Raw genomic sequence first — 208380 nt, 5'->3', positions numbered from 1 at the left:
TCACCAAAATGAACGGACCTGGTGAAAGTCACTTCAGCAGAAGAGACGCGGAAGTGTTGGTGATGGTGCGCGGCCACGTGGAGTGACGGCAAGGACTGGAGCTGGCTCGGCCAGGGGACTCCGTGACAACGTTCTGCAGGAAAGCCCGTCATGAGGTGGAAGCCGTCCTGGGCCGAGGAGCTTGGAGTCTGTGGCTCCGGTGTCCTCTCGGGTGGCACCTTTGGGTCCGTCTGTTCAGGGAGAAGGCACCGGGGGAAGGGCCGAGAAATCAGAGCGGCGGAACAGCTCTCCCGCCCTGAGAAGCCATCGTCCGGGAGAGAACAGCAGGATGGCGATGTGGAGGGTCCGAGGGGAGCACACCCCAACTCCGAGGGCCCCGCCCCACCCAGCAGACCAGTCCCCAACCTCCCCACCCCAGCTCCGCCTTGAGGACTCAGGGCCTCCCGAGGGCAGTTCCAGTTCGGGGATGCATGGGGCGTCGAGAGCGTGGAGGGCCGGTTCTTCCTGCCTCTGCCTTGTGCTGGGGCCCAGGGGAGGGGGCTCCCCAGCCCCAAATTCCCAAATGACTTCCAGACAAGCTTTTGGACCTCATACTGTTGAACAACACTCCAACCCCAGCCTGTAAGACAAGGCCACTATTCTGCGGGGACAGAGGAAGGAGGACAGAAGGTTGGGGTGGGGCCAGCTGGAGATACTCCGTGGGAAGTGGCGGGGAGGGTGGGGGAGCCCGTTGGGGAGCATCTGGGGGCAGAGGTGGGGATAGGGGAGCCCGTGGGGAGCATGGGGGTAGGGGTGGGATGGGGGAGCCCGTGGGGAGCATGGGGGTAGGGGTGGGATAGGGGAGCTGGGGAGGGACGCCGACTGCTGGGACGGGGGAGCACCCGGCTCTTGGGGACTAAGTCTCCTGGGGGGATGCAGAGGGACCCATGCTGCACAGAGGCCTGTAGCCAGGGGCCTGGGGCGCCCTCACGTCCTGCCCCGGGGCCTTGTTCCCACCGTGTGGCCTCCGCACGGTGAAGCCCATCCAGGGAACCGCTCCTAACTGTGGAAGGAGAACGAGTGCGGGGGGGGGGGGGGGGGGGGGGGGCTGAGGGGGCGGCGCACATGCCTGGCTGCGGGGGAGAGGGCCAGGCTGCCCACGGAGCACCTGACTCGGTCTCGCCTGTGCCCCCCACACTTTTAACTGGGGTGAGAGTCACAGGACATTAAATGAGTCAGTGACCAACTCAACAGCAGTTAGCAGGTTCTCTGGGTTGTGCAGCCACCGCCTCTCTGGTTCCAGAACATTCCGTCACCACAAAGGAGGCCCCGTGATGGGCAGCAGTCACTCCCTGCCCACCCCGACCCCTGCTAACCACCCCTGCACTTTCTGTGTCTCTGTCTCTGGATTTTCTCATAATGGGATCAAATGACGAGAGTCCTTGTGTGTGGGCCCCTCTGCTCCGCGTCTTCAGGGCTCCCACCCACGCCAGGGAGGGAGCACCTGAGCCCACCCCAGGCAGGGACCCAGTGATACTCAGTGGGGTGGATGGGCCGCGCCCGGGGAGCCGGCTCAGCCGCCCACGGACCTTGGCTCCTTCCCGCCTTCTGGCTGCCGTGCACATTCCTGCACAAGTTTTTGTCTGAACACGTTTTCATTCCTCTTGGGTGTAGACCTAGCGGTGGCGTTGCGGGGTTGCCATGGTAACTTTAGAGTTTAACCTTCGGAGGAGCTGCCAGGCGGCTTTCCCAGGGGCCGTGAGGGCGCCCACGTCTCCCGTTCTCGCCGGCACTTTCTGTGTCTGTCTGTTGACTCCAGCCGCCCGGCGGGTGTGCGCGGTGCCTCGCCCTGTGGACTGTGTGTCGGGAAGGGAAGATGTCGTGTCAGGGTTCACGGTCCCATGGCTTCTTTGTGGGAGGACTGAGCCGATCATTTTTTCTGGACACCGGTCTCTGGGGCGTGGTGTTTTGTCTACACTGTGGTCTCCTGAGTCTGCTCTGGCATTTCTGTTTCAGAGTCTCAGGCAGACGGACGTGGGCCTCTTCTCCCCTTAGATTTGCCGCAGGAGGTCACAGGGGGCGTTGGCACCGCCCTGTGGGGAGGGCTGGAGCAGGGGAGATGTCGGGGTGCACCGCAGCCACAGCAGAGGCCTCTGCGAGGCCCCGGGAAGCCCTGGAGCCGCAGCGGGCCTCAGTGGTCCAGGTGAGGCCGGGAGTGGGGCCCCGCCCTGCGAGCTGACAAGTCTTGGGAACAGGCTGACCGTGGGGGTGGACCCTGGGAAAAGCACCTGGCTACGGGGCGCCAGGGTGGGGGGGCCTCAGCGGTTTAGCGCCACCTTTGGCTCAGGGCGTGACCCCGGGGTCCCGGGATCGAGTCCTGCACCGGGCTCCCCGCATGGAGCCTGCTTCTCCCTCTGCCTGGGTCTCTGCCTCTCTCTCTCTCTGTGTCTCTCATGAATAAATAAAATGTTTTTAAAAAAAGCGCCTGGCTGTCTGCTGCTGGCAGCCCCTGCCCCCATCCCGAGTGGGGTCTGGGTGGCCTCCAGGGCAGCCTCACCTGGCCTCTAGGCCCTGAATTCCAGGCGGGTGGAAACAGAGAAGCCACATTGTTGTGGGCTGAATCGTGACTGCATCTGGAAATAGGGTCTTCACAGAGGTGATTAAGTCAAAACAAGGTCAGCAGGGTGGGCCCTCCTCCAGTCTGACGGTGTGCCGTGTGCGTGTAAGAGATCAGGACACACTCAGAGGAGGACGGCCTGGACACACGCGCCCGGGAGGGAGGCCTCAGGAGGAACCAGCCTGCTGACACCTTGTCCTCAGACCTCCAGCCTCCAGAGCCGTGGGACAATGGAGCTCTGCAGTCCCCACGGCCCCGGGACACGAATACACCAGCATCAGACCCGTCCTGATGCCACTGGGCTGGTCCACGTGGAGGTGGCCACGAAAAGCTTGCCTGCAGGCAGGAGGAGGGGCCGACAGGATCCGCAATGTCCCTGCTGGGCACAACCGGTGTTGGGGGGCCGTGCCCTGCGGGCAGCCTCCACCGGGTCGTACCCCAGGCCACCTCTCCTCGGGGATTCAGGAGGAAAGAGGAAACGTCACTCCCAGGCTGAGCGCTGGCCAGAGGCTCTCCAAGCCAAAGGAGGAGGAAAACGCAAACGGCGCACAGGTCCGCAGGATGGCAATTAATGCTAATGCGTTAAATAATTTAATTGGACAGGCTGTATTTCATGCCGCACGTCCCTGGCATTTTTAGTGGCGGCTCCGTTGGTCTGTCCTTGGCACAGCCGCTTTCCTGGCTCTTTCCTAAAGTGGCTCCTGGGTCCTCTGTCCACCTGAGCAAAGGCAGGCACCGCTTCTGTGAGGGGTAGGAAGTGGGCATCCGTCAGATTCTCTCCGAGCCACAATCATGAGCGAAGACTGGGCCTCCGAAGAGCGACGGGGACCCTCCAAAGGTGGCTGCTAATCAGAGTTGGGCGCCGCCGCCAGGCCCTCCTGCAGTCTCCCACGAGCCCATCGCAGGCCCAGCCCAGGTGCAGCTGGACACCCCAGCCCCACGTGGACGGGCTCACCTCCTCCTTTCTCCCCAGGGAATCCCAACCGATCACCCAAAACCCCGGCTACCTTCCTTGTGTTCTCTCTGGTAGCCTCTGTACCCGGGGGGTTTGCAGGGGTTCCGCGGGGCCATCCTGCCGGGGGCTCCTCGCGCGGTTAGCTAGGGGGCCTCTCCCTGTCCCCAGGCATGCCAGGGCCTCCCTCGTGTCTCCCCCAAGGTCTGGTGGGCTCCAAAGACCCAGTGTCACAGGGGAGCCCTTCCTGGCCTACCCCAGAAGCCACCTCTGGTCTCAGCCCATCTAGAGCTGCGGCGCTTGGGGCTTCTCAGGGCAGATGGGTCTGCGGCCATGAGCGGCACGGAGCTGCCTGGTGGCCGGTCATGCAGCGGGGCCCGGGATTTCCACCACAGCTGTCCCCGTTCCCCCTGGGCTGGTCTTTCTGCCAGGTCCAATAGAGGGAGGGCAGAGGGCCCTGCACCTGGGCCAGGTGATTTGTGCAAGATCATTCCAGTAGGTGGTCAGGGTGAGGGGCAGAGGCAGAGAGAGCAGGACAGGGGTGCGGGGTGTTGGCATCTTTGTTGGTGGGAGGAGGCTGGCAGGAGGGGACTGTGAGGTGTCTGCAGGCGGCTGGTGGCTGGTGGCTGCCTCCCTGCGAGGAGGCAAGGCCACACCTGACCGGCAGGGTGTGAGGGGCCATCCCCTGCCAGGTGCAGCGCTGGGCCTTCCGGCAGCCCGCCCGCCCGGACAGGCAGAGATGCGGAGCCCAGGGCAGGTGCAGGGCGTGGGGGCAGCATGGCCCCGGGGCATCTTCACTCCACTTCCACCCCTCCTCACGGGATGACGGGGCAGCGGGGCCGCTTGCTCAGGGCCAGCAGCTCTGGCCTGTGACCTCACATAGCTGCCCAGGGCCACCACCTCAGCTCAGGGAGGGCACCTGCTGGACTCCAGGGAAGACCAACTGGGGCCACTGCCCGGGACTGGTCGGAAGGGGAAGGGGTCCCACACGGGAGGATGCGGCTCGGCTCCGCCTGCACCAGTCTCCCCGCCAGCTTCTGGAAAGTCGGGAGTGTCTTTTGTATTCCAAAGGCCAAAGGGCCACGCTTGCCTTTAATTAAAATGCACGTCCTTTAATTAAAGGCGCCATAACACATGAAGGGCATCCACTGAAATAGGACGTGTGACACAGTCATTTCCCTGCTGTTAATTACTAATTAATGAAGCTATTTCAATTAATAGCTTCCCCACCTCACTCCCCCCTTTGACAGGCCCCGTGCTGGGGCACATCCTAGAATCAGACACCAGCTCCCGCGCCTGCAGCCGCTGTGCTGAATATTCATGCCACGACCTCAGTGCTTTTCAATTAAACATAATAAAATAAATCCCAGTCAAAGTGCATCCCAACATGTAGCTCATCTCGGCTTCCTCGGGCGCCAGAGGAGGGGGACCGGATGGCCCAGTGCAGCTGGTCAGGGCGTGACCCACCGGTTATGAGGCAGGACCCGCCCGGGAGGATGGGTGTGCAGGCGTCCCCCAGGGGGCAAGTGGGGACCCCCCGGGGTGCTGCAGTCCTACAGCTGAAGGACAGAGCCAGAAGCGGGGGTGGGGGGCAGCCCCCAGAGGTGGGGGGCTGTTAACATGTTAGGCACGAATCTTAAGTGGCCTTTAAAGATCCTGTTTTATGGGGATCCCTGGGGGGAGGGGGCTCAGCGGTTTAGCACCTGCTTTCAGCCCAGGCCGTGACCCCGGGGTCCTGGGATCGAGTCCCGCGTCGGGGTCCCGCAGGGGGCCTGCTTCTCCCTCTCCCTGTGTCTCTGCCTCGCTCTCTGTGTTTCTCATGAATAAATTAATAAATAAAATCTTTAAAAATAATAAATTAAGAAAACTAAAGGAGAAAGAAGAAGAGGAAGAGACAGAAAGAAATGAGGGGGAAGTGTCACGGGGACCAGAAAGGGACGGTCCTGCGCGTGCTCGGGGGATGGCGGGGCGGGGAGACCTGCGTGGGCAGCGGGGTCGAGCACAGGCCCTCAGGGAAGCCTGGGCCAGCACGGGGGGACCGGGTGGAGGCCACTAGTCCCGGAGTCTAAACTCCCCCAGGCTGCCCACCTGCTCAGGTGGGAGGGCAGCCCCGCGCCCACGCCAAGCGGCCCCTGAGGGTGCCGCCCCCAGCCCCGCCCCGGCCCCGCCCCTGATGCAGGCCCCGCCCCCTGCTGCCGCGGCCCCGCCCATCCGCCAACCAGCCCCGCCCCTGAGGACGCCCACCTGCAGCCCCGCCCCTGCTGCCGGCCCCGCCCCCGCCCCGCCCCTGCTGCCCCGGCCCCGCCCCCTGCTGCCGGCCCCGCCCCCGCCCCGCCCCTGCTGCCCCGGCCCCGCCCCCTGCTGCCGGCCCCGCCCCCGCCCCACCCCTGCTGCCCCGGCCCCGCCCACCCGCCCGCCCGCGCCCCTGAGGATGCGCCCTCCAGCCCCGCCCCGGCCCCGCCCCCTGATCCCGGCCCCGCCCCGGCCCCGCCCCTGCTGCCCCGGCCCCGCCCCCTGCTGCCGGCCCCCGCCCCCGCCCCACCCCTGCTGCCCCGGCCCCGCCCCCTGCTGCCGGCCCCGCCCCCGCCCCACCCCTGCTGCCCCGGCCCCGCCCCCTGCTGCCGGCCCCGCCCCCGCCCCGCCCCTGCTGCCCCGGCCCCGCCCCCTGCTGCCGGCCCCGCCCCCGCCCCCCCCCTGCTGCCCCGACCCCGCCCACCCGCCCGCCCGCGCCCCTGAGGATGCGCCCTCCAGCCCCGCCCCGGCCCCGCCCCCTGATCCCGGCCCCGCCCCGGCCCCGCCCCTGCTGCCGCGGCCCCGCCCACGCGCCCACGCCGCCCGCGCCCCTGCCCCGGGACATCCGTCTACAGTCCCTCCAGCGGAGCCGAGCGGAGGGGACCGCGCGGCCAGAGCCGGGGCGCCTCCCGCGGGGCGGCAGAGGCGGCGGGGGCCGCGGCTCCGGGCCGGTCAGACGGCGCCCTCTGTCGGCCAGCGGCGGGCGGCGGGCCTGGGCCTGCAGAGGCGCCCAGGTGCGGGGAGGGGGCACGGGTGCGCAGGTGGGCCCTGCCAGAGCTGCTGACCGGGTCGGGACTGTCGGAGCCTGCGTGCAGCAGCCAACCCGGCGCCCGGGGCGGCCCCCACCCTGCCTGAGCACCCTCCTCGCCACCAGCGCCTCCCCGCCAGCAACCATCGCCCCCAGACTCGGGGAGCCCCGGCCAGGATCCAACAGCGGCCTTGGGAAGGGTTAGGGAGCCCGCACCCAACTCCAGGGTGGCAGTCCCCACCAGGACGGCAGCTGGGACCCCTGCTGCGCACCACTGTGCCCCCGAATCCCGCAGGCCGGCCTCCCTCCTCTGACGTCGAGGAAGTGACCCAAGGGGACCCGACGTGGCCTCGGTTTAGCACGTGTGTCCTAGCTCCCCCCGCCCCTCCTGGGTCCCACGTTCCTTCAGGGGCTCCGGGTGCGACAGGGCCAGCTCCTCGCTTGTCTCTCGGCTCTCGGCTTGCTGTGGGTTAGAGACACCCCCATGTTCACAGCTGCATCGTTCCCAACCGCCAAGAGGTGGAAACAACCCCAGGGTCCGTCCACAGGCGAAAGGATGAACAGGACGGGGCCGTGCACACAGTGGGGTATCCCTGAGCCTGAAAGGGAGGGCAATCCTGACACCTGCTAGCACGTCAGGACAGGCCAGTCCCTGGAGGACAAATCCTGCCCGAGTCTGCTCACGGGAGGGCCCTAGAGCCATCACATTCAGGGGGCCGGAGAGGATGGCGGGCACCCGCAGCCATGGGCAGGGAATATGTCTCACGGGGACAGTTTCAGTTTGGGAAGGAGAAAGATTGTGGGAACGGTTGGTGGGGACGGCTGCGCGGCACGCCTGCCGGGTCACGGCTGCGAGGGCAGAGCTCAGCGCGGGTCCAAGGACTTGCCGGTGTTTGGTGCCCCCGCCGCCTGCCGTGGGGAGTCTCCGGGGCTGGGCTCCTTCGCATCCAGGGTTGCTCAGGAAAACCTCCTGCAGCACACACGCCTGGGCCTTGGTGGTAAATTCCTCGCGCCCCGTGGGAACAGTCAGGCCAAATCCACGCAGGCCAGACTCCCAGTCGGTAACCAAGAGTCTTTCTTTCCAGTTCTTTCTGACCCAAAGTGGGGACCCCGTGGGGAGGAACACATGCTCCCCCAGAAGCTGCCCTGCGTGCTGCGGCGTGCACCTGCGCCCTGAGGCCCGATCCCGCGGTGCCAGTGGCGGGCAGCCCACCGCAAGGCCAGTGGCTGGGTCCGGGCGGCAGGGCCACCGCCTGCCCCGCACCTGCCCGCTGGCCTCCACCTGCCTGCAATCTCGGCTGCCTCCTCGGCAGTGAGTTCGACAAATCTTTCATACCTGTTTATTCTTTTTTAAAAAAAAGGTTACGGGGGATCCCTGGGTGGCGCAGCGGTTTAGCGCCTGCCTTTGGCCCAGGGCGCAATCCTGGAGACCCGGGATCGAATCCCACGTCAGGCTCCCGGTGCATGGAGCCTGCTTCTCCCTCTGCCTGTGTCTCTGCCTCTCTCTCTCTCACTGTGTGCCAATCATAAATAAATAAAAATTTAAAAAAAAAAAAAAAAAAGGTTACGGGCACCTGGGGGGCTCCCTCTGTGAAGCATCTGCCTTCAGCTCAGGTCAGGATCCCGGGGTCCTGGGATCAAATCCCTGCGTCGGGCCTGCTTCTCCCTCCCCCTCTGCCCCTCCCCATGCACGCACACGTTCTCTCACTCTCTCTCTCTCTCTGTGTCACTGTCTCAAATAAATAAAATCTTTTTAAAAATAAGAAAGATTAATAAAGTAACAGTCTCCCTTTTCCAGTTTAATAGCCATCCTTTTTAAATAAGTCTGGGGTGATTTTTTCACATTCTTAGTTTCTTTTTTCTACATATACATCTTGCAAGATCTATTATTAATTCCCAAGATGACCAGCGCCTCTGCTACAAGAGGACGATGTGGGAGGGCTCCCCGGTCCCTGGAGCACCCCGGGCAGGAGAGGGACCCACAGTCCCCTCACCGCTGGCACCCGCAGGCTCATCACTAGTGCCAAGGGACTCACGGGGGATGCGGGGGGAGGGAGTCCCCAAAGACAGGCGAGGGCATCTAGCCCACAGCCCACCCACTGACGTAGGGGTCTCCGCCTGGCTGCTTGGAGAAGCAGAAATGCCACGGGGGGGCAGTCCTCTTGGGAACACGTGGTGGTGGCCAGGAGCCAATGTTGGTGATCATGACCACCCACTGGGGTGGTCACCTAGCAGGTGGGTGCCAGGGATACGGCCGCAGTACACAGGACAGCCCCCCTCGTGTGCCAGGAAGCCAAGCAGGGCAGGTCTGCTCACGGGAGGGCCCTAGAGCCATCCAGTCTGGCAGCGCCCCACCCCTGCGAGGAAGGGCGATGCTCCCACAGGGGTGACTGCACGGGCGCGTGGATCTACATGGAACGGACTAGGTCTGTAATGACGCTGCTGCTACTGAAAACACTCACTCCATCGCCCCCGACAGTCCATGAACCCTGAAAGGAGGGCACGATCACCTTGCTGGCAGGTGGAGAAACTGAGGCCCACCCAGGGCTGCCTGGCTCAGCCAGGGCTAGTCCTCTTTCTGCTCACATATCTGGGGTCACGAGTGGGAGGCCCTGAAAGTGAGCCCGTCACCCGCAGGCAGACGGCACTGGGTCCTCGGGCAGCGGTCAGGCTGGGGCGGCTAGAGGTCCTCGTGGGTGGGGCTCAGGTCCACCCGCTGGGCCTCTCCGAACAGCAGGAAGGTGCACAGCCCCAGGCCGCTGATGGCAGCCACCAGGTTGAACATGGAAGTCCAGGAGCCCGTGGTCTCGATGAGGTAGCCGCCCAGGCACACGCCCACGACACCTGCACAGACAGGGGCGGGCAGGCCGAGCGCTCCCGGGCAGTCCTGAGGGCAGTGCCCAGGGGGTCTGGGGGTGGGGCTCCGGGAGGGGAGGCCGGGGGTCCAGGGGCCGGAAGCCCAACTCAGGGGTCCAGGCTGCCAGGGCAAGGGAGGGCCGGGACCTCTTGGGGTGTCCAGGGAACTGCCCGGGATAGGTCTGCACCCCCGTGGGAATGAGCCCCACGTCTACCCCCGGAATCCGCACACCTTCAGGCCAGGGGACTGGGGTATGCGCTGTGGCACGTGGCTGCTCCGCCAGGCACCCTCCCCGCCCCACAGGTCTGACCCTGGGGCACCTTCAGGGCCCCCCCAAAGGGCTGGAATGCGGGAGGGGGTGGGGGGACTCAGGGGCGGGGCGGCTGGGAGGCACCCCAGCCCGTCTCTCACCTGCCAAGGCCCCGGCGGTATTGGCCACACCTGTGAACAGGGCGGAGGAATGGTCACAGGAGGCCCACCTGCTGGGGGCAGCCCCTGGGGGCCCAGGCGAGGGGCAAGGCTGGGGTGACCAATGCCTGGGCGGGGAATAGCCACGTGTCGTTCAAGCGGGGCGCGGCTCTCACCGAACAGGAAGCCGGCACAGGATGGAGCCAGGTCCTGAATGTTGACCGAAATGCCACTGTGGGAAAGAGAGAGGGGTGACCCCGGGGCGGCTGCCACCCCACCAGGCCCGGGGCGGGTCCTCTGAGCGCCTGCATCCTGGGAACTACCCGGGGCACACTCAGAAGCCAGCCCAGCCAGGGCACGAGGGTGCCCATCAGTCCAGGGCCCGAGGCCTTGCCGGGGCGCCCGCCGCACCAGCTCGAGGCCAGAGATTCTCTCTCCCTCTCCCTCTGTCCCCCCGACTTGCACACACGCACTCTCTCTCTCAAATAAATAAATAAATCCCTAAAAAACAAAACAAATGCACACTCGTTTGCTGCTTACTAATTTGAAAAGCGACATTAAGTGGCCGATCCCTAAAACAACTTCCAGTACAGTTTTCATCGTCAAACGCTGGTGCTGCCGAGCAGCTGAGGCCGGAGCACCCTCCTCATGGGACCCAGCACCCCGTCCCCAGCCCCTCCCAGGCTCAAAGTTTGTTTTTCCTAAGGTCCCAGGTCCACGCCTGCTTGGGACCCAGAGAACCTTTAGTCCTGGTGGCTCGTCTGGGGCTCTGACACATGCCACCTGCACACGCCCCGAGCCCGGTGGCCTCTCCCATGCATCCAGGGTGCAGGGCGGTGGGGACGCCCGCGGGCAGCAGGGGGCAGCTGCGGTGGGTGGGGTGCCCGGCCCTTACCTGTGGTTGAAGGTCTGCAGGCCAATGGACGCCGACGCGAAGACCACGGACTTACAGAAGCTCGAGGTGTGGCCCAAGCACAGGGCAAAAACGCTGGACAGCCCGAGGCCCATCACCTGCGGGAGGGGGGTGGTGGCAGGCCAGGGGCTGTGGTGGCCAACGGGGCCCTCCCTGGGGCCACCTGGGGTGCACTGAACACGGTCGGGGGGAGCCCCTCCCAGGCCGGCCCCGGGGAGGCCCCACGATGAGCCCGTCCCACCTGTTGGACCTAGAGGGGAAGGGGAGCAACCGAGGCCGGGAATGTGTGCCGGGGCCCAGGGGCAGGGAGCCCACAGCACAGCTGGGAGAAGCGGCCCCAGCACTGACCCAGGGCACCCTCCAAATGCTTTCTGGGTCCGGTGACTGGACGTCACAACCCTCGGTCCCAGGAACAAAACAGGGACGTCAAGAGAAAGCCATTCGGCCCCCTCCCTACCTGCATGAACTTCCGCACAGCAATGGTCCTGTAACCTGGGCAGAGGGGAGACGGGGACGTGTTCCCATCGGCCGTTAGTGCTGAGCCCCTGCGGGCACCTGGCACCTGCGTGGGGCCCCAGCCGGCACGGCTACAGCGAGGGAGCAGGTTGGGGAGGGACGGGCCCCGGGCTCAGGGTGGGGAGTCCCGTGTCGTGCGGGAGGCGTGTGCACGTGTGTGTGCACATGTACCCTGTGCTGCGTGTGTCCAAAGGGTTCTGCAGGCCACGGTCCAGCGCGTGCCCAGAGGAAGCGGCTGGAGGGTTACCAGTGCGCTTTCCTCGAGTTCCTACAAGTCCTCTCCTTTTTCCACAATGAGTGTGAAGCACTTCTGTAACTAGGAAGGACTCACATCTAGGAGTGAGCGCACGCGTGCAGAGCAGCGGAGCGTGTGTCTGTCCTGGGCTCACATACACGCCCGGACCTATGACCTCTGACCTCACCAAGGGGCCTTTCCTCCTCTGAATGGGGTCGGGGCCGCACCCAGCCTCCCGGGGAGGGGGGACGCCACCGTCACAGCATCCTCTCCTGCACCCCAAGGCCCTCGGAGAAACTGAGGCTGGGGGAGGCCACCCGGAGTCCCACGTGGCCCGCGAGGTCCTGGGGGGCCCCTTCCCATCACTGTAGACCCCCCAGGAGGGGCGCCTCCCTACCCCCACAGTGTGGCAAAGCTAGTGGGTTCCCCGTGGCCCCTGACCCAGGCTCACCCTGATTGATTAGATGGTCAGAGAGGAACCCGCTGAACAGACTGGCGGGGATGGCCACCAGCCAGGGCACCACGTTGAAGACCCAGCCCTGCAGGGAGGAGGGGGCGTCAGAGGGGACAGCTTGCAGGGGCCAGCTGGCTGCACACGCCCAGCGACGCCCACAGTGACCCTGACTGTCCCCACCAGGCCGAGGTCCACGAGCACTGTCTCCTGCAGGCCGAGTCCCTCATGGCTCCCTGCACCGAGACAGGGCTGAGCTGGGGGTGCAGGCCCACCCTGGGTCCTGGTCACCAGACGGGGGGGCGGCCGGATGGCCTGGGTGGCGTGGGCCAAGCTGCCCCAGCAGGTGACGCCCCTGCCCGGGTCAGGACCCCCGCCTGCCCCATCCTCAGAAGTGACCATCCACAGATAGCACCAGGGCGGCCACAAGCGGTCCCTCGGGGGGGAGGGGGATGCCGCGGCGGGGGGGTGCTGCCCTGTCCTTCCCAGCGTGCACCAGGCCAGAGGCGCCAACCTTGAGGGTCGTCTCGGGGCCGTGAGCCCCCGCGGTGCCAGAGCCCACAGAGTCCAGGCGGAACCAAGGGCCCACGTGCGTGCCGGGCACTGGCTGCGGGGTCCTCCCTCGGCCCGCGAGCGCCAGGCGGCCCACCCACCTTGGAGCTGGGGAATGTCTCCTGAAAGAAGGTGGGCAGCCAGGAGAGGAGGATGAAGAAGGAGCACGCGGATGACAGCTGGGAGGAGATGGCTGCCCTGGGGAGCAGGTGCCCGGCTCAGTGCCCCGGCCCGCACACGGGGCCCCGGGGCACCGCCCCCCGCCAGGGTGGACCACGCCCGCGTGGGCTCTGGGGGCGACCCAAGGCCTGCCGGGCTCAGCGCGTGGTCCCGAGGCGCCGCTCACCAGACGGAAGGCTTCCGGAAGAGCTGTCTCCAGGGAACCTTGGTGTGCCTGGACACCGGCAGGCCTTGCGCCAGAACGCCCAAGGCCAGGATGAGCTCTGAGGGGAGCAAGGGGTTTTCGCGTGAAGGCCACTCAGAGTCGGGGCACAGCGTCGCCCGCAGCCGACCGGCCACGCGCCCCCAGCCCCGCGGCCCCCTGGCCGTGCGCGCCCCCCCATCCTCCCGGCTGGCGCCTGGGCTCTCAGCATGTTCCTTTGAGGGTCAACGCTTGTGCTGAGTCTGAAGAAGCTTTCTCGACCCTTCCCCTGCCCTGGGACCCCCAAGCCCCCTTCCTACCATCCCTGCACCAGCCGCCCCGCAAGCGGCCTGTGCCTGCCTCTGCCCGGAGCCGGCCCGAGAGCTGGCACGGCCCTCAGCCTCTAGTTCCGGGGCCCCGCCGGCAGGCGCTCGCTCCGGTGCCCGGGCTGGGTGGCACCTCGCACCTCCCCGGCCACGGTTACCTTTTCCAGTGAGCAGGTACCTGTACACGTAACACACCCACAGCAGGGTGAGCCCGCCGGAGAAGTAGAAGACGCTCGGCCAGCCGTACCAGTCCAGGAGCAGGGAGCCCACGGCCCCCGTCACCAGCGTCCTGGACGACAGAGGACACCCCGTGACCCCGTGACCCCGGAGACGCCTCCGAGAATCCCCACCCCCCGGGAGCTCGTCACCAGGGAAGCAGCTGCTCGGAGGCCCCGGTCTGAGCGTGCTTCGCGGCGCGTTTCCAGCACCCGGGAGCCTTCCGGATGCCTTGGGACCCGGGGGACGAGGGCATGGCCACGCGGCTACGACACGGCCCGGGGGCCCTGCACTGCCCTGGTTTCTTGCCTCCAGGCCCTCAGGCTGGCTTCCCGTTGAGCTGCGGCTCCTTCTACACTACACAAGGCAGCGAAGAAGAGGGGGTGGCGTTGGGACCTCAAGTTAGCCCTCCGGCCTGTGCGTCTTCACGACTCAGGGAGGCTGAAATGCTAAGATTTCTAAATGCAGAAGCAACAGAACTGAGCACGACGCCGGGCCGTCTGCCGAGCTCCGGCCAGGAAGGTTAGAGGGGAGTGGGGCCAGCAGCCTGGGGGTGGCCTCCCCCTCGGGGCCTCCGGGGCCAGTGCCTCTCCCTGCACCTCATAGCCCAAGACACAGGCCCAGGACTTGCGCATGAGGCAGGATTTCAGAAATATGGCCCATCCTTCTCGTGCAAGCATGCCCACGCAGCTTCTCCGGCATTTCTGCTCCCTGGCACCCTGGGTTTTTATCTGGGCTGCCCCTGGTGCACCCACAGGCACCCCCGACCCGCCGATTTCTTGCCTACATCGTGGCAGTGGGGACTTCAGGGGCCTGAGCCCAGCGGAGCGAAGCCCCATCAGCACAGCAACGTGGCTCTTCTCCCCAAGCAAGGTGTCATGCGGGAGTACGGGGACAGGGTTCTCATGTCCAGACTGGGCCGGGTGCCCTCCAGGGAGCATGGATCACCTCCCCCAGCGGGGCGGCATCCCAACTGGCTCCCCTGGCACAGGTGGAAGGGGCCTCGATGGCTCGGCTGCTGCCCCAGCCCACCTGCCGAGACTCACAGCCAGGTCACCTACCCTGGCACAAGGTACAGAAGATGTGTGAGAGAAGCACTTTGCACGGGGACGAGGTCTCCTGTGGCACAGGACCAGCCCACCCACGTCACCCTGAGCCGCAACATGCCGACGTGGCCTGTCCCCGCCCGGACCCACCGGGCACCCTCTGTCCCCCTGGGCTCGCTGGGCCGGGACCTACCCGCACTGGGAGCCAGCCCCCACGGCGCTGTAGGTGAAGGCGCGCTCGCTCTCTCGCACCTTCTGGGACAGGAGGCTGGTCAGCGCCGGGAAGTACACCCCTGAAACGAGCAGAAAGCTGTGTCCCCAGGCAGTCACCTGGGTCCAGCGGGCGGGTCCGGCCAGGGCTACGAGCCAGGCTGGGAGGCTGCCCCTGGGGCCCATTGAGGGTCACTCAAGCTTGGGGTGTCCTTGCTCACCTCACGCCCAGGGGACCAGCCAGACTAGGTTTCAGCCCCTCTCTGCTGAGACTCTCAGCGTGGGGCTGCTGGTGGCTGCCCGCGGTCACGCGGCCAACGAGGCTGTGGGGAAGGGGGGCTCCAAGCTGGCACTCCTCCCACCCGCCCCTGGCCCCGGGGCCGCACCAGCTCCAGGGCCCTGGCACCGACACACACACGGGCACCCACGGCACGGGTGAAGCCAGTGAGGCCCGAGCCGCCCTGGGAGCACGAGGGCCCTGCTGCTGTGGATGTCACATGGGAAGGGGGGAGGGAGCTTGGACCTCCCTGTATGTTTCCTTACAACCTCCTGTGAATCTACAATGATTTCAAAATCTGATGTTTTCTGTGCTTTTCTCTAAAGCACGAGGAAAAGCTAAGAGGCCAGGGGGGAAGACAGGGCTTGGGCCTCCCATCGGGGCCCTGTGCCTAGGCCCACGCCGAGCGCCAGTCACCCAGAGTGACAGCTGCTCCTCGAGACCCCATAATGGGCCACAGACGGGCCTCCTGGGAAGATGGGGACATGGCCAGGGCTGAGGGCCATTTGGCCGGCTGCTCCGAGAGCCAGCTCCAGCCTAGAAACCCCAGTCGGTGTCCTATAGCCCAGACGCGGCACCAGCCACCGGCCACTGGCCACCGGAGAGCACGTGGGGTGGACAGGAGCCGACGGCCCGTGAGCCAGACCAGTGGGGCTGGTCAGGAAATAGGGGCCCATGCGGTCCTGGGGGGCTTGGGCCAGGGGCAGCCTCTGCCCAGCAGCATGTGGAAACTCTGCAAGTCCCCGCTGCGCCAGGGCCAGTGGCGCTGACAGTGACCGCGTGCCCACCGGGCTGCCACCCGTGTCTGCGCAGTAGGCCGTTTGGCAGAGGAGGGCATCTGACATGAGAACGTGCCAGACTTTGAGGTGTTTCTAGAGAACGCACAGCGCTTCCCCACCTGGACGTCGTGGTACCAAGCAGCCCGCCGGGGGCAGCGGGGTCTGTCCACCCCTGCCCGGGGCCGGACTGCCCACGAGGACAGCTGCTGCCCGGCAGGCTGGAGGCTCCCAGGACCGGGATCAGGGGCCACCCGGATCCCCCGCCACTGACCTGAGCACGCGCGGGAGCACACGGGAGTGCAGGGATGTGCACACACATGCACCCACCTGCATGAGCACGTCCACGCGCGCACACACATGTGGACGACACGCGCACACCCGCCTTGCTCTACCGCGGCTGAGACCGCGGGTGGAGGCTCCCGAGCGAGGCAGCCCTACCTTGGAGCAAGCCTGTGAGGATGCGAGAGAAGGTCATGAAGACCAGGTGGGCGCTGCTGAGGTGGGCGAGCAGCGGGGTGGCGGCAGTGATGAAGCCCCAGGCGGAGGCGGACAGCAGGATGACCTTCTCTCCCCCGATCCTGGAGGAGGACAGGAGGACAGGAGGACGGTGACGCGAGCTGCGCGGCGCAGGGCTCAGAGCCCCGGTGTGCTGCACGCCTCGCTCAGCGCAGCCCCGGCCGGGCCGCTGGGCCTTATCCTCCTCTGCAGGAGAGGCGGGCGCTGGGGGCCGGGTCCCGCTGTCGGTCGGTGCCAACGAGCACCCCGCCGGGCAGCTGGTGCTCTGGCCACGTAGCCCAAGGGGAGCCGTGCACCGGCCCCGACCACCTCCCCTGAGGACCCCGGCGCCCCCCGCCATGGTCTTGTCCTGGCCGGGACCTCTCCCCTCATCTGTTCCGTGGGAGCCGCCCCCCCAGGAGCAGCCCCAGCCCTGCGTGGGGAGCGGCGGCCGTTACCGGTCCCCCAGGTGGCCGCCCACCACCTGGGTCAGGCAGTAGCCCCAGAAGAAGCTGCTGAGCACGATGCCGGCCTCCTTCTTGTTCCAGCCGAAGTCCTGGCTCATGGACACGGTGCACACGGGCATGCTGACGCGGGCACAGTACAGGAGGCATGTGCCCAGCAGCAGCGTCCCTGTCCACACCTGGCACTCGGGCCTGCAGGAGAGAAGGCGCCGCGTCAGGCTGAGGAGGGGCAGCGTGGCCACCTTCCAACACCTAGGTCCCCCTGCGCGTGGGGCCCCCTCCGACCGCAGGGCAGGTACTAGGCATGAGCCGCCCACAGCAGCAGAGCCTGGGGACAGCCGGGCAGCCAGAAGGCAGGTGAACAAACCGCGGCAGGAGGGACGTGCTCCCTGGACTGGCGGCCAGGATCCAAGCACCCACGTCCCACCGACCGGGGGGCCCAGGAGGGCGCCGGGCAGCAGCTGACAGCTCAGTAACCGGGGGCCCTGCTGAGGGAGGGCCACCCATGGGGAGGGAGCAGGACAGTGGGTCCCCAAAGAGTCCCCGGGAAAACGGTGCCTCCCCACAGAGGACCAAGGGGCAGGACCAAGGGCTGGATGGCCAGCAAGGGGACACGGTGCCGCCGGGGCAGTCGGCCCTTGGAGAACCTGGGCGAGGTGAAGCAGCTCTGGATGCCCGGGGAGGTCACTAGTCAGGTGTCCCTAGGGGGATGATGGTCCTTGAAACTCCTGGTCACTGCTCTGTGACTGTCGCTGAGACCCGGGGACGTCAGAAACTGTCCCAGCCGCAACCCCATGTGTCCTGGGCAGCAGAATAAGTGGCAGAAATCTGAACAAACTGTGAGCTTGGCTGCCCCTGCTGTGCGGATGTTCGCTGACGGAAGATGTGGCAGGAGGTGACCCTTCGGAGGGACTCCAGAAACCAAGAACTGTCCCCAGAGACAAAGTTTACTTTGCAGCCACGGGAGAGGGAGGGAGCTGTGGGCAGCGTTCGTGCGGGTGGGGGTGGGCGGCTGGCCATCTCGTGCAGTGGCACCATGGGGGGTGGTCAGGACCGTGGGGGGGCCTGAAGCAGACTGGCGGGGAGCTCAGGGTTCCCACCCGCACCTGACGGCCCCCGTGGGACACAGGTGCGGGCGCGGTTCTCCCCAGGGAGGAACGGCCTCCCAGGCCTGAGGACCCCCACGTGGCTGCGGGCGGTGCCCACGCCAGGAACCTGATGGGCGGGCGGGTCAGCTGTGCCTGGGACCCCACAGGCGGGCCTGGCTCTGGGCGGGGCCGTGGACATGGAACAAGTTTCCCCCATGAAGAAGGGCTCCTGCCCCTGACCTCTGCCCCCTGCACGGGTCGGTAAACAGCAGAGCGACCAGCAAGTTCCCGATGTCCACCAAGGGGCCGTCGTGACCCGGGAGGGAGGCGCGGCAGCCGAGTCCATGACCTCAGGCCGGCATGTCCCTGTGGGGTCCATCCCCCTGGAGAGCCACAGTTGCAGAGAAGGAGGTACTCCCTGGGCGTCAGGTGTGCGGAGGGGCCGACCGCGGGCGCCCTGGGGCCGTCCCTCCCTCCCTGCCACCCCCACAGCCAGGGAGCCATGTCCTCAGAGGCTGCAGACACCCCCATCTGTGGGGCACTGTCACTCGGGGCTTTTGGGGCGAACGAGTCCAAGTTCCAACAGCCTGGCTTTCTGTCCGCAAGCCGCCCCGCATCTGAGGCCTGCTTGGGGCTGGGGGTGTGGTGTGGCCCCTTAGAGAACTCTCCAGGGGGAGAGGCGTGGGTGCCGCCGCCTTGCGGGGCTGGCGCTCCTCCACGCGCACTGTGAAGCGGTGGGAGCGCGGACCTCAAGCTGGGTCTCTGGGTGTCAGAGGGGTGCGGGGTGCAGGGCTCCGGGTCCCCCCCTGCTGCTCCCTGCTCCTACACGATGGAACGTCATGAGGCCAGCGGGAAATAGGGTCCTGAGCTAAAAACATCCCCAGTTCTGTAATCCCGGGAGCCGGACACCAGACCCTGCTTCGCCGAGGCTGGGAGGTGCTCCACCCAGACTCCCCGTGCTCCTCGTCATCATGCCCCCACCACACGTCCTGGTTCTTAAAATGTTACTGGAATGATTGAGAAGCCAAGACAATGGGAACTGCAGCGCAGGGGCAGACCCGACCCGTCCCCACGGCCTCCCCTGCTTGACACGCCAACGTGGACGGGTGGACCCGCAGGGCAGCTCGCCGACTCTCCCTCTGGGCTTCAGGGCCCAGACGCTAGTTTTCTTTCTGGAACCAAAGTCTACGCGGCGGTGGGGGCAGGGGACGGGCACCTGCCAGGCAGGTGAGCCCCCAGGTGGCATTCAGGGCCCACCTGACATGGACCTGGGACCCCTCGTGGGCTCAGGCCTGCATCTCCTCCTGGACACGACACTCCCAACGTCTCCCGGGTGCTCATCCCTGGGACTTGACTAAACCCGCCCCGGGAGCGCCTCACCCGGGCGTCCATCCCGGGGCAGCAGGCCTGTCGGGGTCGCTGCTCCTGAGCAAACGTGCCCGCTGGCCTCACTAGGGAGGCACAGAGCTACACAGTCCAAACTGCCCAGCTGGCTGCAGCCCGAGGAGGAGCGCCGGGGGCACGCCTGCCCTGCCGTGGCCCCACGCCCCGCATCCTGGGGGGCCCACGCCGCGCCCGGTGCTGGAGCTCTCTGAGCGTGTGTGGTCCTGCCCGAGTGCCCTGGGACAATGGCAGGGCGTGGGAGCGACACTTTCAACATCCCACGGACAGCCGCGGTCCAGAGGTGCCTCCGAAAAGGAGCTTCATTCCTTTCTGTGGTCAAAGCAGTGGACGGTCACCTGCACCCAGACTGGCCCGTGCCCCTGCTTGCCCACCTGCCCTCAGGCGCGTGTCACTGGTGACCCCGAGAGCCTGGCTGTATTTGCTCTCTGGGTGGGAGGTCCAGCTAGAAACCCCGGAGGGGCTGGCTGGGGGGCCTAGGACATGGTGCTGCCCCTTGGCCCCCTCATGACCCGGGGAAGCCAGGAAAAGCCCATCGGTGTGCGGGCAACCGACGCTCGGAGTGCGCGTGGGGCACGGTCCCAGAGGCCCCCCGGGCAGAGCCGCTAGGCAGGCAGCAGGACTTCCTCTCTGTAGCTGCTGGGGACACAGAACAAGGAAGTCTGGCTGGAGGCGGCAACCCAGACCCGACAGCTGCCCAAGGGCGGGTTAGGACGCCGCACCCAGACACCTCGACCCTGCGGATGACCGTTGGGGAACCGTCGACGGCACCACTGGCCAGCGGGGCTTCATCCTGCTTTGACCGGTCCTGAGCCTCAGGTCCGTGTCCCCAGCTCATCAGAACGCTTCCTGTGAACCTTCTAGAACCTTCTGCATCCTCCCAACGCCCCCATGGGCATAAGAAGCATCCATGGCTGAGTAAACGCATGGTCACGTGGCCCCTCGACTCGGAAAAGGGAAATGTGCCGCCGCTGCAGGCCAGGAGGGCAGCAAGCCGGAGAGAACACACAGGCCCGAGGCCACTGGCCGCCGCCCCCAGGGATGCTGCTGGAGAGTGGCGGCCCTGCCCCCGGGGCTCAGGAGAGAGTCGCGTGGCGGTCGGCGCAGAGGGCACGCCGCGTTGGCAGCAGTGAGCAGCCGCACTCGCTGCGGCTGAGTACGACTGTCCACTCGGGTGGGACTGGCCCGTCCCAGCTGAGCCCAGCTGCACCCAGGACCCCACAGACCCCTCCGGAACTTCTGGCTGTCTTCCCTGCCAGGGTCCCGGGGAGCTGCAGGTGCTCCTTCCTGAGCCAAGTGCAGAGGGAAGTCCTTAAGGCAGGGCCTGCCGGAGCCACTGAAACAGAACATTCTACAGCCCTGGGCCACAACCCTCTGCCCAGGTGGCCGCGGAGCCGGCCCGCCCCCTGGGTCGGCCCCTCCTTAACCAGGGCGAGATGACAGCGAGGCAGGGAAGGGAAGGCGGGGAGGGAGGACGAGAGCCGGGCAGGCGGCGGAGCGCTCCTGGACCCGCTGAGTCGGCTGCAGTGCCCTGCTCCGGTGGGGCCCGGCCTGGGGACGGGGCCTGCACCCCACTCTCCACACCCCGTCCCACGGGAGGCTCCCAGCTTGGAGCGCTACCTCTGAACGTCAGCCTGTCTCCATCGTGCCCCGTCTCAGGGGTTCTGCCCCAGGGGCCTCCTGCAACCCTGTGCCGTCAGGAAGGAGCCGTCACCCTGCGGGAGCAGTGGCCGAGCCCCCGACACCAGCTCCTGGGCCCTGAGCTGCGGGTGGACTGGCCTTGCCATCCCAGGGCCCGACTTTGGGCCTGGGGTCCAGCGGCTGGCCTGCGTGGCTTGGTCCACAGAACAGAGCAAGGGCCGAGGCAGGTGGTCTGGGGACTCCCCACGGTCCCCCCTGGGTGTTGGTTGCCGCGTGTGTCACGAGTGTGAGCAGAGCTCCTGCCCTGGGAACTTGGGCATGTTGGCAGTGGACGTGGACACGGAATATAAGGATCTGCCTGGGCCCCCACGGTCCCCCCATGGAGCGTGGTCCGCAGCACACAGCTGGCAGGCGGGCCCAGGCCTCAGCCACGGGGCTGCAGACTCCAGCACCGGAGCCCGCCTGCCCTGTCGCCTGCCCTGTCGGGTGACCGCGCTGCTCCTGGCTCTCAGGCCTGGACACGCGCGCCGTCCTGCCTGGCAGGGTCAGTTCTAGGACTCGAAGCTGCGCCTGGAGGCTCCCTCTACACCGTTCAGGATGACGGCCGCTGCCCCCGGGAAGGCCTCCCGGGATACTCCTGACTGGAGGCGGCTCAGGGGGCACTCCCGGCCCTGGGACTGGATGGAAGGTCCCGGGCTGGGGCTGGGTACGGTGTGGGGACCGCCAGGGAAGTGCGCGACCCCTGGTGGAGGAACGGTGGCCTCGCCCCCTCCCCAAGCCACCGCCCCCAGCACCGCGGCCCCACCTGGACCACTGGGCGTCCTCGGCCCCGTCCCGGCGGGCCTCCTCCGGTGGCAACGGCTGCATCGGGGACGGCTGCCCACGGGCACAGCGCGTCCAGGTCGCGCTCCTGCCCGGCCGACCCACAAGGGCAGCGCCGCCCAAGGCCACGTGTCAGTCCCAGCGGCGCTTCCGTCTGGCGCTCCTAGGACGTGTCGCCCCCGGACGGCCACCGCAGAGGGCGGGCTGGCGGGCGGGGCACACCACTGGTCCCCGCCCCGTGCCCGGCAGGCGGCAGTCAGGGCCCACCCCCCCGGCTCCCCGATGGGAGGGGGCAGGCGGGGAGGGTGCAGGGTCACCCTCCGCAGGCTGGATGGACCGGGCTGTTGGAGGGGTCGCATCCGGTGGTCCCAGCCCGGGGTGTCTGGGCTTTGGCCTCGTGTATCGGGGATGGTGGTGGTCCTCCCGTCACAGGGCTGTGAGCACAGGGGACGGTCTCTGGTCTCCGGAGTGCAAGGGCACTTAGGGTCCAGGGCAGCCAGTTTTGAAGACAGATCTTCAGAGGTGCACTCCAGGCCCGTCACCCCGAGCCAGCCCGCGCTGGGCGGCCCAGTGGGCAGCGTCCACGCAGCAGGTGGCAGCGGAAGGGGCCAGAGCTCCCCACGAAGACATAGTGAGCATGCAGCCATGGCCAGGCCCCACGCCGGCCCCCGGGCCCTCACTCTCAGGGGCTTCACACATCCACGTGAAGGACAGAGCAGCACAGAGGGGGGCACACCGGGACCCCAGGGCAACCGCGGACTTCTGGCCACACCGTGCTTCCCCAGGCTGCTGCCTCCTCGCACCCTTCACCCTGCCTCAGTCCACCACCCACACAGCAAGCAGCCTGGCCAAAAGCCAACTGGGTCACGTCCCACCCCCAACCTCCCCAGGGCTCCTCGCTGCCCTTACAGAAACCTGGGATGACCCGCACCACAGGGCCTGCCTTCCCCACCCTGCAGAGCAGCCCTGCCACGGGGAAGTGGCCCCCTCTCCCCTCTGTGCCTGCCCCCTCCCCCAGGTGTGCAGGAACCAAGGGACACATGAATCCATCTTCTGAGCAGAATTAGTGACTTAATGGTAGAGGGAAACAAGGACAAAGAACTATGATTGCACTGGAAATCAGAAAGATTAACTTTATGATAATAAATGAATTTAATCCGATATAGGTTCTACATGTGGAATTCTTGAAGGTTCTGGAACAGTGCATTCCTTTCAAAGTGCTGGTGAGTTCACTATTTGAGTCTTGGAAACACTGCTGTTCAACATCTGTTTCACAGTAAACATATGCCTGGACGCCTAGACATGAAGGACTCGCTGGGCCTGTGAGTCTGGAGCCCTGCAGGGACTAGCAGCAACCCCCCCCCCCCACCGCCCCCGCCCGGGTCTGTGTGCTTCCGCTGCCTGCCCCCGCCCCCCACACCCCTGCCGCCCGGCCCGGGAGTCCTCCATGATCCTCAGGCTTGCTTCACTTTCAGAAGCCAGGTGGGAGAACCCGGCTGCGTGATGCTGCGGGGCGAGGGTCTGTGGCAGAGGAGACCCTGCTCGCACGAGCATCCGTTGGACATGTCCAGGGGGAGAAGTCCCAGTCAGCCAGTGCTCTGGCACCCGAGTCCAGCAGTCCCCGCAGCAGTGGACAGCACCTCCTCATCCCCAGGCTCCAGAGGGAGGCGGAGTCCCACAGCACAGAGCACGCCTGCCTGGGCTCCGTCCACAGGGGCAGGGGGCTGCAGCGTGACTTGCTTCGAAGTGCAGCCAGTTGGAAAGGAACACGAGGATAAACCCACTGTCCCCGGTTCTCACTGCTTCTGCCAATGATTTCGGTTGGAGCTGAGTATAGAGGAGTCCGATAGACCTTCTTCTGTGCCATGTTCAGAATGGACCCATCAACCTGGCCGTCCAGCTGGGAGACTTCCCACACTGCAGATCAGTCTCGGCCCCACCACATGCTCCCTGCAACGAGAAACACCTCTGGCCCGCAGGTGCAGGGACAGGATGACCAGTTCACCCAGACCACCCTTCCCTGCCCCCATCAAGGACCTCAGGCGGCTGGAGCTGGGGCCTGGCATCCTGCGGAGGCAGAGCGGCTCAGGACACCTGCCCCCTGCAGAGTCCACACAGCCACAGAGGCCCAAGGCCCATTCAAACACTGCGTTTACATCCACAGAAGTAAATCACAAGGATGGGACAAGTGCCTGGATGGTATCTCAGAATTAAGGCACAACATCCAAGACCGCAGGCCTCCCGCGCCAGGGGCTGTGGCTCCTGCCAAACGCCTCAGGGGGTCTTGAGTGCAAACCCAAGCGCCCAGCGCTCTGCGCGCATACATCACCAGGATCCACTGCACTGCCTCCTGCTGGCATGAAGAAGGGCTGAGATGCCACGGCCACCTGGGGAGGAGTGACAGGGAGGCTTCCTTTCCCCTCTCCAAAGTCCAAACACCATGAGGGCTACAGCTCAGGATGCCATGCTCCAGCCCAGGGCATGCTCTCTTCTGCACTCACGAGAAGGCACTGGGGAGCTGTCACTCCAAGTCTCCGTCGGGGGTCCCGCAACTGCCTTTGCACTAAGTGCTATGGGAGCCAACAGCGTGGGATGCACGCCCCGGCCAGACGTGGCATGAGACGCACGGGGAGAAGGGCCCCAGGGCTCACTGCAGCAGCCCCTCTACTTTGAATGTCTGCAAATATTTCTAAGTTTTTTAAAAAATAAGTTTTCAGGTTAAAATCATGCAGTGGTGGCCCCAATCTATCTCCTTCACAAAAGCGACAGGCTGTAGAAAACGGATGGCAGATTTCAGACGGCGCACGCACAGCACGCGCTGACACGCACGCACAAGTGACACCAGACGGAGCTGGTCAGAGGGCGACAGGACAGCAAAGCATAAAGATGCGTGAAACTAAACTTTCCTTCCACCAGTTCTGACAGATGGACGCCAATGGAACGTGCAGCGTATCTAACTTATTCTTACTGGAGACTCTTGGTGGGGAAAGGACAGGAGACCCAGTGGTGACCCCTCTGAGAAAAATAGGAAAAGTTTTACCATGAAATTAAGAACAGGCAGCAAAAGCAACCTATTCTGCATCCTTCAGAGGACGCAGTGGCGGGCACCCATGCCGGCGGGAATACAGTGGACTCAGACCGGGGGAGCGAGGACGCTCGCAGTGGGTCACAGCGGTACCACAGTCACATGACCGGTGCGGATGTCACGACTGACTCTCAAATCTGAAAAAGCATCACGTTTCTGAAATGGAAACGTACCCGCTGTAGCAATGGAGCACAAGGTATCCGAGTACATGGCGGAGAGCCGCACTGTTCAGCTCCGGGGCGGGGCGGCCTGCAGCTCATGGCCCCGCGCCCGGCTCGGCCTCCTGTCCGTGCTGGGACCCCACGGCAACTCCCGGAAGCAGCTCCTGCTCCGTGGCCCCAAGGACACCACGGTCTTCAACATACACTGTGCACGGTTCCTTCTGAAACCCAGAAGGGCTGGTCCCACAACTAGCCCTACAGAGGGAAGCAGACCCCCGCCGCCTGACACACACCCTCCTCAGGACTCGTCCCAACTGCGGGGAAGAGCCGCCGCCTCGTCCCCGAGGCCCCACACACGGCCTTCAGTCCCGTGCCCGGGAGACGCTCATCTCAAATACCTTTTCTAGAACCTGCAAACCTTAACGCAAATGGCAAAACATACCAGCTCTCGCTGGACTTGCAATAGTCCCTAGGCCTCGGAAAGAGCCCTCCCACAACTTCGTGGTATCAGGAACGTGGAGCACAGAATATTCTCAAATTTTATTTATTTCAAGGCACTTTCCACAAGAAAACATTAAAAGAATAAACTATGTAAACTATTACATTGCAGAAAACACAATGGCGAGATCCAAAGGAGAGAAAGAAAAATCAAATTATATTTAATGTTCATTATCTCAAAATGGCTTAATTTAGTGTGCTTGCTGAAGACACAGAGACCGCAGGGAGGCGGCAAAGCCACTCCTGCCGAAGCAGGTCCCCAGTCAGGGGCGGCGCAGGAGCGCAGAGCCGCCGACAGAAGCGAGGACAACAGGGCACAGCTGAGGGTCCCCGTGGCACCACAGCCAGCTCGCACTGGCGTCAGCACCTACTCGTGACGTCACTCATGGGCCCGACAGGTGAACCGGTGCGAGGCGAGCCCCGTCTGGGCCCTGGTGGTTCAGGGGTGACTCCTGCGTACAGGACCTCCCGTCACTACCCATCTCACACCCTCTCATGTGAAGAGCGTGTCAGGGGATCGTATATTAATTATGCACATAAAGGGCCTTATATACACTAAGAAAAACTCACTAGAAGCATGCTGAATTCTCTGGTGCGTCTCAAACGTGTAGCGTTACCGACACCTCTCTGCTCGTGCTTCTCTTCCAGCTCCTGCTCTAGGCGACGATTAATTAATTACCTAAGGGTTAAAACCTTCTGCTCCAACTTGTCACCCTCAAGCCTCAGAGGAAACGGCCCCAAAGAAAGGTCACATTTGGAGGGGACACGTGCTCCCTCCCGGGCGCCGAGGAGAACCCCCACCTTCATCCTCACAAAAGCAAAAGGGCAGCAGGAGGGCAGTCAGAGGCCGGGAGGGCCCACAGAGCCCGCACCGCCCTGCCTCTGCCTCGGTCACCACCCAGGGCAGGCGCCTGTCCGCCGCTCCAAACCACTACGCCCAGAGCACACGTGCAAGCGGAAGGCAGACACGAAGTGGGCCAACAGCTGATGTCCCAGTACTTAGCGACAATGCCCAGGCCCACGGGCTCACGGCGGACATGGCCCCGGCCATCAGCGGCACACCACCTGACCTACGGGCGTCTCCACAGGCCTGCCTGACCTCTCTGGTCATGGAAGCACGCTCCCCACGTCAGTGGCTCTGGGCACCTCCCTCCGCCAAGCCCCTGCTGCCAGACTCCATCCTGGGACCAGGATCTGCCCAGGGCAACTGAGCCCCAGCCACTGCGGCAGCGGGCAGCTCCCACCAGACGATGGGCCGGAGCCACCCATGGCCACACGGGCCCTGCGCCCCGGGGCACAGTCAGCACCACCTCCATAAGCCTCGGCCTGCGGGGTCCGTCAGGAGCTCTGTAAGGATCGCCCTACAGGATCATGCCCGGGGCACCCTGCAGTGAGTCCATGCGCACGTGTTTGCCCCACGCCGAGACACCGAGTCACAAGGGCACCCGTGTCCCAGCCCCTGCCCTGGTGGCGGGATGCGGGAGGGCACAGAGCACAGATTCAGGATGCCTGTGAACTCACAAGCAGCACAGCACAAGCCAGTGACCACACACTGACCTGCTGCGCTCCCGGTCAGGGCAGCCTGCAGCCGACACACACCTGTCAGCACCGGCGCCCCTCCGCCCACGGGGGTCGGCTCCCTAGCACACACACCAGACCAACCAGACGGGGCAAGCGGCCCTCTGGCTGCAGGAACTAGCTGATGCCACCACCATCACCACCAGGACGGAAGCCCCGAAAACAAATGGTTTGAGATGATTAAAACTTTTTAGAGGACATTTTGGTCATTCTTGAGATCAAAGAGAAACCTTTATTTTCAACAAAACTGCCTAGAAGAGAAGGTTCATTGATCCACTAGGAAAGTCGCTCACCACAACCAGCACCAAAATATATATTTAAAAAATTAAAAAACACACAGCCCCGCCCCTCACACACACATCACCCCAAAAGCCACACAACCCAGACCAAAAGGGAAAACAAATCAAACTCAATGCCCTCACACAAAAGAAGTCTTTGAATTAGGATTTACAAATTTATATAGTCTTTCCTATGAAAGAACAAAAACAAAAAACCAAGGGGTAAGAGAAAACTTCTCCACAAAGGCCTGACGAGTCTTGGGAGAGCTGAGAAAACATATGTTCTGCCTACAAGCTAACAAAGCAAAATAATGATCAGTGCTTTTTGTAGGTTTGAGTGGGAGGCCTCAGTTCAACAATATCCCCTCCTAACCGAGCACTCGACGGGGGTGTGATCCTTCAGGAGCCAAACAGCAGGAGCGCCCCGCGGCCCGTCCTTGCCTTCAGAGCACGCACAGAGTCTGCACTGCACTGCCAAAGAGACAGTGCCATTCACTGCACGGTTTCCAGCACTTAAAAGGGCCACGTTTCCCTTTAAAAAAGATGCCGAGTCAAAAAAAAAAAGAAAAGAAAGAAAGAAAGAAAAAGGGGAAAAAAGAGTTCTCTACTGCAGTAAAAATCTCTGAGTCACAGACAGCTGCTCCGAGGAGTCCGTGCCGGGGAAGCGCAGGGCCACCAGCACGGACTCTACTTGGGCTCCTCGATCACACCTTTGCTGAGGTCTGTCATTTTGGGATATTTTACTTTCTTCTGGTCCAGCTCATTCTGAGCCCAAAGGAGTAGTTTCAGTAATTTTGCCAGCTTGGGTGTTGACTCACGATTTTCATAATCTAGGACAGCTTGGTTAACTTCACTCCACACCTAGAAAATAAACACATCCAATAAAAACCACTAGATGTGCAGAGGAAGAGAGTCTCTTATCACGTGCATCTTCTACTTCAGCTGTTTTTATGTGGCAAGCTTATTTATTTAAATGAACGTGTAGCCTGTAACCAGGGGGCGCTCCAGGGGACGTTAAACACACATTTTTCGTCCACAAGGAGCTCACAGTCTGGTCAGCAACGATCACATCTGGCCTGGAGAGCCGTGAAATGCCATCAGCCAGGTTTGGGGGGTGGAGGGCAGTGTGCGTGACCCAAGTCCCACCGGAACCAGCGTTGAGGGAACAGGTGTGGCAAGCCCTCCGGGGAGGTGACGAGCCATCACGGAGGCTGCAGCACAACAGACCAGCAAGGAGAGGAACAGGGATTTGAAGTAAAAATGCTGAGGACACCTATTTTTAAGAGTCTCCAAACAAACAGAACAGGAATAAGATTAAGATACAGGAGAGAGGCCGACCAAGAGGTCTGAGAATCGTATAATCACAACGCTCCGTTCCTGGCTTCCCGCAGTGAAAGATTACACGCCAGGAAGAGTGCATGTCCCACGGCCAGAGATGGCCTCTGTCACCACAAACTCAACACACTGTGGTTCCTGAGTCCGGCTCTGGACACTCACTGATGGAAGGAGGATCCCTTCGCAGGTCTTACCTTCTGCCTCTGCATCATATGAAGCAGGTCCCCAAACGGCGACTCTTCCGGGTTGTCAAAGGCCAGCAGGGCCAGAGTGCGCTCCATCTCCGTCAGGCATTCCCTGCTCTCCTCGCCTTGCTCGGCCAGCTGGGTCTGTGCGAACTCCAGCGCTGCCTCAGTCTCACGCTGGCGGATCAGCTCTATGAGGTGCTGTTGCTGGTCACCGGCAAAGGCAGACACACTTACACACCCACGCCCAGGTACACAATGCCCGGCAGTGCAGCACTACTTTCTACTCAAAGGACAATTGCCTAGCATCCCTGAATTATCAAATTAGCATTTTAAAATAAGATTTGTTTGAAAGAAAGAGAAAGGAGAGGGAGGAAGGGAGGAGGGAGGAGGGAGGGCACACACAAGTGGGGAGAGGGGCAGAGGAAGAGAGAAGCGAGGAGCAGAGCCTGACCTCATGACCCTGAGATCTGAGCCAAAACCCAGAGTCAGGTGCCTAACTGAGCCACCCAGGTGCCCCTAAGTTAGCATTTTTATTATTTTTTTATTTATTTTTTAAGTCAGCATTTTTAAAGTAAAAAACAGCTTCTGAAATATGAAATGCACCAGCTAAATGAAACCCCTTCCCCTCATAAACTGAAATACTCTATTTAAATGCAAATTAGCTTCGTTACTTCTGAAATCACCACATATAGCCTTATGGAGTGGCCACAAACCAGGTATCTCTCAACTGAAACTCACTTGCAGGTGGAAGTAAAGGTACCGGTTTGTGTCCAGGAGCTCTGGATGGAGACTGTTGATCAACGCAATAGCCTCCTGGATCTGGCCTTTCAGGATCATCTCCCGGATTTTGATCCGCTCATCAAGTGTTTCTAGGTCCACACTAGGTTCAATCCCAGATTCCATTCGAAATTTCTCTGCTGCTTCCTTAAAGCCCTCTGAAAACAACAACCATCTTCAGTGCTCAGGAAGCTAGTAAGACATTAATGCAAGGGTTTTTTCTCCCCTAGAAAGCCCATTCACATCAAATAAATAATCTTCGACATGACCCTCACCTTCTTAGGGAGTTGGTATTAACATCTCTGTAGCTTACTAGTTATGTTCCACACAGAAGATGAAAAGAATGTATTCCACTGCCCCCCACCCCACCCAAAAACCTCTCACCTACCCTCCAGGGGTGAGAATGAATGCCGAGAAGCCCAGTGCCATACGGGCTCCTTACAGAGGGCTGCAGTTCCAGGCCAAGAAGCTGCAGGGGGCTCCTGGCGCGTCGGGACGCATTGGCTATGCCCTCCCAGGCTGAATGGACCTTCCCACTCCTGCCTCTTTGTGGGCCCACAGTTCTCTTCAACATCCAAGCAGGGTATGTGCCCCACCCCCGCTATAGGCAGACATTCCCTTCATCAGCTTTCACAGGAAGGGGGTACCGTGAACAACGGGAAGGAGACTCATACCTGTTTGAAACAACTCCGTTTTCTGATCATGTACAGAATCACCCTTTTCCTTCCCAGTACCAAGGAGGACTGTTAGTTACAGACCGCGTTTGTTTCTTTCTGTGTGTTTCTGCCCCTCCCCCTTTCTCTTTTGAGTTAGGTGCGCCTTCTACAAACAGTCCAGTATAATTTACCAGACTGGCCAGATCAGTTAGCCAGGACTCTCAATGTGCTTCAGCACATTCTTAGTTATACTCATTAAGTGTAAAAATGTCAAAGGCCAAGGAACAGGCCTTGGAGCTCAGACACTGGAATCACCATCCCATTTCCAAAAGACTGTATCTTTACTATGGTAATCTATGAACTCATTAAATCAGCATTGTGTTTTTATGATACCCAAACACAACTTAGCTTTACCAAGAAATAAAGTTCCAACTGTGTGTACGAAAAGGCAGTTTTGTTCGACAGGTGGCATCCTTGCTGTGAGCCATTACCTGTGACCAAGTAGTTCATGATGAGGCGATTCATGTCTGCCCGCTGGACATGCAAGTTATTGAGTTTCTCCATCCACTCATCTTTCGTGATTTCATCGGGTTTTTCTGCATAACTCATTCTGATTTATTTCTACAGGAAAAAAAAAAAAGATGTAAAAATTAGTGAAGGTCACTGGAATGAAAGGTTCAGCATTGGGAATACACTCAATGGCAACGCAATAGGCTTGTGCAGTGACAGGGGGCAGCTGCACTTGTGTGCACAGCATAACCTGGACAGTTGTCAAATCACTATGCTGTACGTGAGAAAGTTAACACTGAGTCTCAACTATACTGCTAAAAAAAAATTTTTTTTTGAAGGATTCTACGATGACTACGATCATTTCAGAGATAAATACAATGACACGAAAAAAAATACAATGACACGGTATGAAGTAACAGAGAGAAGATACTTTAAATCTGGAGAACAGCAGGTGTAAAGGGCCCCTAGCCCAAGCGCAGCCTAGGGACCAGAAAGAAGGCCGAGATGTTGGGAGACAGAATGTGTGCAAGGAAGAGACGAGTGCCTCCAAACTGCCAGGTCAAGAGTGTGGGGTGTCATGCCAAGTAAGGCCTTACAGGCCAAGGGAGGAGTTTAGATCAACTCTCTCCTGAGCACAGGCGGCAGCCACCAGGGACATGCACTAAGGAAGCACCAGCTCTTTCACGTATGCCCTCAAGAAGTCTGCCGCTAGACATTCAGCAGACTGCCCAACGCTAAGAAGTCTGACTCCACCGAGTGTCAACGCAGACAGTTGTTCCCCTGAACTGTGACGCTGCTGTCAGAGCAGTTGGAACTGCAAACATATTTGGCCCTCTCTGCAGAGCTGACCCAAGCTGCTCACAGCCCAGCAATTCTACGAGGCTGAGACCCTCAACCTCACCACTGAGCACCTGACACGCACACACCCACTCAGAAGCACTGCTCAAAACAGCAAAAACACGGAAGCCACCCACCCAGATGTTCATTCAACAGCAGCACGGACAAACTGTGGCCCACAGAACCACAATCCCAGGCCCCAAACCCTTGGGGAAGTATGTTTCAGAATTAAAAATTTTGCAGACTGTATGAAGCCTAAATGGCACAACTTATCTATGTCACATGACATTCTCACTGCAAGTCTGGGGCAGCACCCCACAATTAAATATTACCTCTCCGGGGACACGTCTGAGTACCCACACTGAGTGCAACAGAAGTTATTAAAAGCTTTCACCTGGTCAGATTTTTGCCATCAATTAGTTAAAAAAAAAAAAAAAAAGAACTTTTAGTTTTCAGAGCTCCTTGAATTTTAAGATTGCTGAGAAAGGGCTCCGATCATGCAGCGACATGAGAGAATTTGCTAAACCAATTAAAATAGGAACACAGCCACATGGATCTCTTACAAACCAGTTGAACGAATAAAGTGAGTTGCAGCAGGGCCCAGGTATGCCAGACAGTTTTATAAAGGACAAAAAAACAACGGCAACAAACAGGAACGTGAGAAAGCGTTTTGTTGCTTTAAGTAAAGACACGATCCTCCAGAGCGGACAGGCACAGGCCCGGGGAGTACCAGCTGGGCAGCCCTCCACTCCCACTACTTCCTATTCTTCCCCCCCCCCCCCCGTAACCTGTGAGTTGCGGGGCTCACTTAATGCCAGCTAAGTACACGCGAGAGTGCTCCCCTCAATTAAAAAGCTAGACGGTGGAAACGGGGTGGCAAGCGCTGAGCAGCAAAGCCAGCAAGGAGCCACCAAACGGGCGCAGCGGCAGGGAGGTCGGACACACGGCGGGTGAAGGTTCTACGGACGTGTCAACGGTCCTGCTCCGGACTGAATGCAGAGAGATGAACAAGCAGGAGCGCTTGAGACTCGGCCGAAGAGGAAGGCTTGAACAGAGGAACAGGTTGGAGGAGTAGAGCAAGTTTGGGCCGACTCTGACTCCTCGCTGGGAAGGCGAGCCGGCCCCAGGATCACAGGTCCGCAGCTCAGCGCTGGGAACAGTGACAGCGGCCGCACAGGGGCGTGAAGGCCAGGATGCGGCACCGACGGCCCAGGGGGCGCGTGGGGAGGGACGCGCGGGCCGGTGGCGAGGCCAGGAGAGGAGGCCCCGGGGTGCCGGGACGGTGCCGCACGGGGCGCAGAGGGCACACGCGGGGCGCCGGGCCCCGGGGCTCCAGGCCAGCACAGGCGTTGCTCAGACCACGCTCCTGGTCCTGGATGGTCCACGGGAACTAACCGAGGACGCACAGGCAGCCGGCCCCGCGCGGCAGGCGGCGGCGCCCGTCCTCACCGGCTCCGGCTCCGGGCCCGCTCCGCTGGTGGTCATAAACGCCGTCCTCCCCGCGGGGCACAGGCGCGGCGGCTCGCGGCTCCTCGCGGCTCCTCGACCCCGGCCGGCCGCTCTGCGCGTCGGAGCCTTCGCGGGAAGCGCTGTCCCTTTAGGAATAAACGCCCGGTTACAGCGCCCGGCGCCGCGGGGCCCCGCCGACCCGGCCGCGACCCGGAGGCAGTTGGACGTGCGCGCCCGGGAGGCCCCCGCCCGCCCCCGCCCGGGCCGCGTCCCCGCGCGCCTCCCCGGCGCCTCCCGGGCTCCTCCCCGCCCCGCCCCGGCCCGCCGCGCTCCCCGGGGAAGCTCGGCCCGGCCGCCCGGGGCCGCCGCGGCCATCTTACCTGGCGGAGCCCGCCTCCCGCGCTGCGCGGTCTCCACGGCCGCTCGCGGGGCCGGGCCGAGCCGGGAGGGCGGCGGGGCGCGGGGGACGCGCGGCGGAGGCGGGAGCCGCGGCGGCGGCGGGGGCGGGGGCGGGGGCGGGGAGCGGGAGGGCAGACGCACCGGCGGCCGCCCCTCCAGGCACCTCCCGCGAGACCGCGCGAGCGCAGGCCCCGAGCCGGCAGCCAATCAGGAGCCCCCGCGAGGGGGCGGGGCGCGGCGGCCGCCCGGAAGCGCGGGACTCGGGCTTCCGTCCTTGCGCAGAACGGCGCTCGCGGCGCCCTCGCTCTACGGGTTGGCGCGAGAGTCAAAAGGCGTCGGCCGACCCCGGGCAAGATGGCCGCCGTCGAGGTGTCGTTGTGGGGGAACTTCGCGCCGCGATGGCGACATCTAGGCTGAGCCGGAGGCGAAGGTCCCCGCTTCCTCTCCGCGGCTTGTGTGAGCTCGCAGGGCAGGGGCCGCGGGCGAGGGGGAGGGCGGGCGCCGGTGCTGCGCGCCGCCCCGAGGGGCCCCCCCGCCGAGCGCCCGCCGAGCGCGGGCCTGGGAGGGGGCGGCCGAGCGCGCCCCGGGGAGCCCTGCGCGGCGTGGGCCGAGGCGGGCTGCGGGGCGCCGGCGGGGCGGGGAGCGCGCTGCCGCCCGCCGGCTCATGAGTCGACAGAAACGGGCCTGCCCTCGGGGAGCGCGGGGCGCGGGGTCCGCCGGGTCGGGCCGGGGTGCGGGCGCGCGCGAGGCGGCGGGGCCGGGGCCGGGGCGCGGGGGGCGGGGCCGGGGCCGGGGTCGGGCGCCGCGGGCCGCGTGGGGGGGAGCGGGCGGCCGGGGTCGGGCCGGGTCGGGCCGGGTCGGGGTGGGCCCGGGCGGCGCTGCCCGCGCTTCCCGACTCAGAGCCGCCGGGGCAGTGCGGGCCCGTGATGCCAGCCTGTGCAACGCCCTGACCTGTGCCCGCTCCGGATGCCAACCTCGCCGCGTGCGCAGGGGCGCGGATTTTTGAAATTCTTTCCAAAGGGACGCAAGCGAAAGCTTGAGCGCGGTGCCCCGAGGAGGTGGGCCTTGCCGCCCGGGGACGGCCCCTCGGCTCTGGGGCGGCCCCCAGGCTCCCGCGCGCCCGGCCGGTGCCCCCCCCCCCCCGCCCGTGCCCTGCTCCTCACACCCTCCGGGCACTCCCTGATGGCGCGTGCCCAGTGGGCGCAGCCGGGAGGGCTCCCGCCCCCGCCCCCGCCCCCGCCCCTTGCCTCTGCTGCAGCCGCCCTACCTCTCTGCAGGTGCTCGCGGGTGCTCGAGTGGGGTCTCGGGCAGAGCACTTGCAGGCCAACTGCCGGAGATGGGGAGGCCCTCCCTAGACCAAGCTGAGCGCACCGCCCCCGTAGGCCCACCTCGCACCCTGACTCTCCCCGCGTAGCTCTGAGCCCACCGGTTTCTGCCACTGATGGCTGATAACGTTGCAATTTGCCACACACACCTGGGCTGCACCAGAGCCGAGACGTTAGTACCTCGTAGGAGTTCCGTAGGTATCTGTTGAGAACGGGAAGGAGGAAATGAGTGAAGGAGGATAATCGAGAGCAGCTTCCGCAACAGTGGACGCAGGGAGACTTCGCCGAGGGGGGAATGTTTGCAGTCTGGCGATTGAGCCCCTGCGGTGAATGGCACTCAGATGTGCAGCCTGGTTGATGAGGCTCCTGGTGGTGGCACCAGCTGGGCAGACGAGTGGGCTAGAAGGGGGCGGGGGGGCTGGGGAGCCCAGGGTCAGTCTTGCTGGGTTGGAGGTGCCTGGGGGACAAGGCTAAAGTTGAAAGGAGCAGCCGGGGCTGGACGTGAAGGTTTTACGGTGACACCCTGTGACAGTTAACAAACATACTTAGAGAAAGACTGTAGAGAGGAGGAGCAGATAAGTCTAGAATCCAGAAGGACGGCACCAGATGGCCCCTATGCAGAGAAGAGGTTTTCCATTAAGTCAGCAGAGAGGCTTGACAGGGACCAGGGGGTTTAGCAGGTTCTGCAGAAGTGGGGAGTTCTAGAAGATGAGCGGTGTCCAGTGCGGCAGGGCCGTCCTGCAGGCATACTTGACAGGCGTTGGGGACAGAGCAAGGAGCACAGTGACACGGGAATGGAAAATGTTAGACGACAGTGAGTGGAGAGGTGAATAGGGTGAGGGGAGCAGTTTCACACTGGCAGAAGCCTCTGAGGTGGAGAGCAAGCAGCAGGTGAAGTTGATCCCATTAAACCCTGAAGCAACAAGATTTGGTGGCTGAGGGGGAAGGAGAATCTCCAGGCTTCTGGCTGGTGCGTGTGGACTAGGGACACCAGAGAAGGGTCTGGTTGGAGGAGAGAGGTTCAGGAGTCGTGAGCTCATTTTGCACCCGTGGAGATGTTAGGGGAACAGGTCTGGGCAGGGGTAAAGTGGAGCACAGCCAGGAGTGCATGAGCTCCCCTGTGGACAGTAGGTGCGCCTATGGAAGGGAGATCAGGCCAGCCTGCGCCAGCATAAGACCCCTTGTGCTGCTAGGTGTCTGGGGGTGTGGGGGAGCACCGAGGGTGTGGGCCACTTTGGTACAGCCTGGAGCATTGGCCCAGTTGATAGGAAATAGGAGGGTCTGTGGAAGGGGAGCAGCCAGGTGGCCAGAACCTCCACTATCCTCCAAGCCCAGGTGGAGACTTCCCTTGTAATAGGTTAGCGGTTCTTTACAGACGAGTGTTAAACACTTACTAGGCTTACGAGAGCATTAAAAGTGTTTTTGAAAAGGGAGGAGTATCTGAAGAATAAAATACACAGTGTTGCCTTTACTCAAATCCTGGATTGCTCAATAACCAGGCTGTGGGCTGTGTGTTACAGAATGACAGCATTTCCGCGGATGTTTTTATCTTATTTGCAAAACCCAAAAGCATAAAATCAAGCCCCTACACACTGAATGCCCTGCTTTGAAAGAGATTTGGTGAAAACAAACTAATTCTCAAGGATAATATGTAAACTGACCAGTTGCTGCTCAGAGTCATCGGAACATGAGGCAGTCAGCACCAAGAGGTCAACTTCCGTTGCATTAGCCTTTTACGGTGTGTTCAGTTTCTTGGTGAAAGTGTTGAAAGAGTAAGGAAGAATTTTATGATTGTTCAGCTCTGCTGCACCCATTCAGGTGCTGGGTGTCTTAGCTGAATTCTGAGACCCAGTGAAGCATATTTATGAGGTTTTTGCGGTGGCCCCTTCCCCTCCCTCTTCGCCTGATTGTATTTTCTCTTTCGGGACTGTACTAGCAAATCAGAAAGCACTGATTCTGGGTTTCTTTGCATGAGTATTTTACCTATGAGTACATATTTCCTGATCCTTTGAACTGTGTGCAACAAGGTGCTTCCTGAAACAGGTGGGGTGCTGGGGGCCACACAGTCCTGCCACTGCGTACCAGCAGACACAGGCAGCACGCCTGAGTGACCGACTTAATTTGCCCCATCAAGGTGCTGTTCGTATACCATTTCATACAGAATTTGAGTATACCCTTCACACCTGGCTGGTGAAGAAGTCGATATACACGTACTGGCTTTTTTTTTTTTTTTAATTAAAGTGAAAGTATGTAGGTAGCACACATGTATATGCACAAACACATATCTGCATAGTTAACTTGGGAAGTTATATCTGTATAAGCTTTGAGGATTCCCTTGCCCCTCCCCCCAATCCCAGTCATGTGATCGTGATCTGGTGCCTGGGTGATAGAAGTGGTGAATGAAGAGATTTTTCCAATTGATATCCACATTTTCTTTCTTTCTTTCTTTTTTTTTTTTTAAAAACACTTGTAAAATTTTTGTGTTTCTTTACTTTAAAATTCTCTTATGTTCTTGAAATGCTTACTTTCTATTGGAACGGGTCCCGCAGGAAGGAGAGGAACTTTCGTATGTCTGACACTCCTAAGATTTTTCATTTCTCTGTACATCCATAAAAGGCAACGTCCTTGGCCTCCCATCTCTGTAGACAGATTGGGAAGATGTTATTTCTCATTGAATCTCTACATTTTAGCAATGGTTGATTTGATTTGGAACTCAGAAATAGTTGTGGTATTGGAAGGGTAATTTATGTGTATTGATGTGGTCAAGATTCGGAATAAAACTTTCTGGGTGTCCTTTTGAAATCTCGGATGGCTTAAGTCTCTGTTACTCCTGTTGGGATTTCTTTCAAATGCTCCTGCTCACCTTCACCAGTGTGGTTTTGTGAGCCGGCAAGAGGAGGAATTAATGTATGCAGTATTTCTGTTCTGTGCAAATCCAGAAAGCTACCTTTAGACCTGAGTTCATGCAATCTTTCACTTTTTAAGTATTTTCATTTTGGAAATAAATCTCTTCAATGATAGCCTGTAGCCCTTGTAGGCAGAGCTGTGCTCCTGAGGCCCCGCCCCCCCCCCCCCCCCCCCCCCCCCCCCCCCCCCGCCAGAGACTTGCTGGTGGTGATGACCACCCACCCTGTTGCATCTCAGGGAGGTCCCCTTCCCCGCTGTTACATGGAGGGTGATGAGCCTAGGGCGCACATAGGTACAACTGATTTTCTCTGAAACTGTTTTTCTGTCAATCTCTAACAGGCACTGCGTTTTTTGGCCTTTTTTTTATTGGGTGGATTCCTTTAGAGACTTAGGAGATGAAAGCAGTCAGAAAGGAAATGCAGTTCTCATGCCCCACAGTGTTTAAAACACTGATTTCTCCTGAAGTCAACTTTATTTTTCACGGAACTCACAGTGCAACACCTCAGAGTAACAGGCACCACTGGGCAAGGTGGGGGTAGTGAGCCTCGTACATGAACACGACCCCGTGCACTCCTGTGAAGGCAGCAGAGCCAGGGCCTTGTCACAGCAGAGAACATAAAATACTCGCACTTCTGTCTGAGGATCTCTGGAGAGGGTAGAGGCAGGGCAGGGCACTTCTCCATCCGCGCCCAGTCTCGTAGACAGTTATTTGTACATCGATTTAGAGATTGTCCCAAGTCCCTGTCCGCTGCTTTTCATCCCTGCAGCCACCGTACACGGCTGGGTGCAGAGACGTCGCCTTGTCGCTGGTTACCCCGTTGGGCTCCTGATGGAGGAGGCTCCTAGGATCTGCCCCTCCCGCAGCACACGGGCCCCAGTGTGCAGACAGGGGCCCCGGGTCACTGCTGGCTCCAGCAGCTTTCCTCTCGCACCTGCCCCTGTGCGGCCTCGGCCCTCCCCTCTCCCCGCATCTGGGCGCTGGGAGAGCGGCGAGCCCACCCCTTCGCGGGGTCGCAGCGGCGGGGACCCGCGCGGGGCCCTCCTCGGAGGACCAGCATCCACGGGATCGCGGCGCCTGCAGGTGTCCTCCGAGCAGCACGCTGGCCGCGGGCCCCTGGCTCTGCTGCACACCGGCCGCGTTCTGCCGCTTGACAAGGGCCACGGGGTTCCCGGGCCTGCGCTCAGGCCCCGGCGTGGCGCCCCATGCTGGGAGCAGGTGTGCGGCCCTCCGCAGCCTGCCTGGGCTGTGGGTGCTGGGCCCGAGCGAACAGCGTCCGGGCGGCGCCGGCTCCTCGGCCCTCGCGGGCGCAGGCTCGGGCTCAGGGCGCGGGCGCGGGCCCAGGGCGCAGGCGCGGACGGAGGGCGCAGGCGCAGGCGCAGGGCGCGGGGCCTCCTCCCTCCGCGCGGGGGCGCTGCTCGGGGCGCGGCCGGCCGCTCTAGCCCCGCGTCTCGGTGGCCGCGCCGACCCCGCCCTCCCGCCCATTCCGCGGAGCTCGGAGGAAATGGCTGCGGGACCCCGGAGGCCTGCGACCCGCGGTGAGTGGCGCCCGGCCGCCGGGGGGGGGCGGGCTCCGCGGGGCGCACGCGGGGGCGGGGCGGGGCGGCGGGGCGGGGCGCGGGCCCGGTCGGCCGAGAGCTGGGCGTCCGCGCCGGTGCTCGCCGCGCTCCCGCCGAGGAGAGAAGATGGCGGCGGCCGCGGGGCTGGCGGGAGCGCGGGCGGAGCGGGGCCGCGGGGTCACCGCGGGGGTCACCTCGGGGCGACCGAGGGCCCTGCGCGGCCGCCGGGGCGCCGGGTCCGCCCGAGGGGGTGAGCTCGGGGCCTGGCCGCGGTGCGATGGCACCGGGAGCGGCGCGCCCTGCGGTGACCCCGCGGAGCCCGAGCGGCCGGAGCGCGGCCTCCCGAAGTCCAGGCGCCGAGGGGCTGTGCTGGAGACGGTCTGGTGGCGCTGAGCCGGCAGGTGCAGGCCGGCCAGCCCCGCGGGGTCCTGCGGGGGCGCTGCAGCCGCTGCTTAGGAAGCAGGGAGGGCTTTCGGGGAAACCCTGGGAAACACGGGCTTTGAGTATTTTGTTTGCCGTTTTGACGTGCGCTGGCCGCACCTGTGTCCCGCCGGCCACCCCGACAGCAGGAGGGCCCGCTTGAGCTTCCGACGGAGACGCGGTGCCCCTCGTGCCCTCGGTGCCTCCTTGCCCGGGACCCTCCCTCCGCCCGTCTCGGTCCGCGGGCCCGCCCCAGTTCTTCCTTGTGCTCCAGGTCCTGGAGGGCCCGGTGGGCAGAGCCGCCTCACCCCTGAGGACGAGCGGCCAGGCGCCTCGGTGCAGGGCCCACTGCAGCGACTGGTGCCAGTGGAGACCCGACTTCTCACGTTCACCCGCGGGTGCGACGGCGCTCAGGCGGCCCGGGGACCTGCAGGGCTCCTTTGCCTCTGCGCTGTGCCTGTGGGGCCAGAGCTGCTCAGGGCCAGGGGTTTTTTTTGCTTTGAATCCGGCACCTCAATAAATGAGCTCACAGGTGGGGCCATGGGTCACAACAGCATGTGAGCGAAGTTGAAGATTCTGTTTAATTCATCCCTTGGCCGCAGATACAGGTATCCGGTATCGTGCGCGCACTGAAGGAATGAGACCTGAGCCTGAGGTTCTCGGGCTTTTTGTGCTGGTTGTAACGACCAGGAAACTGAAGCATAGGCAGGGAACTTTCCCAGGAGCTCAGAGCTTATTTCTAAGTGGGCTGCCGGGCCCACCCCAGACACATGTCCCACAGCTTCTCCTGAGCCACACGGGCTCTGCTGAAATATGCCTCCGAGAAAGGTGCTTTAGCCATGCATCTTAAGGAATTAAGATCTGTGACCTTCAGAATAATTCCTCCGTTTATCATGCAAATATTTATTGCCTCCTGTGTGCTAACCACCCTGGCTGTGACAGCAATCTGGAAGGCCTTCCTGGTCCCAGAGACAAGTGCAGTGGGGACTTGTGGGGACATCCCAGCTCCTTCACCTGGGATTGGTGTGGATGCGTGTACGTCTCTAGGACTACTCCACAGTATTTCTGTTTTAAATCCAGCAAAGGTATCTCAGAAGTGTCCCCTGGGAAGACCTGCCCCAGGCTCTGTTGTGAAACTTCCTGCCAAATGCATGTTCTAGGCACCCTGGTTTCTAGTGTGACTGCGTTCTTGCACACTTTTAACAACAAATTTAGGAATAACGTGGATCTTCTCATTTTCCACCGAGAGCTGTCCCTTGTTAGTATTTGATTAAATTCAGGTTGTTCCAAGCAAAGTAAGTACTGTACTGATAGGGAGAAAGGGCACCAAAAAAAGTGTAATTGGCTGCTCCCTCCTGCTCCTTCCTGTCCGCTGGTACCCACAGTTACTGATTTCTGTCAAACAATGAAGCTCATAGCTGTGCGCATGTGTGAGCATCACAGTGGCTTGTTGAGGAAATGTGTCCTGGGGGTCCCACTCAGTGCTTCAGGTGGGCCTTGCTGTGGGTGAGCGGTTGGAGTGGGGACTTGGGCTCCCATTTTCAGTTGGCAGAGTGGCATTTTCAGGTCCTGCTGTTGACGCTGTAAGTCCTCCTCCCATCAGGTGTCTAACTCACAAGGAGTCCATTCCAGAGCAGCTCAGAGACTGGTTTGTTTTCTGGTTTGGTTTATGCTTGCAAGTGTTCCGGGTTCTGGTTGTTGTTAGTTCTGTTGACGTGATAGATTTTACCTTTACACACTTGTCTAGTGATCCTGGGGGATTTCCATTTAGCTTGGAAATGGAAATGGCTTAAGAGAGCCAAAAGATTGGACGTGTTTACAGGTTAGGCCAGATGACTGTTGTCCTTGGGTCCCTACAGTGGGACAGTGTCTCTCCTAGAGGCCTGATTACTGTGCCTGGCAGACTCAGGAAGTGCGTTAAGTAAGAAGGCTTTTTTCCTAAATGGAGTTTCTCCCTTGTGTTTCTTTCTTGGGCAGTGGGGTTTCTTAACAGTGGATGTTTAACATTCCTCTCTTTGTGGTTAGTATCGAATGATGAGTGCTAATTCCATTACAAAGGCTCTGTGGTTTACAGTTGATAGAAGAGGGATCAAAACATGGTCTGACTTGAGCTCACTTGGTCTAGGTGCTCACACTACTGGAAAAGAGTTTCACTTGCTTAGACCTCATTATTTGAGAAGTAATTTTTAGGGTAAGTTGTTATGTGAAATTGGAGAGGTAATTGTGTGTATTTTAATAAAAGTTTTTGTAGTCATGGCTATAAAATATGCTTAATCGGTAGGTTATCTGGTGTGCTATTTGTAAAGCAGATGTATCTCTCTGGGTATCAAACTCAGATGCTGTGGTTTTGTTTTTCATATGCTGGTATACAGAGTTTTAAATGGTATTTAATACACTTCTATAAGAAAGTTTGTGAGGTTTTTCTCCCCAGTGTGGAGATAGCTTTATTCTATGTTAGGTTACAAACATGTATATAGAAAACTGAAACAATATGAGAAAAACAAAGCAGACACTCCAGAAATGGTCCCATTCAGAAGCTCACGTCACAGCTCCTCCCCTGTTCATGAACATGGGTGGGTGTGTGTGTGTGGCAGGACGTATTTAGGGAGTGTGGTCCCTGTGCAGGGCTGACTCGTGACCTGTGCTCTTCACTCATGTGTAGGACTACTTCCGTGGCAGTGGCTCTGTGGTTCATCCTTTAATTGCAGTCTTAAAGAATTCCATTTTGTGGATATCCTTAGTTCCCCCTCCACCTCCTCAAACCAGTGTCTGGATGATGGACATTGGTTTGTGTCCCTTTGGTTTTTTTTTTTTTTTTTTTTTGAAGATTTTATTTATTCATGAAAGACAGAGAGAGAGGCAAAGACACAGACAGAGGGAGAAGCAGGCTCCATGCAGGGAGCCCGATGTGGGGACTCGATCCCGGGCCTCCAGGATCACACCTCGGGCTGAAGGCAGGCGCTAAACCGCTGAGCCACCCAGGGACCCCCCTTTGTTTTTGTTTTTTAAAGTGTGGCTGGGAGCACCCTTACAAATGCACCTGCTCTGGCCCCGTGCCAAGTGCATAAGGGGATCTTGTTAAATATTTGCCAGATATTACTCTTAAGAAGGCCTGTTTCCCCAAATGCACACCAACACGGACATTGTCTTTTTAACAGATGACATTGATCGCTTACTGCATGCTTGCGGTGTGTGAGCGCTGACACTTGACACGGTGTAGTCTCACATAGCCTTTTAGGAAGCTGGGAGCTCACAGTTGTCCACAGCCCGTGAGGAAGCACACTTGTTCAGCCTGTCTGCCTGTTAGGTTTGCAGCTGGGGTTGAAGCCAGGAACATCCTGATGGAAAGCCTGTGTTCTCGTCATCAACTGCTGTGCTGCCCCCTTGAGCCTCCCAACCTCAATCTGCTTAGCCAAACTACCCCACTTATACCTGGGGGCGAGGGGCACTGGGGGCTGCCATGGGCAGGACTGGGACTCCCAGCCAGATGCCCCAGCACCCCGTGGAGACAACAGGGCTATTGGACACTGGTTGTGGACTCTGGGTTTGTCAGATTGTGGTTTATACAGTCTTTCCACAGCATGGGGGTTCTTAGTAGTAAGAGAGCCTTCCTCCGCCCTCCTCACATGTGCAGGCTTCACCGTCAGGTTCTGTGCATGGATCTGTAAAACTGGGTACAGAAAATCCTCTTATTCTGTAACTTTAAGCTTGGACCTTGTTCCATTACCCTCCAAAACAAGATGAGACATTGGCCTCTGCCAATGGGAAGACTCCCGAGTAAAATGCAATGACTTCTTGACTTTAGGTCCCCAGTCATGATTCTTGTCTCGTGGCCAGCCTGTGACTTGTGGTCCTGACAGCACCACTCATGAAGCAGGTGCTTGGGAGACAGGGCCTCTGTATCTTCTCCAGACCACGTTGTCTTTGAGTTCAGGTGGTAGTCACTGTGTGAGCCTACCGTTTCGTAATTGGAAATAAGCATCTTCTCTGTAGTTGCTTGAAACTGTGGTTGAGGAAGGGCAGGGGCAGGGTGTGGAGGAGTCTGGTACTACAGCAGCACTGCCGCCGCTTGATCTTCGGGGGGGGGGGGGGGGAGCAGCACTGCTTTTGCCCTATCCTGTAAAGTTACCTGGGCACTCAAGAGCCTCTTGGTCACCTGCGGTTACTGGGAGCATTGCAGAGCTTTTGTTGATGTCATTCTGTCTTCTTGTTTACGGTGCTTGGCATGAAAGTGGAGGTATCTCAATTTATTTGTTCATTTTTAAGTAATAAAACCAGGCATGTTAACATGAATAACGTGGTGTAGAAACTATCTTCTAAGACAAAAACAGTGATAGAGGTAGCATTGCTTTATTATTATTTTTAATAAATCTTTTTGACTTCTGGCTTAACTGACAACATCTGAATTCTCACATCTGCACGCAGACTATGGTAACATCACTGTCACTTAGCTTCTGGAAAGCTCTACAGTGTACTACTATGAGTGGCCAGCGAGAGAGGCATACGCTGTCTTTTGTGTTTGTGCAGATAATTTGACTTGGGGACCTCCTGAAAGGCCTGTGGGCCATACATTGAGAACGTCTACTTTAATTATGATTAGAAATGCCTCTGCTGTTAAGAAATGAAAACTTTACAAGATAGTTGACTCTGTAAACTTTAACACCTGGGGTAATGGGTTACTCTTAGGAGGATAGACAATGTCTCTGAGTTTTTTCTATTGGCTCAGCCATGTGTTTGCTTTTTGCAAAGACTTGGTGTTCCAGTGCACACCTCTCCAAGTAGACCACCTGAAAGGAAGCGAGAGGCCCATTGCATGGCCAGGGTGCTGGCTGGGTGGGAGGACCCTACGACCTCTTTTGGCCTTAGGCCATATGGGCCTGACTACAGTCTTAGTGTGTAAGTGGTCCTTTGCATGGATTGTAGGATGCCCTTTCATTGTGCATGGATTTTCACTAGATCCTTAATTCCTGTTGCAGTAAAAATGGGGGTGAGAGTGGCCTATATTGGCTATGGAATGATCCAGTCTTGTGTTGTGAACCCAGGAAACCACAACAGGGTGCAGGGTCCTGAAGTGATGCCCCCTCTTGGTGCCAGAAGGGAGTGCCAGCCAGCCACCCACATACACAATTGGGACCCAAACAGACCACTGTGGATATAAGAGCAATAGGGTGGCCACTTGGGCAGGGGGGTCCTCCCTGGAAGGTCCAGGGTTCTTAATAGCTTCAGGACCTAGAAACCCACCCACCTCGAGGGGAAACAGCCCCCAAAGTGCTTAGCAGGGATGACTGGCACTTAAATGTCACACTGTCCTGGGAAGTGACTTATGCTGCCCTCATCCCCTCTGTAAACATACGTAGACCTCTCCCTCTTCCCCTCTCTTTCTGTTGGGGAAGGAGGGGAGGAGACTCCCATCTGGGAACCCATTCCAGGGTCATTCTTGGGCTTTTAGGAGTAGCCAAGCTTGCCCCATGTGGCAGATTCTTTTAATGAGTGCAAGACCCTGTACAAATCAAAGGATCGCTGAGAGCCAAACGGTGGCCTTATCTTGGGAGTACCAGTCCCCTACGATGTAGGATTCCTACAGTCCCTTGCAGTGTTTGAGATTGTGTTTTTGTTCAGAAATACGAAGGGAGCAGTTTGGGCTGCTTTAACAAAAGATCACAGACTGGGGGGCTGATTTCTTTCTTCCAGCTCTGGAAGCGCACGATCAGGGTGCTGGTATGGTCAGGCCCTGGTGAGGTGTCTTCAGGGTTTCAGGGGGCAGGGCAGCTCTCTGGGTGCTCTTTTTTTTTAATGGCATAAATTCCATTCATGAGGGCTCCAACTTTATGACCTGAGCACCTCCCAAAGGCCCCATCTCCTAGTAATGTCACCGTGGGACTAGGTTTCAACGTGAATTTTGGGAGCTGGGGGCACAAAATGCAGACCATGGCCAAAGCCCCTCCGCAGCATGAAACAGAACAGTGAAAGCCTCATTTCCTTCTCCATCACTTTGGTAGATGTAACGCAGCTGTTTGGCCTCCTGACGCTTATGTAGAGTTGCCCACCAAGGTCATGCCTGTGTTCTGCAACAGAAACTGAGTAGAGAGAAATCAGTGCCCCCTTGCTCACCCGTGCTGAGCTGGAGGCCCAGCTTGACACCAGGGCCTGGCTGGGGCATCAGTCCCCAAGAGGCATTCAAGTAGCAGCTTATGCTTTTTGTCTCCATATACATGTAAAAGCAGAACTTCCAATTTTCTTAAAATTTAAGAAATTTTAAACAGGGTTGTTTTTAGATTTTCTATTGATTTCTTTTTTTTTTTTTAATTTTTATTTATTTATGATAGTCACACAGAGAGAGAGAGGCGGAGACACAGGCAGAGAGAGAAGCAGGCTCCGTGCACCAGGAGCCCGATATGGGACTCGATCCCGGGTCTCCAGGATCGCGCCCTGGGCCAAAGGCAGGCGCTAAACCGCTGCGCCACCCAGGGATCCCTCTGTTGATTTCTTGAGAAACTTAACTGTGTTGGGGACACCTTCACTTGATCAGAAGAATTTTAATAATAGTGCTTTTTGGTAGCAGCAAAACTGAATTAATCAAGTCAGATTCTGTGTAGATGTTCAAATAAACAAAAATTGGATTTCTTAGTTTACTTTGTGGGCCCAAACCTCTCTCTGTCCATGGCCAGAGCACAGGGTGAGGGAGGGGGTGTTTGCTGCTGCAGACCTTTGGGGTCCGTGAGGAGAAGCAGAGTTGCTCTCGAAGCCACCATCTCCATGCGGGCCGTGGCCGCTGCTAACAGTTGGACAGCTTGGGTGCTTTGGGGGCTGCTGCATCGTCTGTAACTGCGGGCTGGGGCTCGTTGGGGTGGTTCTAGTAATGACTGGATTGCCGAAGATTCTTCAGTTAGGGGAAAATTTTCTCTTTTAGTCGTTTGAAGAATTTCCCATCTTCTCAACCTTTTATCCACAAGGAAGGATTAGTTGTGAGGCACAGGGTCACAACTGTGCCTAAGTACAAAATGAAAACTTTGGTTTGTCCGAATTTCATCAGAAATAATGAGGCTTTGTTGTAACGTGTGTAATTTCTGATGGCAGGTTAAAATTATTTCAAGATTAAAATTTTTCTTTTTGGAAATGGCGGGAGGGGTAATGAGGTTTGGAAAAACAGTGTTTGGCTCCCTGCTGGGGGCCCTAGCTGTGTTCTAATTGTCTTGCTGTGGAAATAGGAGCTTCATGTGGTCACACAGCCTAGCATTTAGAGAAGTTGCTCTGAAGTTTATAGAGAAGCAGAGGTCTTTCAGCGGGTACCTTGCCATCACTCCCGTGTGCATGTGTCCTGGAAGCTGCACCCTCAGATTTACAACGGTCTACAGTCCTACATCACTGATATGGACTGCTGATTTTGAGTTTTGATTTTTAAGTAATGTATTACATTTTGGGAGGGTATTTTGGGTTCTGTTTTTAAGAAACCACATCTGGCAGCTTAACATTTTGAAGTTGGAGAATCCAAATTGAGAATTTAGTGGTTTCAGAATTCTGTGGAAGGAATACTTGGCCCCTTCTCAGTCCAAAGTGCAGAGAAGTATTGTTGCTTTGCACATATCCAAGGTGTACTTAACTAATAGTGTAATGAAGTTCTCACAGTGTGTTTCCTGGATTCCTGGGGGTATCACAGCTCTGGGTGGTGACAGTGGCACCGTCAGCCTTCTCACTGAATGGACATCTGCACTGGCATACAGAAACCAGTCTGGACAGTGGCATATCACAGTACGGTGTGCAGTCTGCTGCTGAGCATCTGTAGATCACCTAAGATGTGCTGTTTCCACCCTCCACCCCTAAGAATGTCCTTGAAGAGGCAGCAGAGCCTGTTCACTCAGGTGAACCTCACCACTCCAGGGTCCCGCCCCATCCCTTTAAATTCCCTGTAATGAAATGGCAAGCACCTCTAAAGCACTTCTGTACCCCAAAGCAGGGTGGCTAGCCAGGAGGAGCCCTGTGCCAGACTGGCCACCCTTTCATGCCCCCCCCCCCCCCCCCCCCCCCCCCGTGCAGTAAAGAATGGACGGGCCCGTTTTCTTTCTTTTTTTTTTTTTTTTTTTAAAGATTTTATCTATTCATTCATGAGAGACACAGAAAGAAGCAGAGACACAGGGAGAGGGAGAAGCAGGCTCCCCTTGTGGGGAGCCCAATGTGAGACTCCATCCCGGGTCTCCAGGATCACGCCCTGGGCTGAAGGCAGCGCTAAACCGCTGAGCCACCCGGGTGCCCCAAGGTTCCAGTTTTCAGACCCAGTATCTGGCAGGCATTTTCTCAGAGAGGAATGCACGTGAGTCCCAAGGAAAGCAACCGACGGTATTTGTTGCTAATGATAAAATTTGAGCTTTTAAGTAAGAATTACGATTTTGTAGAGCTTGTATCTGCAATCACAAGCTTGATGGCTTACCAGGAATTATACTCGAGGAGGTGGGTGTCGCATTAACAACTGTGTGTCAACAAAAAACAAAAAAACAACTGTGTGTCTTCTGTATTGTGATGAAGTGTGCTGACACGTGGAGTCTGCATAAGTCAGTAAAGTAGGGTTTTCCACGTGACCAACATAACGCGGATACAGTGATGGGTTCCGAGTGTGTGCCTGACAGATCTGTGACTTCCCTGTAGGAAAGCATGATTTCAGAGGTCTCGGGCTCCACGGTGCAGCTGTCCTTAGGAAACTAGTCGTTGTCAAATTTCATCATGAGGTCAAATAGCATCCACAATTACCTGAAAATGTTCTCAAATTTAATTTTGGAAATATTGATATATTCCACATAAACAGAAGCCTTTTGGAGCCCTCTGTTTCTAAGACTGTAAAGGGGCCCACGAGAGCAGAGTGAAGAACTAGTTGCCTGTTCCTAAATTGCTTCACGGCCATTTGTTCATGCCGTGAGCAGAGCAGTTGGGAGGCTCTGGTTTGTGCGGTGCATCTTCACATGTGAACTTCCACAGCGTTCGTTCGTGCAACTTCTGGTTAGTGGGAAATGGAGCACTTGGTGGCTGAGAAGAAATACTGCACTTAGAAATGAAGAAAGATAAATTTTACGTTATTTCAGTGCATTCAGTGCTCGTAGATTGTTCTCATTTTCCCAGTTTCAGGGATGCCCACCTTCCTCTGCCTTCCTGGGGAAAGTGCTTATTACATACATGATATGATTGCAGGTTTGGCTGTATCCTTCCTGCTGTGCACTGTGTGGTATAGAACCACATACTACATTCAAGTGGTGTTAGGGATTCTACATGATTTTTTGTTCTTTGTCTTGATACACACACTTTTGTTTCATGTGCCGAAATTTTTATTAGAATTTCTGTGTTGAAATTATCAAAACATCATTTTTGCAAAGAAAAAGACAAGGTAAATGAATCCGTTATCTAAAATGATTGGTTGTATTTTGAATATACTGCATGTCATCCCATTCACAGAAATAACTATATTTTCCTTTCTTATTTTTTATTTTTATTTTTTAAGATTTTATTTATTCATGAGAGACACAGAGAGAGAAAGAGAGAGAGAGAGAGAGAGGCAGAGACACAGAGGGAGAAGCAGGCCCCATGCAGGGAGCCTGATGTGGGACTCGATCCCGGGACTCCAGGATCACACCCTGGGCTGAAGGCAATTGCTAAACCACTGAGCCACCCAGGGATCCCTATTTTCCTTTTTTAATTGATTATTCAGAGCTCAAATCCAGAAACATGTTTCTTTTTCAGATTAAAGTGTATTTAAATTTTTCATTCCTTAAGTACATTTTACTTTCTTTGCCTATATAAATGCTCGGTGTTGCAAAATATTAAAAGTAAAGTTTATTTCTAGTTTCTTTTGAGAAGTAAAGGTGTCTGAACTGTCCAGGCCTCAATTTGAGATGCGTTTGTCATATGTGAGAGATTTGGTGGCTATGATGGTGGATTGCTAATCAGAGTGGAGTGGGCGCTGTCTCTTTAAGAGGAGAATCATCATAATGTTTGTATTTGTTCTGGGGTCGCTAAGGAGACCCTACAAAGTAGTCCCCACCTGGCAGGCAGGTGAGCTGTGGGGCAGTGGAGGTTCAGAGCCTGGCTTGGGAGGGGGCACTGGGGGCTGGAGTGTGAAATGTGTGAAAAGATTCATGTTGAGGACTTAAACTGGAACAGAGGCTTGTTTGGTGTGTGTTTCAAGTAGGAATGGCGTTCTGCAAGAGTATAATCTAGGAGAACTGTTCTTTAAATTCATGTAGAGGAGATGTAGCACATCGACGTTAAGTAATTATTAGTCTAGTCTTTCTTGAGCTTTAAAATGATGGTGTGTCTCCAGTATTAAGAATTTTTAAATACTTCTGTTTGTGGATTTTGTTCAGTCTTTTCATGTTTTATTTGTGTTTCTCTCTGTGTTTGGTTTTATCAAGCTGGGCCCTTATCAGAAGTAGGGTCCTAATTGAAAAGCAGCTGATAACCAGTGACTGGTTTGGAAACCAGGGTACTGCTGAGGCCTCTGCATGCTTAGCAACAGCTTTCTCCCTGCTGCTGCGTAGTGGCCAGGCCTAGCTGCCTTCTGGTAGAGTGCGGTCCAGTGCCTTGCCTTCTGCACAAGCCCTTAGGGAAGGGGACAGTGTTCTCTCCTTTTCTTCTCTCTCTCTCTCTCTCTCTCTCTCTCTCTTTTTTTTTTTTTTTGACTCCCTGAGTGGATCATGTGATAACGTATACTCAAAAAATTACTTGGAAAGTTTGAGGTTTTTTTTTTAATGTGGTTTTAGTTACAGTTATATCTATAAATGATTTCCCCCCCTTTTTTTTTTCCTTAGGAGCTTACTCTACAGGAACAGTCTTGAGATGATCTTTGTTGTTACCTGTGAGCAGTGACGGACAACAGCTGTGTTCGTGGACCAAGCGATCTTATCTGTCAGGTGTTTGGACCTCCGGAAAAGTTGCCCAACCGAGCTTTTGGTGTTTGGGCAGGTAATGCAGCACCAGTGCTAACATCACCAGCACAGTTTTCACTTAATAGATTTGAAAATGTGTTCCTGTTTCTGAAGTGGCATTTTATATGAAGAACCAGTGTAACATTCATATTTATTTGAAATACTCTAAACTTTAGCCATAAGATGTTTAGACAAATGTTCAGCCACATGCTGAGAATTTGACTCAGGACACTGTTTTATTTTTCCGTTGGCATTTTATTGGTACAAGTACCCGGCATCGTATACTTCCTTTGGTAATAAGTGTGTTTTGTTCAGGAGAGTTCTTCCTGCAGAAAGCCTCAGGTGACCAGAAATGTGGTATGGTCCTTGGTGGCACACATGCTGATACCACAACCGCTCCCATAAGCTTCTGTGTGGCCCAGGAGCAAGCTGGCCATGTTCTAGGGTGAGGGTTCTGTAGAGCTAGCAGGAAAGTGGGAAGGGACAGCACTTCGTGGAAAGTAAAGAAATCTGTTTGCATGTGGTTTTGTATTTTATATCTTGAAGGTTTTCATATCCTATCACAGTCCTTCCCCTATGATGGAAAATGGCATAAAGGCTGAGTCAGCATTAGCGTTTCAATGCGATTGAAGCCTGGATTGAAGTTTGGAAAAAATTTTCAAGGTATATATGATCTTTTTCAGGTTTTCTCATTTGAAACAGGAGCTGAGTTCATCATAAGCATGATCCTTTAATAGTCTATCAGAAAGTGAGAAAAAATAAGTACACTTAACAGCTCCCTGTCATTATTTTCAAAAGTAGCCAACTTACCTCTTACTGCATAACAGCTACCCCCGGAGTGGGGGCTCAGGGATCTGGGCAGGGCTTAGCTGGGCAAGGCTTAGCAGGGTGGCCCTTATCCCCACAAGATGTCCATGGGGGCTACTCAGCCCTTGGCTCACAGCAGGGCTGGGGGGGGCGGGGTACCCTTCTCTCTAGCAGGATGCTTGGACCACTTACATAGCAGCTCAGGGCTCCAGAGTCCAGTCCTGTTGCACACTGGGCCTCAAGACAGCCTGGCAGTTCATCCATCTGCTGTGCCCAGGGTGGTGGGAACGAGCACAAGGGTTGCTGAGCTCACCAGCTCTGCTCACTCCCTTGCACTGCTTGTGCTGTTCATTGTTGGAAGGCTTCCCTGCTGTTTGTGTGGTGGAACCCTGTACTGAGCAGCTAGTGCTGGAGGGATGGGTTTGAGTTGCTAGCGGCAGTTGTGTACTGAACGTTAGATGTGTGACTGTTGAGACTTCAGTCCAGAGTCTCCTCAGATCTTCTCCCATACTACCTTTTAGGACCCTTGATCAAGATAACTTGTTTGAATGGATACCTTCACTTTATCTAGGTAGAAAATTGTTTCATCAGTGTCCGTGCTCCCTCCTTTGTGTGAAAGCTGTGTGTACTTGGAGCTCAGAAATTTGTTATATTGGCAAAAAAAGGTCGCCTCATTAACATTGCTTGTGGTTTGGTTCCGTTTCACCATTAGATATGGATGAAAAAGGTGACCCAAGCAATGACGAAGTACCCAAGGCCATCAAACCCACCAGCAAAGAATTCAGGAAAACTTGGGGCTTTCGAAGAACCACCATTGCCAAGCGAGAGGGCGCTGGGGATGCCGAATTAGACTCTCTGGAGCAGCAGCCCCAGCAGCAGCAACAGAGTCTCTCCTTGCGACGCAGTGGGAGGCAGCCAAAGCGGACTGAGCGGGTGGAAGAATTTCTTACAACAGTCCGACGGAGAGGAAGGAAGAATGCAGCTGTCTCCCTTGAGGATTCCAGTGAACCAGCATCTTGTCCCGTCACAGATGTGGAGACAGCATCTGAAGGGAGTGTGGAGAGCACTTCTGAGGGGAAGGGCGGGCCCACGTCTGGCCCCACGGGTGATAAAGATCAACCAGCTGTCTCTGTAAAGGCCAAAGGAGGTGAGGACGAGGATGACACCTCGGACAGTGACAGTGATGGGTTGACTTTGAAAGAACTTCAGAACCGCCTGCGAAGACAGCGGGAACAAGAGGCGGCCGACAGACCCAAGAGCCTCCAGAGCCGCCTGAGGAAGAAGCGCCGGGAGCAGGATCCCACGCAGACTGTGGATGTGGAGGCGGGTGATGCCACAGAGAGCGTGCTGCCCTGCAAGCAAGAGCCCAAGGCTGAGCAGGGCACGGTGTCCCAGGCTGAGAAAGATGGCGGAGACAGGGAGCTGGAAGGGAAGGCCGCTCAGGGAATTGAAGGCGGAGACCCCGGGGATGTAGGCAGGCAGAAGCCTGAGTGTGAGGCCTATGAGCCCAATGCTCTGTACTGCATATGTCGTCAGCCGCATAACAACAGGTAGGCCACAGAATGGGGGTGGGGTGGTGCTGATGGTCCCCAGCTTCCAGAGATATCCACGGCATGAGGACAGTGAGGGAGATTTTTGTCCATTTTGAGGAAATGCATTCCAGAGCTGGGCTGCATGAGTAACTTGTTCACTTGGAAAGGATGAATGAGGCGTTGATTAAAGAAAAGTCACAGAAGGGTAGGGACTTCCTGTAGCCACACGGGGCTTCCCACTGCTGCAGTGGGGGGTGGGGGGGGCACAGGAGGCAGCACAGGCTAGGGCTCTCCTGTCATCCTGGGTGTCTCTTGCACAGCACCACTCTAAGCCTACAGGAGCACGTGTGGGCAGGCTGTGATTGGACTGCAACTAGAGCCTGTCTGACTGGATGCTGGGTGGTATTGGGGAGCTACCACCTGGAGTGTTCAGTGGGATAGAGGTGTGCAGGTCTCTAGGCTAGAATGCCGTGAAGCCTGCAGCTCACTCCAAATGCTTCTCAAAAAAACCCGACACATAATTGTTTGCTGATAAAGTCGAGAGAAGGGCATATGGATATTCCTTATCTGTTCTCTTTCTCTGTTTTGCTTTTTTTCATAATAGGGTGTTAAGATCAATACAGCTTTTTAATACGCCTAAAATCGAGTGTTTATCGTATTTTCATTCCTAATGCCAGTATTTTTACCATTTTAGGTTTATGATTTGTTGTGACCGATGTGAAGAATGGTTTCACGGCGATTGTGTGGGCATCTCTGAGGCCCGGGGAAGACTCCTGGAAAGGAATGGCGAAGATTACATCTGCCCAAACTGCACCATTCTGCAGGTGCAGGACGAGACGAACTCAGAAAGCACAGAGCAGCAGGAGGCCAAGTGCGGGCCGGCAGACACAGATGGCACAGACTGCACAAGTATAGGAACAGTAGAGCAGAAGTCTAGCGAAGACCAAGGAATAAAGGGTAGAATTGAGAAGGCTGCAAACCCAAGTGGCAAGAAAAAGCTCAAGATATTCCAGCCTGTAAGTACTTGTCTGAGAGGTCACTGATAGAGGGTGACCTTGTAGGTCTCAGACTCCCATCAACAGAAAAGTCAAGACTTGAAGAGTTTCCTTCTTTTGGAGCTGTTTAAGTTTTTCGCTGCAAGTGGCATTATGTTTGCTGCAGGCTGGGCTCTGGGTGCAGGTGATCCTCTGCATGTGGTTTCGTGGGCCTCCTGTGTTCTGTGTTCCTTGGGACACCACAGGGGACCTTTCTTTATTTAAATCTTAGCAGCCGCATAGACTATTCGTATCAAGCTAATATTTTCCTTAAACGAACTCATCTTTTAAAGTTAGTTTTTCCTTAAATATTCTTTTTGGAATCTCAGTTTTCACATAAACGTATCAACAAAATTATTTTGAGTTCCAGAAGTAAACATGCACCTGTTTCACCTGACCTCACCACTCTGAGAGGGCTGGTAGTCTTGTACCTGCCTCACTGTGAGACACCAAGAGCTGTGCTGGTGGGAGGGGTTGGCACTGAGACCACTTCATCCCTGGTGTCCGAGGCACCTCGCATGGCGGCTGCTGGCGTCACCCTCTGGAACAGCCTCAGGCACTCTGGTGCTCCCACCATCTGGGTGTTAGTCCCCTTTGAGGCCGTGGTTCTTTGTCACATCTCTGGTGTGTCGCTAGCTTCTGATGCTGAGGGACACTGCTACAGGCTCTTGTAAGCATGTTCCCCTAGCCCTTCCTGAGGCCCTAGATAACCTTGAATTGGAGGCCTGTCCTTCAGCAGGTGTTGGGTATACAGAAGGCCTGAGGGCTCTGGAAGCCCCAGGGTGGATGTGCTGTGAGGTCTGGACCATCTAAATGTAGCCAGCCTGGAGAGGTCAGGACGTACTGTATGATATATAGTAATGGTATTAACTGTGTCACATTTGGTTATTAAAGATTCATGGAGACGTAAATTAGTGGGAAGAGTTACTTTAATTTCACATTTTTGTTTTTCATGTTTGAGGGTAGATAAGCTTAGATTCTATTCTTGGTCAAGCTTGGATTCTATGTAAAAAAAAAATAGTCTCAGAAAATCTAATTGAAGAGATAAGATTTGGCTCAAGTACATTTGAGGGACACGTTCATGTGTGTTTTAGTCTTGACCATCAAAAAAAAAAATACTTTATTATTTTTTTTTTTTTTTAGTCTTGACCATCAAAAAAAAAAAATACTTTAGCAATTGTTAACAGAAGCAGTAGGGTTAGGTCTTGTTAGATTCCTCTGGCTGCATAGCAAGTGACCAAGTCTTAGCAGCTTCACACAGCACGCATTTATTTAAGCTCAGCTGCCATGGTCAGAAGCCTGGGCTTGGCTTAGCCAGGCCTATGCAGGGGTCTTAAGAGACGGGACCCCTCTGCCAGTGTAGGCTGGGGTCTCATCAGAGGCTTGGTTGGGGAGGGACCCACCTCTGAAAGGTTCCAGTGGCTTTTGTGTGTGAATGTGCCCTGTGCCATGTCTGTGGCTCAGCAGTGCTAAAAGTCACTCACTGTTTGAGATTCACATTGAATGGGTGTTCCTGGATTCCACCTGGCAGCCTCACCCTCATGGAGGTCCCTCACAGGAGCCACTTGCTTCTTCAAAACCAGCAGTGGAGTCTTCTCTCTACTACAAGGCCCAGCCCCTCTTGTGACATTTTCTCTGGATGAAGCCAGACCCTTTCGATTGCTCAGAATCGTCTCATTTGGAACCTTAGTTACATCTGCAGAACTCCAATTTGCCCTTCAATGGAACCTTATTAATGGGTGTGAAACCCCATTTTGTTGGAAAGGCCCCAGAGCATGTGTGTCAGGGCAGAGTCCTAGGGCCCCCGTCCAGTTCTGCCTGCCACGGGTGGTGTGAAGTGTAGTTACTGTGGGTGCCCTGCCTTAGGTTGGATCGAGTCGGGCACTTTTCAAGAAACAAAGATAATACTTTGTGTATTAAAAATGCTGTTAGCGTCTCCTAAAATTAGCAAGCTCAGCACTACAAATAGAAATTTTACAAAGTGCTCTAACTGCTAAAATTGGTAAGTACGTTGTTTGAAGCCACATGTTTTGTTCTGCAGGTTGTGGAGGCTCCTGGTGCCTCAAAATGTATTGGCCCTGGGTGCTCTCACGTGGCGCAGCCTGACTCAGTTTACTGCAGCAATGACTGTATTCTAAAACATGCTGCGGCTACTATGAAATTTCTGAGTTCAGGTAAAGAACAAAAACCAAAACCTAAAGAAAAGACCAAGACGAAGCCAGAAAAGCTCATTCTTCCGAAATGTAGCGTTCAGGTAAGTTGATCGAGACCACCCATTTGAAATGGTTAAGTGTCTGCGTGTTGCAGGCAGGCACAGTTGATGGGTTTGTGATGCGTGGGGGACATCGGGCACAGGCGGAGTGCCAGTGGGATCAGCTGACTCATCCTCCAGCCTTCACGATTTCCGTGTCTGTTACACACAAGCATATATTCTCCCTCTCGCAGAGGGAGTCATTAGCACTGACCGCAGTGATGCAGGTGCAGGAGGGAACTGAGCCTTCCATCCGGGACCTGGCAGTCTTGGGAGAAGAGCTGGGGTTTGTTGGAATCTGTGTGGCATTTAGACTCCAGCAGTTGGAGGTGGGAAGTGGGTGTGTCTTGTTTCAAGACCTAGCTCTTGGAATTGTCTCTCTCCTGTGCTGTGTGTGATTCGAGAAGAGTCCTGGGTGCTTAGGAATCACAGGAGTGATTCCCTCCTCTAAGCCCTCGCCAGGAGTGGCTCAGGTCAGCATGGTGTATTGTGGCCCCCATTATATCTGTGATGAACAAGGCATAAGTAGTGCCTTTGGGGGAATTCTCTCAATGTTTTTCAACACTTGTTTGGCCTTTAGGTGGTATAGTTTTTCAGACCAGTGATTGTGAGTTTGGGGAACCCCAGAGCAGTACTTGCTGCTGTGCAGAGTACCATGGTGACCATGCCAGGCACCTGGCAGAGGAGGCGGGACACCGCTTTCCTCTGGTCTCCCAGTGTCCACAGTGTTCACCCAGTACACTGTCACCCAGGTCCTCGTTTGTGTCTGTCCCTCCATGGGGACCTTCAGATTGCTCAGATGTGCTAGTGTAGCCCAGCCCTGCTGCTCGGCAGATGCAGAGCCCCCGGTGAGGGTGGTGAGGGGCTTCGAAAGACCCCAACTGTAGAGCATATCATGACCTTTGTTGCAAAACACGATGAGCAAAGGCTCCTCTCTGACCTCGTTAATGATTAGGGTTTTGCTGGTTATCCAGGCAGGCATTAGAATCTCTTCTCTGCACAAAAGACCAGCTCCAGACAAGAAAGAAAACACCGTGAAGAGGGCGACGATGGCCCCAACGAGGAGCGAGGTCCTCGCGAAGGAAGCGACCAGTGAAGGCACGCCGTCCTGGGCGAGCGACCACAATTACAATGCAGTAAAGCCAGAACAGACTGCTGCCCTCTGGCCACCACTGTTGTATAAATGTATGTATCACCTAGGGGTAGTGTCTGGAACCCTCTTGGTCTTTCTGGACAGCTGTCACATGGGCCTGTCCAGGACCAGGAGCTTTAGCCATGGTTAGTGCTGCAGCTGTAAAGACGGAAGCAGATGCCCGAGCCCTGTGAACCTCCTCAGTCTGTCGGCCCTACCTGTCCATACACACCTCAAAACGCTGTACAAACCTCATTGCTAAATGTCTCACCTGGCACCTAATGTGTTTAATCTCTTTAATTTTCACTGTCGGGCTCCGGTAAGTATCTCTGGTCTTCGGCGAGGTTGTGCTGGGTAGGTGCGCTCCTGGCACCCAGACTCTGGCCTGTCTCAGCCCTGCTGGCTTAGGAGTCTGTCCACCTTGTCTGTTCTCTGCACTGGGAGGGCTCCCCTTCCTCTCGTGGGAATCCACTTCTGCAGGTACTGTTGCACCTGATACTCAAGTGTGATTTTCAGGAGTTAAATTATTTTTGATCCAACAGGAATTTTTTTCGTGTGTGACGCAAATACTACACACACGCACACACACACACACACACACATATTCAAGTGCCAAAGGCTGTTTACCACTGCTGCATATGCTCCAAGGTAAGTGAGTTTGACCTTCTGGCCCTTGGAGCAGTGCCCTCACTGAAGGGAGAGTGCCAGCAGCACCCAGGACCTGACTCTCTCTCCTGGAGGCCTGTACTGTCGGGTCAGACCATCCCCACCTCCACCCCTGCTGGTTCTGATAGCTGCACGAGGCCCTGGTCTTTTCTCTCCATTCTGGCTTCTCAGCCAAGCACTCCTAAAATAAGTTTTGAAAATTTAAATTGATCCATAGGGCACATCTTAGTCTATTATTAAGATTTTCTTTTCTTTTAATATTTATTCGTGAGAGAGGCAGAGGGAGAAGCAGGCTCCCTGGGAGGGAGCCCATGCAGGATCACGACCTGAGCTGGAGGCAGACGCTCAGCCGTTGAGCCTCAGCGCCCAGGCATCCTTGTTTTCATTCAGTTTTAATTTATATGTGTTTTATGTTGTTTGTACCTTTTACGAAAGTACCAAAAAATTAAGTAGCTTTAAATTCCCAGACTATAAGTGTGTGCTGCTTATTCCTGCAGCTGGATGCTCCCACGGGTCCATGCTACAGCTGATGGGGTTGGGAAAGTGTGTAGCTGCTCACTTTAAGAATGTAAGTGTCCCGAGGCTTGTGGAATGGAGTCTTAAGTAAATTGCAAGGCAGTTCTAGGTGGGTAGGGGTGGGGGAGGTTAGGGGTGAGCTGCTCAATCACAGGTTAATTGATTGCTGTATTTAAATAAGTCCCTGATACACCTTAGGTGGTTTGAGGTAATTCCATGCTAACAACATATTTCAAATCTTAAATGAAGTAGCACGTTTACGGAGGTCATGCACATACCTGGAAGTAAGCATCATGGACCAGTGAACACTGAGGGAGCAGTCGCTTTGGAATATGGTGCTCCGGAGCTCTGAGTTGGTCATAGGCACATAACAATAAAAGGAAGCCGGGTCAGGAAGCCCAGAAGCCCTGGGTGGCTGGCTTCAGTACAGCTCCCATCCCTACCATCCAGACTTGGAAAGCTGCTTCGAGGCTCCCAGGGTGCTCCCAGTGTGAACACGGAGGGTGAGGGTGGGGGAAGACGAGGGGAGCACTCAGGGTAGGGAGGCCCAGAAGGAGGCTTGCTTCTGCTCCTCCTCACCTCTGCTGCTTTTTCTGCACATCAGCTCACTAGCTTGACCTGCTGCAGGTGGGACAGAGAAGTGTGTCTGATGGCCCTTTTCAGCACATGTACATCTCAGAATTAAAGCTGATGGATATCCACAATTATAGCATGCATAAGGGACATATTTTTAAGCTAGTTGCTTCTGATCCTTTTTTGTTATCCCAGAAGTGTCATCTTCCGGTCACTGGTAAAATACCCGACTTCAGCCTCGGTGAGTAGCAGTTGTGTCTCTGCCTCTCCCCCGAACCATCACCTCACAGTGGGGATGTCAGGCAGCACACACACATGCAGCAGAACCCTACGTGCCACAAGGATCCCCTCCTGCCTTTCTGGCTGGCTGCAGCGCATGCTCCTCTGGGTTGGGCTAGGTTTGGGATACAGCTGGTGTTGGGACAGGTGTTAGGAGGAACCGTTCCCACGTTTTGACTTTGGTGCATATCAGGTCTGTGGGGAGATCCCCATTCAGCCCATAGTGGGAGTGCCACTGCCCAGGAGGTGTCTTGGGCCATTCCGTTCCCCACCCCCACCCCCAGGCTCCTGCTACTGACCCTGGGTTGTGGGTAGGGAGAGCTGTCCTGTGAACAGGGTGTGAGGGGACCTCCCATCAAACAGGCAGGGATTTGGCAGCCTTTCTGCTTCTCCCCACGGAAGGATCAGCAGAGATGCTTTGCGTTCTCCAGGTGATGAAGTTCACGTATCATTCTCCCTAGTTTTTAACTTTCTGAGGATTTCTGTATGGTTCCTTTTCACATAGAGAAGTGACTGCTGCTTCACTGCTTCCCTAAATCATGACATTCCTGTTTTGATAACTATTTTTTTCTGTTCTTTTTCACTATTGGGTCAACCTCCCGTTGTCAAAGCATGAAGAGGGCTGAAAACTTTTCTAAAATGTCCCTGATTGATTGGCATTTGGATGTGGAATTCTAATATTCATAGGCACAATTCCTGGTATCTGGGACCCCCAAATGGCTTATTAAGGGACTTAAAACACTGGGATTCTGAACAGATTTTGACTGGATATGTGATTTCTACAGTTTCATCTAGCTTTGAGAATAGAATGGAAAACCATAACCACCTCTGTACACCGAGACTCAGATTTGTTAAAGCAACCTGATGCAGATAGAAACATTTCCCCTGTTAAGTTCACGGGCACACCACACAGATGGTCCACCTGCTTGTGAAATGGAGCAAGGAGAACACGGATTGTCGCGAGGATAACTAGTGGTGTGGGCTCCAGAGGCACGCTTCAGAAACCCTGAGCAGAAACCAGTTTCCTATAATAAATATTCAGGGGATATTAGGGCCCAAGAATATATCGTAGAAATGTAAATCCTTGAGAGTGGGTAGTCGTGAGTTTTATCAGTTACGTGAGCCATTTTTAATCCATCTATTCCAGGATTGTCATTGGCAATAAAATGTGGTTGGGGACAAATCATACCTGGTACATCTGAACCAAGGTTCTCCCCCTAGTAAGAGGAAAATCGAAAACTTGGACTGATCAGGGATTTAGCTTGACAACTCTATGCTATCCCTAATGTCTGGAATTCCCTTGGTTCTCAGTGGTATTCTTTTGGTATTTCAGACTTTTACTATTTACAAGCTTAAGAAACAGCTACCTTGAGAAAATGAGGTCAAGGAAAGGTTTCACGTGTACATGAACTTGAACATTGGAGTTAAAGCTACAAGTAGCACCCAGTGCTGCCTCCTTAGTTGTACGGCAGCCACTGGAACTTTCCAGCAGGATTGGCTTCACTCCACCTGCCCTCCGTTGAACTTCGTATGACCTTGGGGAGCTGTGGGTCGACTGGTGCCTAAAGTGGGAAACTACAGGGACGTCCCTTTGGTGGCATCAGTGTTCTAGAGTCCATGGTTCCCTCAACGATGCCGCTGTGAGCCCTCCGATACGGCACAGGAGTTTCAGGGGCATTTGCATCAAGTCCTGATTCTAAGTGTATGATGCGTCCCCGTGCAAATAGCTATATTCTTTGCTTCTGTAAACCAAAGAAGTGCTGAAGTGAAGGCTGGGCCCTCCTCTAGTGGCAAGAACCTGGAGAAGTTGAGCTAGAAGCACGCAAAGGTAACTGCTGCAGAGCCCCAACTCTGGTCTGCACAGGGCCAGCAGCCTTGGGGTTTTCTGCGGGATGGGGCCCTTTGGGACAAGGGACTGACGGGAGGGTCAGTGGGCTCTCCTAACGTTCCCCCACCCCCCTGTGTTGGGTGAACTAGTAAACAATTAAGGTACAAATGATACTGGTTAAAAGCTCATCCTATTAAAACTGGTTGTGCCTGTTAACCAGTTTGAGGGATCTCAGGAAAGCAGCAGTTCTACTCCCAAGTGAGTGTCAAGTCCAGGATCCCGTCCTGCCCTGGCAGTGGGCTGCTCACCCAGTTCCATTCCTGTAGTCAGGAAGAGTGAGGCACCTGTCCCCACCCCCCACCCCCTCCACACACAAGGCTTTGATCCCATTTTGTTTGGTTCATATTGAGGGATGATCTGACCGGTTCTTTTTTATAGATCACCCATTCAACCTGAATCAGGTTTGGGGTTTATTTTCAAGATATAACGTGTGAAACTTGTTTCCAGGTGTATACTTGGTCTTTTACAAGTGGAGAGTAACAGTGTAAGTCACTCAAATATTGGACACCAGTAAGAAAAAAAAAGCCTAGAACATCTTTGTGGAGCCACGCCGTGATGGTTTGGCTGCGATCTACATAAAGACATTCCAAAGATGATGTCTAGCTGAAGAGCATCAGGGATGTAGCTTATGCTTTCTTGAGTGTTAATTTGGGAATACATATTTCCTGATACGAAAGCAAATTGGTACTTTATTGTGCTTCCAAAAAAAATTTCACTTTAAAACAAACAGGCACAAAAAGCAAACTGATTTTCTCTTGCTACTGTTAATTTGACTTTTCACAGCAGGAGAAGTCTTGACGGGCAGACAGAGCTGGAGTGGGAAACCCGGTTGTGCACGCGTCCCCCTGAGCTGAGCACGGCACTGCGGCCTGCGGGGGCCCTCGGGGCCCTGGCCTTGCCCTTCCTGTGGTAGAGCCCTGGGGTGCGCCCTGCGCTTGCCGCCCAACGCACTGGGGACCCGGCAGGAGTGGGGGGCACGCGGAGGTCGCCGGCAGTGGGAAGCAGGGGCTGGGTGTCAGTCTGGGGGGGGGGTGTCACGTGTGGTCTCAGCGGGACCTTTGAGGCCCCCCCCGCACCCTGGAACGCACCCCTACCTGAACGGTCCTCCCGCCAGAAGCTCACTGTTCTTTTTTTGGCTTTTCCAGCCAGTCGCTCGGGCGCTGGGCCTGCCTGAGAGGAGGGTAACTTCCATCTGGGGATTTTTAAGGAAAACTGGTACCAGTCGGGGCTGGACGAGAGCACAAAAGGCGTAGAGCCCCCGCCGCCGCTCTGAGGGCTCAGGCCGCCCGGGGCTGCCGGGGCCGGAGCCGAGCCTCACCTGGGCCGCCGCCTCCGCCCGAGCCCGCCCGCCCGCCCAGGCCCGCCAGTGCCACCCAGTGGCCGGCGATGCTGCGGCGCCGCAGCCTCCGCCCGGCGGGAAGGTGGCCGAGGAGCGCGGCCGCTGTGGGCGGCCGGGCCGGGGGAGGGCTGGGGCTCCGCAGGGCTCTGCAGGGCTCCGCAGACTCGCCTCCTCCCGCAGCCACCAGGGCCTGGTGCCCCGGCGCCCCTGCCCTTGCCCACGAGCAGGTCCTGGCCCGCGTGGGCACCTCGCCCTTGCTGCCCGCGGCCCTGCAGTGCTTGGGGGAGTCCTCGGGCTCCTGAAACCACCTCGAGCGCTCTCCTAGAACAGCACTTTCTGGTTGGTCACGCAGTTATTCTTTGCCCTTCTGTAAATTCATACACGGCACGATACACCGTGAATTCAGATGAATCCTCAAACAGTTTTAGCTCTGCTCAAAAATACTAGTGTTCCTGTCACCTTGAGGACATTGCAGCACTACATGGGGTCTGTCTCTGGCAGGAGCTCACACAAGTCTAGCTTGCAAGGGGACCAACTGCAGCTGTGTCTCCAGCACTTACCAGATAGGCACTTGCAAAATACTGGCACATTTTAAACATTTCCTGGTAGAAGAAAGAGGGTCATGTCCAACTTGCTGGTGGAGACCATCAGTTTCAGAACATTGTACTAAGAATTTACTTCTCTGATTATACCTGTCATATGCTTCCCCAAAGCACAGGGGATAATGAAAGTTACTGTAACGAGTAACAACTGGTTCTATGAAATAGCATGATTTTTAAGAAAAGCCATCCCGAGTTTTTGAAACAGATTGCCTATTTACCATTAAACCGTTTTTGGATAATAGGTCACTTTAATCACATGTATTGAGAATGTCCTAAATATAACCTTGCTTTGGAGTTCTGCTGAATGAGTGGGGAAACCCTGCTTAGACAGGCGGTGCTGCTGATCTTAGGCTCTGACCGGGACATCTTGCAGTGAGTGTTCTTAGAGTTAAGTTTTTCACCTGCAGCCACTTAAATATCAAGTGTCAAAGACACGGGTGTCCTGTACGTGACCAGCCTTCCTGGGGTTTCTGGAAGTGCCTTAGGCCAGCTTATTTTGAGCATGCTCTTAAAGTCTGCTCCACAGAGTTTCGTCTTGCTGAAGGGCAGGGACTGACCCGTTCTGGGCCTCAACTTTTCACGCTGGCTGCTGCTTCCTTCACGGCTGCTGGCGGGCAGATGCCTCCCTCTGCTCAAGGCCCGTGTGCCCTGGGCCTTGCCATCTGGCCCTGTGTCCTTGCTGTGCTGCCCTTTCCTCACTCCCGCTTCCCATAAGAAAAAGTACCTCCATCTGTTTGACTTAACCCCAAACTAGCAGTCCTCTGGGCAAGGTGGACCTTGCAGCCAAATGTGAGCTGAATGTTGAGGTGGGGTACTGCCCGAGGCCTCTGCACCTGACGTGATGCGGTGCTCCGAGGAGGGTCGAGGTTACCTCTCGCTTCAGGAGGCATTCTCGCTGTGTGGAGTGTGCTTCCTTTAAATGAAATCCAGTTCCCCAGGGCACAGCAGGGTGGATGTGGCATGAGCCAGCTGCCCTGGGACAGTGGGCAGGGGAGGTGGCCAGGCAGCTTAGGCCTGAGGCTACCGGCAAGCGCCGGGCTCTGGTGGACAGGCCACCCCGGGCAGGGGCAGACAGGAGGCATGAGGCTGGAGAGCTGTGTGAGGTAACCATACAGGATTGAAGGGCGGAACTCCTGCCTGGTAGTGAAGCAGGTTAAGCCCTGCCCTAAGTTGGGTCCTTGCAGTAATGCCGTTGTTACAAGCTTCATAAAATGGTCAAGCCTTGTTTATCTTAAAACCTGGGAAAACCTTGAGATGCCAGGGCTTTCCCGGCTGCTGGAGGAAGGGGGTCTGTGGGAGCGTTGCCCTGGCCCTCCACGAAGACAGCCAGGCACCCACAGTGGTCTTGGGAGTGCCATCCCCTGCTCAGGCTTCTCTGTGGGCAATCCTTCAGATTGAGAATTTTCACCCTTGTTCGTTAGAACACTGACTGCCGAGTGGATGGTTTTTAATCCCTGGGTAAAACCGAAAGGTGCTGGAGCACATGTGGAAGGCTGACTGCGAGGTTCGAGAGGACCCCGGACCTGGGGAGACAATGCATCCGAGGGTCCTTCGGTGGCTTGACTACCGCCCTAGGTGGCGTTCCAGTGTGCTGCCCTGGCTCGCTTTCCGGGCCCACTGTTGTGACCATTTGGCTCCTCCAGACCCATCATTGTGCGCTGTGTGCAGCACCTCTGGCCTTGCTGGGGTCACCACTTCCTGACCAGCCATCACTGTCCTTGGAGGGCCGGCTGGCCGTGGGACCGAGGGGCCACGGCACTGGCCCGGAACCCTCTTCCTTGCTCACCTGAGACCTTGATTCTCATGGTCCAATACAGTACGGTTATAATCAATCCTTTATATTCTCTCTTTGTGAAGAGAAAGTACCGGCATCATAGAGTCTTGTGCAAGTTGAGCAGTTTTGACTGCATCCTTGGTTAGACCAAAAGTGCTCATTTATTCTCTTCCCCCAGTAACGGGTACAAGCAGAGGGCTGCCTGTGGGGACATTGTCACACAGCCACTTTCCCTCTTGTACCAGCGTTGTCATTTCCACTCGACTTTGGTCCAGGCCATGGTGAGCACCTGCATGCAGCTGCAGGCCCGTGGGCCACCCTCCCAAAGCCCGGAGAGTGGAATTTCCATTGGAAGAGAATGTCTGTCTGACCTGTCCTGGGATTTTCTGAATTCGTGTTTACAAAAAATTACACTTGACCTCTTCATGAAAGTGCTTTTCTACATCAGTTTTTTTTGTTAATGCACAATTTGCCTTTCAGTTTTCAACCTTTGCCAATGATTGTAATTAAGCCTATGGCAACTTGGGTTTGTTACTTAAAATAAAAGGCTTAACGTAACGAAGTACAGCAAAGCATATTTTTCTGAAACAATATGTGCTCGTGCTCATCTGTATGGCTGGCAGCCCTTAATTGTCACACTTCTTTCCTCGATTTGATAGTTATTTTAAGTTGCTGTCCCACAGTCACGCAACCATGCAACTGCCCCCAGCCTCACTAAGCATGTGCGCATCTCCTTTGCAGCCACAAAGGAGGATAGGCGGGCGGAAGAGAGGACCACAGCACCCAAGAAAATGCCTCCTGCAGGCCCATCGGCAAGCGGCAGACAACCTTCGCCCAGAAATCTCCTTCCAAAGAAGTCTCCGCCCTTTGCAAACGCAGCAGCAGCCAAAGTGGCCATCAAAAAGTCACCCTCGGGCTTCAAGGGCCCTGGACCCAAGCGGCCCTGGCTCTCGGCCACCCCCTCGGCAGGCACTCCTGCTGCCAAGCAGGCAGGGCTGGCACCTGGGGCTGCTTCCAAAAAGCTACCCAGCTCAGCCTCGTTGGTGGGGGCCGTCAGGAAGCCTGCAACCGCCTCTGTGTCCTTGGCTTCTCCAGCCCCGGGACGCCTGGGGTCCTCGAACCCCACCCTGTCTCAGCCAAATTCTCAAATTCGGCAAAATATAAGACGCTCCTTGAAGGAGATATTGTGGAAAAGGTGGGCTATTCTCCTTGATTTCTTATTGTGAAAGTGGTTGAGTAGACTGTGGCTGCAGCAGTTCACGCAGTCCATTCTTGTTCCTTCTAGAGTCAATGACAGTGACGACTTGATCATGACGGAAAGTGAAGTAGGCAAAATTGCCCTCCACATTGAGAAGGAGATGTTTAACCTCTTCCAAGTCACGGACAACCGCTACAAGAGCAAATACCGCAGCATCATGTTCAACCTCAAGGACCCCAAAAACCAGGTGTGTGCAGGTGGCCCAGAGCAGGGTGCGCCAGCTCTCAGGGTCTCTGGCCATGCCTCACCGCGGTCATCTGGACACTCCTGTCCTTGCAGCGCGAGCCAGAGGGCCGCTGCCCCGCTTCCCCGGGCGCTCTCAAGTCCGGCCTGGTCTCACCAGCTGCAGCTCTTCTAAACGTGGCTGTGAAGTTACGTTCCTCACAGCAGCTCCAGAGTAGTGTTCCAATTCTTAACCTTAGTTTATGGCTAGCTCCATATTTGAGCTTCAGACAACCTTTTCTGCCTTGTTATGGATCCCCATCATTTGAGCCTACCGATTCGGGCTTCCCTAGAGCAACCATAAGTGGTCTTAAACATGTCGCCCTGTAGTGCTCACCATTTGGGCAGGTGCTGTGCTTGCATGGGGAGGGGACCCTGAATCCTAGCAGCTGTCGGGCAGTGCTCTTTCAGTGGGGTTGAAATGGGAGTTAGCTGGGAAAGCATTAGCTACTTGGCCTGGTGTGGGTTCCCCCGCCTCCTCCCTTCCGGGGCGCGCCATCTTCAGGCCTTCTCTCCATTTGCCTTTTGAACCCTTAGACATGCTTAGAAGCAGAGTCCTACACCCTGACTTCCCGTCTCACTGCAGCAGTCTTGTGGCAGAAGTGATTTCTTCCTACCTTTATTCCTAGCTCTCTGCTTTTTTCTCAGGTCTTTTTAGCGGAGTCGGCACAGCATGGCCTATGAGGGCAACTACTGACCCTCGTGCCAGTGTTGTCCGGACCCGCTGGCTCTGCAGCGGGGGTGGCCTGGCCTTTACCCACACCCCCCCCCCCCCGGGCGGTAGGGGATACGGGTGAGATCAGGCCCCTGCCGAGCCTTGTCCTGGGCCTCAGGGCCTCCGGCAGAGGCTTCTCATGCTGCTGTTTCCCTCCTATTCCATCTAGCATCTTAGATGCTGAAATGTTTTTGAAAAAGTGAATGAAAGGTGTTTATTTTTAGGGGCTCTTCCATCGTGTTCTGCGTGAGGAAATCTCTTTGGCAAAGCTTGTGAGAATGAAGCCAGAAGAACTGGTGTCTAAAGAGCTGTCCACGTGGAGGGAGCGGCCGACAAAGCCTGTGAGTGCCAAGGGAGGGGCCGGGGCGCTGGCCACTGGGCCCTTCTAGGTCTCCAGGGGTGAGGCAGGAGTGAAGCCGTCTGAATGAGAAGGTTTAAGGCTCTCTGTTCTTTTCATCTCAGGTGATGGAGTCTAGAAATAAGCTGCACAGTGAAAATAAAAAGACCACCACTAAGCAGGAACCCGTGCCTGACATGGAGGATTCTCCACCTGTGTCTGACTCAGATGTAAGCCTTAGGGATTTCCAGAGAGAACAGGAATTGAGTAAAAGTAATCTGTTGCCAGGGGGCTTAGGTCTCTGAGTTGTTGGGCCAGACCCTGAGCTGCTAACAAGCAAGCACGGTGTGCAGCGGCTCTTCCTAGCAGAGCTGCTGCTGTGCTGTTACTACACAGATGGAGGGAAGTGTGACCCGCTCAGCCCTTCCCTCTTCACCTTGCAGGAACAGCAGGAGTCGGTGCGAGCCGTCCCGGAGAAGAGCACCGCGCCCCTCCTCGACGTCTTCAGCAGCATGTTGAAAGACACCACGAGTCAGCACCGGGCACATCTTTTTGATCTGAACTGTAAAATTTGTACAGGTGAGATTTGTAATTGGGGGCATGAAACTTTGGAGCTGAGGCTTAGCTTCCTTTTGTTGAAATGACTGATCCTCCTAGTGGCAATTGTACTGAACCCAAGCCTAGCAAATTGAAAGACCAGAGTGGTTTTCTGAAATTAATGGAGTTAAACTCTATCTTTAGAATGTGCTTTTATTATTATTATTACAAGAAATTATCTACTTGGGGGCAAGCTGTGCTCTTGAATATGTGGGATTTCTCAGGAAGGCCTTCGTCATGTTCTTCAGGTCAGGTTCCATCATCAGAAGATGAGCCGGCTCCAAAAAAACAAAAGCTGTCGGCTTCTAAGAAGGAAGAGCCAAAATCCAAGTATGAGGCCTCTCCCTCTGAGCCAGTTCTTAGCTCCGCTGATGAAATGATATCAGAAACTCTGCCTGAAAATGCCTCTGAGCCAGACCTGGAAAGTGCTTCTCATGCGCACTTGGAGAGAAAGTATTTCCCGGTGCCACCAGGAGACAGCCACCCAGAACCCTCCAGCCTGGAAGGCCCCTCCGGCCCAGCCACCTGTGGGGGCACAGTGCTCACCACTGTCACGGTATCCGGCCGAGACCCCAGGACTGCGTCAAGTGGGTCGTGCACAGTCACGGCCCCTGCGGCAGCCCGCCAAGATGGTGCTCACACAGTGGAACCCCGACAAGATGTCCTGAAACCTGCAGTGACCTCGGTGACGGTGCCCAAGTCCATACTAGCTAAGCCGTCCTCATCCCCTGAGCCCAGATACCTCCTGCCTGTGCCACCACCACCACGCATCAGGTGCGTTCTGCATGTGTAGTGTGAACAAGCCGTGACTTCATTTCCTGCGGGTTAACAGGAGTAACAAAGGGGAGAGATCCCCTAAGTTCAGCTCAGATCCACCAAGAATACAACTTCGCTCTGATAATTTGTGTAGGTGTGAGAAGCCTGGCTTTAGCATGGTTATTCTAAATCTACAGATCTTGAAAACTGAAATGTGGCCTTACGGTCATTCGGGTTTGTTGCCTATTCAGTTAATTTTTTCTGGACCAGGATGTCTAGAGCATCATGGTTACAGTGGCTAATTTGAAGAAGCTACTAAAATTTGCAGGAATTTACTCTGCCTTTGTAATTCCATAAAATCTTCATACTTTGGAAATTGAGCAGAGAGAAAAATTAATTTTCTCTGGTTTTGTTTTACAGCCTCTCCGAGTCAAGGTCCCCTCCAGAAGGAGATACAACCCTCTTTTTGTCTCGACTCAGCACCATTTGGAAAGGATTTATTAACATGCAGAGTGTAGCGAAATTTGTCACTAAGGCGTATCCTGTCTCTGGGTGCTGTGACTATCTCAGTGAGGTTAGAACCGAGAGTGAGAGCAAGTGTGTGTGTGCGTGCACTTGTGTGCATGTGTCTTCCTGCTGTGACTATCTCAGTGACGTTAGAACCGAGAGAGCGAGTGTGTGTGTCTGTGCGCACTTGTGTGCACATGTGTCTTCCTGCTGTGACTATCTCAGTGAGGTTAGAACCGAGAGTGAGAGCGAGTGTGCGTGCACTTGTGTGCACGTGTCTTCCTTAGCTGTTCCGACCTGATGCTGGGGTCACATGTATGGCAGTCTTCCAGCAGAGGGTCAGCATGCATAGGACCCAGTGGAGCCTGCTCTCATAAACCATCAGGTTAAGCAGTTTGGACACTGGTGGAAAGTCGAATGAGAAGTTGGGTGTCCCAACGTTTATGAAAAAGCGAGATGGTTTTCCTCCTCCCTCTGTCCAGCAAGGGTGTTGAGACAGTGTGTGAGCCACTCCCAGCTGGAGGCGTGGCAGCACGTGTGGACATGCAGCAGCTCTTTGCTTTTCCAAAGTCAGTGTGAATAGCACTAATATTTAGTGCAACCTTAGCGAGCAGAAATAAGTCACTTCTGGATCATGTCTCAGTCCTTACTGTATGGACGTGCTCGTGACACATAACCTAGAAACGTTCTCAGTTTGGCAGAAGGCCATCATGTCACGCTCATGCTTGGTAACTCCTAATCCTGGATGCTAACCGAGGAACGTTTAGTGCTGGTGTTAACCATGTTCTGTGGAAGAGTTGTGCTCTTCTTGACTCTCGGGTAGTTTGGTGCCTTGAAGTTACTACGTCAGTCTAAAGTGCTGCGGCTATACTGGTCGTTTACTCAAAGTACGTTTTGTTTAGGACCTGCCGGACACGATTCACATTGGTGGAAGGATCGCACCCAGAACAGTTTGGGATTATGTCGGCAAACTCAAATCTTCTGTGTCTAAGGTACCTGCCATAGTCTAATCTCTGCGCCTGTGGAGGAAGGAGTTTGTGTAAATGCAACTCTTCCTTTCACTTTTCATCTTGATGGGTTAGTACTTGAAACGTCAGCCTATAAGTTAGTTAAGTAGTACTGGGTAAATGTTTAAAATTACATTTATAGCAGGATAACTGTGTGTTTGGGTAACACGGTGATGGCAGTTTTATTATGATTTATGTTAATGTGTGTGCAGTTCAAGGTTAGCGAGAAACAGAATGTCTCCTCATTATTTCTGTGACTGAGGGAACCCACAGGTGCCGGAAGGCGACTGGCTTCCAGGAGGCCTGGCGACTGGCTTCCAGGAGGCCTGGGCCCTGGGTGGACCTGGGGGCTCTGAGCCCCTGAGCTGCGGCCGCAGCTGGGTGTGTATGCGTGGGGAGGGCTGCGGTTTTCCTCAAGCCCACACGGGGCTCAGAACCTCTGGTCTCATGGAACCTTCCCATGATGGAGCCGCATTGGCTCTGGTGTAGATCGTGCAGCCAGGTGATCGGGACCACCGTCCCCACAGTGCACGCCCACGCTGCCCTAAACCTGCACTGCAGCGGATGATGTATCGGTCCGAGGACACTACGAGTGGGGCTGCTTTGGGGACAGTGGGCTAGAAGCACAGGTGGTCTTTAGGAGATTCCTGCTGAAACTGGGTTGAGTCCAGCAGCCGGATACTGGAGCTCCTGCAGCCCCCCACCTGCATCATCCTGATGTGCTGGGCGGCAGGACTGTGGGGACCGGGCCAGAGAAGCACTCGGCTCATTTCAGATGATCTTTGAGGTTTAGAAGCACAGGCGCCTTCTCCGACCGGCCCAGGCCAACGCTCTCTCGTCCTCTGTTTGTGCTGCAGGAGCTGTGTCTGATCCGCTTCCACCCTGCGACTGAGGAAGAGGAGGTGGCCTATATTTCTCTCTACTCCTATTTTAGCAGCCGCGGCCGCTTTGGCGTTGTAGCTAATAACAGCAGGCACGTCAAGGACCTGTACCTCATCCCACTGAGTGCTAAGGACCCCATTCCATCCAAACTCTTGCCCTTTGAGGGACCAGGTAAGCGCCAACTTTCTGAGTGGTGACTAGACACACCTGACCCCACATGTCCCTTTCCTGCCAACCCCACGTCCTGCTGAGCTTGTCAGACAGATCTGCTACCTCCCCCAGACCATGGCCTTCTAGCAGCAGAATGAAGGGAGTGCACACGGAGCCGAGTGAGCTGCAGACCTCGGCTTCTGGGGCACCAGGTGGCACTAGAAATACCCTTTCTCTTGGCATGAATTGTCTTAGAAAAGTGCTGTGAAGAGAGGAAAACCCACAGCATGCAGCCAGCCTCTCGTGGCCTCAGGTCACTGGAGGCCGGAGAAGAGCCAGAGAGGAAGGTAATCCTCGAGGTGGGCTTGCGGGGATGCCTGTGCTTACCACACAGCTCAGGAGTGAGGAAATGCCAGGGGGGCTCCGCTCCTTCCTAGGAGATTGAGGAAAGCTATTCTGGGTTTGTTCATTCCTTAGAAAGTGGTACTGTTAGAGGAGAACTTAACAGATTAGTCTTAAACAGCTCAGACTTGTCCAGGGTTGAGGGTGATTCCAAGGGGACATGGTTGTGAGGGTCCAACTCTTGTTAACCCCTGAGAAGAAGTCCACATGACTGAGTTACACACTTGGCAGAGGATGCTCATGTTGAAGTGTCACCTTCGCCATGAACTCCCCAGAGGATGGATAAACCCAAAACATGCCATGTCTGACGCACGGTGAACGCTCTTGAGCAGTGGCTGAATGCCGGGCCATTGCTGGTGCTACCTACACTTGTCCTTGGCCCTGTCACCAGTCCCGGCAAGTGCTCCTGCCACAGCCACGTGCTGTACGCAACCGCATCTAAACCCTAGCTGGGCCCAGCAGGGCTGCTCCGGCCAGAGTACAGCACCCACACGCATGTCCTGGGTCCTGACGAGCGTGCTCCTAGCACCTAAGGCCCACGGTGGTACGGCTTGGTGTCTGTAATTGTGAGGGGGAGATACCTGCTGGCACGCTACAGTAAGTTACCTTATTGCCAAATATATTTTAAAAGCCAAGAACTTGAGGGGACCTCTCCGTATCCTTGGGGTGAAGAGATGCCACCCCCCATGGTGGCAGAAAGAACCTTGCTGGAGGTTCTTGGAAGGCGAGCAGCTACGTGAAGCGTGCTGGCCCGCTCCCTGGATGACTGTCCCGAGTTCCTGAGGGTGAAGACGAAGAAGCTGGCCTCTCAGGCCCCATGAAGAGCCTCCGGTCAGTCACCAGTATAGAAGCTCGAGTGGAGGATGTAGCCTAAGCATGAGTGTAGGGTTCCCTGGTAACACAGACGTAGGCCTTCACGGAGCTGCAGGTGGGATTCGCCGCTTGCCTTAAGCCAGGCTAAAGCTCCTCCCGCTGCCCCAGCTGCAAGGTCCAGGGGGTGAGCTTCTCAGAGACTTAGCTGTCAGGGGAGTAGGCTGGAGGCCTGTGTGGAGATCCCACCTGGGCAAGGCTGCGAGGAGCTGGGCCTGGTGCGTAGGCAGGAGCCGCAGTGGGGGCAGCTCAGCTGGTAGAGAGGCAGGGGTCGCACAGGACGCTTCTGAGGTGACGCAGGGACATGGAGGGCAGTGGGGTGGGGGGTACTTGCCTGATCGGCTAAGTGCGATGGGCGCTGACCACTGAGACCCGCTCGGTGATCGGCCAGCTGCACCCCTGAAGCTCCGACCCCACCTGAAGGGGCACCCGAACGACCCATAGACTTCCATCCACAGTAAATATGGGACAGGAAGAGGAAGGGTTTCGGAAACGTAGTGATCCGTGAAACTGATCCTACAGTTTTAAAAGATTTTTTTTTTTTTTAATATAAGGGGCTTCTCCATCTAACTCTCTTTAGCATATATTCTTTTATTCCCCTGATAATCGTTATTGCCATCAATATCTGTGTACATTCTCTACATCTCCCCGCTAAGCAGCCTCAAGCCCTGGCCAGGTGATCTCTCTGGCCTGCTTCACGTATCCATAGCATGGCACCCTCTAGACCCAGATGTTCGTGTGTCCTGGTTTCCTGTGTGTCGTGTGTGTGTGGGTGGTTGGAAGGCTGGATGCGTGTCCTGGTTGCGTGTGTGTGTCGTGTGTGCACACATCTGGAAGTCTGGGCATGGGGACACTCTCCCGTCTCAGAGGTCCCTGTCCTCCCAGGGTTCGTCTCTGCGTGGCGTCCCTTGAAAGCACCGGCCTGGTCAGAGGGTGGCAGGGCATCCCTCCGCAAAACAGCCAGCGGACTTGAGTATGTGCCATCCGGCAAGTACGGCGGTCCACAGCCTGACGGGGCACCCTTGACTCCCACCGCAGCCCCGCTGCGGGGAGCATCCGTCCCATTCTCCCAGGGAGTGACCTGCACTGCCCCGTTGACAATTGCCTGAGGTCACACACCCAGTAATTGGTTGTGCCAGGGTCTGCAGCTGGCCATGCCTGTTGTGCTCAGTCTGCATAGTCCAAAACCCATGCCTCGGTGGACACGGGGCTCTGGGAGGGACCCGCTATGTAAGCAGGAGGAGAGAGTGAAGAGGAGGTGAGGCGGGGGGTACGGAGGGTGTTGTGGAAGAGTGTGACCGGCTCTACCTGAAGCTGGTTTGTGGAAAGTCATTTCATACCCATAGAAAAGCTACAGGTGCCCTCACGCCCTGGACTCAGGGGCCCAGTAGATGTTGTCACCATGGGATTCTCCCCAAACTCTTGCCAGTCACACTTGAGAAGCAGGACACAGAAGGTGCCTAAGCTGTGTCCTGACCCAGGACTCTGTGTACACCTGCCCCTTGGCCAGTGCTGCGTATTTTCCCAGCATCGCACTCCTGACCACCCACAGGGAGCGTGTGTCCACACATGGCCCCTCCTTGGCCCACACGCCACGGGTCCACACAGCTTGTCAGAACACACTCAGCACGCTCAGCTTCTCTGAGGACGTGTTTGTGCACATCTGTAGCATTTGTCCATTAGAAATGCCAGGTTGTCTTGTGTCATATAGTGTCATTCTCAATGACCTGACAGCAGTTTCAGCAGACACCTGGAAGCCCGAGTCTCAGGCCCAGCTGACTGTCTTTCCCACTCGGGGCGTTAGTGGAAGCGGCCTCAAGCTGAGCTGACATTGGACGTTCATCTCGTATAGTCCCCCTGTGACCCTGACAGGCACGGACCCAGGCCGGGGCTCCCCGTCACTCCCAAGTGACTCGGTGGGGCGCAGGCTCTCGCCGGAAGTGCCCGTTAAGTGGCGCCGGGCTTCCAGGAGGTGCACAGTGCGGGGGCACCTGGGGGCACCGTCTCCCCCGTGCTGAGTGCAGAGGGCGGTTTTCCTGGAACCTGTAAATCCCGCGGTGCCGTCTCTGTACTCCCTTCTGCTTTCTAAACTAGCTGGAAACTTCTATGAGGTGCAGTACTGTCAGGTAAGCGCTCCTCCGTTTTCCTGCGTGTGTGTGAGTGAATCAGTGGCTGTGCACACATTGTCCTCAAAGTCAAGCACGGTATTGAATTCCATGTACCGCTCTTTCTCCTTCGAAATCAATAAAAATATTTCATGGAAACCAGTCACTGTTTGTTTGAATTTGAACCATTTGGTAGCTCTTGGTACCTGTCTCAGGTCCTGTGATGGAGGACGAAAGCCTCTGCCTTTGCTTTTTATAAGAACACAAGCCCCCTGTGGGAGTGCGGCCCGGTGCTGCTCTGGGGGCGCCCGGACGAAGACCGACCACCCTCTCCTTTTACCCGCAACGTGCGCCAAGCCCGGTGGCTGTGTACGGGTCTTAGGGAGAGGTGTGTGCGAGTGAGTGTGTGCGAGTGTGGTGGAGGAGGAGGGTTGGGGGCGGTATAGTGTCTCCCCTGTATTTGCCACGCCCCCTCCTAGGCACGTCCTCCCTCAGAACTCTGGCCTGCTAACTCCCACACAGTTTGTTTGGCAGGAGTGAAAATTTTGTTTTGATGGATTCAGACCATATGAGAGTTTTCATTTTAAAAAATGAACAGAGTGCCAGATAGATTTAGAGGTAAATGCATATTCTGGTAGTTTCGGGGTTAAGGGGTCAGCTTTCAGATGGTTTAAAACTGAGTTGGCCTGCTGTGAGGCCTGAGGTGCTGGGGGCGGCCCAGGGCCTCGCCTGCAGCCTTCACCCTCCCTGGCACCCCCGTGGCTAACACGCCGGGATACAGATCCTAGTTCTGTATCTTGTGTCAGAAGGTCAGTTGGCCCACGACTCTGCAGATGTCCCGGGTCCCTGGGTTTGTCCACTTTCTCTGCACGGGTCTGACTCTAGCCATGGAGCCTAGAGCTAGACACCCATCCCCCGAGGAAATTCAGGGATGCCCACCTACAGCTGAACAGGCTGGTTTGACCCACGCGGCATGCCCCGAAGACTCGCGTGCTCCGGCATTCCAGACGGGGTGGGTGCCGACACCCTTGTTCCCAGTGATGGCTCCTGGAAGTGGAGGCAGGTACATTCAGCAGCAGCTCCCGGGGTAGCCTCCCACCCACCCTCCTGCGTGTTCTCTCTCTACAAATTAGAAACCTAACAGCAGTCCTCAATGGGCGGTGGGTAGGAAGCATCTCTGCTTCTAACAATGGACAAAGGGAGGAACTTGGCCAAAGCAGAGAAGCAGCCCTGTGCCCTGGGCTGGAGCCCCCCGTCTCCGCGGCCGCCGCTGCTCTACCCTCGAGCACCCTCTCTCCAGGGGAGCGCTGGCAGCGGGCAGGCCCGCACGCGGCCCTGGCCTGGAGTCTCCCCAGATGTGGGCACCTGTTTGGTCCTGCCCACCGGCCCCCTGCCTGCCACCTGCCCTGTGGCCACATAGGCCATGGTTGAACCCGGGGGTACACCCTCCCCTCAGTGAAGCTGGATCCTAAAGCCCAAGGCAGATGAGCGAGTTCTGCTGTTCTGCAGACGTGCACTACTGAGGGGCCTGAGGTAACTGCTGAGGGGCCAGTTACACGTCAGATATTCACGAACCGTATCATGAACACACAGGCAGACGGATGGGTTTTTGTGACCACCCAGTTTAAAGTCTTGGCAAAATTAAAAAGTCACACGGATGCAAGTCTGGAGCTTGGTTCCAATCACAGGTCTGTGCAGATGAGGTGGTTGGGAGTTGCTGCCAGTGTCCAGAGAGCTCGCGTTCTCCAAACAGCCCAAACAGCCGTAAATCCTGAGTCATTTAAGCACCATCTTGCCTGTGATGAATAGGGCAGAAAGGTTGGACTCTGCAGAGTGGGGCCACCAAGGTTAGGGGTCAGCACGTTGAACCCTCGGGGAGTTGGAGTTGCAAGGGCACACTTCACCAGAAGCTGAGACCAGGTCTCCCTGGCGTCAGCACAGGGACTTCCCCGCCACGCTTGCCGACCTGAGACTTGACCCTAAGCCACGGCCCTCTGCGTTGAGTAGTTGCGTGGAGGACAGTCGTGGTGACTTCCCTCCCAAGGCTCCCAGCCCTCGCTCATGCCCGCCCACCCACGTGGCTGAGCACATTCCTTCACTTTGGCTCAGATGTCAGGTTCTTCAGGGAGAGCCAGGCTAGCGGGGCTCCGTGGGGCCCCCTGTGGAGTGCAGGCAGCAGGCGCCTGGTCCGGAGTGGCCATGAGAGCCGCTGCAGCAGCGGATCCTCCCCAAACTGGATGGAGCAAGCAGTCGAATGTCGGATAAATCGCCGTTACAGTGGGAGAGGTGCCATTCTAAGTTAAAATATCCTCGAGTTATGTTACTTAGGAAACGAACTTGATGGATTACCCTCCAGGTCTGCTGAGCAGGAACGTTTGGATGTGATGCCCCGTGTGGGTTGCCTGACCTTCCAGTCCCCACTCCCTCCTCTGCCAGCCTCCTCCTCTCCTGGATACACTGCTGGGGGGGGGGGGGGCGGGCAGGGAGAGAACATTCTGGAAGCCGTGTCTCTGACGAAGGCGGTGGTGAGGTCCTGGTGTGTTAGGAGTGGATGTCTTCAGTGGACATCTCTGCTCTGGCACAGGAGCCTAGGACGCAGGAGGCCTTTCCACGCGGTTGGGAGGGAGGGTAGCACTGTGCTGTGCCCAGAGACGCGGTCTCCCCAGCTCACTGTGGCACACCTGATTTTCCTTCTTGGGGCCGGATGGGCCATCTACCACCCTCTTGTGCTCGCCTGTCAACCCCTCTCTTGGAATTTGGGGAGATGAACAGACATTTTAGAATTCTGTAATGGTGTCCAAAAACAGTATTTGAAGTGACTTGTGATCATCTTTATAACCAAAAAGACTGGGGAAAACTGTACTGATTTTCAGTAAGTAAGGGATGTATATACATTCAGCATAAATATCTACGTGCTACTGATCAGTCGAATCTGTACAATTTGACTTTATCTTACACTACTGACATGATTTTTTGTTTGTGTATCATTTCTCCCTAAAATTATTGTTCTGTGACTTGGGTTTTTTTTGTTTGTTTCTTTTTTGATGTTAGGATTATTATGAGTGTGAGGTGGACAGTTGATACTGAAATATTAACATGCCTGCTAAAATATACGGTTTAGAATGGAATGATCTTTTTTTGTTTAAGAAATTGCTCTCTTTAAGAACTACCCTGTGCCCAGAACCCCCACGTGTTGTCCGCTGCCAGTTTTCTGAGCCCCTGGCACTTGTGTTTCGGCGCCGTGTCCTGTTTACAAAGACCATGAGCATCACTTAGCTCTGGTTAAGTTAATGTTAATTAACTAAATGTCCTCCTAAACCCAAAAGAACACCTATTTTAGCCATTTCAGTCAGCACAGCCCTTCATTCACTGTAACCTGGACACCGGCCGCTAGTGAACTTAGCTAACGGCGTGTGTGGAGGTGAGCATCACAACCACGTTGTACAACTGCCCCCTGAGTGACCTCTAGCTGAATTTATGGACTGCAGCTCCTAAGTTAAGGACAGAGGGCTGTGCAGCAAGAGGCGAATCAGAACAGAGCTAAGATGCGGCTGAAAAACCCTCCTGGTGCGGACGTTGGCATAGCGGCCTTCGCCGCGTACAGCTGCCCTCTGGCACCGGAGCTGGGCGCCAGGCCGTGGTCAGGGCCGTGGTCGGGACGCAGGGCCGGCGCGGGTGGCTGCATCCGCGGGCCTTCGCAGTCAGCTTCACACACTTGGTTTTACTTTGCCCGTGAGTTTCATCCGTCTCCCTGTCCACCCGCGCCCACGCCCGCCCTCAACAGGGTTTGCGTCTGAAAAACAAAGACTGAAGTTAGATTTTTAAATGTGCACACATATTTTGTTTTTCAGGTCTTGAGTCACCACGTCCCAACATAATCCTGGGGTTAGTGATCTGTCAGAGAATAAAACGTCCCTCCAATGCCGGAGAATTAGATAAGGTAGAGGAGAAGCGGAGCCGACTTCAGACCCAGGAAGAAATGGAGGTTTCAGCCTACCCCAAAGTGCCTGCGGCCCCGCAGTCTGAGAGGAAGCCCCCCAAGTCCCAGGTGGGCTCCGGGGACACGACTGTCACCACCACCCCCCCGGGGTCTCCCCCACCGCCACCCCCGCTGCCGGAGCCACCCAGTGCGCCTGCGTCATCGTCATCGTCAGTGTTGAAGATCCTGTCCTCACTCAAACCGGGAGCCGCGGGCCCCGTCCCGCCCCCGCCCCCGCCCCCGCCCGCGGCCGCACCTGCCCCAGCGGCTGCCCCCTCTGCCAATTCCTCCACCTCGAAAACAGCCTCCCCCCTGGAGCACATCCTGCAGACGCTCTTCGGGAAGAAGAAGTCATTTGACCCCCCTGCCAGGGAGCCCGTGGAGACTGTCCCGGCCTCCCACCCAGAGGCCAAGGCCAAGGCCGATGGCGGGCTGCCCGCAGCGCCTCTGCTCGATCCAATTGTCCAGCAGTTTGGTCAGTTCTCAAAAGACAGAGCTTTGGAGGACGAGGAAGACGACAGACCGTACGACCCCGAAGAAGAGTACGGTCCTGAGAGAGCCTTCGACACTCAGCTGGAGCGCGGGAGGCGCCCCGACGCCGAGAAGGCCCCCGACGCCGCCGAGCGGGAGGAGGTGGCCTATGACCCCGAGGATGAGACCATTTTAGAGGAAGCCAAAGTGGCCATCGACGACCTGCCCAACAGAATGTGTGCGGACGGGAAGGGCGGCTCCGCGGAGCGGCCCGGGGAGCCCGCCGCCCCCTCCCTGGTGGAGCAGCAGAAGATGATCGAGGAGCTCAACAAGCAGATTGAGGAGCAGAAGCGGCAGGTGGAGGAGCAGGAGGCGGCGCTGCGGCAGCAGAGGGCGGCCGTCGGGGCCTCCATGGCGCACTTCTCCGTGGCCGAGGCGCTCATGTCGCCGCCCCCGAAGGCCTCCCTGCCCCAGGCCGAGCTGTTCCCGCCGCCCGAGCAGCAGACCGCGGGCCGCCCCGCTGCGCTCCCCGGCGCCCCTCCCGCGGCGGGCCCCGGCTGCGACCCGCGGCAGAGTCGGGACCCCCGGCAGGCCCGGCGGCTGGCGGAGCACTGCGAGAGCGAGGCCGGCGCGAGGCCGCCCGCAGCCCGGGACGAGGGAGCGGAGGCCGCCCCGACGGCCAAGCCCGACGGCCCCAGGCCCGAGCGCTCCGAGCGCTCCTCGAGCCCCGCGCTGCCGCCGCCGCCCACAGACAGCGCTCCCTCGGCGGGCCCGGGCGGCACGGCCAGGCCTGCCCGCAAGGTGCTGCTGCCCACGCCCCCCAGCGCCGCCTTCCAGCCCGGCTTCCCTCTGCAGAACGACGGGCAGAGTTTCGCCTCTCCGTTCTCAGGTCCGGCGTGTACCTCTCAGGAGAAATCGGTTGGCTCGTCCCAGTACGAGGATCCGAGAAATGCTCACTTTGCTGAAAAAAGTGACCACCCGGCAGCTGAACCTGACGGAGAGCCGCAGTGCAGACCCGGTGAGGGGGCCGCCACGTTCCCCTCCGCTGGACAGAGAGGAGGGGGCCCTCCGCCCCCGTCTCAGGCCCAGCGTGAGCCAGCACCGCGCACTTTCGGCACGTCGGGGCTTCATGGCCCCAATTTCCAAGGACCAAGGGGGCCAGTCCCTCCGTTTCCAGAAGAGAATATCGTCTCTAATAGCGATGGGCCCCGAGGGCCTCCGCCGGCTAGATTCGGGGCCCAGAAGGGACCCATCCCTTCCCTGTTCTCAGGGCCACACGGGCCACCCCCCTACGGGGACAGCAGGGGTCCCTCCCCCTCCCACCTGGGGGGGCCCAGAGGAGCAGCACCACCCCAGTTTGAAGACCGAAAGGACCCCCACGGGGAGAAAAGGGAATTCCAGGACAACCCGTACGATGACCTGCCCGGGCCTCCCCCTCAGCTTGAAGGACCCGAACAAGCCCAGTTCATGGGAAGTAGAGGCACGGCGCCCTTCCAGTTCGGAGGCCAGAGAAGGCCTCTGCTGTCACAGTTTAAGGGGCCCCGAGGGGGTCCCCCACCTTCTCAGTTTGGTGGTCAGAGAGGCCCCCCCCCTGGCCACTTCGTGGGCCCAAGGGGGCCGCATCCCAGTCAGTTTGAAGGACCCAGAGGCCAAGCACCAAATTTCATGCCAGGACCCAGGGGGATGCAGCCTCAGCAGTTCGAGGAGCAGAGGGTAAGCTCACCCCCGAGATTTGCCAACCCCCGGGCGCCAGCACCCCTTCCGTTTGGCGGACCGAGAGGGTCTGTGCCCTTTCCCGAGAAGAGCGAGCCCACGCCGCCCCGCTTCCACTTCCAGGGCCCGCCGGCGCCGGGGCTGAAGCCGGCGCCCAGGCCGCTGCTGGAGCTGCCCAGCCACCCGCCCGGCCACCCGCCGCCACACAGGCCGGAGCGCTGGGACGAGGCGCCCACACAGGGCCCCGAGGCCGATTTCCGCGAGAGCAAGGGCCACGAGTACCGGGGCCAGGCCTTCGAGGGGCGGCCGAGGGAGCGGTTCGAAGCCGGCCCCAAAGAGAAGCCCCTGGATGAGCCCGAGGCCGCGCTGCCGGAGAGCCGGCCGGGCCGGGCCCTGGAGGAGCGCCGGCGGGAGCGAGGGCGGCGCTGGAGCCGGGAGCGGGACTGGGAAAGGAGCCACGAACGGGGCCGGCACCGCGACAAGGACCCCGGCCGCGAATGGGACCGGAGCCGGGAGCGCGGCGCAGACAGGGACCGCGGGCGGGAGCCGGAGCGGGCGGCCGAGTGGGGCCGGAGCCGGGAGCGCAGCAGGAACCGCGAGCGGGAGCGCAGGCGGGAGCGGGAGCGGTCTCGCAGCAGGGAGCGCGGCCGGGACCGGACCCGGGAGCACGGCCGGGAGCGCAAGGACCGCAGCAAAAGCAAGGAGGGCGCCCGCGACCCCAAAGCTGAGGCCCCTCGCGCTGCGACCCCCGCTGCGACCTAGCGGCCGCGCTGCCCGAGCCCCGGGGGCCGCCCTCCCCTCCGGAGGAGCTGGCGCTGGAGCTGCGAGCACGCCGTTTGCAAAGAGCTATGGACTGAGATGCAGGATAGAATATTCTGCACATCAAAAATTACTGTAATTTTGTGTATAGTGGTTTCTTATAAAATTTCACATCTTTACAATTCTGATGCTTTTAAAAAAAAACTAAGAACTCAGTATTTCCATTTAAAATTACTGAAATGGGAAAGTGTACGGAAGCATATTGCTTTTTCAGATTATAAAGTTATCTTTTCCAATAACTTGACTATAGTAAATTTTAAGGGAATTTCAGTGGACCTTAGAGCCATACCGTTACTGACATCTCATCTGTATCTCTGTTTCTAAAAGCTGCTGTCACAGGCTCTGCGGGAGCACGCAGGCCTGGGGAGGGGGCCTTCTGCTCCTCCCTGGGAGGCTGAGAAAGACAGAGCTCGCAAATGCGTTTTTCTTTTGTCATAAAGAAATTTGAATTACAAATTTCGACCAGGAAACAAAACATTTCTTAGTTTTGCTCTGTTTTTGTATAACACCTTCTACATTTTTTTTCTCAAATAGGATTAAAAGCAACATCTGAGTAGAAATTGTTGCGTTTTTTAAATAGCAATTTATTGAAAAAGGTGTATCCTTTACCAGCCTAAAGAGAGTGAGAAAAGAAGCCAATTAAGTGTACTTTAAAACAGGGGGGGGTGGGGGGTGGCTTTGATTTGAATAATTAGGAGCATTTTGTTTGTGAAACTTGACCATCCGAGCAGCCCGTCCTGTGGCCCAGGGAAAGCACCAGCTTTTCCACCAGACTATTACACTGTCCGGTGATGCATTTTAAAGTTTGTCGTTGAAAATGGAACAGTTATTTGTGTGAAGTTTAAGATGGAAAACGGTGACAGTAGCTCTAGCTCGAGAACAATAAGCCAGGAGGCTGTTGACCAAAACAGTGTCCTGCTCCTTGTCGCGTATTTTCAAGTACTTCCGAAGCGGGAAATAGAGAAAACCTTGCTAATTTATTTGACTGTACAAATACACTTTGATAATTTTTTATATTTTCATAAACTTACTTTTGCAAGTGTAAAGTTAGAGAATTTCATTCATTCTTTGGAGTCTATTCCATTGTACATCACTACAGATTTTTCACTTTCTAGCACAAATGTTCAAATGATAAAGACACAGAGAACTCAATGACTCAGTGGTTCCAGACCAAGTGTCAGTAGGTTCAGTTGCATTGACGTGGTGTCAAGTTCCAACATCTACTATGATGTGAAGGGTTTTTTACATGTATTACAAATTTTTCTAATTTAAATACACAAATGTAAAAATCAAGTGTGTTTCTTTAGGTTTACTTGATAGAAATTTCTGTAAATTGTATTTTATATTGCAAAGTATGATATCACTGTACATTAAAACACGCAACTCCATAGGTTTTGTTACTTGAAGTAGAATAAATGTCTACAGAAGGTTTTCTGTCCCTCATGTACGGTCACTTTTCCCTGTTGGGACTTTGGGGCTGGACGGGCTGCCCTGGCGGCTGATGTGCTCCCCCACCCGCACCCCTGCGCCCTCCCTCGGCAGATGTTCTATGCTGACGACCCCCAGACCACTCTGCTCCGCATGGCTAGACGCAGCCAGTGCCCGGTGCTGCCGTGGCGGGCTGCTCGGGGAGCACTGCTAAGCAGAGCGGGGGCCTGGGCCGGGCGGCGGCCGTCGCGGTCCCTTCGGGTGCCTACACGCGTGGCGGGGGCCCTGCCTGTGAACTGCAGCTAATCCCTGCTGCCCATAAGCAACCTCCACCTGGTGACCCCTGTGCCAGGGCGTCACCTCCTCGGCATGTGCATCCCTGACTCCCCGGTGCGCAGAAGCGGGGAAGACATCCCTCCGGCAGGACGGGTCCCATCCTGGGTGGAGGGGCGGCAGCAACAGACTGGGGTCCTCGCCAAGCGCGCAGCCAGCCATGGAGGGCCCCAGACGCAGAGCGATCAAGGGGGTTCCACGGGGGACCCGGTGTGGGGCAGCCCCCTCCCCAGGCCACTGTAGCCTCCGAAGGATGTGTTGTCCAAGCGTGCGACAGGCCTGCCCCTTTGGGGGTGCCTGGAGGGGCCAGCCCCGAGCTCGGAGGGCCTCTGCACCCAGCTGCTGGCAGCCGAGCCCTGCAGCTCCAAGACCCCTGCCCACAGGACAGACGGCGCCAAGGCCACTGTCCCAGGGCTTCCCCAGTGCGTCCGGGGACGAGGCCCGTCCCAGGGCCTCAGTCCACCATCATACGCGCCTCAAAGGCTTGGCCTCGTCTGTGTTCGCCCCACAGCCCTCCTTTCACAGGCTCCACAAAACCCTCACGTGGCGCCAGGCAGCTCTGCCCTCCCCCTGCCATCCGTCACCCCCACCCCATGACCACGTAGCCAACGTCACCATGATGCAGGCTCGCTGAGCTGCATGCGGCTCCCCAGATACCCAGCCGGGAGGAGTGCGGACGCGGCCAGCCAGGGCAGTCCCCGGGCCCTGGACATCGCGGTGCCCGTGGGGACCCTCCACGGACAGCCAGCGGAGCCCGTTCCCAGACGGCTCACGGGTGCCGGGCCCCCCAGCAAGTCCAGGGCCCCAGCTGCTGGGGTGGGTGGTGGCCGCAGGCCCCTGGGGGAGGCAGGAGCACCCACACGCCCCGTGACTTGCCCGGAAGTGCTGGTCACGGGGGTTTTCCCTGAACCTTCTTCCCCTCTGCTTCTCCTTCACAAAATCGGGACTCTACACGTTCTTACATCTTTGCTGCATGTGTTTTATCCTGGGCGGCTCCCAAAGGCATCGAGTCTACATCAGAAGCATTATTCGTGTTTTCCACGTTGTTCAGAAGGTTCACACCCTGCTGCTTTCGAGAGGATGAAAGTGGATGCTCTCTGCAGGTCCGAGGCCCTAAGATCTGTCCCCGCGCCCCGAGGCCCCAGAAACACGCGTTCCTGATGGTATTTCCAGCCCCTCTCCTCTGTGCGAGTGTGGCCGACGTGCAGGGATGTATCACCAAGGAGCTACAGTCAGGAGCCCAAGGAGGAGATTGAGAGGTTTCTGTCCGCCTGCCTCACAGGAACCTAGAGCCAGGCACTCCCAAGGGGGACACCCGGCCTCTGCTTGTCACTTTGTCCTCATGGCTGCAAGAAGGCTCCCCTGCAGCCATCACATCGTCCCCTCCCTGCCCTAGAAGCCAGCAGAAGAGACACAAGCTCCCGGGCACACCTGCCCCACCTGCTCCCCTTGTGGTCAACGCTGTCACACAGCCCCCCCAGGGGACTGCCGCTGCAACAGGGGCGGCCTCAGGCACCACGGTAGGAAGGGCAGGTGCTACACTTGCCGGTTTCTCATCAACGACCTCAAATTAAATTCCCATCACCCAGCAGGCCAGTCACCAGACACCGACCCCCAAAGCACATCAGCAACAGGACCATGTCACCCCCGAGGGGCCAGAGCTGGCTCCGGGGTGCGGATCTCGGTGGCTGCGACGGCGTGTGGCCCTTCCAGGAGCCCAGCACCTTGACGCGCGGCCCATCGGGCGCCAGAATGTCCTGGCAGAGCAAGGCAGCTGAGGAAAGTCTGTGGGGGCCCCGGGGAGTCACCAGGCTCCAAGGGGTGGGAAGTGGCCCGAAACAGAGGAGGATGCTCCCGCATGACGGTCGGTAAGCAGCCCTCTCCGGTGCCCATGCGGGGCCTCGCGAGTCCCCTCTGTCCCCGCAGGGGCACCCAGAGTCGTGCGGGCACCTCAATGCGCCAAGTAAGGGGAAGAAGGCAGACCCATCATGTGACACACAGGTGGGATCCAACTCAGGGGGCAGGAAACGGGGTGGGGTCAGGGGGGCTGCCCCAAGGGGCAGCGGGGAGTCTGGGCGGGGGTCGGGGGGGCCCCCCCGTTGGGCGGGGCAAGGCCCGCCGCTGTCCACACTGCTGATGTCAGACGCCAGAGGCCAAGAGCGCAGAAGGACACAGCGCGCGCAGATGTGTCTCCCAAGTCTGCGTGGTCCTCGTCCCGCATCTGGCCGCATCTGGCCGCGGGGCCTTCTTCACCACCTGGCCCGCGCTCCGTGCCCGAGACCACCGCTGCGTCCTCTGGACGAGGCTCTCTCCCCCTCGGACTGTGTCTTCTAGAACTGGAAGTTGCAGGAACAGGCAGCCAAGATCCCGCTCGTGGCTCAGAGGCGCTAACGGTGAGAGGAGCCAGCGCACTTCCACCCCTTGATTCCCAGATCCGTGAACCCCGGCTGCGCACGGGGAGCTGCATAAGCCGGTTGCCCACTTAGCACATACGCCATTTCCTGGAAGTCACTGCAAGGTGAGGGCCTGCAAGGTGAGGCTGCCCAGCTGGCACCGTGACCCAGTCTGCAAAAGGCCGTCACGTGCGCCCATCAGAACCGTCAAAAGCCAGAACATGACACCAAGGGGTGGCGAGGGTGCGGAGCAGCAGGCGATGTCACCCGTGGCCGGCGGGAACGCTCTGGGAGACGGGCTGCAGGTTTCTTACAAAACTCTTATCACACGGTCCACAGCCGCTCTTGTTGGCATTTATCCAAAGAAGTAGGAGACTCCGGTCCACACAAAACCCTGCCCGCGGGTGTTGATGGCAGCTTTATTCATGACTGCCAGGGCTCAGAAGCAACCAAGAGCCCTCCAGTGGGGGACGGCTGCGTGAACTGCGGACTGTCCAGGCGGGGGGGTGTTGCTCAGGCTAAGGAGGAACGAGCTGTCAGGCCACGAGAGACACGGAGGAGCCCTCCACGCACATCACGAAGTGAAAGAAGCCAATCCGAAAAGGCTGCACACTGCATGATGCCAACTACACGACGTTCTGGAAGAGGTAAAATTATGGACACAGGAAGATCCGTGGCTCCCAGGGCGGCAGGGGAGAGAGGGATGAACACACAGAGCACAGAGGAGTTTTAAGGAAAACACCCAGCACGCGACCCAACACACACACCCTGCGCGCGTCTTGTTAAATTTACACGCAAGGATATATTTTTCAGCGATTACAAAGGGCGTCGATTTTAGCCGCCGCGTGCGCAGGTTCGTTGCTGGCTTTGGGCCACAGTGAGCTCTGAACGGTGTTCTAGTCCGTGACCTCGGTGAAGTCCCTCGGCAGCTCTTCCCAAGGATTCTGTAGGCTTCCTACAGAGCCCATCACGTCGTCTGCAAGGAGCCAGCTACACCTCCGGCTGGACGCCTTCGCCGCCGCTCGCTTTCCCGCGCCGAGCAGAGCCCGTAGCAGGAAGCTGAACACGAGTAGTGCCGGGGGACGTCTCTGCCTTTCTCCGAACCTGGGGCGGGACATTCAGTCTCGTCCTCTTACGTACCGTGCTAGCTGCAGTTATTTCAGAGATGCCCCGGACCACGTGCAGGAAGTTCCCTTCCCTTCGTGGCTTGTAGAGTTTTGTTCTGCTTTTTAATCAGAAATGGATGTTAGATCTGTCAAACGCTTTTTCCCCCTGTTTCGGTCGGTTAACATAGTAAAGGATGTTGGTTGATTTTCTTTCTTTTTAAAATATTTTATTTATTTGACACAAAAAGAGCAAGCACAAGCGGGAGGGGGGAGGGGGAGGGAGGCGGGAGAAGGAGAAGCAGGCTCCCCGCTTGGCAGGGAGCCCACTGTGGGGCTTGATCCCAGACCCTAGGATCGTGACCCAAGCCAAAGGCAGGTGCTCAACCAACCAAGTCACCCAGGCGCCCTGGCGGATTTCCAAATGCAAACAAATGTTGTCTCACTGGAATAGGTTCTATTTGGTTGCAATGCATCATTCTCTTTAAGAATCCTCTTCGATTGATTCAATTTGTGAAGATCGTATGAAGAATTTTTGCAGGTTTGTTCACGTCCGACATTGCTCTATGGTTTTATATTCCTGTAATATCTTCACGTGGCTTTGAAATCAAGCCACGCTGGTTTCACAGAATGCATATTGGTGGAACGGTTTCACACGCGACGCTTACTCTCCTGACGCGTGGCTCACACAGAGGATGCGCTTCTTGTTCTCACCGTGGGTCCAGAGCCACTCAACTGACTTTAGGACCTACCATGGGTCTTCCCGTAGATAATGACCATGTGTGCCGTGCTGCCCTCCCTTGACCCGTAGTCCTTTCTTCACGGTCCCTCTCAAACTGTTTTCTTGCCTGCCCTTTTGGGGCAGAAGCCTGCTCTGTGCTCACAGTAGCCACGGCTGGACCCTTCCTCACCCCTGCACCCTAGGCTCGGCCTGGATTCTCAGGGCTGCCTCCGGAGGGGGGAGGCAGGCAGAGCCACTGGGAGTGACGCGGACTTTAGAAAAGCAGGTTTGGGGATCCCTGGGTGGCGTAGCGGTTTGGCGCCTGCCTTTGGCCCAGGGCGCGATCCTGGAGACCCGGGATCGAATCCCACGTCCGGCTCCCGGTGCATGGAGCCTGCTTCTCCCTCTGCCTGTGTCTCTGCCTCTCTCTCTCTCTGTGACTATCATAAATAAAAAAAAAAAAATTAAAAAAAAAAAAAAAAAAAAAGAAAAGCAGGTTTGGTCCTCTGTTCACATTTATGGTGCAAACTCCGGGAAAGCCAGACCTCCTCACATTTCACGTCTAAGCAAAAGAAGCCTCGAAGACTCACATCTGCAAGAAGTCCACCCAAACAAGAAATAAAAAAGCGCCGTGGGTGCCAAGGGTCTCTGCTCCCGGGGGTGAGAAGCCACACTGCACCCCCTCGGCGATCTGGCTGCGGGGAGGGTCCTGTGACCCAGCGCCAGGCCCGTGGGACGCGGTGGCTCCCAGGTCCCACCCGGGCCTAGATGAGGATCCGCCTTTCCACACGGTCCCGATGACTCCGCGAGGGGTCTGCGTGGGCGCCACGCTCGGGACCCTCCAGGCCTCGCCCACGTCATTCCGTGCATCTCGTGTCTCTCTGATTCCGGTTCTCAAGCCGATGCACCGCAACCACCCGCGCAGGCTTCCGTGCCCCGCGGGGGGGGCCGAGCTGGGACCCGGCTCCTGCTGCACGACGCCCGGGACCGAGGGCGCCGCTCCCTGCCGAGGCCGCTTTCGGCCGAAGGAAAGCAAAAAAGCAGTGTTGAGACCGCGTGCGCGGCACGACGTCGCCTTTGTTCCGAGGGAGGGCGCGGCGCGGGAGCACGGGGAGCACGGCGGCCGCAGGTGCGAGCGACTGTCAGCAGGCGCGGCCGCGGGGTCACCCAGGTGCACGGAGCCGAGGCCGCACCTGCGAGGGGCTGGAGCGCGCGCACCCTTCCCGCCCGGCCCGGCCCCGCCCCGAGCTGCGCGCGCAGCCCTCGCCCCGCCCCGCCCCGCCCACACCTGCGCGCGCAGCCCGCTGCCCCGCCTCCCTCATCTCGGCCCTGTCCGACCCACCCCGGCTCCGCCCCGCCCACACCTGCGCGCGCAGCTCCCGTGGCGGCCGCGGCCGGGGGAGGGGCGGGGCGGGGCGGGGCCCGGGCGGTTGGCGGGGGCGGGGCCGGGGGCGGGGCCGCCACGCAGGGGGTGGGGTTTCCGTTGCGGGGCGGGGCGGCGCAGGCGCGCTGCGGGCCGAGCGGTTTCCCGCCCCCAACGTCGCCCGGCGAGGCCGCGCCGGCCCGGTGCCCGCCGGCCCCGCCCCGCGCGCCCCGCCGTTGGCGCCGGCATGTCGGGCCCCGGGCCGCGGGAGCCGCCGCAGGCGGGCGGGCCGGCGGGCCCCGAGGGCGCGGACGCGGCGCCGGGCGAGGCGGGGCTGAGCTTCACGACCACCGACCTGAGCCTGGTGGAGATGACGGAGGTGGAGTACACGCAGCTGCAGCACATCCTCTACTCGCACATGGAGGCGGCGGCGGCCGACGGCGAGCTCGACGCGCGCCTCAGCTCGGCCTTCCTGGCGGCGGCGGCCCCGGGCGCGGCGGCGGCGGCGGCGGCGGCGGGCGGCTTCGCGGCGGCGGCGGCGGGGGGCGCGGCGGCGGCGGCGGCGGCGGCGGGGGGCGGGGGCGCGGCGCCCGTGTACCCGGTGCTGTGCCCGCCCGCGCTGGCCGACGGCGGCTTCGCGGGCGCCGCGCCCTGCCTGGGCCACGTCGACTTCCAGGAGCTGCGCATGATGCTGCTGAGCGAGGCGGGCGCCCCCGCCGCCCCCGCCGCGCCCGCCGCCCCCGCGCCCGCGCCCGCGGAGAAGACGCCCGGCGCCGACGGCCCGGGTCCGGGAGCGCCGCGGCCCAAGGTGCCCGACGGCGGCGGCAAGGAGAACGCGGAGGGCGCGCCCGAGGCGCGGGCCAAGTCGGCCGTGCGGGTCCGCCTGGAGGACCGCTTCAACAGCATCCCCGCCGAGCCGCCGCCCGCCCCGCGCGGCGCGGAGCCCCCCGAGCCCTGGCGTGGCGCTCAACAAGTGGGTGTCCCCCCGCCGCCCTCCCGGGGGCCGGGCGCTGGGGGGGCGCGGGGGCGCGGGGGCGCGGGGCGGGCCCGCCGGTGGGTGTGCACCGCCCGTGCACCCCGTGCGCCGCCCCCGCCGCCGCTGCGGCCTCCGCTGTGTGCCCGGCTGGGCCTGGGTGTGCGCGGCGGCCCCCAGCCCCCTCTGGCCGGCGTCTCCAGGGAGGCAGGCCCCGCGGGGTGCCCCGTGCACGTGCCCGCGAGCCGACGGAGTGCAGATGCCTACCCCGGGCGGGCCCTCTGCTCTGCACCCCGAGTGCACAGGCGCTCTGAGGACCCGAAGCTTTTGCGCCGAATTATCCACCTAAATATCAGGAGGAGCGTATCCCCCCCCCCCCCCCCACACACACACACTGGCTCAGGCCATCAGGCCAGGGGGGCTCCACACACAGATGAGCCTTGGGGGAAGGAAAGTGTCCTGTTGTGAGGCTTGGATGACACAAGGCACCTTCACCCTGTAGCCCGGATGCCAGCCCGTTGGTCACGTCCCAGACACGTCTGCTGCAGGGGAGCAGCCCCTGCTGGGGTGGCGCCTCGGCTTCCTATGCCTCGCACCCCTGTGGTTTTCCCCCATTTTGCCCCTAGTCATCAGATTTTGGAGAAAGGTCCTAAAGAGATGGAGAGAGACTGGCGTCAGGTGACGTCTAGCCCCGTGGTCCTCTGTGAGGAAGAAGTTTGAGCTTGTCCCCTGCATCGCTGGTGGATCACTGTTCTCTAGAGGTTTCCACGAGGAGGGGGCTCATCCTGCTCGGTCCGAGCTGCCTAGAAATCCCGGTGCTATCCGGGAGAGTGCTGGTGATCGCAGCGTTCGGGACCCTCGGCCTGCCACACGTGGTTCACGCGTCTCCGGGTCCCCTTTGTCTTGGCAGTTTGGTGACTCTTATCCGACATCCTTCCGAATTCATGAACGTTCCTCTTCACCAGCAGCAGAACAAATGCACGACGTTGGTGAAAAATAAAACCGCGGCGGCCGCCACCGCCTTACAGTTTACCTGCCCTCTGTTCACGGCGAATGCTTGCTCCGCGGCCGGGGGATCGAGCCTCTCACAGACGCAGGTAAGCGACAGGCCCGTCACGTGCTGCGCTTTTGTACGAAATGGGTTTTATTTTCATCAGGTCCGAAGGATTTGGTTTTCTTTCATCGAGCTTAATAATTTTTAAGATCAAGAGCGTCGATGGGGTTTGGGAAATCTTACAATCCTCAATGTGCCTGAAGTTACCCGAATTGCGTTAACACCTTTGACGTAACCTGGGTTAGATGCATTTGATTTGTGTGCATGATGGTAAACTTCCTGTTGCTTCGTTTTCTCCAGGGCTCTGGTAACCCATGTTCTATACTCGAAGCTGCCAAGCATCAGGACATCGGATTGCCTAGAGCATTTTCTTTCTGTTACCAGCAGGAAATTGAATCCACTAAACAGACTTTGGGCAGTAGAAACAAAGCTTTGCCTGAGCAGGTTTGGATTAAAGTAGGAGGTAAGCCATAAAGCAGAGGGAGCACTGCCCTGCTGGCATCCTGGCCCTGGTGGGGAGGGGGAGAGGCCGCGGGCGAACATGAAGTGGTCTTGGAAGCGTATCTCTACTTGGGGGACTCTTCTTCCTCCCCTTTCTCCCAGTCATTACACTTTTGAACATTCTTTTGAGTTTCAGACATCTGATACTGTTTTAAAAGATTTATCCATGTATTTCAGAGAGAATGAGCACACAAGCGGGGGAAGGGGGAAGTGGGGGAGGAGGAGAGAGAGAACCTCCAGCAGACTCCCCATTGAGTATAGAGCCTGACGTGGGGCTGGATCCCACCCTGAGATCACGACCTGAGCAAAACTTAGGACTTGGCCGCTCAACCAACTGAGCCACCGAGGCGCCCCTCAGACATTGTTTTTATGCTTAGTATGGAAACACTGAGTTTAGGGGCGGCTTTTTCTTTCCAGTAACCTCTGTAAACAGGAAAATGATGGACTTACATGAATTTTCAGTTTCCTTCAAGTTGCTGAAAGCACTTAATAGTTGTTGTTTTATTTTTTCATATTTTATATTTCGTGAGTGAGGCAGGAGGCTGAAGTCTACCAGGAGCTTTAGGAGACAATCTGCAGATTGAGTTGGGAGCGAGAGGCCATAAGGTGATTCAGAAAGTGGTAGAAATTAACTGCTGAAGGCCGACTTCGCTCACCTTGAGAGCGAGCTCATAAACCCTTTCCTCCTGCAAACAGGTTATTTTTCGGCTTAACAAAATAACATTAAGCTTTTCCAGAGCTGATGCGGGTAGGGCCGGGATGGAGTGCCGCACTCCTCAAGGCAGTGGGACGTTCTCCTCGTTAGCACTTTTTTACACAGAAGGATGCGCTATCATTTGCGAAGGGAAAGGCTGATAGTAAAATAAACCATGTGCTAACTCCTCAGCTTCAGGAGCAGAATATTCCCAACGCTGTGAATTCCCCGCCATGTCTTCCTTGCAGGTCCTGTTCTGAGAGTTGTGTGTAGGGAGCCTCTTGCCACAGAGACTCTGGTTTTGTTTGGCGTCTCGGGAAGGCACATCAGCGCGCATGCTAGTTAGGCGCCGGCGGTTCTCCGAGTGGTGGGATTTGCCGTGTTCCTCTAGCATGAGTAAGAGCTGTGGTGTGACTCCTCCTCCCGTGGGCGGAATCACTTGTCAGCTGAGGGCACATGTAACCATCAGGCACTTAGGTCTTGTCCTCTTCTGAGCATGGCAGGGAGAGTACCGGCTGTCACGTTTGAATAATTGTATAAAAGAAAATCCTTGGGAGAACGGTTTTTGGGTTTTTTTTTTCCCCATTCTGAACATCAGAAAAATCGAACAAGTCTTGGTTTCTCTATTCATAGGTGGCAGCTAACTCCTGTTGATGAGAAAAGGGACTTTGACAAGGTTATGTACTGAGTACATAATACTCAGTGTTTTAAAGATTTATGTTCACTGTTGTGGTTTGGAGCTTGGAGCTTTGTGCTAACTGCTTGCTTGCACCAGTTACTGTAGTGGGTACAGCTCTTCCCGTTCCATTCTGGGTGTTCCTTGCCTGTTCACGTGTCTATTTTGGACTGAAAAATGCCACAAAATACGTTCAGCATTAACGGGGACAAGTTAAATTAAATAAAAAATTAAAATACCACTTTTTTCTTCTTTTGCAAAGAAGAAGCGCTATGTAAGCAAGCCATAAATAAGAGGAATCGGAGTAGAATACGTCAGCTGGACACAAATGTAGAACGAAGAGCCCTTGGAGAGATTCAGAACGTGGGCGAAGGCTCCACCGCCACACAGGGCGCTTGGCCGCCCGCGGAGTCCTCGCAGGCAAACCTCGGGGAGCAGACCCAGAGCGGGCCCCAGGGAGGAAGGTCGCAGCGTAGGGAGAGGCACAACCGCATGGAAAGAGATAGAAGGTAATGCGTGTGATTGCTCGTCAACACGCAAGTTTACTATAGGTACTAGCCGTAATCGGCAAGTTAGTCATGAACAGTAGTTTAGCTATTTCAAAATGTGTGCAAAGTGGAGAAGAGTGGCCAGAGTAAATGTTGACTTTGTTTTGCTAGGTGGATCGGGGTCCCCAGGATCACCCCTAGGCTTGAGGATTCATTACGAAGACTTACGGCTTTGAATTATTACAGAGAAAGGACACAGCAAACTTAGCAAAGGTGCCTGGGGAGGAGTCCAGGGAGCCAGAGGCGAGCTCCCAGGTGTCCCCTCCCAGGGGACTCCCAGATGCACTCCGCTCCCCCAGCACCGGGTCCCGAGCCGGGGAAAATGTTGCCAGCTGGGAACGCTCGCGAGAGACACGGTGCCCCGAGATTGCCCTGGCGGGGCGGGTCATGGAGGCATTCCCTACCTGGCGAGCCGCCAAACCCCGGGCCCCCAGAAGGAGAGCCAGCGCTCAGCATGAGCCCTGTTGTTTGTACAGACATTTTAAGCACAGTTAGGCACCTAACTAATGGTGCTGGGAACCCTCCTGAAATCCCAGTTCCCAGAGGCCTCAGGGGCCGGCCTCGTGAGTGGGCCTCCAGCAGACAGCTGGGCTGCACACCAGGGCACCGGCTTTGCCTGGTTCTTCTAAGAATGTTGGGGAAGAAGGGGTGTAAAACTGTTATTTAGGTCGTTTTATTTGCAGAATTTATTTAGATTTCATGTAGAACCAAAAGGTGGTTAATTTTTCTCTGTTTCAGGTGGGTTTTTACCTGATGTTTCTTTAAGTTAATTAACTGAATCATTTGCGGGGTACTTTGGACCAGTTTCCTTTCTATAGCACGGGGCAAGGCAAATACTCAACTTGGAAGCTCCAGGGTTGACCTAAGGCAATTTATTTCTTTTTATGGGATATTCCAGCTAGCTAGCCAGCCAGTGATCGTTCTTAGACCTGTACACACACACACAGTCTCTCTCTCTCTGTCTCTCTCTCTGTCTCTCTGAAGGATGTTGTGTGAACAATGAAGAAGAGCTTTCCTACTCTGGCGTTTCATCCACATTTACTGAGTACTTACGTGTAGGACCCTTACACCGTGTGTGGACACCCTGACATTCCCTAGGTTCACACACTGCAGGCTCACCACCTCTCCGGCTCTTGTCTGTAAAGTAGAGCTACGTCCTGCAGTCAAACACATGGGTGTGAAAAGGGTCTGGCTCTGTCTAGAAGTTCGAGAACGCGTCAAAATGCCAGCTGTCGTGTTGGCCTTATGAGGTTGCCACGTCAGAGCCCAAGTGTGCATGTGGGAAGGTGGGCATCAAGGGTCGTGCTGCGCAAGCTTCTCCGTGTCAGCTTCTCTAGGACCTGGCATTACACTGAGTATCATCCGTGAGACTTAAAATGGCCTAATCGTAAGACTCAACTTGTGATTTAACTTATCTCTCTAAAAAAGAATTACCTCTAAAGAGACGGGGTTTCAGGACGTTAGCAGGCTGGTAGTCTGTGATCCTTTTTTGAACCGGGACCCCCTTGGAGATCAGAGCTTGACCTCTAGCTGTGGGTGAGTTCCTTGGCACATGGAGAGTGGGGTGGTAACTTTTGAGTGAAAAAACATCTACCCAGAAAAAGCACACACAGAATTTTGCTTCCAGTTTTGGGGGTTTGGCTCCATCCCTGGTCTAGAGACTTGAACCTGGCCCTTGCTCCTGGCCCATGAGAAGTCTGTGGGGAGGAGCCTGCAGCAGGACGGCCCTGCGGTACCAGCGGAGCGCGGTCCCCGAGCCCCGGTGCCAGGCCGGGAGACGTTTGCTTCCACTTCTCAGCTTGATTACTTTGGGTTTTGACTGTAGGCGCAGAATCCGCATTTGCTGTGATGAGCTGAACCTTTTAGTCCCGTTCTGCAACGCGGAGACGGATAAGGCGACCACCCTGCAGTGGACCACAGCGTTTCTAAAGTACATTCAGGAAAGACATGGAGATTCTCTGAAAAAGGTCAGTGTTCAGGGCAGATTATCAGAATTTTACGAATGTTTTCAGTGATCTTATTTATCGTTTTTTCCCTAAGGTATCCCAGAGTGTCCTTTGTTCCCTGGAATCCAGCGTCAGATACTGAGTTCACTGGGAACGAGCTCCGCTCGTTAATGTGGTAACTCACCATTTACCACAGTAATAATCACAGCCTGGGTTGGTTCACTCACCAAGTGACTCACCAAGTGACTGGTAGCAGTCGTCAGATAACACGTTGAGCACCTGCCGTATGCAGCAGCTTGTATGGGGCTTGAAGGGGCTTCAGGGGTGATGACATTTTCAGCCTCTGAGAACTCTGTGAAGGGACAAAACAAGAATAGTTAAGAATTAAGGAAGGGAGAGAGGCAGATAAACGTGAAGCAGTCTGAAATTCAAATGCATTCAAAGACGGAGAAGAGAGACCCTTTCACACGCTGGGTGACGGGATGACGTGGGGGCTTTGGGGCCCGAGCACCTGGCTCCTCGGGCAGCCGGCACTGCCCTGACCCTGTCTGTTCGGCCCCAGGGGCAATCCCAGCGCGTGAGTGCGGCTCGTGGGGGACGGAACACGTGGTGTGAGTGGGAGTCCGGCTGCCCCCTCCTTGGTGGCTCAGATGGAGGGACGGAGGCGTTCACTGCCTTGGCTTCAGTGCTCTGCCCCGGGGGGCCTCGACTCCAGGTACCGGCGTCGGCGTGCTGGTGGTCAGGGGGAGTGCCGATGAGGCCTCAGGTGAAACCAGCGCACCCTGATTCTGGTGCTGTCGAAGCCGCTGTGTGGCCGCAGCATCTGTTAGGGACCGAGCTGAGGTGGGTGCACACTCATGGGAGCCTTTTAAAAAGAGCCTGCTGTGTCCAGATCCTGGCGGGGGTCTGTGTTTCTGTTGCCCCCTCTGACTCCGCGTGGTCCTCACGGTACGTGAGCTGTGGGGTTTCATTGTACGTGTGATCGCGATTGAGTGACATTTGTGTCACATTCCTCCTGATTAGATCATTTATGTTTATCATACAGGTACTCTTTGATGTTATTTGTTAGAGGCAGACTGTTAAGTTTAATCAAAATAAAGCTTTTATGTATATTTTTATCGCTTTTTAAATCTTAACTCCAGCCATTTAATACAGCGTAATATTAGTTTCAGGGGTACAATACAGTGGCCCCGCACTTCCATACCTCACCTGGTGCTCATCACAACAGGTGCGCTCCTTCAGCCCCCAGCCCTGCCCTCTGGTGACCTTCCGTGTGTTCACTAGGGTTAAGATTCTGTTTCTTGCTTTGTCTTTCTTTTTTCCCTTTGCTCATCTGTTTTGTTTGTTTAAATTCCACGTATGAGTGAGATAATGTATTTAATTGTCTTTGTCTTTCCACAGTTTGGCTGTGGGCATTGCTGCTGTAAACGTTGGGATACAGGAGCCCCTTCTAATCTGCATTTTTGTACCCTTTGGGGTAAATACCCAGTAGTGCCATTGCTGGGTCGTAGGGTGGCTCTGTTTGTAACTCTTTGAGGACCCTCCACGCTGATCTCCAGAGCGTCTGCACCAGCCCGCATCCCCACCAGCAGCGTGAGAGGGCTCCCCTTTCTCTAAATCCTCACCAACATCTGTTGTTTCCTAACGTGTTAACTTTACCTATTCTGATAGGTGGGAGGCGGGATCTCATGGTGGTTTTGACTTGCGTTTCCCTGATGCCGAGGGATGTGGAGCATCTTTTTGTGTGCCTGTTCCCCACCTGGGTGTCTTCTTTGGAGAAAAGCTTTTATGTTTTTGAAAACGACTTAACGTTTAGCTTTGTGTACCTATTAATAGTGAATTATTGATATAATTCATTCATGATGAAGGTGCTTACAACAAAAAATTTGTTAACTGTCTTTGTATATATTCAGAGGTTAAAGAAGCTAAAACTTATGGGTACTATATTTTGTATTCCATATGTGTTATGTTTCCTGGGTATTTCTGAAGCTTAATTACATTGAATGTGTAGATTGTTTCTGGATCAGAGTTAGGAGGTGTCAAGAAACAGGCTGCAGGAATCCCTGGGGGGCTCAGAGGTTTAGCGCCTGCCTTTGGCCCAGGGCGCGATCCTAGAGTCCTGGGATCGAGTCCCACGTCGGGCTCCCTGCATGGAGCCTGCTTCTCCCTCCTCCTGTGTCTCTGCCTCTCTCTCTCTCTTTTTCTATGTCTATCATAAATAAATAAATAAATCTTTAAAAAAAAAAGAGAGAAAGAAACAGGCTGCAGTAGATGTCGGGGACATGTTGTTGGGATTAGCACATAACTCCCCAAGCAGGGTCTATGGCTATTTTCTTAGTAACTGGTCTCTCTGATTTGTGTAGTTGTGTTTTTACAGATAAGACACATGAGAATTTTGTTATTTGTTTATATTTTATTTATTTATTTGTGAGAGAGTGAGCGGGGGTGGGGGTGCAGGAGGGAGAAGCACACTCCCCACTGAGCAGGGAGCCCGACGCTGGACTTGATCCCAGGACCCTGAGACGATGACCTGATCCAAAGACAGATGCTTCACCCACTGAGCCACCCAGGCGCACCTATGTGAGTGTTTTAAACGATTTTCCTAAATCGTTTTAGTATATATTTTCATTCCACAGATCACTCTACCCAGGCTTATTATGTTCGAGATGCTGGGGATCATCCTTTGAATGAGACCGAGACAGTGCTGGTGACGTGGTTGGTGCTCAGGTGTCTCCGTCCTGTCCCGAGGAGGAGAGCTGCTCTGCGGGCCCTGCCTGCAGAGGGGGCTCCTTAGGTTGGATGTCGAGGGCTCTGGAGGGTTTTAGGTAGCAGTGGCATGTCAACCTTAAAATAGCCAGTGATGCCTGCCTTTGGCCCAGGGTGTGATCCTGGAGTCCCGGGATCAAGTCCCACATCCGGCTCCTTGCATGGAGCCTGCTCCTCCCTCTGCCTGTGTCTCTGCCCCTCTCTCTCTCTCTCTCTCTGTCATGAATAAAAAATAAATGCAATCTTAAAAAAATAAAATAAAAGTCAGTGATTTTACTAGCAAAATGAGTTTATTGGGGAATACAGGAACTGCAATTCAGGATACCCAAGCTGGAGTGTACACATGCAAGCCCCAAGAGACAGGGAAGGCCAGCTTTCTTAGGTTTTAGGGAGGAATCAGGGCGGTTGTTTTGGACGGAAGTCTGCTGGAGAAGGGGGTTTTGGTGGTTGTGGTGGTTTTCCACTAGCGCAGGCTGTGGCCAGTGCAGTGTTGCTGGGGCAGGGAGCTGTGGCGGCGGCCCCCCTCGCCACGTAAGTCTTTCTGCCTGTGTCGCTCGGCTGCAGCTCGCAAGCCCCCGAGGTGGCCCGACCCCGTCTCCAGGGAGGCCTGTTGTGCTGTCTCCACAGGTACCGTCTGATTGATGTTTTCCAAGGTCACCCTGGAAGTAGAGGTTGAGGTGGGCAGGCGTAGAGGCGAAACCGGGGCTGGCCAGGGGCAGTAGGCAGCGGGAGGGCAGGACGGGGGACAGGGACCTGGCTCGCCCAGCTGGGTGGATGGTGCTGACCGCACGGGGGACATGGGGTTCACAGGGGGGGTCCAGCCTCTGTCTCAGACGTGCTGCAGTTTCAGTGCCCAGCAGGTGTCAAGTGATGTCCAGAAGGCCATCAGTAGAGGGGTCTGGTCATTGTCAGCCAATGGCTGGTCCCCTTGGTGCTCTTTATCTTGTCTTTTTTTTTTTTTTTTTTTAATTCCATTTTAGTTCCAGTGTCATTATCGTACAGTGTTCTGTTAGTTTCAGGTCACTTTGTGTTCTTTTCCTAAGGAACAGACATAGAGCACGATGGTACCTGATGCCCCCACCTGACCCCTGGGCCAACCGTTTTCCCCTCACGCACTCACGTTTGCTGCATAATTTCACAGTCGTTATAGGCACCAGTGTCTGCAGGCGTCTCCTAGAAAATCTTTGTATTTTATTTATTTATTTAATGTATTTATTTATTCATTCATCCCTGAGAGACACAGGCAGAGGGAGAAGCAGGCTCCATGCAGGGATCCCAACATGGGACTCCATCCCAGGCCCCGGGGTCACGTCCTGAGCTGAAGGCAGGCGCTCAACCACTGAGCCGCCCAGGTGCCCCAGATTTCTGAATTTAGATGACTTGTGTTCTATGGGAAATTTTGATAGAATTTGAAACTTAGAAAAATTAGAATGGTATGAGGAGCTCTGTGTCCCCCCAGACTCACCCCAAGTCACCAGGTATTGACATTTTAACCCATTTGTTGTGTCATGCTTCATCTCTCATATATTTTTTGAACCATTTAACAGTGAATCGAAGATCCGTAAATATTCGTGTTTATCTTACAGGGAGATACGTTATCTTCTTACGTGCTAAAATCAGGAAATTTAACCTTGCTTTCATGTGGTCGTCCGGCTCGGGGTCAGCATTTAGATTTTGCCTATTGGCCCAGTAATGTCCTCTATGACTTTCCCCGTCGGGATCCAGTCCAGAATCCCCGATTCTGCTGGGTCGTGGAGCTCGGCAGGGCTGGGGGCCGCCCCTCGCTCCTGTCCCCCCTGAAGCCGCCGGCCCTTGGCCCACGTTCCCTTCACGGCCTGCACTCTGTGCTGTGAGGCTGTGAGAACTCCTGGCCCCAGGGGTTCTCGGCCCCAAATCAGTCCACAGTCCTGGGGGGCGCGGCCGAGGGACTGACGGCGTCCAGTTGGCGTGCAGGGCCCGCCGGTCCCGTATTGAGAGGTGCCCCACGCCTGCACAAGAGACCCCCCCTCGCTGGCTCCTGAAGGTGGGACGGTGGCCTGTGGGGTGGGCACGGCGGGAGGAGAAGCTCCCTGCGGCGGCCGCGGCCAGCGCACGGGCTCTGCTGGTGCTGGAGCCGCTCCGTCCTCTCTAGGCCTTCATCCTTCCCGAGGCCTCGCGTGTCCTGGCCTCGGGGAGCGGGCCGAGGCAGTGCTAGGGTTTTTTCTACCATAATCTGCTTTTATGTTGTTTTAAAATCTTAGTTACCTTCTTTATTTTTTTTTTTAAGGTTTATTCTTTCTGATATCTTGGGTATAAAAGCTTTTGGTCTGTTTTTCACATTTTTTATGATGTCATCAGTGAGGATGGTCTGTATAAAGAAATGGCTTTTGAAAGTTTGTGGAGACTCCCATCGTGACCTCTTCTGTGGTCAATTATTAAAAGTTCCGTGTTTATTTGAAAAGAATGCGTGTTCTTCGCTGGTGAATTGTGTTAGGGTGAGATGATGCTGGCGATTGAGACACTTTGCTCTCCTCCTCTTGCCTGGCAGGCCGGCTCCAAGAGGCACGGCCTGGCCCCGACCGCTTGCCCAGCTGGGGCAGCCCCGTCAGGTGCGTGTGTCCGCCTGCTGTCCTCCGCCTCCCCCCTTCCTGGCGCAGCTCTTCCACGTGGGATTAGAGCCCCCACTCTCTCCTTCCAAGAAGTACACTTTCTGGGGCGCCGGGGGTGCTCAGTGGGTGAAGCGCCTACCTTCAGCTCAGGTCATGAGCCCACATGGGGCTCCCTGCTTCTCCCGCTGCCCCTCCCCTCGTTCATGCTCTCTCACTCACTCACTCAAATAAGTAAGATCTTTAGAAATATATGTATCCACCTCATTTTCTTTAGTTTACTTTTAGTTATGTCCTCTCCATACCCAACGTGGGGCCTGAGCTCACGACTCCAAGGTCAGCATCTCCCGCTCTTCCTACTGAGCCAGGCAGCCGCCCCAAGGAAGCCACTTTCTATTTGGCATTCTCCTCCCCACAGATCTGAGGCGAATGTCGGCTTTGGCCGGACACCACCACAGGGTGTTCTGATTCGTTTTAAGACTCCCTCGCAAGTCTATCATTTCACTGAAACAGATGCTGGTGGAGGGAGAAGGACAGCAGCTGCCGGCTTCCTCGGCCCCGTCCAGGAGGTGGCGGGTCCCTGGAGAACCCAGACCACACGGTGGCTTCCCTGCTGCTGGCGAAGTGCTCACCGCAGGGGGACGCCCAGCGCCGGCCTCACCGTGTGCACGTCGTTCGGGATCTCTCTGGAGTCCTTTCTTACGTCAGAAATGATGGTTTCCCTCCTTGTGACTTTTGTGTAATTCCCGAAGGTAAATTGTACCTTCTCAAATATAGGCAAATATTTTATATTTGGGCTTTGAGTGTCATTTCCATATAGGAAATGGTCAAAGTGTGGTTCATCTTCAGCTGCATGGAGACCCTAAAACCGTTTAAAGTTTGGGAAGAGAATTAGAGATACGTGCAGGCATAGCTCCTGAGCGCAGGTGGTAGTTGCCGATGGCAGGTGGCGTCGGGCAGACGCCACTTTGACAGCGGACAGGCACATGTCCAGCCATCCAGGAGGTTCGCGGGTTTCCTGGCGCAGCAGAGTACTTCTGCTTCCCCCGGACACGAAGCCAGTATAAGCCCATTACAGCGCAGCAACAGGCAGGCAGCACGATTCAAAACAGGCAAAGGACTTGAATACTTTTTTCCAAAGAAGATAAACAAATGGCCAACAGGTCCAGGAACAGATGCCCAGCACCTCCGTTCATCAGGGAGATGCCAGCCAAGTGGATGTGCCCCTTCATACACGTCACAGCTGAGACGCCAGGTGTGGCTGTGACAAATGGCAAGAGCAAGTCTGGGAATGTAACGTGGCGGCGGAGGAAAGTCGTGTGATAGTTTGCAAAAAATTAGAATTACCACGTGACCCAGCAGTTCCACTCGCGAGTAGGTGCCCAGAAGGACTGAAAGCGGGGACCCAGATGGACACTTTGTTCTCAACAGCGCTATTCACAGTGGCCAAGATGTGGGAGCGCCCGAGTGACCGTCAGCAGAGGAGGGGATAAGTAACGTGTGTGCGCGCGGCGTAGGCTTCGGCCAGGGAAGCGCTCCGGTGCCTGCCGCAGTGTGTGGACCAGAGGACGCTCTTGTGAGCCAAGGAAACCGTCACAAAAGGACAGATGCTAAATGAGTCCACTTCTGTGTCCAATTCCTAGGGACGGAAAGTGGGATGCGGGGTGGGGGGCGGGCGGGGGTCAGTGCTCCATGAGGACGGAGTGTCTGGGGGATGACGACGTCTGAAGTTGTGGTCACACAATATGGTGAAGGTAGTTAACGCCCCTGGAGAAAACCACCTGCAGTGGCTAAAATGGAAAGTTTCATGTGGCATATTTTGTACCGTAACAGAAAAATCTATAAACATAAATTTAGTTGTAGAAGAATGTGGTGTTTTAAAAAAACTTTGGGAAATTTATCCAGGCCCAGGTAAGGGGGTGTTCCGGGAGGTCTGCCGCAGACACTGGGACGCCTGCCTGCACCCTCGTCCTGCCACCCTCGCTGGAGGTTTTTTTTTTTAATTCAATTAATTAACATATAATGTATTATTGGTGTCAGAGGTGGAGCTCAATGATTCATCAGTTGCTTGTCACACCCAGGGCTCAAGACCCCGCGGCCCCCGTGCCCCTCCCCCGTTGCCCCCTCCCTGCCCCCCAGCGGCCCTCAGTTTGTTCCCTAGAGCTTGGCCTCTTTATTTTCTCCTCCCTTCCACCTCGATCCTGTTTTGTTTCTTAAATTCCGCATGTGAGTGAGCTCCTGTGTTTCTGATTGGCTTTCCCTCGCTCAGCACAACACCCTCTAGTTCCAGTGCGCGGGACGTTGTAAAGCAGCTCCCCAGATCTCAGCCAGACCTTGGTCTCCTCACGATGGCTCCCTTTCTTTCTCCCCCACCCTTCATTGATGTCCTAGGGTTTCCCAGCTTACGCATCTTGCAGACCTCTGATCTTTGTTTTGCAGGCAGAGGCCAAGGAGCTCAGAGCTCAGGCTGCTGCTTGCACTTGGCTGCTCTCCTGAGCTTGGGGCTGCCCCGCGTGCTCAGGATGGCCCAGCCCGACCCCGCCGTTGAAGCTGGGGCAGAGCTGCGGGAGCAAGGGCGGCCCTGCCAGGCTCCCCGAGCCAGCTGAGTCTTACAGAGCCGGCCCCTGACGCCAGGCCTGCCACGGAGCACTCCCCGGTGTGCGTGGGGTACGTGGTGGGCATGGTGTCTGTGGGGTGATGGAAAGTTCTGGAGACGGATGGTAGTGCTGCTGTGCAACTGTGCACGGGCTGGATGCAGCCCACCCAACACTCAGACGTGGTTAAAACGGTAAAGTAGTATGTAGACCTTACTACATTAAAAAAATATGGGACCCCTGGGTGGTTCAGTGGTTGAGCATCTGCCTTCGGCTCAGGTCGTGATCCTGGGGTCCCGGGATTGAGCCCCACATTGGGCTCCCTGCATGGAGCCTGCTTCTCCCTCTGCCTGTGTCCCTGCCCCCCCCCCCCTCTCTCTGTGTCTCTTATGAATAAATAAAATCTTTAAAAAAACAAGTATGACTGCTTGTTTTTAAATAAAGAAGGCTTGGCTTTATGATATGGACAGGCATTATGGGAATCCATTAGAAAATTAACAATATGTGTAAATGTGAGAAAGATGTTTGAATTCTTGATTTTATCACATACACCCCTTATGAGATATGAGTTCCTGGATGACACCTTTACATAAAGTAGTTTAGCTCCTAATTTCAGCCTGTTGTATATTTTTAGTTTTTAAAATTTTTATTCATTTTAAGTGCTCTATACCCAGCATGGGGCTCGAAGTCATGACCTAAGGTTCAGAGCCGCACGTCTCCACTGACTGAGCCAGCCAGGCATCCCCCCCCCCCCCCCCCCGGCCTTTTGTGTTTCTTAGATGGTTTCCAGGTCTGTGAATTTAGGGCATTAATGGTTGTTTCTCAACTTCAGGAATTCGAGAGTGTGTTTTGCGGTAAAACTGGCAGAAGGCTCAAGTTGACCAGACCGGACTCCTTGGTGGCGCGTCCCGCACAGGAGAGCCTACAGAGCAGCCCGGCCATGGACGTCAAGTGACCGGAAGGGACCGCTAGTTCCCGGCAGTGGCGGCTGCAGCCCGGGACCCCGCGCGTCCGCGCAGCCCTGGAGCCCGGCCGTCGGGCTCTGGGGCACGTGAGTCGAGTTGAGGGGCCTCCGGTGGGGACGTTTCGTAAAGATGTTTGTCTAGAACAAAATACTTAGCCATTCGTGTCCTCTTAGACCATTTGGGGATGAAGACATGTTGACAATTAGCAAGAAACTTTTCAATTATCTGCCTGATTCCATCATGTTTTCTTAACATGATAACTTCAAAAATTAACATCCTTTGTAATTTCCTTAGTCTTCCAAGGTATACCGCTTTTTACTTATTTTATTTACATTTTAAATATGCCCACTTAGCAATTGGAACAAGTTAAATTGTTCTTGATTAGAAGTAGTTTGGAAATTTTGCTCCTTTGTTTCCCCCCCCTGTGCTGACTTGAGTCGCCCGGGGCCGCGTTTGCGGAACTTGGTCCCTGTCCAGCCTTCCCGCTGGACCTTTTCCAGAGACTCCCTTTGAAGGCACTTTGTCCAGAAATGAAATACTGTCACAGTGGATTACTTCAGCGCCCTCATTTCGTATTGTCATTACTTTCTGTGTAATAAACTGTAGTGTTTGGAACTGAGGCTTTCACACGAGTGGCTTTATTTATCACAACAGGTAATAGCAGTAGACTTTCCTTCAATAAATACTGTTACTCAGAGACAGTCAAAAGTTTGTACCCAGGAAGCAGGTAAATCAGACTAGACCATGTGTGGAGGGGGTACCGTACGTGAAATCCTTTATTTGTTAGATTGGGGTCGCTCGGGTTCATCTGCCGCTACCTGTGAGCAGACCTCCTTACACAAGCGCTGTGTGAACAGCTTGCGGTTTTAGGTCTCGTGGAATCGTACGTGACTTTGTGTACCTGTGCCCTGTCTCCCTCTCAGAAGTGGGGTCTCGGTCGTGCACACGGGACCCGTGCCCGAGGTACGATGTTAGAGCTGATGCACAGGTGGAGATGCACGGAGGACGACACTGGGCAACAGGTCTATGACGGATGCTCTCAGGGACAAGTGTCCGGCTGCTGCCACCGAGGAACGAGGGGCAGGCCAGGAGGGCCGCGGGGGCTGCCGCGGGTGGCATGCTGTCCCCTCCCGGCACAGAGTGCCGCCGACTCCTGGCGTCCCTCCAGAGCTCCCTGCTGGCATCGGCACCACCACCTCAGTTCCTTTGGTTACGTTTTAGAAGCTTCTAGAACCTGACTTTTCCCCGCCGCCTCCCATCACAGCTCCTTGGCAGGCCGAGGTGTCGCAGATGCCGGGTGTCCCCTGAGCACCCACAGCACCGGGGAGGCCAGGATCGCCTGGAGGCCCGGGCTCGCCGTTGGCCCCGTCGCGGCCGTCTTTGCTAACGCCAGGCACGCCTTGTGGTCCTGGAGGCGGAGCGGGAAGGTGAGTGTTGACGGGAGAAGAGGACGTCGGTGGTGACTTCCATCCGTTCAGCCCGCCACCCCCAGCCCTGCTGCTTAGGGGCTGCTTCCTCCCTCTGGAAGGGCCGAGGGCAGGAGGCGGCGCGGAGGACGAGGTGGGGAGGCCGTGGAGGCCTGGCGTCTGCCCCGAGCATGGCAGCTCGAGTGAAGACAGGGTCTTTCGGGGGCGAGGGGTACGTGTGCAGAGCTGCTTGGTGAGCAGGGATGGGGGTGCTGCAGTGGAGCCCGGGGGCCCCCACCTCAGGGACGGGTCCCCTGAGCACAGGGAGGCATGGGGTCGGCTGGGGGGCGTGGGCGGGGCCTGCAGGGGAGGAGGGGGTGTGAGCGTGACCCACGCTGTCCTAGGTGACGTGTGTGCGCGGCTGGGGGGATGGACGGGGCGGGGGGGGCGCTGCTCCTGACAGCATCCCGGGTACGCGTGGGCCACCTCGGGGGGCGCTGTGTTGGCTCGTGACTGACGCTGATGCTGGACGGCTCTCCCTGCCTGGAACCCAGCCGCCCGCGCAGGGACAGACCCGCCCGAGCCTCTTGGTGTCACACGAGGTCACTGAGACGGCTCCTGACCGCCCGAGAGGCGTCGCCCGGAGAGGCACGTCGTTCCTCGGGAGACGGACACGCGTCCACCCGCAGCCGCAGCCCCGGGGACAGCTGTGTGGCCACAGAGCCGCCGCTGACGGGCACGTACCTTGGAGGCCCTGGTCCCCGGCCGGCCCGTCCAGACCCGCGCCCGCGGAGCCTTTGTCTCCTCGGTCCCCGGGGGCCCCTGTCGGGAAGCAGACGCGTGAGGGTGCGCTGGGCTGCGCGTGACGGGCGGGGCGCCCGCGTGGACAGCCTTCCCCGGGGAACACCCAGAAGGAGCAGGAGCGCCAGGACCGGGAGGGCACGGAGTTTTGAACTCTATTTTCAAAGGTGTTCAGACCCCACGTGGAGGACGGCGCCTCCAGGGCAGCGCCAAGCCGGCTGAGGGAACGGGCCCTCGCGTCTGGGCGGAGCCGGGCTCCGTGGGGGCTCCGTGGGGGCTCCGTGGGGGCTCGGCCTCGAGGCCTAGAAGCCCGCGAGCTGGCGGCTTCCGCGAGCTGCGCCCGCCGACGGGGGATGGGAGCGAAGTTTCCCTTGGAAACCTTTCTCTTAAGCTGGTTTTCAGGAACGCGATTATCTGGTCAGTAAGTTGGCGGGTCCTGGAATCCGGCCAACCGCGGCCCCACACAGAAGTGGGCGCTGGAGGCCGGTTTGGAAGAGCTCCTGGGACGGGGAGGGACGGGCTGGGGTCAGCGACAGGCGCTCCCCGGGGGCCGCCGGGCCGGGACACTCCTGCCTTCTGCGACGGCCCCGGTGCCGCCTCCTCCCCAAATGCTGCCCTGACGGCGTTCGAGGGAAACGTCCGCTGAGGTACCAGGGTGCCCGGGCACGGGGCACGGGGCGCGGCCGGCGGCCCACTCACCTCTGGGCCCCGGGTCCCCCAGCTCTCCGGTGGGGCCGCGGTATCCAGGGGGCCCTCGGGCACCGGGGTGGCCGATGGAGCCTGGGGGCCCCGGGGGGCCTGGGGGCCCCGCTGGCCCAGGCCGCCCGGCGGATCCGGGCGCCAGAGGCTTCCTCAGGTGAGCGGCCAACTGCGCGATTTGTTCTTGGGAAACAGAGATGCGAGCGTTTACTGCAGAGTAGGATGAGCCACAGCGGGCGGCCGTCGCCCCACTGGCTTCGGGGCAGGGGCCCCGGGGCTGCTACGTTTGTCCGTGGACCAGGGGGTGAGGCGCAGGCCTCGGTTGGGAGTCCGAGAGGCCAAGAGACGGCCACTCAGTCCCTCAGCGCTGCAAGGGCGCAGGGCTCGGTCCCCGCTGGCGTTTCATCGGACAGACATCTGGGGACACCCCCCTGCCCCGCCGCGCACCCGGCCTCTGTTAAATCCCGGGGGGAGGGAGCCCCGCCGGTGCAGACGGGACCACCCCGAGGCCTACAGGCTGCTGGGCCTGCCCGGGGCGCCCCTGGGTGGGAGGAGGCCGGGGTGCGGGCGGCGCGAGGACTGCGGGAGGCCCGCGGGGCGGGGGACACTCACCGCTGAGCATCCCCCCGCACAGCTCCCGGATGTGCTGCTCGCTGGCTTCTCGCCCCTGAAATTCACCCCGCGAGTCCGTCAGCAGACGGGAGCAGGCGGGCGCTCCTCGACGTGCCCTGCCCGGCCGCCACCCCGATGCCACAGAACGCTGCCCTCAAGAACGGAAAGACCTACCGGAACCCCCGGTTTCCCGGTGATGCCGGGCACGCCCTGGACGCCCGGGAAGCCCACGGGGCCGGGCGGGCCCGGGAGGCCCTCGACGCCGCTGGTGCCATTGGGACCCTGGATGCCCTTGGGGCCCAGCTCCCCTCGACTGCCAGCCTAGAGGGGACCAGGAGGCGGCGGGTCGGGCGCGAGCAGTGGGGGCAGCGCCGCCCCCGCCCCCCTCCTGCCCGCTCCCCGGCAGGCCCACCGGCGTCTCCTCTGGATTTTGTCGTGGGAATGGCCGGCAGCCGCTTACCTCTCCTTTGGGTCCGACCGGGCCACCGGGACCCTGCAAGAGAGCAGGTGTTTGACATGCTGTTGGGTGGGAGCCCCTCGCGCAGGGCGATTTGGGGAGGACGGGGACCGGCCCGAAACCACCACGGGGCTGCTTGAGGCCGTCGGGCGGCCACTGTGCCCCGGGGACGTTGTGTGTCTCGCTGGGATCGTGTTCCACCCACTCACGTCTGTGTGACTTATTTTCCCTGAGTGTTTGCGGCATCTGCTCGGTACGTTTCCTTACACACATTTACTTGGCTTCCTGTTTCCTTCTTATCACGTAATAAATAACGAGCGTCTAAGCGTCGCTGTGCCTGGGGTTCCCCGTCCCCAGCGTGTCCTCGGGACGCTTCCCAGCTGCACATCCACTGCCAGAGGCCCCCCATGGGATTAACAGGGATGGGGTCCCAGGGCCCCACCGGTCAAGGTCGTCCAGGAATTGGGCAGGATAAGCCACGCAGGCGCACACGCAGCCCCGAGGTGTCTTGGCTACAGTTGCGGCCCCGCCCACAGCCTCGGCCTCCCCGGGGCTGCCCACGCCCCTCCCCGCCCCCCCGCAAGCCAAGCCTGGCGTTCCTTCCCACCTGTGGATCAGTGAGGCCGACCTAACCCCAGTCCCACTCACCAGCTCTCCTTTGTCCCCAGGGAGGCCGTCGGAACCTGCAACGCCCTGAAACAACAGGCCTGCAGGTCAGAGAGCTGTCCCCAGGCCCCGGGAGCTGGCACGCGAGCCCCGGGCCCAGGGTGGGGCACCGGCTGACCGCACTTGGGGACAGGACACGCCGGCCTTCTTGCCCAGCAGAACCGCAGGCGCTGGGACTGCTCTAGGTCCTCCGGGAGGTGGCAGGCCCGCCCCCTCCCCCTCCCGCGATGCATTTCTGAGCTCCCACAAGCGGGCCTGAGGCCCAGGACCGCCCCGCCGCCCCTCACAAGGTCACATTCCCAGGTCAGGGGGGTCGCACCCCCGGGAGCCAACCGTGAAGTGGGGCTGGGTGTCCCCCCGGAGCAAGGGAGAGAGACGACGGGGAGCTGGGCTGCCGGCCGCGCGTGCAGGGGACCTGAGCCCCGGCGCCCACTCACCTGGTCTCCCTTAGGGCCTGCGGCTCCCCCCGGGCCCTGGCACAGAGGAGGTCAGCATGAGAGGGAGCCCGGAGCCCCCCGAAGGCAGAGCGCTCCCGCGCTCAGCCCCGCCGCCCCCCAGCGCTCCGCGCCTGCCCTGGTGGTGCTGGAATCTTCCCAAAGAACCGTGGTCTTAGGGCCCCGGAGCGCCGTCCCGCGGGCAGTGCCACGGCTGCTTCACGGCTCCTCCGCCGCGGGCGCTCCGGGTGCCACGGACTGCGCGGCCCTCGCACAAGCAGTCGTCGGGGCGGCGCCGCGGACCGTGTGGTTAGGGACGGGTCGGGGAACTGCTGGGCTCTCCCGAGAACAGTAAAATAAAAATTGCCCATTTGCTCAAATCGCGGCAGGAGTGGGAGCCTGGCCCACGGGGCGGGGGCCGAGGTGTGACCTCCCGGGGCTGGGACACGCGGGAACGCCTTCAGATTTCCCGCCTGGAAGCTAACGAAGGGCCCCCTGGCCCGGCCATAGGCCCGTGGTTTCGGTGGCCCCGCCACCCCCGGGTAGGAAGGGAGGGCTGGGTGGGCGTCCCCTGGGCCCCACCCGCAGTGATCCTAGCCGGGCTCTGTGCTGCCCTGTGTGCCCGACTGTCCCGGGACAGCAGGGGCCCCACGGGGACTCCACCGCCCGTCACAGGAGCAGCAGAAAGTTAGAAACAGCGACAGGGGGTGGGGTCTTCACACAGCGGCACCGCGTGTCCAGGTCCTTGGCAAACCCAACAGATGAGGCCGCCCCCACCCCGGCCCCACAGCCCAACCCGGCCCCCCAGGCCCCCCAGCGCCCCCCAGGCCCCCATGGAGCCTGGAGCACTGACCCCCACAGCCACTCACCCGGTCACCTGAGGCACCTCGGAGGCCCTGGGGACCCGGCAGGCCGGGGTCGCCCATGCTGCCCTTCTGGCCCTACAGACAAGGACCCAGCTAGTCAGCACCCACAAAGGACCCCAGGGGGACCCCCCCACCCCCCCGGCTCCTGGACACAGTCTGGCCCCAAACCTTACACACCTGGAAGCCGCGGACGCCAGGGGCTCCAGGAGGGCCTTGTGGGCCCAGAGCCCCCTGAGAGAGAGAAGCAGGAAGTGAGTCCACTCTGCCCCCCCAGGGGCCCCGGGGACAGAGGGGCGGGGCGGTGGGTGGCCGAGGTCAGGCTCGCCCTCCGGTCCCACGCGGCAGTCGTCCTGGGTCCAAGCCCCCCATCCACGGCCGCCTGGGCCCCGGGCCAGGGTCCTCACTACCTGCCCCCAGGCAGGGCTGCGCACACGGGACAGCTGGGCCCAACCCTCTCCGCCCCGGGGCCTTCACGGGGTCACCACAGACACGGCTGCGCGCCCCCCACAGAGGCTGGGTCATGGTGACACTCCACGCCCCCCCATGCCACGCCGCAGCCCCTCACTCACCGCCGAGCCCCTGTGGCCAGCCTCACCACGCTCCCCAGGCACGCCAACGTCCCCCTGCACGAGGACAAGGGGATAGGGGTGTCAGCAGGGTCCGTGGACTCGGGGGGCGCACGGGGCAGGGGAACACTTACCGGGATGCCAGGCTCTCCCGAGGGGCCAGCCTCCCCCAGCTCTCCAGCTCGGCCCTGCACAGACGGGAGGGCCCTGAGTGCCGCCCTCCTTCCCCCTCCCTCCCCTCCAGCCCTGGGTGCCGCCCCGCACCCCCCCCCCCGGCCCCTCCCCCTCCAGGTCCGGCCGGGCTGCCCCTCCCCCCACCAGCACAGAGAAGCCACCTACCAGTTCTCCCTTCTCGCCCTTGGACCCTGCTCGACCCGGGAGGCCCTGCGCATCACAGGCAGGCGTCAGGGCTGCGGAGCACCCCGCAGGGAGCACCCCGCAGGGAGCACCTCCCCCGGCGCAAGCCCCCACTCAGGGACCCGAGGGCCTGAGCCCCGCCCCGCGAGCACCGAAGGAAGCCCGAGCTCTCACCGGCAGCCCGTTGGGACCCTTCTCTCCTGGGGCACCGTTGCGACCGGCCTCTCCCTGCGGGAGATCGGGGGACGGGGTGCTGAGGCCCGGGAGGCCCAACTCCGCAGACCCCCCTCCCGCCTAGGCCGCCGGCGCCTCACCAACCTTCTCGCCGTCCAGTCCCGGCACGCCATCCCGGCCGTCCTTGCCTGGCATTCCCTGGGGACGCGTGACGGCGTGAGGCCTGCTGGGCCCCCTGGGTACCCCTTCCTCCCGCCCCGGCTCCCCTCCCGGCACCGCGTGCGCGCAGCCTGGGCTGCCCTGGGGCGGCCGTGGTCACACAGCTCAGCGGCCGCGCGGTGACCGGGCTGCCCTGGGCCTGCAGGTGAGGGCTGCTGGCACCCGGCGGGGGGCTGAGGCCGCTGTGACCCCGCGCCGCCCCCGGCACCCACACGACACGGTGGCCCGTGTCACAGACACGGAACAGGCTGGGGAGCTGGGCAGTGGCCTTCCCGACCCCACCGTCTGGACAAATTTGGGGACGGAGAACCCCGCGCAGGCTGGGAAGCCAGCAGGACAGCAGGCCGCTTCCCTCTCGTGCCCCCTCGGCCCCGCCTTCCCAGAGGTGGCGGGCGGAGGAGCCTATGGGGCCCGAGAGCGGGGTCCAGGCAGCCCCACGACCCCCAGGGGGCCCCACACCCGCGCCCACGGGTCCTGCCCGGCCACCCTTCTGGCTGCACGCCCCTGGAAGGCGGACGAGCTCGACTGGGGCCCCCTAGCCGTGTGCGCCACGCCGGGCCCGCGCCCAGTGGGATCGGGGGCCGACTGGGGGCCACGTGCCGGCCGGGGCGGCCCCGCGGCTGCAGGGGGACTGTCGGGGGGGCAGCCACAGAGGACGGGACCCATTGAGGGCCGCGACTCCTGCTTCGCCCGGCACCGCGGCCGTGGGTACTCACCGGCTCCCCGCCCGGCCCGGCCATCCCGGGGACTCCCTTGAGGCCGGGTCTGCCCTGAAAGACACACAGTTGGCCCCTGAGGAATGCTCCCCGCAGCCGACGCCCCCAATTCCCAGGCAGCCTAGGCGGCCCCCTCACGTCGGGGCCGGCGCCGTGCTCGGGGCTGGGGACAGCGGCGGTGGCCCACCCCGAAGCCCAGGGGAAAGCCCGGACTCCTCGTCGCGTCCTCGCCGCCTCGTGCCCCTGCGACCGCCGCGCTCCGTCCAGGGGCGGCGAGGTTGGTCCGAAGGTGACCGCGGCGAATGGCGGCTTGCGGACGGTCGCCTCAGTTGGTCATCCGGCAGCTTCTGTTCACCTGCTCACGCGAGTCCCCTTCTCTGTCAGCCCGGCCCACAGCTGCACGGCCCGGCCGAGCCCACCCCGCCCGCCGCGGCTGGAGCAGCGTCAGCAGCCGGAATTCGCACCCCGAGTTGGGCCTCGAGGGGAGCTCGTTAGAGCTGCGGGGCCACTGCCCAGCACCCCAGCAGGCCGGGCCCAGGAGAGCGCAGCCCCCCACCCCGGCACGTGCCTTCTGGGCGTCCCCACCCCCACCCCCCCACCCCCGCCCCGGAGCAGGTGTTTTGGAGGAAGGACCCAGAGGAGCAAGGTTCTCTTACTTACAAGGTCACCCTTGGGGCCGCGGAAACCCTCTGGGCCCCTCTCGCCTCTGTCACCCTGAAATGATGGGGTTGGAGGTGAGGGGGTGTGGGGATATGGGGGTTTGCGGAGGGGTGGGCAGTGGGGGGCGGTGGTGTGCCAAGGAGTGGGGATAGAGTGGGTGCAGGGGGTGGGGGGGCGGGGCTGTGTGGAGGGGTGGGGGCAGAGGGGATGGAGGGGGTAGAGGGGTGGGGGTAGAGGGGGTGCCGAGGGGTGGGGGGGCGGTGGGACGACACATAAAGTGCCAGAGATGGCGAGAGAGCTGAGCTGAGGGAGACTGGTGGGCTCAGCCCGGCTGAGGTCGGGGGGGGGGGGGGGGGGAGGCACAACTGGGGCTGCCGAGGGGGGCGGAGGGGTGCTGACCTTCCCCCCGTGTGTGGAGACCAGAATGCCCACTTCCCACTGAGAACAGGCTCCTTGGTCACTCGACCCACTGCCCCCTGGATGTGCCCTTGGACACCTGCCCAGGGAGGGGTGCCACCTGCTGGGGGTGCCCAGGGGATGGGGCCACGAGAGGACTCAGCCCGGGGAGGGGCCGCATGGGACTGGGGGAGGTGTGTGAGGAGGAGGAGGAGCACAGCCCGCACCTGCACGGCCGCCCCCCCAGATGCACACGTACCACTTTCCCGGGGGCTCCTGGGATCCCTGGCGGCCCTCGGAATCCGATGGGACCCTGAGAAGGAGAGGGGGGGTCTGGCCCGCGTCCCCCAGGGGACTGGGCTCCATCCTCGGGCAGCCCCAGCCGAACACCTGCAGCCGCCCGCCGCCCAGAGGCCCCTAACCCTCCATCCTCCCCCACGTCCGCGCCTTCTCTCGGGCTCCCCAGGACCCCTCCCCAGGACCCCTCCCCATCTGGAGGCAGCCCCCCAGGGCCGGGCTGACGGGGCATGGCTGGCGCTGGCTGACTCACCCGATCCCCTGGGGGCCCAGCCGGCCCGGGCAGACCTCGGAGTCCCCGAGGCCCCTGTGAGGAGGGAGATGGGAAGGTAGGGCCTGGGCCAGCAGCCCCCCAGGACTGCACCGCCTGGAGCCCCAGAGGGCCCTGCAGTCGTCCCAGGAACACCTGGCCTCAGGCCAGGCCCTGGAGGGGCAGCGGGAGGGGAAGCGGGAGGGGGTGCCACTCGCCCTGGAGGGGGCAGCGGGGGGCCCACCCCCCTGGGATTTGCAAGAGGCAGGACCCCGGCTGGGCTCCCCTGGCGGGTACTGGCGCACCGCCCCCCTGCAGGTCGTCCAAGGGGCTCCCCTCCCCCTCCCCCAGCCCCCCAGGCCCCCCTCACCTGCAGCCCCACAGAGCCAGGGACGCCAGCGGGCCCAGGGGGGCCAGGATCGCCCTGCAGCGGAGGTGAAGCGGCGTCAGCTGGGTGGGCGCAGCTCCCCGGCAGCTCTCCGCACCTCGCACCCCCACCCTGAGCCCGAGCAGCGGGGCCATCGCCCTCTCCTCCGTGGAGCCTCCGAGGCCAGGGGTCCCCACAGCCCGGCTTTCAGCAAAGCCCCCAGCCCTTCCAGACACCTCTGCCGGGCTGCTGTGGGGCCGCCTGGGGGGCTCATGGTGTCCCCAGCCTCACCCGGACAGCCCCCTCCTCCGCGGGCAGCGGCCCTGTGAGACCGGGCAGGTGGGGTCTGTCCAGAGACCCTGGTCCAAGTCACTTGCCCTGAGCAGCGGCAGAGGCGGCCAGCACGCCCTCACCCACCCTCGCCTGTGCAGCCCCGGCCCTGCCCCCTGCCAGCGCCGCCCGGGCCTGTCCCCCAGCACCCCCGCTGCCCGGGCAGACCCCCCCAGGCGGCCAGCCCCACTGTGGCCCACGGTCACCTTCTCTCCGTCCTTGCCGACCTCTCCTTGATCTCCTTTGTAGCCGGTGGGCCCCTGAAAGCCAGTGGGGGCGAGGAGTCACAGCCCACCCCCAGCGGCCCCAAACAGACCCCTGCAGGGAAACTGAGGACAGGGCAAGGGGGCAGGGCCGGGCCAGCGAAGGGAGCTGGGGCCTGAGTCCGGCTTCCCCTAGCCCCAGCCCTCTCCCAGTGCCTCCCAGTCCTGGTGGCCACTCCGTGTGGAGCAGAGTCGAGCAGGGACACAGGGACAGGGACGGAGCAGGGCCCCCCGCTGGGTGGGAAGTCAGCCCTTTCTTCCTGCAACAGCCGGGGCTTTCTGGACCCGTGGGTCCCCCCAACTGCCCCCAAGACCTCCAGCCCCACGTTAGACCAGGCTGTTGTGTCCCCTGGGGCGAGGAGGGCCGCCTCACCTTGAACCCCGGCATTCCTGGGGGACCGGGGGGGCCTGGTGGGCAGATGGCCGGGCACTGTCGGAAAACAGAGGGGTCAGACCCCCCAGACAACCTGGGACCTGACAGACCCGGGCTCCCAGGGCCTGGCACAGGCCGTCCCCCGAGCGGAGGGGCCTCGGGCACACCGGGGCCTCCGGGGACCCCGGGCAGGGCCTCAGGGCGGCTGCGGGTGCAGGGAGCTCCTGCACAGCCCCGGCCTCCGGCTCGGCGGCGGCTCCATGGTGGCTGCTGGCCGCACAGGGGCCTTCGTCCCGCGTCCCCGCGGCAAATTTCAGGCTGCGCTTCTCGGGACACAAATTGCTTTAGGAGCAAACAGGTGTCCTGGGGGCACAGGTGGGATGCTCCAGGCCCGGGGCGCGGTGAGACCCAAGGGATGGCGCTGGGTTTTCTAGATCATTCCACAGCTGATGGGGCACAGAGCCGGTGCCATCGACCTCTGCTCCCGATTCCGGAAGATCGCCAAGCCCTCCCCCTGGGACGCCAGCTGGCCAGGCCGCAGGACGCAGGGTGACCCAGCCTTCCCTCCTCGCCGGCCCTTCCGCGAGGCCCGGGGCCTCCCCAGACGCTGCTCCCCACGCACGCAGCTCAAAGCCGGGGGGAGCGGGAGCCGTCGGGACGCGGGACACGGCCGCACCCTGAGGAGCCCCGCGGCTTGGTCACAGCTGCGCGGCCGGTGGCGGGGTGCCCAGGCCCGTCCCTCCCTCCTGTGGGGGAGTCTCGGCGGGAGGGACGGGCCACTCTCCACATGGGTCCCCGAGCTGGGGGCCCCCTTCAAGGATGGCTGCGCGCCTACCTGAAGGTCAGTGGCGCCCTCAGGGAGGACCCCTGGGTGACCCTGGAACACAAAGATGCTGGCTTTGACCCCGCCCTCCCCGGCCCCCCGCCGAGACCCGCGCTGGCACCACCACCACCAGACACCACCTGCCCCGGCCCTGCCCGTCCCCCGTCAGCGGCCCAGCGCAGGTCTGGGAGGTGGGTGGGAGCCCAGGTGGGCGTGGGTTCTGGGGCTGGGGGCCCCGGGGACAGGCTGTCAAGCCTGCCATGCCCGGCACTTGCCCTGAGAGGCTCTGGGGCCCCCTGCCCAGGACTTACGGGGGGTCCGGGAGGTCCGGGGGGGCCGGGGAGGCCTGGCAGTCCAGAGGGTCCCTGGGGGGAATGACGAGTGAGGTGGAGCAGGGCCCGCCTCGGCCTGAGCTGAGGGGACCAGCTACTTCCAGAGGGAAGCCTCCCGGGCCTGTGCCCTCGGGGTGCTCCCACTCTGCCCTGGCCTTGTGCTCCCGTCCAAGGCACATCCCTGGTCTGTCCACATCCCTGGGGACAGTCAGGGCTCCACCAAGAAAGGGGGGTTGGGGGGGAAAGGGAGGGAAGGGAGGAGAAGCCGGGGAGGCCCTTGGTGGCTGCCCTGGGGGGCCGGACAGGCAGGGCCCTGCTCTGAGCAGGGGGAAGGTCAGGGGCAGCCACTCACCGGGGGGCCCCGGAGGCCGATTCCACCGGGGACACCACTCTCTCCTGCCTCTCCCTGGGGGAGGAAACAGAGTGAGACGCGGGGCTCTGCACCCACAGAGCTCTGAGGCCCCCACGCAGGGCTGGTCAGCCCCTCTCCAGGGACAGGAACCCAGGCCCCTCAGCTTGTCTCTGAGAGGGCTGGGCACGCGCGGGGGGACGGGGTGGGGGGCACGAGGGTGGTCAGTACTCACGGGGGGTCCGGGGAGGCCTTTGCCCTGCAAGGCCAAGCATAGGGTCAGAACTTGCAGGGCCAGGACAGGTTTGCCTGTCGCTCCCCCAGGATAGGAGGGAGGCGCCCCGGGGGGCAGCGCCTGGCACAGGAGACGCCCCCCTGGGGAGAGAGCGCACAGCCCGGAGCCAGCCCTGCAGAGGCTCCCGGGGGCCCCCACCTGGTCAGCCTGGGGGGGAAGCGATACTCACCCCCAACCCGGGAGGCCCCGGGGGTCCCAGGCTTCCCTGCGGAAGGAGAGCGGCGGTCAGGAGGGCTGGGCCCAGGCTCCCAGAGCTCTGAGTGCAAACCTGCCCCCGCCCCCCACGAGGCTGCCTTACAGACGCCTGAGGCCGGCGGCGACGTCCTTTGCCCCCAATCGGCTGAGGAAATGACTAGAGCGAGCGGCACAGGGCCGGCGCCCAGGCAGCAGGAAGGCGCACGCTAGGGACCCAGTGCTGGCACCTGGGGCCCCTCCCCTGCTGTGTCCCTTCCCCCAGGGGCTCCCCACGAAGCCTGGAGCTGGCCTGGTCCCAGGAGGACGCGCTCGAGGGCTGCTCATCCCCCAACCCGGGCTGCACGCGAGGACAACCATGACCAGAGGCCGGCGTGGGACTCCGTGGTCTGGCCGCTCGCCAGCCCGCGCCTCCCGTGGACGTGGAGCCCCACAGAACCCCACGGAACCTGGGACCTGCTCCTGAGCTGAGGGCGTGCAGTGCGGGGAGGGGGCGGGGGGCACTGACCTGTTCCCCAGGTGCGCCCTTGGGTCCGGGAGGTCCGTCCTGCCCCGTCAGGCCCTGGGGAGAGAGGACAGAGCCTTGGGGTGGCCCCTTCCGCTCCGGCCGGCCGCGCACCGGGCGCCCCTCCCAGAGCCCTGCTCGGCCCTCACGAAGCCCGGGGGCCTGGCGCCGGCCTGGGGCCCTGGCAAGCAGGGGCAGCGGTTTCAGCTCCGTCGGGGAGGGGGAGGGGGCATGGTCGGGGCTGAAGGCCAGCGGCCCCCTGCCGGGGACATCCGCTGCCTCTCTTGGGACGCAGCAGGCACAGCTGGAGAACAGCAATTAAGGTAGACTTGGGGATTAAACCCTTTCCTCCAGGTGGGGGGGGCACTCACGTCCACACCGGGCAGTCCCGGCAGCCCGGCCTCTCCTGGCTTCCCTGGCTTCCCTGGGGCCCCTGTTGGTCCCTGGGGGAAGGGGGTGGGGGGAGCAGAGGCGTGAGCGCAGGCGCAGCCCAGAGCCCTGGCCTCCCCAGTAGAGAAGTGTCTCCCAGCCGGGGCACCGCCAGGCAGCTAGGCAGCTGAGGAGCAGCCCCTGTGCACCAGAGGCCCTGCCCGCCTTCCTGCAGCCCCCCAGCTCGGGCGCCTCGGCCCCCCTTGCTGGCCCCAGCAGGCTGCCCCTCCAGCTGCCCCCTCCTGCTCCATCACACCTGGGGGACATTCACCTGGATGCTTCGTTCACCTGCTGCTCTGGCCCCCCAAGTGTCGGGCAGTGTGCTCCTCTGTGGGCCCCCCACCCCCAGGGTGCCCCAGGACCCTGAGTTCCCGAGCCTGAACAGCTGCATGAAAGCTCACTGGGGGACCCCTAACCCGCTATAGTGACCTGGCCTGCCTGGCACAGAGAAAGCTCGCAAGCCAGCCCCTACCCAGAGACACACAGAATCCCACACACTCCCTCCCGCCCGCTTCCTGGCCAGGCCCCTGCTCTGAGCCCTCTGAGGCCTCCAGCCCGGCGCGGTGAGAAGGGGTGTCAATGACCCCTCTGTTCTAGGGCCACCCCTCCCCTCACTGGGGCTGGACACTCACCGGGGACCCGGGCAGACCGGGAGGCCCAGCTTCTCCCTGCAGAGGGGAAGACACCCACATGTAGCAGCGTCTCCTGAAAGGTGGGGCTTAGGGGGGTGCAGCTGGCCCCAGAGGCCCCAGCGGATGACATGCAGGCACCCCAAGTCATCCACATTTGGGGGTGCCTCCCCTCTGGGGTCAGACACAGAGGTGGGAGCTGGGGACAGGGGGAGCTGGACAGCCGGGGCTCAGCCCCTACAGGGCCCACCCTTGAGGACCATTTGAGGGCAGAGGGACAGAGCCTCCAGGAGAAAGGGACTGTCCTGCAGCAGCCCCCACTCAGCCTAAGAATCTTCAGAGGGTGGGCTGTGGGCACTGAGAGGCCGCCTGCCTCTCAGGCAGCCCCCCAGTCTCACCGAGGCCCAAGGAGGCACCCCAATCCCCCATGACCACTAAGCCTGACACCCTTTAACTGAGTCTTCCAGGGCAGGTTTTTAAGAGGGAGCCCCCCCGCCCGAAGGAATGACTCAACTTGACTCCGGTCAGCTTGGGAGTCCTGGGGGACCAGGGGCCAGGCCTGGTTGGGAGGAGCATGGGAGCCAGCCCTGGGCCACGCTGCCCTCCCCTACCCCACTCCCATGGGGCTGTCGCTGAGCACCCTGTGGGTCGGGGTCGGCCAGGCCTGGGGTGGACAGGAGACCCCGGGCCATCCAGGCCCTCGGAGACTCAGAGAGAGGCTGAGGGACCGGTCAAGGGGGCTCCTGCGGCACATTATGGGTGAGGAGAGGCCTGGAGCACCTTTCATGCTGGTGGCTGCATTGGGGGTTCACCCCAGACGGTCCTGGGGGAGGCAGGCTGCAGGACGGGGCCGCCCTTGACCTGGGATGCCCTTGGAGGGCACCGTGTCTGGGGCAGAGCCAGCTCCCAAGTCCCCTCCACCGCCTGGGCCCTCACACCTCAGTACCCAATTCTAGCCCAGAGACCACCGAGCGGCGCCCCTCCCCGTCTGTGGACACAGTCCCTGTGGGGTGAACCCTGAGCGGGCGCAAGGGCCGTCTGTGTCCCATTTCGCAGCCCTGGCCAGTGGGGCTTGGTTTTGAGTCCATCAGGCCTGGGGGCTCGGGGAGGCTGGGCCGGGCCAGAACCACATCGAACCCTCCCCGGCCCTTCCCACCCCTGAACTCACATCAATGCCATCCTTGCCCGGCTTCCCAGGTGGCCCTTGGGGACCGGGGGGGCCTTGAGGTCCCACTTTCTGAAACGGAGAAATGTCATTAGGCATTTGTGCCCTCCCCCCTCCGGTGGGGCCGGTCCCCCGGGCTGGCCTCGGGTCAGCCCGGCAGCGTCCCCTCTTCCTGGGTCCCGAGCCCCCGCCCCACGCCTGCCTCGGAGGCCCCCCCAAGGCCTCGGGCTGGCGGTATCTGCAGTCAGTCTTTGGCCAGGAGGGGCTGCGCCACGGGGAGCCTAAGGAACAAAGGCGACATTGTGCCTCTGGTGGCGGCGGACCCTGGGCCGGGCGAGGACAGGGCAGCGTCCCGGGCTCGGCGAGCTGTCCCGGCGTCCGGCGTCCGCGGGGACCCGGTGGGGCGCCCAGACTCGGCCGCGGGCTCCAGGGCGCGCCGGGTCCCCACGCGTCCCGGGCTCCAGGCTCACTCGCGGGCGGGTCGGGGGGAGGGTCCCCCGGCGGCTGCTCGACGCCGGCGCCCAGCCCCGCGCTCCCGCCCCGCCGCTGCCCGCCGCGGCCCGCTCACCTGCGCCCCGGTCCCGGTCAGGGTGGCGGCCAGGAGCCGCGCGAGCAGGAGCAGGGCCAGCGTGGGGGCCCCGGCCATGGCTGCGCCCGCGCTCTCAGCGGCTCTGCGCGCCTCTGGGCGGCGGGGCTGGGGCGCCGGGGCTCGGGCGGGCGGGCGGGGCGGCGGGCGGCGCGGGCCCCCGGCCAGGTCCCGCCCCGCGCGCACAAGCCCCCCATTCAGCCGGGCCCACCTGGGGCTTCCGCCCGCCCCCGCCCCGCGCCGCGCCGGCGAAGAAAGGAGCCCAGTGGCAGCCTCTGGCCAGCCTCGGAGTTAAAATTATCCCGAGACGGATGAGCTGCACACACGGACCTTTGAGCAGGAAAGAAAGACCCTCTTTTCTCTCCTGTTCCTCGACAGGGTGTGGATGGCCCCGAGGGGCCCCGCTGGAGGAGGGGCGGCCGGAGCCTCGACCCAGGGGGACCTCCCGGGCTGCCCGAGGCCAGGAAGCCCCAGGACGGGGCCCCTACAGCTGGTCCCTGCTCCGAAGTCTAGGGCCGAGCCTCCCATCCCTGGGGGCCTGTCTCCAAACTGTCACTCTCCGGATGGTCGGTCCATCACGTCCTCCGTCCCCGGCAAGGGCCACACTCTTCTCCGGCTCTGCCCCCCCACCCCCCCACCCCCGAGCGCGACGAAGTGGTGGCCCTGGCAGAGGAGGGAAGCATCACCAGGGCCGTGGGGCCGAGCAAAGGCGCTGAGGGACGGGCCCCCTAAGGCTGCTGTCGGCCGGTCCCGCTTTTCACAAGCCTCGGGCAGCCCGGGGGCCCTGGATTCGGGCAAACTCTGCTTCACCCTGGGAGGGCATAGGAACGGCAGGGCGGCCCCCACGGGGTCTCTCCGACCCGGGTCACCCACAGGCCCACTGAGTTCGCAGGCTCTCGGCCCACAGCCGGGTGGGAACCCTGACTTCCCCGGGACAAGCTGCTCTCGGGTTTACAGCTGCAGGAACTCTGCTCTCCCTCATTCTTTCACTAGCCAAGCGCAACAGCGAGCGACGCGGAGTCGGGACAGTCGGATCTGTAACCGATGGACACCTGAGAAAGTCACGACTCTGGACCAGTCTGTACATGGGCTTCATTTCCGTGGGGGGGGGGACCCAGGACTTCTGAGGTGCCGAGGGTTCCCACGGGAGCAGTGAGTAGAAAACGCAAGGGATGGAGGGGGAAGCAAAGGGGTTCAGGCAAGATCTCACTCCCCACTGGGGTAGACTGGGCGGCTCCCTCCCACACAGCCGCGGCCCTGATGGGAGGGTGCGCGTGGATTCCATCCCGGGTGGGGGGGGGGGCCCAGGGAAGCTCGAAAGCTCTTGCCCTCCAGCGGAGTTCGGTCATCCTAGGACACCCTCAGACAGGCGGGCCATCCCACCCCGACCCCCAAGCCCGCAGCCTGGGGAGCCCCCCCATCTCCCCTGGGCCATACCTGCCCGGCCCACCTCCCCCACCCCCATGCTGGATCAGACTCAGAGGACGCCCAGCTGGCCTTCACCGGGGTCAAGGGAGGGACGTGGTGCCTGAACCCCTGCCCCACCCACACCCCCACCCATCCCTCCCTCCACAGCCCCTCCCCATGGAGAGCTGCCCCGCCTCGAAGCTCCAGCGGCCACAGCAGTCCCCACACCCGGTGCCACCAGGCAAAACCAAAGCATTATCCATCAGTGTGCAGGCGGTCGGGGGGGCCAGAGCTGCCTGCCAGGCCCTAGGTCCCCACTGCTGGGCCCACACACCATTCCTAGCTTTGCTCCAAGGGGCTCTCCCTCCCAGGTTTGTGCTGCTTTATTGAACCTGTGCCCCATAAGGGTCCAGTCTTAGGATTCTCACTACTAGGGGTTCAGCAGGACCCTGCTGAAGACTCCGTGCTGGACGTCCCCACTCATTTTGGTGCCTCAGGTTCCCCTCTGTGCTGGAAACTCCGTCACTGAGCCAAACAGGAGTTCAGGCACCCTTGGTCCTGCCCATCCCGGCAGGTGGGGGTCGGGGGTGGGTCAGCGGCACGGGGTACACCCCTCCCCAGCTGCTGCACTGGGGAACATTAACTCAGGGGCTTTCCCTCCCCCAAGATGACTTTGTCCCCCCCCCCCCCCAGGACAGGAGCTAACCATCAACGCTCTTCATGAGAATGGAGCCCAAATCAAGCTAGTAACTCTCAGAGGGAACTGTGTCCCCACAAACCCCCCGAGAGCTGTGACCCCCATCATTTCATTTCTTCAAAGGCAAGCACGTGGGCCTCTGCAGGCCCCGCACCCCGCTGGTGCTGATGCAGAAATGCCAGCGTGTCAGGAAGGGAGGGTCCTGGTCCCGGGGGACAAACCCTGGCTGAGAGCCAGCCGTGCCTTGAGGACCGGGAGGGGCGCTATGCCCACGCCAGGTTGCCAGGTCGGGGGGTGGTCAAGGAGGCCCCGAAGGCCGTCCGGGTGTGGAGGGTTGCTGTGGCTGCCAGGGTAGGGACAGAGGAGACAGGGCCACAGAGAAGGCTGGGGAGCTCACCCTGAGGTGCCACACTGCACCCCAAGTCAGGGCAGGCAAGGGCACTCCCAAACCACTGCTCCCCGCCCAGCCCGCCCAAGGGAACTGTGCGCGAGCCCCCAGCTTCACTCTTAAGCCAGTGACAAAAGGCAGCCAAGGGACCAAGGGCACGGGGCTGAGGGCCCCAGGAGGCTGTGCGGCCCGGGGGCCCAGAGGACGGACGTGTGTCCAGGGCTCAGTACCACTGCTGTTTCCCCGGCGGCTCACACGGCCAAGTGGTGCCACCGCTGGCCTGGCCGCTGCCCAAGGGGAGGAAGCCCCAGGAGCGGCACCGCTCAGGGAAGGGCCCCCGCCCCCCCAGCCCAGGCTGCCCACAGGACCGCTGTCCACGACCGACCCGCAAAGTCAAATGAGTTTATTCAGAAAAGGCCTCGGCACCAGACTAAGAAAATGAACCCCACTCCCACCCCCAGACCCTTAGGGGCCAATTTACAAAGAGGGGCGGGGGCGGGGGCAGAGAGGAGGGAGGCGGGCGTGTGTGAGGTGAGAGGATTTGAGTCCGGCGAGTCCGTCCCACTGATGCCCGGCCCGCTGCCCGCGACTGCGCTGCTGCAAGAGTGAGCGGGGGTCCCCAGAGCTGCGGCGGGGCCAGGGGGCCGCGGGCACACTTCCCTTAAGGCTTCCGGGGTTTGGGCTAAGACCCCGGCTCGGCCTCCTTATCTACCGGGGGTCCAGCGCCGGCTGAGCTCCCCGGGGCGGCCTGCTCCGGCCCCCGCCCGCCTTCTGCCTCCTGCACCCCCTCCTCGGCCTCCCTGGCCTCAGCGCACCCCGGCCCCTCGGGCCCCTCGGCCCCCTCGGGCCCCTCCCCGCCGTCTTCCCCGCCGTCCCCCGGGGCGCCGCCGCCCGGGCCCTGGTCCACCTTCCTTCTCTTCCTCACCTCCTCGGCCACCTTGGGCCCCGGGGGCTGGGGACAGGGCCGCTCGGCCTCCCCGGCCCGCTCCTGGGCGCCCCCCCCCAGGCCGCCCTGGCTGAGCGCGCAGCCCTCCAGGTTCAGGGCGATCTTCTCCACGTCCGAGGCGCCCTGTGCGCCCGGCTCCCCCGGGGCCTGCTCCCGCCGGCTCGCCTCTAACTTCCTCTTCTTGCTCTCCTTGGGGCTCGGGGGCTCCGGGCCCGCCTCCCCGTGGCCCCCCGCGCCCCCTCCCCGCTCCCCGTCCTCGGCCCCGCCGGCCGTTGCGGGCGGGCGGGGGTCCCCGGGGCCGGGGGGCGGCCGCAGGCGGCGCAGCTTGTCGTGGGGTCCCCAGACGAACTTGCGCCGCGGCCGGAAGTGCTCCCAGGCGAAGCGCAGCAGCTGGCGGCGCTGGCGCGGGCAGCGCACGGTGAACACGAAGTAGTCGAGCGCGCTCTGGCGCACGGCCGGCAGCTCGCGGCGCACCAGCGTCTCCTCCAGGAAGAAGCGCGCCAGGGGCGCCTGGTAGTGCGGCAGGCCCAGCTCGCCCAGGGACTTGAGGATGCGCGTGATGCGGAGGTTGTTGTGGCTGTGCCTGCGGGGGAGCAGGGCGCTGGTGGCACGGGGACCCTCCGCAGTCTCCGCCGCCCTCTCGGCCTGGGCCGGCTGGTGCAGGTGGGGCTGTGACACAGCCCTTGGCCCTGTGGAACCCCTCCTCCCCCGGCCGTGCTGCAGGAGAGCTGGGGGGGGGACCCTCCACAGTCCTGGGACTCACACGGGGGCTGTTACCCGCGTGTCATCAGCGGATTCACCCCCGCCCTCCTCCCCACCCAGTGCTTCTCAGCAGGGAGGGGTGACGGGGTCTGTGCCTGCAAAGCTCACTGAGCAGTGGGCACCCTGCCCCACACCAGCAGGTGGAGGAGCAACATTACTGACACTGACTGTAGGACTTTCTTTAGGTTCCTCACACCCTATCACCTGGGGCTACCCAACCCTGCAAACAGGGAGGGTGCTTAGAGCCTCAGTCCCTTGGCCCGGTGCCCCAGGGTCCCTCCTCCCCCAAAGTGCCCCCCTATACCCGCTGACCCCAGCACAGCCCCAGCCCCCTCAACTGGGGAGGGGCGAGGGACAGTCCTTACCAGTTGAGGTTCTGGAAGCGCTTCTGGTAGTTCTGTGCTCGGCACACCTGCCCCGTGTCCCGGTCCTCCAGCTGGATCCCGTAGAACCCCAGCATGAGCTCGTAGGCCTTGACAAACCGCTCCCTGACCTCCTTGGAGCTTTTAAATGCCTGGAACACACCCCCCCCCAGGCCAGCGGGGAGCTCAGGGCCCTTCACTGGCACACCAGGCTGGCTGACGCCTCCCTGGGGCCCTGGCTCATCTAGAGGCCTCCACTCAGACTTTGGGGTCAAGGGATAGGGTGCGGGAGCCCAGAGAAGCATTCACGATGGAAGTCTTCGTCTAAGCTGCTGAGAGGTCTCACAGGGGCCTGGGGTGTCTGCTTTAGCCCCCAGAGGAATCTGCCATCCCCTGGGACAGCTCAGTGGGCCCCAGGGCTGAGCACACGGCTGACACACCCTGTGTCCTCGGCTCCCCCGAGCCTCCCATCCCTCCCAGAGTGCCCTGTTCCCGCCCCGGCCAGGTGAGACGAAGCCCCGTCATCATGATTCTGTGCACAGCCCAGGCCCTGGACTCCCCGACTTGGGGCAAACTGCTAGAGAAAGCCAGATTTCTCTAGAAGCCTGGGGGGAGCACCGGGGGCAGAGGCAAGGACCAGCGTGGAGGGAAGGGGCTCCCGGGGCAGGCACAGCTTCCCAGCCTCCATAGCTCACCTCGACCTCCCGGAGCGTGAGGGGCTTGGCGTGCCAGTTCACTCCGGGTTCACGCAGAGGGAAGAGCCTGTGGGAGAGGACACGGCACAGGTCCCATCGGTGGCAAACTCGGGCTCCCGGCCACGGGCACACGCTCACCACCCTCCCTGGGTTCACAGCCCAAGCCCAGGAGGGCCGGCTGCATGACTGCGTGATGTGGGCTCTCACGAGTCCCAGGCCGGGGTGAGGGCAGGAAAGCTGCAGGCAGGGTTAGGGGCTGGGCACGGGGCGTACACGTGCCAGGAAGTCTGTGCGCCTGCTCACAGCCCTGGGCAGGGCGCCCCAGGCTCTCCTCTTTATTCTTTCTTTTCCAAGATATATTTATTTTTAGAAAGAGTGTGGGCGTGTGGGGGAGGGGCAGAGGGAGAGCGCGAGAAGTCTCAGTCCCCTGCTGAGCACAGAGCTGACCGGCTCCATCTGGACCCTGAGATCACGACCTGAGCCGAAACTCTTAAGGACCGACCCCCCAGGCGCCCCTCCTCTTTACGTTCTTTGTCTTGTCATCAATGCTGAGCTATTCCCCACGATGCTCTGTGCCCAGGGGAGGCCCCCAACACGCCATCTTCAAATGCACCCTGTGTTTGTGGGGCGATGTCAAGGGTCCCCAAGGCAGTCGTGCCGGCAAGGATCACCTGAGGCCACTGTCAGAACCCTGCCACCCAGAGCGTCCACGCGGCCTCTTGGCACCGGGGCCCACCCCGGAGGCCGGCCTGCCTGCTGCTCCTTCTGTCCCTCACGTGCGCTTCGGGCTCCCAGCCTCAGAGGCTCGGGACAGCCTGCAGGACAGTGGGGCCCCCGAGCACAGGCGAGCGCCCTAAGGCAGGCTCTGGAAAGGCAGAGGGCCTCTGCTCCCCAAGACCGCCCCAGCCCCCCAACCCCCCCACTCACCACTGGATGTAGGAGTGATTCTCCTCGAGGAGGTCATAGTCCGTCCTCCAGTTTTGAAGAATGTCTTCGATGAAACAGCCTGGGGGCCCCCGCGGGGACATGTCAGTGAGGAGCAGCTGGAAGCCCGCCTCTTCCCTCCCCTGTCCCCCAAGGACCCTGGGGCTCGGAAGCCTACACTCCTCCTGTGACATCACTCCCCAGACAAGGCCCCTGATTTCTCTGCAGTCTGGACATGGGAAGCTCACTGCTCACTGAGGGTGAGGAGGCCCCTGGGGGGAAGGACACGGGGCTCCGGGCCGCACCTGCCGTTGCGGAAAGCTGGCCTCCCCGCCCCCTGCCAACTACGGCCTGCAGGCTGACCCCCGACCTCCCGCAGAACCCCACCCCGCGGCCCGGCCTCCCGGGGGCGGCCGCTGTCCTGCAAAGGGCCGGACAGGGAAGCGTGGAGGCCGCTGTCCTCTGCTGCGCTTAGTGGGAAGGCGGCCTCAGGCAACGCTCGAGCGACGGGCGGTCCCGCCAGACTCTCCCAAACGGCCACGGACACTTGAATTTCATATAATTTTCACGTCACGCGATGCCATTCCACCTTAAGTCTTTTCCAACCATTTAAAAATGTACCAAGCGCTCTTCCTGGTGAGTGTGCACGCGGCTTTCCGCTAAGGCAGCAGAGCGCAGGAGCCACCGGAGGGCTGGCCCTTCCCAGGACACCCGGGGCGGCCCCTGGGGGCCTCCGGGGGCGCCGCGGGGCCGGGCTGGCGAGGTCCCCGCAGGGCGGCCGCCCCCACGACGGAGCTGGGGCAGCCCAGCAGGCGCGCACCGTTGGGCAGGAACCGGATCTCGTTTCTGTAGAAACTCAGGTTTGGCATGTCACCGTTGCCATCCCGCTCTATCAAATCCTGGAGAGCCAGAGAAGGGTGCCCGTCGGAGCGCCTCCAGCCGCAGGCTGCCTCCTGGGCCCTCACACTAGAATGTTCCCCGGGGAAGGCGGGTCTGCTCTCGGCCCGCCCACCTCCGATGTCCTCAGCCTGGGCGCCCCACCTGCAGGGAGGACAGCAGCTCCCCGGGACCAGCACCTTCCCCTCCCCACCAGCGTGGGCCAGGGCTGGCGGGTCCCCTACACCTGCGCCCCGAAACTCACGGTGCGGAGGGCGGGGCTGAGGGCTACAGGAATGCCACCAGCATGGGCCCCAACATGCGGGGCCTTGTGGGGAGGTGCCGTGGCCTGCTGGTCCCCTCGGTGGACAGGCAAGGGTGCTGAGGGTCAGACAGCTGGCCGGCTGCGCCTGCCACACTGAGTAGGGAAAGGAGCGGCGCCCCAGGAGGGACATGGGACCTCGTCTGAGAAGAGGGGCCGAGGGACACACTGCCCAGACGGCCTTCTCCTGGGTGGAGGGTGGGAGGGTTCTGTCCCAGGAGGCCTGCCGAGGTGTGAGGGTGCCACGGGCAGCTGCTACCTACCGGGTACTGGTGCCGGTACCTGCGTGTGTCCCGCATGGCTCGCCAGTTTCGGGACCCCAGCATCCTGGTCTGCGTAGAGAGGAGAGGGGATGAGACCCCCATGGGAGACCCACCAGGAGGCAGGACCCACCCCTAGCGAGCCCCCATCATAGAAAGGGCAGCGAGGACCAGGGTCAGTGATCGACAAAACCAGAGGGGACGGGAGGGATCGGGGAAGGCCTGCCCCCTGCGCGGGCCCTGCTGCGCGCCCCAGCTCTCAGGACTCCCAGGCTGACCGGCACGTTCTTGGGGTGCACCCCACCCCACTTCCTACTCCCATACGTGCTGGCTACCTTCACTTGGGCCACAGCTCCAGGACCTCCCTCAGGGAACTTCCCCGCCTCTTCCTCTCTGCACTGTGCTCTAGATTATCACTAGGCTCGTGTCCCCAAGGGCAGTGGCCTCACAGCTGACCACCCCGGGAGGGGCCCCAAACACTTGTCTGACAAAGGAATGAATGACTGAGGCTCAGGGAGCCAGTCTCTACCCAACCTCAATGCTCACGGCCCAGACCCTGTGTCTCCTGGCCTCCAGGCCTATGGCTGTGGGGGAGAAGGGGGCTTCTCAGCAAGATACAGAATCTCCCCGCTGCTCCCCCAACACCTATAGCCCCTGTCTCTGCAGCCCGGGCACCCCGGGGGCCTGGGAAGGATGGAAGTAACTGGCGACCAGGGTGCTAGGTAAACGCAGCTTGATCCACCCCGTTACAGGGTGGGAAGCACTAGTGAGGCTGAGCCTGGCTTGAGGTCTGACTGCAGCTGGGGAGGAGAATGCCCAGGCAGATACAGCTCCTGGGTGTGACCAGAGGAGACAGCTCCTGGGCGTGGCCAGAGGGGACAGCTCCAGCCACGGAAATACCTGGGTCCCAGGATCCTGGAAGGAGCAAAAGAGCACTGGGAGGGGAGTCAGGAGGCCAGGCCTACACCGCGCCCCTTGGCTCTGGCCCCATGGCCACTCCCCAAGATGCTCCAAATGGTTCTGAGCTCCAGCGAGGGTCTGGGGGTGCCTCTCCGCCCAACTGCCCAAGCTGGTGATGTCCTCGCCTGCCAGCCCAGGGCGAGCAGAGAAAGCAAAACTCAGAAGCTGGCCCCGCCCACCATCAGTTTCCTGTTCTCGTCCTCCCTGGGGCCCCCTGGGCGCTTCCCCAGGTCAGCTCAAGAGGGCACCAAACAGCCATGCCACGGCCCAGTGCGGGGCAGCTGGGGGTGCTACGGGGTGGTGGTGGGGGGCTCGGGGATTGGGACTCGCAGAGGGACAGAAGCTGTAGAAGTCAGAGGACTGCGGGCATCTCACGGGGTGGCCGAGGTGCCAGAGCACTGCTTAAGGAGTGGGGCCCGTGGCACTACGGCCAGGACAGTGTCCTCGCACTCAACCAAGTGGGCATCTGCCCCAGGGCGAGCGCCGGACCCCAGCTGACTCCAGGCCTGTGCCCGGGCCTGCTTCCTCAAGAAGCTCATCCTGCCCCGGACACCGCAGACGCGCTCGGCCTTCCGGGCTTCCTGGCCGCGGGGCCCCTCTCGCCGACCCCTGCCCCACACGGATACGCCCTCAAACCAGAGCTCTCCTCTGCCGGGCGGAGAATCCGGCCCAGAGACCCGCAGCCTGCAAACCCACACGCGAGGCGAGCACCCCGTCCTCCACAAGTGACAGCTACGGCGCCAGGTCCTCCATGCTGCCCGGAAGCCCAGCCGGACCCCGTCCTTGCACGGGGGCGCAATGCCAGGCCGGGGAGTGCCAGCGCCCCCCAACACCGGCCAGGAGCAGCGACGCTAGTAACAAGAGTAGCCGGTGGTAACCAGAGGACCAGTGGCAACAAAAGTAACTGGTAGTAACGAGGGGTAACTAGAGCAACAAAAGTAACCATGGCAACAAGTAAGCAGCTGCGACAAAAGTAACCCCTGGTCACAGGCCATCGGCGGTAACAAAAGTGTCAGCTGGTAACGACAGCCACCGGCAGCCCCAGGTCAGCCCGGGCCGGTGCAGGCCTAGCTCGGGCAAGTGCGGGGCCTGCGGGGAGCCGTGCGGGGCCGCGGCGGGGGCGGGGGCGCCGGGGCCGGGGCGGCAGGTGGCCGGGGGTCCCCGCGGCACCCCGAGCGAGGGTCGGCTCGGTCCCGCGGCCGGGCCGGGCCGGGGCTGGGGGGCGGGGCGGGGCGGGGGCGGGGCGGGGGCTGCGGGCGCGGGCGGGGCTGCACCTGGAGCGCGCCGGGCCGCGGCGGCCGCGCGTCCTCCTCGTCCTCGTCCTCGTCCTCCGCGTCCGCGTCCCCCGGGGCGCCGGCCTCGCCGTCCTCGTCGCCCGCCGCGCTTGGGCCCTCGCCGTCCTCCTCGTCGTCCTCCTCCCAGGTCGAGTCGCAGTCGGGGTCGTCCATGCTCGGGCGGCGGCGGCTCCGCGCTCGGGCGGAAGCGAAAGTGAGCGAGGGAGGAAGCGCGGGGGCGGGCCCAGGCCGGGGGGCGGGGCGGGGGCGGGCTGGTGGGCGGGGCGAGGGGCGGGGCCGAGTCTGTGGGCGGGGCCGGGGCAGGCCTGGAGGAGCGAGGCGGGCTGGTGGGCGGGGGCCGAGCCTGTGGGCGGGGCCGAGCCTGTGGGCGGGGCCGGGGCAGGCCTGGCGGAGCGAGGCGGGCTGGTGGGCGGGGCGAGGGGCGGGGCCGAGTCTGTGGGCGGGGCCGGGGCAGGCCTGGAGGAGCGAGGCGGGCTGGTGGGCGGGGCGAGGGGCGGGGCCTGGCCTGGGGAGCGGGGCGGGGCGGGCCTGTGGGCGGGGCCGGGGCGGGTCGAGGCCGCCCTCCGCCGGGAGGATGTCCCCACTCCCGGAGCATCCCTCCGGAGGACGCCCGCCCCCTTCCGGCTGAGATTCCTCCCAGGTGTCTCCCCCGGCCCTGCCCGCCGGTGATTCCTCCCAGGAGGATGCTCCCCACCCGGGATGTCCCCCCCAGGAGCCCCCACGATATCCCTTCCCCCTGGGAGAATGTCCCCCCTGAAGGATGTCTCCCTGAGGTTGTCCCTGGAGAACGTCTTCCCCCGGGGGAATCCTTCCCAGAATATCCACCACCACCCTCATCCATCCCTGGGCAACCCCCTAGAGACTTCCCCCAAAGTCCTCTCTGAGAATGTCCCTCCCTGGAAGATGTCCTTCCCAGGATGCAGGGGACGTCCCTGGTGGATGCTCATCCTAGAGAATCACTCCCAGAATACCCCCCAGTTCAATACCCCCCCCCACCCACCCTGGAAGCCTCCCCTGGAGGATTCTCTCCCAGGAGGATGCCTGCCCCTGGGGGATGTTACCCTGTAGGGATGACCCCCAGGAGGGTACCCCCTGGAAGCCATCCTCCCAGAAGACGCCCCAGGATATCCTCACCCACGATACCCCCCAAGTGTCGGTGGGGTTTGGGTCTCATTAGAGGCTCCTTTGGGGAGCCTCCACCACCCCCCAGACTGTAGGCAGAAGTCATTCCTGGGGGACTAAGGCGGAGAGCCCTGTGTCCCTCCATAGTTGGTTGACAGCGGGGCCGCTGGCTTCTTCAGGGCACCGAGAGTGCTACAGTGTGCCGTCACTGGGGGCCCAGACTCTGTCCCCTTAGCCACAGTCTTTCAGTGGTAAGAAGGCCCAGGTGCTGCCTGCACTTAAGGGAGGCCCGACAGCAGGACACAGAAATGACTGGGGGTCACCCCGAGGCCGTCCAACACATGTGACAGCTAGGCACCCCTCAGGGGCCTGTCCAGGGGCTGGGGGTGGCTGCTGGCAGCTGCCCTCTTTACTTACACGCGCACATTTCAGACACCTGTTCAGAGGCAGGTGTAGGCTGGAAATCACCTTCAGCTGCAAGCCTCCCAGAGGCTGCGGGTCCCTCGCTGGTCTCCTCCTTGACCTGTGCTGGTGGTCACAGGACCTGCAGCCATGCTGGGGACCCACCCCTAGAATGAAAGGTGGGGGTGGCCCCCCGGGCGGCCTGCTGTAGCTAATACACCACTTTATTGTTTCAAAAGCCTTAGCTAAAACTGAAACCTGGCTTTTAGATGGATCTGGCCATGAGGGTGAGTCCTGGGGTCAAGCCCAGCCCCCCAGGGACACTGACTGCTCAGCTCCCTGCCAGCCAGCTTGCAGGCCCTAGGCCGCCTGCACAGCCAGTGGCCGCCCAGAGCTCACCAGAACCTTCCCAGCTCGGCTGTGGGCACAGCTGCAGGCCTTTCCTGGGGATCCTCATTCATTCTCTGGTTTGCTCTCACCTGGCTGGACCTGGTGTTCACACCACCCCACTTCCTGTAAGGACGGTGGGGACTCCCCAGAGGTACAGACATCTGGGCCTGCCTGCCTGCTTCCTTCCTCCCTTCCTGCTTCCTTTCTCCTCCCTCCTCCCTCCCTCCTTCCTTCCTTCTACTTTCCTTCCTTCCTTCTTTCCTAGATTTATTTATTTGAGAGAGAGAGAGAGAGAGAGAGAGAAAGAGACAGGCAGGAGGGTGGGGCAAAGGGAGAGGGAGAGAGAGAGAAACCCAAGCGGACTCTGCCCTGGGCGCGGAGCCAAGACCTGAGCTAAAACCAAGCGGTCGCTGGAACGACAGAGCCACCCAAGGGCCGCTTTCTGGGCATTTCTGCACGCGGTCGGCCACAGAGGCCAGGGCAGGTCTCAGGGGAGCGGGCAGCCCGTGCGCATGTGGCAAGGCCGGCCCAGTGCGAATTGCCAACGGGGGCCTGGCCTGCGGGTCACCTGACGGACAGCTGGCCCTGGAGCCCCTGGCTTTGACGGCCCGGCAGGTGGCAGCAGGAGCCTCCGACAGAGGTGTCGTGTGTTGGGGGCAGCAGCACAGGGTGTGGCTGCTCTGAGAAGGCACTGGGGGGAGGCTGGGCCTCGCTCCTGCCCCAGAAAACAGAGACAAGCGGAAGGCGCAGCGACATCTTGCTTGGTCTTCGCAGCCGATGCTCAGAGTGGCCCTGGGCTGTGGCCAGCGGGGCCGGGACTACAGACACCCTGAAAGGCTGCTCTTAGGACATCGCCCCGTTGCTGTTTTACAAGAACTGGTGGCAGCCAGCTGCGCCTTCCGTTCCTCTGCTCTTCTGTACCGTTCGCCCGGGCCCGCCTCGGGCCTGCTGAGTGGGAGCCAGATCCTGCCGCAGGATGAAGTGGGAGCCGCCGTCCGTGCTAAAGACGTGGCCGTGTGCCCTCCGTGGCCCGGGATGGCCGCTGCTTGCTGCACGGGGGCGCGGGGGGCTGGGCGGGGGCGCTGTGCTGCAGGGTGGCCCGCTCCCCGCCGCGGGGTCCCGTGGAGCTCCCAGGCAGAGCCAGTTGCAGCCACGTTACTCGTTACTCGGCCAAAGTCCCATCCTCACCCCACCCGCCCCAGGGAGCCCTGCTGCAGCCCACTGCTGCTCACTATGTGCTACGTGGGGTGGGGGTGAGGCTGGCCCAGAGCCCAGGGAGCTGAGACACCCACCCCCCCCAGGACAGGGGCTGCTCTGTCCCGGTCCTGGCCCGCAGCCTCAGCAGGTCCCTGTCTACGCGGACCACGCAGACCACGTGGACCACTGTGCTTCCCTTTGTGCCTCCTCACCCCTTGGGCCTCATCCCAGCTCTAGCCTCCGACTCAGGTGAGGGCGTCGTGAGGCCCTGAGGCCCCAGGAGGTTCAGCTCCCAGATGCCTGTGAGCTCCACCTGCCCCGACCGCACCAGCACGCACCCTCAACAGGCCGCGCTGTGCGAGAGCCGAGACTGCGTGGGCCCGCCAGGTCGGGGTGCTCGGGCGACCTCACCCCTCCCGAGGACTGCAGCCCCTGCAGGCACAAGGGCATGGGGATGGGGCCCCAAAAGGATGCCTGAGGCTGAGGGGCCACCGGCTCACCCACCTGCCTCGATGGGTGTGCCCTGCCCGGCCCTCCCCCCTTCTCCTAAGAGGGCAGCAAATAACCAGGCAGGTCTGATTTACTGACCAGGCTTTTCCAGCACGTTCTGAGGTGCCTGAAGATACTGTTTCAGGTGGGGGTTTACCTGGCAGCCTGGGGAAGATCCCCCCACCTTTGTTAGGACCCTTGGCTACCACAGAGCCATTTGCCCCGTTTCCCTGCCAGTTCCGAATCTCGAGGGACCAGGCTTCTCTCGGGCATCACAACGCGCGCTGCAGGACCTGGCGCAGAGCGGACCCTGGCTGCCCTGGCCCCCGACACGCACGGAGCATGCTCCCTGCCTGTGCACACAGAGCGACAGAGGGCCCTGCCTGGGTGCCCGGGGGGTGAGCCTGGGTCGACCATGGACCGCAGGTCTCATGGGCCCGCCTCTCAGAACACGGAAGAAACACCAGTGGCAGGAGCGTGTGGGGAAGTGGAGCCTTGGATCCTGCCCTAACCCTGACCAGGCTCTTGCTCAGGTAGATCCGTGCAGGAGGCCCGCCCCCCACCCCCTGCCCCCCAGGCCCCCGGTCCCCCAGGCCCTTGGCCTCCCATCCCCAGCCCCCAGCCCCCCACCTCCCAGATCCCCGGCTCCCAAGCCCCCTGGCCCCCCAGTCCCCTGGTCCCTGGCCCCCCAGCATCCCAGCCCCCCAGGCCTCCCATCCCTCCGCCCCCCCAGGCCCCCCAGCCGCGGGTCCACCTGTGCTGAGCTGGCGCTCCTGGTTCAGGAGCAGGGCCGCAGGGCTGGGCTAGCCCTGTTCAGCTGCAGCCCCAGGGTTCTGTGCCAGGGGCCCGGGCCCCACAGGCGACGGTGGGCTTGGTGCAGGCCGGCCTCCCACCGCGTTGGGCTACCCCGAAGTGTGCGGGGCGCGAGCCTGGGTCTGGTGGGCTGCACCGCTGCCCGCCTCCTGCTCCCAGATGGTGGCTGGGCTTTCACCTTCCCCGAGACTTGTCAAGATGAAGAGCCTGGGACTTGGTGGCTGACCCGGGGGGCGGGCGCCTCCTCCTGGCTCTGCCTGGATGACTGGACCCTCCCCGTGGAGGACAGACTCAGCCCGGAGTCTCACGGCCGGGAGGACGAGCCAGCCGCCGGCTCTGCTTGTTTGCTGTGCTAGCACTTTGTATCTGAAGGACTTGTCACACTCAACAACAAAGTTTCCACTCCGGCCGTGTTTCCAGTTGGTGCATACATTGTATCCGGTGAACACTAAGAGGCCCGAGTGGAGGCTGCCTTAGGCACCTTGGAAAAATCCGCTTCCTGCTGTTAGAAAAGGGAACTTATTCTGGCATCAAAATCACAAGACTCTGGCTGCTTCTCTTGTGCTTTAATGGTCGGCACTCAAACGACAGCGTGTCAACGGCCCCGGCCTGCGCCTCCCTCCACACACTCATTTGGTCTGTTTGCAAGTTACCGGGTGATACAAAAATAGCCCGTACAAACTCTGTTTCCCGCATATAAAAACCGAGCGGAAAGGGTCTCAGTAGTCACTAACACAAAGCATCTCAGGAAAAATACAACACAGGTTTAACTTCTGCAGTATTTTTTTCATATAAAACACTAGTAAAATAGGCTTCTTAAAAATTAAATAGTGAAATACCACCAAATTATATACATCATTACAGTACAAGTGAATGAGGCAAAGTATCCAGTTCTCGGTTTCTCGGGCGCAGGCGCTGTGCGGCGGGGAAGCCTGTCTCTCTCTCCCGAGGTGGCAGCCGCTTTACGAAGAGTGGCTGGCCGCCGGACAGACGGAGAGACGGACAGAGCCGGGTCGCCCAGCAAGACCAAGGTTCCTCAAGGACGCAGCAGGAAGGGCCGCCACTCCGGGGGTCCTGCCCGGGCCGGGGCTCTGCTCCCGGGAGCCCACACGGCGGGAGCTCACCGCGGCACTGGGGAGGGGCCGGGGCCTCGGCGCCCGAGCCGGCCCCGCACTCTCGGGCCCACCGGAGCCCCAGGTGGTCGCAGGGGGCCCTGTGGGAGCCTCAGGCACCGAGGCAGGCGGCGGGCTGGGGGCGTCCGGGGGGCCGCGGGGGGACAGCAGCGCCCGCCCCCTGCGTGGCTGAGCCGCCACTACGTTCGGCGCCGCTTGGCAGCGCTGGGGCTGGAGGGGTTGCTGTTTGCCGTGAGGACTTTGTCGGTGACCCGGCTGCGCTTCCGCTTGTCCGCCCCCTCCTTGGACCCCAAGTCTGACGGGTTCTTGTCTTTGCTGGACTTCTCGGTTGCTTTCCCCAAGCTTCCTGAAGACGAAAAAACTGGGAGACAAAATCATTTGGCTGAAAACAGAATATCCAGAGTTTTATTTCATCTTCCTGCTCGGTTACAGAAACCTGCCTCTGCACGCGCGCCACCCTGAGGCGGGTCCTCCTGACGACGGGGCCCCCTCGAGGCCCTGCGTGCAACCCCCCACCCGCCGACCCTGCCACGCGGAGCTCGCCTGTGCCCGCCGCGCGCGCTTTCCGTCCGCCTGCCACGTGCCGGGCCGAGGCTGCTCTGGGCTCGCGCGTGCCGTGGGCCACATGCCCCCACGCGCGGCTCCCGCTCAAGCGGGTGGAGGAGCCGACAGGGCCGCCCAGGCGGGGGACATGGGGCTGTGCCGGGGCCCAGGGGTGGGTCGGGGTGCCCCCCGCTCACCATCGTCCGCCCCGTTGTGGGGGTCCACGTCTTCCTTCATTTCCTCCTTCATTTCCTCTTCAATGACCACTTTTCCTGTGGGGCGACAGCTGACGTTTACCAAAACGGTGGGAGACGCGGCCCTGCCCAATGCTGCGGACGGCTCAGGCCGGGGACGGCTGTGTGTGTGGTTCTCAGCTGCCGCCAGGCCGCTTTTAAAGAGAGCCGATTGTTCTTGAACCAGTTCCCCCCAGCCCCCGAGGCTCCCCAGACCACCCCCCGTCCACCTGGCCCAGCACTGCCAGGCCAGCGACCCTCACTCCTCCCTGAGGCCCGAGACCGTGCCCGACACCATCACCCCCGGCTCCCTCCTGCCTTCTAACCCCAAACCGGACCCGACCTGCCAGAACCTCACCTTCTCGGACTTCGTGAATGATTTCTTCCGGAAGGACGAAATTCCTCTCTGGATTTGGAAATGGAAGGATCTCAGATTCATGCTGATGGCAAAAACGATGATTTTTGTTAAAGAAACAAAAAAATATGTGATTTTACCAAGTCACCAAAACCACGGAAGAGCCCATTTAGGAGCATCCGATGAAGGCCTACAACCGTGTGGGGTGGCGGAGGCGGTGGGGGTGAGCGGGGCAGGTGCCCTTTCCGCTTGCAGTCTACAAGGAGCTGGGCTTTTCTAACAGACAAGCAGAAGGCAAAGCTATTCTGTGAAGCAGGGGACCGGCCAGCAGAAGAGGTCAGGGACAGGAGGCTGGGCGGACCCCTCGCCTGGCACGCCCCTAGGGACAGGGTGGGTGCAGTGCCCACACTGCCCTACAACTGCCCTACAGCGGCTCCGTCCCCATCAGAGTACGTTCAAGGGCAGTGACTGCCGCAGGACACTGGTCCCTCCAGCCTTAGAGAGCAGGGGCTGGAGAGACAAGCTGCCGCCTGGAAACCAACAGGCACAGAGACCCCGGAGACCCAGGACCACTGGTGGAAGGGCGAGGGGAGCTGGCACAAAGGGTCTGTATGGGGCGGGGGCCTCTTTGCAGTCTGGGGGCTGCGTTACAGCGACCTGCTAGCCCGCAAACGCGCTGACCGCTAGCTCCTGGAGCTTCAGAAACCCCGAGTCCTGGGCCTCAAGTCCCCCCGGGGCGGGGGCAATGGACTCACACTGCCAGGGTCCTGCCTGCCTCTGCCATCAGCCCCACAGGGCTACTGGGGTCTAAGGAGGCTACAGCCTTGAGGTCTCGCCTGGTCCCGGACAACAGGCAGGATGAAGACAAGGGAGAGGGTTGGACCGAAACCCTTGAGTGGAGCCCTAGGCTTCCCGGTGTCTCATGGGCCTGCTGCGGGCGTCAGGGTCTGTCTCCGGGCTGTACCAGGGGCCCCCCCAGGACAGGGCGCCCCTGCCACCCTCACATCTGTGTCTGGCTTCTGGCCCCAGTGGCCTAGTGTCAGGGCACAGCAAGTCTGGGGACCAGGTGACCCCAGAACGTGACAGATGTGGGGGTGAGGCCCTTGGGGAGGGGCTCCTTCAGCACGGCAGCTGCTCCCAGCAACAGCCGCTCAACCTTTGGGCCAGGCCTCCCATCCCCGGGGCACAGCTGTCACCTTTATCCTCTCTCTAGGGTACAACAAGGACATGCCATGACCTGTCCACGGCCAACAGGAAACAAGGGAAGCTCTGGATCTGGACAGAGAACTCTGGACTCAGCTGCAGGGCTGGTGTGGCCCTGGGTCAGCCAGGGAGGCAGAGACCGCCCTCACCCCGCCACAGGTTCCTACCCCTCTGCCCCCTGTAAGTCCCACTCCCACCCCACTCCCCAGGGGCTCTGGCCTCCTCTGAGCTCCTTGACCCACCATCTCGTGCTGCCACAGGGCCCGGACACCTGCTGTTCCTTCTGGCCCTGCTGGTTCCCTAGTGAACCTGCCTGCCTTCAGAGGACATGAGCTGGCGGTCCATGAGGACGGGGACCCTGCCTGCCTGCTTCCCACGGAAGCCATATTCACCTGACTTGCACTTGGATCCGTCATGTTCCTGCCTGGAGACCCCAGGGCCTCCCGTAAGACCAACGTGGCCTTAGGCCTCAGCTCCCTGGTCACTTCCCCGGGGACATGGTTAGTGACCGCCCCACGTAAAGTAGGTTCTGTGAAAGTAGCCAGTTCCCATCACCAGGTTTGTGTTTTTCCTGAAACCACTTGGAGCTCCCTTAGTAACAGCTGCCCCTGGATTATGCACAGGGCACAGGGCCCCCCGAGACAGGGCCTGGCGGACACAGAAGAGGAGCTGTGTCTGGGAAGGGGGGGGCCCGGCTTTAGGAGGACCGGGGAGGGTGGGATCCAGCTCACCAGTGCCTGCATGTCATACATGGTGCTCAGATGGTCCCAGATGACCTTGGATGGGACCTGCCGACCAATGTTCTGGCTGAACTTGTCCCGGATACAGATCATGTGGAAGTGTCGGTTCACACCTGTGAGAGAGAGGAGTCAACCTGTAAGGAGGGGAGGCTAGTAGCTAAGGGGGAAGGGAGTAGGGGAGGAGGCAGGGGTCTGCATGGGAAGGAGAGAAAGGTAAAGATGAGGGTAGCAGGGTGGGTGTAGGAGATACAGAGGGAGAGTACAGGAGAGAAGAAGGTCTGCAGGGTGGCTGGATGGGCTCAGGAGGGGGCAGGATTGGCAGGGGTGAGTGGGCTCAGGAGGGGACAGAGGAGGGGTGCATGGTGGGCAAGGGGTGGGTGGGCGTGCTCGAGGGGGCAAGCGTGGGTACAGGAAGGGTCAGGAGGGGGAAGGGTGGGGTGGGTGGGCTCAGGAGGGTACAGGAAGGGGTGTAGGAGGGGGGCAGGTCAGCAGGGTCAGTGGGTGGGCTCAGAAGGGGACAGAGGAGGGTAGAATAGTGGAGGGCAGGAGGGGGCAGGGTCGGCAGGTGTGGGTGGGCTCAGGATGGTAGAGAAGAGTACAGGAGGCATAAGGAAGAGGGCAGGAGGGGAACAGAGAAGGGGATAGAGAAGGGATGCAGAAGGGGTGGAGAAGGGGCAGAGGAGGGCAGAGGAAAGTAAGGAGGGAGGGAGAGGAAAGTAAGGAGGGGAGAGGAGGATAGAGGAGGGCAGAGGAGGGTAGAGGAGGGCAGAGGGGGGCAGAGGAGGGCAGAGGAGGGGAGAGGAGGGCAGAAGAGGGCAGAGGAAGGCAGAGAAGGGCAGAGGAAGGCAGAGAAGGGCAGAGGAAGGCAGAGGAGGGCAGAGGAGGGTAGAGGAGGGCAGAGGAGGGTAGAGGAGGGTAGAGGAGGGCAGAGGAGGGCAGAGGAGGGCAGAGGAAGGCAGAGGAGGGGAGAGGAAGGGAGAGGAGGGCAGAGGAGGGCAGAGGAAGGGAGAGGAGGGCAGAGGAAGGGAGAGGAGGGCAGAGGAAGGGAGAGGAGGGCAGAGGAAGGGAGAGGAGGGCAGAGGAGGGCAGAGGAGGGCAGAGGAGGGCAGAGGAGGGGAGAGGAGGGCAGAGGAGGGGAGAGGAGGGCAGAGGAGGGGAGAGGAGGGCAGAGGAGGGGAGAGGAGGGCAGAGGAGGGGAGAGGAGGGCAGAGGAAGGGAGAGGAGGGGAGAGAAAGGGAGAGGAGGGCAGAGAAAGGGAGAGGAGGGCAGAGGAAGGGAGAGGAGGGCAGAGGAAGGGAGAGGAGGGGAGAGGAGGGCAGGGGAGGGGAGAGGAGGGCAGGGGAGGGGAGAGGAGGGGAGAGGAAGGGAGAGGAGGGGAGAGGAGGGCAGAGGAAGGGAGAGGAAGGGAGAGGAGGGCAGAGGAGGGGAGAGGAGGGGAGAGGAGGGGAGGAGGAGGGGAGCAGAGGAGGGGAGAGGGAAGGAAGAGGAGGGCAGAGGAGGGAGAGGAGGGCAGAGGAGGGGAGAGGAGGACAGAGGAGGACAGAGGAGGACAGAGGAGGGCAGAGGAAGGGAGAGGAAGGGAGAGGAGGGGAGAGTAGGGGAGAGGAGGGGAGAGTAGGGAGAGGAGGGGGAGAGGAGGGGAGAGGAGGGGAGAGGAGGGGAGGGGAGAGAGGAGGGCAGGGGAGGGCAGAAGAATGGAGAGGGAGGGCAGAGGAGGGGGAGAGGAGGGCAGAGGAGGACAGAGGAGGACAGAGGAGGACAGAGGAGGGCAGAGGAAGGGAGAGGAAGGGAGAGGAGGGGAGAGAGGAGGGGAGAGGAGGGGAGAGGAGGGGAGAGGAGGGGAGAGGAGGGGAGAGGAGGGGAGAGGAGGGGAGAGGAGGGGAGGGGAGAGGAGGGCAGGGGGAGGGCCAGAAGGAATGGAGAGGAGGGCAGAGGAGGGGAGAGGAGGGCAGAGGAGGGGAGAGGAGGGAGAAGAGGAGGGGAGGAGGAGGGCAGAGGAAGGGAGATGGAGGGCAGGGAGGGCCAGGGGAGGGCAGGGGAGGGGCAGGGGAGGGGGAGAGGAGGGGAGAGGAGGGCAGGGGAGGGCAGAGGAGGACAGGGGAGGGCAGGGGAGGGCAGGGGAGGGGAGAGGAGGGGAGAGGAGGGAGGGGAGGGCAGGGGAGGGCAGAGGAGGGGAGAGGAGGGCAGAGGAGGGGGGAGGAGGAAGGGAGAGGAGGGCAGAGGAGGGGAGAGGAAGGGAGAGGAGGGAGAGGAGGGGAGAGGAGGGGAGAGGGGAGAGGAGGGGAGAGGGGAGAGGAGGGGAGAGGAGGGAGAGGGGAGAGGAGGGGAGAGGAGGGGAGGGGAGAGGAGGGGGAGGAGGGCAGGGGAGGGCAGAGGAGGGCAGGGGAGGGCAGAGGAGGGCAGAGGAGGGGAGAGGAGGGGAGAGGAGGGGCAGAGGAGGGCAGAGGAGGGCAGGGGAGGGCAGGGGAGGGCAGAGGAAGGGAGAGGAGGGCAGAGGAGGGGAGAGGAGGGCAGAGGAGGGGAGAGGAGGACAGAGGAGGACAGAGGAGGACAGAGGAGGGCAGAGGAAGGAGAGGAAGGGAGAGGAGGGAGGAGGGAGAGTAGGGGAGAGGAGGGGAGAGTAGGGGAGAGGAGGGGAGAGGAGGGGAGAGGAGGGGAGAGGAGGGGAGGGGAGAGGAGGGCAGGGGAGGGCAGAAGAATGGAGAGGAGGGCAGAGGAGGGGAGAGGAGGGCAGAGGAGGACAGAGGAGGACAGAGGAGGACAGAGGAGGGCAGAGGAAGGGAGAGGAAGGGAGAGGAGGGGAGAGTAGGGGAGAGGAGGGGAGAGGAGGGGAGAGGAGGGGAGAGGAGGGGAGAGGAGGGGAGAGGAGGGGAGAGGAGGGGAGAGGGGAGAGGAGGGGCAGGGGAGAGGAGAAGCATGGGAGAGGGCAGCAGAGGAGGGGAGAGGAGGGCAGAGGAGGGCAGAGGAAGGGGCAGAGGAGGGGAGAGGAGGGCAGAGGAAGGGAGAGGAGGGCAGGGGAGGGCAGGGGAGGGCAGGGGAGGGCAGGGGAGGGGAGAGGAGGGGAGAGGAGGGCAGGGGAGGGCAGAGGAGGACAGGGGAGGGCAGGGGAGGGCAGGGGAGGGGAGAGGAGGGGAGAGGAGGGCAGGGGAGGGCAGGGAGGGCAGAGGAGGGGAGAGGAGGGCAGAGGAGGGGGAGAGGAAGGGAGAGGAGGGCAGAGGAGGGGAGAGGAAGGGAGAGGAGGGAGAGGAGGGGGAGAGGAGGGGAGAGGGGAGAGGAGGGGAGAGGGGAGAGGAGGGGAGAGGAGGGGAGAGGGGAGAGGAGGGGAGAGGAGGGGAGGGAGAGGAGGGGGAGGAGGGCAGGGAGGGCAGAGGAGGCAGGGGAGGGCAGAGGAGGGCAGAGGAGGGGAGGAGGAGGGGAGAGGAGGGAGAGGGGCAGAGGAGGGCAGAGGAGGGCAGGGGAGGGCAGGGGAGGGCAGAGGAAGGGAGAGGAGGGCAGAGGAGGGCAGAGGAGGGCAGAGGACGGCAGAGGACGGCAGAGGAGGGCAGAGGAGGGGAGGGGTGCAGGAGAGTGGACGAGGGGTGCAGCAGGATGCAGGAGGGGGCAGGAGCGGCCGCGGTCGGCGGGGAGGGCGGGTGGGCGCGGGGGAGGAGGAGGTGCGGGGGGCGGGCGGCCTGCGAGGCCCCGCCCCCCGGCCGTTGCCCGGCCCGCCCCGCCCCCACGCGGGTCCGCGGCCTCCGCTCACCGACGGGCTTGTGGCCCAGCATGGCGTGGAAGAGGCACACCTCCACCTCGGGGCTCCACACCACCGTCTCCTCGGCCGGGCTGGTGGCCGCCTCCCCCGGCCCCTTGTCTCCCGGCGCGCCGCCGCCGCCCACCTCGGCCTCCCCCATGGCCCGGCCGCCCAGCGACGAGCCCCCGGCGGGAGCGGGCGCGGCCACGGCCTCCGCGCAGGCGCACTGCGGCGGGGAGCGCGCGGCGGGAGCGCGCTCCGGCTCGCGCGCGGCGCAGGCGCAGGCGCAGCTGAGGGGCGGGCCCCGCGGCGCCCCCTGGCGGTCGGGCGGCGCGGCACGGGCGGCCCCGGGCGGACGGCGGAAGCGCACCGGAGGCGAGGCGGGGGCGCCGCTGCGCCGCTCCGGGTGCGGCCCCTCGAGCCGAGCGCCGGGCGGGGCGGGGCGGGGCTGCGGCCGCACTTCCCCGACTGCGGCCCTAAGCGGGAACAGCAGGCCACTGGCCACGCCCGGCGGCTCCCAGGGGCCCGGCCCGACCTGACCTGGCCTTGACCGCGGGCCTCCGTGGAGGTGACACCGCGCCCCCCTCCGCTCGGGCCCCGGAGGGGGCGGGGCCGGGGCCGGGGCGGGGCTTGCTCCGGGGGCGGGGCCGGGGCGGGGCAGCCTGCAGGGAGGAAGTCCTCCGAGGCATCGCTGGACCAGGGCCGCCGGCCCCGCCCCCGGAGCAGGCCCCGCCCCCGAGGCAGGCCCCGCCCCCGAGGCAGGCCCCGCCCCCAGAGCAGGCCCTGCCCGTCCCCCAGGTCCCCGCCCCGCCCAGGCCCCGCCCAGACCCCGCCCCCGAACGGGCCCCGCCCCCGAACCAAGCCCCCGCCCCGAACCAAGCCGTCCCTGAACAGGCCCCGCCCAGGCCCCGCCCCCGCCCCGCCCACCGGCGCGGGGCTGGTACCGCCGCGGGGAGCGCCCCTGGCCTCCCGCGGGGCGTGGACCCTGCTCGGCTGCCCGGGCCCCTCCGCGGCCTCCGCCTCCTCCTCCGTGCGGTGGGCTCGCCACCGGCGTTCCCGGGGCTGCTCAGCGGTACCGCCGAAGGTCCGGTGCCCCGACCGCGCCCCCAGCAGGCTCAGGCCCCGGGACCTCGGGGTGGGTCAGGGCGGGCTCAGCGGGCTGGGGCTGGAGCCCTGTCTGCGGAGGGAGCTGCTGCGGATGCGCCTGCCCTCCATGGCCCTCGGGTCCCGGGGTCAGCAGAGCGCCCTGGGGGGCCGGTCGCAGGCAGAGGGCGGCAGGACAGGCCTGCGGGGCCGGGCGCTAGAAGGTGGCCTGCAGGGGGAGCCCAGTTGGAGGGCCCAGGGGGACCAGAGCCGCCAGGCCTGGCAGGCTGGGAAGGGAGGCGGGCCGTGGGTGGGGGCTCAGTCCTGGACGGTGGGACCATGGCGAAGCTTCCTGCCCTGACCGCCGCACAGGAGGAGCCGGTGGGTCCCCCGCGGTCCTACCAGGTCAGCCAGGGCTCCCCGTTCGTTGCCTGCTGGTCACGCCTTCCCTGCCGGCTTGTCACATCACGGTGGCCAGGGCCCATGTGGCACACGACAGGTGGACGGTGACCATCGGTTCACAGACCCAGTAACCAACTGACCAACTCACTCTCCTGATCCCCCCGCCCCTGCCTCCTGTATTGTCTTCATCTTCAAAAGATGCAGTTGGCCTCCCAAGTGTCTAATCCCAGCCATGGCAGGCTGGGGCCCCAGAGGGAAACACGTAGGCCCTGGAAAGGGACCTCTCCCATGGCCGGTGAACGCACAAGCCACCCGGTTTATTCATCAGTCTTGTATGAATTTGGCTACTGGGAATTATTCCCAAGACCAGCTCTAGGTTCTGCCCACGTGGAATGTGTTGCCTGGAGAGCTGATGTCATCTCGGAAGGCAGTGACCATTGCTTATCAAAGGGCGCCTATGCTCCACTCCCAAGGAGCCACCTGGTTGTTGGTTGTGAGAGCTGGGTTCAGGGTAAGCAGTGTTTGGAAGGCTTTGATCAAACACGCCCTGGTGTGTCCACCTGCCCTGGGGAAGTGTCCTCCTCTCTGACCGGGTCCCTGGGACAGAAATGGGATCCTTCCCCAGCCTGGCTGGCACTCCCCTGCGGGCCAGTCCTCCCTGGCGCGCACTGGAGTCACCTCTGGGACACGGGAGGAATTCCCGGACGTAGGAGGCACAGCTTAGAGTTGGGAGGCCAGCTGCGGACCCACGTCCACTGCTCGACCATGGGCCTCCTCGGGCCTCGCCCTCACATCTGCACATTGAGGACAGCGCGTTATCCCCGTTCCCGGACTGAGGGGCCTCAGCGGGTGAGGTGCCCCAGGGCCCCCGGGGGCACCAGCCAGGGTGGCGTTTCCCACTCCAGACCGGCTGGGACTTGCAGCCCACAGTCACACCTCTAGGGGGCATCCCTCACCCGCTGTTTGGACTCAGACCGGCTCCAGTCTCAGAAATCTGCAGGCAGAGACCCAGTGAAGGCTTTTCCTGTTCCCCTGGCATCTGCCCCAGGGGCCAGTCAACGCATTTTGGAAAGAAAGTCCAATTCTTCAGACACGGCCGATGAGGAAGCGCTGTGATGGCCCCAGGGACATTTGTCCTGCCCCTGGGCATGGCTGTGCAGTCAGCTCGGTGGATCCTCGCAGCACCCGCTGTCACCTGCGGGGCTAAGCCTGGCCCAGAGGAGGAGGGGAGCCCCGGGGTGCCAGGCACCGTGGCTGGGCACTCCTGATGGGTCAGGGGGTGCGTTGCCTTCTTCGTGGAGTGGCCAGACTTAACATATCAAAGATGACCTCAGTGAAAGTTGAATTTCAGATAAAAAAGAATACTTTTGCAGTATATTTATGTCTCAAATACTGTGTGGGATAAACTTAGAGCCAAACGTATTCTTTGCTCATTTTCTGTCCGAGTGTTACCGTGTGTCCTGTGTTGCAGCCGATGATCCTGCTCCTCTGTCTGCGTTGCTGTCCGGTCAGCAGCTCGATGGCTCCTGCACTATGCTCATGCCAGGCCCGCAGTGTGGCGCCTGCTTCTCGCTGAAGTGAGCGTGTGCGGGGGGGGGGGGGGGTGCGGACAGGGATGCCCTGGCACCGCGGGGCGCGCCTTAGGATGTAGAGGGGTAGCGACGCGGGCTGTGACAGCCAAGGGCAGACCCCAGGCCCGGCTCCCCAGGCGCCCATTTGTGGGTAAGAGCGCACAACCATCGATGTCCCCACCTCCCGCCTTGACGTCCCCTGGGCACATGTGCCATGAAAAGCCACGCTGCCCTGGAGTCGGGTGCGTTCGTCCCTCCGGTCCCTGGGCTCAGGGTGGACCCTGCTGAGGAGGGGCAAGTTCTGGCGGCCCGGGCTGCTCAGCGTGCACACACTCACCGGCAGCACACACGCATGCCCACACGGGGGTCTTGTCAGAAACGCAGACTCTCCCTTATGGGCACATGCACACAGGCGTGCACACACACATGTGCACACACGCACGTGCACCACACCCAAATCCGTGGAGTCCACATCCGCCCTCCAGGGTCTTCGTGCGAGGACCACACGGGGGGCTCCGGCCAGTGGCCTCTCTTCCAGGTCTGCGGGGACCTTGACGCGGGCTGGGGGCCAGGTTGAGCTGCTTTAGATCATCTTTTCATTTCCTGGTTTCCCGGGAAACTGAGCCTCACGTCTCCTACCCGTTTGGGGACGCGTGGCCTGCGAGCGCTTGGTGGCGGGAGCCAGGCCCTAGGGACGGCTGTGGGAACCATGGCCTCCCCTGACCGTAGGGGCCAGGCCGTCAGAACGCACCCTGGATACTTTTTGCCAGTGACTATTATTCTCCTATCTGTGGGCGGGGAAACTGAGGCACGGGACTGCTGAGTAAGGGGTCTGCTACGCCAGCCAGGCTTTGACCGCAGAGGGCCAACCGTGTAGGCTCTCACCCTGAGGGTGGGCATCCCAGGGGACGGCACTTGTGTTTTGTCCCCGCTATGGGGACTGACAGGTCGGCCCTCCTCCTCCTCCTCCTCCTCTTCCCACAGCCCCCGGGAGCCCATGGGCCAGTTTGCAGGAACCCCGTTGTCCAGGAGTGGGGTCGGCGCCCAGGGCGGGGAGAGCATGGGCAGAGGTGTGGGGACGGGAGCCCCACTGCTCTCAGGGGGCTTATTTCAGCATCTTGGCAGGTCATGGGCCAGCCCGGGAACGGGGCGGACCCTGGACCTCCAGGGCTGCGGACGTGGGGGCGGAAGACGCCCTCCCAGCATGATGCGCAGCCGACCCCTGCCCCACGGCCTCCCGCTCCGAGGGCCTGGGCGTACCGGTCGAGGCTGGGTCCTTCCCCGTCCACTCGGCGTCCGGCGCCGGCCGCTTCCCTGGGTACGTACCATGGAAGGAAATGATTCGTGGGTCAACGCGGAGAGTAACTAATGTTCTCTTTGTAAAAGGAAACAATTCTGTTTTACAGGCAGGAAAAGTCACCCTGAGAGAGAAGCCCCGGGCCCCGCACGGCCCGAGCCCGGCGTCCTGGCCTCGCCTGGCTTCCGTCCACCGTGAGTGAGGAGGGGGATGCGGGCTTTCAGGGTCAGCGGGGGCCCTGGGTGGCACGAACCGCCCTACCGCAACGGCACCTTGTCACAAATGGCGTTTGTCTGATTTCATATATGATTAGCTCCTGGATCCTGGCTTTCTCGGCGCCCGGAGCAAGCGTTTCTGCTCAAACAACTCCCCAACCTGCTTCTTTTTTCTTTTTTTTAATTTTTTAAAAGTTTTTATTTATTTATTCATGAGAGACACACAGAGGGGGGGGGGGGTACAGAGACCCAGGCCGAGGGGGAAGCAGGCTCCATGCAGGGAGCCCGACGTGGGACTCGATCCCAAGACCCCAGGATCGCGCCCTGGGCTGCAGGCGGCGCTAACCGATGAGGCCCCCGGGCTGCCCCCCAACCTGCTTCTTAAAATGAAATCACCTTCGTGTCACTTGAACCCCACAGTGCTGATGGCTGGAGGGGGAGGTCAGCGTGCGCGTAGGCGCCGTGGCGTGTGTTTGCCAGGACACAGATCCATAGACGTGGTACGCAGGCCTTTCGGGGCAGGACGCCACTCGGGGTTCCTGGGGTCTCATGCAGAGAACCGTTCCGGGCCCTGGCGGGAGGAAACGCTCTCACGGAGGACCAGCTCTCCTTGGTTTTGGACGGGAGGGGAGGACCCCTTGCCCTGTTATGGGGCAGCTGAGGACCCGCCGAGGCCCCGGCAGTGGAAATCACCGTGATCTCGTGTCCCCAGAGCCCACAGTCCTGGCCACCACTCTGGTCTGTCCCCACTGACCCCATGTGATTCCTGTCATGTGAGAATGAGTTTTCCACTGCCTTCACTCGGGCTTGAGGGGCAGGGACACAGGATAGCTCGGGAGGGCCCTCCAGTCCCTGTGTGCAGCAGGCGTCTCCGTCTGAGACACCCCCCGCCCCCCGCCGCCTGGGCTCCTTGTCCTGCAGCTCTGTGCACTGGGTCCCAGGGCCCCGGGCTCCGTGTGGACACAGGACACCTGCCTGGACCAGGGGGGCCCCTGGCTAGCTCATCTCTGAGGCTGCTGAGTCAGGCTACGCCCCTGGTGGCCCGCTCATGCTCGTGCTGGGTTAAGCTGGAAATGCTGGCCCTTCCTGAGACAGACTCCAATGTTGGGGTGAAGCAAGGGGGGCTCAGAGCCAAGCGCCCCATTTGCCGCAGCAGCCGGTGGCTACCAAAGCTGACAGCTGTCCTCAGCCGTGACCGTGTTTCAGGCCGGGGGGAGGGCTGTGAGCTGGAGCAAAACCCCGGGCTGCTTACACCCCAACCCAGGGACGCCAGGGCGGCCTGGCCTGCCTCAGGGCGAGCAGCTCCCGAGCCCCGCGTCAGGCAGCCCGCTGGCCGGCGGGGGGCGGGGGGGGGGGGGACGTAGAGCCTGTCCGCCCGCCGCGTGCCCAGCGCAATGTGCTGCCTGCTAACCCGGCTGGAGAGCTCCCGGTGATGCTGACCGATGCCTCCGGCTTTGGTGAAGCTGCTTGGGTTTTACCTACGGAGGCTTGGGGTGGGGGGGACAGAGAGCCGCTTGCTTCCCCGGGAATCACCGCCCGCCCCTCCGCGGGGCCACCGCGGTCTGAACACGGCAGATGGAGCTTCTGCCACAGTCTGGGCCAGAACCCGATTGTTGGCACCCCCAAAGGAGCCCCTAGCAGGTCCCTCGGAGTACCCTGGGTCGTCTGGGCCTCGGTCTGGGCCGGGGGGAGGATTCGGGGAAGAAGCCCACTCCCGGCCGCTGCCCTTGCATGCGTGGCACGTGCAGTACTCACAGGGCACCCCCATCCCCGAAATTCCCACTGTGGGGCACAGAGCCCCTTCCCTCCTCCAGGCACCAGACCTTGCCGAGTCTCACTGCCTCATGAAGTCAGCAGCAGACACATCGCGCTGCAAGCCCTGGGCTTCGATGGGGGGGAGGGGGAGCTTCATTTCCTGGTTCAGGAGCTTCCCCTGAGGAAGCGAGGAGGATGCTCTCCAGAACGGGGTGTGAGTTACTTGCGTCCCCACCTGGCCCTGGGTTGGGGTGCTGGGGGGCTGCTGCCGACCTTGTCCCACCCCCATCCTTCTTCCTCCCCTTGCCCCCAACTCCCTCCCCTGGAAGCGATGAGGAATACATGCTTGTATTCTGAGGCCATGCTCCTCCCTTGCCCCTGTCATGGTCCTGAGGTGCATGGTCTCCCCACCCTATGATGGCCAGTGGGTGGGAGGTCCCTGCCTATGCAAAAGCCTCTAACTGGGGGAGGAACCATCTAGAAGCAGCAGGTAGGAGGGGTGGTGGAAGGGCTTGGATCTCTAGCACCTGGGCTGGGCCTGTTTGGGCTTCCCTGTCATGTGAGACTGCATGGGGTCTGGGGCTTGGCCCAGGGCTGATTTTCTACCCTCGTGTCTGTGGCCACATCACTATGTTTCCCCCCCCCACCCCCGCACCCCCGTGGAGCTACTGGTGGAAAGTTCTAATTGTGATCTGTGCACTCAAGCACCAAATCCTTTCAGTTCTCTCCATGGGCACAGCTGTTCAGTCCATGTCCATGGTGCAGCTGCCAAACTCAGCACAACCCTCATTTCCAAATGGAAATTTCCTTGGCAAAGTTTGGCAGGCCCTGGCCTCGTTATTAGCTGGTTTTTTGGCTCTGCAGGCAAGAAGCTTCCTCATGTTGCCTCTCTGCAGATGGAGGGGCATGACAATCTGTGAAAAGAACAGTGGCTTCTTCCTGAAGTGTCCTGCATATCTCCTTCACCACCCACCCACCATCATCCACCCACCATCCATCCACCCTCCATCCATCCATCCATCCATCCATCCATCCATCCACCATCCATCCACCCATCTACCTACCATCCATCCATCCATCCATCCATCCACCCATCTACCCACTATCCATCCACCCACCATCCATCATCCATCCATCCATCCATCCATCCACCATCCATCCACCCATCTACCCACCATCCATCCACCCACCATCCATCCATCCATCATCCATCCATCCATCCATCCATCCAGCCACCATCCATCCATCCATCCACCCAACATCCATCCATCCACCATCCACCCATCCATCCATCCACCTATCCATTCACCATCCATCCACCCACCATCCATCCATCCATCTACCCACCATCCATCCATCATCCATCCATCCATCCATCCATCCATCCATCCACCGACCATCCACCCATCCACCATCCACCCATCCACCCACCATCCATCCATCCACCATCCATCCATCCAACCTATAAACACTTAAAGGGGTGCCCACTCTCTATGTGCCAGGCACTGAGGAGTGAACACAGCTCACACTGGTGATAGGAGAACATAATACATATAGGAAATAAAGCGTAACAAGGCTGAAGCAGGTGTGTCAGCAGCAGGAGGAGGCCCAATCGCCCTGAGGCCACGAGGTGCTCACGTGAGGTTCTTCTTCGTACCACCTTTCTGCATATCTGACAGCTATTTCTCCCCCTCAGAACTGTACTGCCCAGGCGACCCACTTTGCCCACCTCGTTGCAGCATCGTGGTGAATGACACAAATATTTTTCTGTCTGTGTGTCATTGTTTCCCAACTATCTTGACTCGTGGCCACTGAGAATTCTGTTTCCCATAAAAATTAACACTTGATTTTCCCTAAAACCTCCTCTTTCCTCCACCTGTTTGTGAGGTTGGCAGTGGTTGCTCCTGTGGGGCTTGGAGCTCTCCCCATATCCAAATCAGACACCTCAGCAGCCTTCAGGTGGCCAGTCTGGGAAACTCTGACCGAAGTAGGAAAGGAATCCAACCTCACAGTGTGGTGGACACAGAACAGGCCAAGATGATGGACCAAGCTGTTTCCTTTGCATTCTTGATGTAACCTGCTCGATTCCAGGACTCAGAGACCCGGCCTGTCCACCAGAGGCCTCTCCCTCCGTGTTGTTGAGAAATCACAAGGAGCACTTCTCTGCAAAGCAAACCTTTTCTCCTGGGCTCGAGTAAGAAAGGGACCCGGACAATTCAGCCCATCCACACACAATCTTTCCTGTGACCCCAGCACTGAGCCTGTGTCACATCTGAACCCTGGGAGTCACAAAGGATCCTTCTGGGAAAGCCAAAGTTCCAGCAGGGCTGGCCACGAGAGCAGAGAGGGGAAGCAGTGGAGGGAAGGGGCCCATGGGATGTGGGCCCCAGCCAGGGCTAGCGTGTCTGTCCTCCGTCTGCCTCCCGCTCCTCTGCCCACTGGCCGGTGGCCACGCTGTCCTGCCTACCCTGCCCCACAGCCATCTTCCTCAAGGGTAGTGCTCAGAATGCCATGGAAGGCAGGGCCTTGCTGGTTTGGGAGCTCAGACCTGTCGATGCCTTGAAGGCACGGATCCAAGGTGACCCCAGGTGACTCGTGGTCCCCAACTCAGATCCAGGATGTAGCCTGCTCAGGACAAAGCAGGGGATGGCTGCAGAGCTCCCAGACTTGGAGCACACCTGCGGGGAGGGCGCCGGGGGTTCCCGGGTCTGGCGGAGCCAGGTCGTCCAGTCCGCAGGTGACGTCGACGTGCAGACACAGCCTCTGCACAGGGCCCGGGGAGGAGCTCAGCTCAGGGTTCAGGAGCAGGTTTATCCTCCGCCCCTGTGCACGCAGGCATGTGCCCGGACAAAGCTTTCTTAATAGCAAAAGACTGAAGACACCTTGCATTTGCATCGGAAGGGCACGATTTGCAGACTCGCAGGAAGGTGCACCGCAGGACTCGTATCCGTCCCCTGGCGCTGCCGCAGCAGGTCACCACACCACAGCAGCGGCCAATAGCGCCATAGACAGTCTCAGGCTCTGTAGGTCAGAGGGCTGGTGGGCTCAGCTGGGTCGTCTGCTGAAATTGAGGGGTCACCAGCACGGCTCCTATGGGGGCTCTGGGAAGAAGGCACCACCCGCTTGTGCAGGCTGTGCTCAGGATCCGGGTCCTTGCTGGCCGTGGTCGGAGGGTGTCCCCAGCACTTCTGGCTCGGGCCTCTGCCTCCACCTTCAAAGCCAGCAAAAGCGGTGGGGTCTCTCCCACACTTGGAGTCTCTTAGTCTCCCCATCCTGCCTCTGGAGATGCCCCAGAAGTTCTCTGCTTTTAAAGGTTTATGTGACTTGGAGCCCCCCTGGAAATTCAGAATATTCTTCGTACCTTAGTGTTTATGGCCTTAGTGCCATCTGCAGATTCCCTTTGCCCTGGTGTGGAAGGGCCCGTGTGAACAGGATCCAGCCCTCGGGGGTGGGCGGCCTGCCTCCCACGGACGCCGGGCAGCTGTCGCTGGAATGAGGCACGTCTGAGTGTGCGTGGACGGGTGGGGTGCAAGCTGCAGTTAGGTGTTAGTGCTGACACGGGGCGGCCCATTTGCCCACGTTCCTGTGCTGCTGGCTGGTCCCTTCAGGAGGGCAGCAGCCTCCCGGGCCGCCTCTGGGAGGCCTTAAGGGGCAGCAGGGAAGGCATTTTTCTGCACCAGCTTTGCCACTCTTTGGTGTCGTAAGCGGACTGGGAAGCTATTTTGGGGTCCCCGGCGAGTAACTGCCAGAAAGCCGTTTAAAGTCACCTACAGGTACTTGCCTTTGAAGAGCCGGCAGCTCCGCCGGGCGTGTGCCGGTGGCCAGCAGTGAGGCTGTTGTCATGGTTCCTTGGATTACACGTGGCGTTGGCTTCTGGATGGATGAGAAGCGCTTACGTGCGTGCTCGGCTGGGGAGGTGTGCTGGAGTGTGTTCTGGGGCCGTGGGAGGCTGTGCTGGGCTTCCTTTTATTTTTAGGGGTGTCAGCATGTCGGGGTACAGCACCTACCACTCTTCCAGCAGCACGTGGGCTCTTCTCGGGGAAAGAGCCACATCTACGGGTGCGTGAGAAAGCCAAGCATCCCCTGCTCAGCAGCTTCAGGCTGGAAGGCATCCAGGTGACACGAGGAGAGACGCAGCGCCAGGCACACGGAGTCGGAGTGACTCATGGCATGTTGGGGAAATACAGCTAAAAACAGAACCTGCTAGCCGGGCAAACCTCTCTGCAAAGGTAGAGAGAGAGAACGGCTTCATTATCGAATGAGCGCTACGCCAGCACGCAACGTGCCTCCAGGCCGCCTGCCAAGAGGTGCCGAAGACGGAAGGAAATCGCACCCTTTCCTAGAGCCAGGAAAACACGACCCACTGGACACGCGGTCTTCGGCTCGTTGGGCGAGTTCTCCGGGAGGAGCGCTTGACGGAACCATCCACCCCACGCGGCTCACCGCAAACCCACCGGGCACTTGGGGTGACCATCTGTGTTACTCGTTGGCTTCATCGAAGGAGAAATAAGGCCTGGCCTCTTTATGGCAGGAGGGAGTTCTGGGGGGAGGTGTCCCGGGAAGTCGGCTCCTGCCTCGGGGGGTGTGGTGCCAGCCTCCCTGAGGACTCATCTCAGGGAGGTGGCTCCCAGGTCCTTGAGATACACGGCCCTGGGCAGTCAGCTGGTGACAGGTTTCCTTAGCTTTAAAGGGCTTTACACACCTCCCAAAGGAACGTACACCCCACTCCAGAAAGACTTTACAATTCCCAGTTTTCTAAAGTAGATGGTGGAGGAAAGGGGAGGGAGCCTCTTTCCCTTGCAGCAGCAGGGGGAGTCCATGGTCGGGCTTGTCCTTGCGGCAGCGCCGGGGACCCGGAGGGGGCACACGCGCCGGCAGGCAGGGGCCCGGGCTGCTGAGGGCTCAGGTGGCTGGGTGCAGGCCCCGGGTGCAGGCCCCCGCCGGCCACGGCTCCCAGCCCCGCGATCCCGACCGGCCTGCCCGACAGCCGGGGCCTCAACGTCCCCGTGACACGGCGGTGCTGGCAGTCCTCTGGGGCCGCGGCAGGGACGCCAAATCGCAGGAGGTTGGTAGGCAGAGACGTGATGCTGGGGAGGTGCAGCGGTCGGTCATCCTCCCTGCGGTTGGTGAGGGGACGGCGGGGCGGGCGGAAGGCCGGCAGGTGCTTCGGGGAGGTGGGCGGGGTGGGGGCTGCGGCCAGGGCTGCCCCTCCGCCGGGAGCACGGGGAGACCGGAGGGTGCGGAGGCAGGTGTTGGGAGCAGGGGAGCAGCAGGCCCGGCTGGGACCCCCCAGGATTCGGCGTCCATCAGGGTCACCATCGTGAGGTGACCGAGGTGGACAGAGGCCTCCCGAGCACAGAGCCACCTTATCGTGCAAGAGACCGTCTCTCCTTTCTTGGTGCTCCCATTGGGTGAGGCCAGGCTGGGGTCTGGGTGGGGGGCAGGCAGGGTCAGGACCCAGGGTGGAATGGGGGGGCCTGAAAATTCATTTCCCGCCCACTCCCACCAAGGCTGACCCCCCGGGGCTGCGGGGGACGGGGGACAGCCCGCTCAGGGCTCCTTCTCGGCCCTCCTCCTGCTGCAGTGGGCAGAGGGCGAGTCTCGGGGGCTGCTCCCGACCTGGGGTCCCGAACTGGAGACACGGCCTGCTGTGCAGTGGGGCTCTGCTCTGCGGGAGGCCGGGGTGGCTGGGCCTCCCCCCACCACCCCGCCCCACCCAGCCGGGCCCACTGACGAGTCGCTTTCTAATGTAAACGGATGACAGGGGCGCCCGGAGGAGCCTGGCTGCCGGGAGGAGGAACGTGATTAGACTCATTTGGGCCCAAGAGCAGTGATGGATGTGGACAGACCGAGCCGCCGGCTGACCCAGTGTCCGCCGGGCGCCGGGGGCCCCTCCGCAGGGCCGGGCCCGCTGCTGGACGGGTGGCTCCTGGACGCCCCACGCACGAGCTCAGACGGGACCCCCGGCCCTGCCCACCTGCCCGTGGCTCTCCCGCCTGCTCTCGCGGGTCCCTCTCCCACCCCCGGGCCAGCGTGCTCCTCCCAGCCGCCCCGCGAGCTCCTCCCTGTGCACCCCAGTCTCCCCATCGCATTTGCTGTCTTCCCGATTCCCATCTGTCCTCCTTGGGATCAACTCAGGGTCCCCACACAGCCTGGCTCTGGCACCAGGGAGGGGCTCAGGCAAAGTCGTCCATGGGAACCTCCACGTACCGGGTGGGCCCTGGGGGAGCACAGCCAGGGCTGCCCCTGTACTGCCTCCTCCAAGCAGCCTCCCCGGATTAGAGCCACCAGCCTGCCTGGGGTGAGGGGGGCTCCGCTTCCTTGCCGAGCTGGAGGCTCTGTCCCCCCGCCAGCCTCCCTGGGTGGCCCAGTCTGGGCGGGAGTCCCTGGAGGACGCTGGGAGGCTGGGGTTTGGGTGGGAATTTGATGTTTTCCGGGGCGTCCCCTCCTGTTGGGTGCCGCTGAGGCCCCCAGGGTGATACAGATGATTTTGAAATGGGACCTTCACGTCTCCATCGGGCTCCTCGGATGACTCGGGGCTGGAGAAGCCTTGGCTGTGTGCTGGTTGCCCATCCAGGGCGAAGCGCTTTCGGAGGCAGGAAGGCCCGTAAGGTGACACCTGCGTGGGGGCGGGTGGGCTGTGTGTGGCCAGGGGTGGGGACATGGGAGGGGCCTGGTGGAAAGAACGCTGGGCCCGAGTTGGGACACCAGAGCTGCTGACCCCAAGGGACGGCACCCCCTCTCCCGCCCTGACTCCATTTACTCACCAGGAAGAGGAACTGCCTCCTTCCTGCTCTGCGACCCCTGCGAGATCACACGACTGACCAGAGCGCGGCAGGGACTTCGCGTCCCTTCGCTGCTGTCCTGCCCCCCGCTGTCCCCTCCTCACTGTCCCCCCCGCTGGCTCCCCGGCCTCACCCGCGCTGTGTTCGGAGGTGGCTAGGCAGGGAAGGATGGGCGTAAAGGCCCGGCCCCCGGCCCAGCTCCCAGGACACCTGGAGGGCCCTTGTCACGCCTGAGCCCCCACGGTCAGACACGGCAAGTCCTCTGCTCGGGCACTCGGGGACGGGACCTCTCTTGGACACCAGACAGGCCATTTTGCTTTTGGAAACATCTGAATGTGAGAGATTTATTTTAACTTTGTGTCTGAAAGTTGGCTTCATGAGAGGGCGCCGTGCGGCTGACGGGGCTGCATCCCCAGGGCGGGCACGCAGGTGTGTGTGAGGGCGTGCACGCCGGCCAGGGGTTGGTGCATTTGCATGGCAGCTGGCACAGCCACCGGCTGGGCAACAGGCCCCCCGTCGGCCCGTGGTGATGATGTCGGGTGGGACCAGACGCGCACCACACTCGGTTCCCAAACTCTTTCATGTCACCCAGACCTCCCGTGACAGAAGGGACCCCTTCCTAATGAAGGGAAAGCCTTCCCCTCGCCAGCGGATCTGCACACGGCCGGGTAGGCAGGCGGGCCCAGGCCGCCTTCCACGCCGCCGCCTCGCTCTCCTGTCCCGCCCTCTTGTTGCCAAGTCTCGCCCCGGCTCGGAGGCTGAGCTCACAGCCCTTGAAAAGCAGAGGCAGGGGGGGTGGCTGTGTGGACCGGTCGGCGCGTGGCGGGGTGGCGCCCACAGGGAGCTCTTTGCCAAGCAGAGCAGAGAAGCCACACAAGGATGCCCTGCGACGCGTCTGCCCAGCCGGAGGGCCCAGTGCGGGCCGGGGTGCTGGCTGGGGGGGCGGGCGCCTCCGGGACAGCCTCGGGTGCCCTCCTCCGTTCCTGCCCCTGCAGGGGGGTGAGGTCTCTGGAAGCTTCCTTGCAACCTCAGCATTTCAGGATTTGGCCCAGCCGTTTAGTATTATATTTAATTGTCATCATTATTAGTAATTCAGAGCCGGCACATCTCACGTTGACAAGACACACGGTCACTCAGGATCAGCGTGGTCTCCCAAAGACCCTGTGGGTGAGCTTCCGGGCTCAAGACGGCAGGTGGAGGGAGCCCCGCGGGGAAGGGACACGAAAGGGGGTCACTTCCAGGGGAGGCAGGTGGCTTGGCTGGGGCGCAGTTCCCCTCTCCCAGCCAAGGAGTGCCCCCCGGCCCAGGTCCCCGCACGTTTCCGGGGCAGCTCCAACCCCTGAGAAGCCCCCGGGCACATGCCACAGGCGCCCCGACGGTGCTGTCTGCGTGCCGGGCTCCCCGGACGGCTGCAGGGAGCGTCTCGTCCTGAAGGCCAGGGGGGCCGAGTCTGCCCCTGAACTCCCATGGGAGACAGAGAATGCCAGGGAATGTTCTGCCAAAAACCTTCTTTTGAGGGGACTAATGTTTCCCCATGAGCCCTCGACGTGCTGGGGACGTGCCCTGCCGGGGTCTGCGGGAAGCCGAGCCCTCTGCAGGAAGGGACGGTGCAGGTGCGCGGGGCCGAGGGAAGGATGGGCCCGACGTGCGTGGGGGGGGCCCAATGGCCTAAAGGCCCGTCCCCAAGGCGCCGCGCAGCCTGCAGCTGCGGCCGAGGACGTGCCGCTCACCGCGCACAGATGCCAGAGGCCGAACGAGCAAGCTGCCCGTTTGCAGCCCAGGCGAGACAGGAAAAGCCAGGGGCGGACCTTCTGCCGCCGGAGGACCGAGGCCAGCGACTGGGGAGGGCAGGAAGCCGCGCCCGACGACGTGCCCAGTCTTACCAGCGGGCGGCTTCGGGGCAAGGGTCCTGGGAGCTCCCCCGAGCCCCACTTGTCCAGGGGAGGAGCCACCCCTGCCGCCAGCATGGAGCCTCCACTCCCGGAGGTGGGGGAGACCTCCCCTCCCAGCACAGTGGCGGGCGGGGCCCCCACACCTCCCACAGCCCAGCGGTGGGTCTCGGGAGGCAAAGGAGCATGAGCCCTGAGCCTTTGAACTGTCGGGTTCAGCGGGCATCAGGCCGCAAGCAGCACGTCCCCCCTGGGGTTTAGTTTGGATTGGACATTGGGAGGCACAGCCCTGGGGGACGTCTCGCTTCCCCAGAGGCAGGGCCCGGGAGCCCCTGGAGCCTTCTGGCCAAGGGTGGCCCAGCGCAGCCCGAGGGGACCCCCTGCCACGCCGATGGGCACCCAGAGCAGCCCCTGCCCCCTTGGCTACCGTCCGTCCTAACCTGCAGCATTGCTTCCTCCCGGGAAGGCTTCCGGAATGTTCTGTGCACATTCACCTTGCTCCAGGTCGTGCGGAGACGGTGGCTCTGCCGTCCACTCTCCCCCTGCGCGGAGGGGGGTCTGCTGAGCTGAGCGGCGGCTGCAGACCCAGAGGACCCCGCACTGGGTCGGGCTGTGCCTTGGGTTCACCCCGCGTGTCTGTGGAGGTGCCCCCGCCCCTGCCCTCGTCTCCTGTTCTGCGCAGGCGAGCAGGCCCAGCGCCCACAGGAACTGCTGAGGGAGGAGGACGTGTGCGCACTAGATTTTCCGAGTCTCCATCAGGCACCAGCATCCGCGTGCGCAGAGAAGCCGGGGGCTGACCGTCGGGCCAAACGGCCCTCAAACCCAGCTGGCGGGGTTACGGTTCTCAGGTCACCCTGAGCCACAGCCCCTGGGTCTCCTGACACCACATGCGAGCCCACTGACCCTGTCCAGGCTGCGGGGTGATGAGGCCGGACGCCCGTCCCCACGCGCTCTGGGGGGCCTTCCACAGTTGGCAGGCTCTGGGCCTGGCAGGCGTCCCCCAGGGGCTTCCTGGAGCTGGACGGGGCCCCCACGTGGCTCTCCATCCCGAGGGAGCCGGGAGGGTGGAGGCCGGGGGTCTGCGCCTCGTGCGCGTGTGTGTGTGCACATGTGTGTGCGGCCCCCAGCCCTGCCCCACGTGCAGCGTCGGGGGCTCCTCCCTCCCGCCTCCACACCCTCATTCCCTTTGTGAATTCAGCCCGGACGTAGTTTCCACGGAGCTCTGATGAAAACTGGAATTCGAATCATCCTTGTGGGCAGTGCTGGGGGGTGGGGGGCGCGCCCGGGCTGATGGCGGGGCTCCTTCCTTCAAGCGTACATTTAAACGCATAGACTTCTGCACGAAGCCCCCCTGCTGCCTAGCCAGGGTGGTAGGCCAGGGAGCCCCAGGGGAACGGGCGGGCGGGCTCCTCTGTGTGCACGTGCCCGAGTGCAGATCAAGGTCCAGAGACTTGCAGAGGGACGTGTCTAGGGCTCTGGCCTCGCGGGACAGCGGCACTGGCCTGTGCCTAGGGTTCACACTGCCTGCCCGCTGCCCCCTATTTTTCTCTCCTTGGCTGGCCTGAAAGTCTACCGTTAGAGTTTCATTCCTTTGGATATTCTTGTAAAATGCCAGTGCACCTACTGGAGCTGGCCAGCGAGCCCCCCACCCTGGGTGGAGGCGGGTCCCGAGACTCCCCAGCTGCCGAGCGGCGTCCAACGCCTAGTGCCGAGGTGGGAGCACCCGGAGCCTCGCACCTCATCCCTGTGCCGGTCAGAGCGGAGCAGCAAGTCAGCTTTGAGGACACCGGTCCTTGCGGAGCACCCGGCAGGTGGATGAGTGAGGGAGTGAGGGACCCCGCACCCACCGGGCAGGTGGAGGAATGAGCCGTGTGCACACATGGGGCAGGCTGGGGCCTGGCAAGGTGGCACCTCCAGGCGAGCGGTGTTGGGGGGCCAGCCGGCCCCTCTGGCCCTGGGGACTCAAGGGGAGGGACAGGCCCCCGGGGCCCCGCAGGCTGGTGCCGTGCTGCTGGTCCCCAGGCTGGGGTCCTCGGGGACGCTGCCAGTCAGAGGGGAGGGCTCAGCGGGGGAGACGGGGCAGCCGTGTGGGGACGGGTCAGCACTCCTCCCGGGCCCCAGGTGTCCCCCAGCCGCTGACCCCTGGCGGGGGGCAGCTGACTCGCTTCCCTCCGTTTTGGGGGCCGCTAGAGCGGCTGCGGAGCCCAGAGTCCGACACTCGCAGGACCCACACGCCCGTCACGAGGCCTCCTCTGTGCCCAGCCCATGGATGGGAAGCAGCTCGGTGGGAGGGGGGCAGGGGGCCGGCCCCACAGGTCTCCCCGACTCCAGGCCTCGAGGGGACCCCATGGCAGGTGGGTCCCCTTTGGCACACACTCCTTCCTCTCCCGCTGCCTCCTGAAGCTCTGGTCCTGAGCCGGGGGGTCCCGGCCCCAGCCCTCCAGCCTGTGGGAGCCCACGTGGTTTCGGTTGAAGGCCCCGTGGACGGCTGTGTGCCGTGTCAGCAGGCGCCCGAGGAATAAATGAACGAGCGAACGACTGGGCGCACGCAGGCCCGCTGGCCCCCGACATGAGAGTCCACGCCGCGGGGGGCAATCGTCTCCTTTATTGGGACTCGGGGGGGTTGTTCTTGCCGACCGCGGTAGGTCGTGGCGAGGGCTGGGGCAGGTTTGTGCGAGCGACACAACGGGGGTTAGCATCACGGCCGACAGTCACACAGGACACTGGAGCGACTGCGTGACGTGGCCAGGGGCGGGCTCTACGGAGCCGGTGGCCCACGGAGGGCGCGGGCTGTGCGTGGACGCGTCTGTGGCTGCGGGAAGTGCGCAGACGGGAACGTGAAGACCGCAACGGTCACGGGCACTTGGGGCCGCCGCACAGACCCTGTCCCTGCTGCGCCTGCGAGGGTCCGGGCTGCTGGGTGTCCCCATCGTGCGTCCACTCTGCCCCCACCCCAGGGAACCCCGTCTTCCGCCCGTCCTGGGCTGGGTCCTCCGGGAGGGCACATCGGCCGGGCCCAGACGGCGCCCACGCCCACTCGTCAGCCTCGGAGGACGGCGTGGCCGAGGTGCCGAGCGCGGGGGTGGCTCTCAGGGCCTCTCGGGACGAGTCCAGGCCCGTGCTCGACACCCGCGGCCTGGGCACCAGCCTCTGCTTGCAGGCGCCCACTGGCCGCCTGCCCACCTGTCCTGCTCGCCTGCCCGGAGCCGACGGCGTGTGTGGGGTCTGGGTTGGCCTGGGTCCCGGGGTCCTGGGGGGCTGCTGGCGGCTGCCCACCCGGCGCCGCTCTTGCAGAAGGAGCCGGGGGTTCTCGGAGCGCACAGCTCGGAGCAGAGGGCCCAGGTCCAACGCCGCCGCAGGTACCGTGCCAGCCAACGGCCGTTCTTACGGGAGGGGCGGGTCCTGGTGCCCGGGCTGGGAGCAGGCCTCCTCGGCGGGGTCAGGGCTGCCCACCCGCTGCCCGTCTGCTCCCTTCAGGAGCCCAGTGACAACCTGCTGTAACAAAAGCCCATATTTCATTTTCCAGGCCCTTCTGCCCCTCGAGCCTCCCGTGAGGCAGCTCACACGGCCTCGGCCTCCCCCGGCTCAGGGGACCTGCCAGGGCACGGCCAGGGCCAGGCCATCCTGTCTGGAGACCGGCTCCTACAGACCACGGAGGCGCCTGCCCTTCCGGGTGCCCGGGGCTGGGGCCGCTGTGCGCGGCCGTGACGGGCGACCCGGGGCCTCAGCCTGGCAGCCACGGGCGCCTGTGTCCACGGCTCCTCCTCCTCACCTGTGGCTGAGTCCCCACAAATGGGCGAGGAGGACGGGGAGCCGGGTCCAGCCGACGCCTGCCCCCCCGACCCCCGGGGGCCCCTGGGCACCGCCCGTGGAGAGGAGGGGTCTGGGCGCCGAGGCCGTACCAGAGGAGGCCAGCGGTCCTCTCCTCGCCGGGGGCGCCAGGGCAGCGGCCGCCCTCCGCCCACAGCCCTGCCTCTCGGGGCGGCTGCCTCCCCACGCCAGCCCGGCCCGGCCTGTGCCTTTCATTTCTGTCCTCCCGGATCACCCCGTAGTGTGGGAACAAAGAAACCTGCCTTCCCCCACCACTAATTTCTTCTCATTAAAGGCCCTTTCTGGATCTGGGGTGAAGCAATCTCTCTCCGGCTTTCAAAGAGGGGCAGAGGGAGAAGCTGCGAGAAATGAGGCCTCTGGGGGTGGGCGCTGAGTCCCCGGCCTCTGCTGAGCCCTGCTCCTGCCCCGGGGGTGGGGGGCTGCAGGGAGAGGGGGAGGGGGGAAGGGGGCGACGCTGCCGTTGGGCCTCCCCTCCTCCCCCCGGCCCTAATACAGTGTCTCCCGGGTGACGTTGCTGGAGAAGGTGTGGTTGCTGGACACGCTGTTGGTCTTCCTGGCGAAGGCCGGCCTCCTCCCCCTGCGCCCCCACAGAGGACACAGGCAGGCCAGGGTGGACAGGAAGGCCTGGCGGAAGTTGGCAGAGACCAGGTTGTACAGGATGGGGTTGATGGCCGAGCTGACGTAGAAGAGCGCGTTGGTCAGCATGTAGAAGTAGTGGTAAAAGTCGTACAGGAACCTGGGGGCGAGGGCAGCTGTCAGACCCGGCCTGGTGGTGCCACGACCCTCGGTGCTCGGGACAAGGACATTAAATTCTCTGACGTGGGGCTATTTCAGAACAAATTCCGGGGCTGCGGCATCTCTTGAGGTGCTGGGAGTTCCGACCACGCTCCCGCTGGCGCCGGTCGGGGGGCTGGCTTGTGGCCGTCCTCCCCGCCTGCCTCCACCCCTCCCTGCGGCACACCGGGCCCGCCCGTCTGCGTGCAGGAGGCCAGCTCGCTGGGGCTAAGGGGTGCGGCCGGACCCCTTCCCTGCTCCCTGGAGGGCTGTGCTCCTGGGCCTCGGCTTGCTTGCCTCCACCGACAGGGATCTCACTCCCTCACCAGGCAGCCCTGGGTTTCAGAAACCCTTTACTCAGCACCGTGCTCTGCTACCTGCAACTTCTCCTCGTCTGTCCTGGATCTGCCCTCCCCATGGTTCCCCGTCACTTTGAAGAAGCTGTGACCCTCGGACCAGGCTGCCCTGCTAAGCTCACGCACGGCGGGGCCTGGGGCTGTCGTGTCAGAAGGGCGTCCTGGCAAGGCTGGCCTCTTGCACCGGGGTCTGGGAGCTTGGATGTCCGGGGTCGCCACCCCCTGCGAGGAGGGGCTCTCGGGGCCTAGAGCATCCTACGCAGAGCAGATGCTTCCTCCTGGGAGTCTGGGGCTGGGGCGCGCGGCAGCCGCGGCATCTACGTGAGCGGCCCCAGCAAGAGCCCTGGGCTTCTGGCCGGCTGCCCAGCCGACAGCGTTTCACACGTGGCCTCGGTTCGTTCGGGGCATTTGGCCTGCGGAGGGGGTTCTGGAAGCCGGGCCTGCTCCCCAGGACGCCTCTGCGGGCTTGTTTCCCGTCACTGATTCTGCTGTGTGTCCCTGGGCTGCGGTAGGGCCCCGTGTGGGTGTGGCTGCCCCGGGGCCCCCCGAGTGCTCGCGGCTCCCCCAGCCTGGGGGTAGTCTAGGACACCCAGACAGTGGTTGCGCCCCCAGGTCCCACAGGGCCAGCCCTTTCTGTCTCTCTCCAGACGGCTCTAAACTCGTCTCATACCCACTCTCAGCTCTGCTCTCCTCTTCTGCTGTGACCTGCCCCGTGGCTGAGCAGCCTCAGCCACGGACGTGGTGTCCATCCCCCTGTGGCATCCATCCCTCCGTGGCCTTCCTTCTGCCCCCAGCCCACTCACAGTCACACCAAGAACATGCGGGGACACCTGACCTGCAGCCCTGCCTTGAGCTGCTCTGTTCCGCGCCCCCACCTCCCATGCCAACCTGTTCTGGGGAGCTTCTCCCAGCCCGAGCCTCACCCCTGCGCCCCAGGCTCCCGGTACTCACGGGGTCCACTGCTTATCGGAAATGTAGCAGAACATGAGGCGCCGCACGTGGTAGGGCAGCCAGCAGACCACGAAGGCGATGACCACAGCCCCTGAGACACAGAGAGACGGGGTCTCGGAGGGTGAAGGGGGGCATCCTGTCTGAGCCCAGAAGACTAACCAGTGTTAAATTGTCAGTGTACCCACCGCAGTCTACAGGCTCCGTGCCACCTCTCTCAAAACCCCGAAATAGAAAAACCCATCTTAAGATCCGTGGGCGTCTGGAGGGACTCCTGAAACAACCTTGAGGAAGATGAGCTGGAAGGCTCTCGTGTCCTAATTTCAAAACCTACCACAAAGCTGCAGTCGTCAAAACAGTGTGACCTTGGCCTAAAGACAGAGAGCCCAGAGGTGAACCCTCACAGATATGGGCGGGTGACTTCCTACGAGGCTGCCGAGACCATCGTACCGGGAAAATGGGACAGCCACGTGCAGAAGGAGGAGGCCAGACCCCTACCTCACACCTCATACAGGGTTAGCTCAAAACGGATCGAAGATCTGAATGTAGGAGCGAAGACTACAGAATTCTTATAGGAAAATGACTGGCGCCAACCTGACGACACTGAATCTGGCAGCGACTTCTTGGAGGGCTCAGGCAACAGAGGGAAAGCAGATGCCCTCGACTCCATAAAAACGAGCAAGCTGTGCATCACAGGTCACGGTCACCAGGGCGAAAAGGTGACTCACAGAACGGGAGAAAGTGTTTGCTTCACACATCTGACCGGGGATTAAAATCCAGGACCCACAGAGAATGAAGATGCAACAGCAAAAATCAAACAATCCAATTACACATTTAAAAATGCACAAGGAAAAAAAATAAATAAATAAAAAATAAAAAAATAAAAATGCACAAGGGACTTGGACACACGCTTCTCCAAAGAAGATACACAAATGTTAATCAGCACATGAAAGAGTGCTCCACGTCACTCATCATGTGATAAATGCAAACCAAAACCCAATTAAGATACCATCTCACAAAAAAAAAAAAAAAAAAAAAAGATACCATCTCACAAATAAAATCTTAAAAAAAAAAAAAAAAGGGGCAGCCTGGGTGGCTCAGCAGTTTAGCGCCACCTTCAGTCCAGGGCATGATCCTGGAGACCCCGGATTGAGTCCTGCATCGGGCTCCCTGCATGGAGCCTGCTCCTCCCTCTGCCTGTGTCTCTGCCTCTCTCTCTCTCCCTGTGTCTCTCATGAATAAATAAATAAAATCTCAAAAAAAAAAAAAAAAAGATATCATCTCACACCCAGGACGGCTAATATAAAAAACAAAACAAAACAAAAATACAATCCACAAGAACACAACACCCTGAGAAAATAGTGCCTTTTGGTGTGGATGTGGAGAAACGAGCACCTCTTCACATGGTTGGTGGGGATGCAAAATGGTATATCCACTTTGGGAAAAAGTACGGCAATTTTTCAAGAAATTAGAAATAGAATTACCATATGACCCAGCAATTCTACTCTGAGTAATTTCCCAAAGCACTGAGAGTAGGGACTCAAACAGGTGTCTGCAGGCCACTGCTGCAGGGTTCACGATGGCCAAAAGGTGGAGGCAACCCAAGGATCCCCCAACACACCTGATGGATAAACACAGGGAAGGCCATCCAGACACTCAGCCTTAAAAAGAAAGGACGGGGGAATCCCTGGGTGGCGCAGCGGTTTAGCCCAGGGCGCGATCCTGGAGACCCGGGATCGAGTCCCACATCGGGCTCCTGGCATGGAGCCTGCTTCTCCCTCCTGTGTCTCTGCCTCTCTCTCTCTCTGTCTATCATAAATGAATAAATAAATCTTAAAAAAAATAAAAAGAAAGGACATTCAGACGCCTGCCAGGACGTAGCTGAATCTTAAGGACGTCAGTGCTCAGAGATGTAAGCCAGACACAAAAGGACGATCCCGCTGGGATGAGGCCCTTGGAGTAGCCGAATTCATAGAGACAGAGAGGAGGGGGGCGGTGGTTGTTGGGGGCTGCGGGGAGAGCAGGTGGGGACTTCGTGTTTCGTAAGGACAGAGTTTCAGTTTTGCAAGATGACAAAGTTCTGGAACGGATGGTGTGAATGCACGTAATACCCCTAAACGGACACTTGAAAATGGTCAAGGTCGTAAATCGTATGCTGAGTGTACTTCACCGCAATGGGAAAGAAAGCAATAAAACAGTCAACCGGTCGGGAAAACCTGGGGCTGGCTGGGCTGTCCTGGTGCAGAGAGAAGCCTGGCCCTGAGATGGTGCGTCCTCATCTTGGGGCCTGGGGGGCCTGCAGGAGGGGCTTGGTTTTGGGGCCCTGGCCCCTGGGCAGCTGCCCTGACCCCGCAGGCCCAGGAGATGGGAGGGCTGCCTGCTGGCAGCAGCAGGAAATAGGTTGGTGGCACCGGGACGTTCCAGGAAGCCTGTCCCTGACACAGCAGAAGCAAAGCTGTGACCCTGACCCCTGGACACAGCCTGACCCTGGTCACTGGCTACGGGCTGGGGAGCTCTCTTATCAATACTACCACAGTGATTAATGCTGAAATGGCAAGACTTTGGAAATACTACACTGAATAAATTATTTAAATGAATTTTATCTATTTCTTTTTACTTTTGAAAATATGCTTACTAGACCATTTAACATCACGTAGGGCTTGTGTCATATTCCTACTGACAGTGCTGCTCTGGACCTCTCTCTGCTAAGAAACCACAGCTGCTGAAGGTCAGGTGGCCTGGGGCAGAGGCCCAGAGGCCAGTCGGCCGAGGGGGAGGGTGACAGCAATCGGGAGGGCTACTGGGAAGCACAAGGTCAGGGAAGGGGTGGGTAGGGCTGCCTTCAGCAGAGTGGGGGGCAGTGTTTTGAGAAAGAGCCCTCCACCAGGATGCCAGCTCTGGGCACAGGCCGGGCCCAGGGTCCCACACAGGAAACATCACAAGCCACATGAGCACAAGCTCCACTCCGTGCTCTCCTGCGCTGGGGGCTGGCCGGGTGGGGACTTTGCAAGGGCTGGTCTTCAGGATCCTCATGAGAATGTGGGTCATCATGCGGTGGGGTTGCACTCAGGCCTCTCCAGCAGGCACCTGACCGCCCGCACACACGGTAACCCACCTCTGCTGCTCGGTGGCTATGTGTGCAAGCTGCCTGACCCAGAGTCCGTGCTCAGGAGACTAGTTGAATCAGTGAATGGATGGATGGATGGATGGATGGATGGATGGGTGGGTGGGTGGATGAGTAGATATATGGATGGAGGGAAGGAAGGATAGATGGGTGGAAGGACGGATGGATGAAAGGATGGGTGGACGGATGGAGAGAAATGGAAGAATGAGTGGGTAGATGGACGGTGGGCGCAGTAAGAGCCGCAGTCTGTAGGTGAGCCAGCCTTCGGCGTCTGCTGGGACTGCTCCATTTCCTGGGCTTAAACTTGACCCTGTTCACTGGTGTGAGGCTTGCTGCTCTGCTGGCCCCTGGCTGCCACCCACCCTGGGGGCCCAGCGGTTACGTACGTAAGACCCGGACGCCGTGCCGCAGGGCTTGGACCCTGCCAGGCTCGATGGACATGCTGAATGAGCTGTGCTGGTCCCCAACCGTGCACACCTGGCCCTGCTCAGCTGCCTGGCGGACCATGACGGTCAGCTTGTTGGCGATGATGGTGTTCAGGATGGAGATGACCACCATGGGGAACACGAAGGACATGAAGGTATTAATCTGCAGAGAAAGAGAAGGACAGCCGTCAGGCCGGCGTGCAGGGGACAGCGCCCTGCTGCCTGTCGCACCAGGTGGGGCCTGCAGTGTGGAAGGTGCCTGGTCTTCTGGGCAGACGCACACTCCACCTTCCGCCTGCTTCCCGCTCCCGCCTGGCGCAGGTGGGGTTCACAGACTGTCCCTTCAGTGAGCCCCTCTGCGCAGGGTTCACCGTGTAGACGGTGCGGAGCACAGACTCGGGTGCGTCCTGGCCGCGGCGAACGGCCGGGGCTCTACGCTCGCAGGTCTGGACACGACGAGTCACGGCTGCAGACCCAGGGCGCCGGGCTGCTCCTGCAGGACGGCCAAGCCCAGCATCCCTCAGGTACGCAGACGGTTCGTGTTTGGACAGAAAGGAAGGCCCTTCCTCCTGCCTCACCGTCGGCTCACTGAGGAGAGCTTCCTCCGAGCACCTCTCCCTCCCATGTCTTCGCATCTGGGGAAACCGAGCCTCATACAGGCCGAGAGGCTGGACTACAGCTGACCTGGCCCGTCTGAGCCCAAGCCAGAGCCTGCAGGACAGCAGGCTGAGACCGGCCCTCGCGCCCCGCGCAGGGGGCTGACCTGACGGGCAGCGGGGACCTGGCATCGCCTCCCGGGCCAGCGGACTAGCAGCCTCGAGCGCTGTGAACCGCGCTCGGCTTTTCACTCTTTCTGAACGCTCCTGTCGCCGGGCGCCCCCGCTCCTGGCCCTGGCGGTGTGGCCTCGGCGCCTCGCCCTGCTGTCCCTGCTCAGCTGCTCCACGCGTTCACTTTGCACTTCACGTTCACAAAGGCGTTAGTTGTGCGTGGAGAGGCCGTGCTGGCTCTGGCTCCTCTGGAAAGTTCCGGGTGGCCGACACCCAGGGCTCCCCGGGTTCCGGGCGGCCCCTCCTGCCACCTCCTAACCCGGTTTGCCTGCAACCCTCGAGAACAGAGCCGGAGTAGCCTCTCCAGGGTGAGGACGCTGCAGCTCCGTCCTGCTCCCGCAGCAGTGGCCCGGGACGCCCAGCAGCCCCCGAGGCTGCCCGCTGGTTTGCTCTCCTCTCGGCGGCCCGGCCTCTGTCCAGAATGGGGCAGACTCACTTGCCTGCTCTCCTGAGGGCACCGCGAGGCCTGCAGGGGTCCCGCCCCCCCCCTCTCAGGGCTCCAGGCCCCACCTCGGAGATCCTGAGGCCTTCCAGGAGGCGGGGGCCTGAGGATATGTTCGGTTCCACACGGCTCTGCTAAGCTGGGGGGCTAAGAGGCCAGAGAAGGGCCAGCAGGCCCCGGGGAGGGGCCTTTCCCACACTTCCTGGCCCCGGCGCCCGGCGCTCACTGCCTGCCTGCACCGGCCCCCGCCAGCCGCCCCCGCCGGGCTCCCTTCTCTCCTGTGTGCCCAAGCTCAGGGGCAGGTCCCGGGGTGGGGGGGCCCTTCCCACCCCCGTTGTCTTCCCTGCTGGTGGCGTCCACCTTCTGCAGGGAGGCGAGGGGCTGGCACGGGCCAGGGGCCGCCCCAGGAATGTTTCTGGGGCTCTCGCCGGGCTGGAGGTGGGGCGGGGGTGCAGCGGGACGCTGGGTCTGGGCCCAGGAGACAAACTGGTTCCTTGTGAGTCACCTCAGCTGGGTGTAGTTTAAACAGAACAAACGTATCCAAAACATTTTAAATGTCAAAACATTTAAGACAGCACACCTCGCTGAGCGCAGGCGGTAAGAATAGCGGCCTCTGAGGGCCAGGTAGGCAGTGGGTCGGGGCCCCGCACACTGGCCCGTGGGGTCTGGCCTGGCCCCCGTGGGAAGAGGTCCCAAGCCCTCAGTGGGAGAGGCCTCACCCCGCAGGCCTGCCCTGATCGCAGGCGGGGCCCTCACGGGCCGTCGGAGGGCGGATGCCTTTCCTGCACCCTCCAGCCTGGACCTGGACCGTGGGGGGCACACCTGACCCTTGGGGCTTGCCTTCTGCTGAAGCCCCCAGCATGGCTGGGGGGCTGTGTCCTGCACTCGACCCCCCACTCCCGGGAACAGGGGAGCAGCCCACCCCGACCCCGAGCAAACAGGAACGCGCCTCCTGAGCCTCGCGCACGCTCTCTGGGAACGCCGCAAGTGCTAGCACGGGAGGGCAGGAAGGCCCCGCTGAGGGAAGCCAGCGCCCCCCAGACAGGCAGGTGCCCGTGCGGACCCCGAGCCTGGTCTACGCATTTGTCCCAATAAAACAGAAGACTCTGGGACAGACAGGCTGATCCTAAAATTCAGATAGAAACATATCATCGAAAAACAGCCAGGAAAGTTCTGGAAAGGAAGGACGATGGGTCAGTACCAGACGGGGAGACACCCCCACTTACCAACTACCCGACACTCTCAACAGACGTCGTGAGATCAGCTCGGCACGGAGAAGCGGATGGACAGAGAGATGGTGCAACGGCGCCCAGGGAGGCACGGGCAGCGGCTCCGCAAGACGGAGAGGGTAGGTGACCCGCAGGGCCCACGACCTCTGCCCCCTCCCAGGACCCCCCGCTGCCTCCCTGAAAGTGCCCACCCCCTACCGGGGGCCCCCTCCAGCGGGCCTTCTCTTCAGGGAAAATTCATGACCTTTTGTCCTGCTGAGCCCGCAGGGGTGAGGGAAGAGGGGTTGGAACCTTCGGTACCGCGATCGCCTGGTGGGGAGACCCGCCCAGGTGCGAGGACGGGACCCCACGGCATCACTCGAGCTCCTGGACCAGCTGCCTGCAGCCGCGCGCCCCAGACTTTTAGGTTTTTTTTTTTTTTTTTTTTTAGCAAAATAAGCATTTCTCCATTCCCCTCATGACGTTCCGAGCTGGTTCTCAGAACTGGTACCTGGACTCCCAGGGACCCCACAGCAGAACAATGCAGTTGGAGCAGAGATTAAAACAGAAATTAAAGCCAGAAAACTACCAGAAGAATCATGGAAATCTTACTGTCACACATATTAACCTGGTGGAATTTAAGAAATAAAGTAGTTCACGCACTGCTTTAAAATTTGCTGTAAAAAACAAACAAAAAAACAATGATGAAAAAAAAAAATCAATTCTCTGGGCCCTGGGAGAAATTCCTGTCCTGCGTCACCTCCCGGGCCCTCCCGCTGGACCCTCAGGCTTCGAGGTAGCCCCGGCGGCCGGCGGGAGGCGGCGTCCCAAGCTGGGGTCCCCAGACACCCAGGTCGCGGCTTTGTCAGCCCAGCACCTCGGGGCACCTGACCGGCCACGGGGCGACCTCCGACCCAGGGAGGCCGGGTCTTCGGGGCGGCAGGCTGTGAGTGGGGTCGCCTCCCGCCCTGCTGCCCTCAGTCTGGGCTCCGCGGCCCAGGGCCTCCGGGAGGCGAGGGCACCGGGGGGCACGGTCGGGGTGTCGGGGTGTGGACCCTGGCCTCAGGCTGGCTGGTGAGCCTTCAGACCGGGCTTTCTCGCAAGCACGGCCGCGTGGGGCCAGGGTGTCCCTGGGAGGGCAGGGCGGCGAGGCGGGCGCTTCGGTGGGGCCTGCCCAGGTCGCTCGAGGCGCTGGCGTGGCCGGTCCTGCCTGAGGACCCGGGGCTGCCCCGACTCCAGCCCTGTGAGCCTCCTGATGGGGACGGAGGGAGACCGCTGAGCGATAAGGGGGTGCGTGTAGGGACCTTGGGTCGGCCCGGAAGGGGGGCGCGTGCGGCAGGCTGCACCCGGTGAGGGGCGTCTGTGGATGCAGGCGGCAGGCCCGGCCCTGGGTCGGCGGGGGGTCCCCTGAGCCCCCGGGGCCTCCTCCCACTCCCACCCCTGCTTCGCAGTCATCTGCTCTGTGCTGCGGCCCATTTCTCTCTACTTCAGCTGCCTGTTCCGATGAAGAGATGCCCCCTCGCCCCCGGCCTCAAGGCCCAACAGCCGGCCCGTGGTGGGCGGGAAGGCACTAAACACGGGTGGGCCGTTTGCAAAGCCCAGAGCAGCTGCGTGAAGTAGGGAGATGGCTCCACGTCCGGGGGTCCCGGGAAGGAAACCCGGCGGAGGCCAACACGGCCGGGCGAGGCCTGGGGCGGGAGGCTCCCGTCGTGCCCTCCGTTCAGGGCACAGGGATGGAGTCAGTGGGACACACTTGGACCTGGACCTACGTGTGCGTCCTGTGCCCCCTGCTTACATGACAGTCACACGTGCCACCCTACGTTCCCCGGACCGGGAAGTGCCGGAGGCCTAGGGACCAGACCTCGGTGCGTGTGTCCTCGTTTCAGGGCCAAAGATAAGACAAGGGTCTTCCAAGGTGACACAGCCCAGATTTCCCGTCCCTCACCTAACAAGCACCGTGATGCTCTCGATGGTGGTCGCAGCTGTGTGGCCCGGCGGCCCAGGGATGAGCCGCACAAGGGTCAGCACCTGCCGCAGGCCTGGGCTCCGGGGAGGGAAGGCTGCCGGTTCTGAACCAACGGGGGGGGGGGGGGGGGGGGGGGACCCGGCAGCAGGGTGGGGCATGCGGCCTGGAGAGGCCACGGGAGTCGCGTCTAGCACCTGCAAGGCCACCGGGGAGGAGGAGTCCAGGCCTGGGTGCGCCGGGCGTAGGCCTTGGCCCGACCCGACCTGGTCCATCCCACCACTTGGCTCTGGGAAGCATCGTTGGCTCCATCTGAAAGGACGCCCGAGCGCGTCTACCTTCTCCTTTCGGGCTCAAACTCGGCCTTCAGCTGAGCGAGCGGAGGCTGGTCCCGAGCCAGGCCGCAGGCCCGGGGCCCCAGGACCCCGCGGACCTCGCTGAGCGCGCTCGTCGGACGGACGAGGTCGGAGGGTCGGTGCTCTCACCCCACAGAGAAGTGACCCGACCCAGCGAGGAGCCCGGACCCAGCCCGACCCGCAGCGGCGGTGCCGGCTGCCCTGTCACTGGGCCGCGTGACCGCCGGGAGCCGTTGCAAGGAGCGCGCACCCGGGCCCCGCCGAGGGCCAGACCCACACCGGGGGAGCTCCGCGGGCACGTGCCTGCCCTCAGCTGCCCAGACGCCACCGTTCCAGGTGAGTGAGAGTTTCTGAGAACAAATTCTAGGCCAAAGATTCTGACTCCTCGGAGGGCTCTCAGGGCCGAAGCTCCGTTTCTCTCTCCTTCCTTTGATCTGCTTCACCTGGTCTCCATGCTCCCCCAGGGCTGGGATCTTCTGGGGAGGCTGGCCCGGAGTTACCGGGGGCTCAGAGGGACGGAGGATCCAGCCGGGAGGGCGGGGTTCAGCACCGTGGAAGTCCCACCAAAGCTGGGGGGGCCCTGGGGACTGGGGGGACATGGGGAGTGGGGGAGACCTGGGGGGTATGGGAGTGGGGACCTGGGGGGGACAGACAGTGGGGGGGGACCTGGGGGGAGGCCTGGGAGGGACAGGGAGTGGGGGAGACCTGGGGGGAGACCTGGGGGTATGGGGAGTGGGGACCTGGGGGGACGGGGAGTGGGGGGGACCTGGGAGGGACTGGGGGGTGGGGAGTGGGGGAGACCTGGAGGGGACAGAGAGTGGGGGGATCTAGGGGGATGGGGAGTGGGGGACCTCATTGTGAGGGGCTGGGCTGGGAGAGGTGGGGGGACCCCGGGCTGGGGACCCAGCCAGCTGGAGCAGGGGCCATCAGGAACACTCCACCCCATCTCCAGGCCCTTCCTGTCCTGACAAGGGGTGAACACCTGTGGCCCCTGGAGGAGGCCCCGCCCCCACACCGGCTCCCACAGCCAGCAGCCCTGCGCTGGGGAGTCCTGGCGTCCTGTGGGGCTGCAGCCACGGAGGCCACAGTCTGAGAGTGAACTTGGAACAGAAGCCCCCCCTGGAGCCACATCCTGTCTGTTCCTGGCCCTGCCGTAGTCCTGGCACCAGCTGGGCTGCTGCGAGACCCTCAATCGGATTAAGGAAATGGCCTTCCCAATGCGCCTGTCCCTTCCTAGGGACGGGGAAGGAGCAGCGCGGCCCCTCCCCTGGTGGCACACAGGAGGCGCACTGGGGCCTGGCTCTGGCTGGGACTTGGGGGGCTCATCAGCCTCGGCAGCAGCTGGGGTGGCGAGCTGGCTCTTGGACTCTCGAAACCACACGGAAGCCATCTGTGCGGTGCGGCAAGCTGGCAGGGCTGTGGGCTGAAGGCCTGTTTGCCGTGTTTTCAAATATCCGTTGGCTAAAAAGCCCAGGAGAACGTTCACATCAGTGGGACATCTGCTAAGTAAGCAACACACGGGCTTTAAAGATCCTCGAGAAGGACGGGTGGCGGAGAAGTGAGCGCGGCCCCCACTTTTGTGCCTGAAAAAACGTGGGCAGCGGTGCCCGAGTGGTGCCCTAACACGTGGAGACCACGGCCCTCGTGGGGTGTGCCGGGCTCCCGTCCCCACCCGCACGCCCGCCCGGTGACGCCTGTCTTGCAGGGTCGCTCCCTTTGCAAGACCAGCTGCTGCTTACCCCGCCCCCCATTCAGATGCGAGCTGAATTGGATCCAGTTGCTAAGCCTTTTGTGTGCATTTTTCTAACGTGTAGGGAATTAATTTGACTCTGAGGGATTACAAGTGGTGCCAACTCAGCACCGAGGCCCCTGGGACGCTGCATGTGCCTCTGACGGGGCTCCGGGCATCGCAGCTCTGCTCCACGCCAGGAAGACGCGGGGACCTGGTCTTGACCCAGACGCTCGCGTGCCGGGGGTGGGTTTCCAGGGAGTTCAGCAGCGGCCTCGGCGGGGCCTGAGGCTGGGGTTGGGTGAGACGGCGAGCTCGCGCGCCGTGGGCCGAGAGTCCGAGCCCGGGCAGCAGCGGGCATCGGGGCACCCGAGCAATGTGGTCAGGACGGCGCTGCGGAGCCAGGGCTCGGCCGGGGACCGTCCCCCACTTGGTACCGCCGCCCGCCCCATTCTCCGTGCTCCCGGCATCGCTGGCCGATGGGCCTGCCCCCCAGGACTCAGTGTTCTCTTGCCAAGAAATCGTGTGGGCAGTTTAGCGAATATCCTGTTCCTTCCCAATTTCGAATTACCGTCCCCCGGCAGCGCTGGTCACTGTGTTCCCGTGGACATCTGGCTCTGCACCCAGCATCTCCGCTCCTTTCAATAGAATTAGCGCCCTGTCCCTGCTTGGGGTGAATCTGATTATGGTGGACCCGGGGTGGAGCGGCCGGCGGGGGGCGGCGGGGAGGGCTGGGAGCGGCCACCCCGGCCCGGGCCCCACTGGGCCTGCACGTGGCTCCGGTTTCCTCCCGAGCTGACCAGCTCCTGGGCCCTGAGGGGACCCGGGGCCCTGGCTCCACGTCCAGCACTGATGCTTGACGCTCCCTCGGCCGGGTTCCCCGGCTTCCACCTCGGGTGGCCGCGGCCTCAGGAACAGTGGTGGTGAGTCTGGCCGCTGCTCCGGCCCGTCCCGCCCCACGAGGGCCCGGCTGTAGCTCTCAGCTACGTCGCCAAGGCCGGCCGGCACGCCGCCCAGTGACCCCAGAGCAGGCCCCCGACGCCCGCGTGGCCTAGGGACCGTCGTTCTTCCATCTCCGAGAGAACACAGCCACGTGGCCACCGGGCCCCGCTCTGCTTCCCTCCTTTCCAGCCAGAGTCTGAAACAGTAAATAGGCCGGGCCGGTCAGCCTGAGAGGTGCCACCGTCCCCGCAGGGGCGGGATGGCGCTGCGGCGTGCAGGGGCCACCCTGTGTTTCTAGGCACCGCAGTGAAGAGCACGGCAGCCAGGGTCTGGGTCGTGCCAAACGGCTTGAGCACATCCGTTCTCAGGCTGGGGTGGGGGTGGGGGGCGGCCTGGTCCCTCTTGAAGATCCTGATTCCTGGGAACAGGGGCAGGGGGGTCCAGGCCGGCCTCGGCCCGAGGACCAGGGCAAACGCGCCCCTGGGTCCAGCTCCCGTGGGCGGAGGGGCAGCGGCCGGGTGCCCCCCCGACTCGGGGCCAGGGATGGCTGGCAGCAGGGCGCCACAGCCCACGGAGCCAGAGGGCCTGACTGGCTCCAGGGAAGCTCGCTGTCCCCCCCACCGCCGCGGCCTCCAGCTCTTCTCTCTTGCAGGAGCACATGGCAGCTGAGGTAGTTCAAGGGGACCAGGCTGTCCCCCGGGGATGGGCCCAGGGCAGGGGCTGCCTTCCAGCTCGGGAACCGCAGGGTGAGTGGCGACGCGTCCTACCCACCCTGGCGTCTCCGCTTGGCGTGTCTCAGCACCAGGGCTACTGCCTCCGTGGAGTCTGCCGTCAGCCTCCTGGGCCCACCAGCCCGCCCCCCATCCTCTGAGCGCACAGGTGCCCAGGCCCACCTCGTCTGACCTTCACGGGCATTTATTGAGCATCTGCTGTACGTGGTGTGTGTGGAGTGCGTGAACACACGGGACTCAGTGGGGAGCACGACAGTCTGGGGGAGACGAGGGGCCTTTTCCTGGAGGAGGAGTCTATGCAGAGACCTGAGAGATGAGGGGCACGAATGGGCGAGAGAAAGGGGTGGGGGCCTTAGGAGCCCGCGGGGCTGGGCCGGGGTCCCGTCACACACTGTCGCAGAAGCCAGAGGAGGGGTGAAGGGGGCGGCTCTTCCATGAGGTGGGCAGAGCCTGGGGGCCAGGAGGGGCCCGGGCCGGGGCGGCCTGCGGCAGGGTGGTGCCCGTGGGGCTGGACGCCGTGGGCGGTCGGGAGACAGTGGGGGGCTGAGGCAGGATGCAGGGGTGGGTGGGGTGGGGCAGCGGCAGGCAGGAGGCGGTCAGCGTGAGGCGGGGGGGCGACCCCAGCGACACTCGGCCTCTCGGGCGTCCAGGGGTCTGACCTCAGCTTCCTGCTGTGATAACCCCGGTGGGCGTCCCCTGGTCAACGTCCCCCAGGTTGGAGGCCCCCTCACGTCCTCCTCCCGTGGCAGGAGTCTCCGGCTCATGCAAATGTCTCAGCACAAGCTTTCCCTGTCATCTGACAGCCCGTCCTCCCCGGAGCCCGTCAGCCAGCCCGGGGCTGTCAGAGTCCTGGTCCCCCTGCCGCGAGCCTGTGAAACAGGATTTGTTCTGCTTCAGCGGAGTCGGGGAAAACTGCAGCTGGGGGTCCTCAGAGCTGCCCTCCCAGCCGAGCCTGGCCACGCGGGCGGGGGGCGGGGGGCGGAGGCGGCCAGAGCGCGAGAACTCGCTGCCTCCATTTGCTGCTGCGACGCGCTGGACGCCCCGACAGGCCGCGGCCACCGGGGCCTCCTTGCTCCTGCTGCCACCGCCACGTCTCCCGACATCCACCCAGGTGAAAACGGCGGCCTCTGGAAGGTCCGTCCCAGGTGTGCGGTGTTCCGGGGCACTTCCCGGGCTCCCCCGGGGCCATCCTGTGCGGCCCTGTGGATACCAGCCCTACAGGCGAGGCCAGTGTTCTCGGACGGCCTGAAGCGGCCCCTCCGGCCCGGCGTCCTGGGGCTCGGGCTTCCGCGCTGGCCGTGGCCGCGGGCCAACCACCCGCGCAGGTGCCGGTGGGCCACGGTGTGCGGTCAGTGCGGCCAGCCTGTGTCATCCCAGGGAACTCGGCCACAGGGAGACAAAGTCTCACCAGCTCGGAAGCTACAGGAAAAACCCAAGCTCGGGGGACTGAGCAGAGACAGCGCGTTCCTAACACTGGAAAATTAACTTTGAGGCCGCCCTCGGGGCTGCGAGGCCGCGGACCGCTGTGGCTGCTTCCGCGTGAGCAGCCGTGTCTTCTGGCCTTCGTGCCTGCTGTCCCCACACCGGCTGCCGCCCGCCCCCACATGTCCCTAAGCAGCACGGCCGCCCGTGGCCATCGCGGTGGTGGCCTGCATCTTTGCAATCCTGGGGACCTCCCAGCTGCCTTCTTAACCATCACGGGCAGCCGTGGCCTCGCGATGTTCCCTACCCCCCCCACCCCGGCGAGGTGCTCCCCTAGACATCCTGGGTCATGACACAACTGTCACGGGTCCCTCCGCTAGCAAGACTGCCATGAACTGGCCAGCCGTGGCCCATGGAGGAGGGTCCTCGAACGCTGCTCACGGTTTCCAGAGCCCTGGGCGCACACTTCTGGCGATGTGGTTGGCCACCCGTCCCACCGAGACGTGGAGTCTGCGGCCCAGCCCGTGCTGGCCTGGCTCTGACCGGTGACATGCAGCGGAAACCCTGCGTCCCGAGCCAGGCCGCCGCTTTCCTGCTCTCGTGGCCACCACAGCGTGAGGAGACCGTGGCTGGTCTCCTGGACGGCCAGGCCTAGGGAAGGGCCAGCGCCAACCTGCACGCAGGTACGTGAGGCCGTCTCGGACTCCTCCAGGCCCGGGGAGCCTCCGGGGGACAGCAGCCACCAAGGCGACCCCAGCCCAGACCAGCAGAGCCAGCCCAACCGCCACCCCAGGATCGCAAGCAACGTTACTGTTCGTGCCAACGAGGTTGGGGCTGTTTTGTTACGCAGCAGAAGCTAGTGGATGCACTGCCTTCCCGACGAGTCCTGTGGCTCTTGATTTATCAGCCGCATCACTACACTCTCTTTGAAGAGAAACACCCCTCGTGTAAGTATCCGCCCCCCACCCCAGGGCTGACAAGAAGCCCCGAGAAGGCAGGGCGCCGAGGAAGCTGGGGAACGGCAGGCAGGGCATCATCACGCAGCCGAGCGGGCCGTCCTGCCCCCGAATCTGGGGGCTGGTTCTGTCAGGACAGTCACGGCTCCTGCGGCATCCCCCGTCGGCTGTGCTGCAGAGCGGGGGCGAGGGGCCCACAGGGGGCCGGGGGACCGTTTCCTTTCGTTTTTATTTCCTGGGGAGACAGGCTCACCCGTGGGTCTGACTTCTTGAAAGAGCAGCAGCATCTCAGTGAACCTGAGCGCGAGAGCGGGCTCTGTGCCGACGGCTCGGAACTCGAGCGTGGAGCCAGACACGTGGAGCCGGGCAGCTGAGCCGGCGGGCCTGGGGCCCTCGGGGTCTGGGTTCGCTGGCGTCTCAGGGGGACCTTCCCTCTGTCCCCACCATCAGCAAACGTTGCTTCGTGCTTCGTGGGCTTGTCATGTGCACTTGTGCGTCTGCGTGTTCATGGGCATGAGCGTTCCCGTGTGCGTGTGTGCACAGATGTGCATTTCTGTGTGTGTGCACGGTGAGCATGTAGGCGAGTGTGTGTGAGTGTGCGTGAGCGTGTCTGAGTGCGTGCAAAAGTGTGTGCAAGCGCATGAGTGTGTGCGTCTCTGTGAGTGCGTGTGCGTGTTGAGCGTGCGCGTGTGGCTCCATATGTGTTCCCAGTTGGCTTCGGCGTGAGCAGAAGCAGGGCAGTCCCTTAAACACGGACTCGCGTCGTGGTGCTGCGGGCCCCGGGGACCCGGCCTGGCGCCCTCACCCCGCTGCCCTCCGCGTCCCCGCTGCCCTGCGCCCTGAGCCAGGCTGCCGCTGAAGGATTGTGTTCAGAACGAACTGTCCCCTCATGGAGCTTCCGGGTTGTGCCGGGTCCTGCAGGGGCGGGAAGGGTAAGTGCGGGGCCCTGACGACCAGGCTGCGTGGTGGGGACCGCGGCCGGGACCCCCCGCAGGGCGCTGCACTGTGAACAGGAATTGGTGGGTGCCCCACCTTGGGCCACCCTTCCCCGTTGGTCCCCCTGGGCGGCCTCGCAGATGGGGACGAGGGGGCATTGGAGGCCCAGGCCGCCCTCTCCCCAGCCCGAGCCTTTCCTCTTCAGCCCCCGACACGGCCCGGGGGTGCGCTCCCCTCCCGCCGCCCGGAGGTCGGTCTGCCGCACACCGAGTGCTGCGTCCCTGGTTCGTACGCTGGGATGTGGCGCCCACGGGTGTCGTGTCGGGAGGGAGGCCGTCGGGGGTGAGTGGGCCGTGAGGGTGGGGCCCTTGCACCAGGGACCCCCGGGAGCTCCTGTGCCCCCGCACCATGTGAAGACAGGCGAGAAGCCGCCGTCACCAGCAGGGAATTGTGCTCTCGCCAGACACCGGATCCGCCGTGTCCTCACCTCGGACGCAGCCTCCACCCCGGGAGGCACACGTGTCCGTTGTTCAGACCAGACGGCCCGGCTCCGAGGGGCTGTGCACCAGCCCGCAGAAGTGGGGCCGCCTCGGCGCACCTGCCGGGGAAGCCCCGGGGCCTGGAGGCCACTGTCCTTGGTCATTTAAAACCCACAAAACGGGACACCTGGGGGGCTCAGCGGGTGAGCGTCTGCCTTGGGCTCAGGGTGAGACCCCGGGGTCCCGGGATCGAGTCCCACATCGGGCTCCCTGCGTGGAGCCTGCTTCCCCCTCTGCCTGTGTCTCTGCCTCACTCTCTCTGTGTCTCAGGAATAAGTAAATAAATAAAATCTTTAAAGAACCCCCCCCCCCCATGAAACATTTGTGCCAGGATCTGAAGGTGTCCCCTAAGAACAAAGGGGCGGGAAGTCTGTGTGCAACACCCGGAGACATGTCAGGGCCCCCCCTGCTTCCCCCGAGAGCGGCAGCGGAGCCTGACGAGCAGGCTGAGGATGCCAGAGCCTCACAGGGCAGGCCCACGGGCGTGCGCGGGGAGGGCTCCCCCTCTTGCCCCGTCACCTGCCCCCCACCGGCCCCCGCATCTCAAAAATGAACCAGAGTCACGCTGAGTAGCTAAGCCCCGAGGACAGGACGCTGGGGACGGGTGGGAGCGCCAAGGAGAAGCCGCCCCGACCCGATGTTGCCGCGTGTCTGAGACCCCGGTGTCCCCATCTGGGAGTCTCCTGCCCCGTAAGCTGGGACGGTCCAAGGAGTCCCCAGCCTGGAGGGCGGCCGTGAGGGTCGGAGCCAGCTCGTAACGCCATCGGGAGCGGCGGGAGCCACCCGCGGGCGCGGTCGCGCTTCACCCAGAAAAGCCAGTAGCCGCACCCTGGCCGCAGCAGCGCCGCTCAGCCAGGTGGGCGCAGCCCTCGGCCGTGGGGGTCCCAGGTGGCAGGTGGCTGCGGGGCCCGTGTCCCCCACCTGCGGCCCACCGGCGGCCTCTATGGCCTGGCTTTCCATGGTTCTCTTCCGGAGCCGGGGAAGTGGGGAGCCGGGCAGGGTCCCCTCCCCCACCGCTCCCCGGAGTTAGCGCTCACGACGCCCCCGGAGCGGTGACCCTGGAGGAGCCTCCGGCCGCCCCGCCGGGGACTGAGGAGGCCGCTTCCCCGTCATGACTGGTGATCACGATTCATTTTCTCTGACAGATCTTCTCCCCAAAAGGTGCCCGCACGCCTTGATGACATTTAAATTACTGGGGATTTGCAAGTCCAATGCCGGCGTGAATATTCATGGCTGCGTGTTCCCTTCTGGGGCACAGCCGGCCTGGGCCCCGCCTCTCCGCTGCCATGTGACAAGTCCTCCGACGCTGGTGGGGGCTTCACATTCTGGAACCTGGGAGCCGCCCATTGCACGCGGCTGTCCGCACAGTCCTCAGGGTCGCCCCTGGGGGGTCCCAACGGGCCGGGAGGCACAGCCCAGGAAGGGCAGGAGGGCTGGACGGGGTGGGCAGGAGCGGGACGAGCTGCGGCTCCCCCAGGACACGGCAGGCCGTCCCCGTCCCTCACCAGCAGGGAGCAGACGGCGTGGGGATGCGCTCCCCACGGTGCCCCCACCGCGAGCCTGGACAGCTGGGGTGACCAGGGGCCCATACCCTCGGCCACGTCTGACCTGCTGCCAAGGCTGCGTGACCCGGCCAGCCCGAGGCGGGCCCGCAGGATGGTGGCCCCTGTCGCTTCCTGTGCGGGAAGTAAAACACGCACATGCAGCCTCTGTGCCACGCGGCTTGGCACCTCCTCAGACAATAACAATAATGAAAAAAAGAACTACCGTGTGTCCCACCTGGGAGTGTTCCCCAAAGAGAGACGTTTGCACGCCCACGTTCACCGCAGCACCAGCCCCACAGCCAGCAAGTGTCCACCCACGGGGGGGGACGAACAGGATGTGCTGCGTCCGCACAGCGGGATGTGGCTCAGCCTGAGAAAGGAAGCGAGTTCTGGCACCTGCTCCTACAGAGTCCAACCCGTGCCACGAGCCAGTCACAACACCCCGACCCACGTACGGGGGCCCCTGGGGGAACCAATTCATGGATATAGGGGGGACGGAGGCCGCCAGGCCCTGGGGGAGGTCGGGGGGGGGACAGAGTGTCCGTTTTGCAAGATGAAGAGAGTCCTGGAGACGGCTGGGGCAGCAGCCGCACACGGCGGCACCGTGCTTAGTGCCAGGGCGCTGCGCCCTCAAATACGATTACGACGGTAGATTTTATGTGAATTTCACCACGTTAAAAAAATCAGAAAAATTCTCTGAAACCTACAAACATACAAAGAGTTCTTAAAACCCAATAAGCAAACAAATACCTCAAAACACGGGCGCAGGATCTGAAGCTCATCAAAGATTTACGGGTGACCCAACAGGGCACGTGCAGCGATGCTCGACACCCTATGTCATCGGGGAACTGCTGGTTAAAACGACGGGATGTGGTCTGGTGGCTCTGCTCCCAGGAGCAGAGACCTCCGGCCACACGAGTGTCACAAGTGGGTGTCCACGGCGGCGGGGCTCAGCATCGCCAGACCCTGGGAGCGGCCGGGCGGCCCTCGAGCGGGTGACGGTGAACTGCGGACATCCGGACGGCGGGAGCTACTCAGGGCCAGGAAGAAACGGGCTCCCAGGCCAGGGAAACAGGGAGGAGGGAGAGAGGAGCCCATCGGCACAGGGACCCCCCCAAGTGGCTCCAGCTCCGCCGTGCGGAAAAGGCACAACCACGGAAATGGAGAAAAGGAACAGCTTCCAGGCAGAACCCCGTCACGGCCCTCGGATGTTTGGGAACGGTCCCTGGGTCCCCGTAGTTCTTAGTTCCCACGGCCGTCCTGGGGACCCCGCGCCCACCGTCACCTTCCTCAGGATGCACCCAGTTCCACTTAAAACAGACGCAAAATTATAGGATTAAGACCTAAGCCGGGGCTGCCAGGTGCCCCTGCGAGAGCTGGGGAGGCCGCCCAGCTGTGGCCGGACCCGGGGCCGCTGTGCACTCCCTGAGCCACCATATCCATCCCGCCCCCCGGTGGTGACAGGCGGGGGAACCCGTCCTCACCCCCCATGGCCCGAGGGGGACCGAAGGCCTCTGAGGGCCCCGACAGCCGCCAGCCCCTCCCTGCAGGTGGCTGCCCCACATCCTCCACCTGCTGCGGGGAGCTAGAGGCCAGGCTCCCGTCCCCCTCCACCACCCCTTGCGGCCTCGCTTGTTGTGGGGGAGCAGAACCTGCCCCCGGGGCTCCGGGGGGACGGGGCTGCCACGTGAGCCCAGCAGCCCCCGGGGGCGGGCAGGGCCCACAGCTGCAGGCGGCATCACAGCAGCCCTGCCCCTGGGCCCGACGGTGGGGCCACTGTGGGGGACACTCCCGGGGGTCTCAGCATTTGTCACCACGCCTTCACATCCTGCCAGGGTTCCCAAACCAACCTGAGACCTAAACCCCGAAGCTTCTCTGCTCAACAAGCCCGGGGTGTACCCCAGGCCCCGTCCTGGGCGTTCGGGGGGCCACCCTGCCCAGTTTGGCCCAATAGCGCCCCAGCCTCACATTCGGGAGGCTCTCAGTCGTGGGCTCAGGGGAGTGGTCACCCCCTCAGGGCCTTGGGGGGCCTGAGCTCCTGCTGCTGCCCCTCCCCCACGCCCAGCAGGGCTGAGCTCAGGTCCCACAGGGGGTCCTGGATGTCCCCCCCCCCCCCCGTGTTGGTGGGCTGCCAGGCAGGGATGCGGCGGCCTGGGGCTGAGCCCTCGGGGCCCGTCAGCCTTCCTCTTCCTTTTCCCCCATAACCTGCCAGCCTCACGCCAAGGCCTGGAGCCCCGGCGCTGGCGAGCACTGGCCCTGCCTATAGGGGATGCAGCTGAGAGCCGGGCTGCCTGGCTGAGGCCGAGGGCCCTCCACGGATGGACAGACGGACAGACACTGTCCTCGTATCCACAGGAGCAGGGCAGGGAGGACCCCCGGGCTGGGTCCCGCCCCGCTGAGACATCACTGCTCACCCCAACACCTGAGTCATCCGCCCTCCCCGCTCCCCGCTGGACGCACGGCCACCCGCTGTCCTGGCCGGTTGCCCTGAGCCCCGCCCGGGCTGCTGAGAGGGGTTACGGGTCCTGATCCCGGCGGCTGGACGTGGGTGCGGCCTGAGCCCTGGGCTGTGCCCGGGCGGGGACCTGGACGGGGGTGTCCCTGGGGGCCTGGAGGCCTCCCCGCTGCGGGGGGCTCCTGCCTGGCCCGTCTGACCCCAGTCAGAAGCTATCTTCCGCCGAGCGCTCAACCGGCCCCGTGTGGAAATGGGGCCCAAGCACCGGCGGGCAGTTAAAGCCACAAACGGCTTCAAGTTTTACTGAAATAGAAACAGCTTTGCAGAGGGGATGTTGAGAAATGAGCTCTGCCGCTTTTAGAAACCAGACAGTAGAAGTCTGCAGGACGGGCCTGTTGGAGACAGAAGCTCGGTGACCCGTGGGAGGGCCGCGGGCGGCCGGTGGGGGCCCTATGTCGGCGGAGAGGATGACAGACGGTACCACGCGACCCCACGTCAGTCGCCAATAATGAATAATAATAGGGAGGCACGTCCTGGGCACTCGGGAAGCACCGCGCTGGGCTCCGGGGCCACACGTGAGGGGACAGCTGGCCTCTCCGGGGACCAGCGTGCGGGCGGCAGGGGACGGCAGTGCCGCCTCACAGGCGGGACACGGGGTGCAGGGAGGGGTGGCCGGGCCCGACGCCGCCACCCCCCAGGCCGGGCACCCCCTGGGCGTCCTTCGGAAAGAGCCCGTCCTCCTGGGCTCCCCTGCGCCGCGGCCCTTCCTCCGGGGCAGGAGGGATGACGAGGCGTCTGCTTGTTACCGATGGAGGCGGAAATCCCGGGGCCGGGCCCAGCTGCCGCCCCAGAGCCAATCCGCTCCTGTCCAGGCGGCGGAGCCGGGGTTTTCACGCTGGTGACTCCAGCGCACCACGGGGGAAGCCGGGGGCACTTGACCCCAGGATGCCCCCACTACCTTGTGATTCGTTAATAAGGTCAGGGAAGGGTCATCACAACCCGGCAGGCGGACCTCAGAAAGGGCTGGAAGTGGTGCTCGACGCCCTAAATGCCAACGAAGGGCTCCCGTTGGGGCTGCGACGAGGCTGCGGGTGAGCATGGCCCCTGTGCGCCTGCTGCCCACCTGCGGAGCCCCGTGGACCGTGGCTCCTTTCAGCTCCTGCCTGGGGAGTCCCGGGGCGAGGGTGGGGCGGGGTTGGGGGTGGGGGTGGGTCGGGGCAGGGTCAGGGCTGGGGCGGGGCGGGGTCGGGGCTCCACAGCCGGGTCTCGGCGGGTCTCAGGGCTGGGGAGCAAGCTCATGGGGGGCCGCGGGGTCTGCGCGCACCCCCGTCCTGTAGAGAGAGGCCCCGGCACCTGCTGTGTTTCTGGACCCAGGGCACCAGTCACCTGCCAGGAGACAGAGCGTCTGCCCAGGAGCAAGCCCCCTGCCGGGCCGGGCGGCCCTGGAGCTGTCCAGTGGGGCTGCTGGGGGACACCAGGACGTATGTCCAGGTCCTGCTTCCAGAACCTGTGAGTGTAGCTTTATTTGGACAAAGGGTCTTTACAGATGCAGGTGAGGATGTCGACATGAGCTCACCCTGGATTCGGGGGGTCCTAAACCCAGTGACAAGCGTCCCTATAATAGAAGAGGAGAGTCACAGACAGGAGACACGAGGAGAAGACACCGGCACAGACGGGAGGGACGCTGGAAGGGGCAGGAAGGAGGCTCTAGAGGCGCCGAGCCCTGCGCACACCCTGGCCTCAGACTTCTGGCCTCCAGAGCCGCGAGGGGCTGGGTTCCTGCCCCCTGAGCCACACAGTCGTGGTCCCTGGTCACCGCGGCCCCAGGACACTTACACGGGTCTCAGGACGGGCAGGAGCAGGAAGCTGCGTGGGGTTACAGCCTGTTCCAGACACGAAGGCCCGCCCAGCTGGTTTGAACTGGAAGCTTTCTGCGCCTCTTCCAGCTCATCTCCACATCTGACATAAATGTAGGCATTTTAATACATTAGACGGGCGTCTTTTAAACAAGCTGTCAGGAAAATGAATTGCAGGAAGTCGAACGGGTGCTAAGCTTGTGTAAGTGCCCTGCAATTATCTGCGTCTAGCACGCTGGCAAGTGTGACAGGGGTGCCTCAGAGGCGCCTCGCTCTTCCCGAAAGCTTCCTGCGGCTGGGGTGCACCTCGGCACAAGACCATGCTCAGGCGTCTGCGTGGCCGCCTCCCCAATCTTCTGGGCCTCCGAGGGTGGAAAGGGCCCCCACGGACCTGCACCCTGCAAGCCCCAGGCCTGGCAAGTGCCCGCTGCTCCTCAAACTCCACGCAGCACCAAGGCGGCAGGGGTCCCCCAGCGGGCGCCAGTGCCCCCGAGGGCAGCCCCCTCAGCACAGCAGGCCTCGGGGCAGAGTCCAGGGCCCAGGCGTCTGCCAGCCTGTGGGGAGCAGGGGGGCCTCTGGGCGGCCAGTCCTGCCTCACGCGGGCCTCGCTGCCAGCGCCGCAGGGGACTGGCCACGACCCGGCTGCCCGACGCCTGGCTCACAGGGGCTCGCATCTGCGTCGTCTCGTTATCCTGCCTCGGGCCCTGGCCCCTGGTGCCTGTGCTCCTGGCCGGTCGTCCCGGGAAGACAGGGGACCCCTGGAGGCCACGACCCCCTGGAGGCCGCCGGAGAGCGAGGCTTCACCAGAAGCTGGTTTCAAAGAATCGGAACGTTTTTCCATCTGGCTGACCCCCGCCTCGCCAGGCCCGCCCCTGGAGTGGGGGAGACAGAGCCACGGCGTTACGGGGCTACGCACCCTGCGGCAGTCCAGGAGGGGTCTCCCCTAGGCTGGGGAGCTCCCTGCCCCCACCCGGCGCTCCTTCCCTTTACGGGTTTCCAGGAGCAGCTGGTGAGCCCAGACGCAGAGATCCTGGGAGGGAGGCCGGACAGATGTGATCGCTTCTCCCTCAGCCCCAGGCAATAAATAGTGACCTCAACAGCTTCCGACCGTGCACATCCTGTTGGGCACAGAGCCTGAAGCAGACGGACCTACAAATGGACAAATCTTTGATTTTGGCTCGGCACCAGCAAGTCCTGGATGTCCCGACGCCCGGGGCTCCCAAGTGACATGACCCAGGTGCACTTCCGCCCTCGCAGGTGGAGGCTTCGTGGTCCTGCCAGAGGACGGGGGAACTTAGACCCCGGACAGCAGCCTCCCGCGGCCTGCTGGGAGCAGTCACAACTTAGCAACCCCCGAACAGGGACTCATCCCAAACAGCCCGGACTCTCTGAACTTCAGGAGGCTGAAATCATGTGGGTTTTGTTTTGTTTTTTGTTTTTTTTTTAAATAGAGGAAGCATTTTTGAGTTATAAGAGCACAGAACTCGCTGAAGAATGCTCTTAACCTTTAAATATGTAAGGGAGAGTTACTGAATTTTACAATAAATTCACCTTTTAACAGACAGTGTGCTAAAAATGTTTAAGTCCAAATAATGTCTCTGTTTTTCATAAGCTCCAGTATAAGATTTACTCAAACACAGTGGCTCTCTTCAACTTCCCGTTTCTAGGATAACCATGTTTCTTTGTTGGGTATTCTTTGCAGCTTTGTTTTAATAGTTCCTTTGAACCAACATCTTCTATCATAAACTGTCTCAGATATTTTTGAAAGTAGGCAGTGTTTAAAATCCAGGATGACTCCCACTTGGGTACTGGACTAGCTCTCCTGTCATAAACAACCATGCAACTGTACACAATGCACCAGCCAGTCGTTTCAGGCACAGGACGAGCTTCGGCACAAGACCACAGTGGCCGAGAGCAGGGAAACTCCCGAGGCGAGCCCCACTGTCACCCGTTTCTCTCCTTGGGGACATTTTCCTGATTGTAACATTAGGAGCTGAGGTCTGGACCCAGCATGGCTATTCCAGCGGAGGACACAGAGCTCAGCAAGAGCCCTGGGGCTGCAGGGCAGTCTGAATCTGCAGAGAAGTCACTGAAAAGAGAGGCCTTCCTGGGCGGGTGGGTTCTCAGAAGCCTGTGAGGGGCTCTTCGTGGCTCTGGGCTGGCCTGGGCTGGGTTCACAGGTTGAAATGTTGACAGCCTTGTGGGAGGTGGCTGGCATCCTGGCATCCCGGCAGTGCTGGAGGGCAGAGGCCTCATTAACACTCCGAGTGTTCTGCTCGGATGCCAGGAGGTCCACACCTGAGGAATGAGCATTGTGCCCTAAACTAAGCCTAACTGAGCCTTGAAAGAAACCCCCCAATCCACAGGGGACATTGGGACTTGAGTCAGAGGGGCTTGGGCTTTTGGTTAAGCTGCACAGACGAGCTGTAAACCAGGGTGATCAGTCTGTAACCGGAAGACCCACCCCAGCAAGAGTCGACACTCTTGAAAGGAAGGTAACAGAACACAGAGGCTCTTCAATGCACCATCTACTACGTTCAGCATAAATAAAAAATTATTAGATATGCAAAGAAACAGGAAAATGTGACCTGTTAAATACGTCAAGGGAGAGTTACTGAATTTTACAATAAATTCACCTTTTAACAGACATTAATTAAATTTAATTAAATTAAATTTAAATTAATTTAAAAAATTAATTTAATTATTTAATTAAAGCAGCCCTCCAGGTGAGCAATGAGAAGTGAGAAGTGTCAGGCGTGAATGGGCACAACGTGAATTCTTACCAGACTTTGATCACTTAAGGATGCATGCTTACAGCCCCAGAATAGCCGTTACAAGAACAAATACAGACGGGTGTACCCAAGAAAGTCGGGCGAGGAAATAAAATGGAGTGCTCTGGCTTTCCAGTCAGAGGACTAAGAGAAGAGTCTCTGGAAACTGGTGGGTGTGGGAGGAAATCTCAGCCATGAGACAGCTGGCAAGGGGATCCCCAATTTCTGTGCACGAATTGACACAGATCCTGAGCTTACCCTTGACCTGCACGTGCATGGAACACACCTAAAGAAGCAGCGTAAAGGAAGGACCAGAAAGGTGCACCACACCATAAGCCACCTCCCAACGAAACCCTGCGTGGTGTGTGCACGGGCTCTGCAGATAGCACTGACGGAGCCACCACCACCAGGGAGGCCGACTGGCCACTCTACCTGGGCTCTCTGCCCAAAGAAAAGAATCCACTAAAAACATCAACATTCTCCAGGGGGTTCTAAACAACACAGCCATATTCAAAGTGTTCAGAAAGTACCCAGAATCCACTTGATATGGAAAGAACCAGGAAAACGTGACTAATACTCACAGGAAAGACAATATATGGACCTCCCTCAGGAAGGCGTATATGGTGGGACTTGAGATGAGGACTCTGGAGCAGGTGCAAGAACCATGCTCCTTGAGGTAAAGGCAACACTCTTGAAATCAATGGAAAGATACAAGTTCTTGCAAGATGAAAAGAAACTACATTGAAAGAACCAATGGAAGCTTTGAACTAAATGACACCATGTTATCCACCCAACTGACCCTCAGAGGGAGAGACACCCACCAGAGCCAGTGTGTGTTCTGTGCACACGTCACTCACTGGCACAGGTCGCGCCTCTTCGCCGCCGGACAGATGTGAACAGCTCCAGGGAACCGAAATCATGCAAGTGTGTTCTCTAAGCACACGGAATTACAAATCATGACAAATGTTGTCAACATTTGGAAACTAAACAACACGACTCTAAACAGTCCAAACACTAGTGGGAGTCTCAGGAGAAATAAAATATCTTGAATCAAATTAGAATATGTTTCCACAGTTTTAAGATCCTACTAAAGCAAGCATTTAGGAGGGGAGTCAGAGCATTCGATGTTTAAACTACAGATGGGTAAAGGCCCGGAGTCAATAATCTAAGCTTCCACCTTGAAGAAATCTAGGGGACTGTGAACAAATTAAATCCAAAAGAAGCATGGAAAGGAGATGAAGATCGGGGCATAAGTAAATAAAAATGAAAGCAGGGGGCAGACCCGGTGGCTCAGCGGTGTAGCACCGCCTTCAGCCCAGGGTTTGATCCTGGAGACCCGGGATCGAGTCTCTATGTCAGGCTCCCAGCATGGAACCTGCTTCTCTTTCTCTCTCTCTGTATCTCTAGTAAATAAATTAAAGATCTTTAAAAAAAGAAAAAGAAAAAGAAACCAGGGAGACAACAGAAAAAAATTCATGAAACCGAAAGCTGGTTATTCAAAAAAGCATAATAATATCAATAAACTCCCAGCAGAATAGACCAGGGGAAAGAGGGTGCACGGTCACCAGGAACGTGAGAGCAGGGGGGGTCCTGGCACCTGCAGGAAGCATCAGGGCGACAGGAATGCCACAAACTCCTCGCCCCCAAATGTGAAAATAGACCAATTCCTTGAAAGTCACAAGTTGCCCAAACCTGCTCAGGCAGAAACACAACCCTGGGATCTCTCCACGCCCATGAAGGGAACTGAACCCATGGCTGGAACCTTCCAACAAAACCCCTGGCCAACGTACTCACTAGGGGACTCTACTCAACCTTTCAAGAAGACAGACTCCCAGGTCCACATAATCGCTTCCAGGAAACAGGAGGGAGCGAGTACTTCCCAGATCACTCCATGAGGCCAGCGCAACCCTGATACTGGCGCCAGACAAGGATGCACAAGAGAGTAAAGCCACAGACCGACATCTCTCATGAGCATGGACACAAAAGTTCTCAACAAAATATGAAACCAAATCCAGCAATATATAAAAAGGAGCCCAGACCAGACACGTGAGGCTGGTCCGACATTGAACACCAGTCAACATTTTCCACTGACACAAGGTCCCAGGAGTCGTCAAATCCACAGAGACAGAAGGCAGAGCGGTGGTCTCCGGGGCAGGCGGAGTGGTGGCCGGGGACCAGCTGCTTCCTGGGGACAGAGTTCCCATTGGGAGGTGAAAGGCTGCTGGACACGGGTGGTGGGGATGGTCACCCAGCACCGAGAACATGCCTCGGGCCACTGAGCTGTCCACTTAGCGGTGGCTAAGATGGTGAATTTTATGTTATATGTATTTTACTGCAATAAAAATGTAATCAATGTAATTCACTATATTAACTAGGGAAGAAAAACCACATAACCATACCAATCAATAGATGCAGAGAAAGCACTGGACAAAATCCAACATCCATTCATGATTTCTTAATCCAATAAAGGGCATCTACTCAAACCTTGAACAAAAAACCTCATCCTTGATTGTAAAGTGGAAAGACTTCCCCTCTAAGATGGGGAAGAAGGCCAGGAAGTTTTCTCTTCCGCTCCAATTCCATATCCTACTGGAAGTCACGGGCCAGAGCAATAGGGCAATGAAAGGAAATCAGAGGTGTACAGATTGGAAAGGATGACATAAAACTTCCTCTATTCGCAGAAAACGCGACTGTCTATGCAGAAAATCCCAGGGAACCCACAAAATAATTTGTAGAATTAATAAGTGTGCTCTTCACGGTTGCAAGACAGGACGTCACCACACGAAGCCCAATCGCACTTCTCTACGCTAGCCATGGAAAACTGGAAATAGAAAAATAATTCCCAAAACATGACTGCTTAGGCATAGATCTAAGAAACTACGTCAGGATCTGTATGTGGGAAGTTGGCTCCAAGGACAGCAAAGGGGACCTAACTTGGCGGGGGGATCATTGTACCCGGGGACTGGATGTCTCGGGGTCAGGATGCCGTGTCTCCCCAGCACGGCTTGACACACTGACCCCCTCTAAATCAAAACCCTTGCATGCTTTTCTTGTGGGGACTAAAATTTACGTAGAAGGCCAAGGGACAAAAGTAGCAGAGCAGTTTTGGAAAGGAGCACAGCTGGAGGACGCAGGCTGCTTGGAACGCGTCCTGTGGAGCTGCGGTGCTGGAGGCCTGTGGGGGCAGGGGCAGGACAGACACACAGATGGAGCGGGGCCTGGGCGGGGCCCTGCACAGGAGGTCAGGCGGCTTTTGACTAAGGTGCCCAAAAAACTCCAGTGCAGAAAAGATCATCTTTTCATGACCGATACTGCCCACGTGGATTCGTATATGTAAAAAAGAAAAAAAAAAAAAGAAAAGAAAAAAAAAAGGCACCCATATCTTACCCTATAGAAAAATGAATTCAAAACAGATCACAGACCTAAATATGAAACTATAAAGACGATAGACAACAGCAGGAAAGATCTTTGTGAATTCCTAGACACAACACCAAAAGCATGATCCGTTAAAATGTCTGGTAAGTTGGACCCAATCAGAACCATAGCTGCTTCCTTGGGGACGTGCAGTGTTAGGAAAACGCAAAGATAAGCCGCTGAAGGGGAGAAGATGTCTGCAAATCACATGTCTGGACAAAGTACTTGAATGCAGAATGTATTTTTAAAACTCTCGAAATGCAACAACAAGAAAACAAGTCCATTTAACACCTGGGCAAGCTCCTGGCCGGACAGTTCGGCAGAGAAGGAGCACAGGTGCCCACGGCACACGGACAGATGCTCCACATCACCTGTCGTTAGGGAAACGCAAATCAAGCCACAGCAAGACCCCACTGCACACCCCCTGGGTGGCTAAATGAAAATAAAACCCAAACCTACAACTGTTGCAGGTGCCGGGCACCTGGGTGGCCTCGGTGGGTGAGTGTCTGCCTGGCTCAGGGCGTGACCCCAGGGTCCCCGGATCGAATCCCACGTTGGGCTCCCTGCATGGAGCCTGCTTCTCCCTCCGCCTGTGTCTCTGCCTCTCTCTGTGTCTCTCATAAATAAATAAAATTTAAAAAAGAAAAAAAACCCTATCGCAGCTGCCAGCAAGGATGCGGAGCCCCGAGTCCTCCTCCCACGTGGCTGTGGACACTCCGTACGGCACATCCGCTTTGGAAAGGCTTGGCAATTCCCTAGTAGGTTGAACACATGTCCTGCATGACCCGGTAATCCAGCTCCTTAAGTGTCTGCTTGGGGGAAATGAAAACGCGTGTTCACACAAAATCCTATACCCGAATATTAGCAGCAGCTTTATTTATAATTGCTCCGAACTGGAAACTGCCCAAACGTCCTTCACCTGCCAAATGGATAAATAAACCATGGAATCCTCCCCCGACACAGGAAGACCCTATTGATACAGGCAATAGCCTGGATGAGCCACCAGTGCCAGAGTCCGTGAAAGAAGCCAGACTCATGGGGGACACCCCAGAGGCCCCGTTTATGTGACATTTTGGGGAAGGTGCAAGGCCCGGAGAACAGATCCTGGGTTCCAGGGTGGGGTGGGGCGCGGCGGGCCCCAAAGCAACAGCATGAGACAAAGCTCCGGGGCGACGGGACTGGCCTCCAGCCCCTGGGGAGGTGGTTCCGCGGGCCTGTGCACTTGCCAAAACTCAGAAGTAAACAAAGGAAAAGTGATTTTCACTAAGTGTAAATGTTAAAGTAAAGGGTTTCCTGCAGGGCCCTGCTGTGTGCACCCCTAGAGTGTGGATGCCCTTGGGTGACAGAAACAGCTCGCCGCCCCGGGAGGGGAGCCCACGCATCCGACGGCCCGGCTCCCCCAGAGGCGGCTGCATCCCAGCGCCCTCACCGGCCGCCGCCCGGAGCCGAGCCGTGGCAGGCATCTCGCGTGTATTAGGTCTGAGCCCGGAGTCGGCAGGCAAAGGAACGAGGCCCAGAGTCTCGCTGCTCAGCCGGGGTCCTGCGGCCGCCCAGCGGTGAGGCCACCGGGCTGCGGAGCCCCAAGCTGCCCCCCGAGCCGTAGGGACGCTCCGGGCGCCCCCCCCCCGGGTCCCCACCCCGGCCCGGGGATCGGTGGAGCACCCCGCTGCCGTCGCGTGTGCCTGTCACCCCGCGGGCGGAGGCCGGGTGCCGGGTGCCGGGTCTGGCTCCCTCCCGGGGCCTCAGTTTCCTGGTGGGACCTGAAGAGCCCAGGCCGGCCGCAGGGCCTCCGGGTGGCTGCACGTCTGCGGGCAGCGGCCAAGCAAACGGCAGGTGCTGCTGGGGAGGAGCCGGGCGAGCTCAGCACCGGGTCGTGGCAGGCCCTCCCCCTGCCCCCGGGTGCCGCGCGGCCGGGAGAGCGCCGCCTGGGGGACCCCGCTGGCCCCTCGGGGCAGGGAGCCTCCGGAGGACCGGGCGCCCCCAGAGCCTTCACGGGCTGGGCCGGGCCGCAGAGCGCTTCATGTGCGCCTCTCACGGACCCACGTTCGCTAGGTCACCCCCAGCACAGCTCCTGGGTTTCCCCAACGCGCGCACGACTGTCAGGGTGTGACGCAGCCTCCCCGTCCCCGGCCGACGGGCCCCGGAGTGACGCGGGCTCAGCAGCCACCTCACCGCGATGTCCCCTCGGGTGCGGGCCCCTGGCGGGAAGCGGCGGGTGCTGGGCCTCGGTCTCCTGTGGGGCATGCGGCCCCCTCCCCGCCGGCTCCCCTGTCGGGACTGCACACCGATGTCACACTGTCCCTGAACCAGAGCCTGGGGGACCCGAAGGAGCGTCCGTGCGCCGTGCAGCCACCTTCCTGGGGACCCCGTGGCTCGCTAACCTCTCCCACAGGTGCCGGCGTCACGGGGGCTCACGGGCTGGGGGAGGAGCGGAGAATCGAGGTGCCGCAGGATGCAGATCCTGAGAACACGACTCATGGTCTGACTTTCCTGGAACAGTTTTCTTCGCCTCAGTGGAGAGAGGTCCTGCGGCCTCTTGCTCCGTGGAGTCGCATCAGGTGAGGGCCGGGGCAGGTGGCTGTGGGGCCCAGCTCCTGCCCTGCGGAAGCGCTTCCATCTGAGCAGGTGACAGAAGCAGGGAGCCCCCAGGAGCGGGTCCTCCAGCCCGGGGGCCACGGGAGGTGCACGGGGCATGAAAAACAGCAACACGGCAGTGCTGGCGCAGGCCGCCCAGGCCTTGCCCTTCGCTGGGGGGCGAGGCTGCCACCGCGATGCGGTCCCTGACTCTGCTCCCGATCCCCGCCCTCGCCTGGGCACCGCTGGGCCGCGGAGGGGCCGTCCTGCCCCGGGAGGCGCCCACGTTCCCTCCGTCCCTGCTCACGGAGCACACCTGCACCCGGTGTGCAAATACTTTACCACTGGTCTGAGCATCACAAAAACTAAATTTACTGCCAAAACAGCAGAACCAGGTCTCGGCAGAGGAGAAGCCCTGCCGTTTGCCAGGGCAAAGCCACCACGGGGCACCAGGTGAGGACGAGCGTGGGCCCTGGGCCTCTGCCCGTGTTGTCCCTCAGCACCGAGGGCCGGGGCGACCCTGATCCTGGGTGTCGATGCTCAGGACACCTGTTAGAGAAGTCTGGGCGCTGAGCTTCCCTCCCCTGCCCGCTGCACGCGTCCAAACCCCAGATCCCACCCTGCAACGCGGACAGGATGCTGCGTGGGAATGCGGTCATGCACAAGTGTGTGTGTGTGCACGTATGTGTGCACAACCTGTGTGTACGTGTCTGTGTGCATGCACACGTATCTATGTGCACGCATGTACACTCCATGTTCACACGTGTATGTGTGTTTCTGTGTGTGCGTTACAGGTGTTTGCACGACTATGGGCACAGTCCCCCAAGCTTTAGAACCCTGGACTGGGGGGTCAGCACCCCCCCGGCCCTCCCTCTTTAACTGGGGAAATGAGAACAGGCACAGGAGCAGCACGTGCCTAGGCGCTGAGGCCGCAACTGCGCCAGAGCCGGCGAGCAGGTGAGCAACCGCCCTGGGGGGCAGCTGGACCCTCACTGAGCCCTGGGTCAGGGCTGGGGGTCACCAGCATCACAAGGCTGGACGAGCCTCTGGCAGAGTCAGAGCTGAGCCAGACACTCGAAGCCCCAGGCCTCTGCCACCGCTGGTCACTGGTCCCCTCGGCCCTCTGGACCGCCCGCGTACTCAGTGAGGACTCGCACACGTTCGCGGGAGGGAAGGACGTGGCCCTGCCCCACCTGAAGCCAGCAACAGAGCGGCCGGGGCACAGGACGGACGTGGTGCCTGAGGTCAGAGCAGGGCAGCGGGCAGGACTGCAGGGGACCGGACAGGAGCCGCACAGCTGCTCCACGTGGGCAGGGCCTCCGTGGGGACCGCCGCGCACCCAGGGAGACGCGTTCCGGGTACGTGGTGGAGGCAGGGCTATTTCTCAGGGCGACGGTCTAGTGGGAAGACCCCTCGATGGCCTGGCACACACGAGCCTTCCATTCTGGAAGTCTTCACTGCCTGTCAACAGTCTGAGGGAGACTGAATCCCGTTCCCTCCCGGGCTCTGTGGGCACCTCCTCCCGGCCGCCTGTCCACGTGGGGCCCAGGCCCGGGGGCCTCTGCTCCAGCTGCCCTCCCAAGCAGCTCCGCTCAGCCCAGCTCCAGGCTGCACGCTCAGAAAATGCCCGGCTGAATTCAGGAATGACTATTCAAAGTTGCTCAGAAATCTGATCCCAAATCCTCTCATTTCTAAATATGATTTCTGAGCACAAGTGCCCGGGGATGGGCTCCTGTGGACGGGGAGGGCCGGCCGCCTCCTGGGAGACATGCAGGCTTTTCTGCTTTGGAAAGGGGGGCTGTTTGATCGGCCAACACCTCCCCACTTGCAGCACGGTCGGGGAGAGGGGCACACACAGACAGGCACCCCCCACCCCCGTCAGGAGTCACTGCTTAAAAACAGTGGATGTTCGCCTTGACCTGCCCAGTGGCCTGGAAGGCCAGGTGGGGGACGCGAACCCGGGGCACCTCTCCCGGGGCGTGCAGAAGGGAGCAGGGATGGTGGTGAGGCCCCCCTGCCCCCGCAGCGGTCAGCACGGAGGGAAGGGAGCCTGGTGCGAGTCTTCCACGCACGTGGTTCGGGCCTTCAGGGGAAGCCAGGCCAGTCTCCAAGGGCGCCAGGAAGCCAGCAAGCACCGAGTCAATGCCCGGGCGGCACTATGTCTGTGGCGCAGAGGGGGGGCCTGTCTGCAGTCGACGCTCAGCAGACATCTGGCAAATGGGGGAACGACCAGGACGCACCCTGCATGCGTGGCTGTCGCAGCCTCCGAGCACAGGGAGTCCGAGGAATGACCCTTTGGGAGGTGAAGTGGTGCCACTTAGGCGTCTGATCGCACAGGACCCACAGAGGGGATGTTTCGGGGGCTGCGCTTGCTCTGCTGTGGCTTGTTGATGAGGATTCCAACCCACCAGCTCCTGGCCGAGCCCTGGGAGCCAGAGGGTTGGGGCCTGGGTGGGGGCGTCTCCCGGGTGGGCAGCGAGTGCTACGGGCCTCATCTGCTGACCCAAACCGGCCACGTGAGCCCTTTGAAGGCAGGAGGCGTGCTGCTAGGCCCCTGGGCACAGCCGGCCAGAGAGGAGCGGTTGGGGGGGGGGGCGCGGGGCCCCTGAAGCCGCAGCAGGCAACTTCCCACCGTTCATGGCCCGTGGCCCCATGTGCCATTGCCTCCAGTGCAGAGACCACATTGCAGACAGGCAGCCGGGCTCTACTAACCTCCCTGCTGCATGTGGCTGGGGTGGGGGTGCTCTGCACGCAGGGGACCCCGCAGCCACAGGTTCTCAGCACAGGCGTTGTGGGGGGCACTCGGTGGTGGCTTGTGGAGGGTCAGCCGCAGCCCAGGGGATGAGGGGCAGACGCCAGCTCCCGCCCCAGCACACCGTCCTACTTCCAGCACGGGCCCTGCTGTAGGCGTCCAAGGACAGCCAAGTGGGGACGGGGCGGGGGGCACCCTGGCCCCCTCCTCTGGCTCCGCTGAGCACCTGCAGGCCCCACCCAGACCCTCCATCCTCAGGCCACGCTGCACCTCCATGGCTGCCCGGTCCCAGGGCCATGATGCCACCCCAAGTGGCATTTCTGCCCAGACCTCCTCCCACTCAGGGCCCTTGCCAAGTGCTCCCTGACCGAGATGCCTTCTCTCCAGGGCCGACTCCCCTGCCTGTCGGGACGCCTCATCCCAGCCGCTCTCCTGGGGGGGCTCCCCCCAGGGCTCCCGCAGCACCTCGCTGAGGCCCTCGGGGGCTGCTGGCCACTGGGCCCCGGTGTTGCCCCCCCACGCAGCTCCCCACCTGCCACCACGCCCAAATACGTAAGACCTTCCCAGCAGAAGCAACTTTGTCATCACCACCAAGACGTGCCAGGAAGCACGCGAGCGCTTCCACGTGCTTTCTCCTGAATCCTCTCCCCCGTGAGGTCAGGGCTGCCATCACCTGGCTCACAGCCAGGACTTCTGGGGCTTAACCCAGGAACCGGCGCAGGGGGCATCGGGCTCGGCTCCCCCTCCCAAGTGTGAGCAGGAGCAGGACAGCCAGGAGGCACGGGGGCGGTGTGGGGGCCACATGGGGGGATGCACGTAGCCTCCGGGTCCATGAAGCCTTTGGGAAGCGATGAAAGTGGCCGCCTTAGCTCTCAGGGACTTTGGGGACAGCCGAGGCCCATCTGTGGAGCGTCAGAGCCGTCACTGACCTGACAGCCCAGCCTCCTGAGGTAGAAGGAGGGGATGCGATGGGGGCCAAGAGCTGGCAGGTCCGCAGTGAAAGGAGGGCAGAGGGGGTGGGGCTGCCCCCAGCACCCGGCCCCCTCCCCCCCCCCCGCCCCTTCCCAGCTGCCCAGGAGTCACATTTCCTGGTGACCCCGCTCCCTGTCCCAGAGGGTGCGCAGCCTGGGGAGTCTTGTCAGCTGAGGGGCAGAGAAGCCGGACGCGCCTTGAGGGAGTGCCTGCCGGCCCCTGCCCTTGCCCGCCCTCCCCCCCGCGACGCGCTGCTCACCTGGATGACCACCTTGATGGTGGCGGTGCCCACGACGGGCGTGCACACCAGGCCGCCGGGGTGATGGCCGTCGGCGCTGCGGTTCTGCTGGCCCATGGTGAAGGGCATGGGCACGGCCAGCAGGCCCGAGGTGAGCCAGATGACGCTGATGAACTTCTTGGTGCGGCTGCGAGACATGAGGGTCTTGGCCCTGAAGGGGTGGCAGATGGCCAGGTAGCGCTCGACGCTCAGGCTGGCCACGTTGAGGGCGGTGGCGTAGGTGCAGGCGTCGCGCAGGAAGTAGTAGCCGCGGCACACGGCGTCCCCGAAGGCCCAGGGGTGGTGCACCCAGATGAAGTTGTAGAGCTCCACGGGCATGGCCAGCAGCAGGATGAGCAGGTCGGACAGCGCCAGGCTGCCCAGGTGGTAGTGCACGGTGCTCTGCAGGTTCTGCAGCGACTTCTTGCGGCCCAGCGTGAACGCCGTCACCGAGTTGCCCACCGTGCCCACCACGAAGAGCGCCAGGTACACGGCGGTCACCGCCACCTTGGAGTAGATGTCCGTGTTCACGTCCAGGTCGCTGCTGGGCGCCGCTCGCGGCCGCTCCGACTCGTTGCCGGAGCCGTTGCTGAGGCCCAGGCCCGGGACCAGCAGCGCCGCCTCCAGCCCCGAGGGCGGCAGCGGGAAGGGCTTGGCGCCCGGAGCAGCGCCCCGGGGCCCGGGAGCCGAGCCGTTGAGGCGCATGGTGGGCGCTGCTCCGGCGGGGGCCGAGCAGGGGGAGCCCGCGGGGAGGCCCCGGGACGGCGAGCGGGCGCCCCGTCCAGCCCCGGCCGCGCTCCCCGGGCGCTCGAGGCCCCGGCTCCCCGCTCCCGCCCGCCCGGCTCCCCGCGCTCCGCTGCACCGGCTCCCCCGCTCCGGCTGCACACCTGGGTCCGGGCGCAGGAGAGGGGCGCACGCTGGCGCCCGGCAGCCTCGGTCACTCGCCCCCTGCGCCCCCCGCGCCCCGCGCCCACACCTCCCGCCGCGCCCGCGCCCTCCCGGGCTCCGCGCCTCCACTCGGCTGGCGGCGGCGCGGCGCGCCCAGCGCGGGGGGGCGGTGGCGGCGGAGGCGGAGGCGGCCCCAGCCCGTGTCCCCGCCCAGCCCCGCGCAGGGCCGCCCGGGGGCGGGGATGTCGGCTCTGTCCCCGCAGCCTCCCCGGAGCGCGCCCTTCATTCCCCGTGGTCCCAACTTCTCACGCGCCCCCGCCCCCCCCCGCCCATCCGAGGAAGGGAGCTGGCCCGCTCCCCCAGGGGGGGTGAGGGAGGTGCCGGGGAGGGGGGACAGGGCACCGAGGCCCCTTGGGGTGGCTGGGGTGCTGCAGAGCTGGCCTATTGCCCTTCCCTCTGGGCCGTGCCCCGGCCTGGAGTGCTGGACGAGGGGAGGCAGAGAGCTGCGGGCTCCTATCCCTGGCACCCCGGGGAGGCTTCATCCCCCCGTGGGCATGGGTGGGCATGGGTGGGTACCCCACCCGTCTTATCACCACCTGGGTTAGATCACAAGTCACCCCAGAGCCCGCGGCCCCAGGGGTCCCAGCCTTGCCCTGTGTGGACCTGGGCGGTTGTACCTGCAGGCTGGGGTGGTGGGGGCTGAGGAAGGTGAGGCTGAGAAGCTCGCCAGTGCCCCCCCACCCCCCCGCCCCGGCCCAGACCTGTTCACCGTCCGCAGCTGGAGTGGGTCTGTATTTATTCCTCTTTTCAAGTGGCTTTGGGCCTGCCTGTTCCGAAGAAACCTGATGTTCTCATCAGGGGATCCTAGTGCATAAAAATGTGCGCTTAAAAATTCAGCCTTCAAAGGCAACACAAGCATCCCGCACGGCTTGGTCCTGGTCCTGCCGCTCGGCTTTGGGCAACCGCCTGAGCTGCTCTGTGCCTGGGCTCGTCATCTGTAAAACGGGCCTGATGCCAGGACGGATGGGCCCTGGGGCCAGGGCTGCTTCTGATGCCGGCGGGGCTGGCACGTAGTCGGTGCCCTGTGACAGGCATTGGTGACAGGACTGTGCAGTGGCTTCAGAGGGTGTGAGGGTGAAGGGCCCAGGCCAACAAAAGTGGCGTGAACCCCCAGCGGGTCAGACCAGCTTGCTCTCTGGGAGGGAAGCCTGCCAACAAAGTCAGCGGCTCCTGGGACGGGGACCTGAGTGTGCCGGTCACCCAAGGAAGTGATGGTGCCAGACCATGTCGGAGCCTCGGGGGCTCACTGCCATCTGGGCTCACAGGTGACACGGGGCGGGGGGGGCGTCTGCTCACCGCTCTCAGGGGCCTCCGGCGGGGAGGCTCTTTGCCGGCCAGTAGCTGAAGCGCCTCGGGACGCCGCCGGTGGAAACGCACTGTGGTCCAGCTGCTTAAGCTCACTGTTTGGTTTGCAAGCCCTGACCTTTCCGCTAAGCTGGCCTTCTTTTCGAGATTTCTTTCCGAGCCAGCCTAGGAGCTTAACAAATCATAAAAGTCAACTTAGCTCAAATATTGGACAAGGCATTTGCTTCACACCATGGAGGAAATGTCACTCGGAAGGTGCACGAGGCGGGCGCAGGCCCCGGTGGGGGCTCCCTGGGGGCCGGCTCGGAGCCCCTGTCCCGTGTATGGGGAGCCCCACGGCACGGAGGCCCTTTCTCCCTCTGACTTCCCCTGACGTGAGCACTTCCTAAACAGCTGAGACCCTTCCCAGTACGTGTCAGCGAGGTGAGGGGAGGGCAGATCCTGGGTGCAGCTGTGTCTCCGGGTGACCTGGGCCGTGCCCTTGGCGGGTGCCCGGCCCCCACACTCACACGCCGAAGCCTGGCACCTGGCTGGCTTCAGGGGAGCAGAGCCCTGCAGCGTGAGCCTCGGGGCCTGTCACCCTGACCCCACGCTCCAGATGCCGCTGGCCTGTCCCGTAAGTCCCGTAGGCACTGAGGGCAGGGCCCCACACTGCCCCGGCCCTGTGGCTGTGGGAGGAGTAGGGGCATTTACTCCCCTCAGAAAAGAAGATCACGGTTGTGAAGACGACCCCTTTCCTGGCTGCAGGAATTCAGTCCCTGGCGTGGGCTGGGCCGTGGGCTCCCCTCTGCACCGGAGGGCCCTGCCTTCCCTCTGGGCCTATCGGCTGCAGGGCGATCCTTGCCAGGAAGAGACCTCTTCCTAAATTAAAAATAATAATAAGTGAACAGCCGTACCCTTATCAGGACAGAATTGATGTTTCCTGCAAGGCTGGGGGCAGGGGGAGTAGCGCTAATGTGGAAATGTAATTTGAGGAAATGTAATATGCATATACGTGCAGAGTCTTAGCTGTGGATTTTCTCATCCACGGCATGGAAATTACACACGTTTCCGAATGTACAGCATTCCAAGGAAAATCTTAAAAATAGAGCAACACATGTGCAAGTGTAAGCGAAGTGTGAGTGTGACCGGCCAGAGGGGCTGCAGAGCCTCCTTCCGCTCCCGTGGGGGCTGTCGGCAGACCCCAGAGGTCCAGCGCCGGGCCCGCGGAGGGCTGCCGGCTCGTCCTCGTCTCTCCTGTCCTGCTGCACCACCTGCCCTTCACGAGGCACACGTGTGTGCGTGTGTGTTCAGGCGCAGAATGTTGGGCGCCCACGCCTCGGAGGGTCCTCACCGGCAAGCCCGCCTCCTTCCTCTGCGCTGGGCCCCCGGGCTGGGTGTGCGCTCCTCAGACAGAGCCGTGCCCGCGTGTGGAGGGAGAGGAGCCCCCGCAGGGGCCGCGTGCGTCCTGCATCACCCCTTCCTGGGAGCTGCTGCGCAGAATCTTGATTGGGCTGCAGCTTCTCCGTCGAGGGTGCAGTAGAGCCACGGGAGACGCCTTCACTGAAGGGCTCCTCCCAGTTCCGGGGCCCCTCATCCTTGGATCTCTGTGGATAAACACGGATGAAGAGTGGGTTTCCATTGCCTGGAGGCCCTGTCCCTAGCGCTCCCGCTGCATCCCCCATCCATGGGTCCACTGCCAGCACCCAGGGACTTGGGGCCACTCCCTGCAGCTCCCAGCAAACTGTAGGAGCCTTATGTGTAGAGGTGTTTGCAGGGGGAGGGTGTGGGGTGCGAGGGGAGGAGGGCTGATGGGACGGGGTGGGCACAGGGTGGACCGGGGTGAGGGGAGAGGAGAGAGGCCGCGGGGGCTCAGCTCCAGGCGCCGGGGCTGGGGGTGCACAAGGTGGGGTTTGTTCCCTCTGGGCCTCGTGGAACACTGCGCCCTGGGACCCTCACCCACCCCCGCAGAGGCCGGCGCCTCCTCCTCCGTGACCCTAACCACCCGGGACAGCTCCGGCCCTCCCAGAGAAGGCCGGGGGCCCGTGGAGCCCCCCAGCGTGAGCCTCGCAGGGAAGCTGGGGTCTGGGACGCAAGGGCCGGCATCAGATTGTCTCCCAAGGAGAAAGAAGATCCAACTTCCGAGACACGCTCAAGGCAGCCCGGTTCCCTGGAAGTTTCCTAGGAGGCTTGGCTTCGGCTTCGTGTCGGCAGGGGCGTAGGGGCGCTTGTCCGAGCTGCCCTGGAGGCCGCGCAGCCGCGTCTCTGGACCAGGCTTGGGAGTGACGGTGACCCCCCTGCGTCCGGTCCTGCAGGGAGGAGGGTCCCTACTTTGCTCTTGTGCAAAACGCGCTCCCCCCGCCCAGCGCGTCTCCCACAGAAGGACGGCCGAGCCCATCTGCTCCCGTGCGGGACCAGCAGTCTGTCGTCGCTCGCACCCCGGGAGCCTGAGCGCTTATGCCAGTTATAAATTTACCAATTTGTGGTTGAATTTCCCAGGCGCGCTTCTGAACAGAACAGGCGGTTTGAAGCCGAAACGGTCCCGTCGGGCTCCCACGAGGCTTCCATTTGTTATCAGGAGAAAGGGGACCGGGAGCTGTCGGCTCGGAGCGCTGGCCGCAGGACAGCAGGGTGGGGGACCGCCCGCCCCTCCCGCCCCAGGCTGCGCCCAGGCAGGTGGCCCTGGGGCAGGTGCGCCCTGCGCCTCTGTCCCCGCCTTTCTGACTTCTCTCCCCCTTGGCGAGGAGTTGGGGTTTGCATAAACATGATGCTGGCGGTTCCAGCTCTTTCTCTGCGGATCCGAAGCACGCTCCCTTTGTCTGTAATCAGGAGTTCTAGTTGCTTAGAAATATTTAAATAGAAGAAATGTCTCTCATCTTCTAGTGACTTCATACAAGTTCCAAAAATAAAACCCGAACCGGAGGCTCTATTGTCATGATGCCGTGGAGCTCCGGGGCCGAGCAAGGCCACGCCCACTCGAAACACTGTGGCTGGTCGCCCGGGGGCTGAGGGAAGTGACCTCGGGAGCCTGGATGGAGGAGGGGGTCCCACAGAGGCGCCGCGGCCGGCCAGGAGTCCGGTGGGTTCTGCTGCGGCCCCCACGGCAGGCCTGGGACCTGGAGAGCCGTGGCCGCTGGGGCCCAGCCGAGGGGCGTCAGCAGGCGTCCCCGTGTCCCTCTTCCCTCCACCCTGCATCTCCCCTGTCAACACAATGAGTCCTGCCCCGCAGGCAGGTGTGTCTGGGTGTGATCTGGCCAGCGGGTGTGCAGAGAGGCGCCCAGCCCAGTTAGGTCCTCTTCTGGCTTCTACGGCCTGGGGTGTGTTCAAGGCCATGGGACCCTGGGCTGGAAGCTACAGGGGAGATGCCCAGATGCAAAGGGAAGGTGCTGGAACCCCCTTCCCTGGGAACCTCCCTCCCAGGACCCCACCTCCCTGGGACCCACACCTCCCTGGGACCCCACCTTCCTGGGACCCACACCTTCCTGGGACCCACACCTCCCTGGGACCCCACACCTCCCTGGGACTCCACCTTTCTTGGACCCCACTTCCCTGGGACCCCACCTCCCCAAAGTGCCCCAGGACAGCTATCCACGAACTTATAAGACACATTCATCATTTCTCCACCTCCTGAAGGATGAGGATGCTTGGGGATCTGGGAGGGGAACTGAGGGGACCGGTCCCCTCAAGGGGAAACTGAGTCGTGGGCATTGGGACAGGTCTGGAGCCAGCAGGGCGGAACCAGTGCAGGCAGCTTGGGGTCAGCCCCTGGGGCAGAAGCCCCGAGGGCGTCGTGTGCGAGGGCCCACGTGCCCAGGTGACCCCTGCTGACTCTCCCCTCCCCACCTGGGTGCCAGGAGACCCCTCAGCACAGGAGCCCTGTCATCGCTGCCACGTGTTTGCGCCCCCTGGACCACAGGTCCCGACAGGAAGGCGGGCCTCCCCCGCCTCCAGGGTGCCCGGCAGCGAGCACGGCCAGAGGTCAGCCCGCAGGCCCCTGAGGGGGGCTCTGGGGAGGTGTCCTGGCTCTCCGGGTCCCCGTGGCTGCGGGGCTGCAGAGTGGGTCCCGGCTGGCGGTCAGGAGCCGCCCCAGCGCCTGGAGTCCTCCCGGATCCCCCGCGGCCCCGAGCCAGTGGCCGCACCGTCTGTCTCCTGGCGTCTGCTCCTGCCACTTCCCGACGGTAGGGCACGTTTGTCCTGCCATCAAGGGCTCCTTGGCAAGACGGCCACCCTGGATCTGGGACGAGGGCCCTCCCTCTGTCACGTCTGCAAGGTCCCCTTGGCCGTGTGCCTGCGTCCTCATCAGTTCCAGGGGCTAGACGCGGGGTTTGGCCTAGGCCTTCGAGAGCCGTCCCCGCGGGCCCCGCGCCCAGAGCGCCAGCACCCGGGCTTTCACACTGGGGGGGCTGCGCCCCACGCCCTGCTGGCAGCCTGGCTCCCGCCGCACCCCCTGCGATGACGCCAAGTCGGAGCCACAGATTGTGGCCGGCCCCTTGCTGGCACCGGCTGTGCTGCCCGGTGGCCTCCCTCGGCGGCACGGGGGGCGCCCTGCTCACGGGGTGACGGGCTTGCAGAGGAGCCCCTGTTTCGTCGGCGTGAACCAACGTCTAAAGAGCTGCAGGGGGATCCCTGGGTGGCGCAGCGGTTTGGCGCCTGCCTTTGGCCCAGGGCGCGATCCTGGAGACCCGGGATCGAATCCCACGTCGGGCTCCCGGTGCATGGAGCCTGCTTCTCCCTCTGCCTGTGTCTCTGCCTCTCTCTCTCTCTGTGACTATCATAAATAAATAAAAAATTAAAAAAAAAAAAAAAAGAGCTGCAGGATTTTAAGGCGACTCTGCGGCGGGGGATGGGCCGCAGGGTGGAAGGGGAGGCGGGCGAGCCGCCAGCGCCCAGCGCAGGGTCTAGGGCTTTCCTGGGCCTGCAGCCCTTGGCTGCGCATCATTCGGGCCCTGAGCGCCTGGGCCCCCCCTCACCAAGGCCCCGGTGTGGGGGGCCGTCCCTTCTCCGTCGGCGTCAGCGAACACAGGCCCAGGAAGCCAGCGCCTCACCCCGGGTTCCACGCAGGGCAGTGGTGACACACGGTCACTGTTGCCCCTGCTCGAGGGCATCTCCGAGGGCGCTGGGAAGGCAGCCTGGCGGCGGGGGGCACGGGGAGCTCCCCTGGGGCCTGGACCCCATCCTCGGGGTCCGGACCGAGGGCTCCGCAGAGCAGGGCCGGGCCCCCGCTGCTGCAACCCCGTGAGGCGCTGTCCGCGCTCGCAGGGCCGGGCGCTTGTTTTCCGCTCAAAAGACGTGTTCGTCGCGAGCGCGCCAGCTCAGCTCTGCAATCTGGTTTTTAAAAATATCATCACTGGGGGAGAAGAGCAGCGTCAGCACGCGCCAGGAGACGTTTCCAGTGTAAATGAGCACTTACAGCACGCTGCCGTCCCGCACGCCCCGCGCGATCGCTGCCGAGAGGGTGAATGTACCGACCACGCGCACGTGCAGGCCCACGCTGCGTCCCCATCCTCACACTGCGACAGCCCGACTTGGAGGGACGCTCCGCCCGTGTGGCCCTCGCCAGCCTCCGCTCCCTGCCGCACACACCGCCGGGGACCATCCCTTCCACAGACACCCATGCGTGAGCGTGACGGCCAAGGGACACGGTGGCTAATCCAGCTTTTATTTATTTATCATCTATTTATTTATTTATTTTTAAAAGATTTTATTTATTTATTCATGAGAGACACAGAGAGAGGCAGAGACACAGGCAGAGGGAGAAGAAGGCTCCATGGGGGAGCCCGATGTGGGACTCGATCTCAGGACCCCGGGGTCACGCCCTGGGCCGAAGGCAGACGCTCAACCGCTGAGCCCCCCAGGGATCCCCCCATCTTTCTTTTTAAAAGGGCCGAGCCTGCTAGGTGTCACCAAGCAAATACTCTTGCTGGTGACATCCTTCACGGCTCCCAGTCTCAGAGTCTGGCTTCTGTCATCTTTTCCCAAATACCACACTTGTGTGGCAGGCTGGTCCTCTGGCTGGGCAGTCGCTGCTCCTCGTCAGGCCTCAGGACAGGCGGACGGCGCGGCTGTGCCATGGACAGCTGGCCCCGACCCCGGAGGGGACACCTGGGGGTTTTGCTTGTCCGACCCGGGTGCCCCCTGCTCCAGCCCTGCCCCTTGTGCTGGGTCACGGAGGTCTTGGGGTCTCAGGGCCCCTGGTGTGGCCTCGGGAGGGCTGGCCCGCCCTCCCCTGCCCCGGGGGCAGAAGGTGGACGCTCAGAACCCGTCCCACCTGTTGGGAAGAGCAGGTGCCTCCCCAGTGGCCGCCCGCTGGCTGCTGAGCTGGTTGCACGCGGGACTGGGACGGAAGGAGGCCTGGTGACGGGGCTCGCACCGGGGCCCGGGGCCCAGCAGCTCCCGCCCGGCGTCTCCTCCTCAAGCTGGTTTGACACCTGCAGCCCAGCATTGTGCCCGTGGGCCCTTGAGACGTGGCTCGGGGCCCTCGTGCCGCCGGGTTCCTGAGTCCTTCATGCGTGAAGCAGGGGTTGTGGCAGAGACTCTGCCGCCGCAGGTGCCTGGTTTCACGCGCCCGGTGGCGTCACGCCCGACCGACGCTTGTCTCCTCTGGAAATCTCAAGGCTTAGAGACGAAGACGTTCGCCGCTGAGACGCTTCGGTCTGCGGGGAACGGGGTGGAGATAATTTGCTTCTTCCTGTGACAGCTAATGATCGGCTTCGTGGCGGCACGCCACCGGCTCGCAGTGATTTGCCTGCACAGCCAAGTTACTCAAGAAAAACATGTTTTTGAGAAAACAGAACGCTGGGGCCTTCGTGCTATTTCTGTCTGAGTGAGCCAGAGCCTGCGCCCTGCGCGTCCCTCTCTGGGCGCCCCGAGCGGCCCAGGTTGGGGTCCCCCCCGCCCGGACCCGTGGGGCACCGACCTCCCCCGCTCCGTCCTCCCCTGGAGCCAGGCAGCGCCGGGGTCTGCTCTGCTGCGGAGCCCCCCGAGGAAGCGCAGGGCACTCGCCGAGGCCGCGGTCCACCCCCTTCCTAACCCGCCGGGGCATCGCAGAGGGACTTCTGACCTCGGCATAATGTGTAAAAAAAAAAGGAATTTGAGGCCAGAGGTCGAGCTGCTAAGTGGACGAAGTGGGATTTTGTGTGTTGGAAATCGTGGAGGCGGGGGTGGGGGGTGGGGGGGTGGTGATCGGGGTTCATGGCGCCGTTCTGGGCGGCTCGTCCACGAGGATGACACAACGAGGTCTGGGCTGCAGGAAAGTGCTTCTCCAACGGCCTCCCCAGCCCGGGACCTGCTCCTGCTGTCGCTGGGCTGGGAACCACTGGGTGGCTCCGGTCCACTGCTTCAGAACGAGTCAGCGAGCTGCCTCCCCAGTCCCTGTCTGTGGGGTGAGCAGTGGGTCCCCGGCGCAGACGTGGAGCGAGGGACGAGGTGACCTGGGGTGCCCTCGCCCTTCCTTCCTATTGGGGCTCTCGCTGCCCGGGCAGAGGAGGGGCAGAGGGGCGGTGGCCTGGGGTCCATTCCGGGCTTTCCAGCAGGTGGCCCGGGAGCCGAGCAGGTGACAGCCCGTCCTGAGCTCCGTGTGCCTCGTGCGGACCTGAGGCCTCTGAGGGCCGTAGCGGGAACTGACCACTACTGGGGCGCCCGGGGAGCTGCGCTGCTGCTGGGTCCCCCCCACTCGTGCGGCAGGGGTCACTGCAGGGTGTGTGGGGGGAGGACACCAGGCAGCGGTGCTGGGCAGGGAGTGGGGCCAGGACACCTGCATTCCTGAGTCACACACCTGCTCTGCACCTGCGGCAGGTGACTCGGGCCGCAGCAGCTCTCCCTCCACCATGACGGGACTCATCGCCACTGGGACACGCGGTGTGACAAAGGACATGTCACCTGAGCCCCTCACCAGGGAGGCTTCCTTCAGCTCCACCCTCTTCCCCGGCTCACCTGTCACCTAACCAGCGAGCGCAGGCTGAAGGACACAGGTGTTGGGGCACTGATGCTGCAGGTCACCTCTGCTTGGAACGACAGGGTCCCTGAGCCGGGCGATGTCCATTCCCTTCATCAACCTCTGAGTCTTTCCACCTGGAAAGTCCCGGGTGTTGAAGACCACCAGGAAGTGTTTGGACTCAGCCCCAGAGGAGGAAAGGGTGTGGGGTGCAGATGCCTCCGGACGGTGAGTGCTGAGCTGGGGAGTCCAGCTCACGGCCCTGCTGGGGGGCCGGGGTCCCTACAGCATGTCCC

General features: G+C 61.1%; 8 protein-coding genes and 1 long non-coding RNA gene across 19 annotated transcripts; 2 read left to right on the top strand and 7 right to left on the bottom strand.

Moving 5' to 3' along the window:
- Positions 1 to 8366: 8366 nt before the first annotated feature.
- Positions 8367 to 21829, bottom strand: SLC17A9 (solute carrier family 17 member 9). Of its 2 annotated transcripts, XM_038572826.1 has the most exons (13): positions 21630 to 21828; positions 16689 to 16886; positions 16174 to 16313; positions 14663 to 14762; positions 13366 to 13496; positions 12867 to 12963; positions 12622 to 12718; positions 11969 to 12056; positions 11224 to 11258; positions 10749 to 10864; positions 10030 to 10085; positions 9857 to 9886; positions 8367 to 9432 (listed from the first exon to the last, which is right to left on the bottom strand). In XM_038572826.1, the coding sequence occupies exons 1-13, from the start codon at positions 21689 to 21691 to the stop codon at positions 9269 to 9271; spliced, it is 1314 nt and encodes a 437-aa protein (XP_038428754.1). In that variant the 5' UTR covers positions 21692 to 21828; the 3' UTR covers positions 8367 to 9268. The 2 variants fall into 2 exon arrangements, with proteins under 2 accessions (XP_038428754.1, XP_038428755.1); XM_038572827.1 differs by lacking the exon at positions 12622 to 12718 and having other exon boundaries at positions 13386 to 13496; positions 21630 to 21829.
- Positions 21830 to 22765: 936 nt separating this feature from the next.
- Positions 22766 to 33157, bottom strand: GID8 (GID complex subunit 8 homolog). Of its 2 annotated transcripts, none has more exons than XM_038572824.1 (5): positions 32999 to 33157; positions 30694 to 30823; positions 29508 to 29704; positions 28776 to 28973; positions 22766 to 28107 (listed from the first exon to the last, which is right to left on the bottom strand). In XM_038572824.1, the coding sequence occupies exons 2-5, from the start codon at positions 30809 to 30811 to the stop codon at positions 27934 to 27936; spliced, it is 687 nt and encodes a 228-aa protein (XP_038428752.1). In that variant the 5' UTR covers positions 30812 to 30823; positions 32999 to 33157; the 3' UTR covers positions 22766 to 27933. The 2 variants fall into 2 exon arrangements, with proteins under 2 accessions (XP_038428752.1, XP_038428753.1); XM_038572825.1 differs by having other exon boundaries at positions 32945 to 33152.
- Positions 33158 to 33683: 526 nt separating this feature from the next.
- On the top strand, positions 33684 to 83134 carry DIDO1 (death inducer-obliterator 1). 6 transcript variants are annotated; one of them, XM_038572817.1, is made up of 17 exons: positions 33684 to 33853; positions 50397 to 50550; positions 51060 to 51176; positions 52033 to 52870; positions 53547 to 53868; positions 55928 to 56140; positions 57112 to 57322; positions 65648 to 66101; positions 66192 to 66351; positions 67326 to 67442; positions 67564 to 67668; positions 67882 to 68017; positions 68284 to 68809; positions 69212 to 69365; positions 70201 to 70290; positions 71163 to 71358; positions 78566 to 83134. In XM_038572817.1, exons 3-17 carry the CDS (start codon positions 51134 to 51136, stop codon positions 81637 to 81639), a joined length of 6639 nt encoding a protein of 2212 aa, XP_038428745.1. In that variant the 5' UTR covers positions 33684 to 33853; positions 50397 to 50550; positions 51060 to 51133; the 3' UTR covers positions 81640 to 83134. The 6 variants fall into 6 exon arrangements, with proteins under 6 accessions (XP_038428745.1, XP_038428750.1, XP_038428746.1 ...); XM_038572818.1 differs by lacking the exon at positions 33684 to 33853 and adding an exon at positions 39091 to 39165; XM_038572821.1 differs by lacking the exon at positions 33684 to 33853 and adding an exon at positions 49592 to 49641.
- On the bottom strand, positions 74870 to 89482 carry LOC119877492. Its single transcript, XR_005378116.1, has 3 exons — positions 89393 to 89482; positions 76290 to 76510; positions 74870 to 75761 (listed from the first exon to the last, which is right to left on the bottom strand). It is a non-coding gene; the product is annotated as an uncharacterized LOC119877492 (long non-coding RNA).
- On the top strand, positions 89285 to 104958 carry TCFL5 (transcription factor like 5). The gene is given in 7 exon segments (XM_038572823.1): positions 89285 to 89989; positions 89991 to 90010; positions 90921 to 91107; positions 91365 to 91527; positions 93198 to 93444; positions 95309 to 95450; positions 104207 to 104958. Coding segments are annotated over 7 exon segments (1587 nt in total). The 3' UTR covers positions 104330 to 104958.
- A 7-nt stretch (positions 104959 to 104965) lies between these two features.
- Positions 104966 to 120626, bottom strand: COL9A3 (collagen type IX alpha 3 chain). Its single transcript, NM_001197171.1, is given in 32 exon segments — positions 104966 to 105747; positions 106490 to 106567; positions 107246 to 107428; positions 107858 to 107912; positions 108032 to 108178; positions 108318 to 108350; positions 108963 to 109007; positions 109418 to 109453; positions 110284 to 110355; positions 110458 to 110511; positions 110850 to 110903; positions 110981 to 111034; positions 111186 to 111230; positions 111378 to 111431; positions 111522 to 111575; positions 112313 to 112366; positions 112973 to 113026; positions 113628 to 113681; positions 113919 to 113972; positions 114286 to 114339; positions 114819 to 114872; positions 115249 to 115305; positions 116084 to 116125; positions 116383 to 116436; positions 116756 to 116809; positions 116988 to 117011; positions 117217 to 117252; positions 117748 to 117801; positions 118116 to 118187; positions 118806 to 118841; positions 119971 to 120039; positions 120536 to 120626. Coding segments are annotated over 32 exon segments (2055 nt in total). The 5' UTR covers positions 120614 to 120626; the 3' UTR covers positions 104966 to 105556.
- Positions 120627 to 123433: 2807 nt separating this feature from the next.
- OGFR (opioid growth factor receptor) lies at positions 123434 to 130641 on the bottom strand. 4 transcript variants are annotated; one of them, XM_038572810.1, is made up of 7 exons: positions 130427 to 130641; positions 128196 to 128264; positions 127555 to 127633; positions 126738 to 126816; positions 125811 to 125877; positions 125119 to 125267; positions 123434 to 124574 (listed from the first exon to the last, which is right to left on the bottom strand). In XM_038572810.1, exons 1-7 carry the CDS (start codon positions 130598 to 130600, stop codon positions 123728 to 123730), a joined length of 1464 nt encoding a protein of 487 aa, XP_038428738.1. In that variant the 5' UTR covers positions 130601 to 130641; the 3' UTR covers positions 123434 to 123727. The 4 variants fall into 4 exon arrangements, with proteins under 4 accessions (XP_038428738.1, XP_038428739.1, XP_038428740.1 ...); XM_038572811.1 differs by lacking the exon at positions 130427 to 130641 and adding an exon at positions 129849 to 130059; XM_038572812.1 differs by lacking the exon at positions 130427 to 130641 and adding an exon at positions 129864 to 130059.
- A 4770-nt stretch (positions 130642 to 135411) lies between these two features.
- Positions 135412 to 142996, bottom strand: MRGBP (MRG domain binding protein). Its single transcript, XM_038572816.1, has 5 exons — positions 142810 to 142996; positions 139059 to 139180; positions 137128 to 137209; positions 136734 to 136808; positions 135412 to 136354 (listed from the first exon to the last, which is right to left on the bottom strand). Exons 1-5 carry the CDS (start codon positions 142955 to 142957, stop codon positions 136173 to 136175), a joined length of 609 nt encoding a protein of 202 aa, XP_038428744.1. The 5' UTR covers positions 142958 to 142996; the 3' UTR covers positions 135412 to 136172.
- A 17388-nt stretch (positions 142997 to 160384) lies between these two features.
- Positions 160385 to 198624, bottom strand: NTSR1 (neurotensin receptor 1). Its single transcript, XM_038572814.1, has 4 exons — positions 197902 to 198624; positions 167214 to 167415; positions 163707 to 163797; positions 160385 to 162361 (listed from the first exon to the last, which is right to left on the bottom strand). Exons 1-4 carry the CDS (start codon positions 198622 to 198624, stop codon positions 162112 to 162114), a joined length of 1266 nt encoding a protein of 421 aa, XP_038428742.1. The 3' UTR covers positions 160385 to 162111.
- Positions 198625 to 208380: the final 9756 nt, after the last annotated feature.

This window comes from Canis lupus, chromosome 24 (genome assembly GCF_011100685.1).
Source record: "Canis lupus familiaris isolate Mischka breed German Shepherd chromosome 24, alternate assembly UU_Cfam_GSD_1.0, whole genome shotgun sequence".
Lineage (NCBI taxonomy): Eukaryota > Metazoa > Chordata > Mammalia > Carnivora > Canidae > Canis > Canis lupus.
Note: the sequence above shows the minus strand (reverse complement) of the source record. Positions and strands in the feature narration are given on the sequence as shown.

Excerpts from the sequence above, each read along its gene's own strand:
- SLC17A9 (XM_038572826.1), bottom strand. The coding sequence starts at position 21,691 with ATGCAGCCGTTGCCACCGGAGGAGGCCCGCCGGGACGGGGCCGAGGAC. Across the intron at positions 10,865-11,223 it reads CTGTGCGGAAGTTCATGCAG|GTGATGGGCCTCGGGCTGTC; the intron begins GTAGGGAGGGGG and ends CCCCTCCCGCAG. Across the intron at positions 9,433-9,856 it reads TACCGCCGGGGCCTTGGCAG|GTGTCGTGGGCGTGTGCCTG; the intron begins GTGAGAGACGGG and ends CTGTCTGTGCAG.
- GID8 (XM_038572824.1), bottom strand. The coding sequence starts at position 30,811 with ATGAGTTATGCAGAAAAACCCGATGAAATCACGAAAGATGAGTGGATG. Across the intron at positions 29,705-30,693 it reads CATGAACTACTTGGTCACAG|AGGGCTTTAAGGAAGCAGCA; the intron begins GTAATGGCTCAC and ends TGTTGTTTTCAG. Across the intron at positions 28,108-28,775 it reads ATATGATGCAGAGGCAGAAG|GTGTGGAGTGAAGTTAACCA; the intron begins GTAAGACCTGCG and ends TTTATTTTCTAG.
- DIDO1 (XM_038572817.1), top strand. The coding sequence starts at position 51,134 with ATGCGATTGAAGCCTGGATTGAAGTTTGGAAAAAATTTTCAAG. Across the intron at positions 53,869-55,927 it reads AGCTCAAGATATTCCAGCCT|GTTGTGGAGGCTCCTGGTGC; the intron begins GTAAGTACTTGT and ends TTTGTTCTGCAG. Across the intron at positions 56,141-57,111 it reads TTCCGAAATGTAGCGTTCAG|GCAGGCATTAGAATCTCTTC; the intron begins GTAAGTTGATCG and ends CTGGTTATCCAG.
- OGFR (XM_038572810.1), bottom strand. The coding sequence starts at position 130,600 with ATGGACGACCCCGACTGCGACTCGACCTGGGAGGAGGACGACGAGGAG. Across the intron at positions 127,634-128,195 it reads GGTACCGGCACCAGTACCCG|GATTTGATAGAGCGGGATGG; the intron begins GTAGGTAGCAGC and ends CTGGCTCTCCAG. Across the intron at positions 125,268-125,810 it reads TCACGCTCCGGGAGGTCGAG|GCATTTAAAAGCTCCAAGGA; the intron begins GTGAGCTATGGA and ends GGTGTGTTCCAG.
- MRGBP (XM_038572816.1), bottom strand. The coding sequence starts at position 142,957 with ATGGGGGAGGCCGAGGTGGGCGGCGGCGGCGCGCCGGGAGACAAGGGG. Across the intron at positions 139,181-142,809 it reads GCTGGGCCACAAGCCCGTCG|GTGTGAACCGACACTTCCAC; the intron begins GTGAGCGGAGGC and ends TCTCTCTCACAG. Across the intron at positions 136,809-137,127 it reads CATTCACGAAGTCCGAGAAG|GAAAAGTGGTCATTGAAGAG; the intron begins GTGAGGTTCTGG and ends GTCGCCCCACAG.
- NTSR1 (XM_038572814.1), bottom strand. The coding sequence starts at position 198,624 with ATGCGCCTCAACGGCTCGGCTCCCGGGCCCCGGGGCGCTGCTCCGGGC. Across the intron at positions 167,416-197,901 it reads CCATCAAGGTGGTCATCCAG|ATTAATACCTTCATGTCCTT; the intron begins GTGAGCAGCGCG and ends CTTTCTCTGCAG. Across the intron at positions 162,362-163,706 it reads TCCGATAAGCAGTGGACCCC|GTTCCTGTACGACTTTTACC; the intron begins GTGAGTACCGGG and ends CCTCGCCCCCAG.